This window comes from Lynx rufus, unplaced genomic scaffold (assembly GCF_022079265.1).
Source record: "Lynx rufus isolate CCGP_SWC_20201006 ecotype Redwood Valley unplaced genomic scaffold, mLynRuf1.p SCAF_3, whole genome shotgun sequence".
Taxonomy (NCBI): domain Eukaryota; kingdom Metazoa; phylum Chordata; class Mammalia; order Carnivora; family Felidae; genus Lynx; species Lynx rufus.
In genome coordinates this window covers 139586348-139826736 of record NW_025814845.1, presented here as the reverse complement: position 1 = coordinate 139826736, position 240389 = coordinate 139586348, and the positions used below count along the sequence as shown (strand labels likewise).

The 240389-nt window shown below is 38.8% G+C and overlaps 5 protein-coding genes and 1 pseudogene across 12 annotated transcripts; 1 reads left to right on the top strand and 5 right to left on the bottom strand.

Annotated features, from left to right (window-relative positions):
* Positions 1-17244: 17244 nt before the first annotated feature.
* Positions 17245-34759, bottom strand: MSMO1 (methylsterol monooxygenase 1). Of its 2 annotated transcripts, XM_047091806.1 has the most exons (6): positions 32278-34759; positions 26262-26547; positions 22400-22548; positions 21195-21321; positions 19636-19790; positions 17245-18268 (listed from the first exon to the last, which is right to left on the bottom strand). In XM_047091806.1, exons 2-6 carry the CDS (start codon positions 26514-26516, stop codon positions 18073-18075), a joined length of 882 nt encoding a protein of 293 aa, XP_046947762.1. In that variant the 5' UTR covers positions 26517-26547; positions 32278-34759; the 3' UTR covers positions 17245-18072. The 2 variants fall into 2 exon arrangements, with proteins under 2 accessions (XP_046947762.1, XP_046947763.1); XM_047091807.1 differs by lacking the exon at positions 32278-34759 and having other exon boundaries at positions 22400-22442; positions 26262-26329.
* Positions 34760-36429: 1670 nt separating this feature from the next.
* KLHL2 (kelch like family member 2) lies at positions 36430-154230 on the bottom strand. Of its 7 annotated transcripts, XM_047090396.1 has the most exons (15): positions 154111-154228; positions 141109-141234; positions 129866-129972; positions 105246-105367; positions 84413-84575; positions 64899-65008; positions 58564-58680; positions 57200-57349; positions 50764-50881; positions 45305-45502; positions 44578-44679; positions 42921-43049; positions 42165-42305; positions 38978-39121; positions 36430-37558 (listed from the first exon to the last, which is right to left on the bottom strand). In XM_047090396.1, the coding sequence occupies exons 1-15, from the start codon at positions 154134-154136 to the stop codon at positions 37530-37532; spliced, it is 1782 nt and encodes a 593-aa protein (XP_046946352.1). In that variant the 5' UTR covers positions 154137-154228; the 3' UTR covers positions 36430-37529. The 7 variants fall into 7 exon arrangements, with proteins under 7 accessions (XP_046946352.1, XP_046946355.1, XP_046946353.1 ...); XM_047090399.1 differs by lacking the exon at positions 42165-42305 and having other exon boundaries at positions 154111-154230; XM_047090397.1 differs by lacking the exon at positions 44578-44679 and having other exon boundaries at positions 154111-154230.
* On the bottom strand, positions 69362-75469 carry LOC124520407 (hsc70-interacting protein-like; annotated as a pseudogene).
* Positions 154231-182932: 28702 nt separating the features above from the next.
* On the bottom strand, positions 182933-183193 carry LOC124520071 (protein S100-A6-like). The gene has a single exon (XM_047090658.1). It carries the CDS (start codon positions 183191-183193, stop codon positions 182933-182935), a length of 261 nt encoding a protein of 86 aa, XP_046946614.1.
* A 6552-nt stretch (positions 183194-189745) lies between these two features.
* Positions 189746-200771, top strand: LOC124521176 (NHP2-like protein 1). The gene is given in 3 exon segments (XM_047092298.1): positions 189746-189859; positions 190986-191183; positions 200355-200771. Coding segments are annotated over 3 exon segments (729 nt in total).
* A 28141-nt stretch (positions 200772-228912) lies between these two features.
* LOC124521175 (40S ribosomal protein S24-like) lies at positions 228913-232306 on the bottom strand. The gene is made up of 3 exons (XM_047092297.1): positions 232231-232306; positions 230475-230628; positions 228913-229510 (listed from the first exon to the last, which is right to left on the bottom strand). The coding sequence occupies exons 1-3, from the start codon at positions 232304-232306 to the stop codon at positions 229102-229104; spliced, it is 639 nt and encodes a 212-aa protein (XP_046948253.1). The 3' UTR covers positions 228913-229101.
* Between the last annotated feature and the right edge of the window lie 8083 nt (positions 232307-240389).

Here is a 240389-nt window from a genome sequence, read left to right as displayed (position 1 = left end):
GTAATTAATCAAAGAGGTGAAGTGATAAATCCTTCAGAAAAAAGAATGCTTTGGATGCACTCAAATTTTCAAAGTGGAATTAAGTGTGGAGAAAACAGTCAAGGACTGAGGAAAACATAAAAATCTCTAAAAATTCTATTCTTAGATTTGTTCCAAAAGCTGCCACTTTACTATAAAGGAACTGAAACTGTTACCCTAAGGAACAGAACATACATTATCGTGAAAAGGCCTTGTTCCTGAAACTAGCAACCAAGAACCAACCAATGGATGAGCATGTGCTTCTATTTTAAATTTAAATAGATTATTTAAACCGCGCTTGTATGCTTCATTTTTTAATTTTTTAAAGTTTATTTATTTATTTATTTTGAGACAGAGAAAGGTGCGAGTAGGGGAGAGGCAGAGAGAGGGAGAGGGAGAGAATCCCGATCCCGACACAGGGCTCAAACCCATGAACCTGTGAGATCATGACGTGAGCTGAAATCGAGTCAGACCTTAATCTCCCGAGCCACGCAGGAGCCTCTGTATGTTTCATTTTTTATGATTCTCTTCTTCAACCGATTTTTCCTTTAGCCATATTCCAGTTATATGAGGTAAGAAGGTAGATATGTACCAGAGCAGACGGATAACAAGCAAATGCCTTCTGAATGTGCCACTTGAATGAATACTGCCAATAATCCATCGCCAAGTATCACCACTGAGCATCTAATTACCACCTCAAATTAAATGTGGTCCAAAAGGTTTATCAATGGTTTTCTACAACCTTATCCTGTACCAATTTCTCTGTAACCTAGTGGCCACCTCAGTATTACCAACCTCCCAGCAGCCTCATCCAAAAACATATAATATGAACCATATGTGTACCTTTAAATATTTTGGTAGCCATGTTTTTAGAAAGTAAAAAACAGGTGAAATTAATTTTAATACATTTTGTTTAACCCAATGCCCCCAAATATTATCATCTCAACCGGCAACCGATTTAGAATGTATCAATGAGGGGCACCTGTTAAAAGCCTGACTTCAACTCAGGTCATGATCTCACGGGTCGTGGGTTCAAGCCCCGCCTTGGGCTCTGTTGCTGACAGCTCTGCGCCCGGAGCCTGCTTTGGATTCTGTGTCTGCCTCTCTCTCTGCCCCTCCCCCACTCATGCTCTGTCTCTCTCTCCCTCAAAAATAAATGATCATTAAAAAAATTTTCTTAAAGCATGTATTAACGAACTATTTTTCCATACTAAGTCTTCAAAATCAGTTTTGTAACTTACATCACCGCACATCAGTGCAATTCAGCCTAGCCATGTTGAAAGTGCTCAATAGGCACCTGTGGCTAGACAGCTGTATTGGACAGCTGACAAATCTTGCCGTTCTTATATTCCTATCTTCTAAAATTATTCTTTGTGATTTATCTTCACAGTTAATGCCATGGTCCAAGCACTGGTTATTTCTTTGCCTGGACTATGGCAACATCCTCTCCTGGAGGTGACTCTTCTCCATCACTGGTTAATCAGAGTTTTCAATCTTACTTCTTAAACCTCCTTCATCATTCACCCTGATTCATCATTCACACTATCCACCATCCTGTCACATCCATCACTCGGCGAATCAAAACCAAAGCTGCCAAACCCTTAGTGAAAATAAAAGGAAACCTTGTTTAGAGTGGAGTCAGGAGGCCAGCAGAGGGAGCTCTCAGCCCTACCACTCCTGGTGAGTTTCAGGCCCAACAGGAAGAGACACTAGATACTACTTCATTATCCCAGACAAAGAAAGGAAGGTTTCCTCCTTCCATGGCAGCAGCCCAGCCAATAAGAGATAGTTACAACTCAGGCAATGAAAAGCCACTATACTTCCAGCTCCCAGTCTACTCCAATGAACTTTCAGTTTCTAACGGTCTCTCCCAACCCCTCCCCTTTTTGCTCTATGAAAGAGTGTTCCCCTCCTTACTTCTCCAGTCTCACCTATGGGTTTGCCCCATCTTGGTTGTCCTGGGCTAAAATTCTTAGCTGTTCCTGAATGAACCCATCTTTTGCTGGTGAAATGACTGGCAGTTTTATTTTTAAGTTTTATTTAACTTCTTCAGAGAATTTTATTGGGGAGCCCTAGGAAATCTTACTTCTTGTGTCTCTTGCTGCTTCTTTCACTATTTCATTTACTCTCCCAACCTCATTTTGAATTCCTGCACCACCGTCCCCCAAACTACAACCATAGTGATATCTACACCAGCCTTACCTCCCACGCTGTCGTCCCTCCTCCTGAGGCCAGCCCCATCCTTTAGCTCCTATTCCCATCCTCCTCTTCTCCACCAGGCAATCCTCCTCACCTATACTTTCAGGTCCTCTTTCTCCCCTTGCAATTCCTCTTTGCACCATTCTCTCCTATGCTCTTAAAAAACAAACAAAAAACCCTACATTCTGACTTGAGTTCACTTTCCCTAGCTAGCACCCAAATACCTCAACTTTGTCACATCTCATTCACTCTTCCACTCAACAACTACTCTGTAGATTTTATGCATCTAATCAGACTCAACACCGGGGGGCCTGGGTGGCTCGGTCGGTTAGGCCTACAACTTCGGCTCAGGTCACAATCTCACGGTCTGTGAGTTCAACTGGCAAGTTCAAGTTCTCAAGGTCTGCACTGTTCGTGCAGAGCCTACTTGGGATTTTCTCTCTCCCCCTCTCTCTCTGCCCCTGTCCTGCTTGGTCTCTCATTCTCTCTCAAAATAAATAAGTAAACTTTAAAAAACAAAAAAGAATCAACGTTCATTGACCTTTCCTGGGCTTCCTCGGGGTCCCACACTCAGCTTAGTGTTCTTCCCCCCCTTGACATGCTCTGGGTGGCCTCTTCCATGCCCGTGGTTTTGGTTATCACCTCCCTGCTCCCGAGATCTAAAGCCTCATCTCCATTCTGTCCCATTTTAGAGATAGAGATGGCCTTTTGTGTGTTTGCCTCCACGGCGTAACACAGCAGGATCCACAGTTATAGGGGCTCAATATGTTTGCATGTGAACGAATGAATTAGTGAATCTGCTACCAACTCCTGCTAACCATGGTACTCAGACTTCTCCCCAGGTTTGTAATGTTCTGCTTACTCAGTAAGCTCCTGGATTCCCACATTCTCCTCCAGGAGAATGCCTGGAGTGAAGAGTGCCTTCTCTTCACTCAGCAACCACGTCTTCCAAGTTGCTTGCGTGTAACGTAAGTCATTTGCCAATTTTCTCATTTTATCTGTGTACTTGTTCAGTGTAGTTTCTATTTCTGTTTACATTATTATTGTCCGCGTTATACTTTTAAGTCTACCACACCATAAGTTCAATATTCAGAAGAGAAAAGTGGGTTTTCTATTATGTTTTTGCCTTTGGAAACCAAACTGCTGAAATGAAAATCAGATTGCCAATTTTCATTGCCAAAGAATGATTGGCTTTCCCTTCGGCTGCTGGAGGCTGACCAATGCAAAGAATGCATAACAACTTTACGATGTAGGATGCTAACAACTTAATGGGGCTCAGGAATGTTAAGGATTACATAGTATATGGACAAGTACCGGAATCTTTTTGTTATCAATAACAACCATGACTTATCTATTGCCTTATTTTTCAATCCATAATATTTCTTGTACCTTTTAAATTTGACTGTCCAAAAATGAAAGCTATTCACCTCTGTTTCGTGCAACTTACAAGACATCGGGGTGATGTCACTTATTTAGTGAAAGCTGCTCACTTCTTTACAAGACTACAAAATTAGCAATGCATGTAAACACATTTTGTGCCCACACATGTGTTAAAGTATCTCCTGCCTTTGCCAACACTTTGGAAGCCTCCCTGCTACTAGATGGACTGACCAAAGTGCTAATTAGGTCAAAATTAATGAGGTTAGTCATATACACAGAGAACAAAACAAACAAACCTCTTACTCATTGTCAGGACTATACCCTTAATTTCAAAAAAGCTTTGTGCATGACAGCAAACCCAACTCCACTGAAAGTTTAAGTCAGATGGCTGTAGGTGGGTGAGTGGTCAGTCACATTGTTACTGGCAAAAAAGAAAAAAAAAACATACACAGCACATTCATCAAGTGGATACTCAAACAATGTTCACCAATAGCTATGACTTTAATATAGTGCCATACATAATTTTTGCCGTTAGAAACCTCAGTGTTGTCTGTTAGTCCTTGAAGTTAAATCAGGATTCTCCTGCAACCCAAACACAAAAGAACCTTCCACTGGCCCTTTTGTTGAAAAATTAATCTGTATGTGGAGTCTTGGTCCAAGCTTGGTTTGCTCTCCACTTGGTTGCACGATTTACTCCAGGGGCCTGCATCCTGAGATATGTAATTTGGGGGAGGGTAGATCATTCTACCAGGTAGATGAGAGGCCAGGAGGTGTGGAATGGTCACTGCCCAGCAGAGTCCTATGGGGGGCTGAGCCTAGGTCTTGGGGCCAGGTTTGCCTTCTTGTGAGTGAGTTCATGGGTTGTCTTTTTCCGGGGGAATCTGTGGCCAAAAGAATAGAGTTTAGGTGAGAACTTAAGTCACATTTGTGTAAGAGAAGAATGAGGAGTTAGGGGTGGAGAGAGAATAGTGAAATAGCAAAGAAAAAGGAGGAAGAGGAGATGAGGGGGAGGAGGAGAGAAAAAGAAGAAAAGGGAAGAAAAAACAAAAGTAAGGCAGTTGAAAATCCAGTACTATGTCTATTCAAGGGTCTTAGAAATTTTATAAACTTCATCTTCCTTAGTGTGAAATGTACAGGAAATTTACCTTCCTTATGGATGATTAGTCCTAAATCAAACCGAGGAATCTCTATATCTTATTCAAGATGCACAGCAGCACAACAAAAACAAAAAAAAAAGCATGACATTTATAAAGCATTTCAGTGTTCACAAAGTGTTTCTCCTGCATTTTCCAACTTTATTCTCTAACTTTTTTCATTTTATTATCCACTTTTTACAGATAAGCCACCTGAATTCATGGAGGATAAATTCAAAAGCCAAGATATGTGAAATCAAAGAGAAATATTATTAACTCAAAGATGTATTTTAGAACTACCCCTTCATTTAATTTTTTGGACTTGAGCTCATTCTACTCTAGAAAAATGTACTATAAATCTAAAGTCTTAGCGTGTTACTAGGAGCCAAGAACAAATTGAATTTCTGTGTCTTCCTCCCCTCTGTGAAAAAATTATTATGTCTGTGCTTTTACCAATGATAAAATGTGGTGTTCATCAGACTTCAACTAAAATTATATACTCTGCTATTTAAAAACAAGATACCAAAAATGGAATTAAAAAGATAATACAGTAACTTGCTTATAAAATATTATAACAGACCCTAGTAGCTAAGGGAATGCATTGCTTTATTGCCCTTAAATTTTCCATTAATATAATACATAGAAAAAAGTCAGAAGTGCATCTTCTCTTATATACCCATGTTTGAGAATGAAATTACCAAAATGAAAATCAAATGTCATGCTCTCCTGAGACAAATGTCACAAAGGATGATTGATTTTCTCTTTAGCTATAAGATGTTGGCCATCTTATACATTTTAAACTCTTATAAATTAATAAATCTTGTAAATAAATAGGGTCTTTAATTAGGGAGTAAGTTAAATTGCTTCAGGAATCTATAATGGTAACTCTAAACATTACACAGGTGCACACAACACTAACCTTTCATCATAATCAATAATCATATCTACTTGGATCTTTAATACCCTCGTCAAAGTATTGATCCCCACTTCCCCTCCCTGTCGTAGACTCGTTCTTTCTTGTCCAGCAAGAAAGTGGGATGCAGGATTAAAATGCGAGAAATGGCTAATGTCCAGGAGAAGACAAGAGCCCCGATGAAGGGTTCTTGCTCCGTTTTTATTAGGATCAGAGGGCTTACAAAAATGGTGATGGACGTGCACAAAGAGGCAATGAAACTGTGAACATTAACCCATGGGCATGAGGGAAAGGGGGTTTTGAAAATATGCGATGCTAGAGGTTTGGGTTAATACAAAACAAAATCCTAGCTCCGGTTGGAAGGTTGTTTACAGCAGACTGAGGCACTACCTCTGTCTACCTAAACTGGTCTAGGGGACAAAAAAGACAGAGCATGCAACCTCAGGGTCAACAAGGCACCTTTCTTTTGTTAATTAGCTCTGCTCTGGACAACTTCACCCTGCAGACGTCTTACAGCTCTATTTACCTGTCTACCTAATTCGGTCCTTCCTTACTGTTAAAGCCACTTATTGTACTAAATTGGGGGCGTTCCTGCCCTGAATACCTAATCTTGTTTACCTCATATACCTTTGTCCTATACTGGGGTCTTTGCCCCACGCTGTCTATACTGGGGCCTTTGCCCCACCCTCTTTATACCTATTTGCCTAATCTCGTTTACCCAAACTTGGGTGAGAACATACTATGGCTTTCTAATTCTTTATGCCTTGTTAACACATCAGGGAATTCCTAAGCCTATTCCCCACACTTCCCTACACACACATACAACCCCTGTTTCTCCATGGGTATTTCATCTCAGAAATGGCCTCATTTTCTATTTGTTCAATAAAATTCCAATTGACAGCCTTGATCTTCCTTTTTTCCCCATGCCCCACATCAGCACTTTCCATCAATTCTACCATATATATATACACACATATATGTATGTAATATGTATATATATATATATATTCCACCCTTTCTTTTTTTTTAATTTTTTTTCATGTTTATTTATTATTGAGAGAGAGAGAGAGACAGAATGCTAGCAGGGGAGGGGCAGAGAGAGAGGGAGACACAGAATCCAAAGCAGGCTCCAGGCTCTGAGCCATCAGCACAGAGCCAGAAGTGGGGCTTGAACCCATGAACCATGAGATCATGATCTGAGCCACAGTTGGATGCTCAACTGACTGAGCCACCCAGGTGCCCCTATATTCCACCGCTTCTCGCCATAACCACTGCCACTACCCTAATCTCGGCCTCCAACTTTTCTCACATCAACAATTGTGATCGCCTCCTAACTCATCTCCCTGCTTCTACACCTGTCCACCCTGAATTTATTATTCCCACTGCAGCCCATTTTCAAAATTTAAAGCAGATTATATCACTCCCCTGCTGAAAATTTCCAGGAACTTTCCAATGTACTTGGAACAAATTCCCAACTTCTTGCCTTGCCTGCCTCTCCCATCCCATCAATAACCACTCTCTTGGGATCCCTAAATGCAGTGGGGACTCCCAGGTACTATCTATCATATCTTCCTGTTCATTTCCTTCAACACACTTATCACAAACTGCCGTTTCTTTACTTGTGTTGCTTTTTTTTTTCCTATAAAAGATGAGCACCTTGAGGGTAGGTTCTTGACACTAGAGTCTAACTTACAAAAGAGATTCCATAAATATTTGTTGAAAACGATGAGACATACGTCCTGACATTTTAACTCAAGTCCACAAGAATTTTATCCCTTTTAAACTTTAAAGACTTTAAGGAAATAACCAATCCACATCTAAAAGAAGAATATTATCCCTAATAGACTTAATATCTACAATCTTTTTTTCTTAAGTTTATTTATTTATTTTGAGAGAGAGAGAGAGAGAGAGAGAGAGAGAGAGAGAGTCCCAAGATGGTTCCTCACTGACAGTGTGGAACCCAAGGTGGGGCTCGAACTCACAAACCTCAAGATCACGACCTGGTCTGAAACCAAAAGCCGGAAGCTTAACCAACTGAGCCACCAAGGCGCCCCACTATCTACAATCTTTGAACGAGACACTGTCCTAATTATTGGCTTTAACTTTCTACCCCTATACCATATTTTACAAATAAGGAGACTGAAGTTGAGAGATGTTAAATAATTAGTACAAGTTTATATAAACAGGAAGTGATGAAGTCAGGCTGATGGAGAAACTGCATCATTTTCTTGGTATGGGCTTTCCATTCATTCGTTCATTCATTCATTCAGTCAGTCAGTCAACAAACTTATTTAGAACCCACCATATGCCAGGTACTTGGTAGTTACTTGGTGGGATGTGGTCAGTGAGGAATGTAAATGGATTAACATATAGTCCCTGACAGAGAAGAGCTCAGAGCTCACTCTCCAGTGTAGAGACATAAGACTGCCTTGTCCAGTGATAAACATGTTCTCTGGCTAGAACCAATCACCATGCATAGGAGAGTTTATTTCAATTAGGATGTAGCAGAATTGAAATCTTGGAAAAACACATCCTGTTATGATGTGACTTGTTGAATATTTTAAACACTTTGAAAACAATATACAACATAAAGTCCAATAACTAATTAATTCAGATTCAGAACACACTACACCCCAGCGGCTTGGGAACCGACTTGTGGCAGGGAGTGTTACCAAACACACTGAGTCATTAAGTCTTCTTAGTTGGGTAAAACAATTAGGTTCAGCTGCCACATCGCTCAAAATTGCTTCATGAAGGTTTCTTTCAAGATTTAGTGTGTTATTTATTGTCTTGTTCCTTGCCTCAGCGAATTAATATGCTGATTCGTTGATTCTGCTTAAATTTTATTTCATACTTGCAGAATACCCCAAGAGCGCAACTAAAGCCCCGTCTTTAATCTAGTTTTATCTCTTCCTAGGAAGTAGTTGCTTATCTCCTTATTGTCTTCAGGCTGCCTCCCAACATCTCTGTCTTTCAGCATCCACTTAATTGACCCGCCCCTGGATGTCTATGACCAACCCACACTTGGCTAGACAGTCAACTGGGGCCGAAATAACAGCACCACATAGAGAAGGGGCTCAAATGGTACCTTGAGCTGATGGGATTATGTAGGAGAGGAAACAGAGGGCAGGAGAGAATGAGCCACAGGCACTCCGCTGGAAAATAAACCACAAGGCCCCTTGGCCATTCTTCTACCTTGGCTTGTCTCATGTATATGCCTCAGAGCAGGGCAAGCTCCCTTGTTTGAAATGCTTCTGGAACAAACTCCAAGTCACATCACGAGCTAGTGTTATTCTGCAACTTCTTTTCCCATTGCTCCCATTGCTTCCATCCATCTCTTAGTATGTGGCATATTCCTGGTCTGACCAGGTCTTAATGCATGTTGTTCACTGTACTGTGATTATTCTTCCCCTTCTGTCCCCACTCCATTTCTGGGTAACTTCTGTTGTTATTCAGGTCTCAGAGATCTTATGGGGGAACCTTCCCTAACAGCCTCCATCAGGTGTGAAAGATCCCATGGCTATGTGATCCCAAAGTTCCTTGTGTCTCTCTCCCTTCTCAGAGCTTTTTACTAATTACTCATTTAATTGACCAAAATCTCCTTTATACTATAAATTTTGTGAAGGCAAGAATCATGTCTCTCATGCCTTCTAGTGTCTTCTACTGCCTAGCATAGTTTGATACAAAACTAAAACTAAGCAAATATTTATTGACTGCATGAATATATAAATTCTTACAGAGATCAAGCAATGCTCCTCGGTTGACACTGGATACTCCACCATTCAAAAATAACTTGCTCAAAATCTACATCCATTAAACTGCAACTGCTTCCATAGCTACGGGAAACAGCCCATGGTTATGGATGTATGCAGATCTGAAAGAAGTATTGTCCTGAGCTTGAGGAAGAACCATCACCACTGCCTACTTCTGCCAGTTCACATGGAACCTGGAATATAACTCTACTGACTCCGAAGTCCTGAGCAGCTGAACTAGTCAGGACTTGCTTTGTTCCAACTTAAAATAAACTGAATTCAAAATGGCATAAGTAGGGGCACCTGGGTGACTCAGTTAGTTAAGCATCTGACTTTGGCTCAAGCCATGATCTCACAGATCATGGGTTCGAGCCCCACATAGGGCTCTCTGCTGTCAGCGCAGAGCCTGGCCTGCTTCAGATCCCCTCTCTGCCCCTCCCCCAGTCTCTCTCTCTCTCTCTCTCTCTCTCTCTTTCTCTCTCTCTCTCAAAAGAAAAAACAAAACATTTTTTTAATAGCATAAGTAAATAGGAAGTAATATAGGAAGGAAGGACAGAGGGAGGTGGGGAGGGAGGGAAGAAGGAAGGAAACTAATTCACAAAATGGAGATGGCCTCTTTCCCAGCTTCTTCCAAGGATTCCACCAACCCCAGGAATCTCCATCTAGCTATCCATCCACCTATACGTCCCTTTCTTGCCTCAACCTTCTGTGCTAGCTTCATTCTCTCCAGGGAGAAGGACTTCTACAGGGAGTTCTGCAGGCACTTTCAGCACTCTCTGTCAATACCCATACATAAATTCCCTAAGAAAGATGATGGATTCGTCGGCAGACTTGGGTCAGGTGCCTGTTCTCAGGCTGATCCCTGGAGATAAGAAAATGGGGCATTATGGTAGGTTACGCCTACATTTTTTTTTATCTAAAATCCTGGAACAAGCAAAATCTCTCTAAAGACTAGAAATACAGGTAAAGATTCATTATCATCAAAAACATATCCAATCTGTAATAAAAATTAAATAATATTATCTGTGTTTTCAGGTTTTATATAAGACTTCATAGACTAGAAACTAGAGTTTTGCCTTTAAATAATGTTCATTATCTAAATAGAGGTCAAGATTTTGTGCGTGTGGCTTTTTTCTAGCTGGATCCTTGTTTCTGGAAGACAAGCACTTTCCCCAACCATCCCTCAGCCAGAATCGGATGGAAGTCATCACCAAGTTCCCAGTCTGGGACTTTTCAGGCTATAAACAATTAAAGCTGTGGAGCCGACATGTGGCCATATTAGAAAGGAATCTTTTTTAATGGTTAAGTCTCAGAACAGTGAAGTCTCAGAGTATTTTGTTGTCTTGTGATCTGTCCTCACTCCACTGAATTAGTACTTTAGAAAACCATTCTTCCTCAATCCTCACAGTCTGGTGTAAGAAAATCTTTCTAATGTGTAAGCTTAGTGTAGTAGGTAAGCGATGGCTATAGACTGCTCTTGGATAAAATGGTAAAAATAAACCGGGGTAGCATGAACAAGACTTAAGAAGATCATCTGCTTTGGTAAACTAAATGGTCTGGGGCATAGCCACCTGGACAATCTAGTTCCGGAGTTGTTTTATGCTTTCAATCCAGCATCAACACTCCTCACAGCAGGAAAATCACTTCATTTATGAGGTGCAAAACACAAAACAAAACAAAACATGATTCATTTGGACTAAAATAAGAAAAACTGATAAAATGGATGATAAATAATATTTTCATGTAAAACTTCCATCAAGTTGAAAACTTGATTTTTTAAAGTTTTTGTGCACGAGGGTTCCCTTTTCTCCACATCCTTGCTAATACTTGTTATCTCTTGTCTTTGTGATAACAGCCATTCTGACAGAAGTGAAGTGATAGCTCATTGTGGTTTTGATTTACATTTCCCTGATGGTGAGTGATGCTGAGCATCTTTCCATGTGCCTGTTGGCCATCTATATGTCTTCTTTGGAAAGATGTCTATTCAGGTCCTCTGCCCATTTTTTAATGGGACTATTTGGTTTTTTGGTGTTGAGTTGTATGAATTCTCTATATATTTTGAGTGTTAACCCCCTATTAGATATATCATTTGTGACTATCTTCTCCTATTCACTAGGTTGCCTTTTCATTTTGTTGATGGTTTCCTTTGTTATGCAAAAGCTTTTTAGTTTGCTATAGTCCCATTTGCTTATTTTTGCTTTTTTTCCTTTGCTGGGGGAGACACATCCAGAAAAAAAAGTTGCTTCACAGTTGAATTCTACCAAACATTTAAAGGCGAGTTAATACCTATAATGTCTCAAACTCTTCCAAAAAAATTAAAGAGAAGGGAAAGCTTACAAACACATTTTACATGGCCAGAATTACCCTGATACCAAAACCAGCAAAAATGAAACGAAAAAAGAAAATTGCAGGTCAACATACCTGATTAATATAGATGAGACAATCCTCAACAAAATATTAGCAAACTGAATCCAACCATATATTAAAAGGATTACATACCACAATCAAGTGGGATTTATCTCAGGGATGCAAGGATGGTTCAACATCGGCAAATCAATCAACATAACACATCACATTAACAAAATAAAAGATAAAATAATATAACCATCTCAATAGATGCAGATAAAGCACTTGAAAAAATTCAACATTCATTCATGATGAAAATTCCCAACAAAGTGAGTATAGAGGGGATATACCTCAACATAATAAAGGTCGTATATTAACATCATACTCAACTTTGAAACTTACAAGACACCAATGAAAAAAACTGAAAAAGACACAAATAAATGGAAAGATATTCTGCGCTCCTGGATTGGAAGAATTAACATTGTTAAAATGTCCATATTACCTAAGTCAATCTACAGATTCCTTATAACATCTATTGAAATTTCAACAGCATACTTCACAGAACTAGAACAAATCTGAAATTTTCACAGAACTACAAAAGATCCTGAGTAGCCAAACCAATCTTGAGAAAGAAGAAGAAAGCTAAAGGCATCACTCTTCCTGATTTCAAACTATACTACAAAGCTATAGTAGTCAATACAGTCTGGTATTGATATAAAAACAGACACACAGATCAATGGAACAGAATTTGAGAGCCCAGAAACAAATTTATAGATACAAAGAACAGACTAGTGGCTTCCAAAAGGGGAAGGGGGTCAACAGTATGGTGCTGGATGGTAATGAAGTTTGTGGGGGTGATCACTTTGTAGTGCATACAGATGTCAAATCATAAATCCGTACATCTGAAATTTCTATATTAAAAACAACAAAATGGACTTTATATTTCTGAGATAAATCCCATCTGATAATGTATAATCTTTTTTGTAACATCCTAGATTTGGTTTGCTAGTATTTTCTTATGAATTTGTGCATATATACTCAAAAGGGATATTGCTCTGTAGTTTCTCTTTACTGTGATGTTGTTAATCTGGTTTTGGTATCTAGGTAATACTGGTCTCACAGAATGCATGTGAACTGAGCTTTAAACACTGCTGTTCTCTCTTTCTCTCTCTCTCTCTCTCTCTCTCTCTCAATTTATCTATCAGGTCACTGCCAAGTGTTTTCACTTTCTTGGAAAGTCTATATACCTATAGGTAAAAAGACTTGGGTCAACAATGATTGATTAAACATTCATCCACTTAGTAAATATTTATAATGAAATCATTTTTTAAGAAGCATTTGTCAGCGTACTCTGGTTTCAGTCCAAAATAGCTGTATTTTAATTTTATTTAGCATTCTTAGAACACCAAACACTGTGTAGGAACTGGGATGGCTACTGTGGATAAGATCATCGCTATGACAATCCCTGAGTCTCCTGGGAGATACAGACCAGCACATATCCAGTGTGCTAAGTTCTACGATAGGAGAAGTCAACAGTCAACAGTGTTATGGGAGTACTTCAGAGGAGTACCCATGTCTGACCAGAAGAGAAGAGGTTAGGGGCGCCTGGGTGGCTCAGTCGGTTAAGCGTCCGACTTCGGCTCAGGTCATGATCTCACGGTCCGTGGGTTCGAGCCCCGCGTCGGGCTCTGTGCTGACAGCTCGGAGCCTGGAGCCTGTTTCGGATTCTGTGTCTCCCTCTCTCTCTGCCCCTCCCCCGTTCATGCTCTGTCTCTCTCTGTGTCAAAAATAAATAAACAGTAAAAAATAAAAAATTTAAAAAAAATAAATAGAAGAGAAGAGGTTAGAAAATGATCACCAGAAGGGAGAAGAAATTGAACAGAAGAGGCTAGGGTGTCTCTGGATACTGAGGAGGCCATGGATCAAGTGGGCATAAGGCTGAGAACAGACAGACTCTAAGGTTACCTGCTGAACCGTGGATCCTAAACCTTTTTCCAGAATTGATTCCCAGAATGAATCTGGGCATCAGGATATATTTTCCCCCAGACAGAGATTGAAACTGAACCCAACCTATAGAAAAAGACGAAGGCTGAAAAGACTCTCTTGCTGCCTGATTATCTAAAATGGTTTCACAATCATATTTGCAAATTCTTTCCCTCCTCAGGAACTTGGAAATTTCACAGTGCATTTAAAGCTATTAGGCACTTGATTAAATATCTCCTCCTCTCTCCTGGGATTCAGTTCTCAATCTTAACAGGGCAATCTTGCTTCTTTTCCCAATGACAGATCGTTTTCCCTTGGTAAGGAAGTGTAAGGGCTGAGTAGCTCCAACTGCTACTCTGTATGCTAACAGTGCATCACCTACTCGTGAGCAGTAACCAATGCCCTATTCTTGCTTCTTACTCTCTACTTCTTCTGTTACTAGCAGATGAATTATTTTATAGCAAAGAAAGCTCACTGAATCTCCATGGGCTACAAGAAGGCGCATTCAAATCTGCCAAAAGGTTAAACAAAATTTAAAATTTTCTTTATAAGGTGGACACAATCTTTTGCCAAATTCGACAGACACGCGTGCCCTCTACACGTACCAAGCAGCATACTCCATAAGAATCTATGTTACTGAAGTCAAACTCTAAGCTGCCAGAACATTAAAGTGCAGCAGACTTCAACTGACCCAGGCAGCCCTGATGCAGAGTTTCTTTCACCTTTGGCGTGTACTTCAATGGGCATTCCCCTTTGCCCTCTGCTCTCCCCAGCATTTGCTGTTATTTACTTAAGACTTTCTCAATTGATTGTTAAAATGGCAGCACAGTTGCCAAATCCTACATTAAGGTGCTGTTGTGTGCTCTCCTCTTTTTTTAATCGATCGACATTTCTTGAACTCCTATAACATAGGAGGCATCCATCACATCAGATGTGCAAAGGATATGGAGGAAAATACAGAGAATAGGAAAATCCCAGCCTGCCCTGCAGGCAGCTTAGCCGCTCATGACCTGCATGCCTTTGATCATATTAATAACCCTCGCTGAGCCTCTGTTTCAGGCTGAGAGATTAGCATGAGCAAAGGTACAATAGTACATAGTGCAAAATAGGTAACTTTGGCTAAAAAGAGGTAGCAGCACATAGTAGCCTGTGCTAAGGAGTGATAGAGACGAGTGTTACAGAACCCACCGTGGGGAGAGTGGGGAGAGGTTGCGGTCACCTGAAGCGGGAATAAGACCTTATAGGAGTGAGAAGGAGGGGGCGGTGGAGGGAGGCTTGAGCTGGGTCCTTAAAAGTAGGGAAAGGTACGGAGTTTTTGACAGAACGAATAGCTAACGTTTATTGCCCACAGCAACACATACATACTTCACATGGAGGATCTTACTTAATCCTCACAAAACTCCCATGAATTACTATTATCCTCATTTCTACGTGAGGAAATGGGTTTAGAGGAAGAGGAGGGGAAAAGGCTTTCCAGGAAGTGAAATGACTTATCTGGAGCAAAGGAATGAGACCTGCTATGAGGGCATCTGCGGCTTTGTCTCTCCTGTTCCTGTCCCTGCAGTGCTGGTTTCAGTCCATGAGCAAGCAGCTCCTGTGTTTACTTGTCCCGTGATCCTCTTCTCTGCCACCAGCCCTTTCCTTTCCATACACAGCGAGCATGCATCTGTCCCCGGAGTTTTGCTTATTTTCCTAGTAGGCTTAAGGTAATTTCAGTTAGTGCATTTTAGCCTCCCACATCCCCTTGCTTTTGACATGTGGACTTCAGCAGTACTCTAAAGACATTTCAAATGGTCCTCTAGTGATTTTATGTAGGAATGTCAGCATTTGCCAGTACCCTGCCATTCATGTGACCAATGGCGTGCCACTCTTCCGAACATTGGCAGAGATGCTAGTCTTTTAGAATGGATTGGGAGTTAAATCCTCAGAGATGAACATACAACCCTCTGCCCCCTTGCTCACGAATGGTTTCGGGTCTTTCTCCAGCTGGGGGGATATGGGACTTGAACATGGATTTAACAGCCCTAGGCTTTACGTAAGAGCCTAAGAAATGGGAGATGTGGGACAGGGGAGGTCTCGTGACACACTGCAAACCCAGGCTTTTTTAAAGGTCTAAATGTCTTTAGCCAGGTTATGTAGAAGAGTGAGATACTAGTTCACTGGGACAACACAGATGTAACTCTAACATTCATTTTGGCTACAATATTAACCTTAAGCTTTCAAATTACTTCATTACCACTATCTTTACTTTTGGTAAAATCCAAAATAGATAACCCAAGGAACAGAATATTTTGCTATTTTCTGGAGGAGAGCTATGTATTTTATTTGTACTCTAGTCTTCTTGTTTCATTTTTGTCTGTCAAGTGTAATATAGTTTAATCCAGGGAATTTTAAGAGGTCTGGCCAGTAAATCATATTAAAATGTATTTGTACTAAAGTGTTGCGTGAGCCTTGCTTTCTGGGTAGCTACTGGTTTAGAACTTTCTTCTCAAAAGCCTGTACATAATGACAAGGGAAATTTTGGAGACCCATCCCCTGAGATTTTTATAGAAGATGCAAGTCTCCAGTGTAGTGAGCGTAGTAGCCACAAGCACGGCTTCTGAAGTCAAAAGGCTGGCCCTGTGATCTTGAGTCACTTAACCTCTCAGACAATGCCCTCATATAGAGACGGAGAGAATGCATTTGCCTCAGAGACTTAAATGAAATCATACATTAAAAGCTCATGGCAGAAGTCAGGGTATATATTAAGTGCTCAGTAAGTTAACTAGTATGAAAAGAATGAATGAGGTGAACCAAGGTGTTTAGCACCATTTCCAACAGTAGATGTCACCCTCCTCCCAAGTACTGAGTCAAAACGTCTGTGCATTCCATGCACATTAGAGAACAGAGGGTAGAGACTAAAATTTCCTACAGATAGCTTATAATTAAACAGCACAATTTTAAGTACAGCCCCCAAATCGCTGTTTGAGAATTAAGAGCTAACATTTTAAACCACGCCCACACAGGAAGGGAAAGGGATAGAAAGAATGAAAAGGGTCTTATGGTCTAGGTACAAATTAGAAAACATGGTCTAGCAGAATAGTCTCAGTTCAACTTTCTGAATCCTTATTTGAATCTCTTTATGTTTGCAAAAGAAGGAAAAGAAACTTACCCGAAAATGGCTCCATATTATAAACAACAATTTGGTAGAATTATCAACTCTTTGAGTTGAAATCTAGGTATGAGATTAAATCAGCTCTAAAAAGTTTAGTTCTATTCTTCCATCTGCACAGAAAACATACACCTTCAAACCAGAGAAAAGAGCTGTCTCAATATCCTCCATCTTATTAGCTCAATGGAATTGCCTGCAATCATAGCCTTATAAATACATGTTGAAACTGCCAAAGAAGTTCAGCAAATGAAGCACTTAAAAAAGTAGAATTACTCCTTTTATTACAAAACTTAATAATTTAACGATTTCTGTACTTTTCTTTATAAGAATAAAAAATGACAGCTGATACTCAAAACCGGAAACCAGATAATCAGACAAAAAAAATCACATTTATTTCAACAGTTCAAAGTGCAAATACAGCAAGTCAGTCCACAATGTTTCAAGATACAGTTTTAAGTATAATGAAAACTTGATCTACAAAAATGAAAGGGTAAACAGCAGAAATAAAGCTCAATTTTTTTAAAAAATTCAAGTAACCCAAAAACCCTTAGACTAAAATATTCCACTTATGACGATTCAGAAATGCCTTCATTTATGGACACCAGTAGTATTTTGCAATCCAAAAGGACTTCTCAAAGAAAGAGAATCACCCCAAACCGGTCAGCTTAGGACAAGAGTGGAGGTTCTTGGTGCGGGCTCTTCCTGATTTGGCGGCCTCACTCACACTGTCAACTGATGTGGTCCAACCCATGATACTTTGATGTTTAGGCAAATTCTAAAAAATGTGTGAAGTTCAATATGAGCCCAACACCCTGCTAAGAGTTTTTGAAACGGCCCCCATAGATTTAAAAGATTTTATAGACCAATTTTCACTTCAGGACTATGGTGTTACTGGGGGAAAGACATAGATTAATACTTCTTCCATTACTTCGCACCTTTCCGTAAGGTTAGCAACATGGCCTTTGAAACTTCCTTGTGACAATCGTCCTTCAGTACCTATTTACTTATTTCCACACATACAGAACTTTTATATAGAGTAGAAAAAGTTCCCACTAGGAAGATAATTAAAGGTTGTTAATGTTCCTTGTATCACCTGGCAGCCAAGACACGTTTATTTCTGCTCCGCAGAAGCAATGTTAGCTACTTGCTTCAATTCAGGAAAGTGTATCTTCAGAAAGGTTTAGATGAGATATTTATTTACTCGGTCTTTTTTCCAACCTTCTTCATCTTTTCATTATAGGCAATAAATTGAGAGTCTGTTCCAAAAATTCTATCCCACCATGTAAATGTTGAAGCATAATTTCCGACGAAGTTCATATGGTGGAAATCATGATGCCGAGAACCAGCATAGAAAGGGATCAGATTTAAAGGGTTGAGAGGAATGTCATAACCACTGAAATAAAAATGATAAAGATTATTAAGGAAATAAACCCACTTCAAATAACTGACATTTTCATCGACAGTCATCTGCCTGTTAACTAATTCGAGTAACATTCCATGTCACCTAAGTCACATTTATTTCCGACATGTTTACAAAGACAAAACCTCACAGAAAGATGGTACATATTCTAGAAACCATTTCAAGAAATTAAAATAAAAACCTTAATAGATCTTTGGAACTTAATTTTATATATCATGGGATCAGAGAGAGGGCTTATAGTAATGAATCTTTAGACACAGCCTTTCAAGAATTATTTTTCTTTTCTGTTTTAGAGGAGCTTTCTCACCAGTTTGTAATGCCCATAAAAGTATGTGTCCTTTAGGAAAAGTTAAATGAAAGGAGTTACTGGGGACTTCTGGGTGGCTCAGTCAGTTAAGTGTCCAACTTTTGATTTCAGCTCAGATCACGATCTCACGCTTCATGAGATGGAGCCCCGCGTTGGGCTCTGTGCTGACACCACGGAGCCTGCTTGGAATTCTCTCCCTCCCTCTCTCTCAAAAGAAAATAAATAAACAAAAATTCTAAAAAACAAAACATATGTAACAAACAAGGCTAACATGAACCAAGAGGTTACAAGACATATAACCTAACAAAAATGGGCAAACGATATAAAAGGGTTACTCAAAGAAGACAAAACACATCTACTGATGAGCACACACAGACGCACAGCCTCTCAAGTCCCTGAAGAAATGCAGATCACAATACTGAAAACTCTTCAGTTCTCTTAAGGACAAAGAGTAAAAGACTGTATCTATCCGGCTTGGAAGGTGTTGCGGGAGGGCAAGCATTCTCATATATACTCCTCCTAGGAATGTAAATAGGGACCCTTTTGGAAGGCAGTTGGGCAGTATCAATCAAAATTTTATTTTACTTGACCAAGCAATACATGACTACATTCTAACTGTAAAAATGACAACTGCCAGGGACAGGAATGAAAAAAAAAAAAAAAAATGTTTATCCAATGATTATGTTCTCATGTTTCCTTTAAATAAAAATAACAAAACTAATGTGTCTTACTAGTCTGCTTAGAAAGATCGGGGCGCCCGGGGGACTCAGTCGGTTAAGCATCCGACTTTGGCTCAGGTCATAATCTCGTGGTTTGTGACTTCGAGCCCCACGTCGGGCTCTGTGCTGACCGCTCGGAGCCTGAAGCCTGCTTCAGATTCTGTGTCTCCCCCTCTCTCTGCCCCTCCCATGCTCATGCTCTGTCTCCAAATAATAAGTAAACGTTAAAAAAATTTTTTTAAAAGATAATCTTATGACTATGAAAACAAAGATATATTTTGATACCTTATACCTAAATAGAAACCATAGCTCACCTATGGACGTCAATAGTTTCCATCAAACGAATGGTCACCCATGCCCAAAGGAAAATGACATGATCACATAAAAGCATGATTCCAATAAAAAATCCAGTTCCAAGAATCAGAGTTTCCAAGGGATGTGCATATTCAGCTTCCATTCCAAATGGAGCCTAAAATAAATAGGTAAGAATTACTTAATGTGTTGTGACTGTTAATTTTATGTGTCAGCTTAGCTAGGCTACAGTGCCCAACAGTTTGGTCAAATACCAGTCTGGATACTGTTGTGAAAGTACTTTTTTGATGTGACCAACATTTAAGCGAGGAGACTTTGAGTAAAGGAGATTACTCTCCATACTGCAAGTGCTCTTTATCCAATCAGTCGAAGACCTTAAAAGCAAAGACTGAGGCTTCTCAAGGAAGAAAGGATTCTCAAGACTGAAATACAGAAACCCTGCTCAAATTTCCAGCCTGTGGTCTGTCCTACGCATTTCAGACTTGCCAGGCCCCACAATCACATGAGCCAATTCCCTAAAATAAATCTGTGTGTATCTCCTATTGATTTTGTTTTTCTGGAGAACCATGACTAATACATAACATTAAATATATTCTAATTTATTTATACATATGGTTTTATAATATTATATTGTTTCTTTTTGTAATGACAGTATACCTAGCTGAAGATATATATAAACAATAACTGTAATTCTCAATAAAAACATTTTTGTGGGGGCCTGGATGGCTTAGTTGGTTGAGTTCAACTCTTGATTTCAGCTCATGATTTCACGGTTCATGAGTTTGAGCCCCGTGTTGGGCTCTATGCTGACAGTGCGTAACCTGCTTGGGATTCTCTCCCCCTTTCTCTCTGACCCTCCCCTGCTTGCTCATGCGTGCGCACGCTCTCTCTCTCTCTCTCTCTCTCTCTCAAAAATAAAGAAAACTTAAAGCAAACATCTTTTTGTTTCGACCAAACATCAAAAGGTCTAAAGATGTCCTTAATAAAATCTTAATAACTGCCTTTAATGGTGTTAGATAAAAACATTAAACAACTTAAACTCTAATTTTGGTTTATGCAGTTGAATTTGTTCTGCCCAGAAAAGGACACTTGATTTAGCAGACCATGTAATCAAGATCAATGTGGAACACATTGACATAACCAGTTGGACAAAGGTACATGAAAGCAGTTCTGATCAAATCAGTTTTTGTGGAGGCCAGAATGAGGTGGAAATGTGTTAATCAAACAAGTCAGTAATTGTTTCAGAAGTTTAAAGATGAAAGGTTCATTGTTTTGGGATCCAATTTAAATGACTTTAACATCACTATGGCCTCTATTAATCTGCCACATACCAACTGTGATAGGATAGTGCTCTGGCCCCAAAGATGAGTGACTGAACTATTTCATATAACATTTTTCTTGAAAATTTATAGAACTGGTTGTATGTATGTGCGTGTGTGTGTATTATGGTCTTAACATGTTCATGCCAAATAAAAAGCAATACAAACATCACTGACAGTTTCTTAAAAGCTTGAAGAAAAACATTTTGCCTCTAATAGAAAAAAAAAAAATTCTAACATACCTGAAACTCATGATGAACTTTATGAATATATTTATATATTCTTTTATGATGTAAGAGCCTATGCAGAAAATAGTGCCAGGTATCTTCAATCACTGCGCAGCCTAAGCATTTTACCAACAGCAGACACCTTTAAGATGAAAATACTGTAATGAGTATACAATAACTTACTTAAACAATCTAGATTTCTCCTTGGGATCACTGCTTGAGGAATTACATGAAACCAAATACCCACTAACCACCTGACCTAACTGGATACACTGACCAGCAAACTCTCAGAACTGATAAGTACAACGTGACTATATTATAGCTGGTATTATAATACCTCTGAAGAAGGGGTAAAGAGATCGACACTGTAGCAATTCTAATTCATTTTTTAAAAATGCACATGTATAGGGGTGCCTGGCTGGTTCAGCAGGTAGAACATGTAACTCTTGATCTCAGGGTTGTGACTTTGAGCTCCACATTGCTCCACTTAAAAACAAAAAAAAACAAAAAAAAAAAACTGAAAAAATTTCACATGTATAAAATCAGAGTTAAACAAAATCCAAAACTTCTAGGAAAGGAATAATACTGATGAAGGACTTGAACTGAGATTATTAAGAGTTAAAATCATCACTTCTTTTCCACCAAAGAGAGGGTCATAAGAGCAAGGGGCAAAAACATTTTATATACAAATGAACACATACACAACGCTTTTATACGTTAAACATATATTACAAAGAAAAGAAAAAGTGTACACCTAATAGTGGTATATCTGTATTTGGGTATGTCAGGAGCAAACAGTTGAACACAAATATTATTTGAACACAAATACTTGTGCTCAGATAATATATATGTGTCTATATGGACACAACTTTTATAAATCTCACAATTACTCTCTTCTCTTTTTATTCATTTTGGACTTAAAATGTAACAGAGTTTTTCTTGGTTGAAGCATATGGATCTGTATACAGTCACATAAAGGGTGCTACTAAAACTTCTGATGTAAGAAATCACTTTCCAATAAAATATTACATTAAAATACAGAGAGATAAAAAATGGGAACATTTTAAGTTTCTACTAATGGTTTACTTTTCTACATTGTATCTACTTCTAAAGTTTAGAATAAACATTAATCAAATGAAGAAAGAAGATCAACATTAAGGATATTTTAACTAGATAATAAACCATGACTGAGTATCAAAATCAAATCTTTATCTACATACCATCTTGGCATTCTTTCCCAATCATAAGGAATATTAAAATACTCTGTAAAATAATAAGTTCCACATATCAAAGGAAGCTGGATACAAAAGTGATTAAAGAGAAGTACTTTAAAACATTTCCACTGGTTTTCCCATGTTTCTGGTTTATCCTAGGGAGAAAAATCGTAGTATTTAGTATTGTGTCGGTAATTTGACCTGAAAATCAGAGTGAATTCTAATTATTTCTGTAATGTTTCTATGTGACCTTAATTCTACGTTATTTAATTAATCTTATATTACAGTGACTATGTTGCAATAAGCAAGGGCCAGGAATCACAGCACCCTCCCCTTCTAAATTCTTGACAACTATGGTAATGAGTTAAAATAGGTGAAGAAACTGTTCCCAAACAAACCCAGGAATAAAGGTCACAAACAAACTGGAAAAAAAAAAAAAAAAAAAAAAAAAAAAAAAAAAAAAAAACAACACCACACCGTGAATCACTCTTCCGTCTTTGCTGCCCACAGAGCCCTCACTTCTGTCAGCAGGAATTTCAGAGAAGACATGTGTTATGCTGAGATCACAGGCAGGTTCTCCCAGCTGTCATACAGACCGCACTGGAAACCTGGATTACGGAGGTGAAGTGATGCCTCCAGCCATTTAGCAGTACTCAGAAATAAGTGTATTCCCAGAAATAAGTGGATTTTTGTCATATCCAATGACAGAATTATAACTCTCTGAGCTGGAAGAACATCAGAAATGAGTCCGGTGGTTCCCAAAGAATGGAGAGCTACTGCCCACAGATGATGACATTCAGAGATGAAAGTCAAAATGAGAAAAGTGAGATCAATGTTGTAAAAATGTTCAGAAAACCTCATCAGGATATCGACTTGGTTAGCAAGCCATATAAAAAAATCTAAATTTATTCGATTTAAAGGGCTGCAGTTAGATAAGAAAAGGTGCTTCTGGTTTCATAAAAAGATGGTGATAATATATAATAGTTATTGCTTTGTTTTGCATGTCCTTACTTAAAAATCCAGACAGCTGCCAGTCAAACTTTTTTAACTAAACCATAATATCCCAAGCAAGGAAACTACTGCTCAGCAGTAGAAGCCCAGTGAGGTCTGCTACCTTGCCCAGGATCACACGGGCAGGGACCTGAACTAGGACTAACTAAAATCTAGGTCTCCAGTTCTAGTCTTAAAATTCTTTTTGTTGCTCTTAAAATTCCTTGAGTTATCTTCTCTAACAAAAAAAAGAAAAAGCATTTAATAGATAACCAATCTAGAGAGCCAGCCTCCAATCTCAGGGCCACCATCACTAGCTAACTAGCTCTGAGATGCTCACAACTCTTGTTTCCTCAACAATAAAATGAAGGGATTAGACAAGATAATTATTAATTAGCTATCTCTACTCTGAGATTATCTGACCTCCTTACTCCAAACCTCCAGTCTGTGACTGGGGACAAAATAAATTAAAGAGCCTAGCTTGGGCAAATTTTCCCTACAAATTCCATTTAACAGACTTTTAATATCCTAGCTTGAATGTGATACCCTAATTTAGCTGCAGAAATTAACACACAAATCAGTCAACTATAAAATCACATGGTTAAAGTGTACATAAATTAGTTTAAAAGATAATGAACAATGGGGGAGCCTGGGTAGATAATGAACAATGGGGGAGCCTGGGGGGGGGTAATCTGCTTGGAATTCTCTCCCTCCTCTCTCTAGCCCTCCCCTTGCTAGCTCTCTCTCAAAATAAATAAACAAATAAATATTAGAAAAAAAGATAGCGAACAATCAAAAACTCCTACCTAGTGGAACATCAGAGTTTACTGTATTTTACACTTTATATATCACTGCATCCTAATATGAAGGAATACCATTATTAGGACAATCGAATGTTTTTAGTATACGCGTCCCTGAGGAAAACTGCTAGAGAACTACGAAGACGTGATGTTCTGTAAATTTCCCTCTCACTAGTGAGCACGCGCACTGACTATCCCCTAGTCTATCCTGTTTGAAACTGCTCTCCTCACTGCCAGCAACCTTCTTCCTGTGCCCACAAACAAGGGTTTCAGGGCTTTTGCCTTCAAAATGCATAAACCTGTAATTAACTGTACTGATTCTGTTGCTTGTTTTTAAACCCTTTTATCTTATGAGAACTTGTACTGATTTACCAACACAGTTCATTTTGGTATCAAAAAGCTCAAAGCAGGGATTTTGATGGTGTTGAACCTCAAAGGAAGACAAGACAGCATGAGGCCATATACCCGCCCTTTCCATTTCTGTTTCTAACTCCACCTGTAACCAACTAGACAATTACTTGTACGGTCTTTTGCCACCTTTTGAGGTCATTCATAAAACATTGACTGAAAAAGGTCTTCTTCTCTCTGGAAAAGTGACCACCCTCTGACCAGTGAGTCAAGTGCGGAGGGCAGAAGGAGGACAGGGACACTTTGGCCTGGCCAGACATACCATGATTCAGCCCTATAAGCAAACAAATCAAGAGGTGACACACTCTAGTCAGAATCATCCCAAACATGCATGAAGACAGACATCCAAACTGAACTCTGCTTTTCAAAGCAGGCCCTGTTATAAAAAGCATTTTGGAACTTCTGTCCTTAATTTAGGGTAAGAGAATACTCCCCTTTGGGCATGTCCCTTTTTCCTTCCTCTCCAATCTTTTTGTTCTTCCCTTGGCTTAAAGTCTAGTCGCCTGATCGCCTGCAGTATCCCCGGACAGGATCAATGATGGCCTTTGCGTGAGCACTTAAACTCACTGGGAGAGGCAGCGGGGCAAACAGACCCACGGGAGAGAATGTGCACACCGCCTGCCACCTGACGGGTACTTAGTAAGTGCAAATTAGTCTCCACAAAGGAACACTCTCAAATGTTCTACCAAGACCACGTGTCCTTGAGTTTTAGTTTGGCATGACTTTTTAGACAAGTAAATAGCAAGCATTAGAAACTATCATGGGTTTGCCAAGTGCTGATAAAGCATCTCTAATAAGCTAGTCCAGACTCTTTGCTGGGACCCCTGTCACACTCTAGTTGACACTCTGGTAGAGCTCACCATTTTCCCTGTGATTAAAACTGAAAAGCAGCACTGTGTGTATCTCAACACTTTGTCATGCACGGTGGGATCTCAAGAAATTTAGTGCACTAAAACAAGTATCTAGAAACTAGGGGCCTCAGGACTTCCTCATTTGGGATGACATGAATGCTGCTCAACCACTACCATATTATTTAAGGAAAAAACAAAACGTTTAATAGCCCCAATCAAGATCTTAGAATATTAACATACACTTAGCAGCTGAGACATCAGGGGTAGGAGCGAATTGCAAATTATCTACAAATCCCCATAACTTTCCTTTCCAGCTAGTTTAAGAGATTAAAATTTCAAAGCCCAAATTAGACATCTAATGAAAAGTATAATTTAACAAATTATTCTTGAAACATTAGCAATAACAATCTAGGGCTGTGCTGTCCAATATGGTAGAACTAGAAATGTGTGGCTATTGAACGTTTTAAATATGGCTAGTCTAAACTGAGATGGGCTAAAATTAATGTAAAATACACAATCGATTTCAAAGTCTTATTGTGAGAATAAGAACATAAAATATCTCATTAAGTACTTTTATATTGATTACTTAAGATAATAGTTTAGATTTATTGTATTAAATGAAGCATAATACTAAAATTAATTCCCCTATTTCTTTATACTTTTTTATGTATTCTATCAGAAAATATAAAATTATGCATGTTCCTTCACTGAATTTCCATTGGACAGCCGTGATCTAGATTCTCTCAAAACAAAGTTATATTTACTTTTAAAACATTCCGCATCAACGATAACATTCCATTGTAAGTCCATCACACTCACCTTCTGAATTTTGTACTTTTTCATGTAAGGTATAAACTGAAACAAAAATCCAGGTAAACAGAACAAGAAATAAAGCGCCTCATGAACTATCAAAGATCCCCATGTTGCAATCTGGAATTTCGTGTAATTATTCAACATATAGTTCCAAGCATTTTTAAATGGTTCTTGTAGAGGGTTCTCAGGTAACAGTGAATCTACATACTCCACAGCCAAGGATGCCGAACTAAAGATGCTGATACTTTCATTTGTTGCCATTTTTCAAATCTCTGCAGAAAGCCTTAGAATTCTGTAAAAATAGACAAATAAATAAATACATAAAACAGTGAAATTCCAGCAAAATAATTTTTAAAATTCATCTTCTGATAATTTTTAAAACAAAAAATAGTAAATAAGTACCAATTCTCAGATCCTAAACATGTGATTAAAAAAAAAAAAAAGTCAACTACTAGATGTCCTCACCATGTCCATTTGAGGACACTGATTTAAAAGCCACACGTTAAGTTTCAAGAGCAAGATCTAAAAGAACACTGGACAAAGAATTTCAGACTATATTTATTGATTTTTTTTCAATATATGAAATTTATTGTCAAATTGGTTTCCATACAACACCCAGTGCTCATCCCAAAAGGTGCCCCCCTCAATACCCATCACCCACCCTCCCCTCCCTCCCACCCCCCATCAACCCTCAGTTTGTTCTCAGTTTTTAAGAGTCTCTTATGCTTTGGCTCTCTCCCACTCTAACCTCTTTTTTTTTTTTTTTTCCTTCCCCTCCCCCATGGGTTTCTGTTAAGTTTCTCAGGATCCACATAAGAGTGAAGACATATGGTATCTGTCTTTCTCTGTATGGCTTATTTCACTTAGCATCACACTCTCCAGTTCCATCCACGTTGCTACAAAGGGCCATATTTCATTCTTTCTCATTGCCACATAGTACTCCATTGTGTATATAAACCACAATTTCTTTATCCATTCATCAGTTGATGGACATTTAGGCTCTTTCCACAATTTGGCTATTGTTGAGAGTGCTGCTATGAACATTGGGGTACAAGTGCCCCTATGCATCAGCACTCCTGTATCCCTTGGGTAAATTCCTAGCAGTGCTACTGCTGGGTCATAGGGTAGGTCTATTTTTAATTTTTTGAGGAACCTCCACACTGTTTTCCAGAGTGGCTGCACCAGTTTGCATTCCCACCAACAGTGCAAGAGGGTTCCCATTTCTCCACATCCTCTCCGGCATCTATAGTCTCCTGCTTTGTTCATTTTGGCCACTGTGACTGGCGTGAGGTGATATCTGAGTGTGGTTTTGATTTGTATTTCCCTGATAAGGAGCGACGTTGAGCATCTTTTCATGTGCCTGTTGGCCATCCGGATGTCAGACTATCTTTAAAGAGACTTTTCAGTGTGGTCTCCTTGGAAAAACTTGTAATTTCAATTAGCAATAATGGAGTTTGAGTGTCACTTAAAACCAAAAAACAAACAAACAAAACAAAACAAACAAGAAAACATCTGCCAAATAAGACTACATAAAAATTAAATACTTCTGACTGGGGAATAAATAATTATAAGTAAAGTCAAAGATCAAATGACAAACTGGAAAAAATATTTCCAACACTCATGACAAAAGGCTGCCAAGTGTGCTTTAAAGAAAGACTAAAAACCCAACAGAAAAATGACAAAAGACATTCCCAAGGAGTTCATGGAAAAATAAATATAATACAAATGTTCACTAAACAAATATGCAGCTCAGTTCCACTCAAAGAAATACATCCTAAACCAAAAATCTTTGAAGTTTCATGGTGCTCAGGACCCAGTATTGGTAACACACTTTGGGGAAACAGGCATCATTATACATTGCTAATGGAAGGATTAGTATGTCTGAGGAAAAATTCACAATATTTGTCACAATTAAAAATAAATACACCCTTTGATCCAGCAATTTTCTTACTCAGGTACAAAGACAGTGACACTAAGACTGAAAGAAGCATTGCTTATAGCAGCCAAAACAAAGAAAAAAGAAAAACAACATAAATAAGTCCATCAACAAGAAAGGAGTTAAATAAACCCTAAGTCCTTTCACAGGCAATTATACAGCCACTTAAAAGAACAAGGAAAATCTGTATGTTCTTCATAGAAGGATGTCTAAGATACATGTCTAAGATGTTAAATGAAACAGCAAGTTGCAGAATAATACCCATAAACAAGAGCCCCCCCACTTTGTTTCTGTGAAAACGTTAGATATTTATCTGTGTGCGTGCACACGTACACACACACGTACACACATACACACACACACACACACGATGTATGGAAGGATATCCAGGAAACAATTGAGAGTGGTGACCTTTAGAGGAAGAGATCAAGAGGAAAAGATGCACACTCTTGTCCATGTGCACACACGGGATGAGGGGTGGTGAGGCAGGAGGAGAAAAATTCTACTTTCCATTTTATACCTTTTTGCAATTATAATTTTCTCATGAATATACTTTACCTATATAATAAATAAGCATAATGGGTCACGAAATCAAAAAAGAAAAACTTACAAATAATGTTACTCTCCTTAAAATGTTCCCTGTTGTTCCTAATGTGCAAATTATGAAGGACAACTTTAAAGACAAACTGTTTAAAGCCTCAGAAGCATTCTTTTTTTTTTAATGTTTATTTATTTTTGAAGCAGAAAGAGAAAGACAGTGTGAGGAGAGGAGGAGCAGAGAGAATCCGAAGCAGCTCCAGGCTCTGAGTTGCCAGCACAGAGCCCGACACGGAGCTAGAACACGAACGGTGAGATCATGATCTGAGCCGAAGTCGGACGCTTAACCCACTGAGTCACCCAGGCGCCCCAGAAGCACTCTTAATAGTGCTCAAAATGCCCCACTCCTAATGCTGACCTCTCACTGTGCCTCATAGAGGATACTGGGGAGCTCAGTCAACTTGCTCAGGTCTCTGAATTCACTTTGTATCCTTAGTTCTTTTGTCCTACTCATTCTCAAATGGCTTATACTCTGGAACTACAGTTACATCCTGGCCATTCCAACCTCAAAATTTCTCTTTTCTCACTCACCCTCTCTGGGAATGACTAGTGTTTTGTTCCCTTCTTACCTTAAGAACTAGTCTGTCACTTATCCTTTCTTACTTTTCATCTTGCCCTCTTCACTGAGTCCATTCCTTCAAGTTTAGAAAACATACTCATGTCTTCACACTCGTACTTTCACAAGAAAGTCTTCCTTTCTTGTGAAAAGTCTTCCTAACCTGTATCCCCCACTTCCCCAAGCCACTGTCCCACTTTTCTTCTTTGAACCAACCTCTTTTTTCTCTAGGGAGAAATCAACAAAAAGCCTCTCCCTGCTTTGTTCGCATCCAAACACGTCACTCAACCACTTGCAATCTAGCTCCCATTCACTCCAAGGTGTCTTCAGTCTCCTAACTCACAAGATAAAAGTCATTCCAATCCTCATTTTTCATGAAATCATCACCAAATTTGACAATGCTTAACCAACTTCACTTAGTAGCTGTGTGATGTTAAGCAAGTTATAGAACCTCTCTGAACCTCAGTTTTATCATCTGCAAAATGTACAGAATAGTAACTAGAAGGTGGGATCCTTTCATAATATATGTGTATGTTTATATATATATATGATATATATATCATATATATCTCATTTATATATATATCTCATATATGATATATATAGAGAGAGATACACATATCACTACAATGTACACCTTAAATATCTTACCTGTCAATTATACCTCAATAAAGCTGAAAAAAGAAAAACAGTTTTAATGAGTCCAAGACATAATACACGTGAAGTACTTAACTTAGGACCTGACACACAGTAGCTAACAATAATTGAGCACTTCCTATATGCCAGGAACTGTGTTCTAAGAGCGCTACATGCTCTTTCTATATTAAAGACTTTAATCCTTCACAAAGCAGGTGATTTTATTATTTCCATCTTATAAATGAAAAACTGAGGTTTAGAAAGAGTAATCAACTTTTTTTTAATGTTTATTTATTTTTGAGACATAGAGAGCATGGGGGGCGGGGAGCAAAGAAAGAGGGAGACACAGAATCTGAAACAGGCTCCAGGCTCTGAAAGGTCAGCACAGAACCCAATGCGAGGCTCGAACTCACAAACCGTGAGATCATGACCTGTACCGAAGTTGGACATTCAACCAACTGAGCCACCCAGGTGCCCCAGAGTGAGCAACTTTCTTAACCCAAGTTACAAAAATACTAAGTGGGGGAGACTATGCTCTCATCCACTATGGTCTATTGTAATCATCAATAATAAAGCACACAACAGGGGAGCCTGGGTGGCTCAGTCGGTTAAGTGTCCGACTTCAGCTCAGGTCATGATTTCAGTTGGGGGGTTGGAGCCCCGCGTCGGGTTCTGTGCTGACAGCTTGGAGCCTGGAGCCTGCTTTGGATTCTGTGTCTCCCTCTCTGCCCCTCCCCTGTCTCCTTCAAAAATAAATAAACATTGGGGCGCCTAGGTGGCTCAGTCGGTTAAGCGTCCGACTTCGGCTCAGGTCATGATCTCGCGGTCTGTGAGTTCAAGCCCCGCGTCGGGCTCTGTGCTGACAGCTCAGAGCCTGGAGCCCGTTTCAGATTCTGTGTCTCCCTCTCTCTCTGCCCCTCCCCTGTTCATGCTCTGTCTCTCTCTGTCTCAAAAATAAATAAACGTTAAAAAAAAAAATTAAAACAAAAAACAAAAATAAACATTAAAAAAATTTTTGCTAAAAATAAATTATCTATAGTATCTATAGTCTTTCTGTCCCTAGCCCTTTCTCCTAAACTCCAGGTTCTGATTATCTAAAACTCTACCGGCCATCTTCAATTACACAGTTCAGAGTTCCATCAAACTCACCATGCCCCCAAATTCGGCCAACTGCTCCCTGTAACCCTGCCCAAATATTCTATCTTCCTTAACCTCTAATTTGGTGAACTGCACCATCATCTACTTAGCCATCTCTGAAAGAATGTTCCCGGTCTCTCCTCTGCTGCCTAGGTCAAGCCTTCAAACTTACCCCCAATTTAGAGACTTGGTGTAATTCAGGGGTTTACTCTCCCAACACAAGAAAGGAGAGTGGATACATCTTTGCCAAATGAACAAAACCAAAAAACTAGGAATTAAATTTAAGGAGAGGGGAGGGGAAATAAAGAGTTCTTTTCCCTTTTCTTATCCTTGTGCAACCTGATTGGGAGCCTGCTCCATTCTCAGGAAGAAAAAAAAAAAGAGTTATCTGTGTATTCTCTGAGAAACTCTGAAGTTTGGCTGAGCACGGTCGGCCAGTGTCCGTCCTTTGGCCCATATACCTTGGCTGAGCCCGGACTGCAGCAAACAGTTCCCTCATTGGCTGGCGTTGTCCAATCTCTTAGCTTGCCCTCCTTAAACACTACCTTTAAGGTACAACGGCAGGGTCTAGCTAAACAGCAGAGTTAACCCCCTTCTTTAAAAAAGATGTCAAGGGAATGCATCCCTGAAAGATAAAAACCAAGGCCCTGAGCGAGGCGAAACAGGCCCTGCCAGGCCTTCACTCTTCACCTCTCTTATCTCCCACCTTCCTGCTGTATTCTCACACTTCACGTGTAACGGGCACAACACTCCCTTGTCGGTAACGTCCGCCATCCAACTCCTATTCATCCTTCAGTGACCTCCTCTCAGACGCCCTTCCCAACCCCACTACCTCCACTGCACATACGCAAGAGACCTTATCTCCCCAGTAGTGCTTCTGCTTTTGCAAAACTTTCATCACTCCTTCACCCTGTGAACTATCTCCTAATATATCCCGTCTTCGGATGACTGTAAACTTTTAAAGGGCAAGAACCATGCCCCAGCCTAAATTCATCATTTGAGATTCCACACGGCTTTCACCTGTTCCCCTTGCCTTCCGTCCTCACAGCGGGCGCTGGCGCCCTGCGAGCGCGCATCCACGGCCGACCCCGCTCCCCTCAATACCACGGAGCAGCTGGCCGGAGCCCGCCCGCTCCCCCTTCCTGGCCTACCAGTCTCACCTGGACGACCGCGCGGGAACTGCGGGCCACCGTCACCCAGACTCCACCAGGTGCTGCACCTTCGGAACCTGCCTTTCCGGCTCGAGGGTGGAGCTAAGAGCCCGAGGCGGCTTCTTTTGCTGTTATTGGCTTGCGAGGGCTCCCAACCCTCCTTCTCCGCGCTGTGATTGGTCCTTGCAGTAGGCGGACTCGTGTGACTCGCGTGAACAAATCCCTGGCGGTCCCAGCCATTGGCTCTGCGAATGGAGTGAGGATAGTGAGACCGAGGCTTCTAGCCAGTAGCCAGCGCCGCAGCGCGCCTGGAGGCGGGGAAGCGCGAGGACGCGTGACGGCGTGAGGGGGCGGACACTACCACCACCAGAGAGCCGCCGCAAGGAGTTGCCTTGGCAACCGCGGTTCTTGAAGCGTTGCTGCCGGCGCCCGCGCAGTCCCTGGATGAGGGTACCAGGCTGCCCTCCGCGCGACTTTAAGATGTGACTTGTGTAGCAGTCGCTTGGCAAAAACCTGGGAAGAAAAAGTATAAATGAGTTTTAAGATCTGTTTTGACGGTTTCTTTACAGACAGCCTTGCCTCCCTCTGCTCTACCTTGGATCCAGATCATTCTTCTTCCTTGTTTCCCCAGCCCCAGTGTCCCTTAATAACCCCCCTATATATGGAAGATGGAGAATTTCAAACGCAATATACCTCCTGTGATCATCTAAAGAGTTATGCTTACCCCCATTTTCAGATGAGAAAACACGAAGCTCAGAAAAGTTTAGCAAATGGTTTGACTTGGCAGACGGCTGCTCCCTGGGGTGTTTAGGCGTCAATCTAGCCCATAGGCCATGACCTGAGAACGCCCACGTGGTGTACGTGGTGTAATCCAGGTGTGGGACAGACTGGGGCAGAGAGCTTGATGCGCTTACAACTTTTCGGGAGCCCTAGCCTCGTCTCTGCCCTGTGCCAACAGTAAAATACTTGTGTACGAGGCAATAATAGTCGTGTGTACAGATGGTGTAATAGTATACGAATTTAAACAGGGCCTTCTAAAAATTCGCACAAAGGCACCCTTTGGGCTAGGTGAAGGCATTTGCTCTTCAGTAGTTTCTGGAAACAGGATGCCGTTGTTTCTCTCAGGGCTATGCTCAAACTGGTTCTTCTGCCTTAAGTACTCAGCCATCTCTTCCCTTACCCATCACCCATCAACTCAGGCACTATCAGCCTGAGGAAGTCCCTTTTTGGTGGATGTCTCTCGATAAGTTCAGTGACTCTCTCGTCTAACTGTCCCATGTCTGACAACCACATTCTCTGTAAAGTATCAGGACACCGAGGTCAAATCAAATGAAAAGCAAATGGATCTGCCCTTTTCGTGGTCAGAACCCTGTAGGACGCCTGTGCAGGCAGGTGAATGGTGTCCTGGAATGGATGCTGTGGTGCACCACCCAAGTCCCCCTCTTCAGGACTGAAGCAGGCATTTAGCTTCTGAGTGTTGGCAAAGATAGCCACCTCTCCCCACTGGCACATCCCCTTTCCATGGGACCGGAGTCCAGTGACTGGATGATGCTGCAGTACAAAAGCACAGCCCCTCATCCTAATTTAGGACTACTTTGCTTGTCCAGCCCAGCTCCAGAGATCCCCCCTCTTATTGGCTGAGGTTACCAGGCTTCCTCAATTAGCAGTGTGCTCTTGGGTAACTTCTCAAAGTCTTACCTAGTACATCTGTAAAATGAGTATTGTAACAATACCTACATCTCATTTGCACAAGTATCTGGAACACAGGAAGTGTTCAGTAAAGTGCTTACTGACCATTTCAGATCATATCTACCATAGTAGATACATTTTCTAAATCGGAACAGGTGTATGTATTGGAGGGGCCAAATTATTATTTTAAATCTTAGACATTTAGGGCTGAAAGAAAATACAGATATGGCAGCCAACTCAGTTATTTCCCTACAATGAAGAAGTGGGACGTTCAGAGAAGATCAACGAAGGCGGTAATTTATCGAGGGTCCTCTGTATTTCAAGCTTATTATAACACACATCATTTCTTTCAAATCCCACAATAACCTTGTGACACAGGCACTATTGTTGCCATTTTAGAGAAGACAAAATAACAGTCAGAGGTTAAGTAATGTGTTTAAAGTCACAGCAAGCAGCTGTTGGAGAGGGATATAAATTTAGAGCCACCTTCTGATTCTTATGCCCATGGGTTTTCCAGTACACATCTTTTTCTTCTTTAGAGTCATGAGGCCAGGGTTGGAACCCCAGTCTTGATTCAGTGTGATTCCACTCTCCCCTGTAACCTCCTCTTCCAACTGAGGCACTGGCAGCCATACAAGCCAATAGGAGGCAATTTGCTCAAGATCAAACTGAAACAAGAGGCAGGCATAGCACATCAATGTGTATTATGCTACCCTTGTCTCTAATAAAATAAGTCTCATAACTTGGGGTGCCTGGGTGGCTCAGGCAGTTGAGCATTTGGCTCTTTCTTTCAGCTCAGGTCATGATCTTATGGTTCGTGGGATGGGGCTCTGTGCTGACAGTGCAGAGCCTGCTTGGAATTCTCACACCCTCCCACTCTCTCCCACTCTCTCTGCACCTCCCCCTTCTCTCTCTGTCTCTCTCAAAATAAACAAAAAAAGTCTTATAACTCATCAGCAGCTAAGATTATGAATACCCAGGACCTCATGCTCTAAGAGATGATAAAAACCAGGAATCATATGCCAGAGTCTAAAGGAACTCCTAGCAGTATGCACCCCATCCACCATACCCTTGCCACCAGTGCATTTGGCCAAGAAAGCAGAGATCCACACAAAGCAGGAAGCAGATTTCCTTCCCAATGCAGATGCTCAAATCTAGTCTTGAACTCTGCTCAAACCTGGTGCTGTTTCTCTGGTAGGATTTCTAACATGCCTCCCTGTCTTAAGTTCTGCTCTTTTTTGTACAATAATAGAACATACCAGGAATGGTCTTCTATGCCTTTTTAAAAAGGGGTGGGGGGGGTGTTCCAAACTGGAAAGACAGAGAGGCATGGGGGAACAGGGTACATCCAAAGCCTCTGAAAACAGTTATGAATCCACCCACTGACAAAACGTGGCAAAACAACTTTATAGTATAGCTATTAAAGCTTCAAAGGAAGTAAAGACAAAGTAGTGTTTGACATTTTAAGTATTTAAGTCTTTGTTACCTTAATAGATTGCATTAAGAAAAGCTTACACATTTTTTAGATAAGTCTAATAATGCACAGAGAGTTTCATAGAATATTAGTGTTTGGAAGCGATCAGGAAAGATAATGACACACATTTTCCTTGATGCCACTGTTGGAAACAGCTAATAGTGCTCTAAGTTCATTAGATCCTCAACATGTTTGTTGACAGTGGATGTGCTTGGAGCCACACTAATGCAGAAATTCACTTTTTCATATGGTAAGCAGAGGCCTTTTCTTTTTCTGATTAAGTTCTTTATATTTCCATTTATAATTGGAAGTTCAAGTGAGTATTAAATATGGTTCTGTTTAAATTTCAGTACTCTGTATTAAACTAAATGGAAATTTTATCACAGGTATAATTCTTTCCTCTTGGTTATCCATTGTTCTGGCTAACGTTCTATGCTAACCTTTTAAATTCCTCTTCTGAGGCACAGCCACCATATCCCATCACACTTTCTCCTTCCCATTCCCCTCCCCACTCATCCTTCCCCTCTTCCCCTTCCCGTCTCCTTCCCTCCCCCTCTTGTACCCTGTCAGGGGTCCACAACCTCAGCTGTCCATCTTGCTCCCCCACTCCCAATCCTTCAATTCCTTTTATTTAGTATCAAAATCACAATTTCTTTCTCAGTTACTTTAGAGGAGATTTTTTTTTTCTTTTTGGTCCATTGCTCTTTGTTCTATTGTTATCTTGTGCTTAGATTAGGGGACAGAGGAATATAAAAACTTTAAATTTCACCAATACTTGGGAGACTTTTCTCTGATGGTTGAGGTAACTTTTTCTTGGATAACAATTTTCAGGGACCTCAGTTAATGATAACAGACTTGCCTTATAGGTTACTTTGGCATCAAATTTAAAATACTGATTTGTGAAGTTACAGAAAATGCAAAGTTTAAAAAAGAACAGAAAAAACGAAGTAGGCAACTTTCTTAATATGAAACTAAATAGATACAAATCAAGGACAATGTGAAACAAATAATATACAAACTTTTATTCAAAGATATTCAAGAAAGACATGTTTTGGTCATTTTAAAGTGAGATTAATTGAAGATCTCAGAAAAATTGTATTTGATCAACGCACATGGCTACTCACAGAAAGTTCTCTCTTCTGTTAATAGCAGCTAAATTTATACACACAGAAAAAATTCTTAAGACCATGCAAATTCAGTTGAATTCCATACATTCATTATATTCATCAAAAACCTGCAGTAATATTCATGCCAAAGAGTTACTTTAAGAAAAAAATTAAAAATACACACCAAAACATGACCAGGATTAAACTAAAGAAAATAATAAATAAGCATAATTTATATTTTATTTAAAAAAGTTTGGCATCACACATAGTCAAGTGTGTTACACCATGTTCATTCCTCAGAAGTGGCATTTTAAAGTGTTAAGCATTGTTAAATATCAAAAAATACAACTCTGTTTTACAATGTAGTACTGGCATAATTCAAAGTACTGTGCCAATTATAAATAGTATAATCAAGTTTCAAACATCTTTTCAAACATATTTAAAGGAAAGCATATAGACACACATTATATGCACACAATTTATTATACTCATGTAATCAAAGGTATTTTATAAAAGCAAACCGTTTTATCCCTCACCTAGTTTGTATACTTACATAGATTTTAATACCTGTTCAAAGATTTTCAGTTCCTGTGTATACAGATTTTCAGGAGAAGGAATAAAGATAAAATTTAATTTTACAAGAACACACATTATTTTATCTTCCTTCACAAAATAATCCATAGTCATTCAAGGTTGGTAAAGAACTAGTCTTTAAGAAAGCAACTGTTGTCTAAAGACTACAGAGTAAGTACTGCAGTCCAGGATTCTTATTAAAACTCAGTCAGCTGCTGCTCATTGCAGAAAAAGCCTATGCGGTGCTTCTACCAAAAATAATCTTCAGTGTCTGAGGCCTCTCAGGGCAGCCGATCGTAGCTTCTGCTGAGACGTAAAGTGCAGCCACAAGTGGAGAAGTGCTAGGCTCTGAGTCACTTCAGAAATACTTGGTGAAGCCTGTCTCTCCAGTATAAATATGCCAACAATGCCCTTCAGGCTCATAGTGGTTTATCAATAACTGTGACCCCTGAGCAAAGACACAAAGAAATAAAACAGAAGTCACAGGCAGCATTCTGTACCTCTCAGAAAGCAGTGGATTCTTTCCTACAAAAACATCAGGGACTGAACAAATCATGGTGTTTCAAGGTCTCTTTCTTAAACTTTATTTAACACTACTATCATTTTAATCTAAATGACAGCTAAATCTCTGTTCCAGTTATGGACCAGAACCACATCAGACTATTTTAATCCAGAACTAACCTTTTGCTCTTTATAGTTATAATTAAAGGAAAATAATTTTATTCAGGAAATGTCAAAATCCACCTAATACTCAAAGGGACACAAGAGACTTTTGGGGGTGATGGATATTTTCATTATCTTGATTGTGATGATGGGCTCATGGGTATATACACATGTCGAAACTAGTAAAATTCTACATTTTTAATATATGCTGTTTATTTTATGTCCATTATATCTCAATAAAGCTATTTAAAAAATCCGCCTAATTTTGAGCTATGTTATTCTGGGATCCTACTATATATAGTTCCTCTATTAGGTGTTTGGATGATACCTAAATAACAGTGATGGTTAGTTAGTATAAACTTCTTTTCTCTCCACTATTGGGTCAATATCAGAATGAATATTAGAATTTAGAGTGATATAACATACGTATCTGTCATCAGAATAATATGCAACAAACAATTTTAAAGACCCGTCATTATATTTATTATTATTACCAATCTCTTACTAAGAGAATGGGCCAAAAATGGTATTTTATATGATTCAACCACTGTTTTGCTTAAGTAAGAAAAATTATGCCACTGTCTTACTGTAGTACTATCACACAGCACCCTGCCAGGGGAGATGTTCTAGTGGTTATATTTCTTGGATAGCTGAGTAATTAAAGACTTGCCACATAGTGAACTCCACTCTATGTAGATTTTAGCCATATTAAATTTTATTGTACTGTTCTACACTGGAAAGGTTTGGGATTTTGAATTCAAATGACTGTAGAATGACAAAAGAATACCAGTGCCTTATTTTAGAATATATACATCCAGTATTAATTATTTTGAGAATAAGAAATATACTTTGAGAAAATTCTTCTGACAACATTCTTACATAAAAATCAAGATGATGTAGGGGCGCCTGGGTGGCGCAGTCGGTTAAGCGTCCGACTTCAGCCAGGTCACGATCTCGCGGTCCGTGAGTTCGAGCCCCGCGTCAGGCTCTGGGCTGATGGCTCAGAGCCTGGAGCCTGTTTCCGATTCTGTGTCTCCCTCTCTCTCTGCCCCTCCCCTGTTCATGCTCTGTCTCTCTCTGTCCCAAAAATAAATAAACGTTGAAAAAAAAAAAAATTTTAAAAAAAAAAAAAAAAAAAAAAAAAAAAAAAAAGATGATGTAATCTTTCTCATATTCCAATAGAAGACAATTAGACAATTATTACCTGCGTAACTTCTCCCTGTGCTCATACAAGATGACACAACTGTCCATTTATCAGTCGTTGGGTTATAATATTCTACTGATGCCAAGTTACAGGAACCATCATCCCCTCCAACTACATATAACAGACCATTAACTGCACAAACTCCTTTAAAAAAATTATGGAGAGAAAAAACAATTAATTTTAAAACTTTGGGGAAATATAAATACCCCTATATGTGTTTGGTGAGGTGTTCCAGAGACACTGATTTCCTTGAAAAGAGGCAAGAAGAGAAGATGGTGAACATGAAAACAATTCCTCTTATATTTGAGAGGTGAACACCACTTCCGAGCTCCTACTCATGCCACGTAGGCAGTAGCTGCTTATGCAGGCACTATTTCAGTTAGTCTTAACAACAACCTTACTTTATGGGTCAGAGACGATTTTAATTCTTATTTTGTTAAAGAAAAATTAAAGGTCAAAACATTCAGTTAACTTTCCCAAAGTCAGCTTCTTAGGGAACCCCAAAGAAAAAATATACATTGGTAGAAGGTCAAAATGATTTTGAACTCTGAAATGATACTGAATGGTTAGCTATTTTATCTCCTGTAAAAGGAGAGAACAATATTATTTATTTATTACTAGAATAACTCATTTTTTTTGGAAGAATTCAAAATACCTAGAAAAGCATATATAAAAAAAGATCACCTCTAATTCTGTACTACTTAGAATAATGACCAGTGAAATTCTGATCTCTACTCTTGCAGACTCTTTTCTATGCATATATACTCAGATACTTCTTTTTTTAATCTTAAAGTTCCTCATACTACACATGCTACTTTATTACTCACCCACTCCTAAATGATATACCTTGGACACTTCCCTAAGTTAATAAATACAGATCTATGCAATTTATAATGGCTGCATAGTACTCCATCTATGATAATACCATAATTTGTTTGTCTTTTAGATATTGTTATTTTCAGGTATTTTTGCTCTTATCATGATGTTGCAATGAACAAGGATTCCTCTTGCATACTTTTTTTGCATACTTGTGCAACTATTTTCGAAATACATATTTTTACAAAGAAAATTGCTGAGTTAAAAAGATAAATACCTTTTTTTAAGATTTTATTTTTAAGTAATCTCTACACTCAGCATGGGGTTCAAGCTTACAACCCCGAAATCAAGAGTCGCATGCTCTACCGACTGAGCCAGCCAGGCATGCCAAGATGAACACCTTTTATTTTTTTTTTCAACGTTTTTTATTTATTTTGGGGACAGAGAGAGACAGAGCATGAACAGGGGAGGGGCAGAGAGAGAGGGAGACACAGAATCGGAAACAGGCTCCAGGCTCTGAGCCGTCAGCCCAGAGCCCGACGCGGGGCTCGAACTCACGGACCGCGAGATCGTGACTTGGCTGAAGTCGGACGCTTAACCGACTGCGCCACCCAGGCGCCCCTGAACACCTTTTAAAAGCTCTTTATTTTAGTGTATATTTTAAAAGCATATTTTTAAGAATTTTAAACAAGGTTCAGAGCTATTAATAAACTGGCACTTGGAGGGCATTAAAACATCCAGAGGATGCTGCCCACACACTGGTCTCTGTAGTTTTGTAGATGGTTTTTCTAACATAATGAACAGATGCCTGCAGATTTTTAACATAACAGAATAATGAGTTCAAATCTCTATATAGCATTTAAAAGTGGACAAGCAATAGTATTTTCTGTGCAAATGGAATGGATCTTCTCTACTCAAATTCAATTGTGTTACTATTCTAGTCTCTTGCCAGGGAGCAAACTCATGCCATTTTAATGTAGCTCAAACACTTGAAAAGCAAGAGCAAGATGGTAGTTCTACATACACAAATGACTACCTTATTCTTCTCACTAGCAGAAATGAACTAATTTTGATTTGAAAACAATAAAACACAGGTAGAGAAGAAAGTCACAGACTATTCCAATCTTTAGGAAAATAATGAAAGCTAAATGCAAATAAATCTCCCAGTCCAGCAAGGCACATGAATGTATTACTGTGGCTTTTCTAACTTTGTATACACCAGGGTCAAGCACTTATTCTACTTAATAATTTGTGGGTCTTACCATAGTTCTGGACTGTCTAAAGCAGAGAGGTTTTTAGTACCTCACCAAATACAATTGACTAGATGAGGGGAAAGGTCAAGTGGAATTAATTATAAATCCTCTTCTGTTACAGACAGTCCTTGCAGTCCCACGTACTTTGTCTCCCCTCATGATCACATTGAATTAAACAGAATTTTTTTTTTTAATGTTTATTTTTGAGAGAGAGAGTGTGTGTGTGCCTGTGTGCACGATGGGGAGGGGCAGAGAGAGGAAGAGGAATACAAAGGATCTGAAGTTGGCTCCACGCTGACAGCAGTAAGCCCTAAGCGGGGCTCGAACTAATGAACAACAAGATCATGACCCGAGCCAAAGTTGGACGCTTAACCAACTGAGCCACCCAGGCGTCCCGAATAGAAATTTTTGTAAAAATAAAGAGAAATTCAGAGGAGCATTTTGGGCAGGATCGAGGGTGCATCTTGCGACATCATCCAGTGGTGTACAGTGAGTTTGAGAATCAGGAGGAACTTATTTTGGACTGGAAAATGGCATGAAGATAATGGCATTTTCAAATAGACCAGCATTTCCTGAAAAGACAATCTAGCTATCCTGAATCTAGTTTCCATTTCTATTTTCCTTTCATGGATCTTCTTTCTAAGAGGTTAGTTCCCTAATCTTGAAGACCTCAATTTTCTTAAAATTACTTGTTGCTATTGTTGTTTTAGCTTTTCCATTTTTAGAAATCAAGAACTAGTAAATTAGGGTTAGCTTCTTCAAGCTTCAGATTCAGGTAAACAACTAGCTTTTAACCTGGTACCAATATTTACTCAACCAGACTAAATCGAGAACTGTAGTCTCTAGTACATTATGCATGGTATGCAATAAAAAATGTTTGTGGTTAAGAATGAATGAATTCAAGCATCAAATATAAAGGGCTCTTCCTCTCATTTAGTCACCAAAAAGTAGCCACTAAGCTAGGCATACACTATATAAAATTATTACATAAGCTTCTGTCTTTAAAGAATCAATCTATTAGAAAACCCAAATCACTAAAAGAATAAATATACAGCAATAATAGTAAAACTCTGAATACAAATCAATATACATTTCATAACTGTAAGCTAGACAGATACCTGCATTTCTTCTGCACATGTTCATATCTGCAACCTGCCTCCATGTATTGGTGGTGGGATCATACACTTCAACACTTTTTCGTACTAAAGGACCATCATGACCCCCTACAGCATACAGTAAATTGTTTAACACACCAACACCTATAAAACACAAAGAACCAAACTAGAGCAGAGTAAAAGGGAAAAGAAATTTAGAACATATTGGGGTTTCTACAAATGACTTGTAAAAGTAAGTCAATATTAAAGCATACAATCTAAGAAATGGAAATGAACAGAATTGACAAATGAGTATCCCAATAAGAACTATTATTCTAAAAGAGGGATGTCAAATCGAATAAAAATAATATGTACGTGAAACACAGAGAGGCAAGTCCTTTAACATGATCTCTTGAAATCAACTTTCATGGTGTAAGCAAACCAGTATTAAAGCCCAAAATTTGTAAGAAAAGGATATGAAGAGACTTGATTATTGAGTTCAATAAGCACTCAAAACAAAAACTAAAAGGAATGCCAAACAATATAAATAATTAAATGAAACACAGAAGAAGCCTTTAATATAGCACTTATGAATTTTACAGTGATATTTAAGTACACCTACTACCACTACCTGCATAATTCAAAAGACATTTGACAGTGGCATTAAAATCAGTATGTATATTTTCCGATGGTATAAAGAGATGCTAATGAATCATTTCACTTGTTTAACTCTTTTCCATCATTTTCATACTTCAATTGCTAAATGAGTTTCCTACGTACCGGCTCCACTCCGTCTGGTGCTCATTTCTGCTATATAGGTCCACTCATTTGTGGTAGCATTATAGCATTCGACTGTGCTAAGACACTGACGTGACGCTCCATCATACCCCCCTACAGCATAGAGCAAACCTAAACAAGGAATCACAAAGAAAGCCAAATTCATAAAAAGCCATTTTTTCAAGTCATAAAGTATTTTCCTCCACAGTAGCAGTTTCCCTTTTGTTACTCGTTTTTATAAATTATGAAGATCTTGCCTAATGGTGACAGTAGAGTTACCAAACTGCATTATGAAGATCTATACGTGATGGTATTAATTTAACATTTTCATCAATAAATCTGACTATAAAACAGAAACATAAAATTCACTACATCTTTGGATAACATTATTTGGTAAGTGAACAACATCCTGGAAAACAGAATATAGTAATCTTAGTAACTTGGGAAAAAACAGTTAAATCAAGAATTAGTACCAATATGCAATAGAATATTATTTGGCAATAAAAAGAAATGAGGTACTAGTAAATGTTATAGCATAGATGAACCTTGAAAACTTTATGCTAAATCAAAGAAGCCAGTCACAAAAGAACACATGCTATATGACTTCATTAATATGACATTTCCAAAAATGGGAAATTTATCCAGAGACAGAAAGTAGAGTAGTGGCTGCCGAGGTTTAGGGAGAATGGGGATGACAGTTAAGGGGAGTGGACTGCTTCTTGGGTTAAAAATGTTCTAGGGGCACCTGGGTGGCTCAGTCGGTTAAGCGGCCGACTTCAGCTCAGGTCATGATCTCGCGGTCTGTGAGTTCGAGCCCCGCGTCGGGCTCTGTGCTGACGGCTCAGAGCCTGGAGCCTGTTTCGGATTCTGTGTCTCCCTCTCTCTGACCCTCCCCCGTTCATGCTCTGTCTCTCTCTGTCTCAAAAATAAATAAACGTTAAAAAAAAAATTAAAAAAAAAATGTTCTACAATGAATTGTGGTGATGGACGTACATTGAATTGAACACTTTAAATGGGTGAATTGTTTGGTATGTGAATTATATCGCAAGAAAGCTTTTCAAAAAAAAACTCAGTGCAAAGAATTATACCCACAGTAGGGAGGGAGCGAGAACCCACAGATCTGCCCAAGCAAATAAAATAAAAATCACACCAAAAAATAATACTTATAGCCTACTTAAGCTCTGTTGGTAAACAAAGTAGAATATAAATCAATAACTGTGGCAATACATCCTCTTAAATGTGAAATAGCCTTTCTCTAGAATTAAAATTTTGCACTTATGTCATTTGATTTGTTCCCAAAATAATTGTATTAAGATCAGTTAACAGTTTTATGTAAGGTACAAACATACACACACACAGAGAGACGGAGACAGAGAGAGAGAGAGAGAAAGAGGGAGGGAGAGAAAGGGGCAAAGAAGAGGACAGAGGGAGAGAAGGAGGTGAGGGGGAAACAAGGGCCTTACATAGGTTACTTTATATAGACAAACTAATTTAAAAAAATAAATAAAATTTTATGATGGCTACTCCTTTCCTTTTTTAAATGATCATTTGCTTGTTCATTTAGAAAACTGGTGTTTGGATTACTAGAAGAATCACTGCTAGCAATCCAGAAGCCATATGTGCCTGGAAATGTTCACCTAAAAGAACAGTCAGCACCCACCTCCAACAACACCGACGCCCACGCTGCTCCTCCTTGTGTTCATGGGAGCCACGTGAAACCACTCATTAGACTTTATATTATATGCCTCCACAGATGATAAACCTATAATAAAGCACAATGCTCTTCATTTTCTCCTCTAAAAAAAAGTGAGGTAATTTTTCTTTTATATATATTATTAGGGAAAAATACTTTAGGTATGTTAAATTGGGCTAAAATTAAAAGAGGAAAATGGTGGAAGGTAAACATGTCAATTACATAATAAATAGGCATAGGCTCTCTTCCCCAGGGCCCCTACCATGCTACTCACACTTACTAGCTTTTTAAATGTAGTAAGAGGACTGACAGTGATCCATAAGGAAGAAAATTTATATACTTAGTATTCTTACACTATTTAAAAGAGTTCTTTTAACATTTATTTATTTTGAGAGAGAGAGAACAAGTGCAAGCAGGGGAAGGGGCAGAAAGAGAATTCCAAGCAGACTCTGTGCACTATCAGCACAGATCTCATGAACTGTGAGATCATGACCTGAGCCAAAATTAAGAGTTGGACGCTTAACCACCTCAGCCACCCAGGTGCCCCTAAAAGAATTCTTGATGGGAGTTTTTAAACTTATCTTTATAAATACCCATTAAAACACTCAATGTCTAATTTTGCCCCAATTCGTTCCCTAAATGTGATTGTTGGGTTAATTCTAATGCAATGTAGAAAAGATGAAAAGGAAGTTACCTGTACTGCCATCAAAGCCTCCCACAGCATATAACAATCCATTTAATACAGCAGCCCCCAAAGTGCTTCTGCGGTCTCGCATGTTAGCAACACTGGTCCACTGATCTTTCACGGGGTCATAGGAATCTACAGTGCGGACTCTTAAGGAGCCATTAAAGCCACCAACAGCAAAAACGAGCCCAGCCATGTAGACCATCCCTGCAAGAGAAATCCAGCAGTTAACGATGAGTATGCAACCATACTCATACCATAGATAGACTACCATACTATCTAAAGGCTGCATTCCAGTAAGTCTATAGCTGTTGTCAGAATATAAGCTACTCTTAGGAGAATGCTGACTGAATAGAATTCTACTCATTAGCAAGAGTATCTAACCAATAAATTTTCCTCCTTTCTAAGATTATTAAAAAATCCAATGGTATGGGCTGACATATTATTCTGACTCTTGACTTTTTCAAATATTTATTTATAGACTTAACACTGAGCCAAGAAGTTTGCCAACCACTTGTATACAGCTCCCATGGCTTTCAATTTTGGATCTTCTACTTTATATGTGTATCTTAATTTGCACAATATACTTCTGGTTTATCACAGTGCGATAAATCAGGGAACAGTAAATTACAGCCTGCAGGCTGATTATTTTTTGTAGAACCTATGAGCTGGGAAGGGGTTTTACATTTTTTAAAATTTATGTATTTATTTTGAAAGAAAGAGACACACACGAGAGGGGCAGAGACAGAGAATCCCAAGCAGGCTCTGCACTGTCAGCGTAGAACCTGATGAGGGGCTTGAACTCAGCAACCATGAGATCATGACCTGAGATGAAACCAAGAGTCGGACACTTAACCGATTGAGCCACCTAGGTGCCCTTACATTTTTTTAATGGTTGAAAAACCATCAAAAGAAAATTTTGTGACACGTAAAAAATTACATGAAATTCAAATTTCTGCATTCATAAGTCTTACACAGCCCCACCCATTCATTAATGTAGTATCTATGACTACTTTCACACGATAGTGGCACATGAGTTGTGACAAAAACCATATAACCCCCAGAGCCTAAAATACTCACTCTCTGGTCCCAAAGAAGTTCGCTGACCCTGGGCTAAAGAGAGGTTAGGGAATCCCTGGATGGAGAAGCCAAATTGCTAGCCTCTGGATCTCAACCACCTTTTCACTTTTCTAAGCTTTCTCCTGTGCTTCTCCTGATCTGAGAAGCCCCTCTCACCATCCACTGTGCTTTCTTCAAGTTTAAAGTCCTACTGAAAGTTCCACATTCTCTAGGAGGCCTTCCTCGAACCACTTGAGCCTGAAGAAATTACCTCTAGCTCCTGAACCCCTAGAGCAAATAATACTCTATACAGAGCATTTGAGGTTAATAAATCTTACTGAACCTGCATTATCATCACTTTAAATTGTTCAAAGTTTTATTTTTAAATTCTGTAGTGTTTATGTCACTGCTCAGATGAAGGCAGGCATTGTGCCTCACAGTTCTCTGAATCCAGCCGGGAGAACAGGAATCACCAGCTCTGTGTTGACCAGCTCAGTGTTTCCTATGATGGTGTCAGGCAAGCATACATCACTACCCCCGACTGTCTTACCCTCTGATGCTTCATCCCCAGCTCCCAAAATATTTAGGGATGTGTAGTCCTTCATATGGCATGAAGACTCCTACTGTTCAAATGAAGCTGCCCATGTTGGCAGCTCCCTGTCTGAGAAAGGAATGACTTCCCAGTCCCTGCTTCAATCAGGAAATGAAAACTCAAGCTAGTTTCTGGTAAATCTTCAGAGTTTGAGGAGAGCTGTAGGCAGTGGACAATTTAAGTAGGCAGGGGACTAACAAATGCTAGAGAGTAACCCCTGGATTCCTGAGTGCCCTCAGTAGCAGAAAATGTGGTAGATCTCCTGGGAGGGTGGGGGGAGAGGCAGTGAGCAGTGAACACTGCAGGCAATATATTTCACCGTGAAAATGCCCTATATCCCAATTCATAAGGAGCACTGGGGAATGTTCACTGTGGAAATTTGGTCCATTTTAATGTTTTCTTTTCTCTACAAACAAAACAAAAATCTATCATTTCTTGGAGACAGTATAATATGCTTACCAAGTGGTAGGGTATAAATGACTCAATATATGAGTCCAAACACTCTGGGGTAGAGGTGGGTGAACTAAAAGAATTGATACTTGGGGCACCTGGGTGGCTCAGTTGGTTAAGTGTCTGACTTTGGCTCAGGTTGTGATCTTGGAATTCATGAGTTAGAGCCCCACGTCAGGCTCTGCACTGACTGCAGAGCCTGCTTGGGATTTCTCTCTCTCTCTCTCTCTCTCTCTCTCTCTCTCTCTCCTCTCTCTCCTCTCTCTTTCTCTCTTTCTCTCTCTCTCCCTCCCTCCCTCCCTCCCTCTCTCTGTCTCCCACTTGTGCACTCGCTTGCGTGCTCTCTCTCAAAATAAATAAACTTAAAAAAATAAATAAAAGAACTGATATTCTTCACAGTTATAGGGAAGCAAAGCACCCAGACGTTTGAGTAATTTGGCCATAATTCCACAGTTAAAGGGCATCAACTCTAATCTAAAGTGGGTAGAGAAGCACACTGTACCTTCATGGGGACACAATGAAAGTAAAATTTACTCATGAACAGTAAACTTTGGAATGGACCCAGGCTAATAACTTATGGTGCAATAAAAAGGAAACTGAATCAGGAATCAGATATGAAGTAAGAAACCAGTTCTAAGTATCACAGAAGACTCCAACAGTAACAATAAAGATAAAATACCTACGAATAAACTTGCCAAGAAACATGTAGAAGCATATGAAGAAAATGTTAAAAATCTACTAAAGAGGGGCACTTGGGTGGCTCAGTTAAGTGTCTGACTTCGGCTCAAGTCATGATCTCACGCTTTACGAGCTCGAGCACTGCGTCAGGCTCTGTGCTGACAGCTCAGAGCCTGGAGCCTGCTTCGATTTCTATGTCTCCCTCTCCCTCTGCCCCTCCCCAGCTCATGCTGTTTCTCTCTCTCTCAAAAATAAATAAAAACATTAAAAAAATTTTTAATAAATAAAAAAATTAAAATCTGAAGAAAGAAGACAGGAGTCCCATCACCAGTCCCATCACATATTAAATTATAAACCACAGTAATTATAACAACAACTGCTCTGTTTTGATGCATAAATTGGCAAGACAAATCAACGGAACACGATATTTAGAATAAAACCAAGTAAATGTAGAAATTTAGTATATGATAAGGGCAGCACTTCAAATGAGTAGAAACAGCTAGGTTAGCCATTAGAAGTCTTTGGACAACCGGATACCATTAAAAAAACAAACTCTACATCTTACTTCTTATATCAAAATAAAGTCTAGATGTTTTTGATATGAATATAAAAAACAAAACTCTGAAAGTACTAGAAAAATTCGTATTTTAGAATATAATTTTGTTTTAGGGAAGAAACCTAACAGGTACCACCTTAACCAAGTGATTGAAGTTACTATCACCAGAAATACTCCATCTAATCATTAGAAAACACCACACCCAAAACTGAGAGATATTCTTCGGAATACCTGACCAAGTACTCTTCCAAAGAATCAAGGGCATGAAAAATATGGAAAGACTATGGAACTATTACAGAGGACCATCACAGAGGTCAGAGGAGACTAAGAAAATATGACAATTAAATACAATGTGGGATCCTGAAACAGAATAAGGACATTAATGAAAAAACTCATAAAATACGAAGTCTGTAGTTTAGTTAACAGTAATGTACCAACACTAATTTCTTAGTTTTGATAATTGTATCACAGTTGTGTAAGATAATAATATTAAGGAATAAATATATCAGAGCTCTTTGTAGCATCTTTGTAACTCTTCTGTAAGTGTAAAATTATTTCAACACAGAAGTAAATAATTTTTTTAACTTAAAAAAAATAAAAAACATGTGTATGTACATACACACACAGTTTTACAGTAAGGATTTTCTACACAAGAAATAAATCCTTAAGTCCAAAGGCAAAACTCTGATGTGCAGGACTTCATAAAAAGGCAAAAATATGGGGAGCTTGGGTGGCTCAATCAATTGAGCGTCTAACTCCTGATTTCTGCTCAGGTCATGATCTCACAATTCGTGGGATTGAGTCCCACTTGGGCTCTGCGCTGACAACATGAAGCCTGTTTGGGATTCTTGCTCTCCCTCTCTCTCTGCCATCCCCCTGCTTGTTCACACGCACACACACTCTCTCTCAAAATAAACAAACAAAAAAAATGGCAAAAATTTTACATGGCAAAAATAACACAGGTAAAATCAACAAAGATTAACACAAATATTCACACATGTGACAGACAAAAATGATACTTTCCTTACCATATATCTGTCAAATCAATAAAATAATATAATAAGACATGGCAAAAATCATAAACTGACAATTCAGAAAGATGTTTAACTTTCCTCATAATAAAAGAAGTATAAAGTAAGATAATATTTTTCACCTACCAGACTAGCAAAACTCTAAACATTTAATCACAAGATGTTGTTAGGAATGTAGGGAAATTGACACCTTCATATTTTACTATTAGTAGTAATAATTGGTAGTTCCTCTTAGGATACCCTTTGAATCAGTCATTACAGTTCTAGAGTTTTACACCCCACTAAAATATACTGGCACATGTACATAATAATGTATATATAAGGAATTCATTCTGGCATTGTTTATAATGTAAATTTAAAAACAATTTTTAATGTTCAATTAAAAATTCGCAAAAATTACACTACATCCAGACCGCCCCCCCCCCAAAAAAAATACTAAACAGCTCTTAAAGAATGAAGTAACTCTATGCTGACAGGTAACAATCACCAAGAAATACTGCTCAAGTACTGCCTTCCATTTTGCTATGGAAGCTATGAATTATGGATCCAAATTTGAGTCTCAGGAAGAATCCTTAGAGTTTACAACTGCCTATTCTGACTGCAGTTTTGGCTAAATAAGGTCTATTTCAACAAATGTTTATAAAGCGCATGCTTGGAAGTAGGCAACTTACTGTGGATTATGGCTAAGTCAGGAGTCTCTTAGAACTAAGGGTCCCACTGTAAAAATTATTTTTCAGCACTTCAGCAAAGGTAACTAGGAAAATATCGACCAAATTGCTAAGTTATGCTGCTTTATATTAGAGAATCAGAAAGGTATGTAAAGATGAAGACTGAGTGGCTGTTCCCAATAATGTCTTGGGACATTAAAGACACGTCTATTTTGGGGCACCTGATTGACTCAGTTGGCTAAGCCTCCAACTCTTGATTTCGGGTCAGGTCATGATCTCATAGTTCGTGGGTTTGAGCCCCACATCAGGCTCTGTGCTGACAGCATGGAGCCTGCTTGGGATTCTCTCTCTATTCTAATTAATAAAACAGGACCTCAGAGAGAAGCTCCCAATGACACAGCAGTAGAGAAATGACCATAATGCATCATGCTTACCTGCCCTACATCGCCTGGAAGGCAATTCTGCTACTTGGTGCCATCGCTCTTCTTTAAAGTCATAGCATTCCACACTTCGGATAGCCTTTGGTGCTTGGCCCCCAACTACCACCATCAGCTGGAGGGCAGAAATGTAAGCATTTGAATAAACAACTATTGCATTTTGGGGGGATTTAAAATGTCTTACAAAGACATTGATGTGGAGAGTGTTAGGATGAAGATGGTGGGGTGAGCTGGGGAAAAACAACCACCTAATCAACACTTAATAAACATCAACAAAGGGGGCACATGTTAGAACTACAGTTCTATTATCTAGCACATTTAGTCAAAAATAAGGATTTCAGAAACTAAAATAAGTTTCTGATCCTTCAAGCAAAAGCAGAATTAAAGCCAAAAAACAGCAGGCAGTCAGCACTGGCAAGGCTGCAGTACGTCATAGGGCTTGCTATAAACTAAACCCTGGCTTTGTAACGACCAGGGATTAGATCTCCACAATCCAGGAGTACAGATAGAAGTGAAATTTATGTTAGTGGGTAGGTGAGATGAAAAGGATGGTAAGGTATTAAAAGAAACATGGAAGAAGGTGGGGGGAAAAAAAACCTATTGAAAAAGGGGGAATAATTGAATTGGGAGTTCACAAGAGAGCACACATTCCTGTATCTCAAATAGAGATGCCACACAAATAATGGAGATGCTAGAAATCATAATGAATGAATGTACAATAACCTAGTGCTGAGAATAAACAAGGTCTACAAATTTCTTCATTTCAACTCAATCCAACAACTATTTACTAAGTGCCTGTCATCTATCTATACTTGTCCAGAACTAAGCTAGGTGTTATACACATAAGAAATATAAGACATAGTCTCTACCTCCCAAGAGCTTATAGATCTCACTAAGGAGACAAGACCCATGAAGTAATTCAAGAACAATATACATTTATTTATGACCAAAAAGGTATACGATTAGTATAGACATTAGTCGCTAATGCTGATCAGAAAATGGAATGTTGCCATAATTTAATGAAAGCTTCCTGGAGGGAGTGGAACCTTGAGAGACAGATGGAATTTTGCAGCCACTGTGTTTGTCTTTTACTGAGTACAAAGGGGCACTTTTTGGCAACAATGGAAACACAGCTGTCAAATCAGAAGAACATAAAAGTTAATGATGTCACATATGGAAAACTTTAAAGAATGGCAAGGACCCTAGGGGAAAGTTGAAATGATGATAGGAGAAAATAGATGTTCAAAGGAAATAAAAAAATCAAAACAAACAGAAAGTGGAATGATTCATACATACAAAGAGGGGAGGTTTGCAACCTTGACTATGACCTACCTGTACTTAGCACTACAGAAAGACAGGTGCACAGAAAACAGGATTCCTTAGAGTAAATCCCAAGTTTCCAAAAAGAATCCTATTTTATTAACTGGAGAGTTTAAGGAACTTTAAAGGTTTTAAAAAGAAGACTGAGCATAGACCAATTACACGATTTTCTTCAGATGTGTCATTTTTCTAATGTTGATGTAAATAAATAAAAGGAAGAATTAACAAAGAAAATCCACGATATTCTCTCCACATATTACGGAAGAGGAAAGAACAGGGAAGAAGGCAAGGTTGTAAAATCACAGAGGCAGAATAGACAGAAAGATCAACACCATATCCAGGTGTTTATATAAGATCAATCAGAATTTAAACTTCTAAACACTGTCTGGCAGTTAGGCAATAGTTAAGAGGCTTAGTTAACATCTCTGATAAAGATCAATCTAAAAAAATCTCCACACCTGAAAAACATAATCCAGTGAAGAAATGGGCAGAAGACGTGAATAGACACTTCTCTAAAGAAGACATTCAGATGGCCAACAGACACATGAAAAGATGCTCAACGTCGCTCCTCATCAGGGAAATACAAAGCAAAACCACACTCAGATACCACCTCACACAGGTCAGAGTGGCTAAAATGAACAAATCAGGAGACTATAGATGCTGGCAAGGATGTGGGGAAACGGGAACCCTCTTACACTGTTGGTGGGAATGCAAACTGGTGCAGCCGCTCTGGAAAACAGTGTGGAGGTTCCTCAGAAAATTAAAAATAGATCTACCCTATGACCCAGCAATAGCACTGCCAGGAATTGACCCAAGGGATACAGGAGTGCTGATGCATAGGGGCACTTGTACCCCAATGTTTATAGCAGCACTTTCAACAATAGCCAAATTATTGAAAGAGCCTAAATGTCCATCAACTGACAAATGGGTAAAGAAGATGTGGTTTATATATACAATGGAATACTACTCGGCAAGGAGAAAGAATGAAATCTGCCCATTTGTAGCAAAGGGGATGGAACTGGAGAGTATTATGCTAAGTGAAATAAGTCAAGCAGAGAAAGACAGATACCATATGTTTTCACTCATATGTGGATCCTGAGAAACTTAACAGAAGACCAGAGGGGAGGGAAAGGGAGTAAAAAAAAAAGTTACAGAGAGGAAAGGAGGCAAACCATAAGAGACTCTTAAATATTGAGAACTGAGGGGTTGATGGGGGTGGGGGAGAGGGGAAAGTGGGTGATGGGCATTGAGAAGGGCACCTGTTGGGATGAGCACTGGGTGTTGTATGGAAACCAATTTGACAATAAATTATACCTACTATCTATCTATCTATAGATAGATAGATATAGATATATATAGGAAATAAATCAAGCACATGTTGTTAATGTTCTAGAACAAGATTAAGTCTAAGTATAGTTATACATTTTGAAAACATTGTACTTCTCTATGCTTTGCTTACTTATTAAGGTGTTTGACATGTTCAAAAAAATTAACCAGGCTAATTTTTTAAGTCTATTCTAAATCATTTAAGGGGATTCCATTATTTTTATAATAAGAGTTGAAATATTTAAGGAAGATTAACTTATGAAGTTTATTGGCAATTATTTAATAAATCAAACATTTAAGAAAATGTAAAAAAAAGAATAAAAAGTTTATTATTATTATTATTTACAAACCTCTAGCTATTCTACCACTGTTCAATAGAAATGGGATATATATAATGTGCATATCATTGTAAATTTTCTAGTAGCTACATTAAAAAGCATTAAAAGAAAAAAAAATCTCCAAAGGGAATATTTTTTTAAAAAACCTTGAGAAACAATATGGGTTTATTAGATTTCATGATTCTTAAACTTTGAATCTCATGTTTTCCATGCAGTAGTTCACTTTTGCATATCAAAATAAGAATGGAAGAGAAAATGTACTACTGAGTACAGAGAATGCTAGTGTTATCTGTTCTGTACTCACCCAAGTAAAATGGGGTGAGGATTTGGGACTCCAGGAATCAGAGAGAACAGGGACAAAGAATGTATAATGGGAACACAAGAGAGCAAGGATATTTGTATGACATCAAGAGACTGCACTAATAACCACTATGCTACTAACCATCAAAAGAGGTGCTCATGACTCTAACACTCCAGTTATTTGTAAAAGACATTTGATATCATTTGAGAAACACCAAACTAATTATGCTACTGTAAAGAAATAGAAAACTAGGAACACTTTTGGTATGGAAAAATTAAATGTGACATATTTAAGGAAGGCAAGGGGTAGGGAGTTAAAAAAATTCAAGTGACCATCCTAAAATGTAGATCGGTTAAACTTCATTTTTTTTCTTCACCTATTAAGTATTAGTTGAAATTGCCTCCTGAAAACTCCAGTTTCATAATTTTCCAGTTGGAAATCTCAACACATATGCTGGGTAAAATACAGAAAAATAGATACACAGAACTAATGATAGCATTTGTTAAAAAAAACAGATTCCAAAGTGAAAAAGAAGCCACAAAGTATAGTAGCAAACACACATAGTTTGTCACTATGATGTCCAAAGGCAAGAGCGCCTTACAAAATCCCAATACTGTTTACTGGAGATGCAAAACTAATGTCTGAGATATAAAAAGAATCATTCATGCAAATTTGTATGTATATATCAGAGCCTAATATAAAAAGTACTAAGTCACTGTCATGGTAGACATATTGCCAAAACATTACAAAAGTTTCCTTAGAACCACTACCGCATTTTGTCTGATTTTACTTATCATTACTATGAAATATGTAGGCATGAGAAATCAATCTTTGCTTCATTCTTACCTACTCAGAATTAATCTTGAATATAACCACTTGAAAACGCTGAAAGAGCATCCAACATAAGCACTTTTTCAAAAATATATGTAGATAAGTAAATTTTGAGAAGGGATCATGCAAATGCAAGGTCAAAGCAACAGTGGAGTTCACTACCATTTGCCATGTCTGCTGCCCCTCCTCCCTAGCCACCTGAGAAAGCAGAATGAAACAGAACCTTCATGGACGGTATACCAACCACACACACACACAAAAAAAGCTAAAGAATTGAGAAATCCAAAAGTATAATAGATTGGAAGGGCCATTCCAAAGCCATAGCCAGAAAAGCCCAGAAACAATATAAACTGAACAGATAATCACAACTCTACAAAAGAGAAAATAAAATACCTGATAAGATTTTACCAAGAACTCTTTAGAAAGTTTCCAAAAGTGACATGTTTATTCCAGAAATTAGAAGAGAGTTAGTTTTCACTCTAAAGGTCTTTGCAGGATAAAGATAGCAATGCTAAAGATGCCAGAAGAGGGGATATACAAATATGAAATGTTTAAAAAAGTATTAAAGATAAAACAAACCAGAAGGAAGCTGACAAAACTAGCATAAAATAGTAATTTAAATGGGCTAAGACTATGAACGCTTATTATAATTTTTTTTTAAGAACAAAAACTGACACCAAATAATATGGACAAATATGAAGTGATGAAGATTTATAAAGATGGCTATTTATAAAAGCAGGTAAAAGGGTATTTGGAAAATGTAAACATTTATAAAATCAGCAGACCCAGATGGCATGCATACTAAGATGTTAAGGGAACTAGCTAATGTACTTACTGAGCCACTTACAATTATTTTTGAAAAATCTTGGAGAACTGAGGAGAGATCAGAAAATTTAAAAACGGCAAATACCAATTCTCAAAACAGGGTAGGAAGTGAATGCCTTGTAAATACCTTCTAAGTGATAATAGTTCTGAGTAAAAATTTAGAATATTTTGAGAAAAGCATCCAAACCTCTAGGAGACGACAAAATGATGAGTAACACACAGAGGGATGTTAAAAAAAAAAAAAAAAATCATGCCAAATTTGAGTCTATTTGATCCTGAATCTCACTGGACATTACAGGCCAAATTACTTATTTTTGGCTGAGATAAATTATCTCTGTTTAGATAATAAACATAATCATATGGCCTGAAATTTTCTGCAAATGGACTATGTCAGTGAGTGGGTATTTCTATCAAGGTATCACCAGGGAGAGTGCTGAGGTTCATTCTAGATTAAAATGTTTACTAATGATCTAGAAAAAGGAGTAAATAGCATACTGGCAAAATACACAGTTGGTTCTAAATTGATAACTGATGTTAACACTGGGCAGAACAGAAAAACAGTTCGATAAATATGTGAAGCAATTAAAAATGTAGATTCCAAAAATAAAACTTGAAAAAAACACTAAAAAACATTAAGTGAAAGAATTTAAAAGACATAATTTAATGGAAAGGATAGAGTGGTAACTAAAGATGATATAAAAAAAAAAACAATGGGTAACAGATTCTTATTTCTTAATCGATCATTGCCCCAAATGCATACAAGAGCTAAAAAATACATAAATAAAAGCATTACACTATGGATCATTCTGATTAGACCCTACACAAAATGACACATAAAGTGCTGGCCTTCCAGTACTGTGAAGATGAAAAATGAGTACAAGAAATTGCAAACAGAGACAGAAATGAGGGGTTTTTCTGAAAGGAAAATTAAATCAGTGAAACATACATGGCTTCAACTAAAAAGATAAAGGTAGAATATGAACGATGACACAAGGGAAATATGAACACTGGAGATCTGGGAGGACATATGGTGAACCTTGCACTGATGGCTACACAGGAAGTGTGAGTGCACCGTCAAAGAGTATACAACAGGGAATAGGAAGGAAATGTACTGAACAGGCTATTCATCAGCTTTAACTCTAATATGTAATTCTGCGAAACTACTTGGTTTTCAATTATTATCTATATACACAGCTTCCAGAGAAATCTTTTTACCTACTCTGATTTTCCTTTCTACTCTAACTGAAGCTAATGAGACTCAGAAGGGAAAAAGATCAGTTGCCTTCTGTTCCAGAACAGTGACATCATGCGGTTTATAAAGATTAAATGAACCAAACAATCCCCACCCTCTACAGACAAACCCAACAGGGAAGTTGAGTTATATACACTACAGTGAATTCCCAGGCACATAAAAATTCAGACGAGTAAAAGTATTAACAGCCTCACTATGGGCCTTTCAGATGAAATAATAAATGTGAACAATAGATCCTACTTTGGGAAGGTTCATGGGTGTCCTCAGTCGGGTCCGGACACTCTTCATTAATATACGCTGCTCTGTTGGCAGCAAATGATACTTCATAGCTTCAATGAGGTAATCTTTGCAGGCACTGCTATTCTTGACCAATGCCTCCTCTTCAACCCTCTGTAAGAAGAGAGAAGACACACCCCATGAGGGGAACAACTATTTCATGATAAAACAGACAAAGCAACAGAGTAAAGAAGAGGGAAAAAAGCAGTAACTATCCTCTCTGGTTCAGTCTTTCCCTTACAAAGGAACGTTTATAAATATCACCAAGAGAAAAGTAAATGAAGCCCAAAAATGCTCAAGTATCTGGTGTGCAGAGAAAAACATACGTATGCAACAAAGAGAAGAACTACAATCAAAATTATATACCTCAACATCGGCTACAGAATAACCTTTAGATCATACTATATTTGCCTATTTCTTATCTTTAAACATCAAGCCAAAGAGTAAGAAAAGAATTTAGACAATGAGTTCTTCAGGTAGAGTAGGCAATACTAATAAGCTAAAGACAATTTTTCAAACACAAAAAGGCAAATAAAATATCCAGAAGAGGTACTCAAAATATTCTATAACAATGTGCCTACACCAGAACTAAATCTTGTACCTGCTATTCCTGACCTCAAATGCAGGACAGGTTTTTCTGTTCATTTTCTTAATAGTGGAGTATCAATGATTATACAGATCACAATAAATAATGAGGTTTCAAGAAATCCTAAAATGCTCAGATTGAATCTCTTAATAAAGAAGGTTTCCTTGGATGGCTCCAATTATAAAAATGTTGAAATGTTCCAAGTAGGATACTAGTAATAAAAAAATAAATTCAAAGTTGTTCATAGACTGCTAAAGATCCATTTATTTCTACTTATTTCAAATAGGCTGGTTTTCCTCACCTTAGAAACAAAGACAGAAACCCAATGCATGCCACTATAATACTATGAAGTTGAATTCAATGGTATTTGGGTCGCATGTCAAAACTCCATTTCTGCAGGGCAATCAGAAGAAGCTATCAAAGGGAAAGCACAGAAGATGCAGAGCAGGGACACAGAGCCATAAGTGCATTTATTTATGTGTAAATGACCATAAATACTGCCTCAATAAGTTCTAGTATCTGCTTGCCCACATCAGAAGTGGGGAGAAGTAAATTTCCAAGAATGGGGAGTGGTCTAAGTAAAGGAGCAGCTGCTGAGGACTGCAGGTGCCTTTATCATTCTCTGTCCTGCGCCCTGTGGTCTGCATTCTGCAGGTGTTATCACCATGTAACAGAGATCTCCATGCTGTCAGCCCAGTGACAAAGTGCTATGTGTATTCAGGTGTTGTGAATATGCTTTTACCTGAACTAAATATTCCCGAGGAAGCAAAGGTAACCGCACATGTTCCATCAGCCGTGCCATAAATTCCTGCCTTACATCCTTGTCATGGTTTACCCAAGCTATTACTGCTTCAAATACCTTGCAGAAAATGTGGGGAAAAGAAAATAAGTAATGAGTTATGTACCAAGGCATCTGAATAAAGTATGATGAAATTACATTTTATATACAATTCTTGCTAAGACATTCAAGTTTATTTTTTTTTATTTATTTATTTTTTTATTTTTTATATATGAAATTTATTGACAAATTGGTTTCCATATAACACCCAGTGCTCATCCGACATTCAAGTTTAATACATGGCTCAGGGGCACCTGGGTGGCTCAGTACTTCAAAAGTTATCCAATCTATTTCTTTTCTTTTTCATTTGACAGAAGTACTTTTTTCCCCTGCTTTATTGAAATATAATTGACAGATAACATTGTATAAGTTTAAAGTGTTCATTGATAGACTTCTACATTGTGAAATGATTGCCATCAAAGCTCTAGCTAACCCCTCCATCATGTCACATAATTACTTCTTTTTTTGTGGTGTGAACATTCAAGATCTATTCTCTTAGCAACTTTCAAGTATATAATGCAGTTTTATTAACTATAATCACCATACTATACATTCTCCAGAACTTATTCATCTTATAACGAGAAGTTTGTACCTCTTTGACCAACATCTCCCCATGTCTCTCATCCTCAACCCCATCTACCACCACTCTACTATGTTTCTGTGAGTTCAGTTTATTTACATTCCACATATAAATGATACCATACAGTATTTGTCTTTCTCTGTCTTATTTCAATTAGCATAATGCCTTCAAGGTCCACACATGTTGTCACAAATGGCAGTATTTCCTCTTTTCTCATGGTTGAATAATATTCCTGTATATGTGTGTGTGTGTGATACTTCCTTATGCATTCATCCACTGAGGGACAATAGGCTGTTTCCAAATCTTGGCTATTATGAATAATGCTGCAATAAATCAATGCACATGCGAGTGCAGATGTCTCTTCAAGATTCTGTTTTCATTTGCTTTGGCTATATACCCAGAAGTGGCATTGTTGGATCACATGGTAGTTCTATTATTAATGTTGTAAGTACTTTTAGTACTTTTATGTATCTAGTATTTTTCATTTGGTATTAACTAAGCACTTAACCAAGTACATTATCTAATCTTCTTGAACTTAAGTGGTAGCTGTGATAATCAGATGATACGTGATCTAATTCACTGTTGATGACTTTTCTAAATTGAATTTGGTTCTATTTACTTGATTTAAATCTCAAGTCTCTTGCAATTCCTATCAAAATAACATCAGCATTCTTCACAGAGCTAGAACAAACAATCCTAACATTTAAATGGAACCAGAAAAGACCCCGAATAGCCAAAGCAATCTTGAAAAAGAAAACCAAAGCTGGAGGCATCACAACCCTTCAAGATGTATTACAAAGCTGTAATCATCAAGTCAGTAGGGTACTGGCATAAAAACACACTCAGACCAGTGGAACAGAATAGAAAACCCAGAAATGGACCCACAAACGTATGGCCAACTAATCTTTGACAAAGCAGGAAAGAATATCCAATGGAATAAAGACTGTGTCTTCAGCAAATGGTACTGGGAAAACTGGACAGCGACATGCAGAAGAATGAACCTGGACCACTTTCTTCCACCATACACAAAAATAAACTCAAAATGGATGAAATACCCAAACATAAAATAGGAAGCCATCAAAACCCTCAAGGAGAGAGCAGGCAAAACCTCTTTGACCTTGGCCACAGGAACTTCTTACTCAACATGTCTCCGGAGGCAAGGGAAACAAAAGCAAAAATGAACTATTGGGACCTCGTCAAAATAAAAAGCTTCTTTCTGCACAGCAAAGGAAACAATCAGCAAAACTAAAAGGCAACAAACCGACAGAATGGGAGAAGATATTTGCAAATGACATATCAGATAAAGGGTTAGCATCCAAACTCTGTAAAGAATTTATCAAACTCAATACCCACAAAACAAATAATCCAGTGAAGACATGTGTAAAAGACATGAATAGACACTTCTCCAAAGAAGACATCCAGATGGCCAACTGACACATGAAGAAATGCTCAACATCACTCTTCATCAGGAAAATACAAATCAAAACAATGAGATACCACCTCACACCTGTCAGAATGGCAAATATTTAACAACTGAGGCAATGACAGATGTTGGCAAGGATGCTGAGAAAGAGGATCTCTTTTGCATTGCTGGTGGGAATGCAAACTGGTATAGGCACTCTGGAAAACAGTATGGGGGTTCCTCAAAAAATTAAAAATAGAACTACCCTATGACCCAGCAATTGCACTACTAGGTATTTTTCCAAGGGATACAGGTATGCTGTTTTGAAGGGGCACATGCACCCCAATGTTTATAGTAGTGCTATCGACAGTAGTCAAAAGTTTGGAAAGAGCCCAAATGTCCATCGATGGATGAATGGATAAAGAAGATGTGGTATATATATACTATGGAGTATTACTTGGCAATCAAAAAGAATGAAATTTTGCCATTTGTAACTACATGGATGGAACTAGAGGGTATTATGCTAAGCAAAATTAGTCACAGAAAGACAAATATCATAAGGCTTCATTCATATGAGGAATTTAAGATACAAAACAGATGAACATAAGGGAAGGGAAGCAAAAATAATATAAAAACAGGGAGGGGGACAAAATATAAGAGACTCTTAAATATAGAGAACAAACAAAGGGTTACTGTGGAGAGGTTGTTGGAGGGGGAGGATGGGCTAAATGGGTAAGGGGCATTAAGGAATCTACTCCGGAAATCATTGTTGCACTATATGCTAACTAATTTGGATGTAAATTAAAAACTAAATTAAAAAAATAAATTTCAAGTCTCTTTGGAATAAAGCACCCAAAATATTAAAGCAAAGTGATGTTGTGGGATGAAAATCATATACCCTTATAAACAACTATTTTTGGCGTTTCTTTAGATTTACAAATAGATGTGGACCATACACTTCTAAACTGAGGGTCTGCAAAATAGATGAACTTTCTTTTCTCACAATGGAATATATTAAAATCTAATATTAGAATTTTTTCAAAAAATGAAATAAGGTCATTACAAATTAACAATATATACCTATGAGAAAGCTAATAAGCTAATATGAAGACAATAATTGACTACATAATTTCCTTCCAGACTGATGAACACATAATCAATAATTTTTAAAGTGTTGTAGGAAATGCTTGATGATGATAGTTAAGTTGATTACCAGGAACAAAAAATATTTATTTTGATACAGCAAAAGAGCGAGAAATTAAAAATAATCTACATTATAATGAACATGCCTCCTTAATTTATTCGGTCAGCAAGCACCTACCAAGTACCTCTATGTGTTGGCTGCTAGAAATAGAGGATCCTGTAAATTCTATCTACTATTTCTCAGCTCTGCTTTCTCTTCACCTGTTTCTACCATCCTGAATCAGATCCAACTACTCACTGGTTTGACTTCAACATCCTATCTGTCCCTCACCCCATTTCTGGGGTTTTGTTCATTCAGCATATCACCACTGTGACAGGTGGTCTCCAAACTGGTCCCCTAATAAAGCACCTCTCTCAGTATCCATATCTTATGCAGTAAACCTCCCACAGGGAATCTAAGCTGTCCCTGGGTAGCAAAAAAAAAAAAAATATTGCAGATGCAGCACTGTGTGACTTCTGAAGCAGGGTCATAAGAAGCTTTTCTCTTTCATTATGGTCTCTTGAAATGCTCATTTCAGGGGAAGCCAGATGTCATGTAAGAAGTCTGATTACTTGAGGGGCACCTGGATGGCTCAGTCAGTTAAGTAGCCAACTCTTGATTTCAGCTCAGGTCATGATCTCATGGTCCTTTGAGTTCAAGCCCCACGTCAGGCTCTGCACTGACAGCATGGAGTCTGCTTGGAATTCTCCCTCTCCCTCTCTCCCTGTCCCTCCCCTGTTCACTAATGCTCTCTCTCTCTCTCTCTCTTTCTCAAAATAAATAAACATTAAAAAAAAAATAAGTCTGATTACTTAAGATCAATCACCATGCTATGAGGAACCCAAGCTAGCCACAGAGAAGGAGGGTAGGGAAGGGGAGGAAGAAAGAGGTCAGAGGAAAGGGAGATACCAACCAAACTTCAGCCCAGGAGCCAGATAAGTGAATGAAGAAGCCATCGTGGATATTCTGGATGGATGTCCAGACGGACTAAAACCCCAGCTACACGGCTAATTTGGTATCATGCTGGTATCTCCAGATACTCAAGCCAAGCCAGCTGAAGCCCCAGACACTACAGACTGTTCCTATATGCCCTGAATGAATTCTGCCCACAGAATTGTGAGCATAATAAAATGGTTATTGTTTTGTGTCACTACACTTTGCAGTGGCTCGTTATGCAGCCATGGAAAATCAAAACAACCTTCACGACATTTCTATAATACAGGTATTACCATGGCATTCTCCTACCATTTAAAACCCTTTAAAGGCTTTTTGTTACAAGGATGACGTCAAGTTTCTTTAATATGGCTGAGAAGATATTTTATGTCATCTTCCCATCTTATCTCCCAGCATTCTGCCATACATATTCCAAACTCTAATCACAAAGAACCAACCTAATACAATTATTCTTTCATGCCTTTTTTACATTTATGTATTGTACCTCTTCCTGGAATGCCCTTCCCATTCCCACCCGTCCCGACTTCCCTGGAAAACTCATAAACATTTTTAAAAACTTGGATCATAACTTTGAGAACAAGCTGATCTTGTTCCCATCCCTGGAATGATGTAATGTTCCTAAGTACCCTCTACAGCATTCTGTAGTCATCCATTTACCCCGCTGGTTGTCCCTCCAGTGGAGTAAAGAGTTCTATTTTGTTAGTATTGCCGTATCTGGGACTCCATGACAGTGTCTGGTACAAAGTAGGCACTCAATATGCATCTGTATGCGTCTGAATAGTGATGTTTTCCTCTCCCCTGTATTTCTAAAGTGCTAAGATTATACATCTAACAACCATTTACTGTAAGTTTTTTCATATGGTATAGTAAATACGTCTTTTGGTGCCCAGGCAGGATGAATATCCTTGAGGAATAAAGCTAAATTTCATACAACTTTAAATGTAAAGCATCAAGGGGGGCGCCTGGGTGGCTGAGTTTGTTAAGCACCTGACTCTTGATTTCGGCTCAGGTCATGGTCTCACAGTTTGAGAGTTTGAATCCTGCATCAGACTCTGCACTGACAGTGCGGAGTCTGCTTGGAATTCTCTCTCTCCCTCTCTCTGCCCCTCCCCTGCTCATGCGCATGTGCTCTCTCTCTCAAAATAAATAAAACATTTAAAAAAAAGTTTAAATCTTTTTTTTAAATGTTTTATTTATTCTTGAGAGAGAGAGAGACAGAGCATGAGCGGTAGAGAGGCAGAGCAAGAGAGGGACACAGAATCAGAAGCAGTCTCCAGGCTCTGAGCTGTCAGCACAGAGCCCAGTGGAGCGCTTGAACTCACAATCTGTGAGATCATGACCTGAGCTGAAGTCAGATGCTCAACCGACTGAGCCCCTAGGCACCCCTTTAAAAAACGTTTTAAATGTAAAGCATCGAAAGAAAGAAAGTTTCACTTCCTTCAAACTCAGTATGTTCACAAGCTTTTGTGCCCTGATTCCCATAGGATACAACACCTATCCAAAGAATAAAACTCACTAAGAGAAGATTCTTCATCAATAGGAATGGTACAGGTGGCTGACATAGGTAGCTCAAAATGTGGAGAAATGGGAGGCTACAACCAGACAAAGCAGTTGCACAGTGCTCTGGAAGGGAGGAGGGGAGCACTGGGCTGGGCAGAGTATAAGTAGTAGGAGATCAATCTAAAGAGCATGGACACGAATGTTCAGTCTAGAACAAGCTAAACTTTATTAGCCCTGGTAACTTCCACCAACACACATGATGGTGAAATTACTTTGGTCTGAGAAATACTGCATTTAGATCACAATTTTTACAGACATCTAGCTGTGGGAAGAAACCTAGCACCCATAAGGGCTTATTTCAGTTTAATGTGTTCAAGCTCTTGCTGTGGGGTCAAGTACAAAACTCTAATATCTAGCAATTTAGGGAACTTCCTATGGAGTGAAGAAACACACCAATTTGCACAGATAATCAACAAGTTGACTGAGTTTTTAATACCTTACAGATCAAAGGTCACTGGCTATCACTACACATATAGGATTACAAAGTTACAAAGCAAAGTGAAATAAAGAAAGGAAAAATATTACATCACTATATACTAGGAAAAAAAATTTTTCCTTACCTTCTCTTCTGAAGAAATGGTAAGTTTGTCGCTTGAGATTAAGCTGCACACTTGTTCAATGCCAAGATTGAGAAATTCTTCACTAAGGACAACATCTGCAAAATGCTGCTCTGTTTGGAGGTTAAAAATAAAATCCATTAACACCAACATTCCATTATCCAGCTTCAAGCTGCTTTAAAAAAGAAGAGGTTTTTCTAAATCTAACCTAAGAATGAGAAGAACAACTTACTTCTTCAAAGCAAGAACTAACAAAGCCCCAAAAACTCACCTGGGGAAGTGGTCTCTACTTGAATAACAAAGCAGAAGCATAAGCAGAAAGGCTGCCTTATCACATACTCAGCTGAATCACTTGTGTTTTATGTTGGTATTTTAAACATGTATTCCTTACACAGTAATAAGACTACCAGTATTTAAATCAGTAAAACCTTTTGATTACATAAATCAGAAAAATATATGGCATTATATACTAACACATTTGAATGTATTATGTAAAACATTAGAGGGTTCCAGAACATAATGGAGGAAGGATGGAAACCTGCTTTACTTGAAAACTTTAAACAAAGAAATTTTAAATGCCAGTTTGAATATATGACCATCAGTTAAAAAACAGAATTGATTTATAATATAGATAACTCCGGATTCTATGGCAGTTTATCTGGGGATGAAATCACACTATTTTTTACTTTCAACTCCTTTCCAAAAACTAGTAAAATTAGTAATTCTTCAAATACTAAAAAAACCTTTCTTTGATTTCAATGATAAAATATTCCCACTTCTCCAAAGGGGGCAAAAAAAAACTATTAGTATAATCAATGACTTTACAACTTTAAGAATAAACCATCTACAAAGTAACCTTTCCTGAAACTCCAGCTCTCATTTATAAGACATAAGCTCACAAGGAAATGTGGCACTTTGGAGTCAGACACACCAAGGTTAAATCAGAGCTCTGTCACGTACTAACTTGGAAAACCTTGGGCAAGTTATGTCATTTCTCTAAGCCTTGGTTTTCTCATCTATAAAAGGAGAATAATAATACCTTACGTAATAAGACTGCTGTGAGGATTAAATGAACTAAGCACCTAGCATTGTGGCACAGTAGAGAGTAAGGATTTAATAATGTAGCTCTTAAGTGTATTGTAATCCCTAAGTTCTAAGGTAAACCTAGGTATTTTCTAGGTCTTCACAATTAACCATATTCTAATAGTAATTTTGTTAAAAGGCTTCCTTAGGTGAAATAGACTTATCTCAAATGTATTTCAACATACCACAGAAACGATTAGTTGGCTTCCCTTTCAGAAACACTTCAAAATCTGGATTTACATAAACCCTATAACTATTCACTTTACAAAAGATTCCTTACAAAATCACTTTAAAAATGATAAGCAGCTCTAGGATAATTATAAAATGATGTGGATTTACAAAAATCTGACACACAATTTTTTTCTGTTGGAAAAAGTTTATTTTATCTTTTTAATTTATTATTAGAGTTAACAATATTAATATTAGTTTCAGGTGTATAACACAGTGATTCAACAATTCTATACATTATGCAGTACTCACCAAGTATAGTTACCATCTGTCATCATGCAGTTATTACACTATTACTGAGTATATTTCCAATTTGAACTTTTCATCCCTATGACTTATTTATTTTGTAACTGCAAGTTTGTATCTCTTAATCCCCTTCAACTATTTCACCCATCCAACTATCTTTTTACCTCTGGCAACCACCAGTTTGTTCTCTGTATTCAAGAGACTGTTTCCAGACTTATGTGTGTGGATTTTGTGTTTTTTAGATTCTGTATGTATGTTAAGTGAAATCATATGGTTTTTGTTTTTCTCTGTCTGAGAAAGGTCCATCCATATTATTGCAAATGGCAAGATTTCATTCTTTTCCATGGCTGAGTCACATTCATTGTATCCATATACTACTTGTTCTTTATCCATTCATGTATCAATAGATACTTGGGCTGCTTCCATATCTTGGCTATTGTAAATAGTGCTGCAATAAACATCGGGGGGGGCATATAGTTTTGTTTTGCCACAATAAACCTAAGGTTGCATATATCTTTTCAAATTGGTGGTTCGTTTTCTTTAGGTAAATATCCAGCAGTGGAATTACTGGATCAAATAACATTTCTATCTTTAATTTTTCAGAAACCTCCCTACTGTTTTCCACAGTGGCTGCAACTATTTACATTCCCACCAGCGTGCACTCAAAACACCTTTTCTCCACATCCTTGCCAACATTTGCGTTTCATTTCTTTTTAATACTAGTCATTGTGACTGGTGTGAGACGATATCTCTTTATGGTTTTGATTTGTATTTCCCTGATGATTAGTGATGTCGAACAAGCACCATTTTATGTGTCCGTTGGCTATCTGTATGCCTTCTTTGGAAAACTGCCTATTCAGGTCCTCTGTCCATTTTTAAAACAGATTATTTGGTTTTTTTGTTACAGAGTTGTAGGAGTTTTTTTTTTTTTTGTTTATTTATTTATTTTGAGAGACAGAGAGAGAAAAAGAGAGAGAGAGCAAGAAAGCAGGGGAGGGGCAGAGAGAGAGGAAGAGAGAGAATCCTAAGCAGGGTCTGCACCATCAACGCAGAACCTGACACTGGGCTCGAACCCACAAACTGCGAGATCATAACCTGAGCTGCAGTCAGAAGTCAGACATTTAACTGACTGAGCCCCCGGGTGTTCCATGAGTTCTTTATATGTTTTTCATATTAACCCTTTATAGGATACAGTATTTGCCAACATCTTCTCCCATTCAGTAGGTTGCCTTTCTTTTTTTTTTTTTTTTTTTTATGGTTTCTCTCACTGTGTAAATGTTTTTAGTTTGATGTAATTCTGGTATTTCATTTTTGCTTTTGTTTCTCCTTGTCTGAGAAGACATATCCAGAAAAACGTTGTGAAAGCTGATGTCAAAGAGATTATTATGTTTTCTTTTAGGAGTTTTACGGTTTCAGGCCTTACATTTAGTTCTTTAATCCATTTTGAGTTTACTTTTGTGTATGGCTTAATGAAATTCCAGTTACACTCTTTTGCATGTAACTGTCCAGTTTTCCCAGCACCATTTATCAAAAAGACTATCTTTTCCCTAATGTATATTCTTGCCTCCTTTGTCATAGATTAATCGACCATGTTATTTTGGGGCTCTCAATTCTGTTCCATTGGCCTAAATGTCAATTTTTATGCCAGTACTGCCCTCTTTTGATTATTATACTTTTGTAATATAGTTTGAAATGAGAAAGTGTGATGCCTCCATTTTTGTTCTTTTTTTCCAGTCTGAAACCATAGTTTATTTTCAATGTAGCTAGAAATCCAATAACTGTATATTTTTAAGCAGAAAAAAACTCCTTTACTTTTCTTTCTTTCAGCATTGCTAGCATAAGAAAAAAAACACTTCTGGTTTAGAAATGATACTAAGTTTCTATGAAAATGAAGGTACTTCGTATTTGTGGAAATTAAAAGCACAGGACACATTTTCAGAAGACCACAAATTTTACTTTTACCCCTTTACGGTAATATTTGAAATGTTAGAATGTACTTAGCTAATATATAATTAAGTAAATTAAATAAGGAGCCCCAAAAGGAACCGGTCTTCTTGAGTTATTCACAGCACACATTAGAAATTTTTAGAGAGAACACACATTAACAACAACAAAAAAACACTGACAAGCCCAAATGCAAGTTTATATGCTGAATATTTTTAAAGGGTTTAAAAAGCATGTTAGCAGACAGCCTTTTCTCACTTATACAACAGATGCATTTCTATCTGTTTGTGCACAGCAAAGGGTAAGAACCTGAATCAACTTACTTATGACTTCAGAAATGTGCTATTTCAGAAATGTATTCCATGGAATTTTATTCACTGCTCTTATCACTGTCTCTTCAAATAAGCAAAGTACAGAGGCTTTTATCCCTTGAAACTGTTTTTAAACATCAGCACTTTAAATTGAAAGATAGGAGGAAACTTAGCAATTCCTGGTACCGCGCCTGGACTTACTCTTAATAAATGTAAGAGGTGAAATGTGCAACAGAAAATCTATCATTTCTTTATTCTCGGAGAAGGAGGGAGAAACAGGAGAGACGGAGGTATGGTGTAATATTTAAGAGCTGAATAGGAGCACAATGACTCATAATACCATCAACTCCACATTGAAGAACCATGGATCTCATCAATTTTATAATTCATGCTGGACCACAAGTTTGGTTCCCTTCTATGTATATCAATGAATTCAAACCTCACGCTCTCCAAAATATGAAGATGAATAATGGAAGATAAACTCCAACTATAACAGATATTTCCTAAGTAGAAGACTAAACACCAAAGGGAATCCCTCTTAGAGAGCCAAAGCTTAAAAGACTCTTAAAAACTGAGAATAAACTGAGGGTTGATGGGGGGTGGGAGGGAGGGGTGGGTGGGTGATGGGTATTGAGGAGGGCACCTTTTGGGATGAGCACTGGGTGTTGTATGGAAACCAATTTGACAATAAATTTCATATATTGAAAAACAAAAAAAACAAAGGGAATTCCTCTTTCCAACATCTTTTGATATGGTAACATTTCACTGAGGGGGAAACCTAACACTTAACTATGAAATCTTTTGGTCAAGTAAGAAATTACAACTGCTTACGTAATCACTATATGTACTACATATTAAATTAAACCCAGCATTACCTATGCTTGCATAATTATGCTGTGAATGATGATAGCGGTGATGATGCCACCAAAAAAAAGGACTACTTTTAACCCCAAAAAAGAGTAAGGGTGGGCGGCAGGGGAGGGGAGGTGACAACAAGTAGAGAGCACACCAAGAGATGGGCATTTTCTGACCAGGAAAGGTCATTCTAAACACAGAAATCTAAAAAGAAAAGTATTCCCCTGTGTGGAAATAATGTGAAACATTTATTTTCTGTATCAGACAAGAACACAACTAAGAAATCCAACCCTACTGCAGCATTATAAAAATCATGCCCTCACCAGTGTAAGCATAAATGCATCTGCACAAGGGCAACGCCACATAAAAGGAGCAAGGTTGCTGCTGTTCTGCCAGTACTTCCGGCCCCTGCCCAAGTCCTACTGCAATACTGGTGGTCCCAATGGTTTCACTGAAATAAATCATGTTTAAAAAATAAAGCACTTAAAAAGACAAGTCAAAATGCCTCAGTAATCATATATCCAACTCAAACTGCATCTATTTAAATGTTATATTTGCCTCCTGCTAATAAACCTCTATTTCACACAAGCTGAGCAGTCAATCTTCCATACTGAAAAGTATCTTTCTTGCCCAATTAACCCAAAGGGAAAAAACTGAAATCATTAGTAAAGAAAAATGTAGGGGTTAACACACGCTTTTAATATGTTTTATAATATTTTTAAGGTTGAAAAAGTGTTTAAAGTTTGTAATTCCCAGTAGGAAATCATTATCTGAATGAACCCCCTAATGGCAAGCCACTGTAAAATGTTTCACTTGCGTGAGAGGCAGAAGGGTAGGGATTATCTTCACAGCACCCCAGCTTTCTCCATGAGAAGGTCAGAGGGACGCTGACTCCTTCTCCTCCAGGGTTTGTATTATTGCAACATCCAATAGGTGGTCTACATTGCTTTTCCTTCAGCAAGGGCTTTATTTGTCAGAAGGGCATTATGCCTGACCTCCAAATTTGGCTGACGATTTACCCATGAGATTCGTAACATTTGGGTTGCTCTGATACCAGACATATTTGCTGGGTTCTGGGCCACATCCTGGAAGGCCACCATAACTTCTGGATACTGCATGGCTTCTGGGTCACTGAGAATTTCATGGAGCCCAGGCATTCCTGCCATTCCAGGCATTCCTTGTGGAAAATTACCAGGCATTAAGAAGAAAGTTATCTGGGAAAGAGCCATAGTGAGCTCCTGATTGTCCTCTGGCTTCTTCCTCCCTCTGGGCTCTCTCATGTTCTTCCAGAGCCTTCTTAATCCTTTCTATTCTTTCTTTGATCTCTTGCTCTTTCAGTTTTTGCTCATACTTTGTTCGATATTCAGCAATTTCCTGGGCCCTTGGTTGAACTTCTTTCAGCATTGCACTAGCATCTTCATCATAATCCAGTTTACAAGTAAGGGCAAGATCATGTAGTCCAGAAGTCTGTGGTGCTTTCCCTCACCACTTGTAAGGCTGAGCTGAATCAGGATTTATTTCAATAGCTCTATCACAGTCTCGGATAACAGCATTTGGCTTCTGTAATTTGATGAAGACACTGGCTCTCTTGGCATACAGAACAGCCAAGCGAGGATTCAGCTGGATGGCATCTGTGAACAAGTCAGTGGCTTTCTGTAGTTCACCATCATTCAGGGCATCAATGGCAGCCACTGTTCTATCATTTGCCTGATCCATCATTTCCTCAGTTATCTCTATATTTTCATCCCCCATTTCTTGAGGGGCATCAGTATCCGGTTCAATCACACCACCATTGTCAATTTCTAGATCATTTTCCTCACTTGAAGGTTCATCTGTCTTTGTTTTTCTCTGCCTTCTCACTGTGTTTTCTTCCTTGATATGGTCTTCTCATTTAGTTTTATGGGTAGCAGGTGCTCCACTCACTCATGGAAAACACATTTCCTCAGTGTGTAGAACCCTCAGGTCCTGCTTACACATTTTCACAAAGGCCCCAAAGCTTCCTCACTTTGCGGGGTCCATGGTCCAAAGGTGGCAGGCGGTGGGCACGACTAAGGTTGTGGCTGATTCCAGGCGTGGGTACTAGCTCTGCATGACCATGTGGAAGGAAGCTGTTTTTTCTTAAGAAGGATTGCTTTGGCTATTTGGAGTCCTTTGTGATTCCATAAAATTTTTAGGAATTTTTTTTTTCTATTTGTTGAACAATAACCACTGGCATTCTGATACGGACTGTACTGAATCTATAGGTAGCTTTGGATGGTATGGACATTTTGATAATATTAATTCTTCTGATTCATGAACACAGGATGTCATTCCATTTATTTGTATCTTTTTCAATTTCTTTCATCTAAGTCTTGCAGTTTTCAATGTACAGATCTTTCACCTCTTTGGTTAAATTTATTCCTAAGTATTTTGTTGTTTTTGGTGCTATTACAAACGGGATTGTTTATCTGTTTTTCAGATATTTCATTGTTAGCATACAGAAAGTCAAGTTTGCGTGTTGATTTTGTATCACATAACTTCACTGAATTTGTTGATTAGTTCTAAGTTTTTTTTTTTTTTGATGGAATCTTAGGATTTTCTATATATATGAGATCATATCAACTGCAAAGACAATTTTACTTCTTCATTTCCAATTCAATGCCTGTATTTCTCTCTCCTGCCTGATTGCCTGGCTAGGACTTCCAGTACTATGGTGAATAGGAGTGGTAAGAGTGGGCATCCTTGTCTTGTTCCTGATCTTGAAGGAAAACTTTTCAGCTCTTTCACTGCTGAGTATGATGTTAGCTATGTGTTTGTCATACATGACCTTTACTATATTAAGGTTTAATATATTAAGGTATGCTCCTTCTATACCTAATTTGTTGAGAGTTTGTCTCATGGAAGGATGCTGTATTTTGTCAAATACTTTTTTAGCATCTGAGATGATCACATAATTTTTATCCTTCATTCTATTCATGTGTTGTACCACATGTATTGATTTGCAGATGTTGAACTATGTTTGAATCCTCTGGATAAATCTCATTTGATCATGATGTATGATTCTTCTAATGAGCTGTTGAAATAAGTTTGCTAATATTTCAATGGGAACTTTTGCATCTATACTCATCAGTGATATCGGGCTATAGCTTTCTCATTCTCTGGAAGAACATGAGAGAGCCCAGAGGAAGGAAAAAGCCAGAGGACAATCAGGAGCTCACTATGGCTCTTTCCCAGGTGGCTTTCCTCAGAATGCCTGGAAGAACAGGAATGCCTGGGCTCAATGAAATTCTCAGACAGTATTCTCAGATAATGTCCTTATCTGGCTTTGGTAGTTTTAACCCTTGCAAAAGGAGTTTGGGAATATTCCCTCCTCTTCTATGTTTTGGAAGAACTGGAGGATTAGTGTTAATTCTTTAAATGTTTGATAGCATTCATCAGTGAAGCCATATGGTCATGGACTTTTCTTTTGGGGAGTTTTTGATTACTGATTTGTCTTTGATTTTTGACTGCTTTATTATAATGTCTTGAAGAAAATTTCTTTAAGTTGATTTTGTTTGGTGTCCTACAAAAGCTTTGTGAACTTAAATTAAATATCCAAATCTTCATCCAGATTCGGGTAGTTCTCAGCCATTATTTCTTTAAATAAACTTTCTGCCCCTTCTCCCTTTCTTCTCCTTCTCAACTACAGTGATTCACCAGTTGGTCCTTTTGATGGTCTCTCATAGATCATGTATTCTTGCATTCTTTTTCCCTTGTTCTCCTCAGACTAGATAGTTTCAAACTTCCTGTCTTCAATTTCATGGATTCTTTCTTCTGCTTGATCAAGTGTGTTGTTGTTGCTCTCCACTGCATTTTTCATTTCATTCACTGAATTCTTTAGCTCCAAAACTTTTTTTTATGATTTCTTTTTGTTAAACTTTTCATTTTATTCATGTATTGTTTTCCTGAAATCACTGAATTATCTGTGTTTTCTTGTAGCTCATTGAGTTTTCTTAAAACAGCTACTTTGAATTCTTTATCAGGAAAATCACAGATCTCAATGTTTTTGGGTTTGGTTATGGGAAGATTGCTACAATCTTTTGGTGGTGTCACGTTATCTTGATTTTTCATGTTTCTTGGCATTGTGTGCTGCTGTCTTTACATCTGAAGTAGCAATCATCTCCTCCAATCTTTACTGGCATAATACCTTCCTTCAGCCCTGCTAGAGATTCCGAGGATAATCTTAAAAGCAAAAAAGGGAGGGGGGGAACCTTGTAACACACAAGGGAGTTCCCATAAGGCTATCAAGGAGATTTCTCAGCAAAAACCGTATGGGCTAGGAGAGAGTGGGATGATCTATTCAAGGTGCTGAGAGAAAACAAACAAAAAAAACCCTGCCAACCAAGAATATTTGGCAAAGTTGTCCTTCATAAATGTAGGAGAAATACTTTCCCAGATAAAAAAGCTAAGGTAATTCACCATCACTAGACCTGCCTTAGTAATGCTGACAGGGGTGTCTGGGTGGCTCAGTCAGTTAGTTGAGTGTCCGACTTTGACTCAGGTCATGATCTTGTAGTTCATGAGTTAGAGCCTTGCATCAGGCTCTGTGCTGACAGCTCGGAGCCTAGAGTCTGCTTCAGATTCTGTGTCTCTCTCTCTCTCTCTTTGCCCACCCTACCCTCCGATTGTGCGCTCTCTCTCTCTCTCTCTCCCTCTCCCAAAAATAAATAAACTTTAAAAAAAAGAAACGTTGACAGGAGTTCATCAAGCTGAAATGAAAAGATCCTAATTATTAGTAATATGAAAACATATGGAAATATGCAACACTTTGTTCATGGATAGATACAGAATATTTGTTGTTGGGGGTGGTGGGGCAAAAACAAGGGATGTCTTATGCCACTGTGATAAAAAAAAAATGTTTCAGGGGCACCTGGGTGGCTCAGTGGGTTAAGCATCTGACTCTTAATTTTGGTTCAGAGCATGATGCCGCAGTGTGTGGGTTTGAGTCCTGCATCAGTCTCTGCACTTACAGTGTGGAGCCTGATTGATATTTTCTCTCTCTCTCTCTCTCTCTCCCTGCCCCTCACCTGCTTGTGCTCTTTCTTACAAATTAAACTTAAAAAAAAAAAAGGTTTTTAATCATATGAAAATATTAATGATTAAAATTTTTAAAACAAAGAAAAAAAACCCAAAATATTCCCAAAGTAGGCCTAGTTTTCTTCCCCAATAAGAAACAAAAGCATTGCTATAGACAATCGATGTATTTTACTGTCTCGACTTCAGTGGACAAATGCTGTCCTAAGAAAAAAACAATTGCTTACCCTCCTCATCCTGGGCCACTGCCCCACTTTGCTGGCCTTTATGCCAAACTTCTTTAGGGCAGATCTTAATAATGAAGCCTCTGTATTTTGATTCACACTCACGTCTTTATCTGTTGTAACACAGCCTTTGGCCCATCCTTCTTCCCCTGAATTTGTTCTTTGGAAGTCCTTTTCTTGAGATTAAAACTTCTCAACCCCTGCACAGTGTTTAACCCTAAGGTCACTCTCTCCCAGTTTGGATTCTATTAATACTTTTTTGAAAAAAATTTTTAAAAGATTTTATTTTTTTAAGTAATCTCTATACCCAACATGTGAGTTCAAGCCTGAACTCATAACCCCAAGAACAAGAGTCACATGCTCTACGAACTGAGCCAGCCAGGTGCCCCTCTAATCTTTCTGATCACTCAGTCTGTCTCCTTCAGCTCCCTAAAACTGGGTATTACTTACAGTTCTGACTGCCCTGAGCCCTCTTTTCATTCTCTGCTTCTTCTCCCTTAAGTATCTCATCCACATTTTTGTGTCCCAGTTATCTTTAACTAGCACTCCAGTATGGTTGCTCCCAGATCCAACCTCTCTCCCCAAACTCAATATTTGAATTTCCAGCTGTTAGTCTCCACATGATCTCCATCATGGCTCTTTTAAACAGACAGATCCACCCCTTACTGTGTACCCAGCAATACACATAAGCAGTCCTCTAAAACCCTCACTTTATTCACCACTTTAGGCCACTTACAATGGCCTGCTTTGAGCTGTATGGTCTTAATTTTTCATCATTGTGCATTTTTCTACTCCTTGGCTGGATTCTTGGCTAGGTCTGATTATCTCCTCAAAATAAATCAAGGTCTTCTACTAGCCTGCTGTCTTTGCTTATTGCTAATAAACTTGCCCAGTGGGAGAACTTCTAAAATTGATAGTGCATTTCACTGTTCATTCTCCCTTAAGCAATCAAGACTAAGACCCACCTACACCTCAAACAGGGTCAGTACCTTCCTCCAAACACCTGCTTGCTCTCCTGTATTCCTTTTGTGTCTTAATGGCTCTCCTACCCACACTGATTCCAAGGCTAAATGAAATCTCAGTTGATTCCTCACTCCCTTTTCTTTTTTATTACAGTAAAACATATAACATAAAATTTAGCATCTTAACCATGTTTAAGTATACAGTTCAGTAGTTTTAAGTACACTTAGATTGTTATGAAACAGATCTCCACAACTTTTTCATCTTGAAAATATGCAGCTCTATAGCCATTAAAGAACTCCCCTTTTCCCCCTTGTACATCCCTTCCTTCCTTTAAACCTGAAAACAAATTGTTTCACAAATCCTATGGATTCTTTCTCTGTAATGCCATAGAAAATCATAAGATTTAGTGGGGTAAGGGATCTGAAAAGTCCCCAGACACAACTTTTATTATGTCAGGGTAATCTCTAAAACTTTTATATTCAGTGGATATCTGGTATAGTTCACAGATATCAGCAGACCTCAAGGCATTCACACCATTCTTGAACACTGACTGTAAGTGGAAGTTCTGCTTTATGTTGAACTAAAATATTTTTCCCTCTGATTCTGTAGCACTGATTCTAACTCTGCCCACCACAGAACAAGATTATTCTCTCTTGCCCATGAAATTCCTTCAGACTTTTACAGAGCATTATATTCTCCCAAATTTCCCTCCCAAGGTCTGTAACTCTTAAGTCTTTCAAGCATTCCTTGTATAATATCATTTGGGGTCTTCGGTTTGTCAGTCTCTCTCAAAATATGTAACCTGAAAATGAACTCAATTTCACAGATACGGTCCGACCCAGGAAGAACAGAATGAAATAATCACCGTACATCTTTCCAGACACAGTTACAGTACTGTTATTGAATACACTATCAACTAAAACCCTAACATCTTTGGATTGGTTTGGCTAATACAAACCTAATACTTGTCATTAAGCCAAGATAAGAAATTCTTTCTTTTCACTGAATGAATTCTGATTCAGCTTGCTGCACCTCAGCAAGGTAAGGTACTAATTAACAGCTACTGCAAACTGGAAATATGCACACACTAAAATGCATTCACAAAATATTTATTTAAAATGTAATGCTAAAGGGCAGATCATGTCAGAGTTTAGTGTGTTTCCTTTACTCACATCCAGGGTTAGTTTCCACATCCCCAATCTTGCTTCAGTCACCTCCTCTCTATCTTCATTATCATGGTTCTCTGTTGCCAACTTCAACTATTGTTTCCAATCCTTTCACTGACATGCTGACAGATTACTCTTGTTTAACAGCACAGAGCTTTCACTGTGACTTCAGTAACTTGCTCTTACTAGTTTACCACCGCTGCTGAGTAAAACCAAGCTAGTTAAACTGGCATTCAACAATCAGTTCCTTTTTTCTAAAAAAAAATCCCACAACTGCAGTAGGGCATAATTCCCAGCAGTACAGATTACACCATGAATATGCAATATACATTAAACACATATATTGTACATATAGGATATACAGATGTATTCTTCCTTATTGGTAAGGATTCTCTTCACTCTCTAGTAGGACAGCTGCACTTTGCTGTCTGCTTCCCTTCTGCAACTAAAATAAACTTATCAAGAAATGACTACCCTATGATACAGCAATTGCACTATTAGGTATTTGTCCAAAGAAGACAAAAATACAGATTCAAAGGGATACATGCACCCCGATGTTTATAATAGCATTATCAACAATAACCAGATTATATAGAGAGCCCAAACATCCATCAACTGATGAATGGATAAAGATGTGTTGGGGCACCGGGGTGGCTTAGTCAGTTAAGCGTCTGACACTTGATTTCAGCTCAGGTCATGATCATATGGTTTCGTGAGTTCAAGCCCCGCTTCGGTCTCGGCGCTCACAGTACAAAGCCTTCTTGGGATTCTTCCCCTCTTTCTGCCCCTCCTCTGCTTGCATTCTCTCTCTTAAAAATAAACAAACTTAAAAAAAAAAAAAAGATGTGGTGCATATATACAATGGAATATTACTCAGTCATCAAAAAAATGAAATCTTGCCACTTGCAACAATGTGGATGGAGCTAGAATGTATTATGCTAAGTGAAATAAGTTAATCAGAGAAAGACAAATATCGTATGATTTCAGTCATATGGAAGTTAAGAAACAAAATAGAAGAACATGGGAAGGGGAAGAGAAGAGATGGAAACAAATCACAAGAGACTCTTAATGACAGAGAACAAACTGAAGGTTGACGGAGTGAGGTGGGTGGGAGATGGGCTAGATGGGTGATGGGCATTACAGAGGGCACTTATTGTGATGAGCACTGGGTGTTGTATGTAAGCGATGCATCACTGACTTCTACTCCTGAAACCAGTATTACACTGTATGTTAACCAAAACTGAAATTTAAAAAATTCTGAAAAAAAATAAAGACAACCCATAGGATTTGTTACACCAGGTTTATTGGGTTCATTTGTTCTGGTCTCTCATCCAAAATTAAGTCCAATGAAATTGATAATAAATGTCCAAAGTTTTTCTTGTTCCATTTTGTACACAGTGATAAGCCACAAAATACCCTTTAGGTTTGATTTCTCAATACCAAACACCTTGTTGATCAAAATTAAGCCATGAAGAATTCCTATAATTTCTCTATATTCCATCTGGTGCAGAATTCCATCTGAGAAGTGAGGTAAGTGCATGGATAACAACAGTATTTTAACACACAAATAGCTCATCCCTGAGAGAGAAAGTATTTTTGGGAAAATAAAAGTCTCTCTGGTCTTCATCTTCCTAATTAATAAAACAAAAGTTATCTTAGCAGATAACTGCTAAGGTTCCTATAAGTGCTAATACTCTGTGATTCTTTCATTCTGAATACTATTTAGTCTCTAGGGAAAAAAAAAATTACATATATATATCCAGCAGCTCCATTAACACAGATAGCTTTGGTAATATCTAAAAACAACTAACTCATCTCAATGAGAAAAACTATCAACAAAGCAGAGCTTGATCTGCTCAGGTCATGATCTCACGGTTCGGTTGGTGAGTTTGAGTCCTGCACTGGGTTCTGTCCTGACGGCTCAGAGACTGAAGCCTGCTTCGGATTCTGCGTCTCCCTCTCTCTCTCTGCCCCTTCCCTACTTGCACTGTGTCTCTCTCTTAAAATTAAACATTAAAAACAAAAAACAAAAAATAAAAAATACTCTCTTAACACAAGTTTCTTTCAAAAAGGCAGGCTTCAAAATCATGGGCTTATTTTGACAGACGTTTACCCCAAGCAGTGATTCCTAGCCTAAATTACAGAAGAGTGAGCAAATGACTAAAGCAAATTGACTGGAAAGGAGAACAAAACAAAACAAAGTTACAGGAACTACTTTTACAAGAGAATAAGGCAAAATGTGGACATAGTGAACCTGGGTGTAAGTGGAATATTACTGGCCTATAAACTCCTTGTAAGCAGGGGTTACATCGCACTGAGCTTATCACCCCCAGCAGTCTGGGTGGAGTTAGGTGCATAAAGAGGGTAGCTTTGAAATGACCGACCATTGAGTCTAGGTTGAACAGCCAAAAGATTACTGGGGTACTGGCATCAGAGAGCACACAGATTTATGAAGAAATACAAAAGTATGAAAAGGCAGGAATATAGTCAGCACAAAGGTTGAGACCTTGGCATTCCAAATAGCAGCAAGGTTCAACATGCCCCAGAATTGTGTTCTAAGGTGGCAGGTAGGTTTATATAGGAAAGATGGCAGTCACAAGCAACTATGAGGAAGGAGTCTCAAAGAAGTCAACAATATAGATCTTGAACTTGCTGATGGCAGTAGAAAAGAAGTAGAGAGGGAAGAAACAATCTAGGTGTCAAAGACAGAAGTAGACACAGGCCTGGAGAGCAAACAGGCTGCAGAGAGAATGCTGTAGGCTGACAGCCAGCCAGTGCAGAACCGAGATGGTGCCTGGAACGGAACAACAGTCTGAAGTCGTATCCCTTTACCCACCTTCCCGGTGAGTAGGGGGAGTAGTCTCCTAAAAAAGTTTGCCCCCAACATGCAGGTTTGCAGGGAGGGAGCAAAGTTTTATTTAAGACAAAGGGAGAGGGAACATACATGAAAGCAGGTGGGCATATGAAAAGTTTGATCACTGTACAAGCACAGTGCAAAGACGAAGTGGAGGGCAGCCCAGGCATCCAGGCCCAGGATGTAAAGAGATAACAGGGTTAAGAGCAAGAGTAGAATAAGAAATAAACTGAAAAGTATGGCAGTGACTGGAGAAGACTTCTTTGCAGGTTGTCCTAATACCGAAGAATGAGGAGTGTTCACCAAGCCCAGAATTTCAGTTGGAGCACTGGCTTGAAAACGATATGGCAAATTTCCCCAGAGATCACTTAGAACTAATAGTAAGCAGCTTCTCAAATTTTTCATACAGGGAGTGGTGAGATGAAGAAATGACTAAGAATCTAAAACTATTGTTCCCCTTAAGTGTGTTTGAAATTCTTTTATAATTCTACAACTGGCAACTTTTATTTATCAACATAGAAGGTTAAAATCTAACTTTCAAGTTAAAATCTAACTTCCGAAACAGTCTGGGACTATTAAAATGCATCAAAACCAGTAAGTTCGGTTTTTATCTCCTCTATATTTTTATCCTGAGGAAAATGCTAAAGGTATTTGTGATTTGGGACGTGGTTAAATACGGATGCCACTCAAAACATGGGAAGTAAAAGCATCCACAATCCAGCATTATCGAAACAAGTCTATACAACTTGGAATTAAGTGTGAAAGTTTTCTTTTTCAGGCTTGAAGCAAACATAATTTCATATAGCTTTTTAGCTAAGAAAATAGTCATCCAAGACCATAACAAAGGCTGATTACAGTCCAGAACACCATGCCTCAACATGCGAATCATTTCCTTGGCTGGTCTGGTTGCCCTCAGTTGTCCAGGATTTGAAGAACATATCACTACATGCCCTGGTGAAGCAGTGTGGGCCAGTGTGACAGGCTGTGACTGCCAGCTTCATGCTGTGGAAGCCATGAGTGTACAGCAGGATGAATAGAAGGATTTATACCCTCCCTGCCCAGACTTTCTATCCTGCCTACTTGGTTTCTCACATTTTTACTTTCTTCAAAAATGTGGTATTATGAAAAAATAACAAGTTCATAGAAGACATTTCCATGGAACACCTTAATTCTTTCATTATACCTGTATAATTTAACGATAATAAACACCAGAGAGCTCTTTTCCAATCTGCAAGAGAAAGGAATAAAGCAGATCTTATGTCCAGAATCTCTGGTGAGTTTTCAAAGGACAGGAGTGCTCCAGTCTCTGAAGTGCAGGCTACGTTGGATCAGAAAGTGCCCTGAGGTTAAGCAAGCCTTCTTTCCTTTCCTTTCCTTTCCCATTCTTCCTCTCTGCCAGCTCCCCTCTCTCCTCCCTTCTTCTTTCCTTGTATGTATGTCTGTATGAACCCTTCTATTATTGCTCTGTATTCCTTCCTTCCTTCCCCTTCCCCTTCCCCTTCCCCTTCCCCTTTCCTTTCCTTTCCTTTCCTTCCTAGAAAGGCCTGTCACAGGCCTACCTAGCCCACTATCTAGGACAGAAAAATGAAAAGGTAACATATTAACTTTCTCAGTTGTCACTGTCTCCCTTAACCGCACCCCCCCCCCCCCCCGCCCAGATCATTTCACATGCTGGTTTGTTTGAACGTGAAAGTAACTGAAGAATTTGGGCAGATTTTCTGGATGCAAAAAGTGCTTGAATTGTACAAAGAAAGAAGGGAAGGACTAAAAAACTATCATTTGTTCACAACAGAAAAAAAAAGTTACCTTCCTGCAAGGACTCCTGACCTCCCCACCTCCTATCTGCTTAAGATATAAACAACAATCAGATATTTTCACTAGGAAGAACAACTGTTTTTTAGTAGTCTACTGAATTACATAATTCAGAAAGTTTGTTATTAATATACCAAAGTATATGGAGATAGTTTCATTATATGAAGTTGGTCAATGCCATTTTATTTCTTTAAAATTATGAGTGAAATATATAGATAATATGACAGAATGGCCTCAAATAATACAAGAAGATGCAAAAATTCATCAAGATGTAGACCTACCATTTGTACTCTTCTACATATACATTAGATTTCATTAAAAATAACATAAAAAATAACAACAGAGGAGGGGGATAGTTAATAGCAGAGGGATATATAGTTGAACAAGATTTTCCATGAATTTACAACATTTAAAGTTCAATGATGAATACCATTCTATTTTTATATGTGTCACAGTTTTTCATAATAAAAAATGCTGTAAAATGTTACTTATAAACTCAAGCAAATATAAGATTCAAATGCATGGTATAAAAACAGTGTATCTTTTAAGACTAGACTTTGATTTAAAATACAGAACATTAAAAGCTAAGAACTGGGGCGCCTGGGTGGCTCAGTCAGTTGAGCATCTGACTCTTCATTTCAGCTCAGGTCATGAGCCTCACGTCGAGCTCCACACTGAACATGGAGCCTGCTTGGGATTCTCCTTCTCTCCTTCTCCCCCGCTTGTGCTCTCTCTCTCTCTCAAATATTAATTAACTAATTAATTAATTAAGGGGAGCCTGGCTGTCTCAGTTGGTAGACTATGCAACTCTTGATCTCAGAGTTATGAATTCAAGCCCCACATTGGGCATGGAGTCTAGCTTCAAGAAAAAAAAGAAAAAAAAAGGAATTTTTCTTCATAATTTTGCTGAAAATGACAATAAACTCTCCATGAAAATGTCTTTGCATAATTATGAAGAGACTCTACAAACCAAGATACAGAAGTGTTCAAATTCTAGTAGAGAATTGTTCATATTTTATACTTTTATAAAGTATAAAAGCTAGATTTTAAATAAGAGAAAGAAATAATTAAATCTCATAAAAATCTCCTAAACACACAGTACATGAGTTGGTTCTGACAGGAGCAGAACTAGGAGTTCCAGTATATCATGTGAATCATGTGTGGACATCTTTTGCTTGAATCCTGCTTTTCTCATTCTGTCCCCAGCCCCTCTCCCTACCTCTTAAAAGTCAGTAATGTGTATCAAGTAATATGAGACAACAAGCTGCCCAAGAAAGATATGTTAAACAGTGATTGTTTCCTGCAGAAAAAAAAAAAAATCCAAAAATATACAAGCCTCCTTCATTCTCCCAATATAAATCACTTATAACAGGCACATTATGTCTAGAGTTAATGGATCTTACAGATTTAGAAGGAAACTTTTCTATTTAGCTGAAGAACAGCTGAAGAACACTGGAACACATCACTGAATCCAAATTTATCTTTGGTTTTTCTTAAAATGCCTCATCCCACTCAAAAGGATTACATGAATATCATTACATATTATAGGCATTCCCCAACTTACAGAAGGGTTATGTGCTAAAAGTTCATCTCTAAGTAAGCTTTCTGAAATTCAGATCACATTTTCTCACTGAAAGAATTTTATAAAGGGTAGTCAGGTCAGTCAGGTCACCCTAAGAAATCTATAAAGTTCAAACTTACTGGACCTTTTATGTTTCTCTGCAGCACTGTGGTTTTCTTTTCTTTCCAACTAGTCACCTAACCATTATTTTTTTGAAAAAATGCAACAGAGATTCTAGGAATACTCGTCTCCAATGCTTTGTGCGTGTGTGCGCGCGCACAGACACACACACACACCTTGCCCAGGTTTATGGGCCACGATGTCCCTTACCCATCAGAGTAAGCACAGTGGAACAGTTTAGACAAGGGGCTCTTGCGTTTGAAGGCTGAAGGAAGTTTTAGGGTTCTGTTTTATTGGGTCTCACAAATACAGGACAGAGATGGTGGGTTATAACTTCTATCAGGCTTATCTTCTCAAAGATGATTTAAAAAATTAGAAGCTTCCTAATAATCACTTTTAATACATATATTTTTAAATGCTTATAAACTCAGAGGAAAAATCAATTAGAGGTTACTTTTGTGTACTTTAGCTACCTCCAAAGCTATAACAAGAAACTCTCCTCCTAGACTGGAGTGATGGGGGGATCAGAGGGTCCCTACACGCAACTGAAGTGATGGCTTCCTTGACAAGGGCAAAGGGCTGCCCTCTGCCACAGGAGGGCGCCAGCAGGAGGTCCTGAGAACTGTTGTCTAAGGAGAAAGCTGCCTATATTTCAAACCTACTTTTCCATTCTACCCAAAGGCAACTAGATTTCATCACCTTGAAAATGGTTAAGCCACTAGATTGTTCTCCTGGGTGCAAGAAAAAGGTGTAAGAAGCCATAGAAATAAAATGACTTAGTTTCATATGCAAATATTTTCTCATATGCCTGTTAATTTGACAGTTTGAAAGAAAGAGATATAGAGATTCAATACTTGCATAAAACTGCTATTCTATTCTTTAGACTCAATACCAATTTATAGAGTTTTTTGAGGTCAGAATTTTATAAGTATGCTTTAATTATGCAGTGATACATTATAAGATTTTAAATGGATTTTTATAAGGTTCAGATCCAGAAACATGACATAACTTTCCAGAAATTACTACAGAATTTTATCAGAACTCAAGAGTTCCAGATTCCTCCCGGTCTCAAACTCAGCTGAGGTCTACTCTACTTGCCTGCATAGGTGTTGGCTTTGTTCAGGAGGTCTGTGCACGCATGCATATCAGCAAAAGCCCGAATTCCTAAGCAGTTGACAGGGTGAAGCTGAGATTCCAAAAATTCACAGCAAGTCTTCTTCACATCCTGTAACTGTAACAGCCCAGCTGCTGGGAGAAGTACCTGCAACATCCAAGGAAGCAGTTAGGCAGGTGGATGAAAGAACAGTCACTACTTACCACTCCTACCCAGGGCACAACAGATGCAGGCAGAATTTATCTGCATCCAGACCCAAACACTCCATAGAAAAGGAATGCAACAACCATTTGCCAAAAGGGTGATGCCCACATTCCCCCATAATTTCTACAGTATCTTTCAAGGATCTCTTCCTGGCCATAAGAATATAAGAGATAGGAGATCATATTAGATTAATGGTTCTGTTTATAAGCATAAACCAAATGCACCTTTGAATTTTAAAAATATAAATTATTAGGATGCTAGGGGGTGCTATACGGTTCAGTGAAAATGTTTTTGCCCCTTAATTCAAGCAGTCATGAGTTTCAGCGATTTGTAGGGAAGGCATGAGCCCAAAGTAATACATATCACAACAAAGCCTCATTTTGTTCTCCCACTGTCTGAAGAGCACAACAAGCTGCTTTCCTTAAGAGGACGGAGCAGTTTTAAATTCAACAGTCTCTGTACAAGCAGTTTCTCTCAAATGTAATATATGTGCTAAAAAAGAAAACACAAAAGGTAATTACCTAATATTAACTTTTTAATTTGTATTTTCATTTGAGTAACTCCACGAGATTTTGTATTAATTATAGGTTTTTCTATGGGACTTAACCAGTATCTTTACTATAAATACTATATTCAATACCACAACTACTTTTCAAATAGGTCAATAATGGAAATGCTTTTTCATGTAAGTGAATCAGTGTGAAGCTATGTTAAGTATCACATCTGAAAGTCAAATTAAGTGGGAAAACTTATAAAAAATGAAGTTCTTGAACATCTGCTGCTCTTTTACAAAGGCAAAAGAAAAAATAAGCCTCAACTATTAGAACAATGGTCAATTTTAGAAAAGATCACATTAGCATAAAAAAATAAATAAAACCTAAGTTCCTTCAGGAATTGACTCTAATATCTGCCAAGCTGTAGCCCAAAGGGAAAAAGAGAAAAGAAACAGTAGTTCTAGAAATGTTCTATAATTTTCCTGTATCTATGTAATAAGTCCTAAATGTGGAAAAGAAAGAATATGTTTGTGTCTTTGCACAACAGAAACTACTCTGTTTTTTTTTTTAAGGAACCACAGTATTACCTCTCAAATCTAAAGGCTGCATGTGTGTTAACCCACATGCATACAAATGGTCATGAATTAAAGACTGAGAAAATAACTTTATGTTTTAGTGCAACTGTACCAACTAATAGTTTTCTCTAAAAACATACAAACAGTATCTAGTGGGCTTTTCCTTCTGAGTTTAAGAAAAATAAAGTGCAAATAATGCTGTTTATGGCCAAATCTTTTGTATAATATGTATAGTGTGTTTCATTATGTTATGAGAAATGATCTCCATGGAAACCTTTAGTTGTTGATAATGTGCAAATGGGAGGTTTTCCCACACGCGTATAATTGTGCTCTGAAGCAACATAAAATACATTCCAAGATGCTTAAGAGTGCTGCCATTTAATTCAGCGAACACATACAGTTAAGAAAGTGGTCTTCAGTGTAAGATTCAATCTCTGTGAAATTTGCACAAGTAGTAATGATCACCCATCTGATCAGCATTTTCCCAGGGACAATCCAGTGAGGTAGAGTAGTATTCAAACTGCTTGGTAACGTAGAAAAGGCAGGAGCTTTGGGGGAAAAACATGGCTGAGCAGAAATGAGCTCACTCATGCACTGGTGGTAGGCACTGGCTTCAACGTTCTTGAAAAACAATTTGCCCATTTCAGTCAAAATTACAAATGCACGGGTGCGCCTGAGTGGCTCAGTCGGTTGAGTAGCTGACTCTTGATTTCTGCTCAGGTCATGATCCCAAAGTCATAAGTCTGAGCACCGTGCTGGGCTTCACGCAGTGTGGAGCCTCTTAAGATTCTCGCTCTTCTTCTCCTCCCCCCCGCCCCCGTTCACAGTGTCTCTCCCTCTCTCTCAAATAATTAAAAGAAAAAAATACAAATGCACAATCCTCTAACCCAGCAATTTAACCTATAGATACACTGATAAATGCACAAAATCTCACATGCTCAAGACATTATTTGGAGCACTTGGAGCACTACTCTGGGTAATAGCAAAAGTGAGGGTAAATAAAGCCTAAATGTCCATTGTGAGGAGACCAATTAAACAATATCATCCATTCAATGGAATACTCTGCAGTCATTCAAAAGAATGATGAAACTATATGAATGGGACAGTTTCTAAAATACATTCTTCAGTGAAAAAAATTAGTGATCATACTATGCTAATACATCTACTCCCTCACGTATATATATATCCATCTAAGAAAAGCAGCTACAGCAAGCTTTTAAAATTTTTATTTCATTACTTGCAACTTCATCACTACCAAGCCCAGATCTACCTCATCAGGAGACTGAAATTCATAAAACTGTGTAATACATACACCAGGAATAGAAAAGTTATTCCAATTGTAAGCCATGTAGCTAGAGACTCACATATAATTTTAATTTTTAAATGACAATGATGAGTCAAGTGGTTCCATGTTTGGCAAACAATATATATTAAATGCACCTTAAAGGTTAGTCAAATGTATAAAACAAGCTTACTCATAATTTTGTTGTCAGTAAATCCTTTAAAATTGCCTCAGTTTTATGACATAATTTTACTAGGACTAAATTTCAATAGCTCTTAAGTATTAATTATGTACAGCTTCAAAAACAATGAATAACTAGCCCAGGCTTACTAACATGACCCACAGTCACTCATGCTGAAAACAGGAAAGCAGCCAGGGCCACACCTACTTTATGTATTAGATAGCCAGCAAAAAACAAAACAAAATAAAAATGCTTCTAATTTCAGATGAACCACCTCTTACAATCAGAACCACTCAGTTGGCAGCCTGTGAGCTGGTTGCCTCGAGATCAAATCAAATCAAACCTTCTAATTTGTCTGATAAAGAAATCAAATCCCAGAGGAAGCCGGACGACATGACCAAGTCATACAGCTGGTCAGTGGAAAGCTGAGAATATAATCAAATTTACCAACTCTTTGGTCTATTGTTCTTTCTACTACCTTGGGCCCTATCTGTAGGTGCAGAATGGAAGTGCTTGTCCAATTTTTAAATCTCCAATACTGCTCTTCTCAGCAAGAGTAATAAAGACCACAATCATTTCAACAACCCATTCTTGCAATTGCTTCCATTTACTGAGTAATTACTACCTCAGGCACTGTGCTAATAAGCACTTGACATGCAATAATATCTGATTGTCTCCATTTCACACAAGTGAATATAGAGGGTTGGAAAAGATGGGTAACTTGCCCAAAGTCACACACCTCATATGGAACAGGTAGAGTCCGCTCTAAGAGCAGTATTTAACCAAAGTGAGTTGTAACGCTTTTAGATGGCACACATAAACATTCTGATGTCAATAGTTAGGAATACGATTTTAAATACGATTTATTTAAACAAGAACTGAGCCAATGTAGAGAAAACATCAAGTATTTACCAGTGTCAGCAGTATAGAATATAGCAAAATCATGAAAGTACACACAAATTACTAAACTTCAGAAAACTCTGAATTGAGAGGTCACATTAATCCTTCAATATCTGATAGCATTCTGATTTTTACGGTTTTTACATACCACTAAAAGGAAGGAAGTGCTTTAACCTGGGGCTATCACAGTCCCATGGCATATTTTCTACAGAGTGGATAAACTCTACTCTTAGTAACAAATCTCGGTAACACCCAGCAATGTAAAGAAGTGGTTTCTTAATTTGTTATTTAGGTCACAAAAATATCTTGGGCATTGTAATTAAGAGGTCTGAAGAATAAATTTGTGCCTTTAAAACTAATTTTTCTGAGCTCCCTAGAGCAAAGGTACAGCTGAATAGTGCTACTTCTTATATGAAGTGGAATCATATTGACACAATAAACCTCCAGCCACATAGCATTATGACCCAATGGAAATTTCCACTTGTTCCATTTTTCCATACGCTAGTATTAACCCTGAAATTGATTAAAATAACCCTACGGTGCTCTATGATCTAAAGTATATTCTAAAACATCAAAGAAAAAGCAATTATATTTGTTATATAATACAAATGTTAATGATGTATTCTAAGAATCAAAAAGTGATTAATTACCATATATTCTATTCCCATATATACTAAAGGGATGGCCACACTCCAAAAGCTGAAATATTTCTCTCGATTATGTTGAGCCCTAAGAAAAAATACAAAGTTGGCAGTGTGTCTTGGGGCCTAGCCTTTACCTCTCCCTCCAGCAGCCTCCTCCCTTGTCTCCCCTTTAGTTCTATTCTATCAACCTGGAGCTTCTCCACTCAGACCCTGGTGTTTTCACCATGATCTCTCAGTCCCTTTCAGGTCACTACTAACAGCATCACACCATTTCATCTGCTTTGTAACACTCACCAATGTCAGAAATGATTTTATGTATCTGCTCTCATGTTTACGGTCTCTCTCTCTGCAAAAGAATATATGCTCTGGGACCACATCTGTTTACCCCCATTGTAACCTCAGGCACTACAAGAATATCTAGATGTATAATAAATGAATCAACCTGAATGTAAATTAACGTGTTACTCTCATAGGTATTTGTATTTTAAAAGAGATACAAATTTGGATGTCCTTTAACCCAGAAATACAAACTGTATTTCTAGGCTGTGTCTATATGGGACATCTGTGACCTACTGCAAATCCTTTCAGCCCCAACTCTTGCTCAAGCCAACATTGCAGCAACCAGGTCCAAGTAGACTTTGATCATCTTTGTGAAAATGTAACTTCACTGTGCCTCACCCCACCTCCTACCATAGCTCTCTCTGCCTTCCTAGCCAGGGAATGCACTGGGGACTCACACCTGCGCTATCTGGAAGCACAGGGGAAATAATGCTTATGGGGCCACCCTAACCTATGGAGAATGGTCTAAGGAAAGATGACAGCTAAATGCTTCTCCTCTTTATTCCCAAGCAGAATCTTCTGAGACACATTTCATAAGCTTCCTCAGAAGGTCCTGGTAAGAACAAACATCTTACATTTTAGCTGTGACCAGATCTATACCACACTTTGAATTGGTTTTTCCTCCTTTCCAATTCAAATTCCCTATTCATTCACTGTTGCTCTCTTGGATCACTTTCCAAATAAACTAACTGTACGAAATCTTGCTTTCAGGGAAACCCCAGGCCATTACACTGCACATGGAATAAGCTGTAAATGTGAATATACTTAGTTATAAGAATATGAATTATAGTGCTGTTTATACTATTAAAATTGAAAAGAACTCAAATGTCCAATAACAAGAGACAAATGAAGTAGATTCTGTACTATCAGTAAAATTGAATACTTTGTAAATATTAAAAGACATACAATAGACACATATCTAATGACCTGGAAAAATATTCCTAATACATTCAGTATACAAAGATAATTTCTAAACAAAATATACAATACAATCTGCTTCTTTGTAAACACACAAACACAACAACATAAAGAGCACTAGAGGAATATAAATATACTGCAACTGTTAACAGGGATCATCTCTGGTTAGTGGTAGTGTTAAGACTTTCTATTTACTTTTTTTTTTTTTTTTTTAAATTTTTTTTTTTTTCAACATTTATTTATTTTTGGGACAGAGAGAGACAGAGCATGAACGGGCAAGGGGCAGAGAGAGAGGGAGACACAGAATCAGAAACAGGCTCCAGGCTCTGAGCCATCAGCCCAGAGTCTGACGCGGGGCTCGAACTCACGGACCGCGAGATCGTGACCTTGGTGAAGTCGGACGCTTAACCGACTGCGCCACCCAGGCGCCCCTCTATTTACTTCTTTTTATTTGCATTTCCTAAATTTTCAATAATGAATATGTACCATTTAAATAGTCACATATTATTTAAGAGAAAGTTGGGGAGAAACAAACAAAAGACTGTCTTTCTGGATCTCTAGAACTCCAGACAATATAGCAATGGTGAAGGGAGCTATTTATTGAATAATTATCACCCACCGCTTGCCAGACATTATTTCAGTTTGACCTGTATTCTGAGTCTCAGGAGTCTCAAAGGCCTATGATCATCAAACCAGTGTTCTGCAGAGTGTTATGGAGGCTCTACACATTACTCTTCCTGTTCACATGAATAGCGCTATCTCCAAGTGCTGGGAAAAACATGAAGTAATAGAACATGACCAGCTGATTAAATAAACTTAAAATCTATCACTTCAGCAAATAGAAAAAATTTATTTTCACCTAGATATGCTGATTTCCAAAATAGGGAGACAATAAAAGCCTAAGCATTTTACACTGTGGAGACATTTTCTGCAATGAACAAAATAAGCAGGGGAAAAGCTACCACTGATTAGAGAAGACAAGTAGAACACTAGACACAGAAGACACCCGAGACAAACAATTAGCACCCGTGTGACACTCTTACACCAGCTGCACATTTTAAAGTAAGATGCTTTCATCCTACTTCACTTTGTTTGACAAGCCAAATTATACAGAAGATGTTTCACTTAGACAAGTACACTCCTTCTGCTTGGCTATTAGGATCTGCAATTTATTTTCAGCTCGGGCATTTACTCCATAGGGGGAAATAATTTATGTAGTAAGTCTTTTAAATCCTGAGCCATTAGCAGTGTGTTTATTAGAAGAGACTACCAAGGGGTCTGACTGCTCCATAGACAAGATTTCCAGATGTCTATGAAAGTATGCAAATATGAAACAGCTCAGTCACTGTTAACTTTACAGTAGGTTTACTGCTAAAAAGCAGGTTTTTTATTAATTTCCCAGCCATTTTATATTCACATGAGAAGCACCTGTTTGTTTACAGAGTAAGGAAGCGCCTTGTGTGTCAGGAATGACCTGGAAACAAAAAAGGAGACAGCTGTTCAAAGAGCACGCAGAGACAGAAGAAATTATCCCCAAACTTAAAGAAGCTCTATGTTGTTGGACCAAAAAAGTCTCACTATGAAAGAAAACCTATAACTTTCATTAGCATATATCTTCCAAAATCTGCATTTAGTCTCCAAATTATAAATAAGTCATGTTTCACAAGTTTACTTTTTCAATTGGCTGCTTACTACTCATTTAATCATAGAAACAGTATTGAAAAGTTATAAATCACAATATCAAAGAATATAATATTACTACTTGACTGCTGTGACCCTATGGGGCACTGGGTGCAGGAAAGGAGAAAGAAAGTTTCCTTCCTCCTTCTGGGGTGCAGGCCTGGCTGGGGGCAGAATTTTGAAATAGGAAGTGTGCGCCCTTGGCATCCTGCCACCTCATTCACACTTTTACAACTCAAAGCCCTAAACCTTGGCCACCAGGAGTCAGCCTCTGCTCTGTGCACCCAGCTATGGTTCTCCACACAGATCTGCCTTTCCTGACTGCTAAGTGTTTCATCCTGTAAATATACTGACCTCACCTCTCTCCTCCCAACACCCCGCACCCCAAGCTCCATCCCTCGGGATAGCTACTGCCAGCAGAGTCAAAATGAAAGCCGTCTTATTATTAATTCATACTAATTGCTAATAATGCATCACCTTCCAGGACAAATCCCTTCCAGGGATATTTAATGTTTTAAGAGATGCTAACTCTTAAGCAGAATACATCTGTAACTGAGGTCATTTCCAATGGTATAACAAATGAAGCGAAAAGGCAAAAGAAGTATGGAAAGAGGAAATATGTGGGCAATGTGGCTTTCCCACAGGCTGAAAACCACCTATCCTATACTACCCTTTTAACAACTGCTTTTTCCATTCTTTTTTTTTTTTTTAATTTTTTTTTCAATGTTTATTTATTTTTGGGACAGAGAGAGACAGAGCATGAATGGGGGAGGGGCAGAGAGAGAGGGAGACACAGAATCGGAAACAGGCTCCAGGCTCTGAGCCATCAGCCCAGAGCCTGACGCGGGGCTCGAACTCACGGACCGCAAGATCGTGACCTGGCTGAAGTCGGACGCTTAACCGACTGCGCCACCCAGGCGCCCCATTCTTTTTAACCTAAGTTTTCTCTAAAATTTCTAACTTATTCAACAGTGGCTCAAATGTATAACAAAGACAGCACCTACCTTGTAGAGTTGTTGAAAAAAATTAAATAAGATGGCCTACCATTCAACACAGTGCCTGACACATGCTAGAGTAGAGCATTAGCTCCAATTCAAGGCATTGCTTCTCGGATTGAATCCAACATCCAATCCCATGACAAGAGAATGCCAGGATTTCCTTTCTCCCTCACAAGATGATGTTCTATGACAGATCATTTCCAAAGAGCATAAGGTTGCTTTCTTTTTTGAGCAAATATTCCCAAAGTAAAAGATACAATCCAGGACACTTTGGAAAAGAACAAACACAGCATGTGAAAAAGGGAAATACAGGGGCACCAACATGGGTGGCTCAGTTGGATGAACATCCGACTACAGCTCAGGTCATGATCTTGCAGTTCGTGAGTTTGAGCTCCACATTGGGCTCGCTGCTGTCAGCACAGAGTCCACTTTGGATCCTCTGTTCCCCAGTCTTTGCCCCTCCCCCGCTTGTGCTCTCCCCAAAATAAATATTTTTAAAAAAGAAAATGGGAAATATGTTTGATATCCCACTAGTTATTAAGTAAATACAAATTAAAATAATGAGACCGCATTTTATAACTATTGCTACTTTTAACGACATCTATTCAGGTCAAGGTACAGTAAGCCTTGGCCCCTATCACATTTTTGCCTTCACTGTAAACTAGTCAACTCTCTTAGAAGGGAAATAGACAAGGGGCACCTAGGTGGCTCAGTCAGTTGAGCGTCCGCCTTCAGCTCAGGTCATGAACTCACGGCCTGTGGGTTCAAGCCCCATGTCAGGCCCTGTGCTAACAGCTCAGAGCCTGGAACCTGCTTCCGATTTTGTCTCGGTCTCTTTCTGCCCCTCTCCCACTTGTGCACTGTCTCTCTCTCTCTCTCTCTCTCTCTCTCAAATACAAATAAACATTTAAAAAAATTTTTTAAAGAAAGGAAATAGGCAGTACTCATCAAAGGTACCAAAAAATATAAAAGTTTAAAGCATTTGATACTGGAAGAAAGTTCCTGAAAATCTACCCTGAGAAAATAGTTCAAAAATTGGAACAGACTAAATCCATAAATTTTACTTTAGCATTATTTATAAGAGTTCCTGGGGGAAAAACCAGAAACAACTATGGATTTAACAACATGGCAACAATTAAGTGCATTATGTTAAACCACATGATGAAACATTATAATCAATGACAATGAAGACTAATAATGGTTTTAAAAAACTAATATTTCTAAAATATTTTCAATAACATACAATATTATAAAATTGGATTGACACACTGCTCTAACCTATACTCATATTAGAAAAACTTAATAGACATCAAGTTCCTTTGATCTCAAGGAACTTGATTAGTAAAACAATGTTGACAGAGAAAAAACAAACAACAGAACATTTCCACACAATTTATTTTTTCTAACACATAATGGACGTAGAGACAGTGGCGCACTGGTCTTTTTAACAACAGATTGACTCCCTGCCCTCGCATCTCTCAGTTCTATAGCTGGCAGCACTGGACCTGGATCCAATCCTGTCTCTAATCAGAGAGAACGTCTGGGCTCTAACTCACAAGCAGCACAACCTGGTCGACTTCATGTCAGTGCTAATGTGACACTGGGTACTTTGATGCTTTGTTTCCTGGACAAAGTTCCAGCCCACCTTCCTGTACCTAGGACCCTCTCCTAGTGGGCATCAGCAACGTGGCCCTACTTCACTGTGCATGGAGCAGTTCTCCTGGAGGCTGAAATGCTGCCCCTGGGTGCCAGCCCAGAAAATAAAGCCTTGTCCCCAGGCTCCCTTCTACTCTTGTTCTGCAAGGACCTCCTGCCGGGCTCAACTTCTATGCATCAAACATGCCTATCCTATGGGCAGTTCCTGATTACTCACCTAAGAAATACTTATTGAGCACATAGTCTAGGGTCCAATCACTAGTGTAGGTTCTAGGGCAATGGCAGTGAACAGAATGTACAAATATACCAGCCATCCTAGAGCTTGGATTCTAATAGGTAGTGCTTCCATTTAGTAAGGGAATGTGTAATTTCCATCATCCCAGCACTCCAGCCCTTCAAAGTGGTCTTTGGGTCTCAAAGTCTACAGTCTAGGGGCACGTGGGTGACTCGGTCGGTTAAGCATCTGACTCTTGTTTTTGGCTCAGGTTGTGCTCTCACAGTTCGTGAGTTTGAGTCCTGCATCAGGCTCTGTGCTGATAGCGCAGAGCCTGCCTGGGATTCTCTCTCTCTCTCCCTCTCTCTCTGCCCCTCCCTTGTTCTTTCGCTTTCTCTCTCTCCCTCAAAATAAATAAACAAAAAAATTTTTTTTTAAATAAAAATAAAGTCTAGAGGCACTGGAGGACTCAAGAGCTATAGATTTTAATCCCCATCTGTCACTAAATTCCTATAAAGCCTCAGGGGCAGAATAGGGTTAGCATGAAAAGAATGGAGAAAGGAAACCATACCACAGGCTCAAGAGGCAGAGAACTCTGGTCTTGAGTGCTAGCTGTGTGAGCCAAGAAAACCACTTAACCCTTCTGAGCTGCAATTCTCTAAGCTGTAAAAAACAATTCTGTGTCCAAGATGTTGTAAAAACTAAATGAGATCAGTACTTCAGCAAAGTGGCTGGAACAGGGAAGGTAGGCAGCCCCTTCTTCCTCAATGAATATTTTATTCTATTTCCGCTACCATTTATCAGAATTAATCCACTTTAATTTCCTCTCCTTTAGTCCTTCCTCTCCAAAATCACTACAAATAAAAAAACATGAGTACTAGTCTCTTGACTAACTGATCATGCATTTTACTCCTATTATAGATCAAAATTTCCCCTGTATCTCCCCTGGATTCTCCAGGATTCTTCCTTTCCACAACCTCAGAATTTCATGAATAACCAAAGAACAGACCAACAGACTGTCAGTGATTCCACATCCACCTTCCAAAAACAGAATTTAAACTGGTGGTGAGACTGAGGCATCAATGCACTGTCTAAAGAAGAACACAGGGACCAAAAAGTCCTGTCAGCAGGCTTCAAAAACATTTTTTAAAGAAACAAATAAAAGCAAGCAAGTTTAAGGGGCCAATGTTATCAATAAAGGTGATGAGTCTTAGAACGAGGGACTAGTGACACTTCCGGCTTTTCAAAGGTGCTGCATGGATGTATTTACAACTGTGCATGAGAAATGCCAAACTGTCCCAATAAGTTACCTTCACTGTCTTTCTGTGGGCAGTCATTCCTTAGACCAGAGAAAGTAATCCAAATCACTCTCCAGGGTACTATGTTGCTTTATTATACACAACTCCCTCTTCCTCTCCTCCCTCTTGGTCTTTCCCGTCTTCCCCTCTCCCTCTCACCTTTCTGTCTTTGCCCGCTCCTTTTCCATCTTCTTTCTAAATTGATTTCTATTATTCAGAGCCTCTTCACCCCTGCAGATTACCAAGTCTATTCCAGTGGAATTTTTTTAAGACCAAAGAGACTGATAATACTTTTTGAAGATTTTTGTTTGTTTTCACAAATATAACACTTAAACCACATAGACACCCATGCATGTATGCACACAAACACACACATCCATAACACACTCTTCCTCCTTAGACAAACGACTTTTTCTGTTGCATGTCATTTTTCACCAAAAATTATTTTATATTCTCTCTTTCCAACCATGTCTGTAATCAATATTCATATACTTTCATCTCCCAAACTGTCAAAGCCTAGGCTTGACATGAAAGAGAGATCACAGGATAAAATTACTGCCGGAGAATAAAAAGTGAGAAAATATATGATAAGAAAGCACATGTCAAGCAAAAAAAAAATCACATTTAATAGACAATTTAAGAACTTTATCTATCTTACTGATTAGCCTCTCCCTGACCCTAACTACAGCTTAATTATAGACTATGTATTTCTCAACGTTCTTTATCAAAGTGCCTTAAATCCTATTCATAACAGCCCAAAACTTTAATTTTTTAATGTTTATTTTTGAGAGAGAAAGAGAGAGTGCACGCGCGCGAGTGAGCAGGGGAGGGGCCCAGAGAGAGGGAGACACAGGATCCGAAGCAGGCTCCAGGCTCTGAGCTGTCAGCACGGAGCCCAATGTGGGGCTTGAACCCACAGACCACGAGATCATGACCTGAGCTGAAGTCAGACGCTCCACTGACTGAGCCACCCAGGCGCTCCAAGACAATCCAAAACGTTAAATACAGGTCCATTATCACCCCCTCAAACTGCAATAAACCCATACAATGGAACACTCAGTATTTATAAAAAGGAACTAACTACTGAAACTTGCAGCAACACAGATAAATCTCACAAATATTATGTTATGCCAAAGAAGTCAGCCTCAAAAGAATACATTCTGTGTGATTCTATTTATATAAAGTTCAATAACAGGCAAAACTTAGAAATCTTATCAATGGTTGCCTGGAGTCAGGGGTAAGAAATTTATTAGAAAGAAGCTTGAAATTACAAAGGTTCAATATCCTGATTTGGGTGTATGCATTTGCTAAAACTTAGCAAACTGAACAGTTAAGATGCATGATGTACAAACAATAGCCCACTAGGGAAAAAAAAATGAGTGCTTTAAGCCCACACAAAGATTAACCAGAAGTCAGTGGAAGGCATTTATAAATTATGAAACAAAATTTTTAAATGGAAAATAATAATCCTCTCTGATAGAATCCCAAATAAGAAAATAAACAAAAACATATTAAAATGTATTTACATGACCAAATCTCTATACTAGTATTTGTAAAGTTAATTTAAAACAATAGCTTTTGAATACATGTTAGTGATACAGCTATCTTCTATTTTCACAAAAAAATAAAGTTTTCATAAATTATATATCCTGGGAAAAGGCACATGTACACATGTACACCAGATGATCAGAAGCATATTAATTCTAATGTGACATTGGAATTAAGACTTCGAGGTCCAAAAGGTAGTATTTTTTAAAGCTGTATGTTAATAATGCTAGGATTTACAAAACCTTTGGCTTATTTCAAACCAAATATGCCAGAACCACAGATAATTCAACCACTCTAGGCTCTCACCACCTAAAATGGTTTGAAGAAAGGGACCCTGAACACTGGCAACAACCTGGCACAGATGTACTATGCTCTACGCAGGCTCCAAACCTAAACAACGTGATATAAAGGTCAAAGATCAAGAAAAAAATCCACCTAATAAGGACTTTGATATATATCTAACTTTTCTAACTTTTTTCCCCTGCTCAAATTAGAACACTGCTATAAGATGCTAGGTCATAAACAGGATGGAGTCATTTTTTGCTCATCAAGATAAATTCTTCCTATACACCCCATGAAGCTAATTAAAATATGACTCACAAGATGATTCAACCATGGACATCTTCAAAGATTATATATTTCAATAACATAAAACCACAAGTACCTTAATTATTAATATTTCTGGAGTACATAGCTTTTCTCTCAACAAATACTTAAAAACCATTTTAAGTTTGATGTCTATCTAGTTTTATAACATGTTCTTATGATAAAGCTTCTAGATTTTTCTCAAACTAGCTGAACTCCAATGGCTTCTTCTATACTAAATTTTAAATAATAAGCTTTCATTTATTCTATACTCTTAACTTGTACAGAGTAAAACATAATTTAACTGGCATGACTAAAGAACAGATATTCTAGCTGGTCAAGCATTTTCATTAAAATTATGAGGATTACCAAGTTCAGACTTAAAATATAATAAAATACAATTAACATCAAAATTCAATTGTAAATAAATTTAAATTGTCCCATAATTATTTTTTTAAGTTTATTTTATTTTGAGAGAAAGAGACAGAGAGCGAGAGAGCACACATACATGAGCAAGTTGAAGGCAGAGAGAAGGAAAAAGAAGTCCAAGCAGGCTCCACACTGTCAACCCAGAGCCCAAAAAGGGGTTGATCTCACGAACTGTGAGATCATGACCTGAGCAGAAATCAGGAGTCAGATGCTTAACCTACTGTGCCACCCAGGTGCCCCTACAGTAATTATTAATATAAAAGAAATTCACCACTTGGGGCCTCTGGATAATAATAAAGTAAAATTATCACTATTCTGGTAAAGTGATAAAATACTAGGTTAAGAGTTTTCTGGGTATTAGGATGTCAGACAAATTCATTTCAGTGATAGGATTTCCCATTGTTATCCCATAAACAACCACTAATCCTCAAAGTTTGATTCAATACATTTTTATGTTTGGGTTTTTTTGGGGGGGGGGTTTTGTTTTGTTTTTTACCTTTTAACATGTGTTTTCTAAGCACATCATCTGCCAAACTCTTTTAGTCGCAAAGAACTTCCTTTCTATCTCATAAGAAAAAGAGAACATGGGTGGAAAAAACAATAAGGCTTCCATCAACTCTGCTAGGAAAAATATCACTTTTCTTTGAGCCACTGCATGTCAAACCAATAAAAAAGGGTGTTACAAATTATACTGCAATCACCCCAGAGTGCTGCCTCCACACTAACCAAATAAACAAGTCTTGTTGGGTGGAGAGAAATCTATAGCAAATTAAGATTTTTTTTTTTGGGTCACAAATATATTTCCTGATTCAGAATATAAAAAATGAGGGTAAGGTTACACGAGCCATTTTCTTTAACCCAATGATCCCAAACAATCTCAGTGGGTTCTTCTTCCTCGTGGTCTCAAGACTTTTTATTGCTGCCTCATTTCTTATTTCTGCTCAACATTTATAGAGCACTTCAATATTTTTATAACCTTTAACTAGTATATTTTATAGCATTTCTGTGAGATGTCAAAGTAGTATTAGCCTTATTTATAATAGCTGAAAAGCAGAAAGGTTAATGTTTTCCTCAAGGCCATTCCTGAAGTCAGTGGTTAAATTCAAGATTTGAACTCTGAATTCTCATACAATAATTAGCCAGAGTCCACTAGCACATGAAAGTTTTCTAGCAGGGAGCAAGTCTAAGGGGGTTGCATATTATTTTCTGAGTTATTCAGTAATAATTTGAATATGTAGTATTATATACTTAATTTTAATGATTTATTAAACTAAAAACATTTACAAAACTGCTCAATAGATGTTTTGTTCACCCTTAAGATAAGCATTCTACTGAACTGCTTTGGTACTTAGGCAACTTCTAATTGTGTGGCTAAGAATGGAAAGTGGTCATTCAATCAAGATAACTAAAAAGCAGATCTGGAATGTGACTATAATTAAGGTTAAAACATAACCAAGTGTATAGTTACAGTCTCTGTCAGAAGAAATCATTTTTTTAATGTTTATTTTTGAGAGACCAATAGAGATGGAGCGCCAAGCAGGAGAGGGACAGAGAAAGAAGACACAGTATCTGAAGCAGGCTCCAGGCTTGAGCTGACAGCACAGAACCCGATGCTGGGCTCGAACCCATGAGCCATGAGATCATGACCTGAGCCAAACTCTGACACTTAACAGACTGAGCCACCTAGACTCCCCATGATATTACATAATTTAAATAAACACAAATAATCCAATGAACTGTAAGTGTAAAAGGAGAGCTGTTTCTACGAAAACTAAGTTGACTGCTTTAGAATGACTTGATCAACATGTTACTGCAAAAAAAAAAAAAAAAAGGTTTCTCAAATTATACATGGGGGAAGGAAAGAGAAATTGTGTAACTGAAAGATGACTTTGCACTGAGATTTCAAGTGTCTCAGCTCTTGCTGTACTTTTTTAAAAACTGTAAAATTAGAGTTGATCTGTCATTATGATGTCATATGTGTAAAAACACATATGGCTCTCTAAGCAGCTGACCATACTAAGTTTTACAACAAAAGATTGCCATACGATTGTACAGTTGCATATTTTAGGTTAAAATAAAATATCTGGGGTATACATGTATCCTTGTTTGATGATTTCTCCACTTTAACAATATTTTGTTGACCAAGCAGTCAACCACATCAACAGGTCTCCTACTGCGAATGCCCCTCTCTGCGAGGTCTTCTTTTTAGGACCGGCTGGTAAAACGCTACAGAACAACATTCTGTCAGCACTTCTGGTCTGAAACAAACAAAAAAACCCTGCCCTACACCACCAGCAAAAGGGACACACTATGTCGAATTTTCTACTGTACTGAGATTGTGTAAAATACTTTGGTGTGTTTGTCGCCAAAAGCTAATTTTAAATGTCTCTTGAAAAACTCTCATTTAAATTCTGTTCCTTTTCTAAAAGGATTGGATTTTCTATTTCAAACAATTTCAATTCATGCAAAACATAGAAGTTTCCTGAACTGTTTAAAATCTATCCATTCACAATTATGAGATGCTTAAGTTCTTAAATGACAAAAGTTCTAATGCAGACAGAACTTGTAGATGAACACTCATAATATTAATTCGGGAATAAGAATTTACTTACATTGGCACTGCCTATTAACATCCGTACCTTTGTTTTTCACACTTACATCAAGTGAAAAAGATTCTTAGCTACTTTTAGCAAGCCAAAACAAATACCCAAAAGCTGAGAAGTCAAAATGTATATAAAACCACAAATTTAGCAATGAAGTAAATGCTTTTAAAAATTCAAGTTGCTTTAGAAGTCTCCAAAAATGCTGATCAACACATAGAATGAAGAAGAGTTAAAAGGTACTTTTATTTATAAACTCTCTAAGCAACTATTAGTTCATGACAACTTAACAGTTGCTGTATGATAATGAACTAATTACTTAGCCTTCTTTAGCTTCCTTAATTGCAAAATGGAGTAAAATCTACCTAAAAAGGTGATGAATATCAAATGAGATTTATGGAAAATACCTAGCACATAGTTGAAAATAAACTCACGCGAAAGCCTTTCATTCATATAAATGTATACATTTATATATTTATTATTTTATATTTTATTTTTATATTTAATATATATTTATTTTATATATATACATATTATTTTTTCCACGTATTCCTAAGAGTGGGAGAGTGAGGGAGGGAGAAAGACAAAGTACATGAATTCTCTAAAAGTATATGCGTATATGCAAAACTCTGTGTATAAATGGTTATATGTACTTTACTTGGGAAAAGGTCCATAGTTTTTCATCAGACTCTCAAAGGAATCCATGATAAGCCCCAAATTTAAAAAACTACTTTATAATACCCCTTGGCTTTATTTTCTCTGTTCCCAGATGTATAGTTTATACAATTTGACTGGAAACTCTAGACACAAGTTAAATCTAAATTACTCAATAGCAGCAACAAAAAAAATGTTCAATTAAAAGCATGGTCATGGTAACATATATATTCTCCTTTTATTTCTCCTTTAAAAAAATACACAAATTCATTTGGCTCAAATTATTCCCCAACCTTGACATAAATTAAAGCAAATATCTAAACTCAAAGCCAAAGTTAAAAAACCTAAACAAAAAAAAAAAAACCAACAGCAACAGCAAAAAATTGGGGAAATCATAAACAGCCAAGAATTAAAGTCCTATTACTTATATAACACTAATGATTATACTGTTTTTGGAGTTAATGCTTCAAATTAATCCATTCTTCATTCTGACTCAGAGTTAACAACCTTTACTTCAAATAGCTGTTATATATTTTTTTAAATTTGTGTAATAGGAGACTCACAGAAGGAACCCTAAACTAGGAATCAGGAGAACCAGGGTTATGGTCCTATTCTGTCACGAACTAAGACAGCTGGACCCCAACATTCTATGGCACTACAATTCTACATCAAAACATGCAATCCCAAAGTAAAAGGCTAAGATACCTGCTATCCTAAAATTGTATTTTATTATTACTAAAACAGAAACATGGTAAAAGAGAGGTGACCTGACAAGAGATTTGATTCTAGGTGTAATGAGAAAATATACCTACAACAACAAATTTTTGAATTACAGGAAGTTCTATCCCCACAGTCAGTTCTCTCAAAAGAGATAGGGTCAGGGTGGGCGTCCAGCTGGCGCCACTTTAAACTTTAGCTTAACATTAATAAGAACACCAGATACCTCCACCCTAACACTCCTTTCCCTAAGGTGAACAGCACTTATAAGAAAGATCTAACAAAGTACAGACAGGCAAAAATACAAAAAACAGTGGAGACAGCAGTTTGGTGTATCTTGATAGGTAAACTCTTACTTTGTATTTCACCGAAAAATTACGGAAAAGGCAACTTGTTTTAATCAATTTTATTTCCAAACTGCCTTTTCTAAAATAAGTATTTTTCGGGGCGCCTGGGTGGTGCAGTCGGTTAAGCGTCCGACTTCAGCCAGGTCACGATCTCGCGGTCCGTGAGTTCGAGCCCCGCATCAGGCTCTGGGCTGATGGCTCGGAGCCTGGAGCCTGTTTCCGATTCTGTGTCTCCCTCTCTCTCTGCCCCTCGCCCGTTCATGCTCTGTCTCTCTCTGTCCCAAAAATAAATAAACATTGAAAAAAAAAATTTTTTTTTTTAAATAATAAAATAAAATAAAATAAAATAAAATAAGTATTTTTCTATGGACAAAAATAAGGCTTTGCACACTAAGGTACCCCTATGTTCTCTTCCCCCTTCCCCCCAAAATAAAAACTACATGAATATTAAGCATTTAACAAGTCTGCCAAATACACCTCTTTGAATGTATTCCTGTAGGAGCTGAACACATATACAAAAGGCAAATCAGCATGGCAAGAGGTTTTCTGAAAGGCTGCGATGACTAATATTTCAGGACTGGAACGTGATAGTTATTAAAAGAAACACGAGAGGCGAGGCGTTCTCCCAGTTCCGCATAGGCCCATGTCTCCACTGCAAGAACTACTACAAACAGCATTCAGTGCTGAATTCACACAGTCTATTGTCTCAGGCCTAAATCATCTTTTGCAAATTTCCCTCATGTCACATATTACGTGAATCAAAGAAACCAACCAGCAATTCATTTGTTGAAGGTCAGATATAGGGCACAATAAGGCCCATGCACTCAAATGAATTTAAAAAGGGAGGACAAAGAAAACCAAGATAACTTCTTGTTGAAAATGATGCCCTAGAATCCAGCAGACAGTAGAACTATACAGAAAAAATTAGATTGAGATCATATGATGGTACTTACCTCCTGACATGTACCAAACACCTTCCTCCAGGTTAAAACAAAAGTTCACCTAGCAGGTGGTTCACACCTTTATACATGACTTGAATGAATATCAACCAAGGTTTTTTCAAATGCCTTCCGTCATGAACTGGATTGCCAAGCAAAGGCAAATGAGGCCACCCATGAAAGACCACCAGAAGGCCTCACCACTGCCAATATTTCAGATTTAATAAGAGCATTCTTAGCAAGTTCATGTCCAAAGATTTCAGTCTCCAAATTCAAATATTTTGCATCCTATTTCAACTAATTACAAAAGCGTTAAAAGACTGAGCTCAGACTTTCCTATTTGAGTAAGTAGAATTTACAGACCACTTCTTAAGAAATAGTCCTAATTTGAGGCGCCTGGGTGGCTCAGTCGGTTAGGCATCCAACTTTGGCTCAGGTCATGATCTCACGGTTCGTGAGTTCAAGCCCCACATCGGGCTCTGTGCTGACAGCTTGGAGCCTGGAGCCTGCTTCAGATTCTGTGTCTCCCTCTCTCTGTTCCTCCCCCGCTTGCACTGACTGTCTCTCTCTCTCTCTCTCTCTCTCTCTCTCTCTCTCTCTCAAAAATAAATAAAGATTAAAAAAAAAAGAAATAGTCCTCTTTTTTGTTGTCCTCAAGACACACTTTACCTGTTGGAAGGAGTGTAAATAAATATAAACTTTCAGATGGCAGTTTGGCATGCCTATCAAAAATTAAAACATGCATGTACCTTTTGATCCACCAATTACATTTGAGAAGTCTATTATATGACATTTTGGATGTAAATATAAAAATGTTCATTCAATGCAGTATTTTTATAAAGGTAGGAAAATCATATATGCTGATTAACATATGGGATGCCATTCAAAAGAACGGGTTAGACCCACATGTATTGATGTGTAAAGAACTTCAAGAAACTTTGTACAGTGAGAAAAGCAAGTTTCAGAAAAACTGTGCATGTGTGTGAATGCATGTATATATAAAACTGCACAAAAAATGGTCTGAAAGAATTCACACCAAGCAGGTAACAGAAGCTACCCTTTGGGAAGGAGAGTGGATCAATGTGTGTGGGCTGGGGTGGGCGGAAAAGGAAGGGCAGTTTAAAATTGGGACCTTCACTTTCTGTGCTTTATGCACCTGTATTATTCACTTACATCATAGATTACAAAACATTTATTCTTTACGGAAAGCGAGAAAATGCAATGTCAAATTTTAGCTAAGCTCTAGAATCACTTATATGCTGCAACAGGAAAAGAAGTAAAGACCGCTGATAGTCAAAAACATCCCTGTAGATTTGAACCTCAAGGGAACAGAGAAATGTAGGCAGCATCAGTCAGTAGTTACAAACGAATATGACAGCATTTTCACAAACAAGCATCACTCAGAGAACTAAAAGATTATAACTTTAAGATTATAAAGGACACTGAAATCAGAAACATTACTCAAAAGATATAATCATTCCAAATGTCTCCTGGAAATTCAGTTTTAACAATGAATTCTATTACTTTGGTACAAAAAGTATACTGTGGGTATGCTCTTTTGACTTAAAAATCTGGCATATACAAAGAGCTAAATGGTATGGGGTGTTTATTCTTACCTGTACATTTTCTTCTGTAACCTGAATTTCTGCAGTGTAAACATAATCAATTAGCATCCTCAGGGTCCAGCCATCTACCTCTTTTATTCGAACTCTCTTTGCTCGGCTCTCACTCATCTCACCTAAAACACAAAAGAGTGAGAGTAACGCTACAGCAAGACACTGCTGTGAAAATACCAATGCCAAGACAGATTCATCCATTTTCTTGCCACTCATTGTATTTTGGAGGCAACACAATCCGCCGCTTCTTGCAGACCTGCAACATTTCATCACCTCCCCTGAAAGCTTACACCTGAAAATCACATCACCACACTGAATGTGCCACGTGTCCAACTATAATACCTGTGACATTGTAACTTCAGTATCTGATACTTTCCATGGTTTTTCTGGTCCGTGCTTTTTTTTTTTTTTTTTTTTTTTTTTTTTGTAAGAGAGAGAGAGAGAGGAGAGAGGAGCAGAGGGGCAGAAGGAGAGAAAGAGAGAATCCCAAGCAGGCTCTGCTGACACAGGGCTCAATCCCATGACCCCAGGATCATGACCTGAACCAAAATCAAGAGGCAGAAGTTCAACAGACTGAGGCACCCAGGTGCCTCTAATCCATGCTTCTGAGCATCTTGTTTTCTTTTGGGATTTCCACTCATGACTAGAAGAGTCACAATGTTACCCCTTTTGGCTAACAGCAACCAGTACTTGCTAAAAAGGACTCACTGGCCTAGCAGCATTCATTCAACAAGCACAGCAGTGCTGGTCATGGGCATGAGTGGCCTGGACGCAGAGGCTCTGCCCTGGGGGATGACACAACCTTCATGCAGGAAACAAGTAGAACACACATTACAGAAGATGCTGAGGGAAGACAAGACAAAAGAGGGATCATAAAAAGGTTAGTCAATGGCAAGGGCTTGTTATAGGAATCTTCTAGCCCAAGTTCTCATCCGGTTTGTCATCTACAGTAACTTTGCCCACAAATGGTAAGTCATTTCCATACCAACATTTATTACTAAAGCCAGACATTCTTCTATGTCACTGCCTGTTAGAAAGTGCTATACAACCTCTCTCTTTTACTCACTGAACTAATTAAGCATTCAAGGATCATAAATAAGATCCTCTCTTGTGGAAAGAAACAGGAAAGCAGAAAAGAGAAGGGAATGTAGGGAGAGAAAGCAGCAGGTTTGAGCACACATGTGTGGACAAGAGAAAATGACCCAAGACATAGGGAAACACAAACTTTCGAATGGAGGAGAAAGAAAATTTCAATCAAAAATGACAAGGGCAGAAAAAAAAAAAATGACAGAGGCAGTTTAAAAATTATGATGAGTGCTATAAGACATCTTAAAGAAAAGGTTTGGTTCTAGAATTCATGAGGCTTCAAAGATCAAAGAAGCATGAAAACGATGCTGCCACCCCTCACCTTCACCTTAATCCAGCATCTCCTGTTAGAAAAACAACATAATTAAGCCTCAGGATTTCTTGAAAGTTCATTTCTTTTTTAGACACAGTACACTGTCAGCGACCATAAGCTATCAGAAAAGCCTATGGGAATCAATAATTACACCAAATTCCTTCGTAAACACAAACGCTGGGAGGAAAGAAATAATAATGATGTACATTTAACTGCGTGCTTCCCTGGAGATTATTTCTGACAAGATCTCAGAAAGAAGCTGTTTTCCTAAGAGCTAAAATATCTCAAAACTATCCTGCCACTTCCCAGGGGAGGAAACATCCATCTGTATTACAAGGGAAGGGAGCTGGTTAATGAGAAAGAGGTATATATGCCTATACAGCAGAAGACAGGGATTGGGTTACAAGTCTGTTGCCTAAGCACATTTTTCCCTCTAAAAAAAGGGAGGAAAAAAGAAGGGCTGAGAAATACAGAAATATAATTCTTCATCTGCATATAAGGCACGTTCCTCTCTCCTACTCTCTCTGGATCTTGTAGACAGATGGGATTTGTATTATCTGGAAGTTCTTTGGTGCCAAAAGTAAAGACACTTGGGTAATTCTCACTTGGACTTTAGACAAAAGCCACACCTAATTCATCTATAAGGCTCAAGCGATGCATAAAACCCCACAGGGCCTGGGGCCACACGAATATAAAACCATGCACTTAGTTCTCAAGGATTGAATTCACCTCTTAGGACTTAGCATGACTTAGCTTAGACACAAACACTCTGACTTTAATTTATATATATATGACTGCCAAGCAATTTTTAATATCATCATTTCTAAAGTATTACTAGAAGACATACTTTGCTAATTCATACATTCCAAGGATCATTTTAATATGAATTCTTTCCCCAGAAAACTGCATCTGCTTCCAACAAATTCAATCTCTATCATACGCTGCTTTAGAAATGTTTTAATCTTTGTTTCATGTTAACCTGTGAAAGAGTATCAAAACAAATAGCTTGTCACAGATTGTATTAATAGCTTAAGAATTCTAGTAAATACTGAGAATTAATACTAAAGACACACTAAAGACAGTTGTAAAAGCTTTAGATTTAGAGTAAAAGTAGATTTAGATCTAATTCTAGTTTTTATATACCACCTGAGTTACTGCTCTTTGCTGTTTATAGAGAAAACCTTTAAGTAGTATGGTTTGTGACATTTACTTTTGACAAGGCATTAAAAAAACATATCCAATGTAGTCAGGTGTCCAACTCTTGATTTTAGCTCAGGTCATGGTCTTGTGGTTTGTGGGATTGAACCCTGTGTAGGACTTCATGCTGACAGTGCAGAGTCTACTTGGGATTCTCTCTCCCTCTCTCATTGCCCCTCCCTCCCTCCCTCCCTCCCTCTCTCAAAATAAATGAATAAACATTTAAAAATTAAAGAAATAGGGGTGCCTGGGTGGCTCAGTTGGTTAAACATCCGACTTTGACTCAGGTCATGATCTCACAGCTCATGGGTTCAAGCCCTGTGTCGGGCTCTGGGCTGACAGCTCAGAGCCTGGATCCTGCTTTGGATTCTGTTTCCAGCTCTCTCTGTCCCTCCCCACTCATGCTCTGTCTCTCTCTCATAAATAAATAAACATTAAAAAAGTTTTTTAATAAAATAGAATCATTAAAAAATATCCAATGATACTGTACAGAGTTTACCTGGTATCGTTTTTAACTTCACAGAGTCTCTCTCCAAATTAGAGTGTTATGCTTCTGTATTTCGATCATGTAGACCTCTGAAGCTCTATGTGGATATCCACACAGACATCATCACTAAAATTCTGAGAGTCACTTTTGACTCTCCCCTCTTCCTTACCCACCCATGCCATCATTCACTAAAACCTGCAGAATTAAGCTCAGGGAGATCTCAAATCAAATACACCCCCCCTCATCCCTTCCACCACTATGTCACCAGGGTCCCTGCTAACACCACTACAGCAACTTCCTAATTGTTTCCCAACCCCCAGGAGGACTCCACAGATCTAACCATGGCACTCAAAAGCCATGAGCTGCTCTTAGTCCAGGTGTGTGAGCCCCTTCCACATCCCATCCCTGCTTAGCTATCCAGCTTCCTCTCTCCCTCTCCCATTTCTAGCCTTAAAATGTATCAGGAAGGAACTTCCCATAGTTCACATACAGCAAACAATATCCTGCTTTAATGCCTTTGTTGAGTTTTCTCTTTCTCTCCCCATGCTTCCATTTACCAGGCTAATCTCCATTCTTCAAGATTCAGCTGGACCCTCTGCAAATAGGCTTACCTGTTAATGAGTCAAGGCTGGGTTAGGCTCCCAACCTGGGTACACTTGGGTACCTACTGCAAATGCACTCTGTTATACTATACCTAGCTCTCCCCACCTAGATCTTGAACTCCCTGAGAGTGAGATGTCTTTCTCATCTTGTCTCTGTATCCCACAATGACTGACCTATTGTAGATACCCAATAAATTCTGGTTGGATAAATGAATGACTAAAAAAATAAAAAGTAAAGTGTCACAATTTAAAATGTAGGATCTTTACTCAACATAATTAACATGTGAATTAATCTCAAGCATGGGTATTCTAGCTATGAAGGATTTCAGTCAATATTCATTGAATATCCACTATACATCCCAGGCCAAGCTACGCCCTTCTCTACTTTTTTTCTTTTAATTTTTTTATTGTTTATTTATTTTTGAAAGACAGAGAGATGGAGCTTGAGTGGGGGAGGGACAGAGACAGAGAGAGAGACACAGAATCTGAAGCAGGCTCCAGGTTTTGAGCTGTCAGCACAGAGCCCAACGCAGGCTTGAACCCATGGACTGCTGAGATCATGACATGAGCTGTAGTGGGATGCTTAATCTACTGAGCCACCCACATGCCCCTCATCTCTACTTTCTTTGAGAAAAAAATGAAGTCCTCCAAATTGTAAAAGTTTATGGACATATCTCTGAATAGGAACATTTCCATCTCAAGGACCTTTAATTAAGACTCCAGAAATCCAGCACAAACTGGTAACTTTATTTATCCATTCTAAAGTTCTAAAAAGTGAATAGGTTGAGATGGCAAACCCTAAGATCTGTTTCAATACAAAAATCCTATGATTCTAACTTCAGTTACTGTTCAGCATATAAAAATATTTGGAAAAAAAAAACATAAAAACAAAGAATCTTTACTGTGCTGAAACCTTAAGAAGTGAATGACAAATTTATAGCTACATTTAATAAATAAATTTTATTCCATTACTTTCTTTTTTTTTTTTTTTTTTTTTTTTTTAAATGTTTATTTATTTTTGGGACAGAGAGAGACAGAGCATGAACGGGGGAGGAGCAGAGAGAGAGGGAGACACAGAATCAGAAACAGGCTCCAGGCTCTGAGCCATCAGCCCAGAGCCTGACGCGGGGCTCGAACTCCCGGACCGCGAGATCGTGACCTGGCTGAAGTCGGACGCTTAACCGACTGCGCCACCCAGGCGCCCCTATTCCATTACTTTCAAGTTCACATGTATTCTAATCATTATTCTAATCATGTATTTGCCATTAGTCCTGGGTTACAAAGAAGCTACTGACACACAGGTATTTTCATTCTGGCAACCTGTCCTGGATGCCCCTGCCAGTCACTCCCTATGATGGTCATGGTGCATAACTCCCCAATTCTACCAATAATAAGAGGCAAACATGGTAACTGCATTCCCCTGACAGTTTTGGTCTAGTTTGAGTAACTTCTGGGAAAGTTCTACTAGACCCTAAAGGGGAGAAAAAAAGAAAAAGCAATCCCTCTCCTTCCTTGAGATGTTGGGTTCACTCTGATAGGCATCTTGCATTCATGAGGGGTAGCAACCTTGGTATAAAATTTTTACTGAGGCTAGCAGACAGTGAGACAGAAGAAAGCAAACCCTTCATGAAATCTTTCAGCTGCAGATCTGACCATGCCTGGTGTCCAGCCTACTTTCCAGTTATGAGAGAAGAGATTTCCTTACTATTTAAACCAGTTTAAGTACAGTTTCTGTTATGTGCAGACTAAAGCATCCTAACTTAGGCTCTTAATACACAAGACCCTATTTAATTCTCTTCACAGCAGTCAATAATATCAGAAATTATCTTTTCTTTGCATTTACTCTGTCTAGCCTTTCTTCCTCTTCCAATGACAATCGTGAGGAAGAGGGGAGAGGGAGGACAGAGAAAGGGGAAGAGTGCAGGAAAAACGCTTCCCCTATAGTAGCTGGAGAGAAAGAGTGAAAAATGCTCATGGGGAAATGAACAAGAAATCTGTTCTCCAAAACTATTGATGGGAAGAAAGGCGAGGGTTTCAATACCACCAGGATTCAATAAACCGTAAAATGCAGAGTCTCAAGTTTCAGAGCTCAGTGCCTGGCAGTGCTCTGGTGAGGAAGCAGGACTAATCCTCAGGAGCAGGCAACAGGATGTGAAGGGTCCACGTGCCACATAGGAAGAAGTGGTTCCCCTGTTTGGAGAGCATTTGGTAGAGATCATACAGCCTCCCCACAGGCAAAGGTCCCAGCAGACCCTGGAGAGCAGCCGTGTTTGCTGACAAACATATTGGGACAAAGACACCAGAGTGTGGTGAAACCAAGTGCCGGCTGTGTGTTGTGATTTGCCAAAATCTCTGAACCTCTGCCACTGCACGATCACACAAACCTTTTCAGAGGCAAGCCAGCACTTGGCCATTGCTCACCGAGACCCTCCCTCAGGGAGTCAGGACAGGACTAAGCCACAGGGGTCTCTGAAGTGTGAGGTTTTGAAACACAACCCAATCTGAGATAAAACTCTGGAGGGAGGTGCCGCCTGGCAGACTGACAGTTTGGACATGGACAGAAGCTTGACCCAAAGGAGGGGTGCTTGATCGCGGGTAGGCGAGAGCGCAAAGTTCCTGTGACAGAGACTAGGGAGCTGGGTGAGGCCATTTCCACCTCTCCCGCGCACCCATAAACTCACCACACTAATCCACCCCAGTAAGCTAAGCAGTGCCACCTTGTGGGGAACGAGGCCATTACACCAAGCCCCACCCAACTGTGCCCTCCAAGCACACCCCTAGAAGACCAGGACAAGTCCCTCCACCTGCATAGTGTACAGACTATAGAGGACTTCATAGTTTCAGTTCTAGGGAAAACTGGATATAACTTCATTTGGGTTTCATTCTGTTTCCTGGTTCATTTATTTGTTCATTTTTTTTTTCTTTTTGCTTCTGTTTTTGTTTAACTTGGTTTTGTTGGTTTTCTGTTTCTTTTCTTTTCCTTCTCCTGGATACAGAAAGAGAAAAATCTATTCTTCTTTTCTTTTTCTTTTCTTTTTCTTTTTTTTCCATTTTTATAAAATCCTTTTTACTTTATTGTTTTAAATTTTTTATTCTACCTAATTTTCTGTATTTCATTTTACTCTATTTTATTACGTAATTCTTTTAATTTTCTAATTTTTCTCACCTTTTTTTCCCTTTTCTTTCTTTTCTTTCCCTTTTTGTCTATTCTATCAAGCTTCTTTCAGCAAGCAGACCAAACTAGGATCTAGCTTCCTCTATTTGATTTTTTGTTTTGTTTCTAATTTTTTAATTTTAATTTTTAATTTTATTAATTTTTTTCTTCCTCCAAAATGACAAAATGAAAGAATTCATCCCAAAGAAAGAACAGAAAGAAATGACAGCTAGGGGCTTAATCAACACAGATATAAGCAAGATGTCTGAACTAGAGTTTAGAACCACCATAATAAGAATACTAGCTGGGGTTGAAAAATGTATAGATTCCCTTTCTGTGGAGATGAAAGAAGTAAAATCTAGTCAGGACACAATTAAAAATGCTACAACCGATGTGCAATCTCGAATGCATATGGATGCCATGGTGGCAAGGATGGACGAAGCAGAGCAGCAAATCAGGAACACAGAAGACAAGATTACGGAGAATGAAGCAGAAAAAAAGAGGGAAACAAAAGCAGAAGAGCACAAGACTTAGAGAACTTAGTGACTTTTATATTTGAAAAGTAGGAGTCCCAGAAGATGGAAGAGAGAGAAAAAAGGGACAGAAGGTTTATGTGAGCAATTTATAGCAGAAAACTTTACTAATCTAGGGAAGGACACAGACATCAAAATCCAGGAAGCACAGAGAACTCCCATTAGATTTAACAAAAACCAACCATCACCAAGGCATATCATAGTCAAATATACAAAATACACAGACAAAAAAAGACTTATGAAATACCAGCAAGGGAAAAAAGTCCTGAACCTACAAGGGAAGACACATCAGGTTCACAGCAGACCTATCCACAGAAACTTGGCAGGCCAGAAAAGACTGGCAAGATATATTCAACGTGCTGAATTGAAAAAGTATGCAGCCAAGAATTTATCTGGCAAGGCTGTCATTCAAAATAGAAGGAGAGATAAAGTTTACTAGACAAACAAAAACTAAGGGAGTTCTGACCACTAAACCAGCCCTGCAAGAAATTTTAAGGTGGACTCTCTAAGGGGAGAAAAGACAAAACAAAGACTAGAAAGGTCCAGAGATCATCACCAGAAACACCAACTCTACAGGCAACACAATGGCACTAAATTCATATCTTTCACTACTCACTCTAAATGTCGATGGACTAAATGCTCCAATCAAAAGACACTGGGTATCAGAATGGATAAGAAAACAAGACTCATCTATATACTGCTAAAAAAGAGACTCATTTTAGATCTAAATACACTTGCAGATTGAAAGTTAAGGGGATGGAGAATAATCTATCATGCTAACAGTCACCAAAAGAAAGGTGCAGTAGTCATCCTTGTATCAGATAATCTGGACTTTAAAATAAAAACTATAACAGATGAAGAAGGACACTATATCATAATTAAGGGGTCTATCCACCAAGAAGACCTAACAATTGTAAATATTTATTCTTCCAATGTGAAAGCACCCAAATATATAAATCAATCACAAAAATAAAGAAACTCATTGATAATAATACCATAATAGTAGGGGACTTCAACACCCCACTTACAGCAACGGACAAATCATCTAAGCAGAAAATCAACAAGGAAACAATGGCTTTGAATGACACACTGGACCAGACAGACTTAACAGATACATTCATCCTAAAGCAGGAGAATGCACATTCTTCTTGAGTGTACATGGAACATTCTCTAGAACAGATAGCATATTGGGACACAAATCAGCCATCAATAAGTACAAAAAGATTGAGATCATACTGTGCATATTTTCAGACCACAATGCTATGAAACTCGAAATCAACCACAAGAAAAAATTTGGAAAGACCATGAATACTTGGAGATAAAATAACATCCTACTAAAGAATGGGAACTCTTTCAGAGGAGCCAGGATAGCGGAACAGCATGGAAGTTTTTTTGTGTGTCTCGCATCCATGAAATACAGCCAGACCAACACTAAATCCTCCTACACACCTAGAAAACTGATTGGAGGATTAACACAACAGTCTGCACAACCTGAACCACAGAATTCAGCAGGTACACAGCACGGAGAGGTGGACTTGGGGAGCGAGAAGGCACAGGAAGGGAGGTGCTTTTGCAAGTGGAGAGAGGATGGAGACTGGGGGTGTGGGGGGCAATACGGGAAAAGCACCCCTCCCCAAAAGCAGCTGGAGAGAAAGTGGAAAACTGGAAACAGCTGCAGGGACTAAACTAAAAAGGGAGTAAGGAGAAAGGAGAGGGTTTAAATTCCATTAAGACTGTAAACAAGGGGAACACAAAGCCTGCAACTCCTCAGCTCAATACCTGGTGGTACTCTGGTGAGAAGGGCAAATCCCCAGGAACAGAGTGGGGTCCGGGAGGTTCTTGGGCCACACGGGGAAAAGTGGTTCCACTGCTGGAAGGACATTTGGTAGAGACTATTGAAGCCACCTGGTCCCAGCAGACTCCAGAAAACAGCCACATTCGCTGGTGCTGGAACAAGGTCGTTAAGGGTGAAGCCTGGTGCTAGATATATGTTGTGATTTTCCATAACCCCTGAAAAGCTGCTGCTACACTATCTCGTGAACTTTTTCTGGGGCGGGTTGGAACCTGGCCACAGTCTCTGGGCACCGGCAGCAGCACGGTCCAGAAAGCATTCCGGGGTGCAGCCAACATTCAGCCATTGCTTGGTGAGACCCTCCCACAGAGGGGCAAAATGGGTCAAAGCCACAGTCCTTCAGAAGTAACGGACTGGGGAAAACAGCCGCATCTGAGACAAAACTCGGGAGAGAGGTACTGCCTGGGGCCTGGTCACCGACAGTGAAGAAGCAGGGAGTGGACTAAAGGTGAAGACAGAGGACGGGTGCACGATTGCTGATCAGAGAGAACAGAGTTCCCATACTAGAGACGGGGTAGCTGGGTGACGCCATTTTCACCACTACTGCACATACGCATAGACACCTACGAGCGCTAAAACCATCCACCCCAGTAGGCTAGCAGCGCCATCAAGTGGAGAACAGTCTTTACACTGAGCCCCGCCCAACTGGGCCAACCTCGCTCTTCAAGAACACAAGTCTCACTGCCTACTTAGTTTATGGACTATAAAGCGCTACATAGACTGACTTCTAGGGGAAAACGAAGTAATTTCAGTCCTATTTCAATCTGTTAGCAGGTCCATCTATTCAATTTTCTTTCCTTTTTTTCTCCTTTACACTATTCTTTTTCTTGAATACAGAAAGGGAAAAAATTCATTTTTATTTTCAATTTTTTATTAAAAATATTTTTAATTTTTTTTACTATTTTTATAATATTTATTTTATATTTATTTATTTATATATATATTTATATATATTTATATATATATAAATATATATATTTATATTTATAAATATAAAATATTTATATATATATATTTATAAATATAAAATATTTATATTTTATACATATATATAAATATATATATTTATTTATAAATATAAAATATTATTTATAAATATAAAATATAATATTTATAAATATTTATTTTATAATATTTATAATATTTTTCTTTTGTGTCAATTTTTTCAAATTCTATCTTACTTCCATCATTCTATTTTTGTCTACTTCAGTGTATTCACCTTCTCAAATTTTCAAACGATTTCCTTTTTTTTTTCTCTTTTTCATTTCTATTCTTTTTCTTGAATTCAGAAAAACTTCATTTTTACTTTCAATTGCAACTAAAAATATTTTCCTTTAATTTTTTACTATATTTTTTGCTTTTATATAAATTTTTTCAAATTCTATTTTACTTCCATCATTTTATTTTAGACTCCCACTACTTTGAAAAGTGTATTCACTTTTTAAAACGATTTCCTTTTTTCTTCTTTTTCTTTTCTTTTTCTTAAACAGAAAGAGAAAAATTCATTTTTATTTTGAATTATTAAAAATATTTTTTATTTTTTTCTACTATATTCTTTACTTTTGTGTAAATCTTTTTAAACTCTATTTTACTCCCATCATCTCATTTTAGTCTACTTGAGTGTATTCATTTTTTCAAATTCTCAATTTCCTTTTTTTTCTTCCCCCTTTTTTTCTCTAATCTGTCAAACCACTTTCAACACCCAGACCAAATCACACCTACGATCTAGCATCATTTACTCGATTTTTTGTGTAGGTTTTTAATTTTTTAATTTTAATTTTTTAATTTTAATTTTTTAATTTTAATTTTTCTACCTTATTAATTCCTTTTCTCCCTTCAAAATCACAAAATGAAGGAATTCACCCCAAAGGAAAGAGCATGAAGAAACAACAGCCAGGGATTTAACCAACACAGATACAAGCAAGATGTCTGAACCAGAATTTAGAATCACGATAATAAGAATACTAGCTGCAGTCGAAAACAGATTAGAATCCCTTTCTGCAGAGATAAAAGAAGTAAAAAATAGAATGAAATTAAAAATGCTATAACTGAACTGCAATCATGGATGGATGCAGCCGTGGCAAGGATGGATGAGGCAGAACAGAGAATCAGTGATATAGAGGACAAACTTATAGAGAATAATGAGGCAGAAAAAAAGAGGGAGATGAAGGCAAAAGAGCATGATTTAAGAATTAGAGAAATCAGTGACTCATTAAAAAGGAACAACATCAGAATCATAGGGGTCCCAGAAGAGGAAGAGAGAGAAATAGGGGTAGAAGGGTTATGTGAGCAAATCATAGCAGAAAACTTTCCTAATCTGGGAAAAGACACAGACATCAAAATCCGGGAAGCACAGAGGACGACCCCCATTAGATTCAACAAAACCCAACCATCAACAAGGCATATCATCGTCAAGTTCACAAAATACTCAGGCAAGGAGAGAATCGTGAAGGCAGCAAGGGAAAAAAAGTCCCTAACCTACAAGGGAAGACAGATCAGGTTTGCAGCAGACCTATCCACAGAAACTTGGCGTGGCAGGATATATTCAATGTGCTGAATCAGAAAAATATGCAGCCAAGAATTCTTTACCCAGCAAGGCTGTCATTCAAAATAGAAGGAAAGATTAAAAGTTTCCCAAACAAAAATTAAAGGAGTTTGTGACCACTAAACCAGCCCTGCAAGAAATTTTAAGGGGGGGCTCTCTGAGGGGAGAAAAGATGAATACATATACATATATATAGCAACAAAGATTATAAAGGACCAGAAACACCACCAGAAAATCCAACTCCACAAGCATCATAATGGCAATGAATTCATATCTTTCAGTACTCACTCTAAACGTCAATGGACTCAATGTTCCAATCAAAAGACATAGGGTAACAGAATGGATAAGAAAACAAGATCCATCTATATGCTGTTTACAAAAGACCCACTTTAGACCTAAAGACACCTTCAGATTGAAAATAAGGGGATGGAGAACCATCTATCATGCTAATGGTCAACCAAAGAAAGTCAGAGTAGCCATACTTATATCACAAAATCTAGACTTTAAAATAAAGACTGTATCAAGAGATGCAGAAGGGCATTACATCATAATCAAGGGGGTCTATCCACCAAGACCTAACAATTGTAAACATTTATGCACCAAATATGGAAGCACCCAAATATATACATCAATGAATCACAAAGAAACTCATCAATACTAATACCATAATAGTAGGAGACTTTAATACCCCACTCACAACAATGGCCAGATCATCTAATCAAAAAATCAACAAGGAAACAATGGCCTTGAATGACACACTGGACCAGACGAACTTAACAGATATATTGAGAACATTTCATCCTAAAGCAGCAGAATATACATTCTTCTCCAGTGCACATGGAACGTTCTCCAGAATAGACCATATACTGGACACAAATCAGCCCTAAGTAAGTACAAAAAGATCGAGAGCATACAGTGCATATTTTCAGACCACAACGCTATCAAACTCGAAATCAACCACAAGAAAAATTTGAAAGGTAACAAATACTTGGAGACTGAAGAACGTCCTACTAAAGAATGAATGGGCTAACCAAGCAGTTTAAGAGGAAATTTAAAAGTATATGGAAGTCAATGAAAATGATAACACCAAAACCCAAAACCTTTGGGACGCAGCAAAGGCAGTCATAAGAGGAAAGTATATAGCAATCCAGGCCTTCCTAAAGAAGGAAGACAGATCTTAGATACATATCCTAACCTTACGCCTTAAGGAGCTGGAAAAAGAATAGCAAATAAAACCCCAAACCAGCAGAAAACAGAAAATAATAAAGATTAGAGCAGAAATTAATGCTATCGAAACCAAAAAAAAAAAAAAAAATACAGAACAGATCAATGAAACCAGATGCTGGTTCTTTGAAAGAATTAACAAAATTGATAAACCACTAGCCAGTTTGATCAAAAAGAAAAAGGAAAGGACCCAAATAAATAAAGTCAAGAATGAAACAGGAGAGATCACAACCAACACAGCAGAAATAAAAACAATAATAAGAGAATATTATGAGCAATTATATGCCAATAAAATGGGCAATCTGGAAGAAATGGACAAATTCCTAAAAGATATACACCACCAAAACTGAAACAGGAAGAAATAAAAAATTTGAACAGACCTATAACCAGTAAGGAAATCAAAGTAGTAATCAAAAATCTGCCAAAAAACAAGAGTCCGGGGCCAGATGGCTTTCCAGGGAAATTCTACCTAACATTTAAGGAAGAGTGAACACCTATTCTCTTGAAACTGTTCCAAAAAATAGAAATGGAAGGAAAACTTCCAAACTCTTTCTATGAAGCCAGCATTACGTTCATTCCAAAACCAGACAGAGATCCCACTAAGAAGGAGAACTATATAGACCAATTTCCCTGATGAACATGGATGCAAAAATCCTCAACAAAATATTAGCCAACTGGATCCAACAATACATTAAAAAATGTATTCATCACGACCAAGTGGGATTTATACCTGGGATGCAGGGTTGGTTCAATATCCACAAAACAATTAATGTGATTCATCACACCAATAAAAGAAAGGACAAGAGCCATATGATCCTCTCAACAGATGCAGAGAAAGCATGTGACAAAATACAGCACCCTTTCTTGATAAAAACCCTCAAGAAAGTAGGGATAGAAGGAGCATACCTTGAGATCATAAAAGCCATAGAAGAACGACCCAACACTAATATCATCCTCAATGGGGAAAAACTGAGAGCTTTCCCGTAACGTCAGGAACAAGACAGGGATGTCCACTCTTGCCACTGTTATTCAACATAGGATTGGAAGACTTAGCCTCTGCAATCAGACAACACAAAGAAATAAAAGGCATCCAAATTGGGCAGAAGGAGGTCAAACTTTCACTCTTTGCAGATGACATGATACTGTATATGGAATACCCAAAAGATTCCACAAAAAAAACTGTTAGAATTGATTCATGAATTCAGCAAAGTTGCAGGATATAAAATCAATGCACAGAAATCAGGTGCATTCCTATACACCAACAATGAAGTGACAGAAAGAGAAATCAAGGAATCGATCCCATTTACAGTTGCACCAAAAACCATAAAATACCTAGGAATAAATCTAACCAAAGAGGTGAAAAATCTATACACTGAAAATTATAGAAAGCTTATGAAAGAAAAGACACCAAAAAATGGAAAAAGATTCCCTGCTCCTGGATAGGAAGAACAAATACTGTTAACATGTCAATACTACCCAAAGCAATCTACATATTCAATGAAATCCCTATCAAAATAACACCAGCATTCTTCACAGAGCTACAACAAATAATCCTAAAATTTGTATGGAACCAGAAAAGACCCCGAATAGCCAAAGAGATCTTGAAAAAGAAAACCAAAGCTGGAGGCATCACAATCCCAGACTTCAAGCTATACTACAAAGCTGTAATCATCAAGACAGTATGGTACTGGCACAAGAACAGACACTCAGATCAATGGAACAGAATAGAGAACCCAGAAATGGACCCAAAAACGTATGGCCAACTAATCTTTGACAAAGCAGGAAAGACTATCCAATGGAATAAAGACAGTCTCTTCAGCAAGTGGTGTTGGGAAAACTGGACAGCAACATGCAGAAGAATGAACCCGGACCACTTTCTTACACCATACACAAAAATAAACTCAAAATGGATGAAAGACCTCATCTTTGATCTTGGCCACAGCAACTTCTTACTCAACACGTCTCCGGAGGCAAGGGAAACAAAAGCAAAAATGAACTACTGGGACCTCATCAAAATAAAAAGCTTCTGCACAGCGAAGGAAACAATCAACAAAACTAAAAGGTAACTGACAGAATGGGAGAAGATATTTGCAAATGACATATCAGATAAAGGGTTAGTATCCAAAATCTACAAAGAACTTATCAAACTCAACACCCAAAAAACAAATAATCCAGTGAAGAAATGTGCAAAAGACATGAATAGACACTTCTCCAAGGAAGACACAGATGGCCAATGGACACATGAAAAAATGCTCAACATCACTCACCATCAGGGAAATACAAAGCAGAACCACAATGAGATACCACCTTACACCTGTCAGAATGGCTAACATTAACAACTCAGGCAACAACAGATGTTGGCGAGGATGCGGACAAAGAGGATCTCTTTTGCATTGTTGGTGGGAATGCAAGCTGGTGCAGCCACTCTGGAAAACAGGTTCCTCAAAAAACTAAAAATGGAGCTACCCTACAACCCAGCATTGCACTACTAGGCATTTATCCAAGGGATACAGGTGTGCTGTTTTGAAGGGACACATGCAACCCCCATGTTTATAGCAGCACTATCAACAATATACAAAGTATGGAAAGAGCCCAAATGTCCATCGATGGATGAATGGATAAAGAAAATGTGATATATATATTAAATGGAGTATTACTCGGCAATCGAAAAGAATGAAATCTTGCCATTTGCAACCACGTGGATGGAACTGGAAGGTATGCTAAGTGAAACTAGTCAGAGAAAGACAAAAATCATATGACTTAACTCATATGAGGACTTTAAGAGACAAAACAGATGAACATAAGGGAAGGGAAACAAAAATAATATAAAAACAGGGAGGGGGACAAAACAGAAGAGACTCATAAATATGAAGAACAAACTGAGGGTTACACAAGTGATTGTGAGAGGGGGGATGGGCTAAATGGGTAAGGGGCATTAAGGAGTCTACTCCCGAAATTATTGTTGCACTATATGCTAACTAATTTGGATGTAAATTTTAAGAAATAAAAAATCAAATTAAAAAAAAGAAAAAGTACATGGAAGCCAATGAAAGTGAAAACACGAAAACCCCAAACTCTGGGACACAGCAAAGGAGGTCATAAGAGGGAGGTATATAGCAATCAGGTCTTCTTAAAGAAGGAAGAAAGGTCTCAAATACACAACCTAACCTTACACCTAAAAGAGCTGGAAAAAGAGCAGCAAATAAAGCCCAAAATCAGCAGAAAATGGGAAATAATGAAGATTAAAGCAGAAATCAGTAATGTATATTTAAAAAAAAAAAAAAAACAGTTGAACAGATCAATGAAACCAGGAGCTGGTTCTCTGAAAGAATTAACAAAAGTCATAAACCCCTAGCCAGTTTCATCAAAAAGAACAGGGAAAGGACCCAAATATATAAGATCAAGAGTTAAAGAGGGGTGATCACAACCAACACCACAGAAATACAAACAATAATAATAAAATATGAGCAACTATATGCCAACACATTTGGCAATCGGGAACAAACAGAAAAATTCCTAAAAACATATAAACTACCAAAACTGAGATAGGAGGTAGAAAATTTGAACAGACTCACATTCAGTAAAGAAATTGAATCAGTAATCAAAATCTCCCAACAAACAAGAGTCCAGGGCCAGATGGCTTTCCAGGGGAATTCTACCAAACATTTAAAGAAGAGTTAGCACCTATTCTTTTGAAGCTGTTCCAAAAAATAGAATGGAAGCAAAAACTTCCAAATTCAGTCTATGCAGCCAGCATTACCTTGATTCCAAAACCTGACAAAGACTCCACTAAAAAGGAGAACTACAGACCAATTTCCCTGATGAACATGGATGCAAAAATTCCCAACTAGAACTAGCCAACAATACATTAAAAGAATTATTCACCAGGATCAAGTGGGATTTATTCCTAGGATTCAGGTCTGGTTCGTATCTGCAAATCAGTGTGATATATCACGTTAATAAAAGAAAGGATAAGAGGGGCGCCTGGGTGGCGCAGTCGGTTAAGCGTCCGACTTCAGCCAGGTCACGATCTCGCGGTCCGTGAGTTCGAGCCCCGCGTCGGGCTCTGGGCTGATGGCTCAGAGCCTGGAGCCTGTTTCCGATTCTGTGTCTCCCTCTCTCTGCCCCTCCCCCGTTCATGCTCTGTCTCTCTCTGTCCCAAAAATAAATAAACGTTGAAAAAAAAAATTAAAAAAAAAAAAAAGAAAGGATAAGAACCACATGATCCTCTCAATAGATGCAGAGAAAGCATTTGACAAAATACAGCATCCTTTCTTGATAACCCTTAAGTAGGAATAAAAGGATTATGCCTCAAGATCATAGAGGCCACTACAAAAGACCCACAGGTAATATCATCCTCAATGAGGAAAAACTGAGAGCTTTCCCCCTAAGGTCAGGAACACAACAAGGATGTCCATTCTCACCACTGTTATTCAACATAGTGTTGCAAGTCATAGCCTCAGCAATGAGACAACACAAAGAAATAAAAAGCATCCTAATGGGCAAAGAGGAAATCAAACTTTCACTCCTGGAGGACAACTTGATACTCTATGTGTAAAACCCAAAAGAGTCCACCAAAAAACTGCTAGAATTGATCCATGAATTCAGCAAAGTTGCAGAATATAAAATCAATGCAAAGAAATCAGCTCCATTCCCATACACCAATAATGAAGCAGCAGAAAAAGAAATCAAGGAATCAATCCCATTTATTGCACCAAAAACCATAAAATATCTAGGAATAAACCTGACCAAAGAGGTGAAAAATCTATACACTGAAAATTATAGAAAGCTTATGAAAGAAATTGAAGACACAAAAAATTAGAAAAACATTCCATGCTCATAGATTTGAAGAACAAATACTGTTAAAATGTCAATACCACCCAAAGCAAGCTACATATTCAATACAATCCCTATCAAAATAACACCAGCGTTCTTTTCTTCACAGAGCTACAACACATAATCCTAAAATTTGTATGGAACCAGAAAAGATCCCAAATAGCCAAAGCAATCCTGAAAAAGAAAACCAAAGCTGGAGGCATTATAATTCCATACTTCAAGCTGTATTACAAAGCTGTAATCATCAAGACAGTATGGTACTGGCACAAAAACAGACACTTAGATCAGTGGAGCAGAATACAGAACCCAGAAATGAACCCACAAATGTATGGCCAACTTTGGCAAAGCAGGAAAGAATATCCAATGGAATAAATGGGTGTTGGAAACACTGAACAGCAACATGCAGAAGAATGAACCTGGACTATTTTCTTACTCCATACACAAAAATAAACTCAAAATGGATGAAAGACCTAAACATGAGGCAGGAAACCATCAAAATCCTAGAGGAGAAAACAGGCAACAACCTCCTTCACAGTGGCCACAGCAACTTCTTACTTGACATGTCTCCAGAGGCAAGGGAAACAAAAGCAAAAATGAACTATTTGGACCTCTCTGCACAGTAAAGGAAACAATCAGCAAAACTAAAAGGCAGCCAACAGAATGAGAGAAGATATTTGCAAATGACATATCAGATAAAGGATTAGTATACAAAGTGTATAAAGAAATTGTCAAACTCAACACCAAAAACCATGTAATCCAGTGAAAAAATGGGCAAAAGACATAGACACTTTTCCAAAGAATACATCCAGATGTCTAACAGATACATGAAAAGATGCTCAACATCATTCATCATCAGGGAAATACAAATCAAAACCACAATGAGATACCACCTCACACCTGTCAGAATGGCTCACATTAACAACTCAGGCAACAACAGATGTTGGCAAGGATGCGGAGAGAGAGGATCTCTTTTGTACTGCTGGTGGGAATGCAAACTGGTGTAGGCACTCTGGAAAACAGTATGGAGTTTCCTCAAAAAATTAAAAATAGAACTACCTATAACCCAGCAATTGTACTGCTAGGTATTTATCCAAAGGATACAGGAGTGCTGTTTTGAAGGGGCACGTGCACCCCAATGTTTGTAGCAGTGATATTGACAATAGCCAAAGTATGGAAAGAGCCAAAATGTCCATCTACTGATGAATGGATAAAGATGTGGTATGTATGTACGTATGTGTGTGTATATATATATGTACACACATATATATATGTACGTATATATACACACACATACGTACATACATATGTAATGTACACACACACACACACACACACACACACAATGGAATATTACTCAGTGATCAAAAAGAATGAAATCTTGCCATCTGTAACAACATGGAAGGAATTAGAGCGTATTATGCTAAGCAAAATAAGTCAGAGAAAGACAAATATCATATGATTTCACTCACATGTAGAATTTAAGATACAAAACAGATGAACATAAGGGAAGGGAAGCAAAAATAATATAAAAACAGAGAGGGAGACAAACCATAAGAGACTCGTAAATACAGAGAACTGAGGGTTGCTGGAAGGGTGTTGGGTGGGGGAATGAACTACATGAGCAAGGGACATTAAGGAGGACACTTGCTGGGATGAGCACTGGGTGTTATATGTAAGTGACGAATCACTAAAATCTATTCCTGAAATCATTATTATACTATATGTTAACTAACTTGGATTTAAATTTAAAAAAAGTAAAATAAAATAGAAATCTCACTTGTTTATCATTCAAATGATAATCCACATTTTCCTATTCTACTCACCGAATCATGTTCAATATGACAAAAGAAATCATCAAAAAGCACAAAAGAGTAAAAACAAAAATCCAATTATTTCCTACTAGATGTCAGATATTTTAGCCTGGGGTACTAAATAGGCCTCAAATGTATTTGTAAGAGAAACAACATTTTAAATTCCACATTTATAAGAAACAAGTAATTGAAAAACACAAGAACTCAAATGATATATGCTTCCTTAAGTAAGAATTAAACCACCTGGCCTTGCTCTAAATAGGCCCATACTTCACAGAGTAAAATCCTGTGACTATATCACACAATTATTTTTCACCTCCTTTCTCTACCCAAATACTTGGAACTACAAAGAGTAACACAATTCTTTTTTAGGTAATAGAATTTGAATAAAAATTCCTCCTACAATTTATAGGAGATTAGAAACAAGGGCCAAAAAAGAACCTCTTCATGTTCCCCATTTCCTAATAGGTGAGGCCTAGGAAAACAAGAATAGGGTAACGACCTATGCCACTGCAATCACTTCTGATTACCCACCGAGCAGGAGAAAATAAATATACATAATGTACGATGGAATGGCAGCATGCAAAGGTCTACTGGTTGGCCTCGCTCTATTTTTTATAATAAAGTTTAACAGGGTTTCAGACCAAAAAACAAAAAACAAAACAAAAAGATACAAGGAATTCATATTCTAGCAAATCACAAAAAAAATCTATGTACGCTAAACCACCTACACCAAATCTCCTTATCTTCCTCACCTAATCTCTGACAAGTGATGGGCTATTCAGTGGATTCAAAAGTAGAAATGTACAAAGACTGCCAGAAAAGTGAATAGCATCTATTGCTAAAGAACCAAAAAGTCAGGGGCACCTGGGCAGCTCAGATGGTTAAGCGACCAACTTCAGCTCAGGTCATGATCTCAGCATTTCTCAGCCCACATGGGCTGACAGCTCGGAGCCTGGAGCCTGCTTCAGATTCTGTGTCTCCTTGTCTCTCTACCCCTCCCCTGCTCATGCCCTGTCTCTGTCTCTCTCTCTCTGTCTTTCTCTCTCCCTCTCAAAAATAAACATTAAAAAAAATCTTTTTTTAAGTCAAGCCAAATAAGTATATGAAAAGATGTTCAACATCATCACTCATTTGGGAATTGCAAATTAAAACTACAAGAGATGCCATTTTACACTCATTAGAATGACTACAATTAAAAAAAAAATAAAAGTAACAAGTGTTGATGGGGATGTGGAGAAATGGGAACCATCCTACATTAACAGTAGGAATGTAATATGATGCACCTTCAAAAACAGCATAGCAGTCACTGTTAAGTTTAAAGAAATTTACCATAAGACCCAGCAATTCCACTCCTAGGTATCTAATTCCATGAGAAATGAAAATAAATGTCCATGTAAACAATGGCACATGGATATTCACACCAGCATTATTCCCAACAGCCCAAAACTGAAATTAACCCATATGTCCATCAACTGGAGAATGGACAGCCAAAATGTGATACATCCATACAATTTTATCTATTTAGCAATAAAAAAGAACAAACTGATAATAAATACTATAACACAGAAGTAATTTACATACATAAACCCAAAATCATTAATGTGGGAATAAAAATGTTCCAAAACTGACTTATGGTGATGACCACTAAATACATTTACTAAAATTCACTGCCACTACACTGGAAATGTGTAAATTTCATAATATGTAAAATATGCATCAAAAAAGTTGTGAAAAAAAAACACAACTGAGGTATTCAATTCATTTTATATGAATCAGAAATTAACACAGTATCCCTATTTTGCATTTGTCTTAGTATACCGCAATCTAAAGTTTGACAACATGTAAAAGGTATATTAGACTAAAAAAAACAACAACAAAAAGAAAAAACAGGGAAAGTGAAATGTAGTTTAGGTCATAAGGTAAACAGAAAAGAAGACAAAGATATAACAAGATCTCCCATCTCTATTTAGCATGCATGTCTCTGGATACCTAAGGGTCAGGGAGATTGGAGACTCTAAGTGCTGCCTTTTGGAGGGAAAGGAAACTAACCTTGATCCTGCAGTTTTAAGTTACTTTGATCTTGCATTTTTAAGTTAATCACTATATATTTGTGTAGCTCTATAAAAAATAAAACATTTATCAAAAGAAATTCTAGTCTAAGCGTTCCTCAATCTTCTACTCTTACAAAATATAAGGACATTTAGAAATTTAGAGTAAAAGAAAAATAATGGATCATATGGTATTCTTATTTTTAATTTTTTGAGGAACCTCCATAGTGTTTTCCATAGTGGCTGCACCAATTTACATTTCCACCAGCAGTGTACAAAAGTTCCTTTTTTCCTACATCTTTGCTAACACTTGTTACTTCTTGTCCTTTTGATTCCAGCCATTCTGACAGGTGTGATTTGCATTTCCCTGATGATTAGTGATGTTGAGTACCATTTCATGTGTCTGTTGGCCATCAGTGGTCTTCTTTGGAAATGTCTATTCAGGTCCCTGCACATGTTTTACTGAATTATTTGGTTTTTGATATTGAGTTATAAAGGTTCTTTATATATTTTGGATTTACAAAAAAACAACAACAACAAAAAAAAAACACACCAAAAGCATTAATTCGAACAGATACATTTACCCCTATGTTTACTGCATTATTTACAACAGCCAAGATATAAAAGCAACCCAAATGGCCATCGATAGATGAATGGAAAAAGAACATCTGGTATACAATATTAGCTGTAAAAAAAGAATAAGATCTTGGTATTTGTACCACTATGGGTAGACCTAGAGGGTACCATGCTAAATGAAATAAGTCAGACAGAGAAAGATATATACCATAGGATATCATTTATATATGGTATCTAAAAAACAAAACAACAAACAAGCAGAAACAGACCCATAAATACAAAGAACATAAATAGACCCGTAAATACAAAAAACTTGCGGTCACCAGAGGGGAAAGGGGGGCAGGACAGGCAAAGGGAAGAAGGGGAGTTGGGGATACAGCTTCTAGTAAGGGAATAAGTTAAGAGGATAAAAGGTACAGCATAGGGAATGCAGTCAATGGTACTGTAATATCATAGTATGGTGACAGATGATGGCTACAGTTGTGGTGAGCACAGCATTAACATATAGAGATGCAGAATTACTATGCTGTACACCTGGAACTAATGTAACATTGTGTGTCTGCTATTCTTCAATTCAAATAATAATAACATAATTACTGCCAAAATTAATTATATATTTTCTATGGGCCAAGTAGAGTGCTAAGAAATTCATATATATGATCTGATTTAATTTTTATAAAAATCCCAGAAAGTGGGTAAAATTACCATCCTCCTTCTCCAGATGGGGAAACTGAAGCATAAGTTGATGATGTGAGTTTCCCATGGTTTCCAACAAGGAAATAGCAATAGCAATGTCATGTGAGAGAATGCCACCTACAGGGGACAGCCCTATACTAGGGAATTCCTAAGTTAGGCTGACACATTCCAGCCAGAACCTTCCTCTCATAAGCCTGGAGACTCTGTTTAGAACACTGTCCAGGGGAAATAAATAAGATGTAAGATGTAAACCATGAGACTGAAATGAACCCTAGGACATAAAAATCTGACTAGTCCCACATTATTAGTATTGACTTTTCAAATCAGCCTCAGCTAAAGGCACCCTCCCAACCTGGCTCACAGCCCCTCTGCTATCATTCCTACTACATTCTTGATTATTTAACTCCGTTCGGGAACAGCAAGGCTGCAACAGGCTGAATAGTGAGGGCCTTCCAGACTCTCCTCTACTCCCAAAACATTAAGCCCATCCTCTTCATGTGGCCTTCTGGACTCCTCTTCATTGGTGTGAACGCTTTAAACCTATCTGGCTTCAGGAAATGTCAGATCCCCCTCTCTCAGTGCTGTCCATCACAGCCCTCGCCATCTGCATCACTTCTTGGGCAACCAGATCTTCCATACTCTACTACGTACTTAAAGTGTGCGTATTGTTACTGGGGGTGGGAAGCACACTTACACTATTGTATGTTCCTGGAAGTATCTAAGCAAAATGTTAGGCACAAGAAATACTTCATGATTTCGAAAGTATGAATATCTTTTATTATTTGTGCTTTTTCATGTAACTATATTCGTATTCATAAGTGTTTTGTTTTGTTTTTTTAGAGAGAGAGCACACGAGGTGGGGAGGGGAAAGAGGGAAAGAAAGAGATCTTAAGCAGGCTCCACACTTAGTTAGTTGGAGTGGAGCCTGACACGGGGATTGGTCCCCCGACCCTGGGATGATGACCTGAGCCAAAATCAAGAGTAAGACACTCAACCAACTGAGCCCCCCAGACACCCCTGTATTTATAAGTATTTTGTTCGTTCTACCAATACTCTTAAGATTATAAGCTCACTGTTCTAATATATAACTTCATTTCTTTGTACAGTAATATATGTTTAATTTTTTTAAGAGAATGAGTGGGCAAGCATAAATTACTTTTTTTCCAGAAGTACTGAAGTCATTTTATATATTTTTAGTTACCTAAGTGACCACCATTTTTTTTATATATTCAAATCAAAGGACATTAAATAAACATCTCTTTATTCACTGTAAACAATCAACGAAACATATGTGAAAATCGTTTGGAAAAAAAAAATGGAAAAGAGTAAAAGCACTTTTCTTTTGCCAAAATAATCAAGTGCCAAAAGTTGTTATAATTGGCAGGCAAGTAAACTCAGCCAGTATATGTAGATGTAAATACAACGGGGCAAAACTAGCATAAAACTATGAGTATGTGAATATAATGCACATATACACACATGATTACAAAACCGAAAAACAACAGGGAGGAGGAATTTGAAACAAAGCAAGAGCGTTTACTTCCATTACAGTACTTCATTTCATAACAATAAAATGTTAATAAGAAAAGAAAATGTGGAAAGAAAAGCCCAGATCTGTATACGTTTGAAAAATACCCAGAACTAAGACATTTCATACCTGTAAACATGGCATGAAAATAAGGACTACAGGCAGCCAGCACCACTCTGTGAGCAGAGATCTCCATGTCTTCAGCCACAATTGTGACATCACACAGCAAGTTTTGACTGTTCACAAAGCAGAGAAAGAGAAAATTTTAATGATACTGATAATAAATGTATTCAGCATCCTGTGCTAAAATATTACAGTAAAAATTGCAACATATTACACTCTTCTGAAGTTGAGACTTTTAAAACTGCCATCCTTTACTTTAAAACAGAATTCCTTAAACGTGAAGCACACAGAAAACAGTCACAACAAAGACCCGACATGCATTGGGCCCTCACTCAGAATCCTAACTCTGTTCAACAGAGAAACCTTTCCCAACTTGATTAATGATTTCTCAACCTAAATAAATTACTGGCAGCAAACCATCAATGGATTGTAAAAGGAGAGGATGTTTGAATTAAGAACAGTTTGAATTAAGAAGTGGCAGATGGCAGTCTCACATTAAGATGAGACAAAATAAAATGTATGTAGAAAACCAAATTGGGTCAAAGTACCAAAAAAAAAAAAAAAAAGATATTTAAAATGATGCTGGGTCATCAAGCAAAGGTAAAACTATATTCAATTGCTCCCACTACTTGAAAGGCATAGAAGACATTTGAGGCTTAACTTAATCACAACATTTTACCAGTGCAAACTATCTCTTTTCTCAAAGCTGGAAAACATTACGTACAAAATTAAAAAGCATTTTGTTACCTTAAAACAAACCATTATTCAGCAAACATAATTATACCTCCCATTCTGAAACATCCATTTTGAGCCATTCAAAACCATACGGTGAACACTTTCTACATTCTACACAAACTGCTAGATGAGCTTCTCCCGCTAAATAAGAATGTCACAGGATATCTTTTTGGCACAAAGTGGTGCTGATGCTTATTCCAGAACAAGCAAGGAGGCTGCACTCTAAAACTGACCTTACTGGTAGTCGTGTCATTAATGACTGAAACAGGTGTGGTGAACCCAAAAGTCCTTTCCACACCTCACACACCCAAGCATGAATTTGTGTGTATCCCACACACAGGTCACACCTGGTCCCCTCCTCCACTATTCTATCTCCTACAAGGATGGCCTGCGGCCTGCTATAATTTTCTAGTAGCTCACAAGCAACATTTTCACATGAGCTTAACCAAATCCTTGAAGTTTTCCACTTTTCCACACTGCCTATTTCTGTAGAATTCACACCAAAAGTTTTTGGAGATCCTACTGGCATTGATTTTCCCTCCGGTCTAGGGGAAACTGTAAGAAAAAGGAGCACGGCAGCACTGGTGATAACTGTGCTCCAGAGCCTCCCTGCTGATGAGCCTGCTGTGTCCTTTAGAGCAAAGTATGGCTCATGGGTGTCAATTTAATGGCTCAGGATGCTGTATGAGACATCAGGTAGGTCCCACGTTAGAGTCGTGGAAGTTAGAGTCATCAAAGGTGGCATAAGGTCACTCTTTGTGATTCCTCCACTGTGAACACTGACAAAGTCTATGTCTGCTCTGAGAATATAAAAACCATACTGCAATTCTACGAATTCCATGGTTTCACAAGTAACCAGGGTGGGAAAATTCAGTGGTGTTTTCAGGAGGTTACTATGCAAGTGCTTTACCTGCATGTTTTATCTCATTTAGGACCCACCACAATCTTACGAGGTAGGTATTATTATGATTTTTACCCCCAAAATGTACAGCTGGGGAAGTCAAGGTTAAAGATGAACAATCGGCCTTAAGTCTCCACTTGTGGAATGCCAGGATTCAAATCCATGGAGTCTGGCTCCAAAGCCTTTTAACCACTACACAAAACCACCTGTGTGTTTTCAAGACTTGTTAAAGCTTGAATAAAACAGGGAATAAAAAGTATAAATCAAATAACACCAATCTATTATTTGACATACCATTTACTAGAAACAATTTTAAGTTCCGTATATAGTTTATAAAAGGCACAGTTTTAGTGGGGTTTTAGCACTACATCTACAAGAATATTTAGAAAGATCAAATTCAACAAAGCACTGCAAGATCATCTCTGACCTTAAGGAGTCCAGCAGAAAGGAATGACCGTGCCAAGATTACAGGATAAAGTAGAAAAAAATCACTGTAAAGGTGCTATGGGGAAGCATCTAAAGCAGACTGGGGGTGAGAAAAGTCTTCCTGCAGCTACTGACCTTAAGCTGAGTTTTATAAACAAGTAGGCATTAGCAGGATAGAGAAGGAGCAAGAGAGCTCCTAACAGAGACAACAGTATGTGCTACTGCATGGAGACGTGAGGCAGCACAGCACAATGGGGAACCCTGGAAAAAGGAAAGCAGAGAGAAAGAAGGGTGATCGAAGAGGAGGTCAGCAGAGTTGCACACAGTCTCTCAAGGACGGGGCCATCCAGGTTTTCCTACTATGGCCAGTGCATCTGGACACAACTCAAACATGAGTCAAGTACATTTTTATGCCGATTTTCCTTTTGTCAGTAGTAATCCTTCTTAGTGCTCTAGTTTCAAGATGGAACATAAGTGGAATTACACTTGGACACCCCAAAATCACATAATTAATTACATTTAGCTTCAATTACAATTACTTATTGATCAAAACCATCTAGCATAACACCTGCTGGCTGTCACATAATTAGCTCAGCCTTACTGGCTTATTAGCTGACATTAGTTAACTAGGAAGGTAAAAACACTGCCAAATCAGTATGTAGCCACACCCTGGGTTAGGTCACACAGAATCTAAGGGTCACATTCTAAAACAATAACATATTTGGTTCTAGTGCTTCATTTTTTATCTTTTTGTGTCCAGCAATAACGTATTTTATTTTGTAATGTTTTTCAATTTTTTCAGTAATTTTTTTTTGAGAGAGAGAAACAGCATGAGCAGGGGAGGAACAGAGAGAGAGAGGGGAACACAGAATCGAAAGCAGGCTCCAGGCTCTGAGCCGTCAGCACAGAGCCTGATGCGGGGCTTGAATCCATGAACCATGGGATCATTACCTGAGCTGAAGTTGGATGGTTAACCGACTGAGCCACCCAGGTGCCCGCACAATAACATATTTTAAAACGGCACTCAAAGACAAGAGAGACCAGGAGCATTTGGGTGGCCCAGTGGGTTAAGCGTCTGACTTTTGATTTCAGTTCAGGTCATGATCCCAGGGTCATGGGATTAAGCCCTGAGTCAGGCTCCACACTCACATGGATTAAGATTCTCTCTCTCTCGTCCCTCTCCCCCGCTCCCGCTTGCTCTTAAAAAAAAAAAAAAAAAAGAGAGATCTGACCAGCTTTCTTATCTTTCAGCCAGTGTGTATCTAACTGAGTATGGCCCTTACCTCTTTCCAAATGTGCATGTTTGTAAGTAGTACAATAACTTTTGGATGAGGAGGAGGACAGGTACAAATGAAAAGTTTGGCAATAAAAATTAAAGTGAGTTTCTGAGTTTATATTCCTATTACTTGAAATTCAATGAAAGAATGAATGACAGAAGGAAAAGTCTTCCAGAATAGTAAGACAAATAATTGCTATTTAGCAAAATTTGCATCTATTCATTCATCATCAAACATCCAGAGTGGCTACTGTGCGCCTAGCACTATGTTCATTTACCACAATAGCAAGGCAATGCCCATGACATCAAGGAGTTCCCAGTGGAGTGGGGAGAAACAGACAAGCTAACAGCTAATTACAAAAATGAAACTGTAACTTTTAAGATGGGGCACATGTGGCATGTTTGGGAAGATATAAGAGAGGCAAAGCCCAACCTTAAGGTGGCTTTGCAAAGGAAGATGCCTCTAAGCTCAAATGTGGAGAACAAAAATTATATAGGCCTTTTGTAAAACCCAAATTGCCTAGAAAAATGAAAGGCACTCCAAAACCTAAATGAAACAGCATCATGCAAATTGGTCCTTCTCAGGAAAAATGCTGCTTTGAAAATTAATGAAACATGCCTGACATACCAAGACATCCTTTAGTTTCCTGACACAAAGTCACAAATTCCTAAGAGGAGAAAAACCGATCACTGCTGTGTACATATCAGGCTTTCAGAGGTCAAAAATAATTAGTAGTCACATGAAACAAAAATTGACTTTCTACTGGAAGCCGGCAGGGTGAGGCAATCACATGGCATCTGTCCGTCTTTCTTCCTCGGGTGCCACGGAAAACCTAGAGGCACTGCCTGCCACATGGAGTGGACTCCGTGGCTCGTGAGACGAGGCTTCCACCACAGCCCATGGGCAAACCCCATACCACGGCCTGGAATGTGTCCAAAGTCATCTCTGGAACAGCAACAGGTGTTAGGATAAAGACACAATAGCAAGACATAAAAAGAAACAAGGCAAGGGGTCAGAGGTCAAGGAAAGAAGCCAAGAAGTTTAAAAACTGGTCAGGAAGCAGAGGGAGAGCCAGATGTGGAGCTGCTGTTCAGGACATGGCTGCATCACTGAGTACTGGTCACTCGGCATGAAGGGAGATGAGCTGGTTTAAAGGCAAAAGGCTGCACAACTGCTGACTTAAATTAGTCATATTTAACCAACCCTCCTCTGACAATTTCATTTAACAGACAAGGGAGATACAATCTGGCTTATAATGTCAATAATCTCGAAGATCAACAGAACTCCATGGCATGTGTCACCACCATCTTCCTTCTTTTTCTTCTTAAAACTATGATGGTTTGATTTTGATATGAATTTGAATTTCTGTGGCAGTTAAGCACAGGGAAAAACGTAGAGGCTGGGTTTACCCAACACAGATTCACCACCATAGTGTAAGTCCTGATAGCACAGCCCCCTCAACAGATTTGCACCTGCTGAAATTTGCAAACAGAAAGCAGGAAGTGGTGACAATGTGGAAAGTTGTAGGACAACCTACTACAGTCAATAACTTAGAAACTGCCTTAAACTAGCAAGGGTCCCAGAATATAGAGATTATTCTTTTCAAACAGAATCAAGACAGCAGAATGACAGTGAGGGGTGTCTCGGTGGCTCAGTCGGTTAAGCATCCGACTTCAGTTCAGGTCATGATCTTGCAGTTCATGAGTTCGAGCCCTACATCAGGTAAGTTTAAGCCTCGTTTTGGGTTCCCATGCTGATAGTGCGGAGGCTGTGTGGGATTCTCTCTCTCTCTCTCTCTCTCTCTCTCTCTCTCTCTCTCTCTCTCCCTCTCTCTCTCTGCCTCTTCATGGGATTCTCCCTCTCTCCCTTTCTCTCTTTCAAAAAAGAAAAAAATTAAAAAATAAAAAAGAGTGACAGTGAAAAGTGACAAAACAGAGCTACTGGAAGGCACAGGGAAAAGTGTGTTACTAAATACCTGCAGAGAAGGGAAGGCAACATCTCCAGATTTGAGGACCTGCAAGAACACTTGGTCACAGTTGAGAGAAGATGAAAAGAATAATTAGAAATAAAATGAAGGAAGAGATCAGGGACAGAGAAAGGCTGGTGGGGAGAAGAACAGAGAAATGAGGAAGGTGAAGGATTTCAGGGGGTAGGGGCAGGAAGAGTAATGCAGAGATGAGTTTCTGAATATGCAGATGAAAAGCCTCTGTGGTAGAAAGTGTAGGATGCATACAAAGGAAACTTCCTCATTACAAAGTATTTTTTAATTGGTGAAATAAATCATGAGCTACTCTTAGCTATAGTAATTTAAAGAAAAAAGCCAGAGTAAGATCTTCTGATTTTCTGATTTAACAGGCATAGTAAAAGCGAGCTCTGAAGCCAGTAGGTATTCAACAACATAAAGAAAGGGAAAAGAAAGGAGTTGGGTCAGTAAACTCATTTATTACTATCCACTATTGGTATTCTTTGAAATGTTCAATGATCTTGTCCATGCTCAATAAACACCACTTAAAAAGAGATTAATCACATGTGCTTAAGAAACACTGCAGAAGATTACCAGTTAAAGTGAGACTAGAAGTTTCAAACTGTATCTTAAAATTTCTAAATAAACAAGTCTATTTGATTTGGGGCTCTCCCCAACTGCTCTATCTTTCAAGGAATGTTTTACAGCCTACTCTAGTATAACATGAAAACAAAAGAACCTGGCAATGTTTTACTACAGAAAAAAATATATGTTCGAGCAATAAAAAAACTCACATCGTATGTAACTTCCTGAAATCTCTTTTAAAAACAGTCACATAAAGGAGTGCCTGGGTAGCTCAGTCAGTTAAGCATTTGACTTTGGCTCAGGTCATGATCTCACAGTTCATGAGTTTGAGCTCCCCCGCTTGCACTGTCTGCCTGTCCGTCTGTCTGTCTCTCTCTCTCAAGAATAAACATTAAAAAAATAAAAATAAAAACAGTGATATAAAGCTGTGAAGAGAAAGGGAGATTCACTTGTTTGTTCTTTAATTCACTTGCCATCTAAGCAACCAAGTATAAATAACCAAAGAGCCACAACTCCAATTTTTCATAGATGCACAATAGATAACTTAATCCTACTGGTGATCTGGATCCACAAGGTCTAAATGTCCTGGAGGAAAAATACAATAGGCACTCCTTTAAAAGGCAGCTTCAGGCTTTTTTGATTAAATTATACTTGGGAAGGTAAAAACTGCTGTTATAACTGACCTACTAAATATTTATGACTTAGGTATGATATATAGAGGAGCACATGAACTGCTTCAAATGATTTATCCTTACTAAAAACTTTCAAGTCCTTAATATATCTTAAGGATCAAAATTCTCTTCCTTCTAAACAAGCAACAGGTTGGCCCTAACTAACAGTCACTGAAATTTTTAAAGCTCAGATACTCTTATCCCATAACCTACAAAACAGAAGTTGTGTGTGTGTGTGTGTGTGTGTGTGTGTGTGTGTGTGTGTTTAACGTAAAGGCAAAAAGCTATCTCTTGACATTTCCTTTTTGGGGCCACCTCAAAAAGCCCGTAGCATAATGTTCTCAATAAAACCTATGTCTGAGATTTAGTCTGCTTGTCTTCTCTACAGACTCAACACACTGTTTTACACATAATTAGATCTATTGCTTTGATTTTGAATATGTCAGTATCCTGAAAAATTCCTACCCCCAACAATTCAAGCTCGGGAAGTTGAAAGAGCTGAATTTTCTGCCAGAGATGCGTTGCTAAAAAGACCCGTCCTTTCACTACACTGCCAGGTTGTGTCTCCAACACCATTCATCTTACAACGCTGCTCCCTTTTTCAAAAACCTTCACTGATTCCCAGTGCCCACAGGATTAAGTCCAAATTCATCACGCTATTTAAGCCTGCACAATTCAGTCCTTCTCCCGCTTCCTAACCTTTTCTGCACAGACTCCCCAGCACGAACTCTTGATTCACTTTATCCAACAAGTTATGTTTATCCCCCCCGTAGCTCATGCAGTCATCCAGGCCAGGAACTGCCTTTCCTCTCCTGTCCTTTGTATGAATCCTACTGCCCGCGATCAGGTCCAGCAGAAACCTCTTCTTTGGGCTGCTGTGGATTTCTCCCGTGAAAATCCTCTTCAGCATGCACCGTTCCCCCACCTCATCCTCTCCTCTAGACATCTCCTATAGCAATCTAGACATTCACAGGGCATGGGCCAAGTCTGATGCTGTTTCTGGCTCCTGCACAGCCGCGCATGCTAGCAGATTTCAAAGGAGAACCAGCTGCTTACAAACACTTGTAGAATACACTGTTTACAAGTAACTGCAGGGTTTTTAAGCCAAGTAATTTTAAGCTATTCAAGCTCATATTGGGCTGGGACATGGAGCTATATCTGGGCCTCCTGTCTAAAAAAGAAAACAAAAACAAAAAACTAGTTTAAAGAAAATGTCACATTCTTTTTCTATAAACTATATTAATTCTCAAACTTAAACTTTACAAAGCTCTTGCCCGCTCACTCCCACTCCCCCAACCACACCTTACAACAACCATAACTAGAAAAAAAAAGTGACTTTTACTCCTAAAATATCACTTCCATCAGTCAAACATTCATAAAAACGCTCTCTAGTGTATGGCTGTTATTCTACCAGTTAAAGGCAAGGGCCCAAGAGCAGAGCAATAAGAACAAGGAAGTTCTCTCTTCCCAGAAGTCAGGAAACCACTCTCAGCTACCTCTTCCTGGCAGCAGGAAGTTGATGCAATGGCAGGAAATTAAAGATTTTCAGCTGTTTAAAGAATAGGCTTCCTCCAAGATTTTTTTTTTTAATTACTCAAATGGGCCATAAGGGTTAAGAGAGAAGTGAATGATATTTTTAAAAATGTTTAATGTTTATTTTTATTTTTGAGAGACAGAGAGAGAGCATGAGCAGGAGAGCGGCAGAGAGGAAGAGAGACCCAGAATATGAAGCAGGCTCCAGGCTCAGAACCCAATGCGGGGCTGGAATTCACGAGCCGTGAAATCACGACCTGAGCCAAAGTCAGACGCTCAACCAACTGAGCCACCCAGGTGCCCCAGAAGTGAATGATATTTAAAACAAACAAAACAAAAGGGTTCTGATGAATCCCAAAGAGAGTTTATTTAAAAAAAAAAAAACAAAAAACAAAAAAAAAAAACAATATCAGTTAGTGAGTTTATTAAAACAATCCTGGATATAGAGCTGGCAGCGAACACCCTCTAGCTATTTAAAAGTCGTTCTTTGTTCTGAAAATCAGCATCAACTACCAGCCTGGTGACAACGGTACGACACAAAGAGTAAGACCCTGTTTCACAGCCATATAGTTCACACCCAAAACGGGACACATAGGTACATGAAGGCTAGAGCAAAATAAACCCAGGATGAAGCAAGGACACCAGTGCTGTGCATGTTAGCAGGAAAAAATCTCACAGACTCAGAGAAGTCAGAGCAGCAATGAACCTCACATTCCATCCTGTCTCCTCCCTTCATTTTATAGTTAAGCCTCAAAGAAGTAAAACAGTTCGCCCAAGTCCAGAGTGTGTCCCTAAACCGGGGTCATCCACCTCAGGGGAAGGTGTCACCTTCCCTGAAGTTTAGTGAGTCATGCCTAGGTCAACAGAGGCCCTACTCACACCAGTGGAAGGCCATGGTTATGGTGCTCCCACAGAAGGGGGTGGGGAGAGGAAATGTGAACAGGAAAACGTCAGTCTTTCTAGACTTTTCAAAGAAAAAGAAGAGCCATTAAAAATCTCAGTCTTGGGGCGCCTGGGTGGCGCAGTCGGTTAAGCGTCCGACTTCAGCCAGGTCACGATCTCGTGGTCCGTGAGTTCGAGCCCCGCGTCGGGCTCTGGGCTGATGGCTCAGAGCCTGGAGCCTGTTTCCGGTTCTGTGTCTCCCTCTCTCTCTGCCCCTTCCCCATTTGTGCTCTGTCTCTCTCTGTCCCAAAAATAAATAAACGTTGAAAAAAAAAATTTTTTTTTAAAAAATCTCAGTCTTAAAATGACCAGACTAGGGTCACCTGGGTGGCTTAGTCAGTTAAGCGTCCGACTTCAGCTCAGGTTATGATCTCATGATTTGTGAGTCTGAGCCCTGTGCTGACAGCTCAGAGCCTGGAGCCTGCTTCAGATTCTGGGTCTCTGTCTCTCTCTGCACCTTCCCCGCTCACACTCTGTCTCTCTCTCTCAAAAATAAACATTAAAAAAAAAAAAATTTAATGACTAGACTATTTTTCTTACTTTTCAGTTCCATTTAGTAACCACTTCAGTTTACATTCAATAACTACTGTTAAAACGGGATTAAAAAACTAGAACAGCACATCCGGACCTGCTGGATTATCCCAACTACATATTTTCCCAAAGACTAATGAAAACATTAGAAATACTATCAGAGCTGGACTAGGAAGCAAATCAAGTATGTTATAGTCGATTTAACTTCCTTGTCCCTCTCCACTCCACTCTCCACCTAGCAGCAAGTATGTTCTTTTCAAAGTACAAATCTGATCATGTCATTACCCTGCTTAACACTCTCCAGTGGCTTCCTCCCATGACAAGACTGAAATGTGTAAGGCCCAGAGTATGCTGGGCCCCACCTGCCCACTCAGGCTCCTCTCTTGCCATGACCCCCTTGACATTTGTGCTCCAGCTGCCCCTCATTTCCTCCAATGAGGCCAGCTCTGTCCCACCACCAGACTTGGACACTGCCATTCCCTGTGCGTGGAACAGTTTTCTAACCTCTCCCACCCCCATCCTGCCTTCATTTCCTTACCTCTGTTTTGCTTTGGTTCTCAGCACAAATATTTCTATCAGGTCAGGAAGCCTTTCCTGACCACTGTTATCAACCTTCACAGCACCAGGCAGCCCTCCTGCATAGCACTTACTGCCATTAAAATTTATAGTAAATTATGTGTGTAATCCTCTGATTAATGCCTGCTCCCTGCATTCAACCATAAGCTATGTGTCTCATGCTCACCATTGTATCTCCAGCACCCAACAGATAAATATTTATTGAATCTTTACGTAAATAAAAAACAAACAAATGATGGGCCTAAAGGGTGGACTTTTACGAAGACATAGCACACAGAGATTGAAGGACAGTTTAAGTCACTCCCTTCTTTTTAGCCCAAGCTTTTAAATATATGTACTTTCACAAAGAGAACAACGCGGAAAAAAATACTTTCACAAAGGGCTAAGAAAACTAAACCAAGGTTAATACACACATTAGTCTTTTAATTAAAAAAAAAAAACTATTCATTTTCCAATCAACTTTTAAAGTCACTTCTTTCATATCAGTGACCTTTAACATACTTAAGAATAACGTTAACAATGGGCAGGTCACCAGTCCTCAAAATTACTACCACCACCACCATCAAAGTATCACATTTTTCCCTTGCAGTTTTCTTTATATATTCTTTGTGATAAGTGAGAAACCCTACACCAAGCCATCCAATAGAACTATGGGATATATATGTAATATAAAATATAATGCAATTCATAATTTTCTAGTAATCACATTAAAAAAAAAACAAGTGAAAATAATTTCAATAATATATTCTATTTAACCCAAAATATCCCATATATTATCATTTTTAAATGTAACCAATATTCTTAAAAGTTATTAATAAAACATTGTACATTCTTTTTTGTACTAAATCTTGGAAATCCACTTTGTATTTTCTACTTACAGAACATCTTAATTCAGATTAACCACATGTGGCTAGTTGCTACATATCAGAGACCAGCCTTATACTATTCATGCTTCTGATTAAAAAAAACAAAAAAAACCCGTAGAAAAAGCTTTTAATGTTCTCTATATCAAATAAAGAACCAATGAGGCATGAAGAGCATATTCACTAGAAACAACTACAAAATAAAGGGAAGAGACCCATGTTACATGAATATTAATGTAATAATACCTTCTTAATTCATTCATGACTTTGAAAGCTTTCTTCATATGCCAAGGATTCACTGTCACTGGGCAGTGTTTTTCAGTATTATCATCTTTTGAATCGAGAGGCTTCTGATGACCCTGCTTTGTGCATCTGTACATAAAAGAAAAAAAACAGAAAAGATCTTATTAAAAAATAATTTAGTTCTGGCTTATTAGGCTATAAGAGATACAACAAATCTCTCAAATTCATTTAGAGGAAGTCTTGCAGTATATCCCAATGTAAGATCAAGACACAATTCAGAGCACTTTCTGATGGTCACTACGATTGCAACAAAAAAGTGGGTAATCACCTCCATGGTGTCAAAGCTCTATCACAAAGGAGCACAGAAAATTCAGTAAAAGTGGTTCAGCAGATACTTTGAAATAAAAATGCTGAGAAATGATCTCTGTTGGAAATTAACATGCTTTTAACAATCTGCTGTAGTCATACATTATTTACAAACCAAGACAGGAACAGGACCATATTTTACACAAACTTCAAAAACTTAGACTCTGATTTGAATTTTGCTCTCTACCTGCCAGGCTATTTATTTACCCCATATATTTCAGACCTACTCTTGTAACAAGAGATTAATCCTGTTAGCTAAAGTTTATTGAGTATTTACTATTCAGCAGCCACTGTGCTAAGTTGTTTACTTGTATTATTTGCTTAATCTTCACAACAACTCTGTGAGCTCATTACTATTACCATCCCCATTTAACAGATGAAAAGATGAAGGCAAAAAACAATTTAGGTAACTAAATAGTAGAGCTGGGTAAGAGCAAAGTCAGTCTGACTCTTTGAGCCCATTCTTTTCACTAATGTTCAATACCATTTCCTACATTAAGCAATGATATTTAACTTCATATTTAAACATAATTTTTAAGAGCACAGGCTGTATTAGTATTGCTGTATAAACTACTCTTTTGAGACTTGGGAGCAAAAAAAATTAACAAATAAAATCAGGGTACCATGGCAGGGAGTGGGGATTAACTACTAATGGACACAAGGGAACTTTCTGAGAAGATAGTTGCACAACTCTGGAAATGTACTAAAAAATCACTGAATTGTACAACTGTAATAGGTGAATTTTATGGCATGTAAATTATACCTCAATAAAGCTATTAAAGAAAAAAATCAGGATACCAAATTAAGCCTAAAGAAGTCATACTTGCATATATATCACACAAAGGACAACAGGCAAACATCATTATTTATTCCCATATTTCTCTTCATACCTCTTCCTTTCCTGACCCATTCTGAAAGGATCATTTATTTTTAAAGTATTACCTCTTACGAATTCACTCAGCAAACATTTTTTGAGTGCCAACTATGTACCAAGCACCATTCTAGGCACTTGGAATACAGGTGAACAGTGAACAAAAAAAAGACTCCTACCCTCACAGAGCTTGGAGTCTAGCAGGGGCAATGGAGAGGAGACAATACGCAGAACAAATCAGTAAAACAGGCAGCACATCATAAAATAAGAGCTACGGATATAAGAACAAAGGCAGGGTAAAAAGAATCAAGAGGACAGAGTGATACAACTTGCATTAGTCAACAGGGTCATCAGGTCATCAATAGCCCAACTGAGAAGTGAGATCTGAACCAAGACTAGGAGGTGAGAGAAGGTCCAGAAGGAATGAAGAGCTAGAGCCAAGGCCTACATGTGCCTGGTGTGTTCCAGGAATAGTGAGGCCAGGGCTGGGGCTAGGGGGACAGAGGGGAGTGCAGATCATGTAGGACCTGTGGGACACTGTAAGGACTTTGGCTTTTACCCTGAGTGAATAGGGAGGCATCACAGAAGAATGACACCATCCAAGGATCACTTTGGCTCTTGGTGAGAATAGTCAATGTGGGCAAAGATAAAAGAGTGTAAACTATTTAGCAGAGTGATGCAGTAGGAGATGCCAGAGGCTCAGAGCACGGTAGTAGCAGTGGAGGTAGGAGCAGTGATGAGAAGTTGCTGGGTTCTGGGTATATTTTAAAGGTAGTGCCAACGAGATTTGTTTACGAAATGCACGTGGTGCATCAAAGAAAATCAGGATGACTCCCAATTTTTTGGTTTGAGCAACTGGAAGGACTGAGTTTCCATTGAGATGGGGAAGGCTGCAGGTGGAACCAGTTTGGGGGTAGGAAGATCAAGAGCTTAGCCTTCACATATGTTGGTTTTAAGATATCAGACATCCAAATGAAGATGTAAAATTGGCATATTAGAGTCTAGAGTTGCAGAGAAAACTTTACCTGGGTAGAAATGTACACATAGAAGATACACAAAACAATGGAACTCAAGCACTCAAACATTAATGTAACCTCTACCATTAACCACAGATGCTATCTTTGCTCAGTCCTCCATTCAACACTAATTGAGGCATCTGATTCTTCAAGGGTATGCATACCAGAAGTGGAGATAAGTCATGTGTCCCTATCACTTGAGAGTTTTTGAAGGGGGGGCCTTACAAGCAAATGAGTACAAGACCCTGCCTCCTGGAGGTGAGCCCACAGCTGGAATGGGAGAATAGGATAGTACATCCTCCTGTGTGTGTGTGTGTGTGTGTGTGTGTGTGTGTGTGTGTGTGTGTGTGTAGAGGGATGAGTTACGCTTGGCCTGAGAAAAAGAGCTAGTAAGTCTAGGAGACAAAGATGATAGAACATTCAGATCTGGTGGAGGGGACTGGGAAACATTTTATAGTTTAAGACATATTCTCATGCTATTCCCCACCACCCTTTCATAAAGAAAACAGTAGGAAGAAAGAGAAATTATATAGATATATTCAACCTATGCAAACTTTCTGACCACATAACACTGAACGTCCACATGTATAGCAACTTAAGAAGTTTTACATTAGCTTCTGGTTTAATAACTTAAGAGTTTATAACAAAAGGGAAATATAATATTGAGGACTGACAAAACTATCACAGAAGGGCTTTTCAATGCTCAGAATGGAAGTGAAAGCAACTCAGTCCTAGAAAGAATACAATTATTTAAGAGCCAAGAGTGTTTATATTTGCTTAAGAAATTATGAATTAAAACTGCCTGCATTAGAGAATTAACTTTAAGACAGCTACCATACATGGGGCGCCTGGGTGGCTCAGTTGGTTGAGCCTCTGACTTTGGCTCAGGTCATGATCTTGCAGTTCATGGGTTCAAGCCCCTGCTCAGAGCCTGCTTCGGATTCTGTGTCTTACTCTCTCTCTGCCCCTCCCCTGCTCACACTCTGTCTCTCTCAAAAATAAACATTAAAAAAAAATTTCTTTTAAAACTACCATACAGCAATCAATATCTATATAGGTGCATTCTTAAAGCTATGTTCAGCTCCTGCTTTTTCTGATGTACTCCATAAACTCTACAAAGAAAAGACTTTATTCAAAGGCTTAAAGGAATAAGTAAGAAATAACACTGACTTTTTTTTTTAAGTGTTCTCTGTACTGAGAGCTACTTACAAATACAGCACCCTGCTGCACAGGACTACATTTTCAACACTAAAGTCCTTTCCATAATTTTCCATTTCCTATATGGTTTTGTGTTAGATAGTCTCTCACTCAGAAGCAGAACTGGGTAACAAAATGTTACATCATGCCTAAAACTACAGATGTGGAAATGAACATACACTAGGAAGCAGCGAAGTGGGAGGTGAAGGTTGACCCTTTCAGGTATACCAGTAAGTGCAGTTAAACCTTCTCCCTGCTTCCCTCTGAAGCAGGGAGGTAGCCTTTTCCAGAGAAGCTCCTCATTCTGAGAACTGTCTTCTTTTAATTATCTAGAAGAGATACTTTTTCAAAGTTCTTTCATTTTAAGTCCTTCCCCAATTCTAACTCGCAACCAGTCTTAAAACTGTCCAATAGCTTACTGCTATCAAACATACTCAACATAGTTGAGGTTTCCAAGGGTCTGGATCCCAATACACAGCTATGTTTTATAAGAATCTTTGAGTCTTCCTTCAATGACTGACTCTTGTGTAAATTTCCAGCTGTGGGTAAGGTTGGCTTCTCAGACCAGGTAACTAGGTAACTCTAACTCTGCCCCAAAACACACTAGTGACAGAAATGAATTCTCAGAGAAGAAGAAAATAAAGTCTCTCACAGGGCTGTCTCCCTCAAAGAGTCAATATCCATAAGCAAAGGTTTAAACCTACTGCAAGAATTCTGTGGCCATCTTAGAAATGAGGCATAGTTTCTTTAGATATACATTAGTTGTTCTGGCAGAGTGATTCCTAATGGCAGGGGTCAGAAGGATGAGAAGCAAGGAGTACCTGGGTGGCTCAGTCGGTTAAGTGTCCAACTCCTGATTTTGGCTCAGGTCATGATCTCATGGTTCGTGAGATGGGGCCCCATGTTGAGCTCAGTGCTGTCAGCTTGGGGATTCTCTCTCTCCCACTGTCTCTGCCCCTTCCTCACTCATGCTCTCTCTCTCTCTCTCTCTCTCTCAAAATAAATAAACTTCAGAAAAAATTTTAGGAGCGCCTGGGTGGCTTAGTTGGTTAAGCATCCAACTTGGGCTCAGGTCATGATCTCACGGTTCGTGAGTTTGAGCCCCGTGTCAGGCTCTGTACTAACAGCTCAGAGCCTGGAGACTGCTTCGGATTCTGTGTGTCCCTCTCTCTCTGCCCCTTCCCTGCGTGTGTGCGCTCTCTCTTACTCTCTCAAAAATAAATTTTAAAAAAATTTTTTAATTATTGATTTTTAAAAATCAATGAGCCAAACAATTTTTCAAACTGCACTCAACCATCTTTTTTCCCATGAAGATTTGGGCAAGCCCTTTTTATAGGACTAGGTATATCTGAATGACAGCATCTCCAGGAGCAGGGGTGAAAGGCAGCTATGTATAATTTCAAAACAAAACAAAACAAAAAAAGTGATGTAATATGTCCCACCACCCACTTCCCTCCCACCCCGGGACAATCATCTCAGATTGAGAACAAACACTTTAGAACATATGAGTTGTTCATGTTTTTAGGGTTTTCTGGTAGAAACAATGCTGTAACTCATGTGAATGATGCAGCTGCAAAATTTAACAGGGGACCAGACATTTTCACATGCAGGACACAAATACTTAGCCCCTGGGTGGCCACCATCTCAGCTCTTCCCTCTGCCTGTTCACCTCAAAGGCTGTAAGACTCCCTTGCTCACAATGAGTCACCCACCATTACTCACAAACTTCTGCCAAGTTCACATCAGCAGCTGTTGTTTTCAGTCACCATCCATGCTCTACGGCTCTGAAGTTTCTCCATTACTTTATAATATCTCTTCTATTTTCTGTGCTGTCTTCCCTAACTAAACTTCCACTCAGAAGCTGATTATACTAACAACGCTCCAGTTTGCAAGTCCAAGATATCAGAAGGCCGATATTTTAACTAGTATGTTATGTCACTCTACAGTTTCCCAAGAAAATAGTCTCACATCCTTCATCTCACCCAAATAACCACCGTAGTATTTAGAGGTTGTAAAAATAGAGGGCTTTCTCCACTGGAAACAGGATTTGGTTTGTGGAAGAGTTGTGGCTTCAGTTTTTGCAATTAGCTCAAGACAAAGAGACATGCTCTGCAGATTCTCTTCAACTGTTTGGAATTCAAACTTTCATTAGGTATAGAGCCAGCAGACTAACTATCATCCACAGACATATGGTCCTATTACCAAATAAATATAGCTTTAAAAAAGTTAGTGTCTATATCTATTTACACGTAAGAATTTGGATTGTACCTTCAGTATGAAGACCTATAGAACTGAATATAAAGCATCTTGTGAGACAAAACAAAATCCCTGCTCTCCAGTCACAGAACACCTTACAAGACATCATAATGATGCCACTGAAATCTTGCCATTTGTGATGACATGGATGAACCTAAAGGGTATTGTGCTAATTGAAAAAAGTCAGACAAACACAAATGCCACATGATTTCACTTACATGTGCAATCTAAACAAACAACAAAAAAAGAGAAAAAGACTCATAAATATAGAGAGTACAATCTGGTGGTTGCTAGTGAGGAGAAGGTTTGGGGAGTGAGAGAAACAGGTGAAGGGGATTAAGAGGTACCAACTTCCAGTTTTAAAATAAGGCACAAGGATGAAAAGTACAGCATAGGAAACATAGTCAATAATATTGTAATAACTTTGCATGGTGACAGAATAAAAGGTAATGCCACTGAATACATCAGTATAGCACATATATTGCCAAAAGTTATGTTTCAAATTTCTCTGAGCTGGAAAAGCTGGAAATGCCCAATTTTCCTAAAATGGATTAGCAATTAAGCGAGAGCACTGAACCTATTGGAGGACAGAGGGAGATCTCACACACACACACCCCGACCCACTACTCTCCCCCTGGGATTTAGTTGTGTGGCTTTATGTTAAGTGTGCGGAGAAGCACTGGCAGGAGGACGTGGTTGGGATGTCTGAAGTGGAGAGGTTGATGGAAGTTGGAATATAATTGCTCTCTGATAGTAGAACAATAGAGCTGTAAAAAGCTCTGCTTCAGTTCAACTCAGCTTGCTCTCCCTCTTTCCCTCCCACCTACATGACAAACAGAGCACAATCAGGCACTTTTTGTCCCTGGCAGTGACTATTACCAGGAAAGGGACCAGGGTAAAAAGCATGTCTTATGCAAGATCAATCTTATTTTAAAGAATTTGTTATAAACAAACAGTTAACAAAGCGCTGTCAGAGTGGGATATTTGTGACGTGCTAAAATAGGGAGAAAGAGGTTGATGATCCATTTCAAACACTTCCGTGTCTTTTATCAACTCTTTTTTCTGGCCTTTCTTTTGCCACTTTCCCTAGTATTACCAGCACTTGGCTAGTAAGAGAGGGCAGCAATTTGATTTCACAATTCAGTTGACCAGGCTACATTTTCTAACACTCGGATGAAAACACACTAGAAGAGGACCAGAATCAGCTGGAAGACCTGAATGGTATTCCTAACGATGCCAAATACTAACCAAGTGACCTTGGGTGTAGTCACTTGGCCTCTCTGGCCTTTAGACTGTTTACTTACAAAATAAGGTGTTGTTATTCCACAAATATGTCTAATACGAAATGTAATAGGAAAGTCAAAGATAATAACACCTCACCTACTTGCCTCAGGGAGCTGTACAAGCATTAAATACTGTATAAATGTAAACACAGAGTTAAGAAGAAAAATGTTGAGGTTAGGAGCTGAACTGAATATAGAGATATACTTTTATGGATTTGACTGGCCTTCCTCCTTTTTAATTGTGACATTCAATTAAAAATTATTAGCAATACTCCATGCAACCACCAGTGTTAATAAATCAAGTAGATAAGCACTGCCTAGATGCTGACTGCATACCCTAACATAAGCAGAATGGGGGAGATGAAGGAGGCTGAACGCAAGAAACTTCTCCAGTTACCATCTAACTGGGGAGGCACATCTGAAAGCACCAGGGAATGGCACAAGTCAGCACACAGGTGCAAAATAATGGGCTACCGACACTATAGGAATGCAAAGAGCAGCTGGAATGAATTAGAGTAAATAGGGAAGACTTTGTGAAGGAAGAGAGGGTTCCAAGTGGGCTTTGGAAGAATTCCAAGTTGTTTTAACTGGGGACAGGCTGGGAAAAGGCTGGGGATTCCTCACTCGTGATAAGGCAGAGTTTACTCTAGGAGGTCAAAGCACATAATACTTTTGAACATACTATAAGATTAGGACAAAATGATCGAGGACTCTGACCATCGATCTGGTTGAGATAACTGGTTTGGTAAGTCACTTGATGTGACTCTAAGATGTTGGGGTCAAAATAGTAAGTGGATTGAAAGGTGAGGAAACAACACATAGATTTCAACAGGAGAAAAGGTAAAAGAAAAATGCAGGTATCAAGGAATGAAATCTGTTCAGGATAGAAGGAGTCAGAATGGACACTTGAAACCATGAGTATACAGTTTCCAGAAGTTGATAAGTGTGGAGGATGATGAGAGACAGAGACAGAGAGAGAGAGAGAGAGAAATCAAAGACCATGCCAAGGCTTTGGGTATCTGGGACCAAAAGGATGATTATTCCATTGATTATGTGCAGATGTTATAAAGGGAAATCAGTTTGAGAACAAAGGTTACAAACTCAGTTTTAGACATGCTGAATCTGATGTGTAAGGTAAGAGCAGAGAAGTTCTATAAGAAGTTGAAAATTCAAGACTGAGGCACAGATCTAGAGCCTAGGCTTAAGACACAGATGGAGCCACAACTTAGTGATCAACAGTTATTAAAAAGAACTGGCCAAAACCTGCATCTGTGAGGAGCAGACACTGCCAATGAACCATAACAGAAGAAAAGCCATCTAAGACAGAAAACAGTGATCAGTGAGAGAGTCCCAACTTCTCCTCCTACTTGATAACCTTTGAAAAGGAATTTACCGTCTGAAAAAAGATAAGAACCTACACCAACATAATCTCATGTTCACAAGATTAAATGAGATAAAGTAATAAAGTAAATCACATTTAGCAACCTAAAACCTACGGGAGGGAACCAAGAAAAAGCAGTGTCATAGAAAGCAAGGGCTTATTTAAGGCAGGATCAGTGAAAAGAACTGGTCAAAAAAATACTTCAGCAAATGCCAACCGTCTGAAATGTAAAACAGTAAAGCACATAACACACAAAGTATACTGACCCTAGCACTACGGTAATTGTATTAAATATTTGTTTGCTATCAGTTTCAACCACAATGAAAAAGACTTTGTTTTCTGAGATATTCCCAAAGTCTGGTCATAGTAAGCACCCAATAAATATGAATGAAAAACCTTATCTCCCTTATTATAAACAGTAAACAATATTTAGAATTTGGAAGAATTCTATAGAAGAGCATCTGAAAAGCAATTTTCATTCTCTGTATCACCTGAAAAGAACCTTCTTCCTGGTCTTAAGGAAGAAGTTCAACTGTTTTCATAAACACTTCTAGTGCAGTTCCATTACAGCCACAGATGAGTAAATTTGCAGTCACCTTCAAGAAAGCAGGCTTACTGATATTTACTGAATGCCTACTGTGTGTATTATAGAAACAAGAGGTTTGGGGCTATTTAGTGGGAGAGGGAGGAGTGATTTCCCAGCATCAGAAAAATTTAAGACTACTGCATCAATGTTACCTATTTCCAGAATCCACTTCTCAAGTTCCCAAATACACCTCAGAATTTTCCTTACATAACACTTCTTTCAACACACAGTGATCCATGTCTTCTTTCAACATTACCTTGTCAGCCATTATTACTCCTACATATTTTAAACATCTTTGTCTGTCACTGAGGAGATTCACCTATCATCTGACAGATGCCCAATTTACATTCATGTCTACTTAAACAAAACCAAGAATACATTCCAGTGTGCTGTAAGACAAACCATTGAATACTGGGGTAACCTGCGTCAAGGTTCCAAATTCACAGTAACTCAATCTTAAAATTAGAAAGAACATTAAAGGTCATCTGGTCCGGTGGATCACAAAAGCTGGGCTCCAGTAAACTTTTTATTGATCTGTGACAAAATAAGGAAAATATAGTAAGTTTCCATAAAACTAAATTAATTCAATTTAAAGACTATCCTTTTAAGTCTGAGATTATGTCCTTCTTTGTATTTGGAAAGGGACACTAAACTGTCCTTTCTTTTACAAAAAAATGGTGATAGCTGATAATTATTATTTCATCAATTTTTTTTTCTACTAAGCAAAAAAATAAGTTAGCAGTTCTGTGATGGACCTCAGTTTGTTTGTTTATTTATTTATTTATTTATTTATTTATTTATTTATTTTAACTTTAAAGGTCAGTGAAATCCAAAATTCTGCTCTGATTCAACCAATCTTCTGCTGCCTAAATCCCTATGAACACGGTCAAGAAGATGTCTGTCTGCCTACGCTTGAACAACTCTGATGCCAAGAGTTTCCAGTGATGTGGAATCGCTGATCCAAGATATGGTTGTATGTGAGACATGTTTGCTGAGCTCTGTGAAGGAAAAGCAAAGATGTAAGGCTTGTAAAGAGAAAGCCAACATGTAAAATCAGAGCCATTAAGAAAACAAGGACCAAAACACTGTTCAGTGAGAGGTGGTCAAAGGGATGCATGCCACCCTATACCTCAGCCTTCCCTCAATTTCATAATTATGAAAATCTTTCACAAAAATAACTATAAAAGCTAGAATATGCAAAACATTCCTGAGGTCAGGGCTGCACGTCTCAGTTTACCACCCAAAATTCCTATACTAACCTACATCTAATTTTTAGTTACACACCTTCAGATTCAATCAGAGGCAAATGTCCCATCATCTTAATATCACCCAGACTCCTAAACGCAAGAGAATCTAAACGTCACATATAAGATCCAAAAAACAACAGGCAGAGAGATACGAAGCCCAGTGACAATATGAGAATCAAAAAGGATGAGGAGAACTTGGAGGCAAAGAGTGAAAGAGTGGAAAGAGTAGAAGAGATCAAAACCTAATTTCAACGAGCCCATCCCATCCCAAAGGAACTAGAGAACCTGGGCAGTCATCCTACCCCTCCAAGACAATGTGCTAACAGGCTGAAGGGCAGCAAGGTGGGATCTGAAAACAGTGTAAAACTGGCTATCACAAGAGAAGGACGAGCATAAGCTCCTCCACAGTGGCAGGCAGAGACAGGCATTCAAATATTCGCAGAATTAATGAGTTAATAAACAGACACTCACCCAAAGAGGATCTGAGCTCCTGCTTCCAACCACATCACCCAAGGCATTTTAAGTCCACATCAAACATCTTTCCTTGCCTTAAAGCTCAGGTTAAAAATCTAACCTTACAAGAAGCTGAGCCCTCCCAATAACTTTGACTGCCTCCATCTACCCAACTCAAGCCCAGTGAGGCCCAATAAAGCTCCTTCCCAAAGACACTGTCTGCAATCCTCAAATACGGCACCTATGATTTAGTGTGGAAGGAAAAAGTAAGCTAATGGGAGTGAAGGCAAATAGGCCAAGGGGCAGGAAGGGAACCTATTTCTGATTCTAACAAAATCTGGAATGAGGGTTAATTTTAGATGGGCCAAATGAAAATAAACCCCATTTGTATTTAGTATTAAATGAATATCAACAATCAAGAAGTCTCACCAACTTTAGCCACCCCTCATTAAAAGAAGTTTTAACAAATCTTTCATCCCTGCTGACATTCCTTGTTTTCCATTACATCTCAGCCTGTCATTGTTCCAGCATTATTGATGGAGTCTCAATACCAGAGAATTGTGCTGGATACCAAAATTATGATTAATTGATCTGTCCTAGATTCAGTTTATCACTATTTCCATGCACACGTCCATTTCATTTTCAATTATTTCTATTTAAATCATTTTCTACATCTCTAGTCCCTCCCTCCAGAGGCTGCTTTTTGTCCACACCCTTTTTCCACCTGCATTCTAAGAGCCCCTTGTTCTTTCCTGTAGTTCCCTCTGCTCCAAAAGTAAAAGGGGACTGCAGGAAACTGATATAAAGGGAACAGGCTTAGTATAGATAACATGCCTACATGATATATTCCATATACTATGTGCTATCTACATACAAGAACCATTTCCTGCCTTAATTGTCTCTAAGCCTGGACAGAACCCATGTGCTGGTGCTATATTCATGCTGCTGATGCTAACAATCCACCATCATATTTCCTAGGGTTTAGGAGCCTTCCCAAACCTGCTAAAGAACATGACCCGATCACAAAGCCCTCAAAGCTAAGTGATCACGAAGCCACTGAGCCCTTGCTTCTACTGGCCAGGAAGGGTCAATTCATCAGTTTTATCATCTACTCCTTAGATCCCCATGACCTGTTCCACTCAAGCTAAAAATTCTGTAAGGCACTTTTAGAAATTACAGTTCCAGGATCTTATAGTTCCAGCTCTCCTTAAAAGGGCTGGACATCAAAAAATTATTCAGTCCAGGCCAAATACCCATATTTTGGCTGGAATTCTGCCAAATAACCACAAGAGGCTGGTGCGGTACAACTGCCATGGAGTGAAGCTGGCCAAATCTAAAAACGATAAGGCTCCATGAATAAGCTCTCGTGAAAAGGTACACTGATCTCAGAATGAGGTTTGCTTGCGGTTTGAAAAGTCAGACTCAAGGGGCTCTTGTTCCCTGATAAAGGTTAAACTAAGGAAGGCAAATCAAAATGGAAATTTTCAAAACTCCTGGTGATTTATAGTCCACTTTTACCAAATACTTTCAAAAAATATATACTGTACTGAATAATGCAATTCTTCAGTATCTTCCACGTAATTGTTCAACTGTTATTATTTCTGGAAAGTAGTTTCGCTGCAGGTATCTTGAATGTATTTGGGTACCAAGGAAGAAGACACCTGTGCCTGGCAGGTAGCTACACTACTAATTTGCCTAGGGTACCAAGGAAACAGAAGATGCTCTGGTTTCTGGATACAATTTTCTGCAGTGCCAGGTAAAAGAGGTCACATGCCCTGAACAGCCGTGGCTCATTTAGAGTGATGTAAAAGCTCTTCAGATATTAATTTTGCTAGAAATTCGAAGAAGCAAGCAATCTAAGGTCAATTCATTTAGACACCGGTGTCTGGTACTTTCCAGTTCCCTTTTTTTCAACGGACTCCCGTGCAGCATATCTCCATCCCTTAGAAAGGGGTTGGCAAGCTAGGCACCAGCAGCCCAAGCGTTCCAGGGAGGCGCACACAGGACGGGCAGAGTCCCCAAGCCCAGCCCAGCCGGAATCTTCTATTCGCCCGGGATGGGGAAGCCCCTTCCCTAGATACTATCCAGGGTTCTAAGTCACTGCCTGGCCAGGCTGAGTTTCCGCCCGCGTCCGCCTCAGGACTGCGGGAACCGCACCTCGTCACGCCCCGCAGCTCCCACCTCCCGCCGCCCCCAGCGTCCGCTCCCCGGCGGCTCCGGGCGTCTTCCGCCGGCGGGCACCGGGCGGCCGTGCCCGAGCAGCGCCCGTGGCCGGCGGCACGCGCCGCAGCAGCGCGCTTATCCGCAGCCGCACAGCCCGCCCGCCTGCCCGCCCGCCCGCTCACTCACGCGGGAGGCAGCGGCGGCGTCTCCATTGTGGCTCCTCTCGGGCTTCAGAACGCAGGCACCGACCGCCGCCGCCAGCACCATTCCAGCCGCGGACGCCGGCACTGCCCGCCCGCCGAGCCGCGTTCCATCCGCCCCGGAGGGGGCGCCGCGCTCGCCTCACCGCGCGCCACCACCTGCGGCGGCGGCCCCCGCGGCCATGGCCCGCTCGGCCGGGCGCGCTCCGTCTGCCTGCGCGGCTCCCGCGCTCTCCGGAGTGCGGGGCGGTGGCGGCGGCGGGACGGGCGGGCGCGCGGGCTCGGCCACTTCCGGGTTTGGCCCCGGCCGCGCCGACGCCGTGACGGGACGGCGATGCGGCCTCCCGCGGCGGCCGAGGACCCCTCCCTCGGCGCCTCCCCTTCCTCTTGCTGCTGCCGCTGCTTCTGCTGCTGCTGAGGGTGCTGGCGCTGCGGAGGGTGCTGCTCCTGCTGTTGCTGTTTGAGGGTGCTGCTGCTGCTGCTGCCGCCGCCGCTACTGCTGTTGTTGGTGGAGGCGGGCGGGCGCCAGCCAGGAGCGGGCGGGCGTGCCCAGACGCGGGCTCGCGGGGCGGGACGGGGGCGGCGGCCGCCCGCAGCTGGGGTTGTGGGTCACCCGGGCGGGGGAGCTAGAAAATGGGGCGGGGGGCGGGTTGTCTGTGCGGAAAAAGGGCACCCGAAAGCACGGCATATTAGCGCTCGCTATTGACTTACTGCTCTGCTTTGCAAGCGTGTTCACATCCTTCTCTTTTGATTTGAGCCTATGCCTGGGGAGAGGGAAAGGGTAGGCATGACCAACCACTTCCTTTACAAATGGTGAAACTGAGGCAGGAAGAAATGAATTTGCCCGTCCAGTGTTCCAAGCAGGGACCTGGGCCTCCCCTCTCAGTACATGATCCCTTCGTTGGAGAAGTGAAATGAGCACCTACTAGACAAGGTGTTGGTACGGAATGAGATGAGAGGGCAAAGCCAGGTCTGTGGGCTCGTGGAGCTGTCAATCTAGACGGGCGGAGAAACAAACGAACGATGCCTGCTATGAAGAAAATCAGAGTGAGGAGCTGGGATTCTATTTTAGGAGTAGCCAGAGAAGGCCCCGCAAATGATGTCATTTAAACAGAGATGGAATAAAATGAATCTTGAGGAAAGCAAAGAGCGCTCAGGGCAAGGGAAGAGTCATGCAAAGACTCCTATGCAAAATCTTGCCTGGCTTGTTGAGGAACAGGAAGGAGAACAATGTAGCAGGTGGTTGTCCAGGTGTGTCCAGTAGCATCTGGGAATTTGTTAGAAATACGAATTCTGGAGGCCCACTTCAGATCTACTGAACCAGAAACTCGGGTGGAGCCTAGCCGCCTGTGCTATAACAAGCCTTCCAGAAGATGCTGATGCGTGCTAAGGTTTGAGAACCTCTGGTGTAGCTGAAGCAGAGTGAGGACAGGAAACGGAGATGTTGTATGGGGCGGACTGGCATATCACAGAGGCCTTGTAGGCCATCATAAAAGATTTGACTCTTACCGAAAAGCAACTGGAAAGTTGTGAGCAGCTTGATCTCATAATTAAAAGGACACCTTTGCTGGTATTTGTTTTAAAATACTCCACCAAAAAAAAAAAAAAAAAAAAAAGAGGGTAAAAAATAGGGGGAAAAAAAGATAAGGAAGGGGACACCTGGGTGGCTCAGTCAGTTAAACCTTTCACTTTTGATTTCGGCTCAGGTCATGATCTCACAGTTTGTGAGTTCGAGCCCCGCATTGGTCTCTGTGCTGACAGCATGGGACCTGTTTGGGATTCTTTCTCCCTGTCTCTCTCTCCCTCTCTCTCTCTCTCTGCCCCTCTCCTGCTCACTTGCTCTCTCTCTCAAAATAAATAAACACTTAAAAAAGCTTTAGAAAAATATGAGCAAAATGTTAATTTTTGATGCTAAGTGATGGGTACATGGGGGTAGTCATCATTTATGTGTATTTATGTGTATGCTTTTAAAGGTCCATAATAAAAAGTTGTTTTGTTTTTTTTTTTTCCAAACGATGACTGATTGCTTTGTGAGCAGTATATATAGGGAAACAAGAGAGCAAGCACGGAGATTAGCCTAACTGGAATAAAAAAATAAGGATGACCTGGACTAAAGTCAGTGTGATGGAGAGAAGTGGTCATATTCCAATCCTATTTAGAAGATAAGGCACACAGGAATTACTGATAGGTCAGATATGAGTATAAGAGAAAGAACAGAGTCAAAAATGATGCCCAGTGTTTTAGTCTGGGTTCTTGGGAGAATGGAGCTGACATTTACTGAGAATGGGGAAATAGAAAGAAACAGATTTGGTCAGGGGGAGGGGACTATTTTTAAACTCTGATTTAGACACAGTTAAGTTTGAGGTGTCTATCAAACATCCATGTGAAGATAGGAGTAGACAATTAGATATATGTATCTGGAGGGGATATAAATGTGGAGTTTGTCAGCATAGATATTATTTAAAGTCATGGAACTGGTTGAAAAAAAATAAAGTCATGGAACTGGTTGAGATCAACTAGATAACGTAGCTACAGAAAAGAAGAGGACCAAGAATTGAGCCCTGAGGCACTCCAACATTAAGATAATAAGATAAGCAGAATTCAGCAAAGGAGACAGAGAAGGAGCAGTGGGTAAGGTAGGAGGAGGACAAGTTTCTTGGTGGCCTAGTGAAATGTTCTAGGAAAAGGCAATACTTTGGTATGCCTTAACGTGAGCTAACCTTTCTATAATGTGGTGGCATTATTGATCCATCATGAGTAGGACATTCCTAAGGATGTCATCATTGATGACATTCTCTCATTGATGGTTTTTTTCGGGTCACCATAAAACCTCCTACTTTATAAGGTCGTTGTAAGAATTAAGTGAAATCATCTATGTAAGCATATAACACTAAATGTACAATGGGAGCACTTAATACATGGTTGTTGCTATTATTATTTCTACACATTTCCATGACTGTCTGTTATATCTGTACCTGGTTTTGCTAGGAATTGAGTTTAAATGCTAGTCCCAAGAGATACACACTAACTTAGATTTGATCAAACCTGTGGCCTGACTTCTTTCTTCTGCATGCAAGCTAGTGAACAGGGCTGTTTGATCAGCCATTTCAGGAACTCTTTCAGGAAAAAACAAAAACAAAAAAAAAGTCTCCTATTGCTTTCGTATACTTCTACCCAAATAAGGAGGTGTCAGTCTGACAAGTAGATACGCAAGTCCAAACCATAGCTCCTTTCACATCTCCCCTGGATTAATTTTATCTGTTATAATTCTCTGCTTGTTAGGGGATCCAGGTCATCTAGAATGCTTAATGTCTACCCAAACTTTTTGTTTTTCATATCTATTTCTAAATTTATAGACTTTACAAATGATCTGGGAAAGAATACCTTTTTACCCTCATACAGTTCAACCTCACTGAGAGTTAAACATCAGCCCACAAGCTCTAGTATTCTAGCTTGTTGGCCACCAGGTAGATTTGAAGGCCGTCTATACACATTTCTTTTCTTTTTTTTTAATGTTTATTTCTGAGACAGAGACAGACAGACAGAGCATGAGTGGGGGAAGGGCAGAGAGTGAGGGAGACACAGAATCCGATGCAGGCTCCAGGCTCTGAGCTGTCAGCACAGAGCTCAATGTGGGGCTCAAACTCACGGACAGCAAGATCGTGACCTGAGCTGAAGTCTGATGCCCAACCAACTGAGCCACCTAGGCGCCTTGAAGGCAGTCCATGTTTCTAACTCAAGTCTCTGCCATGGAGCCCATTCCTTGCAAAGAAGAGGAACAGCCAAACCCACAACTTGGCATCTCATCTGAGAATCTTGAAGCAATTTGAAAATGTTAATTCATCTATGCTGAGCTTTTGTTGTTTTCTGAAAAGACAGTGATGGAACCCTTGGCTTTCAGACATATGTAGACCTGCCTAAGATCAGCAGCAATTTATGAGGCCAGTTTCCATTTTCATCTTTGTGTGGGCCAAGTAACTTCACAAAACTGACCCTTGGCAATCAAACATCAAGATTTAATGCTGCCTCACCCTTCACAAGGAAAGTAAACAAAAATGCTTGTCAGGATGAACACAAGGCCATCTGTGGGGGAAAAAACTTTTAATATATCTTCCTTTGTATATGAGTTTCACTATTTTCTCAAGTAAAGGATACAAAAGATTGGGAGTAGCTTTCCAAGGGCCACTAAGGACTTCTCATTTCTCTTTCCCTTGGAATGGTGCTCACTGGACATGCAAAGGTGTTTGACCTCTCCCTGCTTGGGTTGTTAGCTCCACCCACCTGCTGATTATTCTTTGGGTGAGCTCCTCACTCCTTACAGAGGGATGAGACCTTACAAAAGTCCGTCCATTTGTTATACTGTTGAAAGAGAACAATTCCTTAGCCATATTAGTAACCATAACGTAAAGCTAATGTGAATAACCAGATTATATCACTTGTAAAGAAGATGGAACCACACAGAGGAACATGTCCATGACAGGAGCTGGTGGCAAAAATTACTGAGATTCATTTGGAATCCGATGTTGCAGTAAAACTAATGACATGACATGGCAGGTGCAAACACATCACGTGGCAAGAATCTGGGAACTGAGAATCGTTCCTGTAAAGAAAAGACTTCACTTCACTAAACAGTATAAAACTGTAAGATCCTGTTTTTGTAATTCCTTTCAGTGTAAAGATAGCAAGTATGAAAAGCATCACGTGTTCAAAAATATGGTTTTAAAGAAGATGGAGACCTCCTAAACAGTCTCATTTTCTATCCTAAAGAGTTAGTTTAAAATGCATTTCTTGAGTTGTTTCTCTAATTTTAAATCAGGGTTTTTCGCTTTTATTCCTTGGATTTGGAAGCAGCTTAGTGTACATAATATACTATGAAGCATTTCAAAGTATCCTTGCAAGATTTTGCTATTTAGCAAATGGATTTGTCGATACATTAAAAGTATTTATTACAAGCTTTGTGCTGTTAAGTGGGGTGAAGTGTGTCTTCTGCTCCAGACCAATAGACAATTCTAATTGAAGGAATCCTTCATTTTTATGACTCCAGTTTACTCTGCAAATGCTTGCTTCCTTGTTTTCATAGTCTTTAAGATACCAACCTTTCTTCCAGCACAGCACACCTGCCCATTACCCTGTATCAGAGGTTCCTGGAGAAATGAAAGCAAATTGTTTGCTGCAAAGTTTAATTGGAAATCTGTTGGAAGTGGTACAGCAAGTATCCAAAAATAGACTTCACACTAATGTATATCAGGTAAGCAGTTTCTCTGTGCTTTTTTAAGAAAAGGAAATCTACTTAATCTATTTTTACTTGTATATAGTTATAAGGTATCTATTTATGTAGTCTAGTGATGTAATACCTCATTATAGAATTATCTAGGACTAAACATCTTTCTACACAGTCAGCAATGCTGGCGGAAAGAAAAAGCAAGTAAAAATTCTTGACAAATTACAGGAAGCATTATTAGCATGCTGTCATTCATCTCAAGTTATGCGCACACACACACACACACACACACACACACACGCGAGCTTTTATCCACTGCTTCTCTTTGTTCATCACAGCTGACTGTTAATAGCATAGAACCTAAGCAGTACTGTGAAATGAGTTTGTTGCTGGCATTCTCATTTTCCCCATTCTGTTCCTTTTTTTTTTCCTTTTGGCATCAATATACCTATCACCTCTAACCATCACCAGCTACAGATCTCCAGTGTCCTTTCTTCATCCGTAACAAAACTTATAATAACAGTTAACAGAATGATTGATTAGTGGATTACACTTTCATACAATAGCTTTAATATAATGAGGTAACTTCATATTGGTATTACTCTAGCTGAAGAGAATCTTCATCATCTACTCCCTATTCTTTCTCCTAGAATGCATTCCAATGCCTTCTATATTCTCTCAATCACAACATTTTTTTGATAATAAAGTGTGATGTTGAAATGTGTCATTTTCATTAATGGAGGTGTTACTGTGCAACACTGTGAATGCTTTACTTAAAGAACAATGCTGACAGAAGAGATGAAAAATATTCTTGAACTCTAGACTTTTTGAGACCAAACCTCCGGGAGTTTGTATTATTTGTTCAACTTGTTCACATGGTAATATGAAAAGATAAGTCTTGAATTTCCACATAAATCCTAAAATTGGAGCTCAGCCCAAGTCTTGGAATTATTTTTGCAAGTGAGGATCTTTTGCCAAGAAATCCTTTCTAGTTCTTAATCTGGTTCTAGTCAGCTTCTGGATGCAGAGAAGCATGTTTAATGCAGGATATAAGTGGTTAGTCAATTCCTGAGGCATCCATATTTCTTCATTTTCCTTGTTAAGATCTTGGTAATAATCCAACCCAAGAAATAGAGTTGAATCCAGGCTGCATATGTATGAGAACTATTCTTCATTGAACTAAAAATGAACCTAAGTTGCCATTTTGAAGTCTTTGTTAAAAGCCAACTAAAATTAAATCATGAGAAAAATATTCCTAGTCATATTTTCTGAGGCAAACTGATTCAAGCAAATCTTAATTGTATTATACTTAGGTATTATGTCAATTTTGCATGCCAGATAGGGAAAACCCTGACCACCTTATTTTAGGTTACAGCTGTACCCTAAACACTCCCTAAACTCCTTTTCTAATTTATTTTTCCCCAAAGCACTTATCCCAATTTAACAAGCTGTGCTTTACACGTTTATTTCATTTATTGTCTGTCTTCTCCCTTGGAATGTAAGCTCCGTGAAGGCATAGATTTTAGTCTGTTTGGTCCCTGCCATATGCAGGCTTAGAAACATTCTGGCACATAGTATGCATGCAAACAATACTATTGAATGAGCAAATTGACACGATTTATTGTATTCACCAAGCAAAACATTTACTCCCAAGAACACATATTCTAACTCAGATTCAGGCAATGTGCATTTTAACACCTATATACAACATCTATATATTAATTTTTCTTTCTTTTTTTTCTTTCTCTCTCTCTCTCTCTTTTTTTTTTTTTTTTTTTTTTGCTTTTGGAAGCATAAAATCAATGCTCCCCAAAATAAGGAAGGCACAGAGAAACTTACGTTGATTTCAGTCAGTGAATCAGCCAACATTTGTCGAATGACTTGTTTGATGAATATACTGTGATAGGTTAGGAGTTGGGGGAGTGGTAGAAATAATAAAAAGCTTAAGCCAAGAGTTCTGCCTTTAAGAAACTTGTAGCGGGGCGCCTGGGTGGCTCAGTCGGTTGAGCTTCCGACTTTGGCTCAGGTCATGATCTCGTGGTCTGTGAGTTCAAGCCCCGCCTTGGGCTCTGTGCTGATGGCTCAGAGCCTGGAGCCTGCTTCGGATTCTGTGTCTCCCTCTCTCTGACCCTCCCCCGCTCATGTTCTCTTTCTCTCTCTCTCTCTGTCAAAAATAAATAAAACATTTTTAAAAAATTAAAAAAAAAGAAACTTGTAGCTAACTTCAGACTCAAGAAATAAATCCAGTAGATTAAATCAAATTAATTAAACAAAAATACCAGACAACAAAGTCTTCACAAATAAGATGAATACTGACTTGAGCACTTAAGAAAGAGAAAGCACATAGTAGGAAAAGAGAATGTATTCATGGACAGTAAAGGGGGATTTTAGACAACAAATGATTTGAAGACGGGTAATAAGAAACAAAGCCAAGATGTTAATGTGAAGGTCAGATTCTAGAGATCCTTGAATAGATTCTGGGCTTTATATGAAGTAAGTAGACAAGTATTAGAGGAATATGCTGTCTATATGTATATGTGTGTGTGTTTAGGCAGGTAGTGGAGTACAAACTCTACTGTAAGAATTTTAATCTGGCATTGGTGTGCAAAACTAGCAGATGGAAGAGACTGGAAGCAGGAAGATGAGTTGGGAAACTATCTTATCCCAAGAGTTCGTGTGTGGGATGACAAAACTTGAAGTAGAGCAGAGTGCTATTAATGAAAAGAAAAGGCCAAATGGCAAAGATGAAATAAGCATGACTTGTTGACTAGTTGGACATGGAGGCAAAGGAACATAAGTCGTCAAACACCCCAGGGTTTTGAACCTAAGAACATGGTGATAGAATTGATAAAAAGAAGAAAAAAATCACATGAGCTAAATGATAATGGGTACGGTTGCAGGCCTGCAGAGTTTGCAGTAATAGCAGGATACCGAAGTGAAATGTCCAGCAGGAAGCTGGAGATAAGGCAGGACAAGGCCACTTGGTACAAAGATACAATCACTCATAGAGTTATCCAACCCTGAAGAAACAGGTAATGCAACTTTCTGTGGCCAGCTACTTTGTTGTAAGAGGTAAACTCTCCTGTGTGTTCGCCATATTTTTCTATGCATAGGTTGACGGCCCTGTTTTGTTATTTGTTAACTTCTTAGTTGCTAATTTTTTTTTAATTAGGGACATAGTACGTGATTCTATTCTTACAGTAAAAACTCAGACCATAAAGTGAAATCTCCCACTGACCTCTTCCCAATCCCTTCCCAGAGGTAACCCGTTAACCATTTTATGTATGTCCTTTCAAACATTTTTCTGTGCGGTTACATGTGTATATAGTACATACAGAAACACATGTGTTTGTATTTGTTTGGTTTACATAAGCGGAAACACGCTGCATGGTACCATCAGCCCATTAGCAGCTGCTAAGGAAATCTTACTGCCAATTTGCTGTAGCTGTGGGGAACCCAGGCAGGGATAGCTCGGCTGCCAGTTGCCAATACATCCAAGATTTTAACTGATACTAATTTCAGGGAAAATTCTGAACATCGGAAGTTTGGCTAATGCATTAGATTAGATTCAACAGTACCTCGCCAGATAGATACTCCATTGCGTCTCAGTACCACAGACGATTTTTCCCTCCCCTCTCACCAAAACACACACTCTTTTAGAAATCATATTTTTGTCCTCATCTTTAGGCAATAAGATTCAAGTCACTACTTCTCCAGTAATTTTTTTTAATGAGTTACATTACCAGAAATCCTTAGTATTTCTAGATTCTCTATTTCTGTTTTTTTCATCTCTTTCTAATCTGTACCTTTTCTCTCCATACTTTTTTCATTCCAGTTACTGCTTTTAATTGTTTTCAAGTTTATTTATTTATTTAGAGAGAGCGTGCACACAAGCAGGGAAAGGGCAGAGGGAAGGAGAGACAGAATCCCAAGCAGGCTCTGTGCCATCAGCACAGAGCCAGATATGGGGCCCGAACCCATCAACTGTGAGAACATGACCTGAGCTGACATCAAGAGTTGGAGGCTTACTCTTAAAAACTGAGAATAAACTGAGGGTTGACGGGGGGTGGGAGGAAGGGGAAAGTGGGTGATGGGCATTGGGGAGGGCCCCTGTTGGGATGAGCACTGGGTGTTGTATGGAAACCAATTTGACAATAAATTTCATGTTAAAAAAAAAGTAAATAAAAAAAAGAGTTGGAGGCTTAACCAACTATGCCATCCAGCCTCTCCAAGCGACTGCTTTTAAAAAGAAGGCTTTCTCTTTACAACTCAGAGTATGGGACTGCCTGGGTGGCCCAGTTGGTTAAGCGACCAACTCTTGATGTCGGCTCAGATCATGATCTCATGGTTCGTGAGATCTAGCTCCATGTTGGGCTCCGTACTGACAGTGTAGAGCCTCCTTGGGATTCTCTCTCTCCGTCTCTGTCTGTTCCCCTACCCCGACTTGCTCTAACGCACGCACTCTCTCCCTCACTCTCTCAAAACAAATAAATTTTTAAAAATTTTAAAAATAAAACTCAGGGTATGAGGAAGATCTAGAAGATTTGAGTTATGGTTGATAGCTGTTCATTCTATATTGGTCAAAAGCTGCTGAAATTTCGAATTTCATTCTTTTGTGTTTTTGTTCCTGGTTAAACTTTCCTAAAACCATAGTAATTACATGCCTACTTATAATGATTTACTGATTTACTTTAAAGCGTATTTAAATATTGCAGCAACATGCATTTTATTTAGCACAATCTGTTTTTAAAGTTCTAACTGTGGGAAGCTATATATGCTCATAATTACAGTTTATTTGAATGTGTAATATTTTTGGAAAGTGAAGTACCATACTTTGGGGGGGTGGAATGAAAATAATTTATGTATTTTTAAATGAACTAAAGATTTTTTTTAATGTTCAGTATCTAGGGTAATTTTTAAATTCGTTGGTTCTATTTTATATTTTAAGCCTTGAATAAAAATATCTTTATACAATGAAATCTCACTAATGTTTTCAAAATCCATATCATGTGACCACCTCTAACTACTTTGGTAATTGTGGTGATTAAAATATCATTGAGAGACTTTTTTTCTTATACTGAACTCCATACAAAACCACTTTTGCAAGTAAGTGGATGTGTCTTTCAAAAAACTAGCTGAAAATTATTTACATTTATCAGTAACTAATTATAATCATGGTATTAGAAAAGTATGGCTAAAGCCACTTTGATAACTCATCCAGTCTGTTAGTTTCATATGGGAGTATGACCAACCCTATAAGCATTCAGGATATATTTCAGAATGTTCCCCAATAACTCATTCCACACTTTTACAGTCCTTTTCAAGATTTAGTACCTAGCACTGTGTTTACTTTGGAGACAGACGCAAAAAATAACCTGTCTGGGAACAGCTTGTCTACCCTGAGGAAATGAGATATACATACCTAAAATTATAGGGCAATATGGTTTATGAGTGTAAAGATATTATGAGTTGGATTATTCCAGAAACACCTTTTGGAAAGTAATAATTTGATTTGAGCTTTGGGGGACATGTAAGATTTACATTAGTAGAGAAGAAAAGGGAACAGTTTCCTCACATAGGGAAGGAAAAAGCAAAAAACAGAAAACAAAAAACAAATGGTAGATGTGGCAAAAATTGTAGGTCTACCCTAACTGGAGTTTAAAAAGAATAGGTGAGATTGAACAGGTAAGACAAGGTATTTTCCCAGAGGACCCCCAAGGCCTCAGTGTGGGATGGTTGACAATTGGTCTAATGAACTAGAAGACTGAGGATTTTTAACAAGTGAGTAAAACATTCAGGCATTACTTTATTAAATTTATTAATTTATTACTTTATCTGGCTGAGGTGCATAGACCAAGTTGTAAGTTGGAAGGTTTTAGAAGGACGGACATTGATTAAGGATGGCTTTACACGTGTATCAAAAGGTTTAAAAAATACATATGTCCTGGGGTACCTGGGTGGCTCAGCTGGTGAAGCGTCCAACTTCGGCTCAGGTCATGATCTCACTGATTGTGAGTTCAAGCCCCTTGTCGGGCTCTGTGCTGACAGCTCAGAGCCTGGAACCTGTTTGAGATGTTGTGTTTTCCTCTCTCTCTGCCCCTCTCCTGCTCGAACTCTGTGTCTGTCTCAAAAATAAAGACACTTTAAAAGTTGTTTTAAAAATACATATGTCCTGTGACACAGCAGTTTCACTTTTAGGAATTTATCCTAAAGAAGTAATCATAGATGCAGATAAGTCAGCTACCAGGATATTTAATGCAGTGTATTTGAATAACAATAAATTGGAAACTTACATTGGTGACCAAATGTTATTATAATACCAACATATAGTGGTCTGTTATGGGACCATTAAAATTGATACATTATAAGACTATTTAATGTCATAAAAACACTACATACTGTTGACAGGAAAAGAAAGTTACAAAATTTGTGTATAGTATGATCCTGTGCATGTAAAAGGAAAAAAAGGTGTGTGTGTGACAGAAAGAGAGAGAGCATCTCTGTGTGTAACTGATAAGTTGAGCAAATATGACACATTTTGATTGGGTGAAAAATACAATTTTTATCTTCCAATGTCCTTTTAAGTGTGTGTTCATTGGTGTTCCTGCCCTAAGGTGAAGTGTGGGAGAGCCCCATCGCTTTCAGGAAACAAAAATTTCTTCAGCCAGTTACAGTTCTACAAAAACCACAACTCAGGCTTAATAGTCAAAATTCCAATCCTGGCTTTGTGCTAATTTTTCTTCTCCCCCCCCCCACCCCCCGCCCACTTCTCTGACTACTTCAGTCCGAAATCTTGCAAAGGGAAAAGTTGGAGAGGGAGTGAGATCCCTCAGCAATACTCTTTAGACTTTGGATGGCTAATCAGGAAATTTGCATTCGAGAATCACCTCTGTGTATCAAACTAGTAAATTCACCACACCAATTTTTCATCACCTCATGTGAAAAATGGAACTAATAACACTTGGCCTACCTACATCTTAGATTTATTAGGCACATCAAATTATATCACAGAAGCAGAATTACTTTGCAGAGTTCAAAAGTGTTTTGGCAGTGCATTAGGAAATACAACCCACTAGACTAGGGATCCAGAAGCCAAATGCCTACAGGAGGCCAGGAAGATAACATAAATGGCTATATCATTTAAGATGTGAGGTCATAAATAGCAGCTGTAACAACTGGCATCTGACCTTAATGTTGAGGATGTGGTGCACAGTGGTAGGGAAGATGATACCAAAGATGGAGAGCTCATGCCCAGTGAGAGGGAACAGCTACCCCTCAGATCTAAGCAGCTCGTGCCATGGAGACATACAGGCCGTATTGAGATCCTCTGATATTTCAAGGGAAGTCACAATTTCTGATTTTTTGTGAAATCTAATTTTCCAACATGGACAATTGATTTAAATACCAAACACAACATAGACCAACAATGTGTAATTTGAATTTACAGTGAACAAAGGCTAGATTCAGGCCCCACGGCATCACTTCATAACCCTGCGCTAGACTACAAACAACTTGAGGGCAGAGATCTTGACTTTTATCTCTGTGGTCCTGATATTTTATATAATGTCTGACATAGCTGGTGCTTAATATACGCTGGCAAAATGATGGAGTGCACTGCTAAATTGAAAGACTGTTTCTACACATGAAGTCATCCAACAACTCAAGACTGCCTCGTCATAAGGGGTTTTTTTTAATATATATATATAAATTTAATTGTAACAATCCTCCCTTTTATTTTCCCAACCAGTCAAAGTAAAGTAGGGGAAACAAGTAGAAGACAGCTAAAGGAATACATGCAAAATAAAAGGTGAATGTGAGCAAAGAGTTACATTAAATAAATTGTAAGAGGTTTTGTTATTTCTGGTGCTTTGTTTAATCTCCTATAAGGAGATTGGGTTTATCTGATTGAAGTGGGTGGATTCAGTGAACTAAAGAGGTAGGTGAGAAGAACAGCACCTAACTTGGGGGATGTGGGTGTCTGTTGTGGGGACCGCGAGTAGTCAGAGAAGACTTCCTAAGGATGTGTTGCCATTTAATTCAACAAGTGATTTAATTGAACAAATATCTATTGAATATTTACTATGGAATATATCAGTGAGCAGAACAAAGACTCTAATCCTCACGGAACTTCTATTTTGCTGGTGGCGACAGACAGACAATAGACATAATGTATTAGAGAATTATATAGTAACAGGGAGCCTGAGTGGCTCAGTCGGTTAATCATCTGACTTCGGCTCAGGTCGTGATCTCACGGTTTGTGGGTTCGAGCCCCACATCAGGCTGTGTGCTGACAGTTTAGAGCCTGGAGCCTGCTTTGGATTCTGTGTCTCCCTTTCTCTCTGCCCCTCCCCTGCTCATGCTCTGTCTCTCTCTGCCTCTCAAAAATAAATAACTGTGAAAAAAAATTTAAGAAAAAAAGAAAATTATGTAGTATGTTAGATGGTACGATGGTCAATTTTATGTGCTGGTTGGCTAGGCTATAGCCCCTAGTTATTCAAACACTGATCTAGGTGTTGCTGTGAAGGTTATCCTGGATAATCTGGGTAGACCTGATTCAATCAGTTGAATGACCTTAAGCATAGAACTGAGGTTTCTCCACAGAGTGAGAAATTCTGTCTACAGACTTCAACTTCAACTCACATTGGCAAGTTCTAGCCTGCCCTTCCTGACAGCCTGCCCTGTGGATTTTGGACTTGCCCAACTAGCCCCCATAGCTGCGTAAGCCAATTCCTTATACTATATTTAAAAAAAGTCATTTGTGTTTGTACCAAACTACTGCCACAAAACAAACCACCCTCCAAATTTAATGACTTCATCACCATTTGCCCAAGATTCTGTGCACTGGCAATTTGGATTTAGCTAGGGTAGTTAGTTCATCTCTCCTCCATGCCGTGTCAGCTGGAATCACGCATGTGTTTGCAATCGTTTGGCAAGCCGGCTGGGCTGGCTACCACCAACCAAATGGCCTCATTCACAGACAGGTCTAATAGCTGAGTGGTGGGGCGGGGCCTCTGGGACAGCTGTCTTACCACCAGCAGACTAGCCCAAGCTTCTTCAGGTGATGGCTGGGTTCAAAAAAGCAGCAAGCGAGCCAGGGCAAATACTCCATGTTCAAGCACTCATCAAGCCTCTGCTTCTGCCATTGGCCAAAGCAGGCCATATGGCCAAGCCCAAAATCAATGTGGGAGAACACATTACAGGGGCCTGGGTTTAGAGATGCATGACTCATTGGGTTTGCCATTACTTCAACAACCCACCATAGGGGCGCCTGGGGTGGCTCAGTCAGTTGAATGTCTGACTCTTGGTTTCGGCTCAGGTCATGATCTCACGGTTTGTGCTTGAGATGCTCTTTCTCCCTCTCTCTCTCTGCCCCTCCCCCACTCACTCTGTCTCTCTAAAAATAAATAAACTTAAAAAGATAATAATAATTGGCTAGGATTTGAGCCAAATCTGACTTCAGGGACTGTGCTCTTAACCACTAAGCTCTACACGAGGGAAAGCCATGGGAGAGAGACCAGAGGGGTGAGTTGGGGCAGATGGTGATGGGCCTTGAACACCAGCAGGGTCGTATCCTCCAGGTCCATGCAAACTACAACAGCGGGTATAGGAAGCAGCAGGTAGAGGATTTGTGGGCTGGGATTCCTGAAAAAAGAGAGAAAAGCTTTAACCAAGAAATAGAGCCAGAGTCACAGCCTGGGAGAAAATGAACCCTGGACCAAACCACAGAAGGCAGGTGGTGGCATAAATAGATGTCAGCATCTAGAAGTCGATACTGAAGAAGGTCAAGAGAAAGGAGTGAAAACAGTGTTCTAGACGTTGCTGCAGACAAACCAGAAGTTAATTTTGCATCTTTAGGGTGAGGTACCCCTAAAAACTGGCATCTGCTTTTGTAACAATTTGTCTGGAGTCATGCTCATCATAGCAGAAATAAATTCAGTTTTACTCCGTTTTCGTGAGGGTGCGGGTGTATGTAAAAGCCGGGAATAGTGGATGTGCCGAAATAACAGTGAGCAGCTTTGAGCAGCCTCTGAGTGTATTTATAGATATCAAGCACACGAAACACGCCCACATCATACACCCTCTCCCCAGGAATCCAGGATGTATGCAGAATAATACAAGGTGTACATTTGGCAGTCTGTACCACACAGGGGTGTGCTGGGTGTAATAATTTTAAAAATCCTTTATCATACCTGACCAGTATTTTATCAAAGCTATATGATGAATGATTAAAAGGCTTGTAGACAGAATCATTTTGAATGCACAATTTTTCTTTTTTCCAACATTGGTGCGACATAATCTGTCTGAATCTCTTTTTTTTTTTAATTTTTATTTTTTTATTTTTTTAATTTACATCCAAGTTAGTTAGCATATAATGCAACAATGATTTCAGGAGTAGACTCCTTAATGCCCCTTACCCATTTAGCCCATACCCCCTCCCATAACCCCTCCGGTAACCCTCTGTTTGTTCTCCATATTTCTGAGTCTCTTATGTTTTTGTCCCCTTCCCTGTTTTTATATTATTTTTCTTCTCTTCCCCCATGTTCATCTGTTTTGTATCTCAAAGTCCTCATATGAGTGAAGTTATATGATATTTGTCTTTCTCTAACTGACTAATGTCGCTTAGCATAATACCCTCCAGTTCCATCCACATAGTTGCAAATGGCAAGATTTCATTCTTTTTGATTGCCAAGTAATACTCCATTTTATATATATATATATATATATATATATATATATATATACCACATCTTCTTTATCCATTCACCCATCGATGGACATTTGGGCTCTTTCCATACTTTGCCTATTTTTGATAGTGCTGCTATAAACATAGGGGTGCATGTGTCCCTTCAAAACAGCACACCTGTATCCCATGGATAAATGCCTAGTAGTGCAATTGCTGGGTCATAGGGTAGTTCTATTTTTAGTTTTTTGAGGAACCTCCATACTGTTTTCCAGAGTGCCTACACCAGTTTGCATTCCCACCAGCAGTGCAAAAGAGATCCTCTCTCTCCACATCTTTGCCAACATCTGTTGTTGCCTGAGTTGTTAATGTGAGCCATTCTGACAGGCGTGAGGTGGTATCTCATTGTGGTTTTGATTTGTATTTCCCTGATGATGAGTGATGTTGAGCATTTTTTCATGTGTCGGTTGGCCATCTGGATGTCTTCTTTGGAGAAGTGTCTATTCATGTCTTTTGCCCATTTCTTCACTGGATTATTTGGGTGTTGAGTTTGATAGGTTCTTCATAGATTTTGGATACTAACCCTTTATCTGATATGTCATTTGCAAATATCTTCTCCCATTCTGTCGGTTGGTTGCCTTTTAGTTTTGCTGATTGTTTCCTTCGCCGTGCAGAAGCTTTTTATTTTGATGAGGTCCCAGTAGTTCATTTTTGCTTTTGTTTCCCTTGCCTCTGGAGATGGGTTGAGTAAGAAGTTGCTGTGGCCATGATCAAAGAGGTTTTTGCCTGCTTTCTCCTCGAGGATTTTGATGGCTTCCTGTCTTACATTGAGGTCTTTCATCCATTTTGAGTTTATTTTTGTGTATGGTGGAAGAAAGTGATCCAGGTTCATTCTTCTGCATGTCGCTGCCCAGTTTTCCCGGCACCACTTGCTGAAGAGACTGTCTTTCTTCCATTGGATATTCTTTCCTGCTTTGTCAAAGATTAGTTGGCCATATGTTTGTGTGTCCATTTCTGGGTTCTTTATTCTGTTCTATTGATCTGAGTGTCCGTTCTTGTGATAGTACCATACTGTCTTGATGATTACAGCTTTGTAGTATAGCTTGAAGTCTGGGATTGTGATGCCTCCAGCTTTGGTTTTCTTTTTCAAGATCGCTTTGGCTATTTGGGGTCTTTTCTGGTTCCATACAAATTTTAGGATTATTTGTTCTAGCTCCGTGAAGAATGCTGGTGTTACTTTGATAGGGTGTTGCATTGAATATGTAGATTGCTTTGGGTAGTATCGACATGTTAACAATATTTGTTCTTCCTATCCAGGAGCATGGAATATTTTTCCATTTTTTTGGTGTCTTCTTCAATTTCTTTCATAAGCTTTCTATAGTTTTCAGTGTATAGATTTTTCACCTCTTTGGTTAGATTTATTCCTAGGTGTTTTATGGGTTTTGGTGCAACTGTAAATGGGATCAATTCCTTGATTTCTCTTTCTGTCACTTCATTGTTGTATGTAGAAATGCAACTGATTTCTGTGCACTGATTTTATATCCTGCAACTTTGCTGAATTCATGAATCAATTCTAGCAGTTTTTTGGTGGAATCTTTTAGGTTTTCCATATACAGTATCATGTCATCTGCAAAGAGTGAAAGTTTGACCTCCTCCTGGCTATTTCGGATGCCTTTTATTTCTTTGTATTGTCTGATTGCTGAGGCTAAGACTTACAATACTATGTTAAATAACAGTGTTGAGGGTGGACATCCCTCACTTTTTCCTGACCTTAGGGGGAAAGGTCTCAGTTTTTCCCCATTGAGGATGATATTGGCATTGGGTCTTTCATATATGGTTTTTATGATCTCAAGTTATACTCCTTTTATCCCTACTTTCTTGAGGGTTTTTTAACAAGAAATGATGCTGCATTTTGTCAAATGCTTTCTCTGCATCTATTGAGAGGATCATGAGGTTCTTGTCCTTTCTTTTATTGATGTGATGAATCACATTAATTGTTTTGTGGATATTGAACCAGCCCTGCATCATGTATAAATCCCACTTGGTCGTGGTGAATAATATTTTTAATGTATTATTGGAACCAGTTGGCTAATATCGTGTTGAAGATTTTCACATCCATGTTCATCAGGGAAATTGGTCTATAGTTCTCCTTTTTAGTGGGATCTTTGTCTGGTTTTGGATGTCTGAATCTCTTAACGTCAAGATATATCAGTTGTGACCTCAGGTGAATGGATTAATGATAAGATGGCAAAGGGTTGAAACTATTCCTTTTTACTCCATTCAGTTCTCTACCATCACTTTTAACAACAACAACAAAAATAGATTGCTTTTATGGTCAAGAAAACCTTACTAAAAAAAAAAAACTAATGGAATCTCTAGACAGAACTGTCTGGCTCTGTTAGTGTGAAACACAAGCAGAGAATTATCAGGGAACAGGGAGTACAGGTACTTTTGTCAGAGGGGTACTCCCCCAGTGCTCCATGCCCCAAATATTGGGAATGGAGTCATTAAATGCTAGGATCAAATTCCAACCAATAATAGTCTCTAGGCATGAAATGTCAGGGCTCTGGAAGCCTTTTGATTTGTTATCTTTACAGGCAATGGAGGCACACATTGTTTATCAGAAAAGACATCAGTTTTTCACTCACCAGGAAAGAAAGAAAGAAAGAAAGAAAGAAAGAAAGAAAGAAAGAAAGGAAGGAAGGAAGGAAGGAAGGAAGAAAGAAAGAAAGAAAGAAAGAAAGAAAGAAAGAAAGAAAGAAAGAAAGAAAGAGGGCTGCTTTGGTGGCTCAGTCGGTTAAGCACCCGACTCTTGATTTCAGCTCAGGTCATGATCTTGGCAGTTCGTGAGTTTGAGCTCCACGTTGGGCTCTATGCACACAGCACGGGACCTGCTTAGGATCCTCTCTGTCCCTCTCTCTCTGCCCGTCTCTCACTTGCAGTCTCTCTTTCTCAAAAATAAATAAACATTAAAAAAAGAGAGACAGAAAGAAAAAATAAAGAAATTACTGTGAGACCCAGGCTTAAAACAGACAGTACAAAAGACTGAGGGCATCTGCTCTCCTGCCACCAATTTAGTGAGGTGCAAAGAAGAGGAAAGATTGGCAGAGACTCAGAAATGCTTAATATGAGAGAGAACACAGGCATAGGCTTGTCTGTTCTATACCAAGTGTGCCCGAAGTATGTTTTTATTTTTTTTTAATTTTTTTTTTAATCTTTATTCATTTTTGAGAGGGAGACAGAGCGTGAGCAGGGGAGGAGCAGAGAGAGAGAGACACAGAATCCGAAGCAGGCTACAGGCCCCGAGCCGTCAGCACAGAGCCTGACACGGGGCTCGAACCCACAAACCGTGAGATCATGACCTGGGCCGAAGTCGGACGCTCAACCGACTGAGCCACCCAGGCGCCCCAAGTATGTTTTTAATGATACAAACTTATTGAGCACCTACCCTGCTGCTGAGTGTGACGGGGGATGCACCAGCAAATAAAACACCACTTCTGATCTCAAGAAGGTGATAATTTAACCATCCATGCTGCTCTCTAGGACTTTGTAGCAACTCAAACACTCTCTCCCTGTCTCTTGGAATTGGATCTGCTTATTTGCTTGATTTCTTCTTGGTCTCTCACTACTTCCCGCCACTAGTTTCCCCACATATTTGATGGCTGGTGGACTTTATTTTTTATTTCAAGTCTCACACATTCTGATTTCCTGGGAGAAGAAAAGACAGATTAACATGTTATTGGTTGGGATGTATTCAGTGACTCACTCCTCAGGGTTCCTAACTCACAAGAGCTCAGTGACAGGAGAAAACATCTCTTTTTCCAAGCTGTTAATTCCTTCTTTAGGTATAAACCATCTCTTTTAACATAATTTCATAAGGAGTTTTCTTTGGGCATAGTAACAGTAGCAAAAGTTATTAATCCAATCTTTCTGACCTTTAAATGATCAGTTAGGTCCTATACATCTGAGTTCTTTGTCTGGCTCTGTGACACCCAGCAATATCACATTACCAGGTTTCAGTTGTACCTGTTACTATCTGACTAACTGTGCAAAGGAGAAAGGAGAGGAAAGCTGAAGCCATCTGGCTTCTGGCTACCACAGGTCCCTAGAACAAATTTTTCTTGCTTGCTTGCTTGCTTGCTTCTCTTTTTGAATAATAGCATGGAGCTCATGGAATGTTCTGAGGAGAAACATTAAATAAGCTAGTGCCGGGGCGCCTGGGTGGCGCAGTCGGTTAAGCGCCCGACTTCAGCCAGGTCACGATCTCGCGGTCCGTGAGTTCGAGCCCCGCGTCAGGCTCTGGGCTGATGGCTCAGAGCCTGGAGCCTGTTTCCGATTCTGTGTCTCCCTCTCTCTCTGCCCCTCTCCCATTCATGCTCTGTCTCTCTCTGTCCCAAAAATAAATAAACATTGAAAAAAAAATTAAAAAAAAAAATAAGCTAGTGCCTGGATTCATAGGAACAGTGAGAAATAAAACACGTAGAATTTCTGAAGGTCATTTATTGAAAAGAAGGGAAAAGGGATGAGACTAGGGAACATTTCATTCTTTTTTTTTCCCTCTGTCGTTTTCCCTTCAGTGTGAGAACACTCTATATATAATATCCTTCCAGCCTGCACATATATCCGTGGTGTCCCGGGTAAAGCTCTGTCTCCTCAAGCTCCAGTAGGCCTTCACTGAGAAGTAGCCCAGGACAGGGAAGGGATAGTAACTCAGGCCAAACAAAAGAAAAGCACACAAAACTGTTATTCTTTTAAATTTAGACAGAGTTCAGGAATCTATAGAAATTCAGAGGTGAAAGAGCCCATTTTTGGTTAAGAAAACAAGGAAGGGATAATAGAGTGGGTGGCTTTTGAGTTGAGTTTTGAAGGATGAGTAGGATTTCCATGGCAGAGTTGATGGATGGGGAAAAACAAACTACCTGCTTCCGTCGTAGTGTGAGATTGTAACTCCGCCTCCCTGAGATCCATAGCTTCCTCTATAGAATGAAGATGTGAGACTCTGGAAAGTTTCCTCCCAATTCATCTCTTGTTCTAGCATGTGATTCAGTCTCCAGGTGAACTTTGGCTAATATTTGCTTGGATCTTCACCAAGATCTTTCCCACTCCTCTTCTCCTTTATGCTAATTTTTGTCTTTCTCCATTTCCCCCCATTTATCTTCTTTAAGTTAATAATGAAACAATCATAGCTTATATAAATAAGTGTACTTGTTGGCCAGTGCTATGATCATGTTGCATATAAACAACCCCACAGTTTAGTGGCCTATGACATTAATTCTCCCACTCAGGCTTCTGGGGTAACTGCTCTGGCCTGGACTTTTCTGGACCGTTCTGGTTCACCTTCCAGTCTTAGTCAGCTCTAGTTTATTCTCATTATCACTTCCAGCTAAGGTTTTGTATTCTTACCTTTGGCTATACCATCTCCCAACACATTGTTTATGTGGAAAAAGACAGAGTTAATATTCATTAGCTAAATCAACAAAAAACCCACAAAATTTTCCAGAATCTTGTTTAATGTTGAAATGAATGTTCTAGAAATAGCTAAAATCAAACCATAAGGAACTGCTGTCTGGACCAAGCTGTATACACATGACACAACTACCATTGTTGTGTGGTGAATAAAAGTAATGATGAGGATTTAGTAATATCTCACTAAAAAAACCTAGTACTTTAAGAAGATGAGATAGTTCTAGTAAGGCAAGATCACAACGTTTGTACTTCTGAAGAAAGTGTTTGCTAAGTAAATTATTAATGAAAAAAATCCAAGAGGAACCATTAACAGTCTTCAGAAAGTCCTTTCAAGCATTCTTGAAATTCTATGGCAACATTTATTTGCATATGAATAATGAACAAATTAAAAATTATTTTTATCTGTTTGTTAAAACAGGTTCAAAAGAAGCTCTCCTTAGAAGTTTTGTGGAAATTAGCCCACATTGCAGAAGAGCTTTAAAATACAAACTTGTAGATCTCAAAAAGAACTCTATAAAGTCTTTCAGATAATTTTTCTGAATTAGAGTTTTTCCCACATTAAGCAATTTTGCCCACCTACTGATGACTTTTAACAAAGCATTTTAGGAGGGATAGCAAATAGAGGATTACGTTGGATATTTTAACCCAAATAAGTCAGCCCAGACAAACCCCATTACATCATGACACAACTATACCACACTGTACCACATTGAGACCTAATTGTACCAAAACAACCTGAGAAGAAAAATTATGGGAAACACAAAAAATATGAGTATTACACTCCAGAATTAACTCTGCTTATATCTTTTTTTTTTTTTACTCTGCTTGTTTCTTAAAATAAGTCTTCTTCCATGGGACACAGGTAGAATGTCCCTGTTTATTCTCCAGGGAATGCGTTTCTCTAATAGTTCAGTGTAATTGTTGTGCAAGGAATGGTAAACATATGAAAATATGTGCATGTTTGCTATGCTATTTGCCTCCAAATGATATATGCTTTTGAGTATTATTTGTGATTCTAGTTTCTGGCAGTAATAAACTCATTATCTTAAAATGTTTAATCCCTGGGGTGGCTGGGTGGCTCAGTCAGTTAAGGCTCTGACTCTTGATTTTGGTTCAGGTCATAATCTTAAAGTCATGGGATTGAGCCCCACGTCAGGCTCTGCAGTGAGTGTGGAACCTGCTTGATATTCTCTCTCTCCCTCCCTCTCTGCCCCTCCCCCGCTTGCACTCACATGCACAAGCTTTTTCAATAAATAAATAAATAAATAAATAAATAAATGGGTGGCTCAGTCGGTTAAGCATCTGACTTTAGCTCAGGTCATGATCTCACAGTCTGTGAGTTCAAGCCCCGTGTAGGGCTCTGTGCTGACAGCTCAGAGCCTGGACCCTGCTTCAGATTCTGGGTCTCCCTCTCTCTCTGCCCCTCCCCTGCTCATGCTCTGTCTCTCTCTGTCTCAAAAATAAATAAAAACATTAAAAAATTTTTAAACAAACAAACAAATGTTTAAAAAAAAATGTTTAATCCAGGGGTGCCTGGGTGGTTCAGTCAGTTAAGTGTTCGACTTCGGCTCAGGTCATGATCTCACAGTTCATGAGTGGGGCTCTGTGCTGATAGCTCAGAGCCTGGAGCCTGCTTTGGTTTCTGTGTCCCCTTCTCTCTCTGCCCCTCCCCTGCTCATACGCTGTCTCTGTCTCTGTCTCTCAAAAATAAATGAACATTAAAAAAAATTAATGTTTAATCCCTGTGCACTGCAGTAAATAGCATTTTTAAGTACTATATGTTCAATTTGATGATGGTTTATTGTTAGTGATCCTGTTTCTTTGTAAACCTAAAAATCAAATAAATTTTTCTTAATTTTCTCTCTCTCCTTTTCTTCCCAATTGTGTTCATGCATTCTCTCTCTCTCTCTCTCTCTCTCTCACTACCACATCTTCCACTGTTTATTTTCCCAACCACCTTAGACCCAGTCAAATACTTTAACCTTTTGGAATTGACATTTGCAAGGGTTAGTTTTATCTGTTTCATTTCTGAAATGCAGTACCAAAGATTTCAACTGAACTCAGCCTTTTATCACACTAATCAAGGCACAGACTAAGCCTTCCAAATTCACAGCTTGCTCATGAACTCGACAAGTATGGGATGGGGGAGGAAACTAGAACACTCCGTACTGCATGATCCTCCCCATCACTCTGTCACCTCTTTTACCAAGAAAATTTTCTGAAACTCCAAGCTAAATGACCAGTTCTTTTTAACCCTCTTTCCTTCACAGTAGTTTTCAGTATTTATACATGCTTCTCAAGCTTTTTTGACCTATACACCTAATTTTTCCCGAGTTTTACCTTCTGTGTCTTGTTACAAAAATCAGTGTTTCTGCAAAAATATACAATTATAATTTTTTTAAGTTTATTTATCTATTTTGAGAGAGAGAGAGGACAAGTGGGGGAGGACCAGAGAGAGAGGAAGTGAGAGAGAATCCCAAGCTCTGCACTGACAGCAGAGAGCCCGACATGGGGCTTGAACTCGCAAACCGAGAGATCATGACCTGAGCCAAAACCAAGAGCTGGATGCTTAACCGACTGAGCCACCCAGGCACCCCAATTATAATATTGAATTCTTTTCCATTGACATACCCTGGAGATTCTCATTCACCCCTGAGTGAGGAATGGAGGGCCTGGGGTTGACTCTGTACTCTGTTTGAGAATCACTGCTCCCACTGTACTGCTCCTGGGAGCTTGGTTAGTAAATCTGCCAAAACTGAAAAAGAAATTCTAAAGGATAAGCCGTTATTGTTGTAGATATTCCAAATTGCATTAAACTAAGAGTTAGGGCTGTAAACTATAAATGAATTGGTCCCTCGGGGAAATACGCAGGTTTCTATGAGGCTCTACGGTTGGTCCTAGAACCTTGCACTGACTTTAGAGATTTTGCAACTAATAAAGACTAGCAGCCCATGATAATCTTTGTTTTGCTAAATAGAATTTAGAGAGCTGTTTGACTAATCTAAGTGAATTTTCTATTTTCAATCCCTTTTCCAAAATATGTGGTTCTGCATTTCCGTTTTTAAATGAAATTGGCTTATGCACATTCCTTACAAAAATGAGATCCAGAAGTTAGTGATTAACGAATAGATAAGGCTGAACAACATTGGAACAATGTGGTAAGCTTGTCCTCTGTTAGGATTTCTCTGACCTTGGGAACTTGGGTTTCTAAAGCTGAAGATTTTTTGGTTTTTATTTGTTTACTTTCCTTGGCAAAGCAACAAGGTAGAATTTGTCTATGAATGTGAAACACCAAAAATATTAAAGTTTACACATGCTTTCATTTTTTCCCTTTAGTTATCAACATGGAATAAGTGCACCCATAGCATTTTTTTTCCTTTTCCCAAAAATAGTTTATCAATATTATCTCATTAACCAACCCTTACTGCCCCCCTGTGGCATAAGGCAATGTTCTCTTCCCTCTCTGTCTCTATTTAAAGAAAAAAAAAATTAATGTTTATTTATTTTTGAGAGAGAGAGAGAGACAGAGACAGAGTGTGAGTGGGGGAGGGACAGAGAAAGAGGGAGACACAGAATCGGAAGCAGGCTCCAGGCTCTGAGCTGTCAACACAGAGCTGAACACGGGGCTCCAACTCATCAACCATGAGATCATGACCTGAGCTGAAGTCGGTCACTTAACCAACTGAGCCACCCAGGCACCCCGGCTCTCTGTCTGTTTATTGGGCTGACAAAATCTTCTAGAAATAAAGACATTTGTCCAAACCAAACGGTGTAACACTGCTAGAACTGGAATAGAATTTTAGACAGCAGTGTCTAAAATTTCTCAATCAAATTGCAGTAGAATATGTAATTTGACTGAATGTATATACAGTGTTAAGGAGGCTTATTTAAGACAACATTTTATTTAGAGGATGCCTTTTGGCAGTTTCATTACATGAAAAAACTAAACCTTAAATAACTATATGTGAAAATTTTTAAGAAATATAAAGCGCATTCTGTTCTATTGCTCTATGTGTCTATTTTTGTGCTAGTACCATACTGGTTTTGATCACTATAGCTTTGCGATATAGCTTGACGTCTGGAAGTGTGATGCCTCCACCTTTGCTTTTATTTTTCAGGGTTGCTTTGGCTCTTTGGGGTCTTTTGCGGGGATTCTATACAAATTTTAGGATTGTTTGTTCTAGCTCTGTGAAAAATGCTACTGGTATTTTGATAAGGCACAAAAATAGACACGTAGATCCATAAATAAAACAGAATACGGGCGCCTGGGTGGCTCAGTTGGATGAGTGTCCGACTTCAGCTCAGGTCATGATCTCACGGTTCATGGGTTTGAGCCCCTCATCGGGCTCTGTGCTGGCAGCTCAGAGCCTGGATCCTGCTTCCAATTCTGTGTATCACGCTCACTAGCGCGCACTCTCTCTCTCTCTCCCCCCCTTGTAATCTGTTTCTCCCTCTCTCTCAAAAATAAACATTTAATAAGTAAATAAATAAATAGAACAGAATAGAAAACCAGAAATGAACCCACAACTGTATGGTCAATTAATCTTCACCAAAGCAGGAAAGAATATCCAATGGCAGAAACAACAGTCTCTTCAACAAAGGTGTTGGAAAAACTGGACCGCAACATGCAAAAGAATGAAACTAGACCACTTTCTTACACCATACACTAAAACAAGTTCAAAATGGATTAAAGACCTAAATGTGAGACCTGAAACCATAAAAATCCTGGGAGAGAACACAGGCAGTAACTTTTTTTACTCTGACCATAGCAACTTCTTTCTAGATATGTCTCCCAGGGCAAGAGAAACAAAAGCAAAACTAAATGATTGAGAATTCATCAAAATAAAAAGCTTCTTCACAGCAAAGGAAACAACAAAACAAAAAGGCAACCTATGGAGTGAGAAAAGATATTTGCAAATGACATATATGCTAAAGGGTTAGTATCCAATACTAGAACTTATAAACTCAACACCCAAAACACAAATAATCCAATTTAAAAAATGGGCACAGGACATGAACAGACATTCCCCCAGAGAAGACATCCAGATAACCAACAGACACATGAAAAGATGCTCAGTATCACTGATCATCAGGGAAATGCAAATCAAAACAATGAGATACAACTTCACACCTGTCAGAATGATGAAAATCAGCAACACAAGAAACAACAGGTGTTGAAAAGGATGTGGAGAAAGGGAAACTGTCTCGCGCTGTTGCAAACTGGTGCAGCCACTCTGGAAAACAGTATGGAAATTCCTCAAAAAGTTAAAAATAGAACTGCCCTACAATTCAGCAATTGCACTACTGTGTGTTTACCCCCAAAATACAAAAATGCACCTGGATGTTTATAGCAGCATTATCTATAATATCCAAATTATGGAAACAGCCCAAGTATCCACTGACCGATGATGAATGGATAAAGAAGATGTGGTACATACACAATGGAATCGCCACACAAAAGGATGAAATCTTGCCATTTGCAATGACGTGGATGGAACTAGACAGTATTATGCTAAGCAAAATAAGTCAGTCCGAGAAAGACAAATACCATATTATTTCACTCACATGTGGAACTTAAGAAACAAAGCAAATGAACGAAGGGGGAAAGAGAGAGAGGCAAACAAAGAAACAGGCTCCTAACTATAGAGAACAAACTGATGGTTACCAGAGGGGAGGTAGGTGGGGGGATGGGTGAAATAGGTGACGGGGATTAAGGAGTGCACTTGTGATGAGCGCCAGGTGTCATATGGAAGTATTGAGTCACTACATGGTACACCTGAAACCAATATAACAGTGTTACCTATACTAGGATTAGAATTAAGACTTAAAAAAAAAAAGAAATATAAAGACCACATTTGTTGCTCTCAATATTATGGAGATCTTGCCTAATAGCTGCTTGTGTTCAGAAATGCTTCAGGTCATGGAAGGGAAGACTAAATCTATTTCTAAATCCATTCCACTCTTTTGGAACATAATACCCTCTTGAAATACATTTGATAGTTCAATTACCAATTCTGTTTCTTTGCCAGAAATATGCTTCTGGCAATAGTGTGCAATAGACTTGGCCTTGCCCTGATGCTATATTTTGGCGTGTGACTCCGAATGTTTCCTTCATGGAAGTCGATAGTGCTTTACAATGATGCTTTTCCTAGCCTTGTGATGCATCATTTTTGTATATTTCACAGGAATGCAAATATATTTTGTAAATTCAAGAGATTTAAGTTTCTGAATAATGAATGCCACTTTTGAGTATAAATGTAATATTTTGGTGGTAGAATGTTTTAAAAAGATACATGGATACAATGTGAACTATTTGAAGCCACATTATTGGGTAGGCAGTCATCTGACCTTATACTAACCACCTTATTTCTAGTGTACTAAATACCTCTCAACATCTCCTGTAGTCGCTGAGCTTTTTTTTACATTTTTCTTTAGGACTGACGGTATTTTAGGGGAGAAGTTTTCCTTGACATGATCACTGTTGCCATATCTGCTAACATATGCATTGCTGTGCTGAAAGGAGCTGCATTTAGGGTCCTTTTTTTTCTTAATTCTTTTTTGATAGCATCAATTTTTTTTTATTTTTTTTAACGTTTTATTTATTTTTGAGACAGGGAGAGACAGAGCATGAACAGGGGAGGGTCAGAGAGAGGGACACAGAACCTGAAACAGGCTCCATCCAGGCTCTGAGCTGTCAGCACAGAGCCCGACGTGGGGCTCGAACTCACGGACCGCGAGGTCGTGACCTGAGCCGAAGTTGGCCGCTTAACCGACTGAGCCACCCAGGCGCCCCTTGATAGCATCAATTTTTAAAACTAGCTTGCTGTTTTTAGAACATGATATATGCTCACTATGAACAAAATTCGTTTTTTTTTTTTCAAAATTTTCTTTAAATTATAGTCAGTTAACATGTAGTGTAATACTGGTTTCAGGAGTAGAATTTAGTGATTCATCACTTACATTTAACACCCGGTGCTCAACGCAACAAGTGCCCTCCTTAGTACCCATCACCCATTTAGCCCATCCCCCCCACACCACCCCTCCAGCAACTTGAACAAAATTCTAACGTGACAGAAGAGTACAAATAAGAAAATAAATACACACCTAAAAGCACATCACCAGAGAAAACATCTGACAGTGTGGTGAACATCCTTTAGGCATATCTACCCATTTGTAGACTAGTGCAATTTTACATAAGGGAAATCACTCACTGTATACACTATTCTGAAACATGCTTCTTTTCAGTTAATCATTTGTCCCTGAGATCCTTCCATACCCATCAATAAAGAACTACTTTCTTGTTTTACAGGCTGCAGTGTTTTCTTTTTTTTTTTTTTTAACTAAAAAAAAAAAAAAAAGATAATTATCGAACAATTACCCACCACTGGATTTGACTTAGGCAGGCCCTATGGATGGTGTCTCCACCTTCCTGATTTATTTTCAGCCCTTAAGGGCATCATTGTAGATGAAAATCAGGGTGACATAATCCTGGAAGTTTACCACCTGGTTCTTGTTCCAGTCCAGGTCGTCCATGAGCTTTGCAATTTCAGTATCCTGCACCTTTGGGCCAATGGTGAACTCTTTCTGGATCAGCAACTTCAACTCCTTCTTGCTCAGGGTGTTCTTGTCGCCTTCCCTGCCCAAGTACTTGTGGAAGATGGCCACAAAGAGGCCAATAGCCTGATCCAGGGGGTACGCCATGGTTGGGCGCTAGGTTCAGTGAGCACAGCCTGGAGAGCATGGAGGGACCAGAGGGGCGGTGGCCAGCCTACCTCTTAGCCTACAGGCTTCAGTGTATTCTACTGAATTCATGTGTCACCTTGACACAACTTATCTAGGCTATTTCTAAATTTCTACCATTATAAACAAAGCCACGATGAGTATCCTGTGAGAATATATCTATTCTCACTTATTCCTTTATTTCTTTTGGATAAATTCATGCATGTGTGATTTTGGGTCATTTTTATGAATATTGCCGAACTATCCTCTAGAAATATTGTACCAATTTACATTCTCACCAGTAGGACATGAAAGTATACATTTCCTGAGACTATATCCAACTCTGAATGTTATTAACTTTTTCAATATTTGTTGAGGACCAAACAATAATATTTCATTAATAGTTTACTTAGCTAGTATTTGATTCCTAATAAAATTAAGCATCTCCTATGCTTATTGGTTATTTGGATTACTTCTTTTTATAAATTTCCTGTTCATATTCTTTTGTCATCTTTCTTTTGTTTTTTTCCCCCATAAAGGTATGTATGTATGTGTGTGTGTACATATGTGTGTGTATTAGCACTTTGTTATATATCATTTTCCGAAACATTTTTCTAATTTGTCATCTGTCTCTCTCCCTTCCATGTAGTGTGAATTAGGAGTTCGTTTTCTATTTGGTTGTCTGCAATGCAAAAGTTTAAAAGGTCAAAGTTAACAATCTTATCCTTTTTGGTTTCTGAGTTTTTGTGACATGGTTTTAAAAAGTTCACCATATCTCAGGGCACCTGGGTGGCTCAGTCAACTAAGCATCTGACTCTTGGTTTTGGCTCAGGTCATGATCTCACAGCTGCTTGTGTTCAAACCCCCCATCGGGTTCTGTGCTGTCAGTGGAGAGCCTGCTTGGGATTCTCTCTCCCTCTCTTGCTGCCCCTCCCCGACTCATGCTGTCTCTGTCTCTCTCAAAATAAATAAATAAACATGGGGCGCCTGGGTGGCGCAGTCAGTTAAGCCTCCGACTTCAGCCAGGTCACGATCTCGCGGTCCGTGAGTTCGAGCCCCGCGTCGGGCTCTGGGCTGATGGCTCAGAGCCTGGAGCCTGTTTCCGATTCTGTGTCTCCCTCTCTCTCTGCCCCTCCCCCGTTCATGCTCTGTCTCTCTCTGTCCCAAAAATAAATAAACGTTGAAAAAAAAATTTTTTTAAATAAATAAATAAATAAATAAATAAACTTAAACAACAATTTTTTAAGGGGTACCTGGGTGGCTCAGTTGGTTAAGCATCAGACTTCGGCTCAGGTCGTGATGCAGTGGGCGGGTTCAAGCCTCTCATCTGGCTCTGTGCTGACAGCTCAGAGCCTGGACCCCCACTTTGGATTCTTTGTCTCCCTCTCTCTCTGCCCCTCCCCCCACTCACACTCTGTCTCTCTCTCAAAAATAAATAAACATTAAACAATTTTTTAAAAGTCTCCCATATCTCAAAGGGAAAAATATTTACTCATTTTTTTCCCTCTAGTACTTTTGTTCCATCTATCACACTTACATCTGTGATATATCTAGGAGGTATTTACGCAAAAGGAGTTAAAGTCTGGATCTGTATGTTTTTTGTTTTTGTTTTTTGCTGGATGACTAATCTATTGTCCCAAACCCTTACTGAATGACCTTTCTTTTTTTTTTTTGTTTATTTTTTTTATTTTACATTTTTTTTAAAGTTTATTTATTTTTGAAACAGAGAGAGACAGAGCATGAATGGGGGAGGGGCAGAGAGCAAGGGAGACACAGAATGGGAAGCAGGCTCCAGGCTCTGAGCCATCAGCCCAGAGCCCGACGTGGGGCTCGAACTCACAGACCGTGAGATTGTGACCTGAGCTGAAGTCAGACCTTCAACCGACTGAGCCACCCAGGCGGCCCTGAATGACCTTTCTTTACCACTTATTCAAAATGCTACCTTGGGGTGCCTAGGTGACTCAGTCTGTTAAGTGCCTGACTTCAGCTTAGGTCATGATCTCACAGTTAGTGAGTTCGAGCCCCCATCCAGCTCTGTGCTGATAGCCCATAGCCTGCTTCAGATCCTCTGTCTTCCTCTCTCTGCCCCTTCCCTGTTTGTGCTCGCTCTCTCTCTTTCTCTCTCTGTCTTGGAAATTAAAATAAATAAATAAATAAATAAAAATCTAAAAACAAAACAAAAAACCCCAAAAAATGCTACCTTTGTCTATAAATTAATATGTGTGAATATATGCAGTATAGTGATTAACACTGTATTTGGAGTCAAACAGATCTCAATAAAGTTTGATCATTTTCTTCATATAGCACTTGTTATTAATGTTTTCTTATGTAATTTAAATTTTTGTGGCTATTGAAATCAACATGTTGTCTGCCAACATATTTTATGATTAGGGATTTTTTTTGTATATAGGCCAACTATTAATTTTATGTATATATAGATTAAAATAACCTGCAAAAATGACAATTTTGCTGCTTCTATTCCAGCTCTTATTGAACTCCTTGTTTTAATACATTAGTGGCCCCTTTATTTTACCCCAGACATTAATGAGTTAAGGAAATATTCATCTACTTCTACTTTACTGAATGTTTTCATTGAAAATGGATATTAAGCTTTATTAAATGCATTTTTGGCATCAATCAAGATGAACATCAGTTTCTCTCCTTTGACCTATAAATATGGTGAATTATATTAATACTTTTATTTAATGCTATAAACTACATTTGCATTTCTGGAATAAATCCCACTTGGTCATGGATTATCAGTCTTTTAATATACTTCTACATTCTGTTCAAGATATGCAAGATTATTTTTGCATTTATAATTTGACTCTAAATAATGTATCCTAACAGTCCCACCATTTTTTTTTTGTTCTACTTCAAGTACCAACTTTGAAGTCAATTAATTTAAAATATTATGCTTTATAAAATGGAACTACTAAACAAAATCAGAAATGAGAGAGGAGAAATAACAACCAACACCACAGAAATATAAAGATTATAAGAGAATAATATGAAAAATTATATGCAAAAATATTGTACAACTTAGAAGAAATGGATAAATTCCTAGAAATATATAATCTCCCAAAACAGAATCAGAAAGAAATAGAAAATTTGAACAGATTGATTATCAGCAGTGAAATTGAATCAGTAATGAAAACACTCCCAGAAAACAAAAGCCCAGGACTACATGGCTCCACAAATAAATTCTACCAAACATTTAAAGAAGAGTTAATACCTATCCTTCTCAAACTATTCCAAAAAATAGAGGAGGAAGGAAAACTTTCAAATTCACTGTATGAGGCCACAATTACCCTGATACCAGAACCTAATAACGGCACCACACAAAAAAAGAGACCAATATCTCTGATGAACATAGATGCAAGCATCCTTAACAAAATATTAGCAAACAGAATCCAATAATACATTCAAAACTCATTCACCATAATCAAGTGGTATTTATTCCTGGGTTGCAAGAGTGGTTCAATATATGTAAATCAATCAACATGATACATCGTATTAACAAGAGAAAGGATAAAAGCTGTATGATCATTTCAATAGATGCAGAGAAAGCATTTGACAAACTACAACATCCATTCATGATAAAAATGTTCAGCAAAGTAGGTTTAGAGGGAATATACCTCAACATAATAAAGACCATATGTGAAAAACCCACAGCTAGTATCACACTCAATGGTGAAAAGCTTAGAGCTTTTCTCCCAAGATCAGGAACAAGACGAAGATGTCCACTCTCATCACTTCTATTTAACATAGTACTGGAAGTCCTAGCCACAGCAATCACATAACTAAAAGAAATAGAAGTCATCCAAGTTGGTAAAGAAGAAGTTAAACTTTCACTATTGCAGATGACAAGGAGGTGAAAGACCAATACTCTGAACACTAAAACACTGATGAAAGAAATTGAAGAAGACACAAAGGAATGGAAAGATAATCTATACTCATGCATTGGGAGAACAAATATTGTTAAATTGTCCATGCTACCCAAAGCAATCTATAGATTTAATGCAATCCCTATTAAAATACCAATAATGTTTTTCACAGAACTAGAAAAAATAATCCTAAAATTTGTGTGGAATCACAAAAGACTAGCCAAAGCAATCTTGAAAAAGAAGAAGACTAGAGGTATCACAATCCCAGATTTTAAGATATACTACAAAGCAGTGGTAATCAAAACAAGATGGTACTGGCACAAAAATAAACACATAAATCAATAGAACAAAATAGAGAGTCAATAAATAAATCTATGATTGTATGGTCAATTTATCTTTGACAAACAAGGCAAGACTATGTAATGGGAAAAAGACAGTCTCTTCAATAAACAGTGTTGGGAAAACTGGACAGCTACGTGCAATGGACCACTTTCATACGCTATAGGGAAAAAAAAACTCAAAATGGATTAAAAACCTAAATGTGAGACCTGAAACCATAAAAATCCTAGAAAAAAGCATAAACAGTAATTTCTCTGACATTGGCAGTAGCAACATTTTTCTGGATATACCTCTAAGGCAAGGGAATCAAAATAAAAAGTAAAATTGACTATTGGAAAGTTTCTGCACAGAAAAGGAAATGATCAACAAAACAAAAGACAACCTACTGAATAGAATGTGTTTGCAAATAATATATTCAATAAGGGGTTAGTATCCAAAATATAGAAAGACCTTATACAACTCAACACCAAAAGACCCCAAATAATCCAATTTAAAAATGGGCAGAAGACATAAACAGACATTTCTCCAAAGAAGACATCCAGATGGCCAACAGATACATAAAAATATGCCTAACATCACTTACCAACTGGGAAATGCAAATCAAAATTACAATAAGATATCACCTCACACCTGTCAGAATGGCTAAAATCAACAACATAAGAAATAACAGGTGTTGGCAAGGATGTGGAGAAAAAGAAACCCTTGTGCCCTGTTGATGGGAATGCAAACTGGTGCAGCCACTGTGGAAAACCTTAACAAATTAAAAAGACAATTATCATATGATTCAGTAATTCTGCCACTAAGTATTTACTCAAAGAATAGGAAAATGTTAATTTAAAAAGATACATGCACCCCTTTGTTTACCACAGCACTATTTACAATAGCCAAAGTATGAAAGCAACCCAAATGCCCTTTGATAGATGAATTAGGATAAAGAAGTGATATCTATATATCTATATCTATACCTATGAACATAGTGGAATATTACTTAACCATAAAAAAAGAATTAAATCTTGCCATTTGCAAAAACATGGACGGATCTAGAAGGTATAATGCTAAGTGAAATAAGTCAGTCAGAGAAAGACAAATACCATATGATTTTACTTATATGAGGAATTTAAGAACCAAAACAAATGAACAAAGTAAAAAGAGACAAAAAACCAAACTCTTAGATGCAGATGGTGACTATCAGAGGGGAGGTGGGTAGAGGGATGGGTAAAATGGGTGAAGGGAATGAAGACATTTATCATAATGAACACCGAGTAATGTATAGAATTGTTGAATCCCTATATTGTACACCTGAAATTAATATAACACTGTATGTTAATTTACACTGGAATTAGAAAAATTAAAAACAAAAATAAAATAAAATGTATAAATACATAAATGAATAAATAAAATGGAACTACTATCATGTGTGAATTCTACCCTAAGAGAGTGAAATAAATGGTCTATGTGAATTTTCTAAAGCATAATTGTGTATTATCTCATAATATATAATTACAAAAAAAATTTGAACTTGAAGGTGTATCTACAAGAGAGTTATACATATGTCCCACAAAAAATGTGTACACAAATGTCCATAGAATTATTCATAATAGCCCAACTGGAAACAACCCAAATATCTACCAATTGACAACTGGATACACAAAATATGGTATAGTCATACAATGAAATATTATTCAGCAATGAAAGCAAATGAAATTCTAATACATACTACAACATAGATGAAAATCTTAAAAAGATTTATACAACCTGACTTCGAGGTTTTCTGTAATATATCAGTAATGAAGAAAGCATGGTATTGAAATAAGGAGAGACTTATGGATACAGACTAATGGAACAGAATAGAAAATTTAGATCCACACATATATAGTGAAGTGGTTACCAACAGACATCAAAGCCAATTAACTGAGAAAGATGGTCTTTTCAACAAACATTACTGGAACTATTTGGTTTTCACACAGAAAAAAATGAACCATAAATACTATAAACAAACATTAACTTGCATTAATATAAAAGCCCAAACTTCTGGAAGAAAACGTAGGAGAAAATCTTTGTGATCTTGGGTTAGGCAAGGTCAAAGCACAAACAATTAAAAAAAATAAATAAATAAAAGGATAAATTGAACCTCATCATATTTAAAAACTTTTGGTCTTTAAAAGACAGGAATTCAGAACTTCCTCTCTTGCTGGTGATCTGAAGAGGTTGTAGGACTAAGGAAGGACTCATGCACTCATGGATGGGAGATAGATTCATGCACATTCTGAAGAGCAGTCTGGCAGTACTTAAACTAAGTACATGTACAATGTGTGGCCCAGCAGTCTTCCTCATGGGTGTATACGATATCCTCACACAAGTCCAGGAAGTGGCATGTATAACTACTTTCATTGGGGTATTAATGGTGGCAGACACCAAAATGGTATAAAGCAAAAAAAGCAACTATTAATTTATACAGAAAACTTTTTAGCATTCCCAGACCCCCAAAATAACCTCTTTTAGGCTTTTCTGATACGTTCGGACACATCTTGCTAACAGACGCACAAATAAACTGAGATAAAGCACAAATGTTCACGAACGATTCAAAGTTACAGCAGCTTGATGTTGAGATGCTGAGGGTAGTTCCCAGGAAAGAAGCCCACTAGGGTTACTCTTGATGTTGGGGGGCAGAGATGAGGGGCATGACCCACAAAACAAACTCTGACCGCTATTTGCACTTTTTGTCTTTTTTATAAAAGCGAAAGTCCTCTTTGGATTTCTTTCAAGTTAGCTACAAGAGTTACTAATGTAGGTCTTTTGTAAGAGTGAAATGGCATAACATGAACTTTTGAGAAATGGGGGAAGACTGTGTATAACATCAACCATAATCTTCAAACCTGAAAGCAATTCATCCTGGTAGATTCTACTTTTTTCAGGTTACAAAAAAGAAAATGACCCCTCTGCACCCATTAGGATGGCTATTTTTTCTTAAGGAAAATAACAAGTATTGGTGAAAATGTAGGGGGAAATCGGAACCCTTGTGCAATACTGGTGGGAATGTAAAATGTTGCAACAGCTGTGGAAAACAGGTTGGCTGTTCCTCAAAAAGTTAAACATAGCAGTTTGCAGGGTGGTGGAGTGCAAAGGTCAGGAAAGAATTCTTGAGACATTGTATGGCTCAATTTATTAAGTTTATTGAAGTAGCACAGGGACAGTACAGAAAGACCTGCACTTGAGCTATGTGAAAGCTGGCGGTTATCTGCTTAGTGCGCAGGGGGGAGGGGACGGGACATGCAAGAAGTATTAGATCATAAATGTCTTCCTCGAATTTCTCCTCACAAAACTACTTTCACAAGATTTCTCTGGTGCTTATCATTCAGTTGGATATTAACTATTGGTAAGATTTACAAGCCGTCATGAGACCCATTAAGAATGTGGCAAGCAGGGGCACCTGGCAGATTCAGTCAGTAGAACATGAGACTCTTGGTCTCGGGGTTATGAGTTTGAACCCCACAGTGGGCGTAGAGATTATTTAAAATAAATTCTTTAAAAAAAAATGTGGCAACCAGCACGTATTTGATCCTTATCGGAACTATGCAGGCTATAGGTCAGCCTTCCAGGCTAAAAGTGAACATTTTTCTGCTTCCAACCCTCATCAGAAGTACCATATGACTCCACAGTTCCGCTTCTGGATTTATACACCTCCAAGAGTTGGAAATAGGGACTTAAACATATACTTGTACACGAATGTTTATAGCAGTGTTACGGTAAGCATAAGCGAAAGGTGGAAACAACACAAATGTCCATGGGAATGGATAAACACAACGTGGTATATACATCCAATGGAATATTATTCATCTGTAACAAGGCATGAAATTCTGATACATGCTACAGTGTGGTTAAAACTTGAAAATATTATGCTAAGTGAAAGAAGCCAGACACAAAGGACAACTATTTTATAATTCCACTTATGTAAGGTTCCTAGAATAGGCAAGTTCCTAGAAACAGAAAGTAGAGTAGATGTTGCCAGGGGCTGGGACCAGAAGGAAATGGCGTGTTATCATTTAATGGATATAGAGTTTCTGTTTGGGATGATGAAAAATTCTGGAAATGGATAGTGGTCGTGGTTGCAGAATACTGGGAATGCACTTAATACCGCTAAATTGTACATCTAAAAATGGTTGAAATGGCAAATTTTGTGTTATGTCTATTTTTTCCACAATAAAGAGAGACAGCAAACACAAGCTTCAGAAGAGCTAAGTGACTTACCCGAGGCTATCTCCCTAGCAGGTGCCAGAATTGGGATCAAACCCCTTCCAACTGCCCCCAGAGTGGGACTTTCTTGCCCTGCCCCCTACCGTCTCCATCCTCCTGCCATCCCAGCATGAGAGCTGAAACAAGGCAGAGGCGCCTCCTTGGACCTCAGCTGGGAACCTGTGCATCAGGCTACTCGAATTTTTCCAGGCTCTGCACAAGTCCACAAATGACCATGAAAGTACCACGAGTATTGATTTGGGAATTACAAAGAAATTTTAGCAAGTAGGTGAATTCATGGACACACAATCTGTGAACAACGGGGATCGATCATATTCACTAAAATGTTATTTTTAAAATTGGCCAAGTTTTGGAAGTTATCTTCCAACAAAATGGGTACAGATTTATATAAGGTAGTCTCTCTCTGGCTTTGCTTGAATGGACATTTCTTCGGCACACGTGGAAAACATGTCAAGCTCTGTATACACTCTTACATGCACGTAACATTCACCTGAGAAGCTTGTTAAAATGCAGCTCCTGGCCCTCTGAAGAGGTTCAAGTGATCTAGGATTGAACCTAGGCATCTGCATTTTTAAAAGCAAGCTCAGATGATTCTGACAGCTGAAAAGAAAAGAAAGTATATGGCAGTCCTAAACCTGGGCCTAACTCTTGTTTATGTACTGCAGCCAAAAACCACAAGTAACACATCTGTAAGTCAAACAGACGTGGTTTCTTGGCTGGTCTCACTGCAACCACACACCATGGAGACCACACACCATGCAGGAACTATGAGGGCATCTCATTACGAAAGAGAAGGAACTCTCTGTGGGAACTTGGCTCGTGTTAGACATTTTGGAGAAGAGTTCAACAAAAGCAGGTGTCTGCCATGGATTGGATGCTGGCAGGAAGTAACTGGGTATCTATAATTGGCTATCTTGATCATTTTTATCTAGAAGGCAGGAGAAATGAAGAGGGGTTAGAGATGCCATTGGTAAAGAACCAGACCAGGAGTTACTCTGCTGGGAGACAGGACGTTTGATTGTTTTTATGATTTCATAGTGACCTTGTTTTTTGTTAAGCTCAGACCCTACTCCACAGTGGTCTTGCTTTTGTTTCACTTCACTACCAAGACAAAGTGCCCTCATCCAATGTTGGTGCTCTAAGAGATTGTTTATACTCAACAGGAAACCATCATGGCCTGGCCGTGAGTGCCATGAACTCTATGGCCCAGTTGACAGGACCAGGCCAGCTCCCAGCTCTTGAGGGTTATTTTGTTCTTTTTGGTCCTCTTAGACATCAGTTGTTTGTCCCATTTTCCCCTTCTTCCATGGTCCTGTCACTCTCCCTCATTCCATTTTGCCAATGTCTTACCAGATTCAAATTCAGCAATCGGCTTGTCTAACATTCGCATAAAATGTCCCATGCTCAAAAGGGTACGAGCACCTATATTTCCTGATAACACATATACAAATGATGGGGAGAAATGCTCCCCAAACACTCACAGTAAAAGTGAGATGATACTTGAAGTTGCTATCTCAAAGGAAGAAATTTTGTCTTTTTTTTTTTTTATAGTTCTTGGCATATCATAAATGTTAAGCAAATATGAAATGGATTGTGGTGGTGAGCTTGGGGAGAAAAAGGAGGAAGCAGTGGTGTTAAAAGGAGTCAGAGGTGTTTAATCTCATTTTAAATCCTCAGAGAAACTATAACCACCTCTAACAAACAGCTTTAAATGAGTTGTGGTAAAAAGGTGTGGATCTAGTCATCAGAGTAAGAAAACCATTATGTAGCCTAGACTTCTTAGAAAAACAGTACTTTTTAAGACTTTTAGGAGAGCCAGATTCAATTTCCAGTGGTTCTGGATCTACCTTAGACAGGATGGCTCAAGCTGATGGGTTTGCACAGTAATGCAAATGGTTAATAAAACCTAGATCTCTGTAAATGGAGTGACGGTTACCGTAAGTATGCTAATTATTAATAACTACAAATACTTGAGTTTAGGCATTCCCAGGACGCTTTTACTTGCTTGGAATCTGGGAAGTAGAAATGCCAAGCATTTACATCATAAAAAACAGGATTTGCCCATTGAAAATACCTGACTTTGATCATATATTTGGGCAGTATCATCCACCAACAATTTTTGAATTATTATCTCTATAAACCAAGTCTCTGATAGTTCCAAATAATGACTGAGTGTTTTAGTCACTGAAGAAGAAAATCTACTTTTACCAAGAAGAAAAGGTAAAGATGAAACTAGCCCAGGGAAGAGAGAGAGAAATCACAACAACTTGACAAATGAAGCAGCTCTAGGTAATCTATTCACAGCAGCTCTCCCAATTCTAGGTGATCTTTATTCCTCTCTGAAACAACAGACTCTCTGAAAGCTCTATTTTGAAAGGAAAAAAAATTGTATTTCCAAATGTGGAACACTTAATTACTCCCTTAGTATCGTTACCTCTTAATTTCTCTAGATGTTGTCTGGAAAGAGAAATAGCATAAACGTAGAGAATTCTCTATTTTTTTTGAGACTAGATTTATTTCAATCTTGATAGTTACATAGAAGCACATGATTACTCTATAAATGATCCAAGTAAAATATGTGTTTTAGGATCTTTATTGGTGTGTTGACAATACATATCGATTCAATGAAACCGTTTTATAAAAGGAAACCCGTATGAAATAGACCAGTGGTGGGCAAATGTAAGTATATTTTAGTTTTGTATCAAAAACCAAAATGATAGACTTGCCTGTTTACAACATTTAAAACTGAAGTATGTATCACATAATTCTTTGGCTATGTATCACATTATTATTTGCCAATCTTCCCCATAAGAGATGAAAGATTGGAAATATGTTCTTCAATTGAGGAGAGTCTAGGTGGTTCCAGAAATGAATGTGTACGGAGCCAAGTAGGTAGTATTTGTGGATACATCGGAAAGCATAGTTCTGTCAGGCTTCCGCCCAGTTTTCAAACCATACCTACACTTGGTCTGTGCCTCTCTGAGCCTTCAAAGTCCTGAACCTCTTAATTGTCATACAACAAGCTAGAGTTCACATACTTTGCTGGTAAAGTATACATGAACATGAGACTCTCTTCTACAGTTCTTATTTGCGTGGCTTTTCCTTCCTTCCTTCTTTTCTTTTTTTTTTTAAGTAGGCTCCACGCCTAATGTGGGGCTTGAACTCATGACCCTTCGATCAAGCGTTAGATGTTCTACCAACTGAGCCACCCAGGTGCTCCTATTTGCCTCACTTTTAAAACCAGGTGAATTGTTTATGTAGTAAGTAAAAACAGCAAAATCTCTGTTGCATTTACTTGAACCACAACCGAGAATGATACAAAAGGGAAAAAATCCTGATTAGGAGAAGGAGAAGAATGAAAAGGTGCTTCGATCTCATGCATGTAGCGTTGGAATTTATATATACATAGATGATTTACGTGTCTTCATGAACTTAAAGCAGTTTTTCTGCAAGACACATATCTGCAACACGTTTTGAGAGCAGACATATCATGAAACAGTACAATCACGAGGATGGCATTTAGGTGTGTTCTCTTTCAGGGTTAACATACCACAATTTTCCTCAGTCTGTTCATGTGTTTAATTGCCTTCTGTTATTATTTTTTATGCAAGACATCTAGCCGGAGAATCGGAGCAATTACGTTTGGCTTGGATTCCCTCTGAGAACAGAGCCTACTAATTGCAGCGAAATTCACCCTTCACCTGCGCTTTCAGTTGTCTGCCTCAGACCCGTGTACCCAGGCAGAATGTAGGGCTTGGGACACTGTTCAGGTAAACCAACAGCCTCAAAATAATTTGGAGGAAAAAATATATTTTCTAAAATACAATATGGTTGTGAATTTACAATGGTTTTGAGAACATACTTTACTCACCAATTGTTTATAAATGACTGCTCAGCACGTCCCTTGGGTATTTAATATTCACGTAATAATATATGTGCAATACTAGTTATAAAAGTGAAAAATGTAGTTCAAACTACATGGAAAAGACTGAATCATTGAACGGAGTCGTAATATTTGGAGAATCATTGTAATGGTATTTGAGCAGCAGGTCCACTATTTTCATGCGACTGTTCAGTAGTAGGGAGATGGCAATACAGTTGACCTTGATCAACACAGGGATTAGAAGCACCGACCCCTGAGTAGTCGAAAATTTCAGTATAATATTTTTTAAGTTTTTTTTAACATTTATTCATTTTTGAAAGACAGAGAGACACAGAGTGCGAATGGGGAAGGGGGCAGAGAGAGAGGGAGACACAGAATTTGAAGCAGGCTCCAGGCTCCAGGCTCCAAGCTGTCAGCACGGAGCCTGATGCGGGGCTCGAACTCAAAGACAACAGATCAAGGGGCGCCTGGGTGGCTCAGTCAGTTAAGCGTCCGACTTGGGCTCAGGTCACCATCTCGCGGTCCGCGAGTTCGAGCCCCACGTCGGGCTGTGGGCTGTGGGCTGATGGCTCAGAGCCTGGAGCTTGCTTCTGATTCTGTGTCTCCCTCTCTCTCTGCCCCTCCCCCGTTCCTGCTCTGTCTCTCTCTGTCCCAAAAATAAATAAACGTTAAAAAAAAAAAATTTAAAAGACAACAGATCAAGACCTGAGCCAAAGTCGACCCCCCAACCAACTGAACGACCCAGGTGCCCCAATCTTAGTATAAATTTGACTCCCCTAAAATTTAGCAACTAGTAGCTATTGTTGACCAGAAGGCTTACTAATAACATCAACAGTCGATGAACAAATATTTTGTACATTATATGTATTTTTTAAATATTTTATTTATTTCTGAGAGAGCACAAGCATAGGAGGGGCAGAGAGAGAAGGACAAAGGATCTAAAGGGGGCTCTGAGCACTGACAGCAGCGAACCTGATGTGGGGCTGAAACTCACAAACAGTGAAATCATTACCTGAGCCAAAGTCAGATGCTCCATTGACCGAGCCACTCAGGTGCCCCTGTATGTTACATGTATTAAAAACTGTATTCTTACAATAAAATAAGCTAAAGAAAAGAAAATGTTATGAAGAAAATCATAAGGAAGAGAAAATACATTTGCAGTACCGGACTGTGTGTATCAGAACCAACCTGTATGGATACAGATCCGTGCAGTTCAAATCTGTATTGTTCAAGGGCCAACCGTACACCTCAGCCAGACTGAAACATTTTTGTGTTTCTGATTTTGTCATGTTCGCAAAGAAGCAGCCTTGCTGAGAAACACTAGGATGTAGATCATTTCCCCCATCCTTGTCAAGACTAGATATTCTCTTGTCTTTAGTTTTTACCTCTAATCCTGACAGAGTAATGCTGGCTTCCCTCCCCCGCTCCCCACATCAGGTCCACCCTGCAGTTGGGCCAAAAGGTTGCCCAGATCAGCTCCCAAAAGACCCCAGGAAGGCAGTTCTAGGTGGGCCTAGAAAATGCACCAAGCTTCTATTGGGTCAGAGTTACTTCTCTACAGTGATGATGGTTTTATTTTTGTTTTCTCCCTGTTTTTCTGTAATAGTTAACTATCTTTATTTCTAAAAAACTAGGGGCGCCTGGGTGGCGCAGTTGGTTAAGCGTCCGACTTCAGCCAGGTCACGATCTCGCGGTCCGTGAGTTCGAGCCCCGCGTCGGGCTCTGGGCTGATGGCTCAGAGCCTGGAGCCTGTTTCCGATTCTGTGTCTCCCTCTCTCTCTGCCCCTCCCCCGTTCATGCTCTGTCTCTCTCTGTCCCAAAAATAAATAAACGTTGAAAAAAAAAATTTAAAAAACTATTTATACTTATATATTTTACTGTCGTGCTACCCCTATCATTTAACTTCTCATTTTATCACCAATTCCTAAATTTATTTATCTGACATAATTGTTAAATTTCATGTTCTTGTAAAAAAAAAAAAAAAGGATCTATTTTGGATTTACATTATACTTAACTTTCCCTCTCCTTATCTTTTATTTAGATGTACTTCTCCATTCTCCAGTACATTTTTCTCAGTTTAATAGTGTCTTGCTTGTCTGATCAAGAGCTACTCGAAGTTTGGTATTACTAGGGTCAAGGTCAACCTTTGGATTATCAATAAATAAGATTTTAACTTAAAAAAAGTAGCGTTGGTTAGTTTTCTGTTCAGTTCCATCAATTTAGCCTTGTCCCTCTTTCTATAGTATATTCTCTTTTTTTTTATGCATAGCTTTAGACATTTTTATCCCCTTAAGGAAAGAAGCTCGTATTTGTAATTTTAACCTGAAAGTTAAAAAAACTCACATAATCTGAATTGCTCAATCCTCAGTATTTTTTATACACAATATTGCCTATATGACTGTACTACAATGATCTTTTAGCATGGTTTGTGTTACCTTGATCTTTTTAACTATAAATACTCTGTTTCAAGGTTCTTTTACCAAATTTGGCTTATGGAATTGGAATTCAGTCCTAAACCTGCCTCAAAATAGATGAATAGGCAAATAGCAGCATATTTATCAGGACAAATCACTTCCAAAGGAAAAGGCTAGAGAAGCACTGTTTTAAAATAAAACTTCTGGTGGGCACCTGGGGGGCTTATTCAGTTGAGCATCTGACTTCCGCTCAGGTCACGGTCTCACAGTTCGAGGCCTGTGTTGGGTTCTGTGCTGTTAGCCCAGAGCCTGGAACCCGCTTCTGATTCTGTGTCTCCCTCTCCTCTCTCTCTCTCTCTCTCTCTCTCTCTCTCTCGCACACACACACACACACACACACAAATAAATAAACATCAAAAAAACTTCAAGTAAAACCTCTGGGAACAATAACTTGCTTATCTCACATTATTATCTTTAATTAAGTGCCTATTGATTCTACTCATGCTGGCAGTTGGATTTGTGGGTTTTTGTTTTTCCTGAGGAAGGCTCTTCTGGACCTGCATGTCTTGGAGGCAATTCCAGCATGCCTGGGCTGAAGATCAAAAAACAAAATAAAATAAATGTAAGAATTCAAAATCTTAGGGAACAATATGGTAATTAAGACACATGGTAACTGGTGGCAATTGCTGCTTCCCTCCTTGCTCCTCAAGCTGTCACTAAAAGTCCTCTTTTCAGGCTGGCCTCTTTACCTATTTAACGTCCAGATTCCTCTGAAACTGTCTGCTTTCTGGGGAAAAAAAGTTCCAGGCTCACCGTGATTTTTTTCCTACCCCAAGACACTGGATCAGCTATTTTGAAAAGCTCTGCTTCTTTTTAATGGAAAACAATACTGGAGGATAAAAAAGACAAAATCGGGCACTGAAATGTATTTTAGATTGCTTAACAGGACTGCAGGAAGGAGGCAGATGACATCAGAGAAGACAGTCCCTAACATACTGTAACAGCAATAATCCCTTAACAACAACAATGAATTCATGTTGATGTTTCCGATTTACCTCCAGTTAAATTGAGTCCCTCTTGTATTGTTCTGCTAGGACAGCTGATTTTTCCACTTTAGTTAATGGAGCTCTAGTTTACATTAACATGCCACAGTACGGGTTGTCATACTATGCATCTTAATTATTGTGTTGCCCCTAAAATGTCAAGTTCTTAGAATTCTTTGAATTTCATCTTTGGATGCTCAACCCCGGTGTCTGGAATTGCCTCCAATGTATGCAAGTCCACGGAGCTCTCTCTACCCCCTTCTCAATATCACCAGAAACACCGAGCAAGTATCTTTAAAACTGAAAGAAACCCACGCTTCCTCAGGAACACATCCACAGATCCAACTCGGCCTCATAGGCTAAATCAGTGGACACTTAGTCAAAGATAATAATATCCAATGGGCAAATTATTGGTTCTCCAAATTAGTTTGTTTTTCAACAATGCTTCTCTAGCCTTCTTCTTTTGACCTGATTTTTCCATTATGTTTTTTTTTCCTCTTGCACTCTCATGTCCTTGTTTGTTTGAGTATTCCTTCATTTCTTTTCTTTTAAATATTTATTTATTTTGAGAGAGAGTGAGAGAGCACGATCAGGTGAAAGGGCAGAGACAGGAGAGAGAGAGTACCCCAAGCAGGCTCAGAGCTCTCAGCAAGAAGCCCAAAATGGGGCTTGATCTCAGGAACTATGAGATCATGACCTGAGCCAAAATCAAGAGTCAGAGGCTCAACTGACTGAGCCGCCCAGATGCCCCACGTATTCCTTTATTTCTAAGGCTGTCTTAGGGCTGAATTCCAATTTCAAAAGTCCTTGGATGCAGATCTATTGTCTCAGTGTTGTTCAACCCCAGTGATCCAAACCAGGCAAAAGATAATCTGAAAACAAAACTAAATTATAGCTAGAATCATTAGAAAATTAAGTTACGTGGAATAGAGAATTCTCTTCCTGGAAAGTTTACTCTGAACAACTTCTGCTGTATTTCTTGTTGATTCTGCTGTATTCCCGTAAGAACCATTTCATAAAAGACAAAAGCCCAATTGAACTATATCATATTTCCATATTCAAATAACTTTTAGATATTCCCCTAATGGCATTATGTAATTCCCAGACACTTGGCCCATCTACAGACTCCTGTAGTTCAGAATTTTTTTCACCCATTAAATTATAACGATAAGAAGTTTTAGTGCAACATATCCAGGTTCTCAATGGATTAAAACACCCCATGCCTATACACCATTCCTGTACTTTACAATAATTGTCTAGTCACCACGGAAATAAATACTTCAATTTCCACTCCTCTGGTTGGCGCTCCCCCTCTGGCGTCAGCTGCGCTCCCGGGGAGGGGACCACGGAGTGGCAGACAGGACTGAGGCTGATGTAAATCAGAAGGCCCCTGACGCCCACCTCACCAAGGAACTACTGGACCTTGTTCAGCAGTCATGTAACTACAGGCAGCATCCGAAAGGAGCTGAGGAAGCCGCCAAAACCCTCATCAGAGGCGTCTCTGAGTTCATCGTGATGGTTGCAGACGCTGAGCCCCTGGAGATCATCCTGCACCTTCCCCCCTGTTTGGATAAGAATGTGCCCTACCCCTGAGTGTTTGTGCACCCCAAGCAGGCCCTGGGGCGGGCCTGCAGGGTCTCCAGGCCTGTCATCGCCTGGTCTGTCGCCAGCAAAGAAGGCTCACAGCTGAAGCAGCAGATCCAGTCCATTCAGCAGTCCATTCAAAGACTCTCAGCCTAAACGGATGGCCCCTGCCCCACTCCTCGCTGAATCCCCCCACGCCCTCCCCACCCCGGGGCTGTATATCATGTTGTCTGTGTTAGCATGTAGTACCTCAAGCCACCTTCTCTTATGATATTACGGTACTAAATCTGGGTTTTGCATTTTTGTATTATTTTTATTTTACAGGTTGTCATCCATATATTAATCCCCCACCCCAGCCCAATCTCCCATTCTACTCTTTCTGCCTTCTTATCGTCCCTTTTGAAAAACGAACTAATGCCAAGAACAGGCCAACACAGTGGTGACACCATTCAAAGGCAGGGAAGAACCAGGATAGAGATCTGGTTTCAGCTTTCAGCCACTAGCTTCCTATGGTGTGTAGAACATGATGGCTATAAACACCATTCACTTTGTAGCCCTTGTGCCTGGTGTACAAAATCATTCCATACAGTGTTTGCTCTCTATGAAGATTATGTATCATCTGGGGAGACTGCATGTATCCTGTGAGACTGTTAGGTGTATGTTCAAGTGTTATTTGCTAATCTGCTTCTGCTGTTTGCTTTGGTAATATGGTGTTATTCCCCCTCTCCCGCAACTCCTAAACATGCCCCTGAGGGCAGCAGCATGCCAAAGATGTGAGGCAGAATTCCAGAGGCTGCCTGGGGAAGTTAGACATGGGGGGAAGTTGACCTACGTCATGAAGGAGTCCAGAGTAGCAAGAAAAAAGGGTCAACTGATGGTGGAATGAAGAAGTCTGGGCAAGTCATGGAGACCTGACTGGATGCTACAGCAGAGATGTTAGAGTCAAGGAAACATCCTTTGTGGTGAATGGAGATGTCTTCAGTGGACACTTGGTACAGCCCTGAGAGCCCTTACCCCTGTTTCCTGCAACAATGTGGGTCAGATAGATGTATGTATTCTTTATTTTTTTTATTTTAATTTCTTTTTTTAATTTACATCCAAGTTAGTTAGCATATAGTGCAACAATGATTTCAGGAGTAGATTCCTTAATGCCCCTTACTCATTCAGCCCATCCCCCCTCCCACAACCCCTCCAGTAACCCTCTGTTTGTTCTCCATATTTAAGAGTCTCTTATGCTTTTGTCTCCCTCCCTGTTTTTATATTATTTTTGCTTCCCTTCCCTTGTGTTCATCTGTTTTGTATCTCAACATCCTCATATGAGTGAAGTCATATGATATTTGTCTTTCTCTGACTAAGTTCACTTAGCATAATACCCTCTAGTTCCATCCATGTAGTTGCAAATGGCCAGATTTCATTCTTTTTGATTGCCGAGGAATACTCCATTGTATATATATACCATGTCTTCTTTATCCATTCATCCATCAGTGAACATCTGGGCTCTTTCCATACTTTGGCTATTGTTTATAGTGCTGCTATAAACATTGGGGTGCGTGTGTCCCTTCGAAATAGCACACCTGTATCCCTTGGATAAATGCCTAGTACTGCAATTGCTAGGTCATTGGGTTGTTCTATTTTTAATTTTTTGAGGAACCTCCATAATGTTTTCCAGAGTGGCTGCACCAGCTTGCATTCCCACCAACAATGCAAAAGAGATCCTCTTTCTCTGCATCCTTGCCAACATCTGTTGTTGCCTGAGTTGTTAATGTGAGCCATTCTGACAGGAGTGAGGTGGCATCTCATTGCGGTTTTGATTTGTATTTCCCTGATGATGAGAGATGTTGAGCATTTTTTCATGTGTCAGTTGACCATCCAGATGTCTTCTTTGGAGAAGTGTCTATTCATGTCTTTTGCCCATTTCTTCACTGGATTATTTGTTTTTTGGGTGTTGAGTTTGAGAAGTTCTTTATAGATTTTGGATACTAATCCTTTATCTGATATGTCATTTGCAAATATCTTTTCCCATCTGTCAGTTGCCTTTTAGTTTTGCTGATTGTTTCCTTCGCTGTACAGAAGCTTTTAATTTGGATGATGTCCCAATAGTTCATTTTTGCTTTTGTTTCCGTGGCCTCCAGAGACATATTGAGTAAGAAGTTGCTGCGGCCAAGGTCAAAGAGGTTTTTGCCTGCTTTCTCCCCTAGGATTTTGATGGCTTCCTGTCTAACATTGAGGTCTTTCATCCATTTTGAGTTTATTTTTGTGTATGGAGTGAGAAAGATTAGTTGGCCACATATTTGTGGGCCCATTTCTGGGTTCTGTATTCTGTTCCACTGATCTGAGTGTCTGTTCTTGTGCCAGTACCAGACTGTCTTGATGATTATAGCTTTGTAATACAGCTTGAAGTCCAGCAGATGTATGTATTCTTTATCACATCAGAAGGACAGTGCTAGTGGGCCAGTCTTGTGAGCATTCTAATAAAGAAAGATAAGAACATTCGTAAAAAATATATGAATATATATGAAAGAAAAACATAAAGGAATATGAATATTCTTATTCCAATTTTTAAAAAAGGAAATACATACTTCAAATAATCCACTGATATTAAAGATTTTTTAAAAATATAAAAAAGAAAGGAAGAGACGGTTTCACTTTCAATTAGAAGCATAGATAGAGAAATCTCATAACTAAGGAACATTAACTTCTTCAGTTTTATTGTACCATACATGTCAATTATTTTTTTGATGATAGAAGGAGTTTTACTCCTTTGTAACCAGATGGAAGAAAAATAAATGTGAGTCCAAATAGGCAGGTTTGTAGTTTTGCTGTCACAAAGATGAAGAGCCTGAAGTCTGATGATTTCTGTTTTCTCAATGAATTTTGTTTCACAATGAAATATTAGGGAAGAGCATCATCTCAAGAATGAGTATATCAGGAGTGCAGAAAGTTTAAACATAGAATAGGAGATGTAACATCATTATCTCGAGGAGCAGGAAAACTGGCCAATTGGAAACACCAAGGGATTGATAGGCAGAACCAAGTATCCATGAGGTCTGTGACCATGAATTTAAAGTAGAAGTGTTTACCTGGATTGTGTGATTCAAAAACATCCAAGGTGGCAAAAGAAAACTTTGAATCAGAATTATTCTGACACACCCCATCCTGACCCCAGCCAAATGCCAAGGGTGGGGAGAGGGGAAAATGAGGTGAGATTATCTATCTACAAGTGAGCTATTAAAATGTTAGACCATAGGGGGCGCCTGGGTGGCGCAGTCGGTTAAGCGTCCGACTTCAGCCAGGTCACAATCTCGCGGTCTGTGAGTTCGAGCCCCGCGTCAGGCTCTGGGCTGATGGCTCAGAGCCTGGAGCCTGTTTCTGATTCTGTGTCTCCCTCTCTCTCTGCCCCTCCCCTGTTCATGCTCTGTCTCTCTCTGTCCCAAAAATAAATAAACGTTGAAAAAAAAAATTTTTTTTTAAATAAAAAAAAAAAAAATGTTAGACCATAGAATCTAAACCACCAAAGAGAGAGGGAGGTTGAGAGAGTCCTGACACTGCATTATGGTCAAGAGACTAGATGCTAATAAGAGGTTGAGGAGTAGAGGTTACTAGAGCAACTGAGCTGAAAGAATAGGGAGTGATAGTTGAAGAATGAGTGTTTGAAAACAAAGTTTCAGCAGTGGACATATTTTTTGAGATTGGTATCTTGGTTGTGACCGTGGGAAGTGGTTGCCAGGAATCGAGTAGAGGAAAAAGTCATTAGAGACGTCTTAGGTCCTTTTCAGTCTTACATTTTCAATTGACTATTAATGGTACATAAGAAAAATGTTGATTTTTAAAATTTGTATCTTGTCTCTGATGACCTTACTAAACAATCTAATTGGTTCTAATTATTTTAAAGTTGATTTGTCTTGAATTCTCTGGGGATATAATCACCTTACTGACAAATAACAACAGATTTGTCTCTTCCTTTCTAGTAATTCTACCCAACCTTTTCTTCTTGCCTTATTGAATTGCCTAGAGAACCCTCTTGGACTGTTGGTGGGAATGCAAACTGGTGCAGCCACTCTGGAAAACAGTGTGGAGGTTCCTCAAAAAATTAAAAATAGACCTACCCTATGACCCAGCAGTAGCATTGCTAGGAATTTACCCAAGGGATACAGGAGTACGGATGCATAGGGGCACTTGTACCCCAATGTTTATAGCAGCACTTTCAACAATAGCCAAATTATGGAAAGAGCCTAAATGTCCATCAACTGATAAATGGATAAAGAAATTGTGGTTTATATACACAATGGAGTACTATGTGGCAATGAGAAAGAATGAAATATGGCCTTTTGTAGCAACGTGGATGGAACTGGAGAGTGTTATGCTAAGTCAAATAAGCCATACAGTGAAAGACAGATACCATATGTTTTCACTCATATGTGGATCCTGAGAAACTTAACAGGAACCCATGGGGGAGGGGAAGGAAAAAAAAAAAAGAGAGAGGTTAGAGTGGGAGAGAGCCAAAGCATAAGAGACTGTTAAAAACTGAGAACAAACTGAGGGTTGATGGGGGGTGGGAGGGAGGGGAGGGTGGGTGATGGGTATTGAAGAGGGCATCTTTTGGGATGAGCACTGGGTGTAGTATGGAAACCAATTTGACAATAAATTTCATATATTAAAAAAAATAATAAATTGCCTAGAATACCCAGTAAAATGTTGAATAGTGATTACCAGGGTCCACTTTGGTTCCTGACCTTAACAAAAATACTTCTACTATTTTTTTTAATGTTTATTTTTTTTGAGAGAGAGAGAGAGAGAGAGAGTGAGAGCGTGTGTGCACATGAGTGGGGGAGGAGCAGAGAGAGAAGGAGACACAGAATCTGATGCAGGCTCCAGGATCTGAGCTGTCAACACAGAGCCGGAACTCACGAACTGTGAGATCATGACCTGAGCTGAAGTAGGATGCTTAACCAACTGAGCCACCCGTGTGCCCAACGAATACTTCTACTATTTTATCATGAAATATGGTGTTGGTTATGGCTTTCTGATATATTCTTTTTATCAAACTAAAAAGTCTTCTCTTATTCCCAGTGTATTAAGGTTTGTTTTACTTCTTGCTTTGAAATCAGAAATGTGCATTACATTTTACTGAATTTTTTTCATCATTTATGAAAGCAAACATAACTTTCTCCCCAATCCCTTAATACAATGACTCTCATATTTAAAATGCAGACACTATTTCAATCCAATTCAACAAATATTCTTTGACTCCTTACTATATGCTACACTGTAATTTAGACTGTTACTGTTCAGTGTTGAACAAAATATGTATTTTAAAAAATCTCTTCCCTCATCTAGTTTTCATTCTTATGGATCCATCTACCTCAGCACTCCCACTTCTAGGGATTTAGTCCACAAATATATGGTTAAATGTACGTACGTTCAGGGGTATGTATTGGAACAGTGTTCTGTGTTGTAGAATATTCAATAACAGATGAGTAAAAAAGGAATAATGACCTATACACACAACACTGTGCAACTATTAAAAGAATGAGGTAGAGGGGCGCCTGAGTGGCGTAGTCGGTTAAAGCGTCCGACTTCAGCCAGGTCACGATCTCGCGGTCCGTGAGTTCGAGCCCCGCGTCAGGCTCTGGGCTGATGGCTCGGAGCCTGGAGCCCGTTTCCGATTCTGTGTCTCCCTCTCTCTCTCTGCCCCTCCCCTGTTCATGCTCTGTCTCTCTCTGTCCCAAAAATAAATAAAAAAAACGTTGAAAAAAAAATTAAAAAAAAAAAAAAAGAATGAGGTAGACACATGTGTAGTGACATGAAAATTTCTTTAAGATGATTAATTTTTTTAAGTGCGTCCTGGATCCATTATGCAAAAGATACGTGTGTTTATGATGTACATGTATAGAGAGAGAAGTGAAGGATACTGTGATCGTTAATTTTATGTGTCAGCTGGACGGCGCTAAGACATATCCAGATAGCTGGTAAAACATTATTTTTGGGTGTGTCTGTGAGAGCATCTCTGGAAGAGATGAGCATTTGAATCAGTAGACTGAGGAAAACAGACCACCCTCACCAGTGTGGGTGGGCATCATCCAATTCTGTGAGGATGTGACTGAAACACAAAGGTAGAGGAGGGGTAAATATGGCCTCTCTGCTTGGGCTGAGACATCCGTCTTCTCCTGCACTCAGATATCGGTGGTCCTCGTTCTTGGGCTTTTGGACTCAGACTAGGACTTACGCCATTGCTCTTCACTCCCCGTCTTCAGGCCTTTAGACTTGGACTAAATACCACTGGTTTGTTTGGTTCTTTAGCTTGCAGATGGCAGACTGTGGGACATCTTGGCCTCAGTAACCGTGTGAACCAGTTCCTGTAATAAATCTCTTATGTCTACATCTACGTCTACATGTATCTTCTCAGTTCTGTTTCTCTGGAGAACCATGACTAATACAGATATCCATCAAACTGTAACAGTGGTGGTTGCCTCTAGGGAGGGAATTAGGAATGGGAGTGGGGTGAGTAGAAGCCACAATATGTTACTCTGTGGACTTACGTATTGCTCCAACCATTTGCAATGAGAATTTATTTGTGTATATTTGTGAAATTTTAAAAAGAGAGAGAGTGAAAAAACAGTATGAAGCTGCTGTGAAACCAGCAAAATTTTGACAGATGGTCTGTCAAAACTACCAGGAAAAAATGCAAGCACTAGGAAAATAACAGAGGAAAAAAAAAAATCAGGGAAATATCCTCAGTTAATTAGCACTGAGAAAGAAAAGAAAGAGAAAGATAGAAAAATAACCCAAGTGGTTAGAATCTAAACCTAAAGCAGGAGATCTGAGAGATCTTGAAGAGCTCTTAAGTATGACCACAGCCCATTACATCTGTGATTTATGAAGACCATTTTGTCAAAATGAGAGCATCACGAGTCTCTCTTGCAGCTCTATTTCAGAAAAGCTGGAAGGCATCATTTCGTTTCAACACCCGAGAGGAAACAATCATGAGCCAAGAAAGATTTAAATATCCTCTGAGACAAGAGTTTTGCTTGCCAACTTTTAAGAAGCCAAGATTTACTTGTCATGATGAACCAAGATGCTGAGCAGAGAACAGATTCCCAAGTCAAAGTCAGGGACCGAGCACCATGACATCTGCAAGTCAGATGTTTTTATTCAAGAGTTGTTGTTTTTTTTCATTTTTAGATTAGAAAATTATTTGATATATGCTTCTCCAGTCAAAATCAGATCACATCAAAGGGAGACCATGGCAGCTTTCTGGATATTTAGCTGTCCATGTCACTGAGCTCTCCTGTTCCTTGCACATTATCCAGCAGTTTAGAAAACACTTGCTCATGCATTACCTCAGGGGGTTCTCAGAACAAATCCAGGACTGGTACTATTGATCTTAGCTTAAAGGAGTAGCTTCAACCAAGATCACCTTAGTGAATGGCATAGATCTAGGGCTGCTGACTCCAGCATTCCCCACAATGATTGCTCAGGCAGAGATAATTAATGTGTTTGATCTTTTCTTAAGCAATATTTGGGTAGCAGTACAAGAGGAGGAAAGTAGATAGCTTGGGATGGGGAGCAGGAGAACCGAAACAGGAAATAAATAGTACAAAATGAGCTTGGGGAAGCATGTAAAAGGGGAAGTGAATGAGCAGTCTTGATTTAGCTGGAGGGTTTTTTATCTGTTGTGATTAGGCATACCAAATGCCACTGTAGAACTTTGAAAAGGGAAACGGCATGACGAAAACTGTGGTTGAGGGAAATTATTTGAAGCATCCAGCATCAAAGGAAATGGAAAAAGTGTGTCGGAAACAAGGGGAGTGGGGCAGTACAGAAAAGATGATGAAAATCAGAAATATCCAGCGCTTGGTGCGCCTGGGTGGCTCAGTCGGTTGGGCGTCCGACTTCAGCTCAGGTCACGATCTCACAGTTCGTGAGTTCGAGCCCCGCGTCGGGCTCTGTGCTGACAGCTCAGAGCCTGGAGCCTGCTTCACATTCTGTGTCTCCCTCTCTCTCTGCCCCTTCCCTGCTCATGCTGTGTCTCTCTCTGTCTCAAAAATAAATAAACATTAAAAAAAATTAAAAAAAAAAAAGAAATATCCAGCGCTAGAAGATTCCCAAGACCCTGGAAAGACGAGCCAGTCAGACTGTGAATGAAGAATGAATCAAAAGATACATGCCAACATTTTATACCAAGTACGCCAGACTGATAGTAACGCTAGTGACCAGTGGAAATGTTGACAGGGTGGCTTTTTTTTTCTTTTTAGTTTTCAAAGGCTTTTTATTGAAGAAAAAAAACAAACAAACAAACCCAAAACGCAAATCAAAATATTTCCCATCTGAGGCTATTTCTTTTTTTGTCTTTTAAAAATTTTATTACGCAGCTCTCTCCCATTCCCATGTGTCAGAGGAAAGATGTCCTTGCTCTTTCCAAAACCAATAGTGGAGAATGTTTAGAAAACAAAAGTCCAACTAGTTTCCCTCCTTCCCTGCTCCCAAATACCCACCGAGTGTCAACCAAAATAGCAGGACCTGCCCCCTTAATGCTTACATTTAATTCACATTGTTTTTATTTTTTTTAAAGTTTATTTATTTGGGGGCACCTGGCTGGCTCAGTCGGATAAGCAACCCACTTCAGCTCAGGTCATGATCTCACAGTTCCTGGGTTTGAGCCCCAAGTGGGGTTCTGTGCTGACAGTTCAGAGCCTGGAGCCTGCCTCAGATTCTGTGTCTCCCTCTTTCTCTGATCCTCCCCTGCTTGCACTCTGTCTGTCTCTCTCAAAAATAAATAAACAATAAAAAATTTTTAAGTTTATTTATTTATTTTGAGATAGAGAGAGAGAGAGCATGCACACACACACACACACACACACACGCATAAATGGGAGAGGGGCAGAGAGAGAGGGAGAGAAAGAATCCCATACAGGCTCTGCGTGCTATTGGCACAGAACCCGATGCAGGGCTTGAACACACGAACCATGAGATCATGACCTGAGCAGAAATCAAGTGTCTGACACTTAACCAACTGAGCCACCCAGGCACCCCTAATTTAAAATTTTTAGCACAACACTGGAGATTGACTCTAAATCAGCAACAAAAATTGTAGATTGACAACATTCTCCAAAACACAAAAGAACACAGCCAAACCCTTTAGACACAGTAACTTTAGGAGTTTTATCTATGCAGAAGTTATTTTTTTTAATCACCCAGTGATTTTATATTATGTGTATATAAATTTTCTTCCTTTCCTTTGTGGTTTTTCACCCTGGTGCTCGGAAAGATGGAGGCGGGGTGTCCAGCCCTGTGGTCTGAGGAGGGCAGGCTCTCCTGGCAAGACCACATCTCAGAGCAGGTTGCAAGATATGCAATGGGAATTCCAGGATCCTCTGTCCCCAGAGATTTCTTTCCTCGGCAGGGACAAATCCTCACCTCTAAAAATGTCCCCCCACCCCCGATATGTAAAGCTTCAGGTGTCAATAATCAAGTGAAACTTCTTATAAGGGGTTGGCGGTATAAGTCTGGAGAAAAGTAAGAAATGACTGCTAGACCTTTATATATGAAAGCCGTTTATTTAGTTAGGTGATCATGACAATCAGGAGCATTGAGAACTGCCCACGTATAAGAAACACTGGAGAGGTCTACCCAGTAGCAGGCAGATGGGGAACTCTAGCCAAGAAGGAGAGATCAAGGAAATAGTGAAGGTTTCAGCAAACGGCATCCACCAAAGTGGGAAGAAGGAACAGGAATCACTAATCTACCCGACAAGATCTGCAAGTCTGCAAATACAGCCTCATGGAACATGTCTGTTAAGCTATGGTTTTACAGCAGACATCCTCTTTGCTTTTGCTAACCTCTTATTAAATGGAAGCAATCCTAGACTTAACAGCACTCATTATTGCTACGAAGAGATTATTGGAGAATGGCAGGGTGTTGGAATTACTTTATTCTAAAGGTATATAAAATAAAAGGGAGGAAAGCAAAGCCCACGTTTTAGAGATAGCCCATAACGAAAGAACAGGGGAAATGTTAGTGAAGGAGAAAGAGAGGAAGATAATGGTAGAAGGAAAGGAGAAAATAATAGTATCTCAAATCTTAGGCTAAGGTAAAGCAGAAAAATAGAAGTGCTGTTAAATGTAACAAAAAAATCAAAAAGTATGAGAACACACCAAATAAAGGTTTCAATTATTTGATAATCAGGAAACCATTGGAGATGAAAAGAAAGGTAATTTTGGTGAAGATGCGGGGATGAAAATGTGCGAACGGAGAGCAAATTGCTGGGAAGGAATGGTGGTTAGGAAGGCCATAGGGAAAGAACAACTCTGAAAGACAGGAAAATAATGCAATGACAATTGTTAGGGAAAGAAAATTGAATTTAATTGAAGAAGCATTTAAGGAACATGTATTGTATGCATAGCATCCTGTTAGGTGCAAAAAAAAAAAAAATGTTTTAAGAAGAAATAGTCAAAGGAAAGTAAATGGTAGGAAAGATAGATGAGAAAGGTGGTTCCCAAAAGGCTAATGCAGGGAACCCAGAAAGAATAATAATCTGTCAGCTGGCTGCTCAGGTACGGTAGAGGAGGCGCGGAGGACGAGTTGGGGTAAATGAAAAGCAGGAGCAGAGAAAAACTCAGCATAAAAGTTTGGCCTCAAAAGGGAACTGGTAATTACTAAGTACAAGATTGGCATCTCCAGTCAAATTGTAGATAAACGTAAGGCTGGAGTGGGGGTCAGAGAGGTGAGGGTGGAGGGTCTGTAAGAAGCTTAAGCTGAGGTCAGTGGTGGGGACAGACCAGATCACTGATAGCAGCCTGTTGTTTGTTTGTTTGTTTCATTTTTTATTTACATCCAAGTTAGTTAGCATATGGTGCAACAATGATTTCAGGGGTAGATTCCTTAATGCCCCTTACGCATTCAGCCCATCCCCCCCTCCCACAATGGCATGTTGTTTCTGAAGTCAAAACAGAGCTGGATTTCAAATCTGGTCCTGTCACCCTCTATTTGTATGACCTTGGGGAAATTACTTAACTCTTTGGAGCTCTAGTTTTTCCCCTGGAGAAATAGCTATCTCATAGTGTTACTGTGAAAAGTGTATGATGGGAATGCAAGCTGGTGCAGCCACTCTAGAAAACAGTATGGAGGTTCCTCAAAACACTAAAAATAGAACTACCCTACGACCCAGCAATTTCACTACTAGGCATTTATCCAAGGGATACAGGTGTGCTGTTTCGAAGGGACACATGCACCCCCCATGTTTATAGCAGCACTATCAACAATACGCAAAGTATGGAAAGAGCCCAAATGTCCATCGATGGATGAATGGATAAAGAAGATGTGGTATATACATATACAATGGAGTATTACTCGGCAATCAAAAAGAATGAAATCTGGCCATTTGCAACTACGTGGATGGAACTGGAGGGTATTATGCTAAGTGAAATTAGTCAGTCAGAGAAAGACAAAAATGACTTCACGCATATGAGGACTTTAAGAGACCAAACAGACGAACATAAGGGAAGGGAAACAAAAATAATATAAAAACAGGGAGGGGGACAAAACAGAAGAGACTCATAAATATGGAGAACAAATGGAGGCTTACTGGAGGGGTTGTGGGAGGGGGGATGGGCTAAATGGGTAAGGGGCTTTAAGGAATCTACTCCTGAAATAATTGCTGCACTATATGCTAACTAATTTGGATGTAAATTTTAAAAAATTAAAATTAAAAGGATCAAAAAAAGAAATTGCCAACACCAAAATGTGAAAAAATACATACATACATACATACATACACACAACTTCACATAACATCAGGGTAGAAAAACGTAGTCTTCTGGATCTTTCAACATGACTAAAATATGTAAAATTGAATAGCGACAAAGGATAGACAATTAAGCCTTTCATTATGGATGAAGACAGCCTATTATCAAAGCATCTAATTAATTTAAGTTGTGACATTTTTTGAAATTAAAAAGTAATCTGCAGGAGGAGCCTTTAATAGTACTGACTTTTAGTCAAGAAGTTACGTTCCTTCTGCTTTCGAGTTTAATTCAATAAAATAATTTTGTTGTATAATCTCCCTCTCTAAAAGCGAAGCAGAAAGATTTACCCAAATAGCATTGTAAGAGAAGTACTGGTGGTCTGATAAAACTTCTAAGGAACTTAATGCATTCAATTCTCTCCAGAATGTAAATAAACCACAACTTTTTCAGTTTAAAAAAAAAAAAAAAAGTGTATGAGATAGTGCCTGTAAAAGCAAGTAATTGATATTCAATAAGTACTTAAATAGCCACTGTTATGAACATAAAGTACATAAGGACAAAAACGTGGGTGAGGGGTACAACATTGGGTTGCATCTGGACACTAAGGCACTATGGTTCTGAGGAAATGGAGTAAGAGAAGCAGGAATGAAAACACCTCAGAATTCCACAGTCAGAGGGCTGGGAGATAGTCTTTGATACTTTCTGGGAGATATCGTCAGTAGTGCTATCAAAGAGGACCCCCTCCCCTTAGAACAGCAAAACAGCATTTCAATTTTAATATGTTTATTATTAAGCTAATACATATGCAAAAAAAAAATCTATATAGAAAAGCCAGGGACCCCTGGGTGGTTCAGTTGGTTGAGCGTCCAACTCTTGATTTTGTCTCAGGTCATGATCCCAGGGCCGTGGGATCAAGCCCCAAGTCAGGCTTGGTGCTGACACAGAGCCTGCTGGGGGTTCTCTTTCCCTCGCTCTCTGCCCGTCCCTTGCTCAAGAGCTATCACGCACACGTGCACCATCTCTCTCAAAATAAATAAATACACTTAAAAAGAAAAGAAAAAGAAAATCCAGAAAATATTAAAAATGAGTTTAAAAAGTTATGTAGTTCTATATGTGGGAGCTAACCACTATTAAAATGGTAGGGTAATTCCTTAGTTTTGTTTTCTGTATACATGTAGGGGGATAACAACTGAATCCTACTTTGTTCACTTAATATCATATCATAGCTTTTCTCCATACTTCATCTTATGGGTATACCATACGTCATTTATCAAACAGCTTACTATTGAACACTTGATTGTTTTTAATTTTCTCTAATATAAGTACTGGAGTGATATTAATATCACTTTGCATCATTTAAAACAGTTGTGTAGTACTCTATTGTGTTACTAAGCCTTAATTTACTCCCCATTTGTCTCCTACTTGACATTTTAATTTTTTCTTTCTTTTTGTTCTTTGATATTGAAACAATATCATAATGTACTTGTTCATACTTTTACATATTTGTGTGTATGTGTGGAGACAAATTCCTTGAAAAAAAAAAACACACACACAACTTTTCAAAAAACCCAAACTCTTGATACAGACAGCCAAATTTACCTCTGGGAAGTTTGTGTTGATTTTCACCCCATCAGCTGAACCTGACTGCCCATTTCAACACATGCACGTTAATAATGAACAATGATCGTTTTCTTAAATGTATTGCTAAATTGCTGATCGAACCAATAGTTTTTGCTTTATTTTTCATTTATTATTAACAAATTGCTGATCGAACCAATAGTTTTTGGTTTATTTTTCACTTACTATTAACCAACTTGCACACATACATTTTTATTGGCCGTTTGTTTTTCATAGAATCCTTTTTAAAATCTCATTTAAGGAAAATATGACAATCACAGAAGCCTACTTTTAAGTACCATAACTTGAACATCAGAAATCACACTTTTTGCACAATTCTCAAAGGGCTTTGTTCTGTTGCCCACAACCTTATAGCTGGAAGCAGAAGCATTTGGCTTCAACCCCCAGTAGCTCTTCATTATTTAAAGGATGGGATGGAAAACTCTAGTGGATATCTGAGACTATGTCAGTAACAGAGCCTCTGTTATCTTCTCTGAGTGCTATTTCCTCATGTACTCTTTGTTGCGGTGCATTGAAGGGCTAGGTTGAATAGACTATAGACTGTATATTTTTCTACCATGTTTGATTAAGCTCTACCATTTCCTTCAAGTTGGAAATAAGACACTGGACAATGGAAGTGTTGACTGGAATTAATTGTCAAACAAGGCAGTGGGTATATTTCTTTTCTCATGGCTAGTGATAGTAAGGGTAGGGAAGTGCAGACATTTCAAACAGAAACAATCTTATTTAAAAAAAGAAAAAGAAAAAGAAACAATCTTAGTTAGATGGAAGAGACCACAAAGATTGCAATAGCAAAATCTGATTCCCCAAATTTCTCCTATTCTGGGAACTCCTTCCTTCCCTGCTCACCCCTGAAATATATCTAAATTATCACCAACAGGTTGATTCTGCTACAGACAACTGTCAGAAACTAGGCCAATCTCAACCCTTGGGAACTGGAAATTTTTCTCACCAGGTGGTTGGACCCGAAGGTTAATAAAAATTTGGTACATTTTGGCAGGTAGGTTTTCTGCCATGTGGCTTGGGAAGCAGAGAAAGTTGGTTAGCAAGAAGGAAGAAGGTAATAGATGAGAAATAGTGCGAAATATTTCCTTGGTTCACTATGATACTGCAGGCTCTAGTTCTAGTCCACTGGCATGTGTCCCTGCCTGTATCTTTATAATCAATTCTCTCAAATTCATTCTCTATCTATCTTCTTAGTGCTGGCGAGGGTTGGTTTCTATTGCCTGCAGACAAGAGAATTCTAAACAATGCAACCACCCCAATCTCTTTTTCTATCACCTTACCTATAAATAAAGAACATGCTGATGATTTTAAATTGATGAGGAAAGGGATACATCTTTTCCCCTAATGCCTTTATCCCAACTGTTTTCTTTTCTCTAGCAAAGCAAAATACTTGCAAACCATTTACTATCATGCTCTTGTAAATGTAATCAAGTTAATTGTAAATGTGGTCAATTCAATTAGTAGATGTAATCAATCCAATTGTACGAAAACCTTATTGTGTGATTGCCATGGATATTCCTCTTACTCAGAAGAATGCTAAGTCTTTTAAAGAGCAGTCCAATTAATTATTTTTCTAGGCAGTCTTAGATAGTAAGGTAGGCATGTTTTGAGACATATTATTGAAAGATTTTCGGGGCGCTTGGATGGCTCAGTAGGTTAAGTGTCTGACTCTTGATCTCAGCTCAGGTCTTGATCTCAGGGTCGTGTGTTCAAACTCCGCATTGGGCTCCATGCTGGGCACGGAACCTACTGAGAAAGAAAGAAAGAAAGAAAGAAAGAAAGAAAGAAAGAAAGAAAGAAAGAAAGAAAGAAAGAAAGAAAGAAAGAAAGAAAGAAAGAAGAAAGATTGATTTTCCTATTCAAAAATATTTCCCCATTTGGGATGATGAAAACATTCTAGAATTAGATAGTGGTGATGGCTGCACAACCTGGTAAATATATTTTTTAAAAAACCCACAGAATTGTACACTTTATTTTTATTTTTAATTTTTGAGAAAGACTGAGTGAGAGAGAGGGTGCATGCATGAACGAACATGAACACAAGCAGGGGAGTGGCAGAGAGAGGGCGAGAGGGAGAATGAACCCCAAGGAGGAGCCTCACCCATTGTGAGTCTGAAGCAGGGCTTGATCTCACGACCCTGAGATCATGACCTGAGTTGAAACCAAGAATTGGATAGTTAACCTACTGAGCCACCCAGGCACCCCAGAATTATACACTTCATTTTTTTATATTTTTTTAACCTTTATTTATTGTTGAGAGATGGAGAGACAGAGCACAAGCAGGGGAGGGGCAGAGAGAGAGGGAGACACAGAATCTGAAGTAGGCTCCAAGCTCTGAGCTGTCAGAACACAGCCCAACATGGGGCTCGAACCCATGAACCATGAGATCATGAAATGAACCGAAGTTGGATACTTAATCGACTGAACCACCCAGGAGCCCCAGAATTGTACACTTGAAATGGTGACTTTTATGCCATATAAATTAAATCACATAAAAATTAATAAAACGAAAAACAACAACAACGAAAACCTGGCCATGCCGAGTAATACATATTTAAATTAGAATAGGAAGTAATAAAATTAAGTTTGTTGATGATATAATACAGAAAAAAGAAATGTGTCACCAACTACCATGCCGAAATGTCTCTAACTCTATTACTGGAGAAATTGGTCCTTTAGTTAAAGCTTTGCCACTTTTGGAACCCCCATTCATGAGCAAATAAAATTTTCAAGGTTACATAAAAAAACACAAAAAACAAAACAAAAAAAAACACTATTGGCCATTCACTCTTTTAGTTTAACTTATCTGGTAAGCAGCAGTCACTTATCAGGGTGTGAAGAGAGAAAATATAATGGAAAAGTATAAATTCCCTTCAGTGTAGACAGTTGATGGGGGAAGATAGTGGTGAGAAAGTGGGCAGTGATCAAAGAATGGACTGTAAATCATGCTAGGCCCTGGATAACTAGAAGATAACATTAGTGCTTGGGGTCTATATAGAGTAGCAGGGGATCAGATTGTGGAGTGGGAAGAAAAAAGAAGAGGAAAGAGGAGTGCCAAATAGAGCAGAAGTGCAGGGAAGGGGGTGGGTAATGAAGCACTTAAGCCACATTTGAGCTCCCTTATAACTACCCCAGAGTGGATCCAGCCTGCTTTCATCCTTCTGAAATCCTGAGCTTTCCATGGAAATCGCAAAGACAAATCTTAGAACAAAACTAAATTATTAATGATCCCTAAAACAAAATGGACTTTTTATCTCTCTGACAACACACTTGTTCTCCTTTGCTTGCTAACTACAGATCACACACAGCTTACATTTCTCTTTGTTCTCCAAGTGGTACATGAACTTTTTGAATTCTTGCCATATTATAGAATGACAGGATGGGGTTTCGTCAATGAGGTGTGATGGGTAAGTCTAAGTTACACAGGCAGCAAAGCACTAAAGTTTTCACTAAACTACTCCAAAGACTCTTAAGAAAGCCCAATGAAAATGAATTCTTTAGAAATAGTATTTACTAATATTTAAAAAATAATGATTAAAATTATGTCACTGTTCCCATCCAAAATTAAAATGAACTTACAGATAGATGATTAAGTAATGACTTTGTAATTCAATATGTACATAGAGAATTTAGGTAATGTTACTTTCTCATCAAAATGTTTTGGGATAAATTTGACCTAGGCTTTATCTTTGCCCATGTAAACAAATGCCTATGAGCCATGGATAAGTAAATGGAATTAGCAACTGCTTGAGAGAAGACCAATGAATGCAGTGGTGATGGTTAGGTACTAAGATAGAATTGTTCTAATAGTAACAGCTAAACTTTACTGAATACTGACTGTGTACCAGGATTTGTTCTACGCATTTTACACATACTAACTCATTTAAAGTTTACCATAGAGGGGCACCTGGGTGGCGCAGTTGGTTAAGCGTCCAACTCTTGATCTCAGCTCAGGTCATGATCTCACAGTTTGTGAGTTCAAGCCCCATGTCGGGCTCTCTCTCAAAATAAAGAAACTTTAAAAATTTAATAAATAGGGGCACCTGGGTGGCTCAGTTGGTTAGGCATCTGACTTCGGCTCAGGTCATGATCTCACAGTTTGTGGGTTTGAGCCCCGTGTTGGGCTCTGTGCTGACAGCTCAGAGCCTGGAGCCTTCTTTGGATTCTGTGTCTCCCTCTCTCTCTGCTCCTCCCTCACTCATGCTGTCTCTCTCGGTCTCACAAAAATAAAATAAAACATTAAAAAATTTATAAAAAATTTAGTAAATAAAGTTTACCACAGGGCTCAGTTGGTGGAGCATTTGACTTCAGCTCAGGTCGTGATCTTATGGTTCATGAATTCAAGACCCACATCAGGCTTGCTGCTGTCAGCTCAGAACCCGCTTAGGATCTTCTGTCCCTTGCTCATGTTCTCTCTCTCAAAAATCAATAAACATTTTAAATAAATAAATAAATAAATAAATAAATAAATAAATAAATAAATAAAGTTTACTACAATGCCATGAGATAGGTAGAGTTAGTATCTCCACTTACAAAATGAGGAAATGAGGAAGAAGTGAGAGCTTTACCCCTAAGGTCAGGAACAAGACAAGGATGTCCACTGTTACCACTTTTATTCAACTTGGGACTGGAAGTCCTAGCTACAGCAATTAGACAATGAGAAGAAATAAAAGACATCCAAATAGGTAAGGAAAAAGTCAAACTTTCACTGTTTGAAGTTGACAAGATATTATATATAGAAAATCCCAAAGATTCCACCAAAAAACTGCTAGGACTGATAAATGAATTCAATAAAGTTGCAGGATACAAAATCACTATGTGGAAATCTGTTGCATTTCTATACACTAATAATGAAGCAGCAGAAAGAGAAATTAAGAAAACAATCCCATTTACAATGTAGCAAAAGTAATAAGACACCTAGGAATAAACCTAATCAAGAGGTAAAAGAACTGTACTCTGAAAAACTGTAAAACATTGATGAAGGAAATTGAGTACAACACAAAGAAATGTAAAGACGTTCCATGCTCCTGGATAGGAAGAACAAATATTGTTTAAATGTCTATACTACCCAAAGCCATCTACACATTTAATGCAATCCCTATCAAAATACCAACAGCATTTTTAGAACTAGAACTAATGATCCTATAATTTATATGGAACCACAAAAGACCCCAAATAGCCAAAACAATTTTAAAAAAGGAAGGTAAAGCTGGAGGCATCACAATTCCAGACTTCAAGTTCTAGTACAAGGTTGTAGTAATCAAAACAGTATAGTACTGGCACAAAAATACACACATAAGTCAATAGAACAGAATAGAAAATCCAGAAATCAACCCACAATTATATGGTCAATTAATCTTCTACAAAGCAAGAGAGAATATCCAGTGGCAAAAAGACAGTCTCAAGGGCTTCTGGGTGGCTCGGTTGGTTAAGCATCGGACTCTGGATTTCAGCTCAGGTCATGATCTTGTGGTTCGTGAGATGGAGCCCCGCATCAGGCTCTGCACTAATATCACAGAGACTGCTTGGGATTCTCTCTCTCCCCTTCTCTCTGCCCCTCCCCACTTGCTCTCTCTCTGTCTCAAAAATGAATAAATAAACATTAAAAAAAATTTTTTTAAAAAAAACGACGGTCTCTTAAGTCAATGGTGTTGGAAAAACTGGACAGCTATATGCAAAAGAATGAAACTGGACCACTTCCTTTCACCATACATAAAAGTAAACTCAAAATGGATTAAAGACCTGAATGTGAGACCTGAAATCATAAAAATCCTAGAAGAGAGCACAGGCAGTAATGTCTCTGACATTGACCATAGCGACATTTTTCTAGAGATGTCTCCTGAGGCACGGGAAACCAAAGCAAAAGTGAACTACTGAGATCTCATCAAAATAAAAAGCTTCTTAAAAAATAATAAATAAACAAAATAAATAAAAAGCTTAACCCAAATAATCCAATTAAAAAATGGGCAGAAGACATGAACAGACATTTCTCCCAAAAAGACATCCAGATGGCCAACAGACACTGAAAATATGCCTAAAATTACTTACCACTGGGAGAATGCAAATGACTTCACACCTGTCAGAATGGCTAAAATTAACAGCACAAGAAACAACAGGTGTTGGCGAGGATATGGAGAAAGGGGAACCCTCTTACACTGTTGGTGGGACAGCAAACTGGTGCAGCCACTCTGGAAGACAGTATGGAAGTTCCTCAAAAAGTGAAAAATAAACCTACCTAATGAGCCAGCAACTGCAATACTCTGTATTTACCTCCAAAATACATAAACACGAATTCAAAGGGCTACATGTGCCCTGATGTTTATAGCAGCATTATTTACAATAGCCAAGTTATGGAAGGAGCCGAATTATGGGGAGTCCACAGATAGATAAATGGGTAAAGAAGAGGTAGTATGTGTATATATGTATATATATATATACATATATATATATATTTGTGTGTGTACATATATGTGTATATGTATATATATGTGTATACATATATACATATATATTTACATACACATATACATTTCCATATATATATACATATACACACATATATATACATATATACATACACACACACAATGGAATGTTATTCAGTCATAAAAAAAGAATGAAGGGGCGCCTGGGTGGCGCAGTCGGTTGGGCGTCCGACTTCAGCCAGGTCACGATCTCGCGGTCCGTGAGTTCGAGCCCCGCGTCAGGCTCTGGGCTGATGGCTCAGAGCCTGGAGCCTGTTTCCGATTCTGTGTCTCCCTCTCTCTCTGCCCCTCCCCCGTTCATGCTCTGTCTCTCTCTGTCCCAAAAATAAATAAACATTGAAAAAAAAAATTTAAAAAAAAAAAAAAAGAATGAAATCTTGCTATTTACAATGACATGAATGGAGCTAGAGAGTAGAATGCTAAATGAAACAAGTCAGTCAGAGAGAGACAAATATCATATGATTTCACTCATATGTGGAATTTAAGAAACAAAACAAAAGAGCAAAGGGAAAAAGAGAGAGAGAGAGACAGGCAAACCAAGAAAGAGATTCTGATAGAGAACAAACTGATTGTTACCAGAGGGGAGGGGAGTGGATGGGGGAAATAGGTGATGGGGATTAAGGAGGGCACTTGTGATGAGCACTGGGTGTTGAATGGAAATGTTGAATAACTATATTGTACACCTGAAACTAATATTACACTGTATGTTAACTATATTGGAATTCAAGGAAATTTTTAATGAGGAAATGAAGGTACCAGCCTGCTGGTGACAGGAGTAAAATAAATTGCAGGGAGATCCCAAATTTAAAGTAAAATTCAAGAAGTTTGATTAGTTCTCCCCTCTCCCTAGAAATTCTCCTTCCAATGTTAAAATTTGCAGATTCTGGGTTTTGTCTCATTATCTCACTTGTAAGGTTTGTCACCTTGAGTGCCTTGCCCAAATCCCCCAGGGGACTGTCATGACTCTGTATGAACTCTGTGGGTATAGTTCTAGAACCTCCCAGACTAAAGTGAGCTTTGACGCTTTGCTTTTGTTGCCTAAAAGGACTTCAGACTTTACTCAGAGTGAGATGGCAAGCCATATGAGCATTTTGAGCAGACAAGTGTCATGATTTTATTTTTGTTTTTCACAGATCACTCTGGCTGGATGTGTAGAAAATAGATTGGGATGAGGGCAAGGACTGAAACAGAGAAACTAATTAGAAAGCCATTGAAACAGTCCAGGTGAGAAATAATTATGGTCTAGGTTAGGGAGGTGGTACAGAAGGTAGTGGGAGATAGATTTTTAAATATATTTTAAAAGTAAAGCCAGTAGGATTTGCTAATGGCTTAATTGTGGGCTATCTCCAAGTTTATTGGCCTTAGAAACTAATTGAAAGGAGTCTTTCTATTCAATAATATGGAGAAATCCATGGAGAAGGATAGAAAATTAAGAGTTGTTTTTTTGGATATTTTAAGTTGAGACGCCCTTTAGACATTCAACTGACAGTATTTAGTAGGCTTTTAAATACATGAGTCTGTACTGTAGAAGAGAAATACCTTTGTTTTTTTTTTTTAATTCCTCCTCCCACCATGTTCTCAAGCAAAGACTTAACTCATATCAAGCTACAAATTAAGATGGAAATTTTACACATTCTCCTTTTAGAAATGGCTTAATTTCAATAAAGGACAAAATGTTATGCCATTTCCTGGTGGCACAATTTCAGACATTCATATTACTCCAATTTGGGGTGAATAAAAAAGGCATCTAAGTGTTGCCTGGGCCATACCACAGAAGTAGGTATTTATAATACTGTATAGTCACTCCTCATGATAATCTATGTTCAAGAAGCAGACATCCTTATAGAAATGTCAATGAGTACCTTGACATTTTACCACTTTGAAGAAGAAATTTCTTGGATTAAATATGTTCTTGGATTAAACAGATAGTTGGTAAAAATTATGCTTAAAATAAATTTACTTCCTTTTGCTCACTGAATGGTTTTTAAATATGGATGAAGAGGGAGAGGTAGGGAATGTTTTCACAAGCTGAAATTTTATCAGGAAATACATAAAGACACTAAAATCACAGCACCCTATCAGAATGTGTGAAAAAAATACAGTATACAAAAAATGTTTTAAAGTCTGACTTTTTTACATGCAAAAAAGACATGCATTTTCTTTATAAAATATACTTAACTGTATTTCTCAACAGCTAAATACATTTCTATAATTGGATTTATAGCTGGAAAAAAAGGAACATTCTCTAAAATGTCCAAGAGAAAACACTGAAACCACTGTTATTTTGTTTTTATGTTATTGTTTGTTTTTCTCAAATATTCTTCAAAATAAAAACCCTTATCATATCTTGCACTAAATTTAGAGTGCTGTGTCACTAACATATATAAGATATAATATTTTACAAAATATACTTACACATATATTATTTTTGTCTATTTGATCTGTGCAACAATCTTTCAGAGCAAGTGGTATTAAAATCCCCATTTTGCAAGTGAGAAAATTTGACACTCAAAAAAGGTTAAATGATATGCATAAGATGATATAATCAACTGATGGTTTTTTTTTAATTTTTTTTTTAACGTTTATTTATTTTTGAGACAGAGAGAGACAGAGCATGAATGGGGGAGGGTCAGAGAGAGGGAGACACAGAATCTGAAGCAGGCTCCAGGCTCTGAGCTGTCAGCACAGAGTCTGATGTGGGGCTCAAACTCACCGACCGCGAGATCATGACCCGAGCCGAAGTCGGCTGCTTAACCGACTGAGCCACCCAGGCGCCCCTCAACTGATGGTTTTAAAATAGGCTACAGTTTGGTTCTTCAGATTCCATAACATGCTGATGCTTTGCATTTCCCCTCGTTCCAACCCACAATACCCATTCAAATTTTATCCATTTTCCTTTTCCTTGAAACCATAATGTTTCTATCAAAAGAGGCTTTTTCAGGGTGCCTGGGTGGCTCAGTCAGTTAAGCGCCTGATTCTTGATTTCTGCTCAGATCATGATCTCATGGTTTGTGGGTTCAAGCCCCACACTAACTGTGTGGAGCCTGCTTGGGATTCTCTCTCTCTCTCCCTCATTTTCTGCCCCTCCTGTGCACACTCTCTCTCTCTTTCTCTCAAAATAAATAACATTTTAAAAAACAATTCTTAAAGTGGTTTTTTAAAGAAAATACCCACTGCCCTTGCCAAGACAGTTGCCCTTGCCCAGAGTGAAAGAACAATCAAATGTTTTCTGTGAGCCTGACAGAGAAAGGAAAGAATTTGTCTGAACATGCCATGTATCCCTCTTTCTCCCCTACTTCCTACTTCTACCTTCCAAATCCGATCCCCATCTATGTTAAAGGCTGCTTTAAACCCCCTTTAATTCCAACATCTGAGTCATCTCATAGCTGACCCCTATTTATTCTCTTCCCCTTGAAAGTGACTGATATTTTTCTGGTTCTTTGTATGTCAAGTAATTTGGGGCTGTATCTTGGAGCTCGTGAATGTTGTAAAGACTCTGGATTTTATTATATTTCTCTTAAGAGTGTGGCCAGTTTTGTTTTAGAGATAGTAATCATTTAGCAGATAGTTAATTTGGCTAGATTCAAACTACAAACTTTGTCTCAGCTGCAGTGGGGGGCAGCTCAAATATCAGCTCCGTTCTTTTCTCTTTAGCTGCACTGCTTGCAGTCTGACACTATGCATGGCTCAGGAGGCAGCCTGAGTCTTGGCGAAATTTATACACAACATTTTGGACTCCCTTCTCTAGCTCTTTCCTTTCTAGGATTTCTCCATCATGCTTGTTCTGCGTGCCCCCTCTTTGCCCCAAAGTTATTCTTCATATCAGAAAGATGGTTAACTTCCTACTGGTGTTTTAGCTGCTATGTACCCTGAAATGACTGTGTCCACTCAGGGAAAAGCTGCAAATCAACAGGAAGCTCACCCTGTCATTGTCTCTCCCTCCAAGTTTCAACTCTTCTACAAAAACCTACTGCTTTGCCCACTCCTTATAGGTAGTTTTTTATATTTTTTCCAGAGTTTACAACTGTTGTCTGCAGTAGGTTTGATCTATCAGTTTGCTATGCTATACCAGAAGCATACTTCTCCATATAGATCTCCATTTCAGTTATCTGTTGCAACAACCCAAAATTTGGTGGCTTAAAATAACAACTATTTGTTCACAATTTTGCAACTTGGGCTGGACTTAACTGGGTGGTTCTTCTCCATGCAGTGTTGGATGCAGCCATCTGGAAGCTTGAATGGGGTGGAAAATCCAAAATAGCTCCACTCACATGCCTGACACCTCAGATGGAATGGCTGAAACAGCTTTGGGGCTGATCAGATGGCTTGCTTTTTGCTTTCTTTCTAGCAAGATAGCTGGACCTGTTTATGTTGTGGCTTAACATTTCAAATGGAAGTATTCCAAGAGCACAAGCCCCAATATACAAATACTTATAAAGCCTCTGTTTGCATCACACTTGTTAATGTACCATTGGCGAAACAAATCACATATCTAAGCTGAGAGTCAACATGGGAAGGAACTGCACAAGAATGACTCAAGCCGTTGAGTTGAGGTTACCAATGTAATAGTCTACCATAATCTCTCAGGTACCTCTCCTCCATTCAAGTTATAGGTTACCTCTCCCCACTCTTCTACCTCAAGTATCTTTCTCTTTCATTTGTTCCTTCCTCAACCTCTCTCTCTCTCTCCATTGATTCTTTCCATCAGTATGTAGGTGATCTCCATATTTTGCTCTTAAAATAACACAAAACTTGACTTTGACCTAGTACCCTATCTCTCTATTAACCCTCACAATCAAACTTCTTAAACAGTTGTCCCATTCAACTGTTTCCAATTCTCCATCTTGTGATTATTTGACTCCATAAGTGATATGGCTTCATGCACACAACTGCATTGGATTGCTCTCACCAAGTTCACTCACACCTTTTTATTGTTAACTATAACAGCTGTGGCTCAGTTCTTTGATTAACTCTCAATAGCATTGAGCAGTGTAGATCAATCCCTTCTTGAAACACTCTCTTCCTTGTACCCACCTTACTTTATCTTCTTCCCTTGACAGTACAGTTCCTTGCTGCTCCATTTATTCCATGTCAGTTTTCAAAGTGTTGTCCTTCCTGAGGTTTTATCTTGAGCTCCCTTCTTTTTTTGCTCTAACATTATTTCTTGTCATCTCATCCTTTTCAGTGCCTTTAGTTACCATCTATATGCCGTTAACTCCTGAACCTAAATCTTTGGCCCAGATCTCTCTCCCTTAGCTTCAGAAGTATACATCCAATTACCTACTCTACATTTCTGCTTGCTTATCTCACAGGTAACCCAAAATGAAGTTGTTTCCACTCTCCCCAAAACTATCTCTCTTCTTGTGATATCTCTCTTCATGACCGACACCATCAATGGCTCTCGGCTATCGTCTTACCTCCCTTTTACCCACTCCCACCTCCATCCAACCAACAGTGCTCCGTCCCCAAGTAGATCAGCCATCAATGATCTCATTCAGGTTTCTGCCAGGATATCATCTGATTTCCCTGAATACACTGTCAGGTTTCCTGCCATACCCCATCCACATCCCAATCCTTCAGGCACATATATACATAAGCTATTTATCACAGACAATCCAGAATGATCTTTCTATATGAAATGTATCCACTCATTTTAAATCCTTCAGTGGGTCCCCAACATCTGTAGAATAAAATCTCAACTCCTTACTTGGGTGACAAGGTCCTTACTGATCTGGCACCTACCGCTCAAACTTCCTTTCTTAGCTCTCTTCAACTTCCTCTCAAATCCTCCCCCTTCACACACTTTCCCTCTTCTGCTTTTTCAATTACACACAATCTCAGTCACCCTGGCACGGGAAATTCAACATGTTATCTCTGAAGTTAGACTAATTGGCTGTTCTGTCACTCCCTTAGATGTGTGACCTCGAGCAATTTACAAGACCTCTCTGTGCTTCAGTTTCTTATCTGTAAAACCAGAATTGTAATAGTATCCGCTTCATAAAGCTGCCGTGAGAATAAACAGGTAATGTATGCAAACTCCTTGGCCTAGTGCCTAGCACCTAACACTCAATTAACATTATAGCTTTGGGGCACCTGGGTGGCTCAGTCGGTTAAGCATCTGACTCTCGATTTGGGCTCATGTCATGATCTCACAGTCATGAGATTGAGCCTCCTGTTGGGCTCTGTGCTGAGTGTGGAGACTGCTTGGGATTCTCTCTCTCCCTCTCTCTGCCCCTCCCCCATTTGCACGCATGCTCTCTTCAAGATAAATAAACATTAAAAAAAACCATAGCTTTTATTATTTTTTTTTCCAGCCACACTATTTTTAGTTCTTCAGTCTATTCATCTCCTTCCTTCTGAGTCATTTGTGAGCTGCTCCCTCAGCCTAGAACATTCTCCTTCCTCCAACATCCTCCTCACAATCTCCCCTTCCACCACCACCGCCTAGCCAACCCATACACATACTTCAAGTGTTAGTTTAGACATCATTTTCCACTGGAGGTCTCCCTTCCAAACTACTGTTTTTCTTTCTATCTATAGTATCTATCACACTGAAGCATCATCTCCTGTTTATTTCTTAGCATCTCCACTAGATTGGAAATTCTCTGAGTGATTTGAGTGATATCTTTCTTTCTCACTCTCTTCCTGTAATGGACTGAATTATGTCTCCCCAAAATACATATGTTGAAGTCCTAACTCTCAACTCAGAATTTGAAGACAAATTCCTTAAAAAAGGGAATTAAGGCAAAAGGTCATTAGAGCAGGCCCTAATCCAATATAACTAATGTCCAAAATTTGGACATAGACATGTATGTGTATAGAAGAAAGATTGTGTGAAGACAGAGAAGACTGCTATCTATGTCTTTTAAGCTAAGGAGAAAGGCCTCAGGAGACATCAACCCTGCCAACATCATAGATTTCTCCAGAACTATGAGACAATGCCACCCAGTGTGTGGCACTTTGTTATGGTGGTCCTAGCAAACTAATATACTTCCTCATGTTGCATCTAGCAACATGCCTTGCAAACAATAAAAGCTCAAAACTATTTGCTGCATGAAAACAAATCATCCCATTTTCTCCAATCCTATTAGAAAACGCCCCAATGAGTTGGAATAACAGTAATAAGCTAAGCCTTTTTTTCCAGACCAAAGGTACCACAGAAATGTGAGATTAAACCAAAATCGAAATCTAAACACCAAGTTTCAAACACTTGCAAATCACTTCCCTTTTTTTCCCTTTCAGAAACAGAAGGTAGGAAATCTTTTTTTTTTTTTAATGTTTATTTATTTTTGAGAGAGACAGAGACAGAATGCAAGTGGGTTAGGGGCAGAGAGACAGGGAGACACAGAATCCGAAGCAGGCTCCAGTCTGCGAGCCGTCAGCACAGAGCCCGACACGGGGCTCGAACTCACAGAGCTGTGAGATCATGACCTGAGCTGAAGTCAGATGCTCAACCGACTGAGCCACCCAGGTTCCCCAGAAGGTAGGAAATCTTAAAAGTTGTTTATAAACAGCTGAAGCAAAAGAGAATATTTACAGTATCTATATTCCAAGCAACTTTGCTTTTGATTGATTTCATCCCTGTTTTTTAATTAATGGGGGTGTCTATTTGAAAAAGTCACCAAAAGTGCTCAGGATGCCTGCAACCGGTATCCAAAAGCCCCAAGTCCTTCAGGCCCCCAGAGGTCGCAGGGAAATAGTGGGGGACAAAGAAACAGTCCAAAAGATTCTCCTGCTAGGAAACAACTTTCATTCCCTCCTTAACTTTCTCTTGATGGGCTAAGATAACCCAAAGCAGAGAACCAAATGAAATGATTCCTCTATCTTAGTTTGCTACTATATCAGTATGTAAAGTTTATTTGATCTTTTCCTCAATCAAAAAATGAGGCTCCCTAAGATATAAAGAGTCCATTTGAATATAATATCTGCTGAAAAATTACAAGAATGAATGGAAACTCCAAATCTGCAATGAAACAGTTTTATATTGCTTTGCATGTAGCTTAAAATCTTCAGTCATCTAAAATTTCTGTAAAGACAACATTGAAGAAAATGGTTTAAAAAAGAGTAAATGTGTGGGGCTCCTGGGTGGCTCAACCGGTTGGGCATCTGACTTCGGCTCAGGTCACAATCTCGAAGTTCTTGAGTTCGAGCCTCGAGTCAGGCTCTGTGCTGACAGCTCAGAGCCTAGAGCCTGATTCAGATTCTGTGTCTCCCTCTCTCTCTGCCCCTCCCCCCGCCTCGTGCTCTGTCTCTGTTTCTCTCTCAGAAATAAATAAACATTAAAAAAAAAGTAAATATGCAAGATTGATTTCTAGACAACACAGCAATCTTATTCAGGTTTCCTAACATTGCAATTTTAAAATAATTTCAGAGAACTGAAAATATTTTCTCTCATTAGAAACATCAGCTTTCCCTTTTCGTTGTTGTATTGTACGTGTAGTGTGTGTATTGTGAAAACCAGGCCTTTGGTGTCACATATACTTTAGCTTGTTTGTTTATTTATTTTACACATAAAAGTTCTTAGTTTATTAATCCTCTCCTGAAAAATCTGCACAATCACCACGGATAAAGTCACTGCAGAATCTTTACGCCTTCTGTGGTCCAATCTCCAGCTCACTTCTTTTTGCCAGGACCCACATTGGCTTTTGCAGTTCTTCTGACTTTCGTCATTCTGTTCTTGTATTCTTCCTTTCTCTGTTTTCTTGATGTCTTTTTCTTCTCATATAGGCTATGCCTTGCAAGTCTATGTTTGGGTTTGTTTTTCTTTGCATAATCCAAGGAATCATAAATCATGCCAAAGCCAGTTGTCTGGCCACCACCAAAATGGGCTCCGAATCCAAATACAAAGATGACATCTGCGATCTTGTACATTTCGGCTAGTTTTTCCCAAATTTCTGACTTAGGTACTGTTGCCTTTCCGGGACGATGAACATCAATGACCATCTGTTTCCGCTGAAGTAGTCGGTTAGTCATGAACTTCTTGCTCCCGATACTTACTGTGTCGTTTGTGATGGCGGCCGAGCTTCAAGCAGCCAGCGAGGGAAAGAACACGTATACTTTAACTTACACTTTAATGTAGCTGTGTGACTCTGAACAAGTCATCTGGCTTCTCTGGGCCTTGGTTTCCTTTTCTGTAAAATGAGCATAATCTCACCTACTTCATCAGGTTATGAGGTTTAATGAGGTAACTTTTAGAAAATAGCAACATAATACCTAGTGTATAAAGGACATTTAAGAAATATTAATCTCCTTTCCCCGCTTTCCTTCCAGAGGGAGGAAAAATAAAGACAACCAGAAAGTCCCTTCTCAAACTCACAAAGAATTTCGGTTATATTACCTGGCTTTGTGTTCCTGCAGCCTGCACACAGAAGAGTATCACACAGCAACAGATTAGTGTGTAGTAGGTAAGAGTATGGCCTTAGTGATGACGATGATCATAGTTGAGGCACATTAGCAAAATCTCACACTGTAAAATTCTGTTTTCAGCGATTCAGGAAGTCAACCTCCTCACACAATGCCTGGTAAATACTAGTGCTATTCAAATAATAGTCCACTTTACTAATTTAGTATCCACTGAAAAGCCACTTCATACATGTCACTAACAGGAAACAAATATCTATCTTTACGTGCTGAGACGGAAACACTAAACATTTGTCCCGTTTGATGAAAAACATTACGCTGGAGTCCACTGTCTCCATCTTACTGATAGAGGAACAGCGCCGCTCAGCGGGCTGGTTGAGAACTGCACCTCTAAATGCAAGTGTGGTTTGGGAGCGTTTACAGCCAAGTATTTTAGCTACTGCGAAGCAAGTCAGTTTCTTAAAGTTTCTGGATAGCTCGCAGTCCTAAAGGATTGAGATGAACATAGCACCTTGCCCGAACCTTATTGCTTACTCCTAGGGAGTGGCCCCCTAGCAGTGTAGGGGATGTGGTGTGGAGTGGAAGAGGAAGGAGGAAGGGGTGATAAGGTGGAGAAGAGTTCATACCACAGAGTATATCCTAGGGAGAGCTCTAAGTCTGTCTGGAAGAAATACTTTGACGAGCTACTTGGAGAGGAGGGTAGGGCATCAAGGTCCTGCTCAGGCAACAAGAGATGTAAGCTGAATGGATATGCATGAAAAACGAAGGGCTTTTTTGCTCCTAAAAAGGAGAGAAAAGTGGAAAAGAGGAAGAGGGCTGAGTCAGTAGGACAGCAGGAAGCCCTACCTTCCCCAAATCCTCAGACAATCCTATAGAATCCGCAAGCACCTGGCATAAATTGGTTTCCTGTAGAAATCAGCGAAGGCAGAAGGGCAAGAAGACTTGAGCTAACGTCTGGGTTCCTTTTGAAAGCCGCGTCTTTTCCTGGCTTTGGAGGGGTGAGTGATGGTAAGAAGCAACAAACCACTTCCTCAGTCTCTCTGACTAGCTTCTCAATCTCTTGCTTCTATGTTTGGTTAATTATGTTATGGACCAGAAGGCAGGCCCTCAAATTCTAGACTGCAGACTGTCCAATGGCATAGAAACAGAGTTGTGAGACAGGTGGGAGGATTATCATCCCATCTTGGGGAGAAACGAATTGAAGTATCATTATGTGATTTGCCAAAACAACACTTTGAGTTCATCATTGGTGCCATCTGAATTTCTGCCAAGGAAAAACATCTAATCAGGGTGATTGCGCAAAGTGTTTTTCACCCACTATGATGCTGCTGAACTTAATCAAAGAGCATTTATTAAGTACTTAATTACATGCAGTGCTGTGCTGGATACCCACAGAGAGAGCGATGTGCACTGGCCCCTCCTTTCCAGCAATTTGCATATGGAGAATTGCAGGAGACAGAGAAGGAGACAGGAAGGAAGCTACAATTTCATGAGTTCCTCATATGTGCCAAGGCCCAAATAGATTCAACACGTGATTTAATACTTCCTGTCACCTTATGAGACACAGATCACTGTGTCCATCTCATAGATAACGGAAAATGAGGCTCAGAGGGGTAAGTGGTAGAGCTGGAATTCAAGCTGAGTTTTCTGGCTCGAAGGGTCTTTCTCCATGCCATGTTGGTGTGGGAGGAGGCCAGGCTGACACGGGAAAGGGGGCCCAGAATGAAAAGCCTCCTTAAAACAAGAAGCTGACTTCTAAGCGTTTAGGGGTGAAAGGCAGAGATACATGTGTTATGTATACTTTGAGATCAAAGAAAATATGCCCTGAAGACACTTCTTTCAGTCTCTAAAAATTTGAGATGAGAATGTTTTGTTCATTACCTAAGGCTTGAGGTGCCTGAGAGATAGCTGCCCCTCTCTCTCTCTCCTACCCCTCCCTCACTCCCCGTCCTACCCCCACCTCCATCAGCCTCTCTAAGAGACTCTGACAGTGCCTTCGGGGGTTAATGCCCAGACCTGAGCCAGTGAATCTGGCCCAGGTGCAGGGCATTCTGGGAATAAAGCTGCAAGGTTATGGCAGGATCCACAACAAACCTGCCTAAATGAGAAATTCACTGCTGTTGGTAGCCCAGCGATGTGCCAGGATGCCCAGCCAAGGACCCTGCCACCCAAGTAGCCATTTTACTGCCTGGCATTAGTCCACCACTCACTGTCAGCATGTAATGTTTGAGTGTTGGAGGGGGGTTCCCCCTGCTTTGCCTCAGACATCCTACACTACTTACCTACCCACTGCCCCCCATCAGCCCTTTGGGTGTTTCACATAGATCTTATTATCCATGTATTGATCTCATTAATGAAGAGCAGTTCAACACCTTTCCACACCTCTTCCCCTCAACCCCTCAGGCGCTCCTTTCTGTTCTTCTACTGTTCCTCTCATCTCTGTTCCTCCTTCCCACATCTCTCCTTCTAGCCCATCCTCCTTGCTCTATTTCCCCCACTCCCTACATTCCATCAGTGTCTTATTTTTACACCTTGTCCCGTGTTTCTCCTTGACTGAGGTCAATTCAGCCACAATTTGTTGCATATTTAGTTCTGGGCTGTGTGTGATAAATTCCACCTTAGGGTGTCTGAGGCATAGTCAGGGTGGGGGTGGGGGTGGGGGGAGTAAGGCATAAGCTGGATACTTCTAGTGATTCCAGGAAATAATTATTATTGGGAGTCAGACAGGAGCACCTGGCTGGCTCAGTCGGTGGAGCGTGTGACTCTTGATCTAGGGGTTGTGAGTTTGAGCCCCGTGTTGGCAATAGATATTACTTAAAAAAATTAATTAAAGGGGTGCTGGCGTGGCTCAGTTCATTGAGCATCCCACTTCGTTTCAGGTCATGATCTCCCGGTTGCCGGTTTGAGCCCCGCGTTGAGCTGTGTGCTGATAGCTCAGAGCCCGGAGCCTGCTTCAGATTCTGTGTGTGTGTGTGTCTCTCTCTCTCTGCCCTTCCTCCATTCATGCTCTGTCTCTTTCTCTCTCTCAAAACTGAATAAACTTAAAAAAAATAAATTAAATTAAAAATTATTGGGAGTCAGACAGAAAAACGGTATGTACTAGTATCTAAAGAGATGAGAAAGATTTTTATCTTCTTTTTAGCTCTCTAAACTCTGAATACCTGGCTTAAAATTTGTTCATCTCTCTCACTCACTAAAGGATAAAGGTCAATTGAAAACATGAAAAGAATGAGAAAATGATACTTCTTTAAAAAAAAATTCAGGGTTATTACTTTCAGGTGGCTGGAAAAAGGCTGTATGGGGAAAGAAGAGGGGGTGGCCGGTTGCCATGTGTTGAGTGGACAGGCATTATTTATGATAAACAAGCACAGTCCTTGCCCTTGAGTCAACAGCCCTGCTCAGCGCTGAGGAGACCCTTCCTCTCAGCCTCCCCTGGTTTTGCAGTCCCGGAGGACTCCTCCCTGCATTTCTGTTCAAGTTTCCTCCCACCCACCCCCTCCTTCCTTCCTTTCTTTTTTTCCTTCCTTCCTTCCTTCCTTCCTTTATTTCTTCAATTACGATTCCCCCAAGTTTGATTCAATATATGTAATTCAAAAACCAACCCTGTTTCAGACATTTAGACAATGAGGTAGGTTTTTAAGTCCTTTTTGTCCCATTTTATTTCTCTTGGCTACTTTCCAATGACACACCAAGGGACAACTTCATCTTTTAAATACATATTTTATGTATGTTGTTGGATATTTTTTCTAAAAGAAAATTTTCTACGGATTTTCCAAAGCACAATTCTTTTCTAAACTATTTTTAATTATAAAAACATCATACCTGTTCTAGAAATATACCTCTGCCTATGCACCAAGATGCACAGGTATACATAAAAAAAAAAAAAAAAAGTAAGGGTGCCTGGGTAGCTCAGTCAGTTAAGCACAGGACTCTTGATTTCAGCTCAGGTCATGATCTCACATTTGTAAGACTGAGCCCTGCATCAGGTTCCATGCTGGGCATGGAATCTGCTTAAGATTCTCTGTCTCCCTCTGCCCCTCTCCCTGCCTTGCTTACTCTCTCTCCCTAAAGTAAAAAAATGAAAGAAAGAAAGAAAGAAAGAAAGAAAGAAAGAAAGAAAGAAAGAAAGAAGAAAAAAAAAGAAAAAGAAAAAGAAAGAAAAGAAAAGGAAAGAAAGAAGGATGTTCGTTTGTGCCTGGGTGGCTCAGTCGGTTGGGCACCCGACTTTGGCTCAAGTCATGATCTCACGTTGTGTGGGTTCGAGCCTGAGTCAGGCTCTGTGCTGACAGCTTAGAGCCTGGAGCCTCCTTCAGATTCTGTGTCTTCCTCTCTCTCTGCCACTCCCCTGCTTGCTCTCTTGTCTCTCTCTCAAAACTAATAAACATTAAAAAAAAATTTTTTTTAAATAACAAATAACTGAAAGCAAGCTAAATATCCATTATTTGAAACTGGTTAATAGATTATGGTATTCATAATTAGAACACTATTCAGAAATTTTAAAAAAATGGACCTACATATGTTATAAAAACAAAAACTCAGTTTTACGATAGAGGGAAAAAAATAATTTTATTCATGGAAAAAATGTATGTGGACTAGAAAAACCAAATGTTTTAATATGCAAATTTATGCTGTAAAAATATACAGAAAAATAGCTAGAGAAATATATGCACAAAAAATGCTCACTGCAAGTCATGAATTACCTGTTTAATTAAAAATTTAAAAATTAAGGTTTTAAAAAGTCATACATAGTAAAAATTTCATAGTGCAGGAGAAACAAAACATTTCTCTACAACCTCAGTCCTACTCAATAGAGGTAATCGTGAATGATTCTTGTATATTCTTGCAGAACATTTTCATAACTATACAAAGACAAAAATATGAATAGCTATTTTGCCTCCAGTGGAAATATGTACATATAATTGCAAATTGAGATTTTTTTTTTTTACTCAGTATATCATTCTGCAGTACATATTGATCAGTGTTATAGATGTACCCCTATGCTTTTTAATGGTAAGTTCCATTGGTACAGTATTATATTTAGTCCTCTATTGACATATATCTAGATTGTTACTGTTTTTAATAAAGAGGATGTTTCAGATACAATGGTGCAACAAATGTCCATAAACAAATATCTTTCTTACTTTTTCTAGTATAACTTCAGGAAAAACTCCTACAATTAAAGGATAAATATTTAAAAGGTAGATACATGTTGATTTGATAAGTTTGACAGACTTGGCCAAATTGTTCTCAGAATGTTGCAGTAACTCATACTGTTTCTAATAGTGTGCGAATGTTATAATACTTTTCATCTTTGTCAATCTGATAAATAAAATAGCATCTTTTGGGACGCCTGGGTAGCTCAGTCACTTGAGTGGCCAACTCTTGATTTCAGCTCAGGTCATGACACCAGGGTGGTGGGATCAAACCCCACGTCAGGCTTGGCGCTGAGCACGGAGCCTGCTTGGGATTTTCTCTCTCTCTCTCTCTCTCTCTCTCTCTGCCCCTCTCCCTTACTCATGCTCTCTCTAAAATAAGAATAAAATTTAAAAAGATAAAATAAAGTAAAAAATAGCATCTTTTGTTGTCTTAATTTGCATTTTCAAAATTATGAGTGAAGTTGAACATACTTATGCTGTTCGTATTTCTATTTCTGTAAACCACTTGTTCTTATCATTTGCCCATTTTTTGAAACTTTTTTTGTTTAACATTAACTTGAAGTGCTTCTTGTATAACAAAAAATTAGCTCTTTATCATGTGAGTTAGAGTTAGGATCATGCAATAATTCATAGTTGCATGGTAAGCAATTGTGTGTGTGTATTACAGACTTTTTATTTCTTATTTTTTTTAATGTTTATTTTTGAGAGAGAGAGGGAGACACAAAATCTGAAACAGGCTCCGGGCTCTGAGCCTGGACAGAGTCCGACGCGAGGCTGGAACCCAGGAACAGCAAGATCATGACCTGAGCCAAAATCGGACGCTTAACCAAATGAGCCACCCAGGTGCCCAGTATTCCAGACTTTTTAAAAACTATATTTTTATTGTGGTAAAATATTTATAACATATCATTTGCCATGCTAACCATTTTTAGGTGTACAATTCAGTGTTATTAATTACATTTATAATATTATTCAACCATCACCACTATTGATTTTCAAAAATTTTCCTCACCCCAAATAAAAATTCTTACTCCTTATGGAATAATTCCCACTCTCTCCTTTCCCCAGCCCCTGGTAATCTCTAATGTACTATCAGTTTCTTCTAGATATTTATAGAAGTGGAATCATATGATATTTGTCCTTTTGGGTTTCACTTATTTCACTTAGCGTAATATTTTCAAGGCTCATCCACACCGTAGCAAGTATCAGAACTTCATTCCTTTTTATGGCTAGATAATATTCCATTGTATGTACATACTACATTTTATTTATCCATTCATCTGTTGATGGACACTTGGGTTGTTTCCACCTCTTGGCTATTGTGAACAATGCTGTAATAGACAATAATGTACAAGTACCCGTGTGAGTGCCCACTTTCAGTTTCTTTGGCTATATACATGGGAGTGAAATTCTCTTAAGCTGACTTTATGTTTAGCACTTTGAAGAACTGCCAAACTGTTCTGGCTGCATCACTTACTTCCCACCAGCAATGTTCAAGAGTTCCAAATTTTTCTACATTGTCACCAACATTTGTTATCTTTCATTTTTCTAAGGATCACCATTCTAGTAGGTGTGAAGCACTATCTCATTGTAGTTTGGCCTTTCCCCAATGACTAATGATGCTGAGCATCTTTTCGTGTGCTTATTGGCCATTTAGATATCTTATTTGGAAAAATGTCTGTTCAAGTTCTTTGCCCATTTTTAAATTGAATAATTTGGTTTTTGTTAGTATTGTTGTTGTTGTCATTGTTTTCGAGTCGTAGGGGTTCTTTCTATATTCTGGATATTAACCCCTTCTAAGATATGTGATTCACAAATATTTTCTCATTATGTGGATTGTCTTTTCACTTTGTCTTCTGATATGCAAAAGTTTTTAATTTAATTGTATTTTACTATATAGCATGACTCTTATTTTGCAAACTACTGTTACAACAAACTATATTATACAGCCTCTTTTTGCCAATAAATATAGATCTACCTCATTTAAAAATTGTTGGATAATATTCTAAGTATGGATACATAGTTTACTTAACTATTCCACAAATAATAAATATTTGGATTGTTTTCAGTTACTTGGCATTTAGCATTTATATTTTAATTTTAAGTTGTCTTTTTCTTTTCCATGCAGAAGTTTCAAACTTTTTATGTAATCAAATGTATTGCACTTTTTTCTTTAGTGCTTCTGAGTTTGGGGTCATGCATGGAAAGTCTCTCTTTTTTCTTCAGCTGTGTTACAATGTTTTTTCCCTAGAATTTTGTTCATTTATTTTTATGTTTAAATCTTTGAACTATTAGGAATTTATTTTGGCTTAATAAATATGGGAGTGATCAGTTTTTCTTTCTTCCAAATGGCTAGCTGACTTTCCCAACAGCATTCACTAAATAATCCACCAACTAGGGAGCCTTATAAAAGAGATATAAAGTTCAAGTTGAGGGTGCCTGGGTGGCTCAGTTGGTTAATCATCCAACTTCAGCTCAGGTCATGCTTTCACAGTTTGTGACTTTGAGCCCTGTGTCCATTTCTGTGTTGACAGATCAGAGCCTGAAGCCTGCTTTGGATTCTGTGTCTCCCTCCCTCTCTCCCCTTCCCTCGTTTGCTCTCTCTCTCTCTCTCTCTCTCTCTCTCTCAAAAATAAACAAAACATTAAAAAACATTTTAAAGGTCAAGTTGAAAAAGAAGTAGGACCTTTTTAGCACACAAGGGTTAGACTCTGAGTCTCCTGAAAGAGAGTGAAGCCTACTTATCTTTCAGAACTGAATCAGAGCCAAATTAGGGAGCTACTGCTCAGCTCAGTGTACAAGACTATAGCTTCTAATTGGCGTTCTTTATTCATGCCCTTCAGTTCAAATATCCCTCCCTTTCTACTTTGCTCTGTGGAACCCAATTCAATTGCCACCTCATCCATAATAAAATTATTTCCTCGTTCTCCAAAAGTTTGTTTTTGCTCCTGCTCTACTTCAAACACGTATCAGAATGTCTAGGAATCCTTTTCAACTGTGAACTCTAAGAATAGAAAGGGAAAAATGGGAAAGGGTTGACAGGAGATACCAGAAAATTGGGCTGACGCTGGAGACCATAACAGAGTATTAAAGCATAATTAGGAGAAAGCTGAGGCCTGATGGGAATTCGTGAGTATAATTTACTCAGTCCATGTAGAGGTTCATTCTAAAGACAAGAGTCTAAGGCAAATCCAAGATCAGCATTTACAAAGACTAGCCAGGAGGCAAGGAATAATAAAAGGAAACAAAACCTACTGATTTTTTACTTTGCTACAGGGCCTACCAGGGTCCCATATTGGAGGACTTTAATACATATTTATTGATGAATAAATAAATGACTAAGTGAGTACCAAACATGAAATCAGACTCCAATTTTCTCTATTATTAACAAATGACCAGGGCACCTGGGTGGCTAAACCGGTTAAGCGTCAGACTTCGGCTCAGGTCATAATCTCCCACTTTGTAGGATCGAGCACCACCTCAGTCTCCACGCTGACAGAGCAGAGCCTGCTCGGGAGGTTCTCTCTCCCTCTTTCTTTGCCCTGCCCCTGCTTGCACACTTGTGCTCTCTTTCTCTCTCTCTCTCTCTCTCTCAAAATAAATAGACATTTAAAAAAGAGATTTTAAAAAGTGAAATAAAGAGCAAGTAATAATATTACACAACCCCAGCTCTGAGGGCTGTCATAAGGACCAAAATAGTATGTGGTTTTCAAATGTGTAAATGCTTTGTCAATTGTGATGACCATATAAACACTGCACTTAGACAGGCAAGGCATACACACACCCATGAACAAATTTACATATTATTTGTTTCTGTCTTTTGTTTTGTCTCCTTTTTAACACTCTAAGTAACTTAATTTTTTTTTTTAATGTTTATTTATTTTTGAGACAGACTATGAACAGGGGAGGGTCAGAGAGACAGGGAGACACAGAATCTGAAACAGGCTGCAGGCTCCGAGCTGTCAGCACAGAGCCGATGCGGGGCTCGAACTCATGGACCGTGAGATCATGACCTGAGCCGAAGTCGGACAATTAACCGACTGAGCCACCCAGGCGCCCCATAAGTAACTTAATTTTTTACCTACCTTAAAGAATAAGCCCAAGTCTAGCTTATGTTAACAAAGGTGTTGTAAACAAAAAATCATCACATATCCTGGTTTATTTCACCTTGGTCCAAACAACTTCAGAGATTTGGAAGTTATAAGGTTTTCTAAATATTGGAAAATCAACATAATTATTTTGTAAGTTACTGGAAGACACTTTCAAATGCGCTTTAAACTGCAGCACACTGAATTATGAATTGCATTTTAAAACAAAAATTTTGGGGCACCTGAGTGGCTCAGTCAGTTGAGCAACCGACTTCAGCTCAGGTCATGATTTCAAGGTTTGTGAGTTTGAGCCCTGCATTGGGCTCTGTGCTGGCAGCTCAGGGCCTGGAGCCTGCTTTGGATTCTGTGTCTTCCTTCCTCCTCCTCCCTGCTCGTGCTCTGTCTCTCTCTGTCTCTCAAAAATGAATAAGTGTTAAAAATTTTTAAATAAATAAATGAAACAAAAATTTTACTTCTTAAATACCTAGAACGTAATTAAATGAGAGATCACTGCAAAAAGCTTAAAGCCCCATCTTCTGGTTTATTCTGAAATAAGGAAATCCACCCATGAAAATGCCGAAAACTAACTTGGCTGGATTACAGATCAGAAGTGAGCAGAGATCAGGTAAGATTAGCTCTAGAATAACTAAGGAGTAGCCTTGATTTTCATGAAGGTTACAAAATGCATTTTCATCCTAAGTTTCTGTAAATGCTTTTCTAAAACTTTAAAAGAAAAAAAAAATTCTTGGTCTAAAACTTCACATACTTGGTATCTATCCAAAGATAAATTATTTTTGGAAGTTTTAGCAAATTTGTTCTCCCACTCCCGCATTAGTCAGTGGAGCTAAAATAAATCTTTCTGCCTTCAGAAACAAGTGTGTTTTTAAATGTCAGCACAAGAACTTCAGGAGAACACAAACCAATAACGTGGGAGGAGGTGCTGGATAACAAGTCTGAAATTTCATAGGTTCTGAGGACCTCTAAATATACCTTCTTCACCCAAATTTGAAGTGTTTGGTTACAATTGGATTCTATTTGTGGGACCTCGTGCTCTCAAAGACCCCAAAATTTATGGAATAAATGGAAATGGCAGAATATTTCCAATTGCTCACCATTTAACACTACCATTAAACTTCCTTCTAGAAAAAAAAATTTCTAGGAAAAGTATATAAGCCAAAAATAATTTGATACATTAAAATAACTGTAGACTTACTTTTTCTGTCTGTTCATTGAAAGGGAAATTGTCAGCAGCATCTCTCTAGGTATCTAAGAGAAGCTTAGCTACAAACCTTTATAA

Excerpts from the sequence above, each read along its gene's own strand:
- MSMO1 (XM_047091806.1), bottom strand. The coding sequence starts at position 26,516 with ATGGCAACAAATGAAAGTATCAGCATCTTTAGTTCGGCATCCTTGGCT. Across the intron at positions 19,791-21,194 it reads AAGTTCATCATGAGTTTCAG|GCTCCATTTGGAATGGAAGC; the intron begins GTATGTTAGAAT and ends TATTTATTTTAG. Across the intron at positions 18,269-19,635 it reads GAAACTATTGACGTCCATAG|TGGTTATGACATTCCTCTCA; the intron begins GTGAGCTATGGT and ends TTTTTATTTCAG.
- KLHL2 (XM_047090396.1), bottom strand. The coding sequence starts at position 154,136 with ATGGAGACGCCGCCGCTGCCTCCCGC. Across the intron at positions 105,368-129,865 it reads TTTTCATGCCATGTTTACAG|GTGAGATGAGTGAGAGCCGA; the intron begins GTATGAAATGTC and ends TTTGTGTTTTAG. Across the intron at positions 42,306-42,920 it reads CACCAGACGGAGTGGAGCCG|GTGTTGGTGTGTTAAACAAT; the intron begins GTACGTAGGAAA and ends TGTGTTTTATAG.
- LOC124520071 (XM_047090658.1), bottom strand. The coding sequence starts at position 183,193 with ATGGCGTACCCCCTGGATCAGGCTATTGGCCTCTTTGTGGCCATCTTC.
- LOC124521175 (XM_047092297.1), bottom strand. The coding sequence starts at position 232,306 with ATGTGGGAAGGAGGAACAGAGATGAGAGGAACAGTAGAAGAACAGAAA. Across the intron at positions 230,629-232,230 it reads TGAGGGGTTGAGGGGAAGAG|GAGCAAAAAAGCCCTTCGTT; the intron begins GTGTGGAAAGGT and ends TCTCCTTTTTAG. Across the intron at positions 229,511-230,474 it reads TCCCTAGGATATACTCTGTG|CTCGGCCGCCATCACAAACG; the intron begins GTATGAACTCTT and ends GGCTGCTTGAAG.